The sequence below is a fragment of the Triturus cristatus genome, chromosome 7, assembly GCF_964204655.1.
Source record: "Triturus cristatus chromosome 7, aTriCri1.1, whole genome shotgun sequence".
NCBI lineage: Eukaryota > Metazoa > Chordata > Amphibia > Caudata > Salamandridae > Triturus > Triturus cristatus.
The window spans coordinates 1,691,351,856-1,691,640,213 of record NC_140590.1 but is presented as its reverse complement, the minus strand read 5'-3'; the positions used below and the strand labels follow the sequence as shown (position 1 = coordinate 1,691,640,213).

Genomic DNA, 288,358 nt, shown 5'->3' with positions numbered 1-288,358 from the left:
GCATGAAAGGGGCGTGCAATGGGTGTTGCTGTGGGTGTTCCACCACAATACCCAGTGCTCTTTGACACTGCCCTAGATTTCAAAGGATCTGTAAATCTGAGGCAGTGCCAAAAACTAACACCATACAAGAACAGGCGTTAGAACGGCGAAACGAGGAGAAATACTTATATTTCTCCTTGTTTTTGCTTTTTCTATGCAGCACACATGGAAAGATTAAAACGCCATGAATGATTGTTTGTGTGCAGGAAGGTGTCCCTTCCTGCACATAAACAATCATTAAATAATTACAATTTGCTACTTCTATGTGTGCTGCACAATGCAACACAGATAGAAGTAACAAATCGGCATTATTGATTGTTTATGTGCATGAAGGGACACCTTCCTGCACACAAACAATCATGCCCTGGAACGCAGTCACCCTTGCACTATGGGGCGAGGGTGTCTGTGTTGGTGTTAGGCAACTATTTTTACCACCAGCGCTAGACAAAACACAGCGGTGCGCTGTACTGTACGAGTCATCCGTGCTTTTTGGAAATGTCGGAGCGGGTCGCTGCTAAATTTGGCACAGCTCAGCGCTCTGACATTTCCTTGTACATATCCCCCAATGTTTCTGCCTGTGAGTGATCTTGTGATGGAAGCTGGAAGCCAGTAGCTTTGAGTGCTCATCTGTGCCCTGCTGTGGTGGAGGTGTGATAACAGCCATTCGATATTTCCCACCTCTTACCAGCATGTCTGGTTGCAGCAAGTCCAGAGACTCGGGGGAAGGTGTTGGGTGATGAGGGATGGGGTGAGGGTGGTTGAGCTGCAAGGAAGATGCAGGCTTCGATAGCTTTCCAATCAAAGAGTGAGGTATATTCTGAATATGGTCAGAAAATAATGGTCCTGCAGCAATGACGTCCTATTCCTTCCTGTTTAGAGAGCCCTCCCGGAAGGATTTTTAATTGAAAATTTTAGAACAAATGATATTTCTTTGTTGCAGTTTTATCAGCGGAGGAGCGTCGCGCCACAGGAAAAATAAAATGATAATAACACCATGTTATTATCATGTTATTTTTCAGAAGGCTCTGAAGGTGCAGGGCAGGGCAGGGCTGCCCAGTGAGCAGGGGGAGGAGTGGTGAGCACTTTCTAAGCCTACATGATGATTTGGCTGGCCGTCTTGGGCTGGCCAAACAGTTATGCGCACTTAGCATGTTCTCCACCGGGCTGTAATGCACAGCCTGGGTGGAGAACATGACCAGGCTTCCACTGCCTGTCTGAGCTCCAAACCATGGCGCTCAGACGAATCACGATGCTGGTGTCAGCAGTGTTGTGATTGGCTAGGGGAGTCTTCTTCCGGCATCGACAGAAGAGGACAGAGGAGAAGCGGCGCTGGGCAGGTAAGTGAATTTTTCTTTTTACTTAATCCCCCTTGCCTCCCCTTCCCCCACCCAACCACACAGCAGCCACTACTGAGTTTTGTATAACGCAAACTTGACCCGAAGGTATTGGAGCACTTTAGATGAGCACCAGTTATATTGCACGAGGACACATTCATTTTTTGTAGGCACGGGGAGATTACGTGATTTGCCCAGAATCACAGGATGTTGAGCTGAAGTAGCGACTAGAACCCGATTTCCTAGTTCCAAAGTTGGCAGCTCTGGTTCTTACTATATCCTCTTTGATTTTTTTTGCGGGATGATGGATGAGTCAGGGACGATGTCTGTAAAAGTAGTCAGCATTTATCTCATCTGAGGTGAGATGCAGTGCCCTCCCATTGATGGAAGAGGAATGATGGATAACGGATGAGACATAATGGATGCTGGATGGGGATAAGAGATGACAGATGAAGGATGATGAATGAAAGCTAAGGGATGATGGGTGAGGAATGGTGGATGTGTCATAATGCAGATGGATGTCCCAAAATGGGTGGAAGTCCTTGTTTGACTTTTACCAAAGATGTAAGAGGAATGTTGGATGGTGAATGAGGGATGAGGATGACAGAGGATGAATGAAAGTTAAGAGAGGATAGAGGAGTGATGAGGAATAATAGATGATGGATGTCGTTTAAGAGATGATGGATCATCAATGCTGAATGAGGAATGATGAGTAAAGGCTGAGTGATGATGTTGGAAGGATGTTGGATTTGGGATAATGGATCATAAATGATGGATGATGAATGGTGGAGGAAGGCTGAAGTATGATGGATGATGGGTGAAAGAGGATAGATGACTGATGAGGGATTATGAATGATGAATGATGTAAGAGGAAAGGTGGATGAATGCTGAGGGATTAAGGATGAGGAAAGATGGATGACAGACAAGTGAAGATGGTTCAAAAACGATGGATGAAGACTGAGGAATGATGCATGAGAAATAGTTGAAGTTAGATGAGGAAGGATGGATGACGAATGGTGGAAGAAGGAAACTGGATGAAGAGAAAGTAATGAATGATGACGAATGACGGATACTTGAGGAAAGGGTAGGGGAAGAAGGAGCACGAATGAGGGATCCTACATGAGGACTGATCGATGAGGGGTGAGGATGTCCTAAAAGGGGGAGTATCTTTGTCGCATTTCGAGAACGATACAATGCCCTCTGACATACTACCTTCACATAAATTCTGGGCAGCGGATTAACAAGGAAAATGGGCCCCTTAGTTCCAGTTTGATAGCAAAATACAGCTTTAATTGAGATTCAGTAGACCCTCACAGCCCTGTGCCCCGGTGCTACTGTACCTATTCCCCAGATTACGGAGTGTGACAGATGGGAACAGACTGTGTAGTCTTGGTGGTAAATCATTGTTGAAGCGGTTGTAGAAGGTGACTAGTAATCAATCAGGACCCAGAGTCTTTCCCCGTTCTCTGCCATAGATGGCTTCACACACTTTCTGCTGTATGGTAGACCCCTAATGCTTTGCCGTACTCATCTCTGTACCATTTATGTCCTCAAGAAACACCTGTATTCTAAGATGTTACCTCAGAATCTCTGCCGGCGACAGTGGAGTGTCCAGGAGGCAGAGGTGATATTGTTCACCATGTTGGAACCCTGAGACCTTCACCTCGGTCTTGGCTCTCCGTGAGCGGGTGCACCTCCTGGGCATTGTGGGGCTACAAGGAGAGTGTTAGCCAGCAGGGGAAATGCCCCTATTTACCTAAGGTTGCTCATGCGATGAAGTGCAAATTAATTTGGAACACTCAACCCTTTAAACTAATAAGTACATTGATGCTGTGCTTTTCATTGCATTGCATTGCGCAATCCTTTCTAAGTGAAATCCCCATGACAAAGTGGCTGCTCCTGGTGGTGTTTTGTCCTTGTAACAACTTAATAAAAGAACTTAACTAATCTACGCTAGAAGTTCAGACAATCTTTTGATTACAACATTTGGCGATGACCCTCCTGGTGGGGTTTTCCTCGTTTCTCCTTGTAATAACTTAATAAAAGAACTTAACTAATCTACGCTAGAAGTTCGGACAATTTTTTGATTACAACAGAAGTCTCCCCATTTTGAATATTGAGACGTTGACCCCCTGTTCAACCAATCTGCACCTTAGCTGGCCCAGAAGATAGAGGCAATGCCCTCCTACTGCTCCACTATCTTTCACAGCTGTTATAAATAATAATAATCTTATTACAGTTTTTAGGTCCTTGCCTGAGACTGCACATGCTCTGTTGCTGGAGACATCTGTTATTACCTTAACAAAAACTTAAAAGGGCTGAGAGCCTGCCCATTACCTGCCGTTGGTTAGTTTTAGCATCACTCTCATTTCCTTACTTCTCATTGGTCAGCACCTCCCAGTTTTTACTTTTTCGATATGTTTTGTGCCTTCAGTGGAGCATACACCAAGTACTGATTTCTGTCAACCAGTGTCCTTTTACTGGTCACGTGCGTATGGAAGTACTTTACTTATAGTCCAGTTGTAGCATTCCATAAAAGTGTATGTGTGTGCAGTCTGTCTCTCCTGCTCCTCATCCTTGCCTGCCCATCACCCTCCCACCCACCTCCTGCTGTCCATGGTCTTGCTTGCTCTCTCCTGCCCTCCTACCCCCACGCATCAGTTCTTTGCCGGTCACGTTTCCACCCTCCTCTACTGTCCATGGTATTGCCTGCTCCCTCCTTTCCTACTCCCACTGTCCGTGTTGTTACTTGCTTCCTCCATACCTCTTCCCATCATCCATGGTCTTCCTTGACCCCCTACCCCATCCCTCGTGTTGCTTGCCCTTCCTGCCCACCTCCTGCTGTCCATGATTTTAATTCTGCGGTCTTATTTGACCCCCAACCCGTCACTTGTGCTGTTTGCCCACCCTGTCCCTCCCACCGTTAGTGTTCTTGCTTGCTTCCTCACTACTTCCTCCTGCCATCTATGGTCTTGTTTGCCCCTCATGTTGCTTGCCCATCCTGCCCTCCTTCTGCTGTCCGTGGTATTGCTTGACCCCCACCCTGTCCCCCATGTTGCATGCCCATCCCACACTCCTCCCGCTGTTTGTGGTCTTGCTTGCTCCCTTCCTCCCCTCGCCGAATGTAGTCTAGCTTCATCCCCCTACCCTGCCACTGCTGTTGTTTGCCCATCACCCTCTCCTCCCAGTGGCTGTCATTTTGCAGCCTCACCCAGCCCCGTTCCGCATTGCCTACCCCTCCCGTCCAGCCAGGTCACAAAGAAAACAAGCATTGACAAAGCCAATAGGTCTTGCCTATACGAGATCTGTTGGCTTTGCCAATGCTTGTTTACCATATAATTACAATTACAGTTCCGTCTCTTTTTTCTTTATGGCTGTTGCATTTCTTTCAGTCACTTTGCTGCCAAAAAGACACAAAAGCTCCAGAAATGTAGATCTCGGTCACAGTCAATAGTCGCAATACGCAGATGGTATGCATGCATAAAAAAATTATAATGGTCTTTTGCGTAGCACTGGTCTTATGCACAGCAGGGAGTCCCATGGGCATGCATGGGTGCCAAGGGGACCATTTTGAGACTCACACAAAATCCAAATGTATGTTTTGGTAGCTGAATATTCTGTGGCCCGGCAGAGTCAGGAGCTGGTGAGTTGCGGACAGTATACACAAACTGGACCACAGCCACATTTATTAAAACATTTTTTAGTGACGGGTGCCTCAAGTACCGATTGGAGTGAGTGAGTGAATAAGATCTTTATTGCTTGATTAACAAAAATCATTGCAATCAAAACAACTTAGTAATGGGACAATATATAAAAACATTAACACATGTATACAAGCCAATAATAAGACGGTTTGTGAGCATCTTTTTAAAACAGGGACACAAATATTCTGGACAATTTATAAATACATTCATATTTATGCAATAAAACCAATTAACTTTATCAATAATTATCCAAATAAACTATAGAATCTATCAGCCAAGGGCTGGATCATTAAATATAAAAGTGCAAACATGCAGTAGACAGTAGTTCCATTGTGCAAATAGGTTATGAAAATACATCACTAATTTCTAAAACAGGGTAACTTCATTATTTACATTTCTAATTATTACCCTAGCAGCATGGACACTAAATTCTACAAGAGGTCGTACAGTGCAAATAAGCAGAAAAGAATGCATTCAAGATTTCTCTTGAGCCATGGGATTTAATTATGATACATCTTGAACAGTCAATACCAAAAAATTTTCAGCAGCAACAAAAAACGTTATCAATTGGCATAGCAACGGAAGCGGAGCGCCCGATAAACAAAGAAGAAGGGCCTGGCGAGCCGATCGGACTCTAATCTTCAAAAATAGGGGTTATAAAAAGTTACGCCATATTTTAAGCAATTTAGAAAACATGCATACTATATGCAATAAATATTTACGTGGCCATTCACAGAGTCTACAATTAGTATCAAGCCACTGCTGAATCCAAGACAGTGTACCCTCCTTAGTTGGGTTTTTTCCCATTCTTGTTTTTAATTTTTTATTTTTTATTTTTGCTGAGAAATGGGCATTAAGGTATGGCTGGATGCGTAAAGACTGGTGTGAATGAATCACATACCATGCATGATTTTTTGCAGCTAAAACAGTTTTATACTTATTTAGGGATTTGGTTTGATATTTTTTTTAGAATTAATTTATAATTGGGCACTTTCAATTCATGAAGCCTAATTTGCAGGCCAATATCATGTGGGTGAGTTAAAATATGGAATCTGCAGGTAGCAGCATAAGCAGATTTTGTTATTTCTAGCCGGAAGTTGTTCGCATATCCGCGCCTGCGCACCCAGGCAGATGCACCCCAGCCCCTCCCGCCGCCCAGCGGTGCATGCCCACCCCTCACTACCTACTGCTCGCCTTCCACCACCGGCGTGTAGAAAAGAGGGCCCACCACGTGACGTTGCAAGCCACAAGCCCGGGGCCCGGGGACATGGCACCCTTTACAGCATGCAGCCCGCTCCACAGGCCACCAGGTCTCACTTTTGATGCTGGGTCTTGATTTCGCCATGGCAGAGGACATACCAGCGCACAGGGCATCATTGCAGGCTGCACACCCGCTCAGCCCTTGAGGTGCCACTAACTCTGTGACCCGCGAGGCCACCCCACATGGCGGTAGGCCCCCACTGTCCACTGGCTCAGGCCTACACTGCCATCCAGCAGGACATACAAAACCTGAGCTGTCCAGACCGCCGGGACGGGGCATCATCGCAGGCTGCACACCCGCTCAGCACTTATGGTGCCCCTACCTCAGTGCACTGAATGTCACCATCCCGTGGCGGTGTGCCTGTGCCGGCCGCAGTGTATACGGGGCCACCAAGTCTGTTCCCCGCAATTCATGGACCCTCTATGATTGGGTATCGTGGTGCGGACCCCATCATGTCACCTCCAGGCCTGCGGAATGTGATGTCGCAGGCCCCTGGGCCCCCATGCCTACATGCACACCACACGGATACACCCCGAGGGAGGTTGGAAATGGGGTCGAGCACGTGCGCCCGGCCTTTTTTATTGGCAGGGTCACATGTGCTGTGACGCGTGTGCTGGATGGGTGTGGTGTGGGTGTACACCAGCCATGAAGGAGTGGCGTGGCATGCTGACAAATAGACCTGTGAGCAGCAGATCCCTACAGGGAAGACCTGGGACATGTAGCATTGTCGTCCCCCTCTGTAAGCATAAGCGGAGTGGGCTGGCCTGGCGTATGCCGGTCCAGCGTAAGGGTTTGAACAAGGACCCCGGGGTTCTGGGCGTTGTTCCGTATGGGGCTGGACAAGGAAATAACAAATGCGTGTGTCGCTGTTGTTGCTTCGGCGCCACCCTGACAACATTCGGCAATGTGTCACCCTGTGACCCAAGTCCAAAGACATGAGCCACATGGACGTAAGAGGAATTCACTGACCCTACATTTGTCCATACTACCACACTTGAAAGACCATAGACACGACATATCTGTGTGATTCGGAATGTTTAATGCACATTCAGTGGAGTGTTGCATCTGGAGCAGAACAGGGCCATGCAAAGCCCAGTTTACAATGTTGGCCCGTGGAGGGCCAGCCAGAGTCCTTCAGGGAATGACAAGTCCAAAGGAAGAGGAAGAGTTCAGTCTGCAGTCTGTTAGCTGTGTCATTGGCGATCAAACAGAATATGGCAGTCTATTGCGAGGTACAAGGTGAGTGTCACAGAGTGTATTGGGGGACAGTGGAAGGTGATGTTGCAGAGGGCAGAACCAAGCTGAAACTGGCCATATGGCGGAGATGAATGCTGCAGTTTTCTCCGTACCAGTAAGGTGGTTTCATCCGCATCTTCGTCCTCTGCTGTCTCATGTGCCTCACGTGTGGGTGGTGCTGGCCTTTCTCCAGCACTGTGTGGCAGTGACACCTCAGGGTCCGGAGGAGGAATGTCTGCCGCACTGTGTGGCACTGACACTTCAGGGGGCGGAGATGTGGATGTAGTGGTAGCAGCAACATGCATCGGCGCCAGGTCTTGTGGCATCAATGCCATGAGGATTGTTTTGAGGTCATTGTAGAACCCAGCTACCTCTCGCTGGTGTGCAGCAGTGGCAGCCCCTCTTTCCGCATTAGCCCGCTCCATGTTCTCTATGAGCCTCCGCATGAGTCCCAACTCCCGGGTGAACTCGCTGGAGCCACTCTTACTAGACAGTCGTTCTTGTCTCAGAGTCAAGACTCTGGCGATGTCAGCCATGGTTTGTTGGAGAGCATGGAGTGGACTGTGGGTGTCCGTTAGGGACTGTGAGTGGTCCCTGATGGGACTTAGACACCCATGTATGGCATCTAGTTTGTCTGCCATGCGGTCGAAGCCCACCCGCACCTGTTCAGCCAGCTGCTCCTGGCATCCCAACACACGGCATTGGAAGGCCATGTGTTCACGTGGGGGTCCTGGGAGGCAGCCGTGGTGGTGGGTGCTGCCTGCTGTGTGGTCTGTGCATGGGGTAGGGTGTCCCCGTTGCAGCTGGGCTGCCCTGCTCCTGCTGCGGAGACTGTCAATGAACTCTTGGAGGGCGTCGGAGTCGAAGCTGTGGTGGTCCTCTTCATCATCAGAGAAGAGAGGTTCAGGCTGCTCTGCAGGAGGTGTTGATTGTCCCTCTGCAATGTGAAAAGGAGATGCAGTTTGACAATGTGTTCACATTTGTGTTGTCGGATTGTACATGTTCACATACAGACTGTATGACTGTGTACATCGTGGCTGTTTTGGAGGGACTGCCTATTTGCTGCGGGACAGTGGACATTTCGACAACATCACGGATGTGTGTTTGAACTTGTACATTGTCTACTCACATTTCCCTGCAATGCCACTTGTGATTGGCCAGTGTCTACACCCAGTAGGTGCCAGTTGTGTCCTGTGTTCTGTTGTGGGCGTGTTGCGGTTTGTGCCAATTTGTTGTCAGTGTTGATGTGCTCTGCATGTTATGTGTGTGTGCTGCATTGGGGGGGTGCTGCTGCTCTATTTTGCTGCCCCTTATCCCTTTCATGCTGTGTGCCTTTGACTTCTGTGCTTGTACAGTGCTGACATGTAGCATACTTGGGTACATTGTTCTCGTGGTGGGAGTTGGGGTCTGGGGTATGGTTTGTCCGCAGATGTGCTCTGCTCAATTGTGCATGTGTGCCATTGTGCCCATTTCCCCCGTCCCCCCAGTCCCTGGTCGTTACTCATCCTGGTGCTGTTGTGTCCGGTCATGTTGAGCAGTGTCCGGTCCCCTGACTCCAGCCACCGTCTCCCCACTGATGACTGTGGACACCATTTCCTCCATCTCGTCCAGCTCCTCCTGGGGCGCAGGACTACCACCTCCAGTCTGCATTGCTACCTTCCAGTTGTTGGCAAGTTTCAGCTTGGTTTTGCACTTGACGTCATTCCAGCGCCTCTTGACCTCTTCCATTGTCCTCTTCAGCACTCCGACTGCATTCACCTTGTCCACTATGAACTGCCATAGTCCATTTTTTGTTGCCAATGACACAGTGGAGGTGACGAACAGTTGTTGATGGTGTTCGACCACCTCCGTTATCAGGATCCCGTTTTCCTGCGGACTGAAGCGCTTCTTCCTACTCTTCTTCTCCTTTCCCTCTACTGACCCCGAGGTCCCAGGCAGGTCCTCCGGGCGGTTTGTGGGGTTCTGGTTCTCCTCCGTACTTGTTCCGGCAACATCCATTGTGCTTGGTTGTTGTTTGGCATTTGTTTGTCAGGTTTTTTTCTACTTTTATGGTGATTTTTCCCGACTGACGCGTGTAAATTGCAGGCCTGTAGCTGGTTTTCGCAGATTTTTGTATCGCGATTGGCCTCATCGCAGATTTTTTTGCGTTCGCGTTTTGCATTTTTGCGGCGTGGCATAGATTTTAAGGCGGTCAGTTGACGCATTATCTGGGGAATATCGCATGGAGCAGCTGTGTTGAGAATGCTTTGTTAAGACGGCGTCATTTTCTCGCGATAGACTGCGATGTCGGAAGTGTTACTTTTGCGATGGTTATCACACCATCTTGAGAATCTCCCCCTTTGGTTTTTAAAACAGCCTGCTCTGTAAGTAGAGTAAGTGCCAGCAGGTTGGTAGTGGTAGATTGGCCCTTCTGAAAACCAGTTTGATTGAGCAGAATTATATTTTTCCAATTCTCTCAACATATATAAGGCAAAAACTTTAGCGTCAACATCAGTTTGTGAAATTAACTGGTAGTTAGCAGGGTTATCAACCGGACTGCTTTTATAAATAGACTGCAGTATACTGTCTTGCTATGATACAGGCACGGTTTCCAATGTCAATACCTCATTAAACAATTTGGTTAGGATTTCAGCCCACATGCCAATATTGGCACGAAACAAAGCATTAGGCAATCCATTAGGGCCGGGGGCACCAATTGTACAAAGGCCACATAGAAGGATGGCTATTTCATTACAACTTATGCATTCCAGAATAATTCTTGAATCAGAACTGATATCACTAAATTTTACAATATTATTCATGCCCAGGCACATACCACTCTCCAAATCAGTGTTTGGTTTGCTATTTATTCCATACATGAAACACATGATCCACCATGCCATACAGATTAGTAATAAAATGTACCCATTCAGTTTCCGATATGTTTACACAAAATTCCCTGCTGCCTCCTCTTTCAAACTCTTTAATTACTTCCCAAAACCTTTTTGCATTATTTTGTTTGGAGGCATATAGTAATCTGTTCCAAAGCTGTTTGATAGTTAGATTTAGCCTTAAGAACTTCTTGTTTATAAACTTTTCTTAGTGCCGTCATTTTATCCTTATAGACAAAATAGGATTGATGGAATCTATGGGAATAAGCACCCATACATCTCTATTAAGTGATTTCTTTAGCTTGAATAGCTTAGAAGTGAACCACGTTCGGGGATCTTAATGCACTATTTGATTTCGTACGATATTGAACTGAGAATTTTCCCACCAGGGATGATGTTTTATAATTCCATTTTTAATCATGTTGCCAGCCCCACCTCACACTGATCACTATCCTTTATTATTATTTTGGCAACTAGTATTATTTCTTCTTGTTTATCCATATGCCAAACTAACCTCTTCAAGCTGTATGAAGAGTGGGCCATATTAGGGAGCTCATTAAATCTAGGGTTACAGTTCATTGAAGAATTCAAAATAACTATCTGAGGATTGTGATCACTCTCGAGTCGAGGGATTACCGTATATTCAAACAGTTTTGATCTTAATTTTTCAGAAATAAACATATAGTCGAGGATTGATCCATGTTTAGAATATTTAAACGTTGGAATGAGCCTAGATTTTTCTTTTAACAGGGTAAACCCAAACTGGTGCATCATGTCACAACACTCTTTTGCAGTATAGTTAATCTTTCCATTTGCGGGATTTAAAGAAATCAAATGTAGATTAAATTCACCAGAAACTATAAAACCGGCTTCTGAGTGCCGGATTATGAATGTACTTATGATATCCCGCAAGACATACAACTGCGTAGTCTTATTTTTCCTGGCACTTAGATATATATTAAGTATAATTAGAAAAAAATCTTTGTTCTGTAAATCGAGATATTGTAACCAATCCAAATCAAGATCAACCATTTATACTACTAAGTTTAGGTCAGCCGCTAATGGCCCTTCTTGTAACACCACACTAGGTCGTCATGGGGTGCCGGATCAGTTCCTAGCAGTCAATAAGTTATTGTATTCGCCTTAATGGCACCTTAACCCCAGCATTTAACCTGCCACAGGGAACGCGGCAGGGATACCCGCTCTCACCCTTGCTGTTTGTTCTAGTATTGGACACCCTCATGAGACGCCTGCAGGACAGGCATAGCCAGCGGGCCTGCAGTTTAACACTGGGCCACTCCTCATCACTTTGTACGCAGAGGACATCATACTATATGTGCGGCAACCGGCCAATAACCTTGCTCCGCTTCTCAGTGAAATAACCAGATACGGCATATTATCTGGCCTCTGTATCAACTGGGAAAAGTCAGAGGTCTTCCCATTAACTGATGCGCCCTGTGGCGAGGTGGTGGGGTATCCTCTGTTGTGGTGCGAGGACTCCGTTAAATACCTTGGTATACACAGACATAGAGATACGACTTGTATCCTACAACTTAATTACGGCCCAGTGTTGGAGAGGCTGGAACGTAAAATTGAGCGTTGGCTGGCATTGCCCCAGTCTATGGCTGGGAGAATTGCCATTATTATAATGGTGGTCCTTCTGCAATTTCTGTATCTATTCCAAAATATTTCCATCTCGCTGTATAACAGTTTCGTTTCTACGCTTCATACACATTTGCTTAGGCTGGTATGGGAGATAAGCAACCATGGGTTAGTTGGGACACCCTGACATTACCATACGAGAGAGGAGGGTTTGGGATGACGAATTTCTGTCTCTATTACTTGGTTGCCCAGGCAAGCTTCACTCGGCACTGGTACCACGCAGATGCTAGGTCTTCGTATTTCACGCCGGAGGCCAATCTGGCGCTCTCGGCATCCCTTAACACATTATTACCCACTGGGTTTCCTAGGGACCCACAAGACATACAGACGCTCTCTACTACTAGCTGGGCTTGGCATAATTTAATTAAAATAACTGATTCCTGTCTCCTTTACTTGGCCGAGCTGCCACTGGCAGGCAACGACTGGATCCCTATCCTGCAGGAGACGCTGGTGAAAAGGACGCTGGCTAAATTCCATTTGGTGCGAACAAAGCAAACACAAGGAGAAGATGAATGGAGCACTGTGGAAATTTAGTTCGTATCTGAACATTATCTGCGCCATTTTGTCTTTCCCCAGCACCACACGCAAAAACACACGGCAGCCATTTTAGGCACCATGGCCTCTCTCCCTGCTCATTGTCGATCGCCAGCGCGTCCCCCTGGCGCTGCGAACATCCCCCAACGCGCTGACCACCCCCGCTCTCTCATACACGGGCCATAAACCCTCTCCTTCTGCGCGACCCTGCCATGGAACCACATCCCACGCCTGACCGACATCCCATACATGGTCATACATCTCTTTGATAACCCCCTTCCTCTGCGCCCGATTGTCCTGGCCGATCCCAGGCCATCACCTAGCCCTGCGGATGCAGTTTATTGCCCCTACTGTAAGGGAAACACCCCACATCAAAGGGATTACAGTAGATCAAGGCCCCCCACCCCCTGAGACCCGACCAGTCGCACACACCCCCGGGAATTGGCGGAATGTCCAGCTGTGTGATAGCCATCTCCTACTGTGGGTGGGGTGGGGACTTCCACTGTAGATATGTGTGGGAACGAGCTTGAAGTAGGGATTCTGAGGATGTTCTTTCATGTATCAAAGCGATCTCAAGAATGTGCCATGTATGATAAACCGGCAATAAAGTCATAAACCTGTGTATAAGAGGCCAGGCCTCAGAGATGTGGAGAGAGCACCTCGTGACGATACCTCGCTGTCTGATCTGATGTGTTCTCCTCCGGAGAGAATAAAACTTTGTTTCCTGCCTTCCAGTGTCCGGCGCCTGCCTCTTTTGTTGGTTAAATCATCGAATGGTATAAGAGGCGATTACCGCCGGGCAAATCTTGAAAGGTTATCGACTGCAACTGCCGCTACCATTTAACAATTGGCGTCCCAAGCGTGGGGCCCATCAGCGACACGTGGATCCAGTGAGAGAGGTCCCAACGACAGAGTGAACGACTGCAGCGATCGGGAGAGCTCCTGCCTGATAGACCCTCGTCTGGCAGCCGATCATCCGAACTTCACTGGTTCCGAACAGACCTCTCTCGAGTGATCTACGGTCCTGACTGGGAACCGTCAGGAGTGCCGCGGCAAATACGAAGAGTAGAGGACGATCGGGCGCTGGAGGCGGAAGACGAGAAACTGTCCATGCGGTCCGGGTAAGGTCGTGAAACACGACAAATTGCGAAACGATTGATTGATTGATTGAAAATACTAGTATTGCTTATTGATTGTTCTCCTTGAGATATTCGCTGTCTACAAACGGGGAAGAGTAGAAATACTCTCTCTTCCTTTGCAGATAGTGAAGGGTAGGTAACGCAGACTTTTGTCCCCATTGTAACCCGTCGTGCCTATTTTTATCTCCCCATTGATTGATTGTCCGAACATTGATTGTTTTTTGAAGAATAGTACTTCTTGAGATATTCTCTGTTTGCAAACAACGTAGAATAGAAATATTCTGTCTAGTCTTTGCAGAACAGTGAAGGATAAGTAACGCAGACTTTTGTCCCCCATTGTAACCCGTCGTGCTTATCTCTTTCTCACCATTGATTGATTGATTGTCCGAACACTAGTTGTTCGATATTGGTTCTTTGGAGGTATTCTCTGCTTACAAATAACGTGGAATAGAGATATTCTATCTAGTCTTTGCAAGCAGTGAAAAGATAGGTAGTGCTGACTTTTGTCCCCGTTGTAACCCGTCATGCCTATCTTCTCCCCATTGATTGGTAGTTGGTTCTGCCCGGACCGCTTATTAGAGGTGAACCATCCGGCTCCACTGGAGGACACCCCTAATAAGGACACATTTTCTAAATATAGATTAGTCGCCGTAGCTTACAGCAAATTAGGGCATAAAAATCGCTATATAGAAACAAGAATAATCAAGCGAGACCAGTAGACCGATGACGGGATCCTTTTGACCCTGCAAAAATAAGAAACGTTAGGAAATAGCCCTTTTGCGAGGAATATGAAACCAGGGGAAGGAGCAAAGCTCACGGTCGAGGTAGCCACGAGGTAGCTCGGCTCCATCGCTCTCGCTGTCTAAACATGTCTGCCCTACTGCCCACCCCGCCCAGTAAACACGACAAAATCCTGCACAAACGGAAGCCTGCTGATACCCACCATCGACGTCACCGAACTGGGCTAGATCGCGCACAATTGGGCTATGTCATTTTCCAGTTACGCAGTAACATCCTCGTGCTGGTTGCCAGATTGCAAATATGTACAACACTCCAACAAAGTAGTATAATTATAACATTTTAATAACTTATAGGTATAACAACACGCCAACAGGGTAAACACATTAAAACACGTTTTTAAACAACTATTTACATGACGGTCCTCGCCCCTCCTTCTTCGAAATAGCAACATTGGCCTGTTTTGGGCGGTCCTTTTAGTTGGCTTTGGGCTATAAAAGACCTGCAAAATGCATCGGCCTGTGAGGCGGCATCAGTGGCGGACGATTGTGCGAATAGGCCGGAGGCTACACGCAGCGCCGAGGCCCTGGCAGCGCCGAGGTGGAGTCCACCACGTTGTACTGGTCTTCCCATTCTCTGCTTCGATCGACAGCGAAGGGTGCCCTGGCGGGGGGAGGCGACGCGGACGGGCCTCCCCCCGCCTCCCCAGGTGGAGGCTCGCCAGCTGAGAGGGCACCCCTGCTGTTTCACTCACCGGCCAGCTGCAGCAGGACCGCCATTTACGTCTTGCCTGCCGGACAACCACTCAGGCGCGGGTTCACCAAGATTGCCATTAGCGTTTGACGCAAGAAGTGGGCCCCCGCAGCCGAGTGATCAGGGGACCCACCCCGGTGGCTGTAACGAAGAGCTGCTGCTGCTGCTGCCACTGGACTCTCAAAATGGCGGTTGGCTCTTCAGATTCAGGCCTGGCCCACTAAAAAGACGGCTCTGGGCTACTTTGAACCTCGGAAGCTTGCCTGCTCGGGCGTGGCGCGGACTTCCGGTGAGGGCAAACCGCCGCTATTGTTCGATTATTCCACATTAACTTGTCTTTGCCCCGGGCGACAGCCACCTTGCCTCCGCCTGATGCAGTGAAAGAGACTGATTCAAGGCGTCGGCAGCGAGACCCGCCTGCTGTCCCGCCCTGAGGACGGATCACGGCATCGCTGCGTGACCGTGGTGACGTCATGCTGACGCAAGCTCCTGTTTGAATTATCAGAAGACACTGTAGCCTATCCGCTCGCATTGGTTCCGGTGGAACCTCAACATGACCCGGTAGGAACAAAAACTGTGCCCCCCCCCCATCCCCGAATCACGATTTATGCGGTCTGTTCTTTCCCATTGATGCCAACGACAGTTCTCGAACTGCCGAAAGGGATTCTGGTCCGACAGCTAATTCATGGAAAGACTTAGACTGTACACTGGCCCGACCTCGCCCCAAAATGGCGCCGATGTAGGAAGGGCCTACAACTCCTTATGGCATCTCAGTTATTTGACATTTATGTTATAAGGATATCAATGCAATGTTTTCGCACATGACGGGCGGAGGGACGGGGAGGGTACTGATCGGGCATACGAACAACTTTATAGATGCTGGTCTTCCCATTTTCTGATTATTTTCATTTTTCGTGTTAAGGTAGTTTTGCTCATGATACTCGACGCCTCTCACACCGTGGCCGGCCTGAACGGTTGTAGGCCCGTATTTGTATACTGACATTGTTTTCAATAAAGGGGTTTTTGAAGGAATTACGGAATTAGCGTCATAACTGATCATCTAGGTTGGTAAAGGTTTTGAATAAATGATTGTTACTCCCAAGCAATAGAAAGCAGATAATGCAGACCCTTTTTGCCTGAATGTTTTTTTGATTGACGGAATTTGTACCCGTCACGCCTGTCTTTTTCCAAGAGTTGTCAGAAAATGGTCGACTGTAGCTTAAGGTATATGCCGAATGCAAGGTACGGTATCTTGCACCATAATATACGACCGATTGAGAAATAAATGCACGACCAGGGAACCCGAATTTAGGAGATGAATGAAATGGAGCATCTCTGTATAGTCGAAAGGAAGAATAATAGGTCTGTGGTATTACCCACTCCTGCGGCTAGCCTGGTACGTGGTAAGTAGAACTTTTTCGTGTCTACGCGCGCTAATGTACTTTGAATGCTGCGCACCCCCTTCCCCCCCCTTCTTCTCTTCCCTATAGGTCACATCAGAATTCCGACTGGAGAATGGAGTGAACATGGACCGCACCGTGCTCAATGTAGGGAAAAACATAGACAAACGTTGTTGGATGGTGCGTGAAGCACAGACCACCACTGGGAACGTGAAAAACTGTATGGTATGACTGTGCGTATGTGCCCTGATTGTACGGTATGAATGTGTATGCATTACACATGCTTGGGTCGCTGGAAGAGAACGTCATCGTATGACTGAAGTGCTTGTCTATCGATCAAAGGGAGGGGAGTAAAAAGTCCGACACCCCCCCCCCCAAAATGAATTACGGAAAATACTAAAAATACGCAGCATGCATAGGAAAGAGGACAGGAAAGGAGAGGTCCCCTTACTCAACGTAGCCCTGTGTCTCCGTCTTAAGTTTCTGCGCTTGTTGCATGTACTGTTACGCCCTATCCGGTATTTGTGTGTACGTGAACACTGAATTCATGTTTTTCCCCGCTTGTGTTTTCTTATGAAGAACTGACCCATGCTACTCCATGTTGTGTGTACACCAAGTAGCCTATTATCGTACACGTCTCTCTCTCTCGTTTTATGTCGTACGTATACCAAATAGCCTACTTGATGCACTCTCTCTCTCTCTCTCTCTCTCTCTCTCTCTCTCTCTCTCTCTCTCTCTCTCTCTATCTCTCTATCTCTCTCTCTCTCTCTCCCCCCCCTCGCTGAAGGCTCTCTTGCCCTCTTTTTGAATAAATTAACGACCCTATACCTCCTCAGAATGTGTATAATTGGCCTAAAACAGGGCGGTGTTCGAACAAATTGACAGAAACAAAAACGACCGTACTTTACCACGTTACTTCCTCTCCTTTCTGCAAAATGTTGAACTTAATTGGCTGAGAAAGAAAGGACAGGTAAGACGACTGATGTCTCCCAATCTGGCCCTCATCACGGGGACTATATGTCAGTGGTTTTCGTTTTTAGAGCTCTAACGACACCATCTCCACCGCCCAGAATTGCCCCCGCCCAATTGCTCCGAACTAGAATGTCTAAGCACCCCGTCCTCCCAGAATCACCCCAGCTCTGTACTAGCCGTCCCAGAGTATTTCGAACAAAACAGCTGATGACTTTATTTTCTAAAGGTACATCGCCTAAGCTGATGAGGGTTACCTATTGTCTCCAGCAAGAAAAATGTTTAGCTTGTGTCCCTCCCCGAAATAGATATCTGTGAATCCATGACAGTAGCACCTCGCACTTTTTCATAAACTTAGCAGTCCTCGGAGGAAAATGTGTATTAACAGAACTTGTGTTAAGAAGAACGAGTCTCTGCCGGAGAAGCCGGTTCGAATTTTGATAGACTAGAAAGTTGACAGATGTCAGGCTTCCTGCCACGATTATAGGGTACAGGAATCGACACCTAGCAGGCCATACGATGGAAATTTACAGGAACACCCACAGAGACCTGCACCACAGCAATGATTAATAAATTAGTAACACACACCGACATAAGAGTTAACAGACATCAATCATACAGCGACCGATAAAAGCATTTCCCCGACTACTCGGTGGTTGGGAGAGAGAACGAAGTGTGTAAATGTCTTCCCTACCAACTCTCTAAGATTTTGTTTTTCTTGTGCTCATTTAAAGATAACATGCGGTCATCGGAAGAGAGGGGTCGGACGTGACGCACAGCCTGGCTGCGGACCATGGAACATCTATGGCATCGACCAAGGGGGAGCCACGAAGCAAAAGGATGCGGGACGAGGCACCATTCTCAGCATAGAAAGCAATAGAACGAAGGGCTATCCCGAAGCCCCCTGCTCGCTGATCAGCTCGTGCCTGAAGTCCCAACCCGCCGGGCCCAATTGGTGGGCCCAGTGCTGAAAGATTCTGCTCTCCTTGGTCCACTTTTGATCCGATCCCACTCCACCCCCTCTTCCCTCGGCCTCCCAAAACACCCCTATTTTTGACATTGACTTTACAAAAGAAAAATGAGAAGCGGGTACCCCGTCTCAAGGTACCTATGACAAGACCAGTCAAGGGACAGGACAGAACTGGACTGTGATCCAAGAGCAAAGGATGATCACACCCTGCAACGCGAAAAATCTGGATTTGAGCTGGACCTTAGCTCCACCGCCGGTGCTCAACAGTGCCAACGAAAGAAGAAGAGAGAGCTTACCAGTGATGGCTCACTGCAATAAGACACTGGAAAGAAGAACCCCCCCCCCCATGAGTGTAACTCATGTTGAGTTGTATTCGTCTCGCAACAACTTTTTGATTTGACTATCTCCCAATTAAGCTTCCAAGATCTTTTATCGGTCGCTTCCAACTGCACACTAAATAAATGAGGAAACATTAGCTTATTATAAATGACAATTGTATAGCATCAACCGTACACATGACTATGCTGTTTAGCTTGATCCACGCGAAGTCTAGGCCTTAAGTAATGAGCGTAATTATCCCTTGTTTTACCGAACCTTTTTCGAGTATCAAGTTTGTGTTCAAGCAAGTTTCCCTCCACCTATCTCCGTGTCTGATATATGACACAGCTGATGTAATTCTGTATACGCTACCTCCTCGACTGTCACGTCAACCACATGTAACTATGTACAATTGTGTCAGATTGCTCCCGCCCGTCCTAAGACTCTGTACTTTTAAAACAGGAACGCATGAAAACATTTACGATATTATGGCTAAAAGGTTAAACGAAGGTGAATGTCGGCCAGACAAGCTGGCTAGATATGTTAAAAGGGAGGACTGTGGAAATTTAGTTCGTATCTGAACATTATCTGCGCCATCTTGTCTTTCCCCAGCACCACACGCAAAAACACACGGCAGCCATTTTAGGCACCATGGCCTCTCTCCCTGCTCATTGTCGATCGCCAGCGCGTCCCCCTGGCGCTGCGAACATCCCCCAACGCGCTGACCACCCCCGCTCTCTCATACACGGGCCATAAACCCTCTCCTTCTGCGCGACCCTGCCATGGAACCACATCCCACGCCTGACCGACATCCCATACATGGTCATACATCTCTTTGATAACCCCCTTCCTCTGCGCCCGATTGTCCGGGCCGATCCCAGGCCATCACCTAGCCCTGCGGATGCAGTTTATTGCCCCTACTGTAAGGGAAACACCCCACATCAAAGGGATTACAGTAGATCAAGGCCCCCCACCCCCTGAGACCCGACCAGTCGCACACACCCCCGGGAATTGGCGGAATGTCCAGCTGTGTGATAGCCATCTCCTACTGTGGGTGGGGTGGGGACTTCCACTGTAGATATGTGTGGGAACAAGCTTGAAGTAGGGATTCTGAGGATGTTCTTTCATGTATCAAAGCGATCTCAAGAATGTGCCATGTATGATAAACCGGCAATAAAGTCATAAACCTGTGTATAAGAGGCCAGGCCTCAGAGATGTGGAGAGAGCACCTCGTGACGATACCTCGCTGTCTGATCTGATGTGTTCTCCTCCGGAGAGAATAAAACTTTGTTTCCTGCCTTCCAGTCTCCGGCGCCTGCCTCTTTTGTTGGTTAAATCATCGAATGGTATAAGAGGCGATTACCGCCCGGGCAAATCTTGAAAGGTTATCGACTGCAACTGCCGCTACCATTTAACAGCACCATTTTGTAACATTTGGATATCTATTCCCTAGTGGACATTTTTTTTCACGTACAGATGATCCTCGGTTCCGCGAGGCCACAGTTATGGATAATTTTATGCTGTACAGGGTAAAAAGGGCTCTGAGGGCCAACTTTTTTAGCTACCCGATTGAACCACCCGATTTCCCATTACTAACCTGCATTATTAAAGATACAAGCGGGATACATCTTATGTCCAGATTATATAGGGCTGCAGTGTCGATGCTACCATGCAGGGATGCTGGGGTGCGGGCAGCATGGGAACGTGACCTGGGCCATCCTATCACTGACTCACAGTGGAGTCGCTGTTGCAGTCAGATCAGGCGTGTTTCCCCCAACCACCGGCACAAGCTGCTGCATTTTAAATTCCTCTGGAGGGCATATATGTCGCCAAATAAAATACATCGCATTGATCCAACCCGCTCACACCACTGTCCTAGACGTAGATCACCAGAAGCAGACTTTGCGCACATCACATGGACATGTGACAAAATAGCAGGATATTTGAGGGTAGTTTTTGGAGAAATTTCTCATATGAAAGAGAAGGAGATTGAACTCACACCAATGCTTGCGCTCATGGGGTATGTGCATGACCTCCCCAAATCTAGGAGGAGATTCGTAGCCACGCTCCTTATAACGTGAAGTCGCCCTTAACTGGGGCAGCAAACGAGTGCCAACGTTGAGACATGGCTACGCAGCATGGCCTACTGCAACACGAACAGCGACACTTATGCATCACTACAGCCGGCGGCTGCTAGGCCCCGGGATATATGGCAGCCATTCCATGCTTACTTACTATCCACGCAGAGCGCCGGTGATGCTCCATTATCACAGCCTCCTATCGCTATGGGTACAGGGACAAACAGGGGAACACACGGGCTGTAAGGGCAGATGTCGACATCATAGGGCTGTTCACTTATGATTACCATTATGTTGGTAATTGGAACTGTTGGAATATCTGATGGCTATGTAGGCCTCTGCCAGTTAATTTCGCTGACCTATATGTACTATTACATCATGCTTACCTGTAATTGCACTGTGTTGTTGCTGTAATTATCATTGTGAAAATCAATAAAGAAAAGTTCCACAAAAAAAGTTTAGGTCAGCCGCAATGTAGCAAGAGAGCCCGCACTTTGAACGACCTGATTTATTAGTGCATGCTGCCGGGAGATTATACTCATTAAACCCAAGCAAGGGTGTTGCTTGACCACTCCATGTTTCTTGGAATAGTAAAACTGTGAAAGAATTTTAAAAAAAATTGTATCTGGGTCTGACAGTAAATGGGTCAGCCCATGCACATTTCATGAACATAGTCTCAACTGCACATCCTCGTTTGAAGCTAATAACATTCAATTCTCTTCTACTCGATGCACATTTGCAAGGGTAGCTGGAAGCCAATACCAATCCTCCACTCACATATTATTTTTAGATAACCATTTGCAGGTACGCCCTCCTGTTTGAGTATTAGTAATCAACAGGCCTGTGCAAGATGATTTATCTGTTGGACCTGTTGCACCTCTAAGTACTGGATTTAACTTATTACTTTCTACCTTTATTCTTTCTTTTTCCACCTAAGGGGCCAATACCTCTAAGATCGGGGGTATTTTAAAGAAACCCAATTCTCAACCTTAATACCACAGTCCATAAAATACTCACTTGAGTCTAAGATTTTAGTCACAATTTCATTAGTGTTTTACCAACTGTAGGTTGCACCACCGAATTACAATGTCCAAACAAAATGATGTTACGAATGTCCATCCAGTATTGAAAGTACTCAAAATTCTTTATTCTTCTTCAAATTTGAAAAATGTACATCAAGCAGCCAACGCGTTTCGTTCTTTTAGAAGAACTTCGTCAGGGCAAATACGAACTTTGCTTCGAAACAATCAGCTGGAAATTGAAAGGGGGTCGTCCGGTTCATTCCGCTAACTACTCCCAATAGATTGTCTCAGATGTGATATCAGTAGGCAATGACAAAATATGTCTCATATGCCTATTAAGCTGCATAGTCGGGCTATAATCCTACTCCGACGAAAAAACAATGTAATGGCTGATGTGCCAGAATGCCGCGGTCTTAGGCTACGTAGCGTCTAACTTTTGCCGGTGCTCCAGCAACTCCCATTAATGGCTATCCAGGTTATGTCCATACGCTGCCCTTGACTACACCAGAATTCTTTCTTCAGCTGTTTTGATCCATAGCCCCTCCACCAACACCCACACACTGATCAATGATCTTTTCAAAGTTATTGTCCCATACCTTTTGAATATTATATGATCGACATTTCCTGTGCCATCCTGCATTTTTTTAATTTCTGATCTTCTCTACCTTTTTATTCATGTCCAAAACCATCAATCCAGAATTATTAAGAACCTAGTTCAAACCGTGGTCATATCGAGAATAAAATATAGAACTGCTTCCTATGCCCCTCCTTTCACCATTAAAAGCAGTTCCCCACTCTACTGCCATTGTCATATCCAGACAATGAAATTCGACCGGATCACTCTAGCCGTACAAAGGTGCCATGGGTCACCATTACCAGTTAACTTGATTGTTTTCTCACTATGTGATCACTTGGCAGATTTGAGCACCTGACTCACCTTTGTTTTTAGGTATTGCGTAGCACAGTGGTTCCCAAACTTTTGACTCCTGAGGACCCCCATTGAGTCACCACTGGAAGCCGGGGACCCCCAAGCAATTTGTAGGATTTAAATTTCAAACATTAAAACAGTAATTCGAAAAACATTCATTAACACAAGTGTGCACACAAAACAAATACTCCAATTACTAATGATTTTAGGTGCATATTTACAAGCTCCTATCACCATGGGAACATCACTTTTTGAGACGTCCCCGTGGCGATATTGGCTTTGCCTTATTTACAAGGCAGCATTAAGCCACTTAACGTGGCCTAACGCTGCCTTGTAAATAAGACCCCCTTTCACCCAATGTTTAGCGTGAAAGGGGTGGGCAGTGGGTGTTGCGGTGGGCATTTCCCCTGCAACACCCATTGATTTTGACGCGGCCCCCTATTTACAAGGGCAGCGTAAATGGGAGGCAGCGCCAAAATTAAGACCAGGGAAAACCTGGTCTTAACTTGGCGAAACAAGGAGAAATGCTTCATTTCTCCTCGTTTTTGCAAAACGCCTTGATTATTTATGTTCAGCCCTGCATTTCCCCTGCGCTGGCGCTACACTTAACAGGGGAAGATTGTTTATGTACAGGAAGGTCCCCCTTCCTGCACATCAACAATCTTTAAAAAAAGAAAAAAATTACATGTTGTAACTTCCACATGTGCTGCATTAAGCAGCACACATAGAAGTAACAAAATGAAATTTCAAGATTTTTTATGTGCAGAAAGGGGGACCTTCCGGTACATAAACAAATCTTCCCCTGTTAAGTGTAGCGCCAGCGCAGGGGAAACGCAGGGCTGCACCATATTCTTGTAAATATGGTGCAGCCCTGCGTTTCTGAAGTGGCGGAGTGTGTTGTTAATCCAAGGAGACTAACGACGCTCTCCGCCACTTCTGTTGTATTTTATATTGAAAGCATTTGCAAGAAAACGAAAAACGTTAATGGAAAGGTTGGTGCTGCATCTCCGTGACTAACTTTTCAATGGTTGGTTTTATTTCGCAGTACGAGGCTCCTGCCAGGGCCAGACTGGAAATCCAAAGCAGCCCTGACAAATGATTTCAGACCAGTCCCCATACGGTGCACACCAAGTGCAGTGAGTGAACCTGACCACTACAAAGGGGGCTTTGGGAGGCTCTACCCCCAAAACATTTAGGAAACAATGGTGCAGTCTACAACACATTTATCATTATATATTGAATTGTATTAGCTTTTAAAGAATAGTAAATGAAGACCTGACCATGCACCAGAATACGACAATCTTTCTGGGAAGTCTTCAATGATTCCCCCACTATCACCCTCCAACAGTGCTTCTCATCTCCCCATAGTCCCTCTGTCACCTGTATTTCATTTTATATAGCATCTCTCACACCATTGTAGGATTTCTGAGCACTTTACATCACACACATATAGAGACAGTGAATCATACGTGTAAATCAGTGTATAGAAATTGTTACATAAGGCAAGGGGGACTACAAGGTGATGAATTCACATGTCATTCATACTGGTAGGCATTTTTAAAGAGTGCTTGGTCCGGTGAAGCACAAACGCAGGATTCAGAACATAACACAGTGGTTGGCATTGACTTTAACAATAAAAATGTATTTCCACCCAAATAAACCTTTTTAGCAGCATCAGGATAATGAAAGACTGGGAAAAAACATAAGTCACAGCAGCTGTTTGATGACAGTTTATAGGTCACTGTGCTAGATTACGATTGTCACTTATGAACTGCACAGTAACAAAAGAATCTCTCTGACAAAAGCAGTAACCCACTGACCTATGCATATAAAATACTGTTTTTTAAAATGCATGGTACACATTCTTTGCAGTAGGCATTTTAAGTCAAAGCTGCCACTGGACAAAACTCTCATCTCTCTCTTGCAGGGACATTAATCACTGGTGTTATCTTGACACTTTTATTGTTCTTTGAAAACTGCTAATTAAACAAGATACTTTGCAGTGCTTTCAAAACTGCTGCCTGCGGACCCCCTAGGAATGTGTCAGGGACCCCTGGGGGTCCGCGGACCACAGTTTGGGAAACACTGGCGTAGCAGACCGAGTAAACTGTCTGGATGCAGAAGAACTATTGTAGGTTTACCAAGAACTTGCAGTGGACCTACAAACTGCCCACTGCTTACCATCAGTTAACTTCATTGCCACTCTCATTTACGTGCTTCGTATTCGATGTCTTACCTTCCTCTTTTTGTATTTGTCCCTCCCATGGGGCATAACTCGTTTACTGTCCTTATGATTGGCTGATATCCTTCCACTGCTTACTTTTAGGGAACCACTTTTTTCTTTTGATTAAGCATTTCATGAAAGTGCATGTGTTTTCCAGATCTCTCCTTTGTGTACTTTTCCCAGTTAAATACCTGCCCTCAAGCTCCACGTTGCTCTCTCCCTCTTCTGCTTCTCTCTTCTGTGCTTCTCCCGCTACAAAATATCTCCGCACTCCATGTTGTTTTCTTCTTCATGTGCACCCTAAGTTGTTCTCTGCCTTGTGTGCCGCTTTCCCCCTTCTACCAAACTTAGCATTATTATTAGTTTATTTCCCCTGATCACTACCTATTACTCAGCCATCTGCTCCTCCTTGTCCACCTCTCTCCCTTTTTTTTATTACATTTTTTTCGGAAAGAGAGGCAGCAAATTTCTGCCAGCCCCTACCCTTAAACGAGCATTGGCATAGCCAATAGGTCTCGCCTTTGGGACCTTATAAGTGTTTAGCCATGCAACACTTGATATTGTTGCACCAAGGATATTGTGCTGGATAACTAAACACTTATAAGGACCCAAAGGGGAGACCCATTGGCTATGCCAATGCTTCTTTACAAACTAAGCACTGCATTGAACCCTTCCACTCCATTGCCTGGGGCCGCTGGACATGGCTCATCTACTGCGTAACACGCTTGCAGCTAGCGCCTCGGCTGTCATTCGCGTAGTCTTGAAAACAGGAGCTGCCCCCCCCCCTCTTTATGACGGGTGGAAAAAGATTGGTTTGGTTTATGCGTACCAGAAACTGAAAGTGCTGATGCAGGGTTATCTGAACCGAGTTTGCTCGTTTGCTGAAACGGATGTTCTATTTGACGGATACATGTTATCATGAAATAATAGTTCTATATTTCAGGGAATTTGGCGGGAAATGCGTTCATTTCAGGGAAACTGGGGTTGCACGTTTGTGTTGCAAGAAAGGGTGAGCACCTTCTGCTGTGCTGGGCCGGGATGCTTCAGAACCATCTGGAACCATCTGGCGCCAGAGACACGTGACGCCATCGCGCATGAACTGCGCAGCACCACATGTCAGTGAAAGAGATCTAAAGTGTTGTGGCATCAAACTCGCAGCCGCTAATTAATCCTCAGTGATGGGAGAAGGAAAAGCAAACCGAGCGGAGCCGATAATGAGCCCTTTTGGATTCCTGAAATGAAAGTCACTCTTGTGAAAGATCACGCGCACGCTGCTGGCACTGGGTGTCAACGTCAGTGGGCGTTAGCCAATCGGATTGCTCTTTCTGCCACATCCTGGTGGGCTGCATGGTGGGGTGGCCTTTGCATTGACGGGCTCCTGGGATACAGCCAAAGATATATCTTAGGCATTTGTGGGGCCTATGTTAAAAATATTTGATAGGGCCCCACAACCATTTTGTGCAGCACATTGGGCATGTTTTTTTAATTGATGAAACATTTTTTTGTCCTTCAGCATCTTCTTTCCTCGACCATACTACTGCGGCACCCCTGTTTCCCAATGCCATTTTTACCTACCCAGTCATCTGTACCCTCCCTGGCACTCTCGTCTCTTTCCTGCACATCTTACATCGAGCACTTTAATTCTCCATTCCAGGCTGCATCGTAAGCTCAAGTGCAAGGCTTTTCAGAACAGAAACCAAAATTAGGTTTCGCCTTTTGGGATCTCCCTTTCCCCTGGCACGCCATTTAGTCCACTATACACTGAAATGTGTGGTGACACCATATGGAAGCTGCTTACAATGGCCTTAGTGCAGTATTAGCACTGGTCTACTTTGCCCCAGCGACACATAACTGAAGAGTGGACCCAAAAAGTCACTGCACCATGTCACCTCAGTTTGGACACAGCCATGTGTCAGTGCTTGAAATGGAAAAATAGAAGTGCAGGTACTCTATACCAGAGTACCTGCTTGTTTCTGAGGAGTGCCGGTACTCTCCAATTAAATGTATTATGTTACGCTTGAGAAGTGCCGGTACTCTCCCTCTCAAAATAAACAAGCATTGGCATTGCCAATAGGTCTCGCCTTTGGGACCTTATGAGTGTTAGCTATTTACAGTATGTTGTTTTTTTGTAATTTTGCATGTCACATGTTACTGGCTGTACTAGGCCCCCCAAGTCCCGCCCCCACCCCAGGCTTGCCTCTGTTTCCTATCTTGCTGTTACGGTCCGTGCAGAGTTCTTGCAAAGATAAGGCGAGGAGTCGGCAGCCTAGATAACTACAAAATAACTGTTCCCCAGAGACCAAGAAAACAACTCTAGAGCTCTTAAATCTCATTTAGCACTGAGCGATGTCGTTGGACAAGACATGCTTTCAAGTCAGGTTAAGCCTTTTGCAGCTCGTGGCTGGCCGGAAAATGTCACGCAGAGAATTACATTAAACCTGAATAAAGAACAAACGTGGTTATTGTTTGCTGTTTGCGTTGCAACAGGTGTTCAACCCGCTGAACTAGCTTATTAGCTGATGTAAGGGAGGGCGGTAAATGGCTGGCAGCTCCTAAATACATGCCCCGCTCAGACAGAGGCACGGTTGTATATTTCTGCAAGTGTGGCTGTTTTCTTACACTTCCGCATCACGTCACGCTTAATTGCGTCTAAAAGTTTATCAGAACATCAGCACTAGCGCCCGTCTGAACCTCACGTACTACTAAACCAACGACTTCCACACAGGCAACTATAAGCGCCTACTCTAACAGCCAAGCACTACAAATACGCACCCTCTATCGCCACCTGAAAAGCGCTCAGGACCTCAGCATGTGTATGAAGTGCTACAGAAATTATATACCCCTTAAGCACAATGTGCACTAAATCAATCACCTCTAGGCGCTCCAGTGAATATGAGGCGCACTTGTGAATAGTGCTTGATGGAAACCACTAGTGGGTGAAACCTGCCAGCCAGAGGGCATTACTACTCGCACTGTAGTGAAAGTGGACTTGCAAATCAGTGTCCACACAATCTGTGAACTCATTCGAAAGGTCTCCATTAAGTGATATAGACTGTCTTTTAATTTACATTCTGGTTTTAATAGAAACACATACAAAATAAGTAAAGAGTAGAAAAAATAAAATCAAGCAGTGCATTAGGGAAAGGCGGAAAACACATCGTGAAACTTGGAGCCCTGGCCCCTGACATTTGGGTATACAGGTTTACAGGTGACAATTTCCCGTTCACAGAATACAGCATTTCCACAGATGGCAAAATACCGCATTTCAACTACAAACTGTTGGGCCTTAATATGAGGAAGAAGAAGAAAAAGAATAATTTAAGAACTAAAAACAAAATGCACTGTCCAGATCAAAATGTATCGCAAAGTGGGTGGCACTTTGTCTTGTTAATCTCACAGATGCACACTGGCCGGGGTGCCGACAAAAGCATGAAAGACAGCAGTAGGTGGTGTAGGGACGGCGAGTGAGCTGAAAGAAAATAACTAGAAACAAGATGCTGGAGCTGCTGGTCTGCGCGCACGGTTGTGAGCAGCAACATATGTTTCCAATTATTGCGCCCGCGTCTGGGCACGATAATTGGAAACATATTCTGCTGCTACGCGTAACGGCAAGCATTAGGCCGTGGGCGTGAACATGGGTGGGACAAAAAGAGCCTTTGGCCAATTGCGTGCTGTCTTTGTTAAAAAGACGCACGCAAAGGCCAATAGCCTGGGACAAAACCAAAAGCACACACACGAGCGTGTGCAAGCGTGTGGTGAGCTTTCTGAAAGCCCTTACATAAAGTCGAGCAGAGCAGCGCATGCGCGCGGTGCTAGGCTCGACCTAATAAGTGCCGGTACTCTGTACTGGACAGTACCGCCCATTTAAAGCACTGCCATATGCAAATCAATTCCAACCTTTCTCTAATTAGAACAGTCTTTTCTGAAACGGAACACAAGCATCCCAAGACTGGTTTCACCCTTATTGGGGCTCTTCAGTCGAGTGCAGCTTGGGTCCAGTGGCACAGTGAGCACGAGACCCACGTTTGGGCGTATCCTTGGTCAAATTAGGGTTTCACTTCAAACACTCAAAAGGTCATGGGAGAAATTCTTGCAATTATAGCTTGTGTCATTCCTGGCCATTTTCCTTCTGTACTTTCAATAGACAATGCAGCAATTCCTGAACTGGTGAATCTAGCTATTTTACTACTTGGACCTACACATAATCAGTACTCGCCAATCCTGAGTTCCAGCATCTCTTACTATTCAGTAGTAAAACCTACACACTCCTCTGCCAGTGTACCTAGGTCCAGCGCTGGAAAGTAGGGGGAATCCCACTAGATCCTGGTTCAGGCAGCTTTTTCTGGGCCCAAAGAAATATGCTGAGCTTGTCCTGGTGTCATTTTTCCACACTGGGTCATAATTAAGCAGCGCCAGCATGTTCTCTGCACTCCGTGCAGAGCAGCAACCTTTCCAGCTGTTCCCAAAACATAGGCCTGAATTAAAGGTCATCAATCCTTTTTTGTTCGAGTATCACCGTGCAGGGAACCATCTGAAGCCGAACACCTAGAGGCCAATGAAGTAGAGGGAAACAAAGACACGCAGATTATCACTTCATAAGTACTTTAGAAAAAGTATGACTTGAAAGCAGGTTTTTGACTTTGTTGAACACCCCATGTAAGAAATGTGCGTGAACACTAAGAATGCACAATTTCTCTGTAAGTGACTAATTACACAAATAATAATTTAAAAGCAACCTTCTCATTTATTTTTATTTATTCCTTTTATAGCACTACTCGTCCCAGTGTACAGTGTCAGAGTGATTTACATCACGAATAGGTACACAATAAATTATATGTGTGAACATAAATGTACAGAAAATGCTATGTAAAACAATGAGGATTATAAGGTGTAGGAGTCCCATATTATTCACACTTGTAGACGTTACAAGCCCCTCAAAAAATTGCTGAGAACATAAAGATCTCAGCAGCAAGTGTCTTAACTCTGTCAGATACTTTTAAAATGCAGCCTCTATGTGACCAGGTAAGTAAACTAGAACAGATTTACTGTCACATTTGTCCTTGTTACCAACTATTTGGAGCAGAATGATTTTTAAAAAAATGTATAAGTTAAGGTAAGTACGATAGTATACTCTGTAACACTGCACTCTCTGCCACTCTACTTTATGTCACTCTACGCCACTGAAATCTGCGTCACTCCACTCTACACCACTGCACTCTACGCCAATTCCACTCTCAGACACTCTAATATACTCTGCACCACTGCACTCTACTCAATATCATTGCATTCTATACCACTTCACTCTATCGTGAAACAGTCTACTCTATGCACCTGCAGTTCACGCCACTCTATTCCACTCTACGCCACTCTACTCTACCCAACTCCACACCACTACACACTGTGCCACTGCACTCTACACCACTATACTCAAAACAACACACTCTACGTCACTGCACTTAATGCCAATATACTTTGTACAACTGTATTGCATGCAACTATACTCTACTCTATGCCACTGCACTCTACACAACTCTATTCTACACCATTGCATTCTACTTTACTTTAATCTTCACCACTGTACGCCATGGCACTCTACACCAATGCACTCTACACCACTCTTCTCTACACCACTGCTTTCTCTGCCATTAAACTCTATACCACTCTACTCTTTGCCACTCTACTTTGCATGGCTCTACTCTATACCACTGAGCTCTACTATGCACCACTCTATGCCACACTAATGCATTCTACGCCAATGCACTCTATGGCACTCTAATATTCTGTGCACCACTTCACTCTGACACTGCACTCTATGCCACTTCACTCTACGCCTCTCCACTGTACTCTGCACCACTCTACTCTATACCAGTGCACTTTACTTCAGTCTACTATGTACCACTGCACTCTTCGCCACTGCACTCTACACCACTCCACTCCACTCTGTACCACTCCACTCTATGCCATTTCACTCTACTCTAAAACAATCTACTATATGCCACTGCACTCTATGCCACTACACACTAGCCTGCACCACTCCACTCCACTGTATTCTTCTCTGAAACAATCTACTCTATGCCACTGCACTCTGCGCCACTCTACTCCACTCTGTGCCACCCCACTCTACGCCACTTCATTTTACCCTGTGCCAATCTATGCCACTGCACTCTATGCTATGGCACTCCACTCTAAACCACTGCACTCTATGACAATTTACTCTACACCACTTTACTCAAAATCAATACACCCTACGCCGGTGTACCTACGCCAGCTGCTTTGCACCACTGCACTTTGCACCACTTTACTCTACAACATTCTACTCTATGCCACTGCAAGCTACATCACTCTTCACAATGGCACTCTACGTCATTGCACTTTATGCCACTCTGTCCTACTCTGCACCACTGTACTCTAAGTCACTGCTCTCTGCACCACTCTACACTGTGGCACGCTACTCCACTCCTCTCTATGCTTCTTCACTCTACGACACTGCAGTCTATGGCACTGCACTTTGACACTCTATTCTGCATGACAGCACTCTGCGCCACTGCAGTCTACTCCACTGCACTCTACTCCACGACACTCTACTGCACTCCATGCCACTGCACTCTATACCACTCTATACCACTCTTCTGCACTCTATGCCATTGCACTCTATACCACTGCACCCCACACCACTTCACCACTCTACTCTATGCTACTGCACTCTATGCCACTCTACTCTGCATCACTCCACTCTATGCCACTGCTCTACACCCTGCACCACTCTTCTCTATGCCACTTCACTCTTGTGGCTTGACACCGCTTTGTAAATATGGTACCCTTTCACGCAGGTATCTACGTGAAATGGGCGTGCAATGGGTGTTACTGTTGGTGTTCTACCACAACACCCATTGCTTTTTTGACACTGCCCCAGACTTACAAGGATCTGTAAATCTGAGGCAGCGCCAAAAACTAACCCCATGCAAAAGCAGGCGTTAGAATGGTGATACGAGGAGAAATACTTTTATACTTTTATTTCTCCTTGTTTTTGCTTTTTGTAGGTGTGCGGCATTCTGTAGCACACATAGAAAGAGCAAAACGCCATGAATGATTGTTTATGTGCAGGAAGGTGTCCTGCACATTGTTTATGTGCAGAATTAGCTGCCTAGCGCCAACATAGGCACCCTTGTACCATAGTGCAAGGTTGTCTGCATTGCAGGGAATGATTGTTTTTGTGCAGGAAAGTGTCCCTTCCTGTATATAACCAATCATTTAATAATGAAAAATGTGCTACTTCTATGTGTGCTGCATTCTGCAGCGCACATAGAAGTAACAAATAACCATTATTGATTGTTTATGTGCAGTAATAAACACCTTCCTGCACAAAAACAATAAGTCCCTGCAACGCAGACAACCTTGCACTATGGTACAAGTGTGCCTACGTTGGCTCTAGGCAGCTAATTTTAGCACCAGCGCTAGGGAAAACACAGGGGCACACCGTATTGTTGTAAATACGGAGCATCCCTGCATTTTGGAAATGTCAGAGCGCGTCACTGCCAAATTTGGCGCCGCTCCGCTCTCTGACATTTACTTGTACATATGCCCCTCAGTCCTTCTACTCTGCAACACTGCTCTTTCTGTCCCTGAAGTCTACACCACTCTACTCTGCATCGCTCCACTCTGCGCCACTGTACTCAACATCAGTCCACTCTAGGCCACTCTAATCTACTCTGCACCACTGCACTCTATGACAATACCCTATACTGCTGCACTCTACTTCACCTCTATCCACTCTAGAGCCATCTACTCTATGCCACTGCAGTCTACGCCACTCTATTCCACTCTGCGCCACTCCACTCTATGCCACTCCACACTACACCACGCTATTCTACAGCACTGCACTCTATGACACTACTCTATACCGCTGCACTCTACTTCACTTCTATCCACTCTAGAGCAATCTACTCTATGCCACTGCAGTCTACGCCACTCTATTCCACTCTGCGCCACTCCACACTACACCACGCTATTCTACACCACTGCACTCTATGCCACTGCACTCTACACCAGTGCTCTCTACACCACATTCACCAGTCAACTCCAGCAGCAGCAGGACGTCTCCGGCTGCTCGGCTTCAGGCACCCATTCAATGCCCTGTCGCCTCCTCTAAGAAATTGTAACTGCCCAGGCGGATCTAAGCACTGCCCAGCTGCCCAGCCAAACATTTGATTGCTTCACAAGTAATTCATTTGGCTTTTAATTAATATTGCCTACGTAAAGCCCCTGACTCCGATCTTGGAGCAGTGTTGCTCGGAACTACCCAATCAATATCGGGTTATTTATTAGAAACACAAATTACTTATAATCAATATTTCCCTCACTTATTTCTGACTCACCGCCAACGCAATTCAACTAGCTCACCATTGTCCTGAAGATGAACCCCAATAATTGGGTTTGAAACGCTGTTGACCACCCCACAACATGAACTCCTCATAATATGTATAAATCATCTATGGAGTTCTATTGTATTGTTGTTAATGCGATGTCTTTTTAAAGATCCTCTATCACTATTGCACACCACGCTTTCTTTTACTTATTATGTGAGCACCCTAAAAATTGTTTTTCTCAAATAAAACTCTGTCATCTCTTGACCTACATGACCCGTGACAGACTCTGTTTCTTGCTCCCTTTTGAATTAATTTCATTTATAAAAAAACAGTGCCCCACTTTACTCTACTCTGCGCCACTGAACTTTCTGCCACTCTACACCATTGCACTCTGTCACTTTAGTCTGCACCACTCTACCCCACTGCACTCTAAACCAATGCACTCTATGCCACTGTACTCTACACCACTGCACTCTACGAAACTCTATTGTGCAGCACTGCACTCTCTGCCACTGAACTCTATGTCACTCTACTCTGCCTCACTGTACTCTATGCCACTGCACTCTACCCTGCACCACTCTACTGAACTCTATGCCTATGCACTCTACGCCACTCTAGTCTACTGAGCGCCACTGCACTCTATTACACTGCACTCTACACCTCTCTACTCTGCACCACTCTACTCTATACCATTGTACTCTGCCCATTCTACTATGCACCACTGCACTCTACACTACACCACTCCCGGCTAGGCCAGTCCACTCTGCACCACTCCACTCCATGCCACTCCACTCTGCAACACTGCACCCTAAGCCAATGCACTCTACTCCACTAATCTATACCACTCCACTTTACCCTGCACCACTCTACTCTACACCACTTTACTCTACTCTGAAAAAATCAACTCTATGCCACTGCACTCTATGCCACTCTACTCCACTCTGCGCCACGCCACTCTCTGCCACTGAAATCAATGCTGTGCCACTCTACTTACACCACTCTACTCTGTCACTGCGCTCTACCCTGCACCACTATACTCTACTCTGCACCACTCCATTCTATCATGATACATTCTACTCTATGCCACTGCACTCTACACCTCTCTATTCTAATCTACGAAATGGCACTCTACGCTGTGCCACTCTATGCCTCTGCAGTATGAGATATGCCACTGTATTCTAAACCACAGCACTCTACACCACTTCACTCAAATCCCATGCACACTACGAAACTGCACCAATGCCACCTACTTTGAGCCACTGCACTTTGAGCCACTATACTCTAGAACATTCTACTTTATGTCACTGCACTCTACGCCACTGCACGCTATATCACTCTGTACCATTGCACTCTACATCACTGCACTTTTCACCACTCTATTCTACTCTGCACCACTGTACTCTATGCCACTATTTTTTGCACCACTCTACTGTGCACCACTCTGTGTCCCTGCACTCTACGACCCTGCACTCTGACACTCTAATCTGCATGACTACACTCATTGCCACTGCCCTCTACTCTGCACCACTCAACTCTACACCACTCTACTGCAATGCACACCACTACACTCTATGCCACGGCACCCTACGTCACTGCACTCTACACCACTGCACTCAATGCCACTGCACTATACCCTGCACTACTCCGCTCTACCCTGCACCACTCTACTCTGCACCATTCTACTCTACTTTGCACCACTTCACTGTACACCATTGAAGTCTATGCCACTGCACTCTATGCTACACTACAACAGTGCACTCTATGCCAATGCACTCTACACCACTTTACTCAAAACCAATGCACTCTATGCCACTGCACTCTACAACCCTGTACTCTGAAACTCTACTCTACATGATTGCACTCTATGCCACTGCACTCTACTCTGCACCACTCAACTCTACACCGTTCTACTGCACTGCACACCACTACACTCTATGCCACAGCACCCTATGCCACTGCACTCTACTCCGCTCTACCCTGCACCACTCTACTTTGTGCCGTTCTACTCTACTTTGCGCCAATCCACTTTACGCCATTGCACTTTATGCCACTGCACTCAATGCTACACTACGTCACTGCACTCTATGCCAATGCACTCTACACCACTTTACTCAAAACCAATGCACTCTACGCCACTGCACTCTTTGCCAATCTACTCTGCACCACTGTACTTTACGCCACTTTGCTCTAGACCACTCTACTCCACTCTACTACACTACACTCTACGACACTCCACTCCACAGTCCTCCACTCCACGATGCTCTGTCCATTAAACTCTGCTCCTCTGACACTCTACTCCACTCTAAGCCACTCCATACCACTTATTCTAGTCTATGGCACACTACTATACTCTACTCCACTCAACACCCTCTACGCCACTCCACTCTGCTCTACATCACTCCATAACTCTATGCCACTCCACTCTACGACACCCTACTGAACTTTGACACTGTACTCCGTTCTACACCACTCAACTCTATGCCCTTCCACCCTACGACACTCTACGCCCTCCACTACACTCCACAACATTGTATGCTACTCCATGACACTCCACTTCACTCCTCTCCCCGCCACTCAACTCTATTGTGCGCCACTCTACGCCAGTCCATAACACTCCACTCTACTCCACGACTCTCCACTCCACATCACTCTCCTTTACCCCACTAACTTTTAGCCACTCTGAACAGCAGCCACTCTGGTGTACAACATTGCTAAAACATATTGGAAAAGCCAATAGCTCTTGCATAGGCGAGACCTATTGGCTTTGCCAATGCTTGATTCCCCTGCCTTCATGGTAGATGCTGCTTCAAAGGAACAAATAAATGATGGCTGGTCCACTCTGGTGGCATGGAGGACCAGTGCCACATTTTGTATTCCCTTAAGACAGATCATGAAAGTGATTAAATGCAACTTTTACACAAAGTATCATCTCATAAATTCTACTGACTAATTCTGCTCTGAAGCACATAATGGCATACACTGATCTGTGTTCCCTGGACCCTCACTGAAAACCAGACATGTGCTGCATGTGGCCGGACATGTGCTACATGTGACCGGACATGTGCTACATGTGACCGGACATGTGCTGAAATTTGGCTTTCACTGAGTGGGGCTGCTATGGTGTGCATTGCAGATGAGAACAAGAACAAAAGTTGATGGGCTTGGTGTCAGGACGCCAGACTAAAAGCAGAGGAGCGAAAAGAATTGTTGGAGTGGGGCTCTGCCATGAATGCTAAATCACTGGATTCATAGAGACTGTCAAAAATGGTGCATTTTAGTGCACACGGTCACAAATATTTAACTTAAGAATGGACTGGTAGCACTCCATTGGTAGCCACTGCCAGTAACAAACAGCAACATGTTCACTGAATTTGCTACAAAATTCTCAGACATGCAGTTTTACTGATAAAACTGGATTGCTCTCACACGATAATGTGTGGAAATCCGTTCCAGCAAATAGTGTCACCTGCACATCAGCAAGTAAAGTGCCTTGATTTGATCCAATTAAAAGATTTGCTTTCATCTCACTTCAGAAGTACAAAAGATGCGCTTCCTTGGTGCTTTCCTAACTGCTGATGTGTATTGAAATATTTATACAGCTCATGCACAGGTATTTAAATATTGTATGTTAGAAAAAAACTGTCATCCTGCAGCCTTCCCTTTCAATCTGCATGTACCCCAGCAAGATTGTCAGCTAGTTCACTTTACAAAACCCTCTACCTTTGATGTAAGAGAAAGAAGAGTAGAGAGCAGTCTACAGGGTAAAAGACTTAGCAGCAATTTGTCAGAAAACATCACCCGGCATTTGACCTCTGTCTTTAAACACATAGCACGTGCCAAAGTAAAAACAGAATTTAAAGGCATCTTTATTGCTCATTCACCTTCTGAACTCAAGCATGTTTTTTTGTGGATGTTGCATCACCCACCCCCCCCCCCCCCCAAGCACCCTGCGTTCAGTGTCTGTGCCTAAAATGGCTCTCCTCCCAACATCATGTTCACTGGCTGTGCTCTCAACCAAAGGTTTCTCCAGGTGACCCCACCAGCACCAGCCCCGCTGTCAGGGAAAAACGCCTAACCTATGAACAGTGGCAACACAGAATGATGAGCCTACCTGCAGAATGATGGGAGGGCCCCTGAGAATCCCATAATTCACAGAGATTCATAGTCGTAAAGCCCAACAGAGCCCCCTGAAGGGTGGGGGGCCCAATGCACCGCGGGGCTGCAGGGGCCTGTGCTACACCCCTGCCAATATATACGGCAGGTGCTAACAATTAAGAAATTCACCTAAAGCCAGAATTTTGAATCTTATCACTATTTGCTTTTATACAATAATTTTAACAAGAAAACACTTTAAAACGTATTCTAGAGCCGCCTTACTGTTGCCTGGTGATAATTAGAGTAAACAAAGACAGAAAAGCCATGTTAAAAATGATTTCCAATGATTTTAGATATATTCCATATTTGCAGAATTTTTAAACGTGAACAAATGACCTGTCTTTTTCTCCAAGAAAGATGGCAACCCCACCTATAAGTGAGGCAGGGATGGAAGACAATATTTTGGGCAGTTGTCCCATGCATTGCCAGCCATCTCTAAACGGAGCCCATGGTAAGCCTCAAATGACTCGGTGCCTCTACTCACAGGTGACCGCCAGACGTGGTAACAGACCGACAGCGCACCGCGCTGCTGTTTCAGCAGCATTTATTTAATGGTCTGTGTGAGCGTGCCCCGGTGCCTGAGGCCCCGCCATATGCCTGGCGTCTCTCCCGCTGAGCGTCCTCGCCACCTGCCCCCAAGAAGAAGACGCCAGGCCGCCAGATGCTAACCTGGAGTGACGGCCGCACACGCTAGGCCTCGCACGAGGGGCATCCTGGGTAATGGAAAGTGAAAGCAAACCTGCCTTCGCGCATGGAGAGTTATGTCATGCGGCTGGAACTGCGCTGCAGGAGTTAAGACTGAACAATATGTAGGGCCTTGAACGTTTGCCTTGGAAAATCTACTGTGTTTGAAAACCAGCTGTTGAATGTCAGACAACTTCTTGTGACCAACTCATCATTCTTGTAACATGCCTTGTGGACAAGCCTATACGCAACACAGCAGGGCTGAGCTGATTGTACTGACAAACCCATGATCAGGGCTAGAGATCTGATCTGTTTATTATTAAAAGTTGGCAAAAGCAGTAGGCCTGACATCTTTATTGTGAAAAGCATATGTTAAAGCCAAAAGCACTGAAGGACGAAGTGTTTTTACATTGTGATAAAACCTGCAGGTAGGAATTTTTTAATGGAACCTCACAAATGACTCTGGTATTCTAGGGCTGTGGTGTTGGTTAGCCCCTCTGATAAAACCTGGACCAAAAATATTTTTTCCTGTGATAATCTGTGCTAACCCCATTTAGGGAGAACTGAATTCCATTTTTCTAACTGTCATTTTTAACATATTTGTAATCTCATGAATGTGTTTCTGCTGGGTGCCTTATGTGTAAGCTTATGCACAATGCGGTAGGTCTGAGGTGATTTTGGCGAGAAGCCGATGGTTAACGTCAAAGGCCTGATTGATTTATTAGGAGAATGTAGGTCTAATGCCATCGGTCTAATCTGTTTATTATAAACATTTACAACACAGACTGAAGGCCTAGCTTATTTACTGTGAAAAACATATGGTTAAGTCAATATGCCATTAAGAGTGGATTGGTATTACACTGTGTTAAAGCCTGTAGGCTTGCATTCCGTTGCATGAAATCTCACGGTTCCCTTATGGAACAAGAGTTTTGGTGTTGGTTAGCACCTCTGATAACAACTAAAAATAGAAGATTGTCACTGGGATAATCCTCGTAAAAGAGGTTGTATTGGTTAAGACTGTAGCTCTGATGCTTTATAGGAAGACGTACACTCAGTGTAGTAGGCCTGAGTTAGTTGTGGCGAGAAGCCAATGGCAATGGCTAGAGGGATATTTTGGGATATAATTGGGATATATTATGTCAGGGTCCTCGATCTGTTCTGTTTATTATGAAAAAATTACAACAAAGGCCAGATGGATTAATCATGAAAAACATATGGTAAAACCGAGAGTCTTTAAGGGTGGTTTGTTATTATCTCGTAGCCTGCAGACACATATTTTGTTATATGGAACCTCACTGTTTGCCTTAGTAATCAAGAATGTTGGTGGTGGTTACACCGCCCCACCGACAAACCATTGTGGGTGGATATTTGCACAGCGGAGAGCTTGACAGGTTTACCTGTCTGCAGTGGTTGATTTGTATAAAAATAAATGCTGGGGCTCTCTTCAGGAGGCCACTTGCACCAGCCCATTTCTCCTGTTAGCACGACCTAAAATGAAACCAACTACTAACCGTGAAAGTGGGGAGAGGATGTGATGCAACGGCCAGAGGTGCCGAATGTGGAGCTAGGGAACCAGGTTAGAGTCTCGGCGTTGGCTCAACATCCTGTGATTCTGGGCAAATCACTTAATCTCCTTGTGCACGAATGTGTCCTTAACTGGTGCTCTTGAAAAGTGCTGGTGTTGATGATTAAGTACTGGTGCTGAGCACCAGAAACCACTGGCTCAAATTAAGCACTACTTGTCTGCCTATACATACTTATGGACCCTTTGGGCCAGCCCATTTCTGTATTAGTCTGAGTGTCGTTCACTTTTACCTTCTGTCCAGAAAGCATAGAGCAATGGGTCGGCCCATTTCAGCCATTGACTCTTGTGCCTTTTTAGTAAAGGCATTTTGCCTGAACACATGTGCATATCTGCCTGAAAGGAGTGTTCTTCAGTGCCGGGGATGAAGGGCCAGTCTTTTAGTTTGCAGCAAAAGACGTGGTGTCCAGAGTGACTCCGACACACTTCTATACCATGTTCCAACAGTTATCACAAAAGTATCTGGGTCCATAAGCTGGTGCTCTGCAGAGGCCACTCCAATACTCCCAAATAGGGTTCAAAGTGTCCTGTAACTTGCAACACAAGATGCAAGCTCTCCAGCACAGTCAGACAGAGCCCTTATGGATGCAGTCAAATGGGATCTTCTTTGCTGCTACAGGTGCAAGATCGTCAATAAGGTTCTAACCAACACGTGTTTTGTCACATGGATACACCCAATAACTTAATCAGGGTAAAAGTCAAATGGAAATGGCCGTCCTTCAGTGTAACTCCTGTAGTAGTGAGAGGGGGTGGAAAATAACAAGCTCAATACAGTGTCCAAGGAAACGTGATAAGTCATGTGGTAGGCAAAGGGTGTGAGTTTGGGCGTCATGTGGTGATTACAGCTTTATAATCCTATATGATGAGTGCGAGTATTCATGTATCTTATGTGAACTCCTCCCCCAGTCTTGCCCGCGCTTCCATGTAGCAGTAAAATGGTGAGTAGTACCAGAGCTGTCTGTGCCTCCGTGTAACAGAAAGAGGACTCGTAGATCGAGGAGGCGGAGCGAAGTCTGGCAAGGGCCATAGGGCAAGAGCAGGTTGTGGTAAGGAGGAAGGCTGGGAGGTGATGCTAGACAGACTGGTAAATTATATATAGAGTGAGAGATGGTGAGCACCAGGGGATATACATTGTAAGGAGGGGCTGAGGCTGGAATAGGATTTTGGGCATAGATCAGGCTGGGGTTAGAGTACTTTTATAAGGACCTGTCACATTAAAGCTGTTAACTTCAATGCACCTATCTTTCATCGTTCCACCATCCCTGTATTGCATCAAGCCACATAGGGGCTGATGGTTAGTGGGGGTGCTCTCACAAGCACATTTTAAAATAATTTGTTATTATTCTTTTGCAACAGCAAAGCCGCTGTTAGAGTTGGCATCTTTTGGCGTGTTTCCCCTGTCTTTTTGCTTTCTAACCTCCCGGTTTTTACTCTGTTTTTGCCGGTTTAGTGTCTCTGCGCACTTTCTCACTGCTGTTCAGTGTTAAAGTGCAAGTGCTCCTGTTGTAAATTGTTATTATGGATTGGTGATTCCACGATTGATTATTTGATTTACTAGTCACTCCCTAGTACAGTGCACTGTGTGTGCCCATTGCCTGTAAATCAAAATGCTGCTAGTGGGCTTGCAGCACTGGTTGTGCCACACACACAAGCAGCCCTTCAAAGGTAACTCTGACCTGCCACTGCAGTGTCTGTGTGCAGTCTGGTACTGCCACGTCGTCTTGGCAAGTGCACCAACTTGCCAGGCCATCACCTTTTCTTACATGTGAGTCACCCCTAATGTAGGCCCAAGGTATTCCTGTGGGCAGGGTGCAGTGTATGTGAAAGGTACGACATGCCCTGATGTATGTGGCATGTCCTGATAGTGAAATATTGCCAATTTCGTTTTTCACTATTAAAGACTATCTGACCCATAGGAAAGCATGGGAGTTAATTTATAATATCTTATAAATATAACATCCCATAGGGACCAGATCAGAAAATAAAGTTTAGTATGCCTGAACTCAGAATCTAAAGATGCATCTTTTAGTAAAGGTGATTTTTGCATTCTTTGTTTTAAAAAGTAGGTATTTTCTTGCTTAGCCGTCCTGTGTGCCTCGGCTAGGATGTGGATTGACTGTCTGGCTTTGGAGTGACAGGGGCTGGGAATGTGCAGTGGCTCCAGAGAGTCTGATGTGTCAGGGCTGGGATGAACAGACCTGGGCTCGATTTAGAGTAGTGGGAGGAGATTTCCTTGCACCTGAATGGGCCTGGTCTGCCTCTGACAATGCTGTTTCTGCCCCCTGCCAGGAAGCTGGACCAGAGTGGACAGAACTGGTTTCGACTAAGCACATACACTCTCTGCCTGAGAGGACAAAGGGATTTGGGGTATAAATATTGGGGCCCAGATCACAGAACTTTAGAACTCTTATGGAACCAAGAAGACTGCCTAGAAGAAGAGCTGGGGAAGCTGTTAGGAGGGACTACCCCTTTGCTGTGTTGGCCTGCAGTGGCTGCTTCTGTCTTTGGCAGTGAAAGTACTGTACTGAACTTTCTCCAATTTCTTTTTGTGAGTTTCTTCAAGGGCTTGAGGTAGAGTTTGCCCCCTGTTCTAGATTTTCAGGTACAGCAAAGACTTCAAGTTCTTCTGCCATCAGCACTGAGGACTGTGGTTTTTTGCTGCAACAGAAGAGAAAGCAACCCGACGCCGTGTATGACGCCGTTGCCGACTCCGTGTCCTGAATGCACTGCAGAGGGCGCCACCACACGCTGCACCACAACCCCTGGTCTCACTGACAACCCCACCTGATGCTGCCACCGAACCGCTGCTTGCACCGCGACCTGTGAGCACCGCACTCTGCAACACCTCGCTTCACGTCGTCGCCTTGGTATCCCCAACGACGACGTTCCATGCCAACATCATCGCCGCTGCTTGCACCGTGGTTCAAGGGCACCACTCATAAGTTACACGACGCACCGTCCTCATATCGCACGGCAGTCTTGGCCTACCGACGCCAGCGCCATCGACTCCAGTTTGTCAGCCGACGACAGTGCTTTACCAACGACTGCTTGCACCGTGATCTGCCAGCACCGCGACGAGCACCGCATCACTTCACACCACAGCCCTGGTCTCACTGACGCCGCTGGACGACCGTCACTGAGCCGCTGCCTGCAGCACGACCTGAGGACACCACACACCACACTGCTGCACTTTGCACCGCAGCCCCGACGCCAGCGCTCGCAACTTCAACAGTGAGGACTTCAATCTGCAACGTGTGTGACTCCAAGGGCCCGACGACTCCAGCACCGACCTCCGGAACCAACGCCTGTGGACGCCGGCCCTTCGGGGCTCACCAAGAGGTCGCTGACCCCCTGCATTTCTAAAGGTACTGTTTTGCGGGTCTTCCCGACACCGTAGCTGACCCGCGACGCCGCAGTCAGCTGGAACTGTTTGGATTTGTTGTTCACGGTGCCGTGATAGCCACAGGCGGCGCTATCAACTTCAAGGAACTGTATTTCATGATTATTAGATTATTGAAGATTTCTGAGAACTGTGTGGTGGATTTTTATCGTTTTTTGGTCTTGTTTTGGATATATAAAAATATTGGATATTTTTCTAAACTGGTGTGGTGTCCTTTTGTAGCGTCTTCACTGTATTACTGTTGGTTATGTGCAAATGCTTTAAACACTGCATCTAAGATAAGCCTGACTGCTCGTGCCAAGCTACCAAGGGGGTGAGCAGGGGTTATTTTAGGAGTGTAACTCCCCTATCCTGACTAGAAGGAAGGGTCCTGTGAGCAACCCGAGGCGTTCACGGGGAGCTGTCCCGATAATTTCAACATGCTGGCCCCCCTGCCCTGGCCCGGAAGTGAGGGTAGCGCTCCAGCACTCCCAGCAGAGCCCAGAAGACTCTTTCTGGCAACACGGAATTGGGAGGGCGGAGCCGGGTCTAACAATAAGACGCCACCAACAGAGAGAGGAAAAGGAGAAAAGACAATGGATGAAAAGAAGGAGATGCAGGAGCTCGACAGAGAACGAGAGACAGGCCCGCAACAGCAGGAACTAGACGCACCAGAGGATTTTGGAGCCATTCCCAGTGAGGAGGAAGAGTATGCTACAGGATACTCCTCAAGGAGCACTGTGTGCGAGTCCAAAACTCCTAGGAGGGAAACGGAGGCTGCGACTCCCCTACCCACGGCCCTGGAGGGTTGTGGGCTCTGGCAAGTGCCTAGCACACCTTTATTTCTTTAAAGGGCTGGTGGGTGGGTTTATGGGTCGCACCGTCCTAACGTCATGGATTACTCCTCCACCTAGACACAAGACAGGGCACTGGTAAAGGGTGCACCACCCCCTCCCTCTTTTAGTGCTTTTGGACACTGAGTGCCATTACACGGTAGTCAGTAAGGAACTCACACCAGACACCCTACTCTTAGGGGGGAGTATATAGAGGTCACCTGTGTCCACGGGGAGAACAAAATGTATCCCCTCGCTGAGGTTTTGCTTGACATCGATGGGGAACCACAGTTATAGAAGATCAGAGTAGTACCCTCTCTCCCTGAAGCCATCCTAATAGGCACGGACTTCCCTAGAGTCCATGAATATCTCATCACTTGCCCCCCTCCCCTATGGTGTGTTGGTTGGAAAACGCCCCGTTTGCCAGTGAGGAAATAGATAAGTCATCCCCCAAAATCCCAGAGAGAGAATAGAAAAGAGCGTGCTTTGTATTGTGAGACCTATCGTACCCTGCCTACTCATGTCCTTGTTTCCCCAGATGTACCTCGAACACCAAGCCGAAGTTTCCGAACAGCCCAGAGGGAGGATGGTACATTGCAGCATGCTTGGGACCAGAGACAAGAGTACCACCCAGAGAAGGTAGGCCCCTTCTTTTGTGAAAAAAAGGCCTGTTGTATAGGATAACCTGTGAGAATAATAATACTAAGGAACAGTTGTTGGTCCCGAAAGCCTTTCGTGAACATGTGTTAGACCTAGCCCGTAGCCAAACAGCGGGGTGGTGATTATGGTAAGGAGCACACCCTGAAGTACTTGTTAGAAAGGTTCTACAGGCCGGGGTTGTATCAGGAAGTAGCTAGGTTCTGTGCCAACTGTGTTCGATGTCAATTAGTCAACACACCTTCTCTTTCCCGTGCTCCTTTACAACTGCTCTCCATAATAGACGTCTCATTCAATAGGGTAGGAGTGGACCTCGTAGGCCCTTTGTTCTCCTCTGGCCATGGACACCAGTACATACTGGTGCTGGTGGACTATGCTACTCTGTAGCCGAGGCAATACCCTTAGCTAGTACAACTACCTCTGCGGTAGCTCAAGCCATGCTTTTTTTTCTTTTTCCCGTGTAGGCTTCTCCCAGGAACTACTGATTGACCAGGGTACTCCATTAGTGTCCCGAGTGATGAAACAAATATGTGATCTCCTGGGGATAAAACAGATACACACAGCAGTGTATCATCCCCAGACTGACGGCCTAGTTGAGAGGTAACATAAGACTATCAAGATGATGCTCAAAAAGACAATAGATAAGGCAGGAAGGGACTGGGACTGCCAACTGCCTCTGGTATTGTTTGCCATTCACACACACGAACAGAAATCCACTGGGTTCTTCACCTATGAACTACTGTTCGGGAGGAAACCCCTCACACTCCTCGACATGGCGGCCGAACACTGGGTCGAGGAGGAAGATGAAAGTAAACCCCTCTTACAATACAGCACGACCATAAAGGATACCCTAGCCACACTCTGGGGGGAGGTCCACTCTAATTTAGAAAAGGCCCAAGCCCAACAAAAGCGATTATACAACCACAAAACCAAACTGCTGGAGTTTAAGATGGGAGACCACGTATTGATTCTTCTACCCAGCACAGAAAAGAAACTTCTAGCCACATGGCAAGGGCCCTCCGGGTACTAGACTGGATCACTCCTGTCACTTACCGCATATCCGTCCCCCCAAAAACAGGCCAAGCCAATCATGTTAATCTTCTGAAAGCCTGGGAAGGCCCTCTACCGGTGTCTCTGTGTAGGGACGCACGTATACACCAGGTATCTCTCGAAAACCCCCTGGAAATCTCCCTAGCCCCGGAATACCCCACATAGAGTGAGTCTGTTCACTTTGGCAGTCCGTAGACCAAGAAATAAAATCTATGCTGGAAGCAGGCATCATAGAGCCCTCCCACAGTGCCTGGTCTTCCCCAGTCGTCCTTGTCCCCAAACCTGACAGAAGCATAAGATTCTGCATTGACTTCCGTCAACTGAACGCCATTTCAAAGTTTGATGCATACCCCATGTCCAGGGTCGATGAACTTATAGAAAGATTGGGAGACACCAGGGTGATGTCCGCAATCGACTTAACCAAGGGGTATTGGCAAATTCCCCTCTCACCTGAGGCCAAAGAAAAGACAGACTTTTCCACCCCTTCTGGCCTATACTAATTCAAAGTTCTTCCCTTTGGCCTTCACGGTGCCCCAGCCACATTTAAAATATTAATGGATGTTCTCTTGCGTTCCCAACAGACATGTGCCGTCGCTTATCTAGACAACATAGTCGTGTATGGCCCAGACTGGGGGACGCATCTCCTTCACCTAGAAGAAATCCTATGCACACTTCAACAAGCAGGTCTCACTATCAATCCAAAAAAAACCACTTTCGGTACAGACCACATTGAGTATCTAGGGTATGATATACAGGGAGGAAACATCAGACCCCAAGTAAACAGACTAGAGGCCATCACTAAAATCCCTCATCCCACTACTAGAAAATACGTTTGTTCTGTTTTAGGGCTTGTGGGTTATTACCGGAGAGTCATCTCTCATTTTCCAGACATAGCTAGCGCCCTCACAGACCTCTTGAACAAATCCATGTCAGGAAAACACTTCCATTGGTCCGTTACACAGGAACACAGCTTCTGTCAACTGAAAGAATCCTTATGTAGTGCGCCCATCCTCACATGCCCTGACTACCAGAAAACCATTATTCTCCAGACCGATGCCTCTGACCGGGGCCTCGGTGCTGTCCTATCCCAACCTGACTATAAAGGGGATCTACATCCTGTCTTTTTCCTTAGTAGGAAGCTGTTCCCTAGAGAGACCCGGTATGCCACAATAGAGAAGAAATGCCTGGCCATTAAATGGGCCATGGAAGCCCTTCAGTATTATCTCTTGGGTCGTCCCTTCATTTTGCTTCCAGATCATGCCCCTTTGACCTGGCTTCCCTACATAAGGACACCAATCCTAAAGTGCTTTGCCTTACAACCGTTCACTTTTTGGACCTTGCATGTTCTGGGTAAACTACAGGTAAACGTGGACTTTCTGTCTCGATACCCTGTCTCTGAATGGCCCTCGCGTCCATTCCTAAAGGGAAGGCAGTGTGAGCAACCCGAGGCAGTCACTAGGAGCTGTCCCAATAATTCCAACATGGCGGCCCCCCTGCCCTAGCCCGGAAGTGAAGGTAGCGCTCTAGCATTCCCAGTAGAGCCTGGAAGACTCTTTCCGGCAACACGGAATCGAGAGGGCCCCTCTGCCCTCTGGTGGGGACTGCCAGTCGGGCTATCCTCAATCCAATCCCTCCCTACTTTGACAGGGACTCTGTGCCACACTGCCCTCCTCCCTAGCCCTCCCTCCTGGGGTGAGGGTTTTGAGCCCTGCCACTCTACCCCTAGATTCTCCCTCCTGGGATCATGGCTTCAAGCTTACCTCCATCCTCTTTGTCCCTCCCTCCTGGGATGAGAGCTCTGAGCCCCATGCTACCCTCCCCCCACATTCTACTTCCTGGAATGAGGGCTCTGAGCCCCATGCTACCCTCCCCCCAGATTCTACTTCCTGGGGGTGAAGGCTCTGAGCCCCATGCTACTCTCCCCCAGATTCTCCCTCCTGAGCTGAGGGCTCTGAGCCCCATGCTACCCTCCCCAAGATTCTACTTCCTGGGAAGAGGGCTCTGAGCCCCATGCTACCCTCTCCCAAGATTCTACTTCCTAGGATGAGGGCTCTGAGCCCCATGCTACCCTCCCCCGATTCTACTCCCTGGGATGAGGGCTCTGAGCCCCATGCTACCCTCTCCCTAGATTCTACTTCCTGGGATGAGAGCTGTGAGCCGCATGCCCCCTCTCCCAAGATTTTACTTCCTAGGATGAGAGCTCTGAGCCCCATGCTACCCTCCCCGAGATTCCATTTCCTGGGATGAGGGCTCTGAGCCCCATGCTACCCTCCCTCCAGATTCTGCCTCCTTGGGTGAGGGATCTGAGCCCCATGCTAAACATGTTCTGGGATGAGGGCTCTGAGCCCCATGCTAGCCTCCCCCAAGATTCTCCTTCCTAAGATGAGGGCTCTGATCCCCATGCTACCATCCCCCAAGATTCTACCTCCTGGGATGAGGGCTCTGAGCCCCATGCTAACCTCCCTCCACATTCTGCCTCCTGGGGTGAGGGCTCTGAGCCCCATGCCAGGATCCCCCAGTTTCTACCCCCTGGGATGAGGGCTCTGTGCTCCATGCTACCCTCGCCCGAGATTCTACTTCCAGGGATGAGGGCTCTGAGCCCCAAGCTAGCCTCCCCCAGGTTCTACTTCCTGGGATGAAAGCTCTGAGCCCCAAGCTAGCCTCCCCCAGATTCTGCCTCCTTGGGTGAGGGTTCTAAGCCCCATGCTACCCTCCCCCAAGATTCTACTTCCTGGGGTGAGGGCTCTGAGGCCCATGCTAGTCTCCCCCAGATTCTCCCCTCTGGGATGAGGGCTTTGAGCCCCAGGCTACCCTCCTCCCAGATTCTACTTCCGGGGATGAGGGCTCTGAGCCCCATGCTACCCTCCGCCAAGATTCTACTTCCTGGGATGAGGGCTCTGAGTCCCATGCTTGTCTCCCCCAGATTCTCCCCCCGGGATGAGGGCTCTAAGCCCCATGCTACCCTCCCCCCAGATTCTACTTCCGGGGATGAGGGCTCTGAGCCCCATGCTAGCCTCCCCCAGATTCTGCCCTCTGGGATGGGGGCTCTTAGCCCCATGCTACTCTCCCTCCAGATTCTACTTCCTGTGATGAGGGCTCTGAGCCCCATGCTACCCTCCCCCTAAATTCTACTTCCTGAGATGAGAGCTCTGAGCCCCATGCTACCATCCCCCCAGATTCCCCCCCCCCCGGGATGAGAGCTCTAAGCCCCATGCTACCCTCCCCCCAGATTCTACTTCCTGTGATGAGGGCTCTGTGCCCCATGCTACCATCCCCCCAGTTTCTCCTCCCCTGGGATTAGGGCTCTGAGCCCCATGCTACCCTCTCCCTAGATTCTACTTCCTGGGATGAGAGCTCTAAGCCCCATGCTACCCTCCCCCCAGATTCTACTCCCTGGGGTGAGAAATCTAAGCCCCATGCTACTCTCCCCCAGATTCTCCCTCCTGAGATGAGGGCTCTGAGCCCAATGCTACCCTCCCCCAAGATTCTACTTCCTGGGAAGAGGGCTCTGAGCCCCATGCTACCATCCCCCCAGTTTCTCCCCCCCTGGGATTAGGGCTCTGAGCCCCATGCTACCCTCCCCCCAGATTCTACTTCCTGGGATGAGAGCTCTAAGCCCCATGCTACCCTCCCCTCAGATTTTACTCCCTGGGATGAGAGCTCTAAGCCCCATGCTACTCTCCCCCCAGATTCCACTTCCTGGGATGAGAGCTCTAAGCCCTATGCTACCCTCCCCCCAGATTCTACTTCCTGGGATGAGAGCTCTAAGCCCCATGCTACTCTCCCCCCAGATTCTACTTCCTGTGATGAGGGCTCTGAGTCCCATGCTAGACTCCCCCAGATACTCCCCCTGGGATGAGGGATCTGAGCCCCATGCTACCATCCCCCAAGATTCTACTTCCTGTGATGAGGGCTCTGAGCCCCATACTACCCTCCCCCCAGATTCTACTTCCTGTGATGAGGGCTCTCAGCCCCATGCTACCCTCCCCAGATTCTACTCCCTGGGATGAGGGCTCTGAGCCCCATGCTACCCTCCCCCGAGATTTTACTTCCTGGGATGAGAGCTGTGAGCCCCATGCAATCCTCTCCCAAGATTCTACTTCCTAGGATGAGAGCTCTGATCCCCATGCTACCCTCCCCGAGATTCAACTTCCTGGGATGAGGGCTCTGAGCCCCTTGCTACCCTCCCTCCAGATTCTGCCTCCTTGGGTGAGGGATCTGAGCCCCATGCTAAACATGTTCTGGGATGAGGGCTCTGAGCCCCATGCTAGCCTCCCCAAGATTCTCCTTCCTGAGATGAGGGCTCTGAGCCCCATGCTACCCTCCCCCAAGATTCTACCTCCTGGGATGAGGGCTCTGAGCCCCATGCTACCCTCCCCCAAGATTCTCCTTCCTGAGATGAGGGCTCTGATCCCCATGCTACCCTCCCTCCAGATTCTACCTCCTTGGGTGAGGACTCTGAGCCCCAGGCTAGGCTCCCCGAGATTCTGCCCCCTGGGATGAGGGTTCTGTGCTCCATGCTGCCCTCGCCTGAGATTCTACTTCCAGGGATGAGGGCTCTGAGCCCCAAGCTAGCCTCCCCCAGATTCTCCCCCACTGGGATGACGGCTCTGAGTCCCATGCTACCATCCACCCAGGGACTACTTCCTGGGATGAGAGCTCTGAGCCCCATGCTAGCCTCCCCCAGATTCTGCCTCCTTTGTTGAGGGTTCTGAGCCCCATGCTACCCTCCCCCAAGATTCTGCTTCCTGGGATGAGGGCTCTGACCCCATGCTAGTCTCCCCCAGATTCTCCCCCCTGGAATGAGGGCTCTGAGCCCCATGCTACCCTCCCCCAGATTCTACTTCCGGGGTTGAGGGCTCTGAGCCCCATGCTACCCTCCCCCAAGATCCTACTTCCTGGGATGAGGGCTCTGAGCCCCATGCTAGTCTCCCCCAGATTCTCCCCCCTGGGATGAGGGCTCTGAGCCCCATGCTACCCTCCCCCGAGATTCTACTTCCGGGGATGAGGGATCTGAGCCCCATGCTAGTCTCCCCCAGATTCTCACCCCTGGAATGAGGGCTCTGAGCCCCATGCTACCCTCCCCCAGATTCTACTTCCGGGGTTGAGGGCTCTGAGCCCCATGCTACCCTCCCCCAAGAGTCTACTTCCTGGGATGAGGGCTCTGAGCCCCATGCTAGTCTCCCCCAGATTCTCCCCCCTGGTATGAGGACTCTGAGCCCCATGCTACCCTCCCCGAGATTCTACTTCCGGGGATGAGGGCCTCCCCCAGATTCTGCCCTCTGGGATGAGGTCTCTGAGCCCCATGCTACTCTCCCTCCATATTCTACTTCCTGTGATGAGGGCTCTGAGCCCCATGCTACCCTCCCCCTAAATTCAAATTCCTGGGATGAGAGCTCTGAGCCCCATGCTACCATCCCCCCAGATTCAACTTCCTGGGATGAGGGCTCTGAGCCCCATGCTACCCTCCCTCCAGATTCTGCCTCCTTGGGTGAGGGATCTGAGCCACATGCTAAACATGTTCTGGGATGAGGGCTCTGAGCCCCATGCTAGCCTCCCCCAAGATTCTCCTTCCTGAGATGAGGGCTCTGATCCCCATGCTACCCTCCCCCAAGATTCTACCTCCTGGGATGAGGGCTCTGAGCCCCATGCTAGCCTCTCTCCAGATTCTACCTCCTTGGGTGAGGACTCTGAGCCCCATGCTAGGCTCCCCCAGATTCTGCCCCCTGGGATGAGGGTTCTGTGCTCCATGCTGCCCTCGCCCGAGATTCTACTTCCAGGGATGAGGACTCTGAGCCCCAAGCTAGCCTCCCCCAGATTCTCCCCCACTGGGATGACGGCTCTGAGTCCCATGCTACCATCCACCCAGTTTCTACTTCCTGGGATGAGAGCTCTGAGCCCCATGCTAGCCTCCCCCAGATTCTGCCTCCTTTGTTGAGGGTTCTGAGCCCCATGCTACCCTCCCCCAAGATTCTACTTCCTGGGGTGAGGGCTCTGACCCCATGCTAGTCTCCCCCTTGATTCTCCCCCCTGGAATGAGGGCTCTGAGCCCCATGCTACCCTCCCCCAGATTCTACTTCCGGGGTTGAGGGCTCTGAGCCCCATGCTACCCTCCCCCAAGATTCTACTACCTGGGATGAGGGCTCTGAGCCCCATGCTAGTCTCCCCCAGATTCTCCCCCCTGGGATGAGGGCTCTGAGCCCCATGCTACCCTCCCCCGAGATTCTACTTCCGGGGATGAGGGCTCTGAGCCCCATGCTAGTCTCCCCCAGATTCTGCACTCTGGGATGAGGGCTCTGAGCCCCATGCTACTCTCCCTCCAGATTCTACTTCCTGCGATGAGGGCTCTGAGCCCCATGCTACCCTCCCCCTGGATTCTCCACCCCCCGATGAGAGCTCTAAGCCCCATGCTACTGTCCCCCCAGATACTACTTCCTGTGATGAGGGCTCTGTGTCCCATGCTACCATCCCCCCAGATTCTCCCCCCCCCCTGGGATGAGGGCGCTGAGCCCCATGCTACCCTCCCCCCAGATTCTACTACCTGGGATGAGAGCTCTAAGACCCATGCTACCCTCCACCCAGATTCTACTTCCTGGGATGAGAGCTCTAAGCCCCATGCTACCCTCCCCCCAGATTCTACTTCCTGGAATGAGAGCTCTAAGCCCCATGCTACTCTCCCCCCAGATTCTACTTCCTGTGATGAGGGCTCTGAGCCCCATGCTACCCTCCCCCCCAGATTCTACTTCCTGTGATGAGGGCTCTGAGCCCCATGCTACCCTCCCCCACCCCCAGATTCTACTTCCTGGGATGAGAGCTCTAAGCCCCATGCTACCCTCCCCCCAGATTCTACTTCCTGGAATGAGAGCTCTAAGCCCCATGCTACTCTCCCCCCAGATTCTACTTCCTGTGATGAGGGCTCTGAGCCCCATGCTACCCTCCCCCCCAGATTCTACTTCCTGTGATGAGGGCTCTGAGCCCCATGCTACCCTCCCCCACCCCCAGATTCTACTTCCTGTGATGAGGGCTCTGAGCCCCATGCTACCCTCCCCCAAGACTCTGGCTCGAGGAGGGAGGGCTTTGAGCCATGCTGCTCTCCTCCCTGGCCTTCCTTCCTGGGGTGAGGGCTTTGAGCCATGCTACTCTCCTCCCTGGCCCTTCTTCCTGGGCTGAGGGCTCCGAGCCTTGCTACTCACCTCTCTGGCCCTCTATCCTGAGGTGGAGACTGCCCCATGGTAACTGTAGCGGTCTAGTGTTTGGCTATGCCGGGAAGGCTACCGGAATAAACCCCCGCAATGTATCACTCTCTGGCCAGGCGTGGCCAGAGAGTTTAAATAAAGGAGCGGAGGTCGCACAGGACTTCCGGCTCGTACTAGGTAACGCTGTGTCTGGTGCCAGTTATTTATTGCTGTCGAGCCCATGTGCATGTGTGCAAGCGCGGTATGCATAAGCGTTTTCGTCATGCTACACCGATGGATTCACTGTGTATTTGACGATCTAGTCTGCACCCTTGGGTTCCATTTTGTGCATAACCGCCATTTTGTGGTTGCCCTCACATAGGCTAATGACTACAGGATGACTGTGGCCAAGCGAGCCTCCAGGGACGCATACACCTTAGCTTGAGTTCGTGTTGACTCCTGTTTGACCTGAGTCAACTGACCCTGTTGCCCGAGGCTAAACTTGTTGAGCCAGTACCTTGTTAAGCAGCTGGTCAGATAGAGATCAAAGAGCAGGACGTTATTGATTCTATGGCACACGCACACACCCCTCTATCTTGCTTCTCATCTGTTTCTGCTCCTTCCTTTTATGGCTTTATGGCCTAATTATTGATCTGGGTTGAGGTCTTTTATGATGGGCCCGTCCGGCCTGTTCGAGCAGGAATGCTGGATTTATGCCTTGTCATTGGCGATGGGTTGGATAACTGAAAGTGGGTTTGTCGTTATGTGATGCCTCTGTAAACATCATCCTCTGATTGGTCAAATGTGTGCGTAATTGATGCTAGCCAGGAACTTGGTTTTTGGCATAAAAGACGATGCTCCGCTCTATTAGGTTGAGCAGTCTCCTGAGAACATACACCGTGTTGTACTTCTAGGATCTCTGTTACTGGCTGCAGCTAATAAATCGATCTTTGATATCAACAGAAGAATCCTGTGTCTCTGTACTCTAAGACAGGTGAACCCGAAGACTTCGGGCGTATCCTCTGCGCCGCTGGGTTTAAATCCCGGTTCTTCAGTTGGCGCCCAACTCTGGGGCGACTTCAGCGGTATCGGTCCAAGCCTGAAGATCGTGAGGAGCTTCGTGTGAAAATTCTGGAGGGACGCCTACCACTTCATCGACCCCTCTATGTCGTTGTGGTCCGAAAGTCTTTACTGCGAAGTTCCCCGCATTCCGACGGCTACGAAGGACTGCTGCCCTGACTGTCGCCCTGTCTTGGAGCCCTTTGATGATTTGTAAAGCGAGACGATAGACGGGTCTAATGGCGACGTCATCGATATTTCAGTTAAGTATGAGTGGAGCGTCTCCCAGTCCTTAGTTTGTTTTGGTATCCTTCGGGATCGCTTTGATTTGGTACCTGCAGGCCCCAAAGCCGAGGGACTCGTGTATTCACGAGGCTATCGTTTTTGATATTCCCTTGAAGTTTGAAGCTAGACTAGTGAGCGAAGATGCCTGGTCTTAGCAGACTTGGAAAGATATTTTGTTATGATTGTAAAAGGGATTCCCGATTGGAGGACTCGTGTCCGGTGCCTCCGATTGGAACTCCAACCTATGAGCTCTATTTAAAACACGGCGTGGGCCCCATCACGTATAATGATGTATGGATTAGGTATACTAGGAAGGATGGTGTCCTAAAGTGGCCCCAATATGGTAGTTACGACACGGAAATTTTAGATAATTTAGAAGTCAGACTCTTCAAAAAGAAAGCCCGGCCGGCAATGTTTGACTCCTTCCGCCTTTTGCGAAAAGAAGCCAAACAAAAGGAAATTAAGTTAGCGAAACGAAATAAGCGTGCACAAGGTATGTCGATGGTGCAGGCTGCTATACAGTTTAGTGATAATGAGGAAGAGCAAGAAAGCGAACAGATGTTTAGGCAACGTCAATTAGCGGTAGACAAATGTTATCCAGCTTTGCCGCCTCAACAGCAAGAAGACAAGAAAGATCTTGCGAAAGATCCTTTAATGTCGCATCTATTAAGTTCACCACCCCCTTATGCTCAGAGTGCTACCGCACCTCCGCCACTTGTAGTTGCGCAACCCCCGGTTGTTTTACCTCCAGTGGTTCCTCAACAGCCAGCTCTCCCTCTACTGGCTACTACTGCTTCGGCGCAGCCTTCTCAAGGGCCGCCGTCTTTGCTACCTCCTCCGTCTGCTACTCCTATACCTGTGTTGTCTGTTCCTTCTGTTACTGTTCCGACTTCGGTTCCTTCTCATTCTGCTTGGTCCCCTGTTCTTTTGTCACCTTCTCCTTCTGCTCGACGGAGAATGACTGATGCGGTTGCTAGTCTTTTTTCTCCTCTAATGGGTTCGTTGGGTATGTCTCCTGTTGTAGAGCGTAAGCAATTGCGTAGTCAATTGCCTGGTCCTGATGAACGGACAGTGTTGGATCACTTGGCGCCTAAATGGGTTACTCTTCCTTCGCACTATTATCTTAAGGGTGTTATGGATGTTTTCCATCAATGGGAAGCACCAAAACAGAGATACGTATTTGATATGATATGTTCTTTCCTTCGTGAACAGTGGGAAGATAGTGAGGTAGGGCAGACTCCGCCTGAGTTGTTCCGTGTGCGGTCCGAGTTTGCAAAAGGAACTATAGTGGGTCTTGATGTTGAAAGAGCAGTCGCGACATTGCTGTCGTTTAGGAGTGAGTTTCCTTCTACGTCATTATTTGAGCCTGATTCTTCAGTTAGGAGAAAGGCACGTCAATACCCGATGCGTGAGGTTCCTCCCGTTTGGAGACCTGGTGATGCGAATGCTAATCCACCTGTTCTGGCACATTTCCAGCGCGTTTGTGTACATGTTCCATGGAAGCGTGCCGAAGTCCTAGCTCTAAAGCAGACTCTGCCTGATCCACGTAAAAATCCTGCGGGGTTTTATAAGGAGCTATCTCAAACTGCGGGTTCATGTATTATGAATTTGGCTGATATAGATATGTTATTTGGGAATGTTGTTCCACAGCCTATATGGAGTAAGATTCGTCATACGGATCATGCGCAGGAATTAGGTGATACATGGAATAACCTTAGAATTGCAGATGAAAGACAAATAGGTGGTGCTAAACCCGAGAATGTGATTGCTGATCTCCCTGGTAGAATTATTGATTATATGAAGACTTTGATGCCTGCTATGCGTGTCAATTGGGACAAGTTGTCTGCATGCAAGCAGAAGAAAGACAAAACTGTGTCCGACTTTTTCACTTGATTTGAAGAGACATTTGTAGACCACAGTGGTCAAGACATGAGTACAGAAGGTGGTCAAAGGTTGTTCGTTGACAAGTTTGTGCATAATTTGCTTCCCGAGTTGTGCAATAGGTTGAAGGATTCTGAAAGTGCCTGGGCTGTTTCTTCGTAAGCACAGATCTTGGCTACTGCCCAGTACTATGAGAATAGAAATAAGGATGAGATAGAGAAAGCGGATAAAAAGACTAAAGAATTGAAGACTAAGGTTCTTTTGCAGCAAGCATACCCGCCTCGCAATACCCAGCGTGATTATCAGCAACCCCAACAATATCAGAGAAACTTGCAAAGGTTCGAGTCTTCTCAACAACGTTTTCCTGTAGGCCCTAATCAGTGTGCGTATTGCAAAGAAGAGGGTCACTTCAAAAATAGTTGCCCGATTTTATTACAGCGCACGAATGGTGTTTCTGGTGTGAGAGGTCGAGGTGTTCAACAAGCTCCGCGAGGTCGAGGACGTGGTATGTCTCAGATTGCGCGTTCCTTGCCTCCGCAGAATTCGATGAATTGTTTCGATCAACAGAATGGTGCGCCTGGTAGGACGGCTCAGTACTATACGGATGATTATTACGTTGAAGGTGAGAATATGGAAGGTAATGATTGTTAGGACAGCCACAGACAAAGAGAGGGAGTCGTTTCAGTTCCAGTAGATCAGAGTGGACCTTATGTTGAAGTGATTGCATCAGGGGTGTCTGAGCCTTTTCTGTTGGATACTGGTGCTGCGAAGAGTTCTATCACGCACTCTAAACTCCCTGGCGCACCTTTGTCTGGCTCAACGAATGTTTCAGTAGGTTTTTCTGGCGCCCCGGTTAGAAATCCGATTTCTAGTCCTTTGTCTCTTTCTGTTGGACCGTGTGACTTCGAAGCACCCCTCATTCTGACGACAGGTTGTGGTGAGAACTTGTTGGGCTTGGACTTGTTGAAGAGATTGCATACGACACTTTATTGTTATCCTTCAGGAGTGCAGCTTACATTGGGAAAGAGAGTGATCTCTCCGATGTATTTGTCTAAAGACCAACTTCCAGCTGAATTGTCTTCTCTTCCTGATTCTCTTTGGGCTACTGGTCCTAATGATGTGGGTCTTTTGGAGATTCCGCCATATGTTGTGACATTGAAGGCAAATGCTAGATTGCCACGCATTCCACAGTATCGTATCTCAAGTGAGGGTGAAAGAGCACTTTTGGCGATCATCTCTGATCTAATTGAGAAAGGTGTGATTGAGGAAACGAGAGGTAATGTGTGCAATAGTCCGGTTTTGCTTGTTCTGAAAAGAACCGATTGTTCACAACCTCCTGTATATAGGTTTGTGATCGATCTTCGCGAGGTGAATAAGATCTTTGTTCCACAATTCCCTGTTGTGCCTGATATCCCCGCTTTACTGACTTTGATTCCGGCTACAGCCACGTGGTTTTCGGTGATTGATTTGAAGAATGCTTTCTTCAGCATCCCGATCGCCACGGAGAGTAGAGATATTTTTGGCTTCTCTTTAGGAGGCCGAAGTTTCCGGTTTAAACGCGCTCCTCAAGGCTATTGTGAGAGTCCATCGATCTATAGTCAAGCTTTGAAGACGCAACTTGATTTGTTGGTTTTACCTGATGGTGCCGCCCTTATTCAGTATGTTGACGATCTATTAGTCACTGCTGACAATGAAGAGACTTGTAGAGAGGCTACTCTGTCGTTGTTACGTCACTTGTCTGATTTCCATCATAAGGTTTCTCTTTCGAAGTTGCAGTATTGCCGACAAGAAGTTACCTACTTAGGTCACCTCTTATCGAAGGAGGGAAGAAGATTGACCCCAGAAAGAATTCAAGCGATTGCGAAAATGAGTGTGCCTACGACACAGAGAGAAGTGCGTGTATTTCTAGGTATTACATCGTACTGTAGACAGTGGATTGCTAATTTTTCGTTGCTGGCAAAACCTTTGATAGCTCTTACTGTTAAGGATACTCCGAATCCTATTCCTTGGACTGACGAATGTCAGAACAGTTTTTCAGAATTGTGTGATGCCCTGTGTTCGGCTCCTGTGTTGGGTACCCCCGATTACAGTAAACCTTTCACATTATATGTCCACGAGAGAGAGGGATGTGCATTGTCAGTTTTGACCCATCAGTTTGGCGATAAGCAACGTCCATGTGCTTATTTTTCGTCGACTTTGGATCCGGTAGCTAGAGCGTTGCCGAGTTGCTTGAGAGCTACAGCGGCAGCGGCTGTTTCAATCCGAAAGTCTGCTGGTTTGGTGATGGACAGTACACTGATTGTGATGGTTCCACATGCAGTGGATACCTTGTTGAACCGTACCAAGACACAGCACTTAACTAGTGCTCGGTTGTCAGGTTACGAATTGACCTTGTTAGCAAGTCATGTACATATAAAAAGATGCAACACGTTGAATCCAGCCACGTTGTTGCCGATCTCAACTGAGACAGATGATACCGAACAGCATGAGTGTTTTCTTAGGTCTGAAGAAGAAACGAAAGGGAGGATAGACCTTAGGGACACTCCTCTTGCAGAATGTGATGGTACTTTATGGGTTGATGGTTCGTGCTTCAAGCTTCCGAATGGTGATACGACTGCGGCACATGCGGTTACGACTTTGCATACGATTGTTGAAGCTGCTCGTATCCCACATAATTCAGCACAAGCGGCAGAGTTGATTGCATTGACAAGAGCGTGTGTGTTGTTGAAAGCGAAAAGAGTGACTGTGTACACTGACAGCCAGTATGCGTTCAGTGTTGCTTTTAGCTTTGGACGATTGTGGAGAGAACGTGGGTTTCTGACTTCGCATGGGACAAAGATCCAACATGGTCAATTGGTGAATGAACTTCTTGAATCTCTTACCCTGCCGTTGCAAGTTGCGATCGTGAAATGCAGTGCGCATAAGAAAGTCACGGGTGATGTTGGTCGTGGTAATGCGTTTGCAGATGAAGTCGCGAAAGAGACTGCGAGAGATATGGTGAGTCGAATGTATGTTGCGGGTTCGGCGAGATGGATTCCAGATAGAAGTATGTGTGAAGATACGATTGAGAGTGTGAAATCCATCCAAGCTGAAGCTACAGAGAAAGAGTTGAATGAATGGAGAGAAAGCAAGGCTAAATTGGACTCGAATGGTTGTTGGGTTGAGTTGTCAGAGCATCAGCGATGGTTGTTGCCTGATGCGTATGTACTTCCAGTGGTTACGATGGCACATGGAATGGCCCATATCAGTGTGAAAGGGATTTGTAAGTTGTTGGCCCCAGTATGGCAAAATGCTGGAATTCCTAAGTGTGCAGAAAATTTGGTCAAGAACTGTATGGTTTGTTTGATGTACAATCCTGGGAAGGGAACTCCAACTCCAGCTGGTCATTTTGCTCCTCCCACGTATCCGTTTGAGGCTTTGCAGCTAGATTTCATCCACATGGAGAGGTGCAACAACCTGAAGTATGTCTTAGTGGTTGTTTGCTCTTTTTCTAGATGGGTGGAAGCCTACCCTTTGAAGAACAATACTGCCTTGTCCACAGCTAAAGCCCTTATTAAGGAATTTTTCCCTAGGTATGGGTTGCCGAGAATGGTCTGGAGTGACAATGGGAGTGAATTTGTGGGTCAAGTGATGAAGAGGGTGTGTGATGGGTTAGCAATCCGGCAGAAGTTCCACGCTGCCAATCAGCCCCAGTCAGCTGGTCTAGTTGAGTGCTACAATGGCACGTTAAAATTGAAATTGGCCAACATTCAAGCGAGCTCTGGTCTACAATGGCCTGATGCTTTGCCGTTAGCCCTTCTGTCCACAAGAATGACTGTGCATTCGCGAATGGGTCTGAGTCCTTATGAGGTTGTGTTTGGTTGCCCGGCAAATATTTGGGGAGTGCCGCGGCCGACAAAATTTAGTGAGATAGAACACCCTGTATTGCTTGACTACCTGTACGAATTGACGGCTAAATTGCGTGTTCTGCATCAACAGGTTCATGATACTTTGCCACAGGTTTCTGAAGATCCAGGGCACACCATTGAACCTGGCGCGTGGATGCTCGTGAAAAATTTTCAGCGAACCAAGAACGAGCAGCCCCGCTGCACAGGACCTTACCTGGTGTTGTTATCTACCCGTTCTGCGGTACGAGTGCACGGTAAAAAGAACTGGATTCACGGCGTACATTGTAAGAGGGTCCCTCTGCCTCTGCCGTACGACCGGTGGGTCCAAAAAGGACTTCCTGATTCTGAGACTGAGACCGTGCCTCGTTTTCTGCCTTTCAGCGATGCCCGTTTGATTGGAACAAACACTGAGCCAGAATGCGATAATCTTCTTCAAGAAGCTGTGCCTCCATCGAACCGTTTGAACACTGTTAAACCTGAGTTACTTTTCCGAGAACAGACATTGCCTGGCAAAGAGCGTTATAATTTGCGACCAAGAGTCGCGGGACGAATAACAAATTAAGCTCCTTCTTTGCTATTTTTTTTTTAGGTTAGCTCCCCTCCGAGAAACTATTTTGATTTTTGTTTTTCGAACCACCATCCGGGTTCAGCTGTAGGGTGGCGGTGCCAAGTCCTTGGAGTGCAAGCCGAAGACGTTAGGTCGACTGTTCTGGTTGGTCTAAGGGCGTTCCCTGGACCGACAGGCGCATTCCTTAGCACAGAACACCCATCCGCCGCGAGCAGCACGATTAGAGGATGGACTTTTTCGGGATGGAGAGACCTACTAAAAGATTGAGCTTCAAGAGCGAAATGTGTATAATAATGAGTAGAAAACGTTTTTTAACCCCTTCAGCGCGGCGGGAATTCCCCCGCGGTGCTGAAGGGTTCGAGCGCGGGCGGGGCCATGACGGAACGGTTCCGTCATGAGCACAGCACAACCGATGCTCATGACGGAACCGTTCCGTCATGGGCATGGAAGGGGTTAATATTATGTCTGTTTATACTGTTTAGTTTAATGATGTTTTTAATTGGATATGTGACATTCTCTATTCAAGTAACGTTCATGCCCACTGCACAACCCATGCCTCCTCCTACTGTTTCTTCGCATTCTTTTCACCCTCTGCCCGAACATGAGTCCATTAGGAGAATGGAATTCGCTAATAATTCCTTCGTTCAGCTTCTGCACCAACACCAGCTAGTAGTGAACACAACTAATTGTTGGGTGTGCGGCCTTATGCCCCATACTACCGATAAAGGTATTTCTGACCTGGTCCTGCCATTTAGCTACAATGGTTCTGTGTGGGCATACAGAACAATGTTCATTTATGCCCGTGAAGTTAACCCCCTACGTTCTGTGAAGGATAATCCGAAGAATAGCGCTCTGGTCAAGGAAATAGTCGACATGATTAGAGGAATAGGTTCTTATGAGACTATCCCGAGAGATGAGACGCTAGCGTATATTGGATGGAACGTTACTGGATATGGAGCTAGTCTGAGTGGGAACCAGCGAGCGAAGAGATCCTCTCCGATTTGGATAGTACCCCATCAGGGACATTACTGTCTGCAAGGTAATGGCAAGAATCCTAGAGCTCAGCTAGGGAAGAGTGTTTGCATTGAGACATATGTTTTTGCATCCCAGACTTCCCCATCGTTTCTAGCAGATAAGGGTACCTACTTCATTTGCCATGACAGAGCGTATACATGGTTGCCCCCTGATTTCTCTGGCACATGTTTTGTCTCGTTCTTGTTACCTCCTACATCTACAGCTGCGGCAGACTACCACAAGATGAGAGTCGTTAGAGGTGTCTTCAGAAAGGAAGATACCGCAGGACAAGAATTGGGAGATTCCTTGAAGGGTTTTCTGCCGTTTTGGGGACCTATGGTTAACAGCAGGAACATACGGCAATTGGCGAGAGTAGTGGAGTCCACCGTAGTCGAGACTGCCGGCGCCCTTAGTAACTTGACTGCTGAGCTCCAGTCGGATCGCCTTATGACTCTTCAGAACAGAGTTGCGTTAGATGTCATACTTGCAGATAGAGGAGGGGTCTGTAAATTGATCCAATCGAGCTGTTGTGTTTTCATTCCAGACAACGCTCCGACAGTTTTCCAAGCCATCTCCAAGCTACATAAGCTCTCCGAGTCCGTACATGTGGACGAAGGAGATTGGTCGTTAATGGGATGGTTCTGGGGATTGTTATCCACCTGGGGATGGAAGATTCTGATGGTCATTGGGATGGTATTAGCTATCCTTTTCCTGTTCTGTCTTTGTATACAGTGTGCTCCTGCTATCTGTGGCCTTTTTGTTACCTCGTGTTCGAGGAGACCTGTCCAGAGAGAGTTACTAAGTACCAGGATGATGCTACAGCAACATCTCAATGATCTGATGAATATAGACCTGGATTCAGATTGACGTGAGTTTAGGTTATTGCCTATGTAAGGGCAAAAGGAGGGTCTGTGGTTCCGTGAATTCTGAACCCATTCAATGAAGGTTGTCGTATCGTGATGGTTTTGGTATCAGCGAACCGCGACTGACAAGCGCGGTATGCGTAAGCGTTTTCGTCATGCTACTCCGATGGATTCACTGTGTATTTGACGATCTAGTCTGCAGCCTTGGGTTCCATTTTGTGCATAACCGCCATTTTGTGGTTGCCCTCACATAGGCTAATGACTACAGGATGACTGTGGCCAAGCGAGCCTCCAGGGACGCATACACCTTAGCTTGAGTTCGTGTTGACTCCTGTTTGACCTGAGTCAACTGACCCTGTTGCCCAAGGCTAAACTTGTTGAGCCAGTACCTTGTTAAGCAGCTGGTCAGATAGAGATCAAAGAGCAGGACGTTATTGATTCTATGGCACACGCACACACCCCTCTATCTTGCTTCTCATCTGTTTCTGCTCCTTCCTTTTATGGCTTTATGGCCTAATTATTGATCTGGGTTGAGGTCTTTTATGATGGGCCCGTCCGGCCTGTTCGAGCAGGAATGCTGGATTTATGCCTTGTCATTGGCGATAGGTTGGATAACTGAAAGTGGGTTTGTCGTTATGTGATGCCTCTGTAAACATCATCCTCTGATTGGTCAAATTTGTGAGTAATTGATGCTAGCCAGGAACTTGGTTTTTGGCATAAAAGACGATGCTCCGCTCTATTGGGTTGAGCAGTCTCCTGAGAACATACACCGTGTTGTACTTCTAGGATCTCTGTTACTGGCTGCAGCTAATAAATCGATCTTTGATATCAACAGAAGAATCCCGTGTCTCTGTACTCTAAGACAGGTGAACCCGAAGACTTCGGGCGTGTCCCCTGCGCCGCTGGGTTTAAATCCCGGTTCTTCACATGTTGGGCCTATACCCTAGAACATAACACTGGCGACGAGAGGGGATTGTCACCACGTGACCCACCTGCATCGCCCAGCGGATTTCCACGCTCCCGGCCCTGCTGCTGCCCGCATCAAAAAGGAAAAAGGGAGTGAAAAGGGGAAAGGCCGTCGCTGCCAGCGAGAGCGCCGTATCGAGCGCACGCATCGAGCACTGTGTCGAGCGCGAACATCGCGCTGACTGAGAGGTGAGGCGCTGAGTGGCAGCTGGTGCACGAGCGTAGCGCGAGCGCATGGGCCCGCTTCCACTCTAGGCCCTCTCCGGTCGAGCACGCAGGAGGAGAAGACACGGGCGCGAAGCCCCGCCCCGTTGCACTACGATCCGGCGCGAAGGCCAGAATCCAGCACTCACGCAGGAAATTAAAGAAGGGGAAAGCACAAGAGAATAAGGGCATATCAGTACACCTGTCTGCCAGTTTGCCCTGCAGTGGACTCCAGTAGCTGCCCTCCACGGTCACCAGGTGGCCCACAGTCTGCCCTGCACCACCACAGGGCCCACAAAACACAGCCTGCTACACACAAAAATAAAGCATAGAGTGTTATCAAAAGAAAGATAACAAGCCAAGTATCACCAAGGCAAAAGTACTGCACCCTGCCAGGAACATGTCCAACCCACCAGCGTCGGCGTCGCAACCAGCAGCTCCACAAGCAGTAGTCCCAGCAGCGCAGCCAACTCCTCACCACTCCCAGATAAGCGCACTGCCTCCGTTCAGTGAGCTGATTGACCCGGCCACTGCGTCTCCCATGACCCGGCCACTGCATCTCCCAGATGGACCGTCTGGATTAGCCGGTTGAATAACTACTTTATCGCCACCAGAGAGACGGATGGAGCTGTTAAACGCTCCCTGCTACTTCACTTTGCAGGGGATGAGATATACAAACTCTTTGCACATCTCCCTAACACAGGCCTTCCGACGGACTACGATGCAGCGGTGAGGGCCCTGAATGCCCATTTCGACCCCCAGCTAAACCCCGATTACGAACGTTTTAAACTCCGCCAGGCACGCCAAAGAGAAGGGGAATCAATGGACGCGTTCCACGCACGACTAAGGGAACTAGCCAGTACGTGCACCGAAGATGACCAGATCAAGGAGGTACGGTCACAAGTGATCCAGGGGTGCCGCAACAAAACCCTACGGACCCTCATACTCCAGCAGCCCCAAATTTCGCTGGAAAACATCCTGGTGCTAGCGCGGTCCCATGAGTTATCAGAAGTCAGAGCGACAGCCATGGACGCCGCCCTAATCCAACCAGGAGAGCCGACGGTAACAGTAAAGACTGAGAAGGTAGACGCCATACGCACGCAGCAGAAAGGAGCCCGAGGCAGGTGGCAGCCCAGAAGTGCGCGAAAACCACAATGTGGATATTGCGGAAGAGAAGAACACCCGCCGGAAGAATGCCCAGCACGAGGCAAAGTATGCTCGAAGTGCAACATCCCCAACCACTTTGCAAGTGTGTGTCGGGGAGGCATGAGGAACAGAGGAACCGCCAGCCGCAGGCCGCCTTCCAGAGCAGTCAGGCACCTGACGTTAGACGAACCAGAAGTTGCGCAGGGAGGTAGGCCAGCAGTGCAACGCCGACAGTACCTCGAGGACTCGTCGACAGATGAAGAAGGAGAGTGCCACATGATCTCATTTGCAAACGATCTCAAGCGGAGACGACGACCGCAGCCAACTTGCGCCATTGACATCACAGGGTCCACCGTGATGGCGCTCATCGACACAGGGGCGTCAGTAAACGTCATGGGATGCCAACAATACAAGCAGTTAAACCCAAGGCCAGCCCTACTACCGTCACAAGTGAAGATCTTCACATATGGCAGCAAGACGCCACTACCCCTGAAAGGCAAGATGACAGTCCAAGTGAAAGCCTATGGTCATGAAGTGATCACAACGTTCCATGTGGTCGACCGAGAGGCGGACATATTAGTAGGGAGCCACACCGCAGAAGATTTAGGCCTTGTAACATTCGCCAACGCAGTAAGGACACTACAAACAGAAAAGGTCCTGGAGATGTTCCAACAGCTGTTCAAAGGTCTAGGGAGCATAAGAAGACCGCCTGTGAAGCTCCACATTGATAGGGCAGTGGCGCCCGTAGCACTGCGACACAGACGGATACCATTCCACCTCCGGCCGCTTGTCGAACAAGAATTAGAAGAGCTGGAGGGACAAGGTGTCATAGAAAAAGTAACAGGACCCACCCCGTGGGTGTCACCGATGGTGATAGCGGAAAAACCAAAGCAGCCAGGGAAGATCCGGCTTTGTATTGATATGCCTATGCCCAACCAAGCCATCAAGAGGGAGAGGCACATCACACCCACCGTAGATGACATCCTGGCGGATCTAAATGGCTCCCGGTGGTTCTCCAAGTTGGACCTTAACGCTGGCTATCACCAACTGAGGTTAGCCAAAGAAAGTCGGTACATTACCACCTTTTCGACCCACCTGGGCCTCCGACGATACAAACGATTACATTTCGACATTTCTTCGGCTGCAGAAATCTTCCAAAACACAGTAAGAGAAATATTATCGGGACTTCAAGGAGTTCTAAATGTCAGTGATGACATTCTGATCCACTCGGCAACCAGTGAAGAGCACCACCGACACCTGAGAGCAACCCTCCAGCGCCTGGTTGAATATAGGGTGACCCTCCACAGAGACAAGTGTCAGTTCTTCAAGAAATTCATCGATTTCTTCGGCTATGTATTTAGCCAGGATGGGGTGAAGGTAGACCCCCAGAAATCTCAGGCAATCCAACATGCTCCGGCCCCGCAGACAACGTCGGACGTAAGGAGTTTCCTTGGAATGGCAACATACTGCGAGCGTTTCATTCCCAACCTAGCTACGATATCCGAGCCCCTGCGGGCACTGATGAAGAAAGACGCAGTATGGGTGTGGGGTCAGAAAGAAGAAGAAGCTTTTCACAACGTAAAAGCAGCACTGCAAGAAAAGAAAACTATGGCGTACTTTGACACCGCCAAAGCAACTGAACTGATAGTCGATGCCAGCCCCGTCGTCCTAGGTGCGCTGTTGACCCAAGAAGTAGAGCCCGGGAAGTGGGTCCCCTTAGCATTTGCGAGTAAAGCGCTTACGGCCACCGAAACCAGATACTCACAAATCGAACGTGAAGCACTCGCCATCAAATGGGGGTGTAATCATTTTCATCAATACCTCAGCGGGCATCCCTTCCGGGTCGTGACAGACCACCAACCGCTACTGTCGGTGTTCAAAGGCACCTCGCTGCATCCACCGCCAAGGATTGAACGCTGGGCCATACAACTGCAGCACTACCAATTAGATTTGGTATACAGATCAGGGGCCAAAAACCCGGCCGATTTCCTTTCGAGGCACCCGTCAAACCCGGCTGACGGCCACTCCCACCAGGAGCAGCAAATAGAAGATTACATAAACATGATCTTCCAGTGGGCCTGTCCCAAAGCCCTCACAATTGAAGAAATCAAAAGGCACACGGAGAACGACGCAGTCCTCCAGTGAGTGGTCACTGCCCTCAAGACCGGGTCGTGGGAACACTTCCTACACAATGTCAGCGTATGGACTGAGGCCGGCCGAAGTCGGTTGGGGAAGCTATGGAAGATCCGGGACGAGCTAAGCAGGGCGAACAACGGCGTAATACTGAGGGGCTTCAAGATTGTAGTACCAGCAGACCTTCAAGATCAAACCACCTTACTGGCGCACGAAGGCAATCAAGGGATTAACAGGATGACATCCAAGATGAGGGAGAAGATGTGGTTCCCCGGGCTAGATGAAGCAGTCGAGAAGGTCGTCAGGAACTGCCGAGCATGTCAGCTCACCAGCAGTCAGGAGTCTCCTGCACCCATTATAACGGAAGAGCCAGCCCCGTCCCCATGGTCCTGGGTGAGCCTAGACTTTGGAAGCTTCCCAGACGGGAGAATAACAGCTGTCATCGTCGACAATTACACCAAATACCCCATCGTGGAAATACTCCCATCTACAGCGTTCCACCACTTGAGGCCAGTGTTGGATAAAGCATTCGCACTATTCGGACTACCACAAGTTGTTAAAACGGACAATGGACCCCCATTCCAAGGGGGAGAATTCCAGGAATTTCTGGCGCAGCTCGGGATCAAGCACCGCCACATAACCCCACAATGGCCTCAAGCGAACGGGGAAGTAGAACGCTTCATGCGAACAATAAACAAAGTATTCCGCATCGCCCTGGCCGATCAAACAGATCCCGAGGCAGCCCTCCAGACATTCCTGCGGGAATACGGAAGCACCCCGCATTGCACCACTCAGAGAGCACCATGGTCACTGATGCTGGCCGGACCTCGGAGAGACATTCTACTCATGTCGGACAACTGGGCACCACAACCATACGACCCAGAACGCACGCAAGATCACAGGTTGGCAACCAATGAGAAGGCCAGCAAAAAGAGGAGAGCCCGTTCTAGAGTCATCATGCAAGGTCACACAGTGCTGGTAAGGAATCGTTGGGGCGGAGGCAAGTTCCGCACCCTCTACGAGCCGGGTCTATGGATGGTGGTAAAGGTCAAGGGAACCGCGGTCACGGCGGAGAAAGACAGAGAGACCATCACTCGTAATGTGTCGTGGTTCAAAAGAGTCCAAGCCCCGGAAGTGGATGGGCCGGCTGGCCGCCAACGACTAAGGGATGACGTGTACCACGACAAATTCCACTCCCACCAGGCGGAAGGAGCAGGGAGAGACGCAGCGCCAGAGTGTCGGGAGCCTGAAGACGAACCAACACCCAGCTCGGGATGTCCCAAAATAAATAGCCCGACCGCCAGCCAGCGCATACGATCACAGAGGTACGAGCTCCAGCCTAATCCCAAGCCGAGCCAGAGACTTGCAGATTTCGTATGTTGAACTATGAGAGAGTCTTGTGACAATCTAATTTGGGAAGGGATGTAGCGGTCTAGTGTTTGGCTATGCCGGGAAGGCCACCGGAATAAACCCCACACAATGTATCACTCTCTGGCCAGGCGTGGCCAGAGAGCTTAAATAAAGGAGCGGAGGTCGCACGGGACTTCCGGCTCGTACTAGGTAACGCTGTGTCTGGTGCCAGTTATTTATTGCTGTCGAGCCCATGTGCATGTTGGGCCTATACCCTAGAACATAAGTTTAACCTCTTCCCTGGCCCTCCCTCCTGGTGTGAGGGCTCAGAGGCACGCCTCCCTCCTTTTGCCCCTCCCTCCTGGGGTGAGAACTGTAAGCCATGCTACCGTTCACCCTCAACGTCACTCCATCACTCCTGTGACGGGGACACTGAGCCCCATGCCGCCCTCCCGCTGTGGAGGGGGGCTCAGAGGAGGATGGCCAATCGTTGTGTATGTTTGTCCCGCAGTTTGGGCTGCTGGCCCGCTGCCCGCACAGAGACACTGCTGGACACCCATTTCCCCGCATGTTGGTGGCCCGTCACTTTTAACCCTCTCAAAGGCAAGCAACTCTCGCTCTTTCCGCCCTTTATGAGCTGTGAAAGAAGTGCCCAATGGTGGCTGAGCGGCAGGAGCCGCCCACGGAGGTGTCCTGCACAGTCCAGTCTCAGGAGCATGTTCAGCTATTCAGATCCAAATGTGTCACCTGCCTGGAAATGCCCCGAATGTGTTAATGAATACCATGGTGGGGACCAGTCCTGGAAGTATGCCATCCATACTTATGTCTTCCATTAAGTCTGTTTCAAAGTGCTGACGTACTGTCAGCTTAGTTGGCAGAGGTACACGCGGAGTACGATGTGCCCAGGATCAAACAGTTAGTTAAGTTGTAGATGTAAGAATGCAGCACACTGCTACTTGCGGCAGAGGGTATACATTCACCAGCACACTGCATTTTGGTGAACATATCATGAAACTATGCACTTCCCAGGTAATATCCACTCCATTTTCAATCCCACTAGTAACGTTTACAGTGATTTTAAATGCTCCCCATCTTCAACAAGCATTTGCAATGCAACAGGTCTCGCAGTGACACGAGTTTAAACTATTGGCATTGTAAATGACAATGCCTTTTATTTATGTTTTTAAAAAGAAAACAAAAATAAAAGGCATTGTTATTTGCAATACCAATAGCTCAAACTCGTGTCAATGCGAGACCTGTTGCATTGCAAATGCTTGTTATGGACGTGTTTGTAGGGTGCATGGGGTAGTGTGTCATCTGTTTGCCATCGGGGAGTTATAACATTTTAGGTATTTTGGTGACTGCAAGCTCTAAAGTTGGTTTCAGGAGTTCAGCTGCTTGATTTCCTTCACATCTCTTGTGTTAGAAATATGTGGCGTTGCTCTGATTGCACATAAAGTGATCCTTAACACAGCCCGCCGGCCCTTTGTTTTCCTCTTTAGGCGCCTGATGCTTTGTCTAGCAGGAGATAACATGAGAGCCGAAGCCGCCAGACATGTTCTTTCTGGAGTGGGCTGATGTCATTGCATTGCTGGACTGCTGAGAACTGCTATGCTTTTACACGTTACACAGTTTATGATTGTGGGAGGGACCCACTTGTCGACAACCAGTGTGCATGGTACGTATTTTGTGTTTTTAGGGCTGTCTGAAGAGAGCTGTCGCTTATCACTGCAGAAATGGGCTAGATTGCTAATGTTTACGTACTCAAAATGATGTATCGAATACCATCAATTAACGTAGTGATGTAAGACCACGCATGGGTTCTGATTGGGGGCCAGCTGCAGTACAGTCCTCTACAGACTGTCCACTCAGTGACCCTCCAATGCTCTGCGCAGGGAGGGTGGGGGGTCCATTCGCTGCTTCCACCTGTACAGCAGTTCTAACCTAAGGCTGCTGCACCCTGTCTGCTCGCTCTACACTTACAGAGACCAGAGGGACGATGATGGATTTAGAGGAAGAGGAGGGGGGAAATGTGAAAGGGAGCGGCAAGGGGATCGGATAATAATATGGAAACTGGGAGACATAAGTGACGCAAAGGTAAAGGGGAATGGAAAGCAGAAGGATCATTGAGAGAAAAGAGGCACAGAAAGAGGCAAGGCACAAATAGAGGCAGGAGGGGGCACCAAAAGACAAAACACAGAGAAACTGAAGGGCGTACACAGAGACAGGAGAGGTACAGTGAGACAGGAAAGGACACACAGAGATGCAAGAGGTTCAGAGAAACACATGTCCAAAGTGAGAAAGAAGAAAGGGATGTAAATGTAAATCTAGTATTTGTAAAGCGCACAGCTACCCGTAGGGATCCCAGCGCTGTCGGCCGACGGGAAGATTAAGTGAGCTATTGCCCAGAGTCATATGGTGCTGGGCTGACCTGCTGCCAGTGCCGGGGATTGAACCATGATCCCCAGCGTCCGGCGTCAGTTGCCCTGGCCGCTGCGCCACACCTCTTCCCTAAGCAGAGGCAAAAGTCAGAAAGAGACAAGGGGAAAGAGAGAGACAAAGAGGAGTTCAAAGAGACAACAGGGGAACAGACAGACGGGGTACAGAAAGAGAAAAAAGAATCAGAAAAGATAACACTCAAAACAGAAAATAATCATAGAGACTAGGAAGGGGAACATAGGCGTTGAAAACCGCACATCGGGACAGAAAGGTCCCAACAAAAGGGAGCGGCCATGAAAATGAATTAAAGACACAAGGAAGCAGGCAGAACACAGAAACGGAAGGGACAAGGAGAAGCAACGGGCACCTAAAGACAGAATGAGTATAAATAAATAGCAGGAGCAGAGATAGACAGAAGGACCTCACCACAAAGGGACATAACAGAAGTGGAAAAGAGGGCCAGCAAAGCCTTGGAGAACTGTGAAGTCCACAGGGAGAGATTTAACAAACAAAGATATAGTGCTCCAGCAGACCGAAGGTGCAGAGACAACAATGAGCACAGGAACACACAATGCACTGAGAGAAAAGATGCACACACACCGCAGGAGTACAAAGACACAAAAGAGCACCAATCAAACCGAGGACCACGGAGGCAGAGGCTCAGAAAGAAACGGAATAAGTACAGACAGACAGAAGGCGGGCAGACAGAACCATGAAGAGCAGCAGGAGCATGCCACAATAGATGTACAGAGAAGCAGGGTGGGCACAGAGGGGCTGAAAGAGCACAGCGTGACAGGAGGAGCATGGAGACAGGACCAGAAGTTACAGCAGAAGCACCGAGAGGCAGAAAACAATAGGGGCAGAGAGAAAGAGAAGCAGCAAAGAGGGGGGACATAGAAACTCGAGGGAAAGGAAGGATGGAGGGCAGGGATTCTGTGGCGCAGGTATTTCTGATGGATAGGGATTGAACGAAAAGTCTACCGAAGAGCACTTGAAGGTCTTTAAAGAATGTACAAGTCTCAACACTTAACTGCACTGTACGTTTGACGAAAACCTTCATTAAGTACTATTTACCTGCTGCTTCTGGTAAAAAAGCAGAAAAAGCACTTCACAGAGCAAAGGTCACTTGCCAAACCTTTTAAAAACAAGCATTGAAAATCACCAGAAAGGCTCTTTGCTCAGCGGTGCGAGTATCACCAAAATAAAACACAGCTATGCGACGTCAGCCTGATCAGATGCTGTTGCTGTGAAGGGCGCCTCATATACAGGTTGTAAAGGTGGGGCAGCGAGGCCCAGTCGGAGAGGTGGGCACAGTGCTGGGAACCTTCAAGCTTTTCTAAACGAGCCAGCAACAAAAGTGAAAGCAACCGCGAGCAGGCAAACAGCGTGCATGCAGCGTGCACGAAGACAGGGAGGGAGAGAGGGAGCAAGCGGCGGAGCCGTACGAGCGTGCACATCTCCTGTCCTTGTGCTAACGCTGCCAGCCATGCGCGTGCCATGTCCTGTCTCACTTCGTACACCAAATTGACAATAGGTCTCGCCAAGGCGACAACGCATGCGCTGCGTCGCTAGGCGAGACCTAACGAGCAGCACATGCACTGCGTCGTTAGGCGAGACCTAAAAAGGGAGCAGAGGATTAAGTTGAAAATCAAATTGTCCAAGATCACACATTTTGGCCAAATGGGAGACTACAATTAAAATTCTTGTCTCCTGTTCTACGTTTCCAACTAATCCAATAGACCACTACTGGTGGGCAGTGATTCTGATGGCAAAGGCAAGGGGCTGCCGTACTCAGGCAAATGTCCCTTTGTTCCAGGCCCTACTGTGCTTTAGAATACAGTGTTTACTTCTAGCATTTTTAGGTGAAGGGGTTAAACTGAGGACATATGTCGAGTATACTAGTTGTATGATTAACAAGCATTTGCAATGCAATAGGTCTCGCAATTATGCAAGTTTGAGCTATTGGCATTGTAAATGACAATGCCTTTAATGTATGTTTTGTGTTTTTAAACCTATATAAAATGCATTGTTATTTATAACCAATTGGTCAAACTCTTGCAAATGTGAGACATATTGCCTTGCAATAGAGGGCCTTCTCATCCAGTTTGAGAGCTTGTTGATGCAATTCAGTACAGGATCTGCGCTCTACAAAAACCTACATTAGGTATGGTAAATATGAAATAATATTGTTTCACATTTGATGACCGTATAGGCTATCTAACTAGAAAACATGATTAACGGACACATTTTGGGCACATCGTGACACGGGAGCATTTGTGAATGTTGCAATAAAAAAAAACATATTACTTTCAGTAGATGAAACTCAATTTAATGGTATACTTGTATGTACTTAATTGAGACTGAAAAATGTTGAAGACACTTTTTTAGCATTTTAATGTCTTTATCATAATTTTTCATGACATTTTGGACTGATTTACACCTTTTGATGGCTCTTCTTGAGCTTTGGCTCTTGGAGCCAAATCAAAGGCCTGGCTCAGCTCTCCCCAAGGCGGCGTGTGTCTCCCTCAGAAATACAGTGTCTACTTAGCACGTGTGCAGCCCTGTCATAAGCTGCCCTTCATAATGAATCTGCAGCGTCAATCATAACACAGCCCCTCCCCGTACACGCATCATAATCTGTACAGCACGCAGATCTCTGCAGCATGCTTGTTATTTATTTACTTTTGAAGCAATCGCGGCACACCCTGCTGTACCTTGAACCATCTTAAGCTAAAACGCGGGGTGCTGCGATTGCTTCAGAAGTACATAAATAGAACAAACAAAGCAGGCAGAAGCCACATTTTCCCCCCATTACCAATGTATGAAACAGCGCGTTAGCTTTAATGCAGTGCCATCCCTGCAACAAAAATAAAGCACCACCACTACCGGGTATAGAAGAAACAGGCCTAAGGCGGGTCGGGGTAAGACACCTCTGCTACTAAATTTAGTTTAGGAACGTTCCACGAAACCCACACTGTGCCTGTTTATGCTTCCCCGTAATAATACCGGGCGACAGGGGTTGGATGACCCTCCCACTCATCCCCTGTCTCCGATTCGCACGTGCTACCCCCTCCTCCTATCGTCTAACGAAGACTCACCAGTTCCACGGCCACCATCGTACATCGATTTGCTCGCTCACACTATGGACCGGTACACCATAGCATTCAAACCCGGTTGGTTAGAAGCAACCCACTTGACATACAAGGCCGTTGCAGCCGTGGCCGGGGAGCGTGCGCGACGTGCAGACTACTTGGTATTGTAGTGCCCAGCGCTTTCTACTTCGCCTCCTGTTGCGTTCCACTTCCGCGCGCTTCTCAGAGAAGGGTGACCTGGCGTGCGATCCAGGCGTCATAACATTAAAGCGCGAGTGGTGGAGACGTCAGGGAGGCTGGTGTGGATAATTAATTAAAGAGGCGACAATGTTTTTTGCCAAGAGTGAACGTGAGATGGTTTATCAGGAGAGATATAACGTGGTTGAGGTTCCGAACCTGAAGTGATCCGGAACAAAGTTAAGCACGCCATTAAAATAATATAAAACCCGGCCCATAGCAATTCGTACCAGGCTCGGCGAAAACCAATACCAGACAAAATCTGAAATAGCCATAGGTCTGACACATATTATACCATATGCTAAAAAACACTAAGGAGCGGGCTGGTTACTAATTAGAAGGTGTACTGGGGCAATCTTGGTTGGGAGTACTGTTTTAAGATGGCCACTGCGCAGACGGGTCTTGAATTCGGAGTAAGAGCGGGCCATCGTTTGTTTTTAATGTAATCGTCTGTGACTGTGAGGTTTTGTTTGCCTTTTTGTGCCGTCCCACTTGGACAGCCTCGCCTGCCAAAAGGTTTATTGTCTTTATGGGGCCATGTGTTTGGCCCCGTAAAGATAAGAAACCTTTTGCGACGAACGTAATTTAGGCGAGCCCGTCCAAGTGGGACGGCTCAAAAAGTCAAGCAAATACGTCATGCACAGCTCTGTTCCAATGGCTGGCCACCGTTTACCATAAACGGTGACGCCAGCCAATGGAACAGAGGGGCGGGGCTTAAAGCCCCTTACAGAAAATACCCGTTAACACTAAATCTCGCCAGCGAGACTGCGCATGCGCGCAGCCTGCGCCAGGCGAGACCTAAAGAGTACGCGCTGGATCAGGTCCTGTGGCAGTAGATGGTTACTGTGAAAAATATATAAAATATTTTCACTCTGACGCATACTTTTACCCTAAATCACATTCACCAACCTTCAGCTCAACTCAAATACATCCCCACATATAGTGCCACTACGCAGTTAACTGTATCCAGATTATTTTATCATACATATATTAAAAATAGATCAGAGTACCACTACCATGGTACAATAATTTGTAAGAATCTAAAAATACAAGTCCTAGATATATTTCAAAACCTTATACAGTGAGGAAATGACTCAACCCTAGGGAAGACTGGATGAAACTCACCTCATGATAGGGACCACTCCATAAACCTGGGTATTGTTAACAAGGCAATTGATTACAGTTAAAAACCATTGTACCCAGTCAGCCCCAGCACAGCACCCACAGAGCGGCTGAGTAAACACTGCAACCAATGTGGGGGCAAGATGACCCGAACAGACAATTTCATTCATCAGCATGAGATCGAGGGGATATAAACAGTAATGTAGTTTTAGTTTACACATCGCCTGTAAACATCGAATATAAATTGTACCATGGCAGTGTTACCATCATCTATTTTTTCTATATTTATACTAAAATAATTTGGATGCAGTTAACGGCGTAGTGGCACTATATGTATATGTGGGGATGTATTTGAGTAGAGCTGACGGTTGGTGAATGTGATTTATGGTAAAAGTATGTGCCGGAGGAAAGATAGGTTACATTTTTTTTCAGTTCCATGCGGAGCCCCATCGCTTTGGCTAAAAGGGCTCCTCTCGCATCCTTTCTCCGCAGATGGTTACCGGGCAGCTTGTGTGGTGGACGCTACCATTTGCCATTGCTGACCCACGTCATTAGACTATGCCGTCGCATCTGGATGCCAGAGTTGTTCATTTTCTAAATATGTGTCTCAAAAGTTGCAATGGGGAGCAGTCAGTGGTTACCCCCGGAGGGGGTGAAGGGATGTGAACTCTATTGAAGTATGTATAGGTCTCACAATCAATAAACTCTATCTCTGGATAAGGTATATCTTTTAAAATGGTCTGAGTTGGAGGAGGAGGATTTAGGTGACACCCCGAAAATGCGTGACTCATATACCCAGCCGCCAACAAGGTTCTTCTGTTGTCTCCGCGCGCTCAATGTGTCTCCGCGCGCTCAATGAGTCTCCGCGCGCGCAGTGGGTCTCCGCGCGCGCAATGGGTCTCCACGCATACGAAGCATCCTGCGAAGTAAAAATAGAAAGTTGAGGACCCTAGCTCTGAGCACCATGCTGTCCTCCTATCTGGGATGTGGACTCCGAGGCATGCTACCCTCATTGCTAGCCCCCCCTGATGTGGGCTCTGAGCCCCATGCTACCCTTATTGCTACCCTCCCAGATGTGAACTCTGAGCCCCATGCTACCCTCATTGCTACCCCCCCCCCCCTCCTGAGATGTGGACTCTGAGCCCCATTCTTCCCTCGTTGCTAGCCCCCCTCCATGGATGTGGACTCCGAGCCCCATGCTTCCCTCATTACTAGCCCCGCCCCCCGCCCCTCCACTGTATGGATGTGGACTCTGACCCCATGTCCCTCCTCCCTCTGGCCCTGACCCCGAGGAAGGGCTCCGCTGCCACCTCCCTTTGCCCCCTCCCTTTCCTGGAGTGGGGTCTCTGGTCCTGGGTGGGACGCGGAGGGCGCTAAGTGGACAGATGGCGGGTGTAGGACAGGCGGCTCGGAGTGGGGATTAGAGCTGTGAGGATTGCATTGATGACAGGGGGATAACAGCTTCCGAGGGATTAGAGCCGAGAACCTGGGGTCAGCTGCGCGGCTCACACCACCTCTCCCTCCACGACCCCACGCCCCCTTCTGTGCGGCTCACACTAACTCTACCTCCTTCCCCCGCCCCCCTCCTTCCATTTATAACCTGCAAAGAGCGCCCACTCAGAGGCCTGCAACTCGAAGGATGGAATTGTATTTGTATTTGACTTCGCCATATAGCGCTGCTCTTCCTTGCATGGGTGTCAGTGTGCTTTGCAACATAACCACAGAGAACCCGTTTTCGGTTTAGAGTAATGGTAGGGCCTGCTCAGCCAGTTCTACTTCCAAGCTCATGAAATGAGGAACATTGTTTTGAATAATTGTAACACGTGTTGTTATAGCGCCAAGAAGTCAGTTTGCGTTTTGTGGTATGAAAACAGTCATCGTTGGTACCCTTATGCTTCGGCGGCCCCCTGGTGAGTCCGTCGCCCTTTCCGAGTTTCACTCCTTCATAGTCAATGATGGCAAAGAGCCCGGCCAGGAGTGAGGCTGCGCTTCAAGGCGCTTGAGTCTATCCAGATCTATCAAACCATCAAGACTAAGCAGGAGGGAGCCTTCGCGTGGGAGTGAGACTCCATTCAAGACAAGGTTGCGCCCTCGCCTCATCAGGAGTGCGATGCCTTTCCAAGGTGTGAGATTCCTGGCCTGCTCTAAATCGTGAGACTCCATTGAAGTCTCTAAAGAAGATGAGCTCAGATCGGAGCGAGAGTGTGTCCAAGGTGTGAGACTCCATTGAAGTCTATGAAGAAGCTGAGCTCAGACCAGAGTGAGAGTGTGTTCCCAGGTGTGAGACTCCATTGAAGTCTACGCAGAAGCTGAGCTCAGACCGGAGCGAGAGTGTGTTCCAAGGTGTGAGACTCCATTGAAGTCTATGAAGAAGCTGAGCTCATACCAGAGCGTTTCCCAGGTGTGAGACTCCATTGAAGTCTATGAAGAAGCTGAGCTCAGGCCAGAGCTAGAGTGTGTTCCCAGGTGTGAGACTCCATTGAAGTCTATGAAGAAGCTGAGTTCAGACCGGAGAGAAAGTGGATCCCAAGGTGTGAGACACCATTGAAGTCTACGCAGAAGCTGAGCTCAGACCGGAACGAGAGTGTGTTCCAAGGTGTGAGACTCCATTGAAGTCTACGAAGAAGCTGAGTTCAGACCGGAGCGAGAGTGTGTTCCAAGGTGTGAGACTCCATTGAAGTCTATAAAGAAGCGGAGCTCAGACCGGAGCAAGAGTGTGTTCCCAGGTGTGAGACTCCATTGAATTCTATGAAGAAGCGGAGCTCATACCGGGGCGAGAGCGTTTCCCAGGTGTGAGACTCCATTGAAGTCTATAAAGAAGCTGAGCTCAGACCGGAGCAAGAGTGTGTTCTAAGGTGTGAGACTCCATTGAAGTCTATGAAGAAGCGGAGCTCAGACCTGAGCGAGAGAATGTTCCAAAGTGTGAGACTCCATTGAAGTCTATGAAGAAGCGGAGCTCAGACCGGAGCAAGTGTGTTCCCAGGTGTGAGACTCCATTGAAGTCTATGAAGAAGCTGAGCTGAGACCAGAGCGAGAATGTGTTCCCTGGTGTGAGACTCCATTGAAGTCTATGAAGAAGCTGAGCTCATACCAGAGCGAGAGCGTTTCCCAGGTGTGAGACTCCATTGAAGTCTATAAAGAAGCTGAGCTCAGACCAGAGCAAGAGTGTGTCCAAGGTGTGAGACTCCATTGAAGTGTATGAAGAAGCTGAGCTCAGACTGGAGCGAGAGTGTGTTAAAAGTGTGAGACTCCATTGAAGTCTATGAAGAAGCTGAGCTCATACCGGAGCGAAAGCGTTTCCCAGGTGTGAGACTCTATTGAAGTCTATAAAGAAGCTGAGCTCAGACCGGAGCAAGAGTGTATTCCAAGGTGTGAGACTCCATTGAAGTCTATGAAGAAGCTGAGCTCAGACCGGAACGAGAGTGTGTTCCCAGGTGTGAGACTCTCTGGAAGTCTATGAAGAAGCTGAGCTCAGACCGGAGCGAGAGTGTGTTCCAAGGTGTGAGACTCCATGGAAGTCTATGAAGAAGCTGAGCTCAGACCGGAGCGAGAGTGTGTTCCCAGGTGTGAGACTCCATTGAAGTCTACGCAGAAGCTGAGCTCAGACCGGAGCGAGAGTGTGTTCCCAGGTGTGAGACTCCATTGAAGTCTACGCAGAAGCTGAGCTCAGACCGGAGCGAGAGTGTGTTCCAAGGTATGAGACTCCATTGAAGTCTATGAAGAAGCTGAGCTCAGACCGGAGCAAGGGAGTGTTCCGATGTGTGAGACTCCATTGAAGTCTATGCAAAAGCGGAACTCAGACCTGAGCAAGAGTGTGTTCCCAGGTGTGAGACTCCATTGAAGTCTATGAAGAAGCTGAGCTCATACCGGAGCGAGAGCGTTTCCCAGGTGTGAGACTCCATTAAAGTCTATGAAGAAGCTGAGCTCATACCGGAGCGAGAGCGTTTCCCAGGTGTGCGACTCCATTGAAGTCTACGCAGAAGCTGAGCTCATACCGGAGCAAGAGAGTGTTCCGATGTGTGAGACTCCTTTGAATTTTATGAAGAAGCTGAGCTCAGACCGGAGCGAGAGTGTGTTCCCAGGTGCGAGACTCCATGGAAGTCTATGCAGAAGCGGAGCTCAGACCGGAGCGAGAGTGTGTTCCAAGGTGTGAGACTCCATTGAAGTCTATGAAGAAGCTGAGCTCAGACCGGAGCGAGAGTGTGTTCCCAGGTGTGAGACTCCATGGAAGTCTATGCAGAAGCGGAGCTCAGACCGGAGCGAGGGAGTGTGTCCAAGGTGTGAGACTCCATTGAAGTGTATGAAGAAGCTGAGCTCAGACTGGAGCGAGAGTGTGTTAAAAGTGTGAGACTCCATTGAAGTCTATAAAGAAGCTGAGCTCAGACTGGAGCGAGAGTGTGTTCCAAGGTGTGAGACTCCATTGAAGTCTATGAAGAAGCTGAGCTCATACCGGAGCGAAAGCGTTTCCCAGGTGTGAGACTCTATTGAAGTCTATAAAGAAGCTGAGCTCAGACCGGAGCGAGAGTGTATTCCAAGGTGTGAGACTCCATTGAAGTCTATAAAGAAGCTGAGCTCAGACCGGAACGAGAGTGTGTTCCAGGTGTGAGACTCTATGGAAGTCTACGCAGAAGCTGAGCTCAGACCAGAGCGAGAGTGTGTTCCGATGTGTGAGACTCCTTTGAATTTTATGAAGAAGCTGAGCTCAGACTGGAGCGAGAGTGTGTTAAAAGTGTGAGACTCCATTGAAGTCTATAAAGAAGCTGAGCTCAGACTGGAGCGAGAGTGTGTTCCAAGGTGTGAGACTCCATTGAAGTCTATGAAGAAGCTGAGCTCATACCGGAGCGAAAGCGTTTCCCAGGTGTGAGACTCTATTGAAGTCTATAAAGAAGCTGAGCTCAGACCGGAGCGAGAGTGTATTCCAAGGTGTGAGACTCCATTGAAGTCTATGAAGAAGCTGAGCTCAGACCGGAACGAGAGTGTGTTCCCAGGTGTGAGACTCTATGGAAGTCTATGAAGAAGCTGAGCTCAGACCAGAGCGAGAGTGTGTTCCCAGGTGTGAGACTCCATTGAAGTCTATGAAGAAGCTCAGCTCAGACCGGAGCGAGAGTGTGTTCCAAGGTGTGAGACTCCATGGAAGTCTATGAAGAAGCTGAGCTCAGACCGGAGCGAGAGTGTGTTCCCAGGTGTGAGACTCCATTGAAGTCTACGCAGAAGCTGAGCTCATACCAGAGCAAGGGAGTGTTCCGATGTGTGAGACTCCTTTGAATTTTATGAAGAAGCTGAGCTCACACCGGAGCAAGGGAGTGTTCCGATGTGTGAGACTCCATTGAAGTCTATGCAAAAGCGGAACACAGACCTGAGCAAGAGTGTGTTCCCAGGTGTGAGACTCCATTGAAGTCTATGAAGAAGCTGAGCTCATACCGGAGCGAGAGCGTTTCCCAGGTGTGAGACTCCATTGAAGTCTATAAAGAAGCTGAGCTCAGACCGGAGCGAGAGTGTGTTCCCAGGTGTGAGACTGCTTTGAAGTCTACGCAGAAGCTGAGCTCAGACCGGAGCGAGAGTGTGTCCCCAGGTGTGAGACTCCATTGAAGTCTACAAAGAAGCTGAGCTCATACTGGAGCAAGAGAGTGTTCCGATGTGTGAGACTCCTTTTAATTTTATGAAGAAGCTGAGCTCAGACCGGAGCGAGAGTGTGTTCCCAGGTGTGAGACTCCATGGAAGTCTATGAAGAAGCTGAGCTCAGACCGGAGCGAGAGTGTGTTCCAAGGTGTGAGACTCCATTGAAGTCTATGAAGAAGCTGAGCTCAGACCGGAGCGAGAGTGTGTTCCAAGGTGTGAGACTCCATGGAAGTCTATGAAGAAGCGGAGCTCAGACCGGAGCAAGAGCGTTTCCCAGGTGTGAGACTCCATTGAAGTCTATAAAGAAGCTGAGCTCAGACCGGAGCGAGAGTGTGTTCCCAGGTGTGAGACTTCTTTGAAGTCTACACAGAAGCTGAGCTCAGACCGGAGCGAGAGTGTGTCCCCAGGTGTGAGACTCCATTAAAGTCTACGAAGAAGCTGAGCTCAGACCGGAGCGAGAGTGTGTTCCCAAGTGTGAGACTCCATTGAAGTCTACGCAGAAGCTGAGCTCATACCGGAGCAAGAGAGTGTTCCGATGTGTGAGACTCCTTTGAATTTTATGAAGAAGCTGAGCTCAGACCGGAGCAAGAGTGTGTTCCCAGGTGTGAGACTCCATGGAAGTCTATGAAGAAGCTGAGCTCAGACCGGAGCGAGAGTGTGTTCCCAGGTGTGAGACTCCATGGAAGTCTATGCAGAAGCGGAGCTCAGACCGGAGCGAGGGAGTGTTCCGATGTGTGAGACTCCTTTGAATTTTATGAAGAAGCTGAGGTCAGACCGGAGAAAGAGCGTGTTCCCAGGTGTGCGACTCCATTAACATCACTGTGGTAAAGTCTAGGCGGATATGCAGGCTTTGCTTAAGGCACGCTGTCCATGAGATTCTATTAAATTCCTCTTGCCTAATGAAAGAGGTGTGGAGTGAGTATGCTCCCAGGTGTAAGACTGAACAAGCATTTGCAATGCAGTAGGTCTCGCATTACTGAAAGTTAGACCTATTGGCGCTGTAAATAATAATGCAACGCCAATAGCGTACACTTTCTGTAATGCGAGACCTATTGCATTGCAAATGCTTGTTTATAAAAATATAGTAAACCAATCCTGCTGGTTCACTCAACAATTAATGGGACAAAAATGATATTGAATGTGTTCAGTGTGAAAAAGTAAACACACAGTACTGGTGAATAAAATAACAGTCTGAATATGAGATCAACATAAAACGGTGACAAACTATATTCTGACTAGTACCTCCAGCATCCCATGACGTTCTTCAACAGCAGGCCAGTGGCCTGTAGAAAAGGGCCTAAATGTTCCCCCTCCAGATAACGAAATGGATGGACGCTACACTTGTGCACGGAGGGTGGGGGGACATCTTACAAAGTCAAGAGATGGCCAGAGCTGGCCAACAAAAGAATCAATTGGTGATGTCAGTTGGGAGAGAACAAAGCACCGAAAAGCAGGACAGGTGCACAATATTAACCAACCAGAGAAAAAGAATTTTAAAAAGCAGGCCAACTAACCAACCAAAAAGGTGGGCGTGTCCAAAGTCCCCCATAGCCCATATACCGAATACAGCATGCCCCGCAGAGCAGCGCTTGCACTGCTCAGGTTTGACCTAAAAAGATCTATAGGGCACCATTTTCAAGACCTTCATGCATTGTATTAGCCATAAAGATAGCTTAGTGAGAAAAAGATTTGCTGTGATCTACAGGTGAGGTGTACAAATCCGGCAGACAATTGAGGCTTTAATCCTTCTGTGTTTGGGATAATTGCGGACCATTATGCGGGTGATAGGATAGATAAACTAGGTAATAGTAACATCTATCGCTGACAGCATTTATGGATGGTAAAACTGTTATGAAGCGTTATGTAAAGCAAAGCATTTTTCATAGAGACTTTTGGGTACTTTGCTTGACCTTCAAAGATCAAAGGTTAGGGAGAAAAGTTACAGGCATGCTGAAAATGGAGGCTGCATCCAGAATGTTCCAGCGGCCTCAGGAGGCATCAGCAGGAGACAGAGGAAGTGCGACCCCTGGCGTTGGAAGAGGGTTCTGCCTCTGGAATGGTCAGACACCTGAAGCACCAGTGTACTATCCACGCCTCTAAGCTGCAAGTCAGCCTGCCTGACCACTCCAGCCTTCTTCTTGGGTCTCATAATTTGCTAAACCTGCTTTGTTGTGTGTTGGTCTGTTCCTTCACCGTGTAGTGGTGGACGTGCCCTGCTATGCAACACCTGTTGGGTTCAAACGCTGCCACCAGTGGCTCTTTTTCTTCTCCAATATCTTGGGTCTTATTTGTGCATTTTACTATAGCACGTACTTGGTTGGCCCAGGGAGCAGTTATACAAGAGATCCAGACACTTTAGGGCTTATTTACAAGCCCCTTGTGCCGCTGGTACGTCACATTTTCCCATATTAAAACTGACGCACCTGCGGCGCAAGGGGCTTCAAGGGGCTTATAAATAAGCCCCTTTGTGTTTTTTATTACATGAGAGCCAGATATTACAGGGGCATATTTACAGAGAAATGGTGCACGATCCAAGCAATTCAGCAGCGCCATGCAGTGTCATTTAAAAAACGCAGGGATGCGTAGTACTCACAAGAATACGGCGCACCCCTGTGTTTGCCTTTGTGCCGGTGCTAAAGAAAAGCTGCCCAGCGCCGACACAGACACCCTTGCGCCGTGGTGCAAGGGTGCCTGCATTGCAGGGATGATTGTTTACGTGCTGGAAGAGACACCTTCCTGCTCATAAACAATCATTAAAGGCGATTTGCTCCTTCTCTGTGTGCTGCAGAATGCCGCGCACAGAGCAAAAATGAGGAGAAATAAAAGTATTTCTCCTCGTTGCACCACTCTAACCCCCGCTTTTCATTGGTGTTAGTTTTTGGCGCATCCTCAGATTTTCAGATCCTTGTAAATTTGGGGATGTGTCAAAAAACAATGGGTGTTGTGGTTGAACGCTCACAGCAACACCAATTGCACGCCCCTTTAACGCAGATACCTACGTGAAAGGGTTCGATATTTACAAAGCGGCGTTAAGCCACACAAACTGGCTTAACGCCGCTTTCTAAATATGGAGCAGGGCACTGCCCCACCAGAGAACCAGAGAAATTGACGCTTTGGTGGCGCAATCCTCTTGTAAATATGCCCCACAGTCTTTTTATTTCAGGCCCGGGGATGTAAAGTGATTTGCGCAGAAGAGAAGCATACTGAGCTGAGGCTGGGATTTAAACTTGATTCTCCAGTTCCAAAGTCGGTAAATCTGGTCACTAGGCCACATCTTGCCGACGCTGCCTCGTAGAACTGCACATAGCTTCCAGTAAGGCAGCAAAGCACTACATCGTCTGATATGAGGACCTAGAGTAGTGACACAGTTTGAAATTCATGTACACATTATAAATTCATAGTCTGATGTCTGGTTCCTTGACTGATGTCACAAGATGAGGCTGGGTTCCTAAACTGATTGAGGTCATTTCCTGGAGTGATGTTGCAGTCTATTTTCAGATGTTTGTATGATGACACCGCTCGTTTAGAGTCCCATCCCTTCCTAGATGTCACTGTCTGGCATCGGGTTATGAGTCTGAAATCACAGAATGATATCAGATTTCTGCCTGATGATATAGTTTGATGTCTAGTTCAAGGAATGACGTCACGGTCGATTGGGTCCTGATGTGATGTTGCAATGTTGTAATTAGTTCGTGGAGTGATATTACTTTGTTAGCTAACCAATGAGATGATTATATAGCCTGTCTAAGAGAAAAGGCTGTTTTTAATGTAACAATAATTCTCAAAGGGTAAGGACTATCCTAAGAAAGTGTTTTTATTGGTATCTGCTTTTAAGACATGTATCTGGTGTGTGGAAGTTTTATAAATTTGCTGTAGAATATTTTAACCTGTCACTATTTTCTCTGTTTTTCTGTAGAATATTTTAAATCAGTAATTATTCCTTTGCACCTGTTTAAAGATTATGATCTAAATAAACATATTTTTTGACGTGACTTGACTTGAGGGAGGTGCAACTGTTGTAGGTCACTAACACCAACGGCACACTGGACCCTACAAAGGCATTGACTAGCCTGTTGTAGCAGTCACCTTAATTGATATATTATGCCGCACACTCACCCAGTGCTTAATTTGAGCCAGTAGTTTCCGGTGCTCAGCACCGGCACTTAATCATCAACACCGTCACTTTTCATGAGCACCAGTTAAGGACACATTAATTTACGGGGAGATTAAGTGATTTGTCCAGAATCAAAGGATGTTGATCCGTCGCCGAGACTCGAACCTGGTACCCCTGCAGCTATGGCCTTTACGCCACATCCTCTCCCGACTTTCATGGTTAGCAGTTGGTTTTGTTTTAGGGGGCATTAACAGGAGAAATGGACTGGTGCAAGCTGCCTCCTGACGAGAGCCCCGGCACGTATTTTATCACAAATTAACCACTGCACTCACCAACGCTGCTCCTCATGTCACTATTGAATCTATTACTGCCTGTCGCTTCACGGATTATTCCAGCGTTATTCATACTTACACTGGGACTCATCACTTCAGTAAATAACTCCCCTCAGCTTGCATTGTGTCCATGCCAGATCTTGTCCACCCTTCTCCCTGGGCCCCTCCTGCCAGCAGCCTAAATTTGGCTAGAGGGTAGGAGACCCTCAGCTAGTCCTCAATGATAAGAGGGGCATCTTCCACCTCACAACAGGCCTTCTCCCCTACCAGAAATGCCTCCAGCTTCCACCAGAGCCTTGATGCATTTTGAGGCGGGTTTTTAACAACTTGTCGCCTAAGTGTTGGAGTTAGAGGACGGGGTCTTCATACAAGAATCTGGAGCCACTAAGGTAGGAGGTAAGATCTTAATTATTTATTACATGTTAAACCCTTATTCACAGCAATAGCAGGTAGGGCCTGCCAGACCTTCATCCTCCCTCCAACATTCTCCCACACACCAGCTGATACCCAAACCGTGGGTTTACTGAAGTCCTGCCACCCCGGTTTCGCTCTCTCTTCCATTTGACAGCGATAAAGTGCTTCACTTTGCTCCCTGTCCCCTTATTTAGTCCGCAGTTCACAGTGAGGTTGGTTCCTAGTCACCAGAACAAACTCCTCAAAGCGCTGCCCAACAACTTATGACCTGGTGGTGCCCGAAAATGCTTGCTTCCGGTCCAGGGAGGACCTGGCCTGGCAGTTCGGGCTGGACGGTTCCCATGGGGAGCAGGGTCGAGACTGACTTGCATATGGCTGGGTCCAAACTGGAATGGCATGGTGAGCAAAAAAATGATGGATTAGGCCCAGATCCCTGTACTGGGGGGAATGTTTGACATTGTTGAGCACTCTGCCCATCAATTCTTCTTTTTGGATTCGCAGAAGGTCGGCCTCTGTCTGTAGTTGTAAAGTGGTCAAAATACCCATGGACTGGGCAGAGGCAGTGACTAATTAATTACCTGTGACAGTGTTTAATTGAAGCATTATTTACACCCAGCACTTCTTCTCTTCCTGGTCCTTTGACTGACGTCACAGTCTGAGGCCAGGCTGATGGACTGATTTCATATTTGAAGACAGTCCTTAAAAGTCAGTTCTTTTTCTCACTCCCTTTCTCTCCCCCAAACTTTTCCATTTTCCCACCCACCTTCTTTTCTTCTCCGTCCAGGCACACCGCCCTTCCCCTTTATATCCTAGCTGATACACCCACTCTTTCCTCTCTCCACTTCTCCCGTCTCTCATACTCTCCCTCACCATGCCAAGTTTCCGTCTTTTCTTCTCCTTCACTCTCTCCAACTCCCTACATCTCTTTACCTTCATAGTCCTCTCTCTCCTTCTCACTCGCATCTTTCTTTTCAGTTACCCTGTCGCCCTCCTTTCATTCTCTCTGCTCTGATTATTTTTTAGTCTCCCGAATATCCGCCCCTTGTCTCGCCCGCTCTCTTTCCTAGTGCCATGTGTTTTCCTCTGCCCACTAGGTCACTCCCCCGTTTTCCCTTCTCTTCCTGGCGCTCGCTCTCTCTCCCGTGATATCTGTTTTTTCTTTCGTTTGACTCTTTTCATTCGCCCCTGCTCTTTTTTTCCTACTCTCACACTCTACAACCAAGAGACAAGAGTTCTAATCCTGGCTTCACCGCTAGACCGCACCGTGTGTCCTTAACCAAAGCACATTATCTCACGGTGCCGGGGCCTATAACATGGGATTTCTTTTTAGAGCAGCCTAAGCCACACCGTGTATAAATAAATGGACATTGATTGGTTTTCTCACCACATCTCCTCCTCGCTCGCCCCATCGCCCGCTAGCCCCCTCCTCTGCTCCTACCTCCTGCAGTAGCTGTTGAAAGAGCCCTACCATTGGCTGGAGCAGCTGCCCGTCCTTGGCCGGTGACGTCATGCTGCGGTGCATGGGATGGGCATTTTCCATATATTTTTTTTTAATTCTGGGCAGCATCCTAAGCGGGGACCGAAGACCAGCAAACAACATCCCCCTCCTCTTCCTCCTCCCCGGACCCCAAACCCAGCACCCCTCCCATCACCCCGAGACTGTTACCAAGGAGACGGCCATCCGAGAACAGGACCCAGAGAGACCGAGGGACCATCAGGCATAGGGTACCCGGGAGAGACAGACTGACATCCCACACACGCCCTGAACACAGACAGACATCCAAAATACGCTCCGGGAGGCTGACATCCAGAGAACGGCAAGCAGGAGACAGGCGAGCATCTCGGAGACAGTACCACGGGAGACAGACAGACATCACGGATACGGTAACCAGGGAGACAGACATCCAGGGTACGGTAACCAGGAGGCAGGCAGACACCCCCGATACGGTATCCAAGGAGACAGTCAGTCAGTCTAAGAGACAGACTAGGGAGAGGCCGCCAGGTGCTCGGGGACTGGCCCGGTGACAGACGACAGACGCGGCCCTCCCTCACTGCTGCACTGAGCGCCCACCAAGCCAGAAGCGGCCATGGGGACCCCCGAGTCCTGCACCCCCTGCACTGCACCCCTCCTCGTGCTCCTCCTCTTCGCCCTGCTTCACGGGGGGCTCTGCAACAAAGGTGGGTCCCGGGAGTGTGCGGTGCGTGCTCCTCGACGTGGGTGTGTCTGTGTGTGCAGCTATGTATAACATATGCCATATGAGCGCTCAGTATATGATCCGTGCACGCTCGCGCATGTCCTATTATTTCTAATGCACGTGTGTATTTAGATGCAGGCTTTATCCCGGAAAAGCAACGTGACGTCCCTCTCACTACAAGAGAGTTATTTGCTGCTCGCGAGTTTTGGAAAATGAGAAATGCGGCCACAAATTGGTTTAAAGGGGGCAGAGTTATAGGCCTCCCAAAATGGCCTCGGAGCACGGGGCTGTCACGTGACCTTTAGCATGGAGTCGCTGTCGCTGACTCGCGTGTGCATGCATCTATCGACACTTGAAAACAAGAGCTAATCATTACCTAACCTCAGGTACTGATACATATATCTATAAACACACACATCAATTACATTATATATATATATAATATATATATACACACACACACACACACGTATATATATATATATATTTATATATTTATCTACATATGTGTGTGGGTCTGTGTGCGTGTGTTTGTATAGTGCAGCGCAGAGGATTCTGTGCTGTGTGCGTATTGTGTAGGAAATCGAATCATTTTCAAGGAAATATTTGGTGCAATTAGCTATATACACGTGAATGATTACGTACGTGTATATTTTTTTACACCAATATTCGTTGTCGTTTATCACCAAGCGCCCACATACATCGAGAAAAGGAGGCGCTTTAGTAGGGCAGTCAGGGCGAGAAGAAGAGGGTCTGAGGGCCCTGCAAATGCCTACATGGTTGTGGGGGAGGGAGGGGGTGGAAGGTGAGGTGGGTGTGTGCGTGCGCGCGCGCATATGTGCGTGTTTGAGCTAGTGTTTGTTTTGTTGGCATGCGCAGGTGTGTTTGTGTGTGAACGCGAGTGTGGATTTTTGTGTTATCATACCCATGCATCACATGTCTGTATGCACATTTATACTCATGTTTTAGAAGACATACTTTGAAAGCCATTAGAGTGTTTGGCATGTGTGAGTGTTTGTGTGCATGTGTACATACACATTTATAGGAATCTATGTCATTGTTCGTCCTCCTGGGTGACATTATAATCACATTGGCGTAATTCGCATCATTTTTGGAATTTCAAGTTACACTTTTTACACGAAATTCCCAGAATTATGCCAGTTGTGCAATCACCCCCCTACGCAGTAAAAATAAAATAAAAGAGTAGGCGCAACCAGAAAACCAGCGGTTGTTGTTTCAAGCAATTGTGCGTTTTGTGCTCTTTTGTAGTGCAAAATGCACCCCACGTCAAAAATGAATGCAAGGGAGCCTTTTGTGCTAAAAAGCATGGCACTAGAAGACAGACTTGCATTTTGTATAATTATGCGTAATTTCATAAAATTTTCCTGAACTTTTCAGAGAAATATGCAAAAGCAAATTACGCAAATTTGGCACAACCCAATTGTAGCAATATGAGCGTGCACATCTGTAATCTATAAAGACATTATTGCATGTGTATTTAAACCACAGCTCCGTGCCAGGCGTTCTCCGCTCGGTTGTATGTAAATGTAAATTAAATGTAAATTTGATACTTGTATAGCGCACTACTCACCCACAAGGGTCTCAAGGCGCTTGTACGAATACCGCTGTGGAACCCATCCTGGCTTTCCCTGTGAGGCGTCCACTCCTGGGCACCCCCAAGGTGGAGGCCAGGCATCCTTAGCATTGTGAGGGCCATTGTGGAGATTAAGCAAGCTATTGCCCAGAGATGCAGAGTGGGACTCCATGATTGGAATGGCACCGAGGCGAGAATTATCAGGTCCGTGGAATTTTTGAGCCCAAGACCCGCCGAGGCAGGGAATTGAACCCTGGTCCCGGGCTAGACTTCTGCCTCAGGGTCTGCCGCTCTAATCATTGAGCCACACTTCTCCACAATATCAGAATATCGTTAGCAAAAATATTGTCTGATGGAAAGCTCATGACTCAAATATTGCTCTCAAAACATCCACCTATTTGGCATAGAGTTTCTATTATTAACGTCATATGTTTGTAAACGATATGTACGACACATTGATGGTTTGGCCACAAGATTCTGTTGCCAAAGACCCCCGCTCGCTCCATGGCATGGTGACGTGGTCAATTGAAGGATTCCACTTGAGTTTCGCAACCGTAGAATTGTTAAATGTTGGATTAAACATACAATCATGAACACCCATGTCCAGAACACATCTGTGTTTGTTACATGGACAGGGCGCCTTCGACAAATGTAGGCCATATTCATAAAGTCTCAAGTTGAAAGGCTCATGGGTGGTTAACTCTTGTGTTTTGAGTCATTTTCTGACCATGAATGACCAGCATTGGTCGGTTTGGCTCCTTAAGACATGCAGCACCTGTAGATTTCTAGAACTCCTGCTGGGCAAGATGTACACACATGGGACTGCCACCAAGAGGAACATGTTTGGCTCCTTAAAACATGCAGCACCTGTAGATTTCTAGAACTCCTGCTGGGCAAGATGTACACACATGGAACTGCCACCAAGAGGAACATTCATTGCTAGAGAATGATGCTGCAAATCTACTTCTTTTCCACAAAAATATTTTTTTCCCTGTGGGGAAATCTCGTCTCATTCACCCCCATTAAATATTTGAAATATGTTTCTTTCTGTGAAAATGCACCAATCACTGCCTGTAGGAAGCTGGCTCTGTATATAATACATCAAAGTAAGGTATAGTGTGCAGAGTCCAGTGGATCCCCAAAGGCTTTACAGAGGCTAAAGTAGATCATAGTAATCCTCTTTTTTGTGGTAGCGTGGGCGAGCAGTCAGGCTTATCAGAGGGCAGTGCTAAGCATGTGTTGTACACACACAGGCAAGAAATGATTACTCACACTCAATGACTGAATCTGAGACCAATGGTTTGTAAAAATAATGCTTTAGTATATTTATTTTATAGGACCAAATATCCTTTGTTGCAAGTGAATACGTTTTGCAATATCAATGCTATTCTATGTAAAAAGTGGACACTGCGTTTTCCAATCAGTACAATGTTATCCTGTGGGAGGAAACACAATCAGAAATATGCAGGGAAGTAAATGATTTACGATATTGAGTTCTGGATAAGGAATCAGTACCAGGTAAGGTGCAGGAAAGTGACAAAACTACACCACCAGCGGCACTGACTCGGTCGGTTAGGTGCAGAGGTCAAGCTCGGTATCTGGTGCCAATGTTATCCATTGGAGAAAGGGGGCCTTCAAAGTGTTACTACTTACAGGTAAGTAGCATGGTTTTGTAAGCCAGTCTCTGGGGGTTAAGGTAAGTACGGGGGGCATAAGCAGCACCAAACCTACACCTCCAGTGGCACAGGGGCGGCCGGGTGCAGAGTTTCAACACAGCATCAGGCACCCAAGGCAAACCAATAGGGAATCTCGAAGTCGGAAAAAGGCTGGGAGGCCTATAGCTACACAGGTAAGATGGGATGTGCTGGAGCGTCAGGACACCATCGGTTGATCTCCCCAAGGCCAAGGGGCTCTGGGTGCAGAGGTGTCCTATGGCGTTGGGAAACAACTTACTGGTGCAGGTCGCGATTGGGGGGGGGGGGGTCATCGTACAGAGGCTACAGGCATTAATGTGGAGTCCGGCAGGGGTGGGCTGTTGCTCAGAAACACTGGGGAACCTTTGCTGGACTAGTGGGCTACTAGAAATCAGCTTTGGGCATTGGGTAAAGATGTAGTGCTTTTTTGGTCTTTAAAGTTGTTTTTATTTTGGACAGGTCCGCTATCTATGGGAGATCAGGAGTTTCTATGGAATGCAGGCAGTCCTCCCAAGGTTTTGGAGGTCTCTGGTCTGCGGGACGAGTCATTGGAGCTGCAAAGTTCAAAGGTCACAGACAGGCTGGCAGGGCTGGGACCAAGTCAGTGGCTGGACCTTCTTGTTGTGCAGGGATCGTCTCTTCTTTGTCCTCTTCTTCGTAGGTCATTGGTAATCTGACGATTAAGATTTAGGGGTGTCCCTAAATAGTAACTTTAGGGGCATTACAGGGGTTAGAAGGTATTAGCAAATGGACAAATTACCTCCAGGGTGCCTACACCCTTTGTATGTCCACTCCCTCTGAGTAGGGGACATATCCCTAACCCTACTGACTAGAGTCCTCCAAAAAAATACGGAGGATTCTGAAAGGAGGGGGTCACTTCAGCTCAGAGCTCCTTAGGGGTGGCCCTGGCTAAGAGGGGACATACCTCTCTAGCTTACTAATTTTCCCGCCGAACTTGCAGCAAAAAATGGGGCTTGGTCGGGGTGGGGGGCGGACATCTGCACCAGCTTGAGAGGCCCTGGCCAGCATAACAAAGGACGGGATGCCTTTGAGGCTCACCACCGTTCTCTTCTGCTCCTGCTTGGGGGTAGGTGTGAAGCACCCCCACCCAGAGCAGGCTTTGTTTCTGACCCACAAAAGTAAAAGGCTCCCACCTCAGGTGGTCGGACCATGTATAGAGGTAGCCAGCTAGTGGAGGCCAGTCAGGCACCCACTGGCTAGTTGGTAGGATTTCAGGGGACACCTGTGAGGTGCCCTCAGGGTGCATTTCTTAATAAATCCGACACTGGCATCAGGGTCAGTTTATTAAGCTGAGATGTTTGGTACCAAACATCTTGGAATTCAGTGAAGCCATCGTGAGCTGTGGAACTCGTAGTGACAAGGTCCCAGCCAATGCACTCAGTATGGCTTTACTGTGCACTAATAATGTCTAAGAATGGACTTAAACACTACAGGGGCATATCTGCTTATGCAGTTATGCCCACACATGAGGTATGGTGCACCCTGCCTTAGGGCTGTAAGGCCTGCTGTAGAGGTGACTTACCTATGCCCTTTGAAGTGCTGGTAGGCCTGGCACACAGGGATGTATGCCAGGTCGACTCGTCACTTTTATGTGCACCCAAACACACAGGCTGCAGTGGCATTATGCCTGTGTTTGGTAAGCGGTCTCTTAGGGTGGCACAATACACGCTGCAGCCCTTTGAAACCCTCTCTGGTCACAAGGCCCTGGGTACCACTGGTACCTATTACAAGGGACTTATATGTGATCCAGGGGTGTGCCAATTGTACAAACAATGGTACAAGTTTGGGAACGAATACAGGCACTAGGAACCTGGTTAGGGAGAGGTGTGGCACAGCGGCCAGGGCGTCTGACTCCGGAGCACGGGGCTGACAGTACGAGCCCCAGCGTCAGCTCAGCCCAGCACCATGTGACTCTGGGCAATAGTTCACTTAATCTTCCCGATGGCCCCCAGCGCCTTGAGACCCTTAGGGGTGATTAGTTTATGCTTTACAAATACCAGGTTATTTATTTATAGGAAGGAACCCAGTGCACACTCAGTCAAAGATGCACCAGAATCAGGCAAACGTATGGGGGGGTACGGCAACAGAAACCCACTTTCATACTCTGCCTTTGACAGGAGTGAACTTCTGCACATGTGCAACTTGGTAATGTACTATTGATATTGAATGCTCACAAAGCTAGGTTTTTGGTTCCTGACTTTAATTGTAAGTGCCACCACAAAACACTCAGCCTAAAATACCCCCACTATCACCTCTAAACCTAATTTTGTCAGGATTATTTACTGCGTTCCAAAAAAACTAGGTACAAACATAAAATTCCATCAACCCTGATTCTGTGGATTTTATATTGGAACTTTTTTATTTTAAGGGTCTATGGGTGTGAAAAGACTTTGTAATGTGGGCCTTGTGTTATCAGTGGGATACAGTAAAGGTATACGTTTGTGGAAATGAAGGGATGCAGTAAGATGGACACTACAAGTTTTTATTGATTTATTTTGTTTTTTTGTGGTTTATAGATAATTGTGATTAATGCATACCTACAGAGGAAATTGTAGATGCACAGTTAAAATTACCAGTACGAATATGATGAGCAGAAGTGGGGAGTTATCCACTTGAGAGGAAGGGACAGGGGCAGTTATTTAAGAGAGCTTAAAGCTAATTACATCTGGGACGACAAAGTACATTAAACAGAAAAACAGGAGTCAGAAACCAATGGAGGAGGGAAGGAGGGGAAAGAGACAAATATATCCAAATAGCAGTGATCATGAAACAGAAAGACCAGCCTAGGCTAATGTAGTAAAGGTATGGAAAAGTAGATACGACGGACGTAAGACCAAATTAACAAGGCTGTTGTAGAGACGAAAAGTTAGTTACTTGGGAAGAGAAATACAAGATGAAGACAGAGGTCAGATGAAGAGATGGGGAAAGTGATGCCCAAACTTAGGCTTGAACCACTGTGAGCTGCGTTTTCTTATCCAGAATGTTCCAATAGAATATATTCAGTGCTGCAAGCACACCATTGGCCTCTGGGTATTTCATCTTATTGATCTGGCAGGGAGGGTTCCCTGTGGGCAGGGCTTTGTGAGTGGCCATCTTGTACAGTGTCCATACCTCCATATCTGTGAAGCCGTTGGAGAGTTTGTAAGACTCCTGTGGTCAGATTTTGTGCTTCCGATAACAAAGTGACCCACTCCAAGTACAACTGTCCTGAGGTGAGCTAGGTGCCTTTCGTATGTTGGTGAAAGGCTGGCTCTACTGCTTGTCTCTCCCTTTGACCATGAGGGTCTGGTAGTAGGCATTATTGAACCCTCTCAGCCTCTTTGCTCATGTAGATGGAGGCTACTTGGTGCACATGTCACCGACTGTCATAAGGTGAAAACCTGGTCCTCATACCCTCTACCTGGCGGTAGGACAGTCAGGCCATCAGCTTGAGGTTAATCCCGCACATTCACGCCTCGACTATTGTAGGTACGCCTGAACCTGACAATCCAGGGAGTGAAGATAAGAGCACCATGAACATGGCAAGTGCAGTGCGTAGGCCTTGTTGTCGTCTTTACTCCCTGCAACCAGTAGCAGCACAGAAACAAATGATAAGTACGTACATAATGAGCTGAAAGTATCTTATTCCAGTGTAAAGGGGTAGGGCATGTTCAATGAGGATGGAGCCACAGGCTTCGTGGGACATCAAGCGAAACATTGAGAAAGACGAGAGGTTATTAGGGATGAGACTCCTACCAACTTCTACCACTTAAATAGAAAACACAATGCACCGCTAACCCTGGCTATCGCCAAGACTCCTCTGGTTCCTTGGTGGGTTGCATGCCTCGATAATTCATGTGTTTTACTCCTGAGACATTAGTCTTCAGCTGCAAGAGCTTCCAGTTGAATAAGAAACCTTTATATTGGTCTTGGTTGGATATTTCTTCCATTTCCAAATTGCAGGAACTGAGCATTTCTTACTGTTTCTTTCTCGTGTTCTACTGTAGGATATTCCTGCCAGCCATCTGAAGATCTTTGCACTCTACCTGCTTCCAAGCACAGAGCAAGAGTACCCCCTAGGGACCATTGTTTGATGTGTGTGTTTGACTCACTGGACTAGTCTTGACAAGAGATGTAGCCCAGGGGTCCAGCCCAAACCTTTGACCAGGGAGACCCAACCAGGAGCTTCATAATGAATTGTTTCACCACCCGGGATTCCAGCTGAATCCTAGGCACATTACTGACCTCCATGATTGTGTTAATGGTCTTTCCTTCTAGACTTTAAGCACTTAGACGCTTCTTGCAGTAGTGCACTATATTAATGTCAACATTTTTCATTCGTTCATGAAACACACTTTTCAGATCGCCTGTTGCTGGAAGATCACCGGCCTATCCATCTTAGGATGGAATCTCTCTCTCTCTTTCTCTCTCTCTCTCTCTCTCTCTCTCTCTCTCTCTCTCTCTCTCTCTCTCTCTCATTCCCTCTCTCCCTCATTATTACTCTCTCTCTCAGATGTTTCTGAAAATGTGCCCTTGTCTAAGGACTTAGAGCTTAGTACTCATCTGCATTCTCCCCCATGTAGGATCAAATTGCTAAATTGTAGACTTAGCTACTGTTAAATGCACACATCACTTTGCGGTGGGAATGCAGGCACAGGAGGGCCTACAGGAATGTTCTGTCAGTCTATCACAAGACTTGGGCAATGCGTTAAGTACAAGACCTTAAGGCAGAAAAGTAATGTGGAAGATGATCAGTGTTTCAGGAAGGCCGACAAGTTAGGATGGATTCCATCCGCACGTTGACTTGCACTTCATGTGAACAAGTTCAACCCGAGTTGGATTCGTTTACTGTTCTTGCACCAGTTGGTTGAGTCTGTCAAGCCGCTCCTCCAGCATGTGCTGAGTCCACCTATTTAATTTGGTCCAGCATACAGCCCTAGTTCTCTATATTTGTCTGACAGTAGTGTCAAGACTGAGTGGACTTATACTTCTTCATGTGGAACATCTCTACAGCAATGTATATGGTAACAAGGCCACCAGTCCCTTAGGGAAGCGAGAGAAACGGACTAATGTTTAGAACGGTTGGTTCTAACTCCAAGGTGCTGTTCGGGACCAGGACCACGTTGGCTTCTTCAATCAGAGGCTCCAGGTCTTGGGGAAACCTGCCACCTCCTTGTAAGGAACAGATCAGGAGAAAAGCTTGAAGACCAGGGGATCCATACAGAACCCTTCTCTGCAGGTTCAATTCTGGGGCCCTCTTGCATTGTTTGAGTGATGACCACACCTGGAAGGTCCTTTTTCAGCTCATGGACAGTGAAGCTAAATGTGTGCTGTTGATGGAGTTTCTGTGTGGCCTGCAGGAACAAGCATGGTGGCTTTATCCAAACAGCGGAGTGTATCTAAGAATATTGAGCCTGACGAGGGCTTGGTTTGCAGAGGTGGTTGGAATCGACCCATCTTCTAGGTGTAGGAAGCCTCGAATCTTTGATGTTAGTAGGCCTTCACTACTAGCAAAGACTTTACCAACATCTGTAGGCAGTTGTGTGCATTGATATCGAATTGGAGGACTTTGCAGTGCTAGCGTTGGTCACCCATTACTTATTTAAGGAACTTCGAGTGTCTACTTGAGAAAGCTATGTGGAAGAACACATCTAGATGGTTCAATAACTGGGAAGAGACCCCGGGATCCAGTTTCAAAATCTGGTCCACTTTTTGATTGTTTTAGGCCAGGTCCAGAATATGGTTCAAATGTCTGTCTTTTATTTCTATGGTGAAGTGAAATGAAGGAAACCAGACATCCAAGGGCTGAACTGGTAGTGAATCAATGGTTTGGAATTCATGGAAATTTACATCACAAATCTCTTGACCATATGCATCTGCTGTTATTACCCTAGGAACAGAAGTCAACATTTATAGGAATTCTTGGTATTACGGTCCATGCAAAATGAAGTTTCAGAGTCTGGCTCCTGCTGAAGAAGGTTAGTCTATCATCACTGGAGCGGGATGTGCCTTTGAACCGGGTGAGACATGCAGCTGGCTTCTTGAACATCAGTGTAGATGTAGCAGACGGTCTGCAAACATAGCTGAAGAACTTCTCTGTCCAGCCATAAAGTCCTTTTAGCTGGCTTTCTATGCTAGATCTGTTGATTATCTATTACCTGTATGTAATCCGTGTTAGGCAATCCTTGGTACTTGTGGCTGGCCGATACATTGCAGTAGCAGCCTGTCTTGCACTTGTTCAAAGATCACACTTGCAATATAGTGCAAGTGGTTATTACCATGGAGGGATGAGCCAATTTACTTGCCCCAGACATCCTCTTTCAATAGCAGTGACTAGCCAAGCAGACCTTCTCCTGGCAATGGAAGCGTCCCTGCCTTTAATGGTAGGATACCCACATCACGGGACACAAAGTTGTGCTACGCTGATCTGTCTTCGTTTTGTATATGGAAGACCGAGTGAATGGTAAGGAGGTAGCAAGGCAGGGATTGAGGGTGAGGGGGAAACAGAGAGAGGAGAACATAGAGTGAGTGAAGAGCTTTTGGCTCTTTAGTAGGGCTCTGAAGAAGGGCTAGATTAATTCGGCACGGTGGGGAATGGGGTGGCTGTCCAGGCTCTGGGAAGGCTGTCCTGAGTCGAGATAGGGGTGCTTTACCGTCTTCTCATCAAGCACCAGGAGAAAGCCTAAAAGCAGAACCTGCGGGCGCCCACTGCTCAGTAGTAGTGCATTTAGGTCTGGTGTTTCCAGATATAGAATCACTAGGTCCAGTATTTGAGAACCAGGTAACTGTGAGCCCAGAGGAACCGGCACCCCAGAATGGTCTGGAGCGGTATATCCCCCTGAGATACTGCTCCAAGCTTTCGAAAAGAGGGCCATAGGCATACCGCAGAGGTGCAATGTCTACATGCACAAGAGGCTGCCCTGAATTGTGAATGCTCACCTTGGTCCCTGCCCTGTAGACTCGCTACTCTGGCTCAGTGTCCTATCACTGTTTCACACAGATTCAGAAAATGACATAGATCACACAAGCATGCAGAGGGTGAAACGTGACTCTGGGCCTGACTTCAGCAGCTCTGACTCTGATGCTTGGTGCTTTGGTGGGATTTCCTCTTCCATACTTTCCATGTGGTGGAGGTAATTCCACCAGTAAATTCTCCACAGGATGTAGCAATTGCTGCAGAATTTGTGGGATTGTCTACTGTCGCCATCTCAAAATCAGACCCACCTACATCACCACTGACATTGCAGACATTTAACCCTACGCAAACATGTGGCTTCGGAATCTCCGCATCCCCCACCCGCCCTCCTCATGTACAAGAAGTTTCAGGGTCCACTCAAAGAGAGGCAGATCATCTTGTTTCACAGGTCACCCTGGACATGTCACTCATATTCTGGCTTTGGGACCTGGGACAATGCACCATCTTCACAGTGTAGCTCCGCCGTGTACCTACAGCCTTCTTGCCCAATGCAATATGCTTCATCTTCCTCCATATGGTGCCTTCATGCTGTAGATCTCTGGTTGAAGCTTCTGTATGTCCATACCTAACCTAAGCACTAACATTCAGCAATCAAGTAAAGCTCAGTGGTATACTGTGGTGTTCTTGCCATCCATGTTCCAAAGGCTTAGCACAGCACCCATCCCTTCATTAGCAGCATTGGACATAGACATGGCCAGATTAAGGCAGTGTCAGCAAAACCACAGATCCACTCCTGCATGTTGGTGGATGCTTCGCAGTCGTGGCAGACGCGCTGCTGTGGTGCTGAAGCCCTAGACAAAGATTCTGCGTTCCCCGACAGACGAAAAAGCCTTCTCTAGCCTCTGGGTCTGAGGGTTTTCCTATGAATTCCATCTCTTTTCTTGCTCGCAGACGCTTCAATCCTTTCAGCCCTGAACATACGTCGTGTGGTCCCCCTCCGAGACCTAAGTGACATCACTCATCTATGACAGCAAAACAGGCAAAAGTGATGCTTTGGGACACTTCAGCCAAATGTTCTGAATCTGAGAACCAACAGGGCAAAGTTATAAATAGTATCCAGTGCAGGGCACCTCAAGCACTACAGTTTGGAAGAGGCATTGCCGGAAGGGGTATCTTTGACTTTTCCTGGGTCCTAACAATGGATGCAAATTGCAAGCACCAGCAGGTATGGTCCCAGGCTTGTAATGTAGCTTTAAAGTAGATTTTTCATGAGATTAAAGACATTTTTAGTGACAGGCTCTTGACGGGCTGGTGTTGCCTTCCACACAGTTGAAATCACGCAATGTGTGCAGCAATTTGTGTTGTCTAACTCAGGCAATCTGAATCTGTCAGTTCACGCTGACACTGAGAGACAGACGTCCTGACACTTCTTCTGTGTTCTGTCATGGGTACCGCAGTCTTATGCACCCTAAGATTGCACCTCAGTCCCCTATGTTTACGTTACTCAGTTTCAGAACCCAAGAGGTACCCACTGGCCCCTCAGATGATCTTCTAACGGGTACCCATTTGTTTCTCAGATGGTCTTCCAAGGGCTACCCACAGCTCCCTCGGATGGTCTTCCAAGGGGTATCCACCGATCCCTCAGATGGTCTTCCAAGGGATACCCACAGGTTCCTCAGACGGCCTTCCAAGAGGTACCCACAGGTCCGTCAGACGGCCTTCCAAGGGGTACCCACAGGTCCCTCAGACGGCATTCCAAGGGGTACCCACAGGTCCCTCATACGGTATTCCAAGAGGCACCCACAGGTCCGTCAGACGGTCTTCCAAGGGGTACCCACAGGTCCCTCAGACGGCCTTCCAAGAGGTACCCACTGGTCCCTCAGACGGTCTTCCAAGGGGTACCCACTGGTCGCTCAGACGGTCTTCCAAGGGGTACCCAATGGTCCCTCAGAGGGTCTTCCAAGGGGTACCCACTGGTCCCTCAGATGGTCTTCTAAAGGGTACCCAATGGTCCCTCAGAGGGTCTTCCAAGGGGTACCCACTGGTCCCTCAGACGGCCTTCCAAGAGGTACCTACAGGTCCGTCAGACGGTCTTCCAAGGGGTACCCATTTGTCCCTCAGACAGTCTTCCAAGGGGCACCCACTGGTCCTTCAGAAAGTCTTCTAAGGGGTACCCACTGGTCCCTCAGTCTTTCAAGGGGTACCCAGTGGTCCCTCAGATGGCCTTCAAAGGGTTACCCACTGGTCCCTCAGACAGTCTTCCAAGGTACCCAACTGGCCCCTCAGATGGTCTTCCAAGGGGTACCCACTGGTCCCTCAGACAGTCTTCCAAGGTACACACTGGCCCCTCAGATGGTCTTCCAAGGGGTACCCACAGGTCCCACAGACGGCCTTCCAAGGGGTACCCACAGGTCCGTCACACTGTCTTCCAAGGGGTACCCAATGGTTCCTCAGAGGGTCTTCCAAAGGGGACCTACTGGTCCCTCAGACAGTCTTCCAAGGTACCCACTGGCCCCTCATATGTTCTTCCAAGGGGTACCCACTGGTCCCTCAGACAGTCTTCGAAGGAGTACTCACTGGTTCTTCAGGTGGTCTTCCGAGAAACCAAGGGTAGTGTGATATGCCCTGCGATACATCTCAGAAATGGAGAACCGATGTAATGTTGAGCATCTCACTGTAAGCAAGATGATAATGTAGAACACAAACGTTATCACTGCCTACTTTCAAGTGGGATAGAGGCCATCTCGTTCAAAGTCATGTTGAAATGTCCTGTGAATCCATTGACCTGTAGATGACAGGAAGAGGAGTGGGAGTAGGGCAATGCATGCGTTTGAGAAATGTTCATAGGGCAATCACAATTTCCTTAGGAAACAATTACTGATTTCCTTCTTCAGTGTGGTCCCCAAGTAGTGGGCTTACACCGAGAATACATTGATTGTACCAAATGAAATTGATTTGATTGCAGCCATTATTAGCTCCTTGTTTGTTCTGCTTCTGACACTACATGTGCTGGGAACCACACTTGTGAAACATTAGATAATAGTGCCATGTCATGGCAGAGCAGAACACCTAAGTAATTACTGCTGACTAACAAGTGTGTGGTTAACTGCTAATAGGAAACTAGGGCACTAGTCTGGTGCACCCATTAAGCCCAAGAACATCAAATCCCACCTTGTAAAAAGGTGTTACAAAATCTGAGGTTGGGCATCAAGGGTCCCTTCATTGAGCTGCTAGACTTTCCAGTGAGCTGGCTCTCTCATGGCCCCCTGCAGAAGTCCCTCTTGTCAGTCGTCCATTTGTGTTCAGAAGAAATGTTGGCGGATTCTCTCCTTCATGTCGGTGATTCACATGCACTCTCCTGATGCCACTTGCTGGAGTTCTTGTCTGGATGTTTCGGGAGTGTGAATATTTCACCTGCATGCCCTTCTTGAGAATAAAGCAACCTTTTATTCCATACCACCCCAATTCTGTCCACACCTACCAGACAAGAGGACTTCTCCTAAGAGATCACACTGTTACATATCTTCAAACTAATTTCTAGAAGCTTGGTCAGGGTATTCTGGGTCCAGGACTTGAAACCCTTTCCTTCTTCAGTGTACTTTGAATCCAGTCCATCTTTGTTTGGTGTGGGAAAGGAGATCACACTTTAGTCACATGGAATACATATGCATCTTGTGTCACTTACACCAGGATCCCTGTCCCAGACTTCAGCTGAGATAGGGGAGGATGCTTTACACCTCTTGTGGCTCCCTATCTGACCCAGATCTGGGGTTCGGTTGACCGTGTGCATGTCCATATCTAGGTAATCAGTCCTCATGACAGTGAGAGACACAAGGTGACCCATTGGGGGTATACTTGGGCAGGGTAACACACCTCCGTACCTCTCTGCCTTGGTCGCAGCTACCGATTGTCCCTTAAATTGGATCCACACACTTGAGACATGTCAGCTCGTGGAATAGTTCCTGCCATGCCTGCAGGCTTTGCCACCTACATAGACTGTTGTCGTGTGTATAACGCAAGCTCCGCTAACCTGTGCTGGAGCACTCTCTGGCGGCTGGTTCCTCCTCTTCCATCACATTTTGCACACGCCCCATGATGCACCCAGGCAATGTATTCTTTACGCTCCAATCTCATTTGACGGAAATCATGTGCCAAGCGGGAAAGGGCTGGCATGATAAGCAAGGGGACCAGGGTACCAAGAGCCTGCTCTTTCCTCATTACCGATAAATGCACATTCCTGGTTCAGGAGCGTGTCTCCCTTCTTGCACTCACAATTGGAAATCAATCCTTAGGCTTAAATAAGTAGGTAAACCGTAGCGTTGTTCCAAAATTGCTTCAATTTATTAAACGTTCAAAAGGTTCTCAAATCATCTGTTTAACTTTTGTAAATTCACAGTTCCGGATACACCACGAACGCTTCGAACGCAGCGCACATCGATAAGAGAACTTCATAACCTTTCACCCCTGATGAAGGGCTCTGACAGCCCGAAATGCATTGGACAACCAGGCAATCCTGGACAACATGTGTAATTTCAAGCTGATATGTGGAATTTACAAAAGTTAAACAGATGATTTGAGAACCTTTTGAACGTTTAATAAATTGAAGCAATTTTGGAACAACGCTACGGTTTACCTACTTATTTAAGCCAAAGGATTGATTTCCAATTGTGAGTGCAAGAAGGGAGACGCGCTCCTGAACCAGGAACGTGTATTCATCTATATTCATAACCCCACTCAGGGGGATCAACCCAATTGCACCTATGACCTGCTTAACCTCAACAACTAAAATTGATTAAGCACGAGTGCGCTTACCCTGTTCTTTCTTGTCTTTCCTCATTACCCTCATTGGGTGCTGCATCGATAAGGAAGGGAGCCAGTGGGTATCCCTGTGCCTTGGTGGGAAGTGGGAAAGCATGGATCCATTAGAGACTAGGTGGGATCAGCATGGATCCTTTTGAGGCTAGGTGGGATCAGCATGGATCCCTTTGAGGGTAGGTGGGATCAGGATGGATCATTTTGAGGCTAGGTGGGATCAGCACGGATCCCTTTGAGGCTAGGTGAGACCAGCATGGGTCTCTTTGAGGCTAGGTGGGATCAGCATGGATCATTTTGAGGCTAGGTGGGATCAGCATGGATCCCTTTGAGGCTAGGTGGGATCAGCATGGATCTCTTTAAGGCTAGGTGGGATCAGCATGGATCATTTTGAGGCTAAGTGGGATCAGCATGGATCCCTTTAAGGTTAGGTGGGATCAGCATGGATCGCTTTAAGGCTAAGTGGGATCAGCATAGATCCCTTTGAGGCTAGGTAGGATCAGCAAGGAGCACTTTGAGGCTAGGTGGGATCAGCATGGATCCCTTTGAGGCTAGGTGGGATCAGCATGGATCCCTTTGAGGCTAGGTGGGATCAGCATGGATCGCTTTAAGGCTAGGTGGGATCAGCATGGATCATTTTGAGGCTAGGTGGGATCAGCATGGATCCCTTTGAGGCTAGGTGGGATTAGCATGGATCTCTTTAAGGCTAGGTGGGATCAGCATGGATCATTTTGAGGCTAAGTGGGATCAGCATGGATCCCTTTAAGGCTAGGTGGGATCAGCATGGATCGCTTTAAGGCTAAGTGGGATCAGCATGGATCCCTTTGAGGCTAGGTAGGATCAGCATGGAGCACTTTGAGGCTAGGTGGGATCAGCATGGAGCCCTTTGAGGCTAGGTGGGATCAGCATGGATCCCTTTGAGGCTAGGTGGGATCAGCATGGATCCCTTTGAGGCTAGGTGGGATCAGCATGGATCGCTTTAAGGCTAGGTGGGATCAGCATGGATCATTTTGAGGCAAGGTGGGATCAGCATGGATCATTTTGAGGCTAGGTGGGATCAGCATGGATCCCTTTGAGGCTAGGTGGGATCAGCATGGATCCCTTTGAGGCTAGGTGGGATCAGCATGGATCGCTTTAAGGCTAGGTGGGATCAGCATGGATCATTTTGAGGCAAGGTGGGATCAGCATGGAGCACTTTGAGGCTAGGTAGGATCAGCATCGAGCACTTTGAGGCTAGGTGGGATCAGCATGGATCCCTTTGAGGCTAGGTGGAATCAGCATGGATCGCTTTAAGGCTAGGTGGGATCAGCATGGATCATTTTGAGGCAAGGTGGGATCAGCATGGAGCACTTTGAGGCTAGGTGGGATCAGCATGGATCATTTTGAGGCTAGGTAGGATCAGCATCAAGCACTTTGAGGCTAGGTGGGATCAGCGAGGTCGGTTTGCACTATTTCCTTGCCAGGATCCTGCACCATCGACTCGCACACTGTGTATCTCGCCAGCCTGTCTCAGCAGCAGCTGCTTCTCCCCGCTCCTTACTTGCATCTTTTATTTGAATGCCCACACAAAATGTTCCAAAGACAGCAGTGCACCAAGCCTTTAAAGTCTCCGCTCCCGCCTACCCAGGTAGTCAAGGATGCAGCCTACACACATCTGCCAATGCGCCTCCTCCAGCCTTTCTGACTCTTCCATCTTCAAGCGATCGGTCTCACGGGTGCACCCATGTCCAAGGAGATGGGCACCCTGGAAGCCGGGTTTGGTTTTGGTGGGACGAGGTCAGAGCCGAAGGACAAGTTGAGATCTCAGTGGTGCGCAGGAGAAGGAAGCACGGTGAACAACATGCAGGATAAAACCTAAATCAAAAACCATGGTGGTCGTGTTCTAAACAGAAGCAAGAGTACGGTCTTTCCAAAGTCTCTGGGGCCCTTGCGAGCTGGTATGGATGTGAACCCTCTGGCTGATGTCGCAGCCCTCTCCGCGTCCGGTATCTTTTCCAGAGGTTTTGTCCTCCCAAATTCTTTCTGTGGACACCCTTTGCACATCTTACCAAGGGACTCCTTCATGGGGGCGTAATGCGTCTGTGCTGCTGGCACCCTCTGGCCTCCCTTGCTCCTAGTTTAGCCTCAATGGCTGCCCTCTGCTGTGGTGCTGGGTCTCACTTTCTGGACAGATCCTTGGGCAAGGGACTCCTTTGGCACCAAACGCCTGGACTGTGCTTCCCTGTAGACTGCCCCTATCTCTCTAGGGGCTCCTTGAATCCCTAGAGTCTCTTTTCCAGTGTCAAGAGGGCCCCCCTAGCCACATTTGCAGACTTACGTGAACAAACTACCACAGTAGTAACTTAGAACACAATCCTTCCTCAAGGCAGTTGCAGGTCAAATCAGGGTATGCCACCTCATGTGCAGCCCTTGATGTGGCATTTTCTGATTGGATCCGTAACTGCATTGAGGGATGTAGTCTAATTTAAAATGTTCAATGCAATCTATGGCTTCTGATGAAAGGGAGTCAGACGTCCAATCGTCTTTACCCATTCGTCTGATCCTTCAGGTGTCAGCTACATGTGTTAGAAATTGAACCATCCCCCGTCCTGCTGCTGAAGGTCATTGGTTCTCGTCCTGGAAAGTATCTCCAGCACACCTGCACACCTGTGCGCCTGCGAACATGCACACCTGCACGCCCGCGCGCCTGCGCACCTGCACGCCTGCGCACCTGCACAATGCATTACTGGCCCACGCAGCACCAGAGACGCTTAAAACCACCTGCCCCGTCACTGTTCCAAAACAAATGTAAAAGAGCACTGCAAACCCTGCCAGTCTGCACCGAAGGGACTCACGTTAGTGTCTGTCTGCGGTGACATTTGATAGAGACATGGGGTTGAAGATCTCCCCTCCCAAGATGACCCTGTCCCTTCCCATCATGCAGTGCGGGCCACTCAGTACTTTGGTTGTACTTTGTTTAGACCATCAAGGGCAAGACTCATGGACACCAGTTCACCAAAATGTCAGAGGATAGCGGAAGTGATATCACATACCATTGACCTCCAGTGACGTCAAAAGGATGACTTCTCATTCCAATCTCAACTCCTTAACAGTCTCTTGTTTGCTTCTGAGGAACTAAGGGAGAGAAGTGGAAGTTACAGGAAGTACAGATGACTCATGACCCCCCTCCCCCACCCTCTATGACCAGGGGTAGCAAGGGCAGTGCCCGGGGTATCAAGGGTGAGGCCAGGGGTAGGAACATTCAATCGAGCCATTCTGAGGAAATGAGCAGTCCAGTCGGTTCTCTCTGGACAGACACCCAGCTGCCTTGTGTCCGCGAGAAATTTTCGCAGTTCCAGAGACAGGGTCGCCAAATGTCAGCATTGTGAGAATATCCTAAGAGTCATTAACAGGCCGGAGAATGGGTGCCACAGGCTCCCATAATTTCGACTGGAACATCTCCTTGGAAGGGGCTCAGCCGCTCTTCCAGAACAAGGCCATTGATCACGGCCTCCCTCCAGAATCTTTCCCCTCATACTTTCAACGTGGAAATTGCCACTATTCGGGCAATTGGAAGACGTTTGATCTCAGGGATTTAGGTATCTTTTTCTTGATAATACCAGTAATAATATAGGAGTCGAGGAATGCATTTTTTAATCAAAGATAACTTTTAAATGTCATACCACTTGGTTGATAAATATAGGTGATTCATACAGCAACACACTTTGCACCAGCGTAAACCAGAAACAGCTCAAGAAACTACAGAACGTCCAAAATGCCACAGCCAGACTGGCCCTCAGCATCCCCTGCTGCAGCCTCATCATGTAACACCTCTGACAACTTCACTGGCTCCCAGTCAACAAGAGAATCACCTTCAAACTCCTCACTCACGTCTACAAAGCTCTCCACCACGAAGGACTAGCATACCTGAACCCCCGCCTCACATTCCACGTACCTACCAAACAAGTTCGATCCTCCCAACTTGCTTTTGCCTCCATCCCCAGGATCCACAAGACCAGAATCGGAGGAAGATTGTTCTCCTAATTCGTCGCCAAGACCTGGGACACCTTGCCCCTCCACCTCAGGCAATCCACTTCGCCAGTGCTTAATTTGTAAAATATTAAGTGCCAGAGCTCTGACCAGGAGGCCACTGCAGCTTGCACCCCCATTCGCCCTTGTCATCGCTGCCAAAACATCTACTAACCTTCTCTCTCGCATGTAAATGCGACAGTGCAGATTATTCCAGGTCCCCAAACCTAAAGGAATGGCTGGGGGGACAGGTATGAGCAATTTTAATGTATATTGTATTCCTAAACTACGGTTGTTCTGCTCATCTCTAAATTAGATGAGCAGCGCCACCATGTGGTGGACTGTACTAAGTATGGTGTTGACAATTAGGTGCCGGTGCCGAGCACCGGAAACGAATTGGAAAGCTCCAGCTCAAATTCAGGAGGGACCTCAAAACCTGGCTCTTCGAATGATCCTCAACCCAGTCCGACCAGCAGCCCCCAGCGCCTTGAGACCCTCACTCGGGAGTAGTCGTGTTTTACAAGACCCTGAATGATTGATATAAATGCACCTAGAGTGGCATGCCATAGGGTCTACCCTTTCATATTTTATTTATCAAATGGAATATCAGGCGTAAATTGAGTAAACTTCACCCATTGCAGCATTGTTTGGAATCAGCGGAGACGCGTTGAGTCAAAGGTAAAGAAATTATGCAGCGCCGCGTGTTTTTATGAGCTGCATGCTGATGATGTAACTGGCCTAGCTTGTGTGAAAAAGACATTGTAAGGCGACAGGAAACAATGTTTACGGTGCAAAGGTGACCTGACGCTGCCTGGCGTGAGCTATATACTTGAAAGACACCCGTCAGTACAAATGTCCGATGGTGAGCCACATAAAATTGTAATTTTGCTGTAATTGCACGTCTTACGCGTAGGAATATCACATAATATTCTGCTTGCCCCTCGTATGTGCCTGGTTTCATTTGGAATAAGGATTTCACATAAAGTCCATTAATTCCATATTACTAGACCTGGCTTCGTCAGAAAACTTAGAAGTGTTTGCACTTTTTCCTCCTGTTACACCCACATTTGCACAGATAACCGGGGGCGGGTTTTACACTCTGTAAGTCAAGGCCATATTGCGCTCCATTCGTGTCACCCTTTCAACATAATATTTATTTTGCGCTGGAAAGTTGCTTGGTACTGTTGTTTGCGCCACTTTACATCTCAAGAGCATCTGCCCAAATATTTTTATTTTTATCATAGTAGATCCTGGTTTTAGAAGCTGTGCTTCTACACTCACATAATTCTGAGGGCCCTGAAAGAAAGGCCCTTTTAGAGAGCACAGTATATCATTCCATTGCTTTAGAGCACATCACAGTGACCGTACACCTCCGTGTGCATATCCGCTGCAGTAGATCTGCAAAGCAGCCATCCAGGCTTACACACGCACACGCACACACACACCTACACTCACACACTCACACACACTCTCACACACACCCACACACTCTATCACTCTCACACACACTCCAGTGCTTAATTTGTAAAATATTAACTGCCAGGGCTCTGACCAGGAGGCCACTGCAGCTTGCACCACCCAACGCCCTTGTCATCGCTGCCAAAACTACTAACCTTCTTTCTCGCAAGTAAATGCGACAGTGCAGATTATTCCAGGTCCCCAAAGGTAAAGGATTGGCTGGGGAGGCAGGTATTAGCAATTTTAATGGATATTGTTTTCCTAAACCAACCGTTGTTCTGCTCATCTCTAAAGTAGATGAGCAGCGCCACCATGTGCTGGACTGTTCTAAGTATGGTGTTGACAATTAGGTGCCGGTGCCGAGCACCGGAAACCAATTAAGTGCCGATGCTGAGCACCGGAAACCAATTAAGTGCCGGTGCTTAGCACCGGGAAGCACCGGCTCAAATTAAGCACTGTCACACTCTCACACACACTCACACACTCTCTCACACACACTCACACACACTCTCACAGACACTCACACATACACAAACACATACACACACTCACTCACTCACTCACTCACACACACTCACAATCTCTCACACACTCACACTCTCTCACACACACACACACACACTCTCACAGACACTCACACATACACACTTACACACTCTTTCTCACCCACTCACTCACTCACTCTCACACACACTCTCACAATCTCTCTCACACACACACACACACTGCAGATCCCTAGGATTCACAATAATACTGTAGAGCTCTTCGGTTTGTTTACTCCCTGCGTCCGGATTTGATTTCTACATCAGTCGGGATACTGGCATTCCAGTTCGCTTTCCCTGACGTTAATCTAATATTATGAGAGGAAATGCAATCTCTCCTTATTGTCAGGCCTCTCTGTTTTGTCACAGATGTTTAGAAGCTCCTCGCCTGCTTACTCGCCCATGGCAGATTCTGCGTCTGGATTGGAAAGAATAGAGCCAGAGCAGCAATACATTATGGGAGGCCCTTGAAGGCAAACCTGCTAAGTAAAATCTCTTTCATGCACCGTTCTGACAGTGTACCCTACCTCTGCATGCCTCACATCAGGAGATCTGCAGGGCAGCTACAAGGGCTTCGCCACACATTTTCAGACACCACAGTATGTTTAATGATGCTCCATAGCTATTCCTTTCATGACCTCATGAACTGAAGAGATGGCTTGGAGTCAGTCCCTGTGCCCTTTCCCTTACATTTACTTTTGCAGTTTTATGTAGTGCGAACTGGACCCGAAGTTATTGGAGCGCTTTACATGAGCACCAGTGACACAAGGACATTCATTTTGTTGGGCACAGGGAGATTAAGTGATTTGCCCCGAATCACAGGATGTTGAGCTGACACCGAGACTCGAAACTAGTTCCCCCATGCCAAAGTGGTAGCTCTGGCCCTTACGCCACACCCTACGTCTACAGGTCGCCTCCACCCTCGCCATGGCCATGTCCTAGCTGGTTTAAGAATGGATTCAGCTGTCCTCTGGCTAAGTCAAGGTTACTTTTCAAAACTCCCTTTCTGCTGACATGAGATTAGTGGTGCCTTCTGGCCTGGGACCAGTGAACTGGATTGGAACCATTTCCAGACTGGTGTGGTGTGTATCTATAAGTGTGGTGTGTCTGCGTTGCAAGGGTTTGCAGTGTGTGGGTGTGTCATACATCGGCTACGTGCTTGTCGTACATCAGCCCTGAGAACAGGGCACCGGTGACGTAGAAACACAGGATGCACTGCATTCTCAGGAACCGGGTCACAAAGAATTATATTTTGCATGTAAAATGCATCAGAAGCAAAATTTGCCTGAAGCTGGTCGGAAAATGTATCTGTAAAGGTGTCTCACAAGCATTGTGCATGCAAATGTGCATGTTTATTGCACCACCGATTGCGTGAGCGGGTGCCCACTAACATGTCGCATTCCGCGGCCCTTCTAGTTATGGGTGCTCGTAATCTCAGCTGCATGTAATTACTCTGGGTTGCATTATGGCATATTTGTTTTGCCCACTGTGCCACTTCAGACAGGAACCACCCTCAAGCCAGCCAGGGTTGACCCCACAGGAACAGTCCAGCCTAAGCTGCCAGGCAGGGTCCCATCCGAATGAGAAACAAGCATCCCCAGAATGGTTTTTTCTTATAAACATGGGGGGATATTTACATTGAAATGGTGCAGCGGGTGCTGCAAGCGATTTAGCTGTGACGAGCTGCGTTATTTTAAAAACGCAGGGATCAGCCGTATTAACAAGAATATGGTGCACCCCTGTGTTCTCCCCTGCACTGGCACTAAAAAAAGCTACCTAGCGCCAGCCAGGCACCCGTGGACCATGCCTGCGTTGCAGTGATGATTGTGTTAGTGCAGCAAGGGACACCTTCCTGAACAAAAACAATCATTAATGGTGTTTTACTCCCTCTATGTGTGCTGTAGAATGCAGCACACATAACAAGAGCAAAAAACGAGGAGAAATAAAAGTAATTCACTTCGCTGCACCACATTAATGCCTCCTATTGAAAGGCGTTGCTTTTTGGCCTGCCTCAGATTTATAGATCCTTGTAAATCTGGGGCAGTTTCAAAAAGCCATGGATGTTACGTGGGAATGCCCACAGCAACACCCATTGTACGCCCCTTTACCACAGAAAACTGCGTAGAGGGCCATATTTACAAGGCTGCGTCAAACCACGCAAAGTGGCTTAGCAATGCCTTGTAAATATGGAGCAGGGCACAACGCCACCAGAATATCGGAAAAAGTGACACTCAGGTGGCACTATGCCCATCTAAATATGCCCCATGGTGTGTGCAAAAGCCCATCTCGTGGTTGGCGCCCATAAACCTAACCATAGACATGTTCTCCTTGCTCAATCCATTCGTTGCCTATAAAAAACAGGCCTTTATTTAAAATTGTCTTCTACACGCACAGAACCTTCTTTTGAAGGTGACACAACAAAGTACATTTTTAGGGTTCTACGTCATAAAATCGAATACAACAATAGCAAGGCATAAAATATTGTGTCCTAATTATCAAGAACAAAACTATTGCGACGGTAAGCAAAGACTTACTATTCTTAATTCCACATCCATGTACTTTGAAGATATATATCAGCAAGGTGTCCATATGTAGAGTGTAAGGATATAGTAAGCCTACACATACTAATACTTACTTTCATGATATTTTCAAACTCAATATTTTGGTCACAACTTTTTGTCTCGCAAAATTCTGGTAGAATTCCAATTTCTGTAGGTGTGAGGAATGCCACGAGTACAACATTTATTAAGAAAAATACATTATATCTGTCATCCACAGAAGGCACAACTTACTTCTAGATCTCTTCTGGAGTAATAACCATTCCTGACCACTTCTTTTTCAGAGGGAAAATGCCTTTTTTTATTTATTGCAGCTAGTGTTGTAGTTAAACATTTTAAGATATATGATATTTCCTGTGATAATGATTAATGTAAGCATATTATGTTTTATTAATTGGTTTGTGCTTGTGTATGTAATGCTTCAATGCAGTGCTAAGTTACTTCTAAGGTAGTTCAGCCTTTATAAAAGCAAAGAAAAGGTGGATCACAAAAACATGCATTTTTAGGTCTGGTCTAGAGACACCTTTGCTATTTGACCAACCTCATGTATTCACAAAATTCACAAATAAGTAATATATACGTACATACATGCATTGAGAGGCGTTATATGATCCCTCTTTATCATTTAGACTTTCAAACTGTTTTTCTAACTTTACTTCCGCTCTTCATGACAGTGAGCATGGGGCAGTAGGGCAGCCAACTTCAGCCACTGTTTTTTTTACTCTGTGAGTGACAGCATTTTTCCTGATCACATGCACATCCACCTAAAACAATGCACACTTTCGAGCCAGGGCATTTGGGCCAATTCTGTACTCTGCTTATGCTCTTTTCATTCCATTCTTTATTCTTTTTTTGTGTTTTTAGACATCCTTCAGTGTTTAAACTCCATGTTCAGGTTAGAGTAATTTAATACAGTCTTTTCACCAATAAGAATCATATTTTCCTGTGATGTGCAGACCCACTGAAAATCTTCTTTACCGGTTATAAGTACCAGTTGCGGCTGCTGCCAATATGCAGTGGGGGGTGGGGGGGCGGCAGGCCAGCGGCGAGGGGGACACGGGGGTTGAATGTCCTTGGGACAGACTCCCCAATCAATCCAGACGCTGCTCCCATACTATGAGAGCAGCGCCGAGATTGACCTGAGGCAGAGGGAGTATGTGCTGTTTCTCCAGCCAGCTAAGACGGCCGTCCAAACAGCCATGCGCACTTCGAAGTGTACCAACCACTCCTCCCTGTGACCCATACCCCGCCCTACACATGCTGAATTAGCCAGCAGCTTTAAAATAAAATGATAATGAAATATTGTTTTATTTTTTCAGCTGCTGGCTCTAATCCAGTGGGGCGACGCTCCTCCGCCATTGCAGAGGAGCCACCACTGATGAGTACACTTGCCTGCTAGGAAGCACCCATACTGTTGTATTAAGTTATATGCAATTGTTTGTTTTTTGTACATTTAAAATTTTTATTGCGTAGGTATGGCAGCCTACATTTGAGTGTCAACCTGATTTTTTTTCATGATTTTTTTTTTGTGGCATATGGTTGCAACAAAAAATAAACATTGCACCAGTTTGGCAAGGCTAGATCTGTTTGCTTTGCCAATGCTTCTTACACAAAAGGATGGTCTGGTCGCAAGTTCCGAGGAGGGAACTTGCTTATTGCCAAGTGCCATGTGAAAAAGTTACACTTATCCGAAATAGGTTCAACTTTTTTAAGGGATGTTTGAGTGTGGCTTGGTGAAAGGGTGTTTGACTGGGAGGTGGGATTGGCGTGGTAGATGGTTGAAGGGCGGTCTGGAGCGTGTAACCATGATCAGTACTTATTTTGATTTAAAGATGACTTTCCATGGGGGCCAAGCATCTTCCTCCAGAAAGATAGTGGTAAATTGTGTCTTTCAAAACACATTGGGTCCAACGCTTTAGAATACAACGTGTTACAGTCAATGGTTGGAAACATCCTTGTTTGTTTTCCAAAATGCTCCTGATTCAATTTTAGTTTTTTTAAATCTAGAAAGTGTGATGTGACAGATAGAAAGAACAGTAATGTTAAAAAGAAACTTCTTGGATACAGTTGTGAAAAGTAGTGATTGAGTAGGATAAATGTACAGGAATGTCATTACATCATATTTAGCTGTTCACAAGTTTCCAACGCATTTTAACACACTTTTAGGTTTTGCCTACAAACATCATCAGCTGTGTCCGTGACCTCATATTACAAATACACTACTACATACATGCAACAAACACATAAAATACAGAGAGAGTGGACTTTAGGTCAACATTCTTCAGCCATTGGCTGTTAGAAGTTTTCAAAAGTTGCCATTGGTTCGGTGGGCCGTCCTTAAAGTCGTGGCATTTCATGTAAGGGAACATGGCTTTGCTGTTTTGTTTTATACTGGCTTTTGTGATAGGGCACGGCTTGTGGTAACCTCTGTCCTGTGTCCCTTGCCTCTCTTGCTGTCTCTGTGCCCCCTCAAGTGGGTTGTGGCCCTGCCAGTGTCTGCTGCCATCCAGTGGCGACTCCTCTGCTAAGGCAGAGGAGTGTGCCCCTGCCCCTCCCCCTCCCGTCAGCTTAAAAAAAACAAGCATTAAAAATGCAATAGGTCTCGCCTTTATTAAGTTAAAGCCATTTGCTTTGCTATACAATACCATTAGCAAAGCAAATGGCTTTAACTTAATTAAAGGCGAGACCTATTGCATTGTCAATGCTTGTTCTTTGTGTTTAAGAACTAACTCTACCAGTGTGTGTGGTTTTCTTTTCTTTTCCAAACTGGCTCCTCGTGTTCTTCCGACCTACTGACCTTCCCTTGTTCCCGATGCTTGCTCACACCTGCTCGCGCATGATGCCCCCTTCCGCCCTCTGAGATATTTGCACCCACGCACCCTTTCTCCTGCTGTTTTCTGTGATTCTTGCGCCTGTGCTGTGCCCCCACCCACCCTCCTTGTGGTGTTCTCGATGGCCTCTCGCACCTTCCGTTGTTTGTGGTGCCCCCACACACCAACCTGTCCTTCTTTCTGTGTCCCTGATGCCCCCAAAGCCCCCATGCCGCCCTCCTCCCATTGTGCAAAATGCCCCCTCACCTGCCTTCATTCCATTGTCTGTTATTCCCTCACAACAACAAAAAAGTGCTATGACCTGGACATCGCTGGCCGCGAAATCTCCATTGTCCACCCAACCCCGCAAAGAAACGTAAGTGGTCCGACTTGCCCAGCGCTGGCAGTTTTTTTGTCCAGCCCACACTGCTGTTGTCCATTGCCCCCTCACACACAGTGGTGTGGCAATAGCCCCCGCGGTTCTGGGGGCCCCGAGCTCCAGGCCCCTTCCCCTGGCACTGTGCACAGGCGGTGGCTGGGAGCTCCCGACTGGACCCGGAGGCGGAGCGTATGGGTGGGCACTATGTACGTTGAAGGGGGTGGGGTGGGGGCTCAAGTTTCCTTATACCACTGCTCACACTCCCTCCCTCTGTTACCTCTCGCCGTCCCACCCATCACCAGTCATTACAAGCATTTGCAATGCAATAGGTCTCGAAGTCACACGAGTTTAAGCTATTGGCATTGTAAATAACAATGCCTTTTATTTATATTTTAAAAATAAAAGGCATTGTTATTTGCAATGTCAATAGCTCAAACTCGCGTCAATGCGAGACCTATTGCATTGCAAATGCTTGTCATCTGATACAGTGAAAGAGGATGTCAATCGCTTCCCATTTGAATAATACACTACATGTTTGCATCTCAAAATATTGCAAATGTCGATGCCAGGCGAGCCCCATTGTAACAGCGTCCTGCGTCGAGTGATCAGACTGGCCTGCCCTGGACATCAGCAGCTCAAACCACTGACGTAAATTCAAGATTCTAAAGTCAGAAGTATGATGGCTTCACCTGTTCAAGCCATGTGCCGGGTAATTTTGTGGTAGTTCCAAACAAATATGATTGACTGAAACTAAATCAGTCATGTCGGAACACACTACTGTGGCATGTCTAGTTGATTGTGATGTCCATTACACGACACACACTTAAAATGTTGTTTATTAATTAATAAAAACCATAAACGCACACCATACAATCAATCACAATATCATGTCCATATAAAGGTAATAACAGACACAAACTTTAACACACATAAAATCAAGTTCACGTGACCTGTTTGGGGAGCCTAGAACAGCACCATACTGAAATCGTTCTATAAAGCGCCTAATGCAAGGAGCCACACAGGATGATAGACGCATGGATGTAAGCAAATATAAAATCAATATAGCCATAGCATCAAAAGAGCAGCACATTTTTAAAACGTCACATAATGACTCCAAACGAATACTTTACAATCTCCTAAAGGTTTTATCCTTCACAGTAGCAACGAGTTTTAAAATCTAGAAGATAACCAAAAATATATCATACTGTAAAGTGCGAAGAGCCACAAAACTTGATATAGGGACCGACATCAGCATATATATATCCATGTGACAATAACAACCTGTGGAAAGCGCAGCGCACTGGGCTCACCAGATTCGAGAGATTCTATAATGGCATAGATACTGCACGTAAGATTGAACAAATCTCATGCGGATGCCTCCCCCAGAATACAACAAGTTGTAATGTGAAATACAGCCACATCGACTCCTAGTGAATAGCAAAGTGTGAAGTGCAACCATGTATCCGCCTGACACTGATCTACTTGTGTCAGATGAAATAGTGCTCTGTCTGGGTCAATACTCATTTACATAACACTGCCATTACGATCTGATACGTGAAGGATACGTGAGATGGCAGTTTGCAGAGGCATATACGTGAATTAATATTGTTAGGGCGCAATGAACTAGTCATGAAAGTGGTTAATGCGTGAGCGAGCATTAAGACCATAGGGACATCCCTAACCCCTCCTCCTCCCGTTGTAACATGGCCGCTCGGTAACTAACCTATAAAGTGTTGAGTGAGCGATTGTATAACGAAATCAGGATTCCTAAGGACACCACAGACGGGACCGGAGGCAGTATTCCACACAGCCGTACCTACCAAAAAGCCACTCGAGAAATAGAAATAAAAAAAACAAGCATCGATCTCTTCGCTTTATGGAGCCATGTGTTTCTAATTAGAAACACATAGCCCCATAAAGATAAGAAAGTGCTTAGCGACAGCAGCAAAGCAGGTGACCCAGTCCGGATCGCAGGCGAAAGGGCAGCAACCAAAAACCCTCATTTCCAATGGCAGGCCACCGTTTAGCATAAACGGTGATGCCAGCCAATGGAAATGAGGGGCGGGGCTTCAAGTCCCCTTCTGAAATCCCTCTCTCACAAAATCCCGAGGCGTGGCGAGCAGCGCTTTGCGCTGCAACGCCAGGTGAGACCTAATGAAAAAGAAAACGATATTAAACCCATTTTTTTATCGTTTTAAGTTTGCTTCCTGGCTGAGTCTTTGGGGGCGGGGCCAGGTGGGATGACAGGCATATAGGGGAGTGGTTGCACACACTGCGTTCAGTGCGCATGTGGGTTTCGGCTGGCTGTCTCAGGACGGCCCAACCGACATGTGCACTAAAGCTGTCTCCAAACCGAACGTCATTGCTCGGTTTGAGACAGCAGGCACAGGCTCCCAGTCTCACTGTGAGTGCAAATTGAGGGCGCAGGGAAGTCTGGGAGCCTCTGCCATCAGTGGACTGGAGCCAGAGCGGAGCAGAAGACCGGCGATGCGGCAGGTACACTTTTCTTTGTTTTGTTTGTCTGTCGTCCCCCTCCTCCCTCCGCTCCATCACTTTGCTCGGACACCAGCCACTACTGCTGCCATCTGCTGCTGCCCTTTGCTCTGCTTTGGGTTTGCCACAGCTCCTTGTTACACCTGACATACATTGGCAAAGCAAGTTACATTATCCGGCCATCTAGATTGAAAAAAATAATATAATACTAAATGGCCACTGAGCATGTGCTTGTATGCATGGAAGCCATCTTGTAATGTTTTTTTTTTATGAAGCATAGCAAAATTATTGCAGATCAGTCGCAAAGCATGCATGTGCAGGCTCGGGCCCATAAGAGAGGAATACAAATTATTAGCAAAGTCAGCATCCCGCATTAAAGGCGAGAACTATTGGGTTTGCCAATGCTTGTTTATTTTTTAAACAGGTATGAAATATGCATAAACTAAATCTCACCATCATAGTGGTAAGCCCAGTATCACACAGCTACTGGGTCTCAAAAGGTGCTGTCTGACAGGGTACAGTGCAGGTGAGCATGAAACACTGGTGCCCAGGATCACACAATGCTGCCCAGCGTGGCACAGAGCTAACCACTAAGACACAGTAGCCTGCCCGGCATCTCACGCCTAATGTACTGCGCTGTCCAGGTCGAACCATCCCTTGTCTGAACAACAAGGCATGCTATGGGCAGTGTGTGATATACTGTCCCTCCTGCCTGTATGTGTGTGATTGTGCGTTCTCAGATTGTGTGTGCTTGGTGTTTGTGTGTGTGTGTGTAACAGAGGGAGAGTATCCATTATTTTGGATATGTATGTGTGTATGTATGTGCATATGTATGTGTGTATGTTTTGTTGTATAGCACAAAACTAGTTGGGGCAACTTGCCACTGAACGTTATGGGGGCATTGGGCTATGTGGTTCAATGTTCACTCAGGATGTGTGTGTGTGTGTGTGTGTGTGTGTGTGACTGTACTGTACCTGTGTTTTGCATCTGTTCATGATGGTTGTGGTGGCGGTGCCTTAGGTTTAAATATCACATGGTGCAGGGCCGACCTTTAGCATGGGCGAGCTGTGCCCCCGCCCGTGGCGCTGACCTTCAGAGGGGCGCAGGAGTGTGGTAAACACTGCTCTGAAGTCTGCTTTTCTCCATTCTCTCGCCCCTCACCTCTCCACTGCCCCTCCCATTCCCCCCAAAACACTGATAAAGATGACTAGTGGGAGGGGGGGCTCGCTCAGCCCTATCCAACCAAGGCTAGCTCTGATAGGCTACAAAGACGACCTGAAGGCTCTACGTCACGAGGGACTCAACGCTCTAGTCCCGCCCTTTTCTTTTGCTATCTATCTGTCATTCTGTCGTACCCTGGCAACCAAATAAAACCCGCGCCAGAAGGTGTGAGTGAGCAGCGTGTTGAATACAATGCCTGTTGGCGCTTTGAGCTCACAGCGGCCTCCGAGTCACAGGGAACACCTACAACCCGACCTGGCCTTAAAGCAACATGGCCTGCCAGCTGGGGCTTGTTGGTACAGATGTGTAATGGAAGAGGCGATGCTACGACAATCAGTTTACATAATGTTATTCTATAAAAAGCACATGTATTATGATAAAGGTGCGCCTAAGGGCTGGGGTCTGTGGGCAACCTGTACTTCATCTCACTGGCCACCGAGGCTCGGAAGTGGCATTCACAGGTCAGGAACGCGCCTATGAAGGGCTGTAGGCAAGGGTAGGTCTGTCACGTGTGTCTCCATAAGAACAGTAGGGCTGTAGAAGGGTCAGCACGTGTCACGCTTGTGCATTTTGGCACAGTCGTGTGCCTTTGGGGAAGACAGTTCTTAAGACTCACGTGTCAGGCATGTGGAAAGGTAGCTGCCCATGTGACGTCTGGTTGGTTTAACACTCTCAGCCTGTGTGAGCTCACTAGTTGAGGTGGAGAGAGAGAGAGAATGAGAGAGACATACTGCGAATGTGAAATGTTGTATGTGAGTGCATGTACCTAAATGTGTTACACTGTGCTTGTATGAGACTCTATGTTTATTTTATTTTATTTATTTAATGCATTTTTTATAAAGCGCGGACTTTACCCGAAGGTGTCAGTGCGCTGTACAATAGAACCAGTTACCTTACATGAGAGAAATGTTACAAAATAGAACGTTACAAAAATAGCAGGACACAGAATCAAACATAGCAGGTAAGAGGAGGTAGGGAAAAACATAGAAGGCAAGAACACAATATCAAACACAGCAAGCAAGGAATGTACCAAAAAAAAAAACGTGCGTGAACGAGACAGTTTGCCTGCAGAGACACACCATTTGAAAGACTTTATTTCGATTGACGTGCGTCTGTGAGTGAAAATCACAGCATGAGTGTCACTTTCTGTGTGTGGTCGCATGAGCGAGTCCAGGGAAAATATGTATAACCAGTGCCACTGGAATTATGTGGCAAGGGAGCGCCTTATTATGCGGCTGTGCTAACTAATTTATACCGCAAGAAAAGCTAAATTATGCGGCATGATGTGGAACATTTTTTGATAGTATTACTTCATTATTTTGTCATTTTTACACATGGTATTACTGCCTGGGCAAAGATTTCACCTCATTAGTACCACTTTAACAATCAAATTCATAAATAAGCAACTGAAATATAAGCAGTGAACCTTTGCAGTGGGTCTTCCAACGTGTGGAAATTCATATCACCACATTTTAGCAACTTCTGTTTGAGCTAGAAACAATTTTTTGGTTGAAATCTGCAGATTCTGCAGCTGATGATTGATTATGTGGCAAATGCGGCAAATCACTAATCATGTGAATAAAGCCGTAGAACCATCATATAATTCCAGTGACCCTGTATATAACTGACTATGTGACTGTCTACATCTGTGTGTGTGTTCTCTGTGCTTTTGTGTGAGTCTCACCAACTCGAAACTCTGCCACTGTGAGTCCCTGTGTGAAACCAAGCCTCTGTCAGACTGCCTGTTTTCAATTTTCATGCATGTATGATGAATTCACTAGTGCATGCTACTGTCTGTATGACAAATGTGAATTTCGGCATGTATGGCACAGCGTTTGTGCGTGCACATTTCTGAAGGGGACTTGCTTGAATGTAATACTGCATGGCTCTGAGTGTGTGAGCTACTTTTTCAGAGTGAGATGTTGGATCGTGGCAACTTTCTGAGTGTGTTATGTCATGCTATGCAATGCTATGCTGTGTTATGTTATGTTATGGTATGCTATGTTAGGTCATTGATACTCAAGGTAATGCCCGGGGGCCGCAGGCGGCCCTCCTGGCCTTTACATGTGACCCCCTAGTCAACAGCAGCACTGGGCTGGCTGCTGTTTACTAGACTCAGCGCTAACAATAAAAAAAATGTTAAATAAGCAGGCAAGCATATATTTAAAAGTTATTTGGTGTTAAAGAAAGGAAGTAACTAGGGTGTCCTGCACTGCTTAACTTTAGGAACACCTATCTTGATCTCCCGGCGGAAGCGATGTATTTCACTATCTATGTAGCTAATATGTACAAATTTCAAGGAATCCTAGTCTATCGTCCGCCAGGCCCCAAATCCCCTTTCCCTATAATGCTTATGCATTTTTTAGAATCCCGGATAGATCACCATCCTTTTATGATCCTTGGTGATTTTAATTATCATCTAGAATGCATGGAGCAGTCAGAGGTGGCGGTGTTAACTGCCAACCTAGCCGCACTCGATTTTAACCAAGTAGTCTCAAGTCCCACTCATAGTTTGGGACATACTCTAGATGGCATTTTTATCAATAACATGGACCTGAAGGTGACCAATATTATGCCAGTTCCCTGGTCTGATCATAAGGCAGTGAATTTTACTATTAGGACCGGAATATCGGTTTCTCACTCAGGCCACAGGGCAAAGAAACACATGATCAGACCATGGTCTCAGGTGACCGTTGATAAACTGCTCCCTATTCTGGGTGGCTCGCGACCCTCCTACACTAATGATATCTCGGAGGCGGCGATAGCCTTTAAGGACTGGCTGGCGGCCGCGATGGAGAGAGTAGCTCCTCTGAAGCCACTGGGATCCAGTAGAACTAAACTATCTGCGCCTTGGTACAACAACAAACTTAAGATACTGAAGAGTACATGCAGAAGGGCTGAGCGGTTGTGGAGAAAGGATTATAGCGTTGAGGGCAAAACACACTATAATTGCACTCTTGCAGCCTATAGGCAAGCAATAGTGGCAGCCAAAAGTGCTCATTTTGAATTTAAAATTAGCAAGGCTGGTAACTCAGCTAAGGAGCTTTTCAAGACCATAACAGCTCTTGCTAAACCTCCGCAGGACAACTCCTACCGACCTGACCTAGAAACTTGCCAAAAGCTGGCGGCATATTTCCAGGAGAAGGTTCAGACCATCTATAATGAATTTAGTAGCATGTCTCCCAGCGCGCCTAGCTCAGAGCGGAGCGATCAGGGGCAGGATTTCAGCCCTAGGGGTAATACGGTACTCAGTGAGTTTGCCCCCATTACGGTGGAGGAAACACGTAGGTTGATCACTTCCATCAACTCAGGATCTCCTTTGGATCCGTGCCCACCATCAGTCTTCCACCTTGCTGATGAGGTGATTGCGGAGGAGCTATCCCAGCTAATGAATATAGCAATGCAATCTGGCTGCTACCCCTTGAGCTGGAAGAAAGCTATAATCAAGCCTCTGCTCAAAAAACCTACACTAGACCCTCAAGTCTTAAAAAACTATCGTCCAATTGCCGCACTGCCCATGGCGGCCAAGATTCTGGAGAGGGAGCTTAATCGCTCCCTTACGGCATACCTGGTGGCCCACAATCTGCTTGACTCTTCTCAGCACGGTTTCCGCGCCCAGCACTCTACAGAGTCAGCACTTCTGATGGCAGCAGAAAATGTGCGTACTATAGTCGACGGGGGAGGTCGGGCAGTTCTGGTGATGTTGGATCTCTCAGCTGCCTTCGACACCGTAAATCATACGGTGCTGATTCGGAGGCTGCAGGAGTTTGGTGTCCAGGGTACTGCATTGGCCCTATTAGCCTCTTTTTTGGAGGATAGGGAGCAGAGCTTGTCGTGGGATGGTCTGCAGTCCGACCCTTTTCACTTACCGTGCGGAGTGCCACAGGGCTCTGCCTTATCTCCCACGCTCTTTAACATCTATGTTGCCCCATTGGCCAAGCTCATTAGGGCGCATGGCTTCACGATCATCTCCTATGCTGATGATTCTCAGATTATTGTGTCCGCTGGGAATCAAGCCAATGATACGGCCACTAAGTTTCACAGCTGTATGGCAGAAATTATGAGCTGGATGCGAGAGAATTTTCTCAAAATCAACACGGAGAAAACGGAGATAATTGAGTTCGGCCAGGGAAAACCAGTGTGGAGTGGTTTCTGGTGGCCAGCGGAGGCTGGTGAATGTCCTTGTCCCGTGCCTAAGGTCAGAAACCTGGGAGTGGTGTTTGATAATCAGCTTAATTTTTCTGCGCATGTTAGTAATCTGGCCTCTTCCTGCTCCTATCTAATAAGGACACTGCGGAAGATTTTCCCTTTTATTAAATTGGATCTTCGTAGGAATGTGGTGGTAGCTTTAGTGCTGTCCAGAATGGACTACTGTAATGCATTGCTATTAGGAATCAACAAGACCTTGTTGAGGAGACTGCAGGTCTTGCAGAATGCGGCAGCTAGACTTTTGCTGGATGTTCCCAGAGCCCATTCTATCGCTGAGGGAATCAAGGCACTTCATTGGCTCCCAGTCCAGCAACGCATAGATTTTAAGGCTCTGTGCTTAGTACATAAGGCTGTGTTTGGGGGGGGAGCAAAGGAGGTTCGGAATCTTCTTGTTCCCTACTCTCCAGGTCGGACACTTAGGTCCTCCTCTCAATCCCTCCTTAGACTAAATCGTGTCAGGAAAGCCAGATGGGGCGGCAGAGCCTTCTCCTTTCATGCCGCCAGTCTCTGGAACAAACTTCCTGCCTCTCTGAAACTAACAGATAGTCATCAAGTTTTCAGAAAACTGTTAAAAACACGGCTTTTCGATGTGTCCCAGTGTTAATCATGGAGGTGTCCTCTCTCTACCCACCAGCGCCAAGACGCTTCGGCATTCGTTCGCGCTTTACAAGTGGCTATCCTATCCTATCCTTCATTTATGAAGACATCTTGCAGCAAAAGAATAAACATATGGCAGTCTTTTCAAACGTAAAAAATGTACTTAATTAACATGCAGACCACTTTCACCTTAGTACATCAGATTATGTCAATGTATTGAGAAGTATTCATTTAAAAGTGATAATTTTCAAACATGAATTTAGAAACATTAATTCTTCCCCCTCCTTGACAACAGTGCCAATGTGTTTTGTTGTGTTGTGCTGTTCTATGCTATGTTATTTTATGTTATGTTATGCTGTTATGTTATGTCATTCTATGTTATGTTATGCTATGATATTCTGTGTTATGCTATATTATGTTATACTATTATATTCCATATTATGTTATGTTATGCTCTGTTATGTTATGCTATACTATTCTATGTTATGCTATTGATGTAGTGTTATACTAGGCTGTGCTATGTTATGTTATGCTATGCTATGTTATGTTCTATTATGTTATGTTATATGTTATGATATGTTATTTATGTTCTGCTATGCTATTCAGTTCAGAGTTCAGAGTTCAGAGTATGCTTTATTCGAATTTCATTCATAAAAGCAAAACCAAAATACAATAAAACAAATATAAATACATACATTTTAAAACAAGATTAAACTTCAATCATTGGCATCAATTGCAAAGCACACTTCAAGAAGAAGAGAATTTTTAACTAAGATTATTAATCCTATATGCGTGTACTGTTCAACTTGTATTAATAAGAAAAAGATGATTAAAAAGCATGAGTTAAAATAGTTATAAAATGGCAGATAAAAACACGAAGATAAAACATAACAGAGAATAGTCAAATACCTAGCAGTCTCTGCAATAATTAGGAGAGTAGTTAAGTACCTAGCAATCTCCTTCTAATTGACCACGCCCAACCTAAGTACTTTGCGGTGGCTACTGAGACCCATGTCAAAGTGCTAGTGCATATAATACGCAGGGCCACAGTACTGCTATCTGTCCCAAGATTTTTGCACATTGGGGACAACCAAATGCGCCTTGGTACCGCATAGGGTTTACAAGAGAATAAAAAATGGCCGATCGTTTCTTTGGTAATACCACAAACAGGGCAGGTGTCACAGGATCCACCATTCCACTTAGCTGTCAGAAATTTAAGGGGGAGTGCACCTGCTCGAAGTTGGAAGAGGAGCTTCCTATCTCCAGGCCTGGTAATAGTGTCCCAGTACGATTCTAAGCAGGGATACATTTTTGCCTCCAAAAATTCACCAGACATTGAACCAGCACTAGAGATTCTCCGATGTCGGGAGGCAACCATCTCCCAGTAAGCACTCTTTAAAATACTTTTGGAAGGGAAGATTGCTCTCGTAGGGTCTTCCCAAAGTGGGGACATACCAAGCTCGATAAGGGATGTCTTTAATGATTTCAGCCATCCAATTTTGTGGTATACATCAGAACTCATAATGTCTAAAAAACCCTCGGCATAATGTTTAAGTGCAGCAGTGGTCCACAACCTATGCCAATAAATAATCGGACGTAACTTAACTAAATCTGTGACTGCTCTTCTACCCAAATCATATTTTAGGGGCAATAGTGGGGTGCTTTTAGGAACACCGGTTATAGCCCTGAGAAATTTATTCTCCAAGGTTTGAAGTGCTGCCACCTTTTCAAAACCCCAAAGCTCGGCGCCGTATAGCGCAGAGCCTATAGCCTTTGCTTCATAAATCTGCAGGGCAGGTTTAACAGGTTTAGTTAAGGATTTTCTGTGCTCTGCGCAGATAGCACCAGACAATTGCCTATGCCTAAGTGTTGCAAGATCAATAGGGTGCCGCCAGGTCTTCTCTTTAGATATATGTATACCTAGGTATGTAAAGGTTTTCACTACCTCTAGCGGACGGTTGCTCAAAGTAATTTTAGATTTAAAACTTCGATGGGGGTTAAAAATCATAAGCTTAGTTTTGGCAGTGTTAACCTCTAAGCCATACTCCCCGCAGAATTGATCAAAAATAGACAAGGCATGCTGTAGACCACTAGGAGTTTTCGATAAGATGAGCGTGTCATCTGCAAACATTAAAATAGGGATTTTAGTCCCTGCTAAAAAAGGGGCATCCACTTGGGCTGAGAGCATGCGGCCCACAACGTCATTGATATATAATGTAAAAAGCACAGGAGCCATCGAACAACCCTGACGAACTCCCCTTTCAACTGGAAAGTCCGCAGTTACCGAACCCATCCCCCCCCATTGGATTCTAGCATAATTGGATTCGTGAAGTCTCATTATGAGGGATAATAAATCATTTGGGAGTCCCTGTTTCTTAAGTACCGACCATAACGTAGAACGAGGGACAAGGTCGAAAGCGGCCCTTAGATCAACAAAAGCCGCATACAGACTTCCCTCGCCCAACAATACGGTTTGTTATGTTATGTTATGGTATGCTATGTTAGGTCATTGATACTCAAAGTAATGCCCGGGGGCCGCAGGCGGCCCTCCTGGCCTTTACATGTGACCCCCTAGTCAACAGCAGCACTGGGCTGGCTGCTGTTTACTAGACTCAGCGCTAACAATAAAAAAAATTTTAAATAAGCAGGCAAGCATATATTTAAAAGTTATTTGGTGTTAAAGAAAGGAAGTAACTAGGGTGTCCTGCACTGCTTAACTTTAGGAACACCTTCATTTTTAAAGACATCTTGCAGCAAAAGAATAAACATATGGCAGTCTTTTCAAACGTAAAAAATGTACTTAATTAACATGCAGACCACTTTCACCTTAGTACATCAGATTATGTCAATGTATTGAGAAGTATTCATTTAAAAGTGATAATTTTCAAACATGAATTTAGAAACAATAATTCTTCCCCCTCCTTGACAACAGTGCCAATGTGTTTTGTTGTGTTGTGCTGTTCTATGCTATGTTATTTTATGTTATGTTATGCTGTTATGTTATGTCATTCTATGTTATGTTATGCTATGATATTCTGTGTTATGCTATATTATAAGGAAAACCACCCACCATGCCATCATCATATAGGCCAATCACGCTCATGAATACTGACGCAAAAATTTTCTCTAAAATATTAGCTACAAGGTTTGCACAAATAATTGATTCGCTTGTGAGCACTAATCAACATGGATTTATCCCAGGGAGGGGTACGACTCACCACACTCGTAAGGTTATTACACTTTTTGATGCCACGGAGGTTTCAGGAGACCCGATGGCCGTAATGTTATTAGATGCAGAAAAAGCATTTGATCGGGTCTCCTGGAATTATTTGTGGTATACCTTGAGAAGAGTAGGGCTCAAAGATGGTTATATTAAGGCAATTCAAGTGCTATATAGAGACCCAAGTGCTGTGATCCGGATTAATTCGGGTTTAACTAAGTCTTTTCAAATTAAGAGAGGTACCAGGCAGGGCTGCCCTTGCTCTCCGCTTTTATTTGCGATGTATATTGACCCCCTGGTCCGAAGACTTGAGAGCTGTGATATGATTCGCCCAGTATGCACGCCCATGGGATATAGTAAGGTCCTTGCATATGCGGATGACGTGGCAGTGATCACATCTAATCCCATAGAAGCTATAGCGCAGGTTGAAACTGAGGCCACCAGATTTGGACAAATATCGGGTTACAAAATGAATGTCAATAAGACTCAGATAATTAAGAACAAGTATGTAGACTGCCCTGATCATCGGGTGGTGCAGGATGCGGTGTATTTGGGGGTAACTATTTCTTCTGATTTAGATACATTGGTAGAGAAAAATACAACTCCAGTTTTTCTCAAGGCAAAAAGGGATCTAGATAGGTTTGAGAATCTTCATCTTTCCCTTGTGGGGCGCACTAATATTATAAAGATGTTGATTTTACCGAAGTTTTTATATCTTTTTAGGGCAATACCATTATTATTCGAAACAAAATGGTTTAAGGAATGTGAACATATGATCAATAGATTTATCTGGGCAAAGGGAAAAACAAGGAGAGCACTTAGATTTATGGCACTGCCTCGTGATAGGGGAGGTTGGTCTCTTCCGGATTTAAAACTATATTATTGGGCAGCGGCCCTACAAAACATGCTGGGTCTGATAGGAGGGGCAGAGGTCGAAGGACAAGATAAGGCGGGTACATTGGCAATTTATGGCTTATGTTTGGGGGTTGAAGCTGAGAATATATTTTTAAAGCAAACCGATTTTTGTTACTTTAAAAGGACACGATTTAAGACGATTCTAGCAGCTTATAATATTTGGAAAGCATTTTCAAAAAGTGTTGGCTTAGGCAAATATAATGCATACACTAGAATGAGTATGAACCCCACTTTCCCAGTAGATATTTTTTCAGGTTGGGTTTTTGGAGAATGGGGAAGAAAGGGGATAAGGATGCTGGGAGACATCAGGACTGCACAAGGGGTCCTCCAATTTTCGGAGATACAGTCAAATATGGAATTGAGACGAGACATTTTTTTAAGTTCCTGCAAATAAGAAGCTATGTTGAAACAAAGCGGGGAGGCCCAGCTGGGTTTTCTAGGATTCCAATTATGGATTTAGCACAAGCAGGGTCAGACTGCACGATTCGGAGGTTTTACTCAGAATTGATAAAGGCCAAACAAGACGATAAAGATAGAATGGCGCAGAAATGGGGGAGGAAGCTGGATATAATAGAAGAGTGTTTTCATGTGTCTCTAGAGTTGGGTCAGAATATTTTATGTTCGGCACCCCTACAGGCGCAACATTATAAAACTATTTATCATCTTTATCACACTCCAGCGAGAATTGCTCAGTGGGGAGGAATCTCGGGAATTAGATGCCCGAGATGTGGAAGCTTAGAGGCTGATTTGACTCACATGCTTGCAACATGTACCCATCTGCAGTCCATCCAAAAGAATATCGAGGAATTTCTATTTAGAGTATTAGCTGTAGAAATAACTTTATCTCCGTCGATAATTCTCCTTGGGGTTAATCATAATGATATACACATGAAGGGGGGATACTTCTTATTTGTTGCAATGGCAGTATTAAGACTATGCATAACTTCAGCCTGGCTAGATCCTATATCCCCATCGTATCATCAATGGTTTTCTCGATTATTGGCAACATATAATCTAGAGAATGCTATATATGCTAGAAAAGGGAAAAGAGGGAGAATATTAGGAAGAAAAATCTGGGACCCATTAAAGAAATGGAAAGAGGATCCTACCTGACTCCCTACTGAAGTTTTCAAGTAGTGAGGGTATTTTATAAAGACATTGTGTATTGCAATAATATTCTTTTCCTGTGTATTGTTTTGTATGTTATTTTATTTCAAATCTGTTGTGCCCTGTGTATAACTTCATAAACTTATAAATAAAATTAAAAAAAAAAAAAAAAAAAAAAACTTCGATGGGGGTTAAAAATCATAAGCTTAGTTTTGGCAGTGTTAACCTCTAAGCCATACTCCCCGCAGAATTGATCAAAAATAGACAAGGCATGCTGTAGACCACTAGGAGTTTTCGATAAGATGAGCGTGTCATCTGCAAACATTAAAATAGGGATTTTAGTCCCTGCTAAAAAAGGGGCATCCACTTGGGCTGAGAGCATGCGGCCCACAACGTCATTGATATATAATGTAAAAAGCACAGGAGCCATCGAACAACCCTGACGAACTCCCCTTTCAACTGGAAAGTCCGCAGTTACCGAACCCATCCCCCCCCATTGGATTCTAGCATAATTGGATTCGTGAAGTCTCATTATGAGGGATAATAAATCATTTGGGAGTCCCTGTTTCTTAAGTACCGACCATAACGTAGAACGAGGGACAAGGTCGAAAGCGGCCCTTAGATCAACAAAAGCCGCATACAGACTTCCCTCGCCCAACAATACGGTTTGTTATGTTATGTTATGGTATGCTATGTTAGGTCATTGATACTCAAAGTAATGCCCGGGGGCCGCAGGCGGCCCTCCTGGCCTTTACATGTGACCCCCTAGTCAACAGCAGCACTGGGCTGGCTGCTGTTTACTAGACTCAGCGCTAACAATAAAAAAAATTTTAAATAAGCAGGCAAGCATATATTTAAAAGTTATTTGGTGTTAAAGAAAGGAAGTAACTAGGGTGTCCTGCACTGCTTAACTTTAGGAACACCTTCATTTTTAAAGACATCTTGCAGCAAAAGAATAAACATATGGCAGTCTTTTCAAACGTAAAAAATGTACTTAATTAACATGCAGACCACTTTCACCTTAGTACATCAGATTATGTCAATGTATTGAGAAGTATTCATTTAAAAGTGATAATTTTCAAACATGAATTTAGAAACAATAATTCTTCCCCCTCCTTGACAACAGTGCCAATGTGTTTTGTTGTGTTGTGCTGTTCTATGCTATGTTATTTTATGTTATGTTATGCTGTTATGTTATGTCATTCTATGTTATGTTATGCTATGATATTCTGTGTTATGCTATATTATAAGGAAAACCACCCACCATGCCATCATCATATAGGCCAATCACGCTCATGAATACTGACGCAAAAATTTTCTCTAAAATATTAGCTACAAGGTTTGCACAAATAATTGATTCGCTTGTGAGCACTAATCAACATGGATTTATCCCAGGGAGGGGTACGACTCACCACACTCGTAAGGTTATTACACTTTTTGATGCCACGGAGGTTTCAGGAGACCCGATGGCCGTAATGTTATTAGATGCAGAAAAAGCATTTGATCGGGTCTCCTGGAATTATTTGTGGTATACCTTGAGAAGAGTAGGGCTCAAAGATGGTTATATTAAGGCAATTCAAGTGCTATATAGAGACCCAAGTGCTGTGATCCGGATTAATTCGGGTTTAACTAAGTCTTTTCAAATTAAGAGAGGTACCAGGCAGGGCTGCCCTTGCTCTCCGCTTTTATTTGCGATGTATATTGACCCCCTGGTCCGAAGACTTGAGAGCTGTGATATGATTCGCCCAGTATGCACGCCCATGGGATATAGTAAGGTCCTTGCATATGCGGATGACGTGGCAGTGATCACATCTAATCCCATAGAAGCTATAGCGCAGGTTGAAACTGAGGCCACCAGATTTGGACAAATATCGGGTTACAAAATGAATGTCAATAAGACTCAGATAATTAAGAACAAGTATGTAGACTGCCCTGATCATCGGGTGGTGCAGGATGCGGTGTATTTGGGGGTAACTATTTCTTCTGATTTAGATACATTGGTAGAGAAAAATACAACTCCAGTTTTTCTCAAGGCAAAAAGGGATCTAGATAGGTTTGAGAATCTTCATCTTTCCCTTGTGGGGCGCACTAATATTATAAAGATGTTGATTTTACCGAAGTTTTTATATCTTTTTAGGGCAATACCATTATTATTCGAAACAAAATGGTTTAAGGAATGTGAACATATGATCAATAGATTTATCTGGGCAAAGGGAAAAACAAGGAGAGCACTTAGATTTATGGCACTGCCTCGTGATAGGGGAGGTTGGTCTCTTCCGGATTTAAAACTATATTATTGGGCAGCGGCCCTACAAAACATGCTGGGTCTGATAGGAGGGGCAGAGGTCGAAGGACAAGATAAGGCGGGTACATTGGCAATTTATGGCTTATGTTTGGGGGTTGAAGCTGAGAATATATTTTTAAAGCAAACCGATTTTTGTTACTTTAAAAGGACACGATTTAAGACGATTCTAGCAGCTTATAATATTTGGAAAGCATTTTCAAAAAGTGTTGGCTTAGGCAAATATAATGCATACACTAGAATGAGTATGAACCCCACTTTCCCAGTAGATATTTTTTCAGGTTGGGTTTTTGGAGAATGGGGAAGAAAGGGGATAAGGATGCTGGGAGACATCAGGACTGCACAAGGGGTCCTCCAATTTTCGGAGATACAGTCAAATATGGAATTGAGACGAGACATTTTTTTAAGTTCCTGCAAATAAGAAGCTATGTTGAAACAAAGCGGGGAGGCCCAGCTGGGTTTTCTAGGATTCCAATTATGGATTTAGCACAAGCAGGGTCAGACTGCACGATTCGGAGGTTTTACTCAGAATTGATAAAGGCCAAACAAGACGATAAAGATAGAATGGCGCAGAAATGGGGGAGGAAGCTGGATATAATAGAAGAGTGTTTTCATGTGTCTCTAGAGTTGGGTCAGAATATTTTATGTTCGGCACCCCTACAGGCGCAACATTATAAAACTATTTATCATCTTTATCACACTCCAGCGAGAATTGCTCAGTGGGGAGGAATCTCGGGAATTAGATGCCCGAGATGTGGAAGCTTAGAGGCTGATTTGACTCACATGCTTGCAACATGTACCCATCTGCAGTCCATCCAAAAGAATATCGAGGAATTTCTATTTAGAGTATTAGCTGTAGAAATAACTTTATCTCCGTCGATAATTCTCCTTGGGGTTAATCATAATGATATACACATGAAGGGGGGATACTTCTTATTTGTTGCAATGGCAGTATTAAGACTATGCATAACTTCAGCCTGGCTAGATCCTATATCCCCATCGTATCATCAATGGTTTTCTCGATTATTGGCAACATATAATCTAGAGAATGCTATATATGCTAGAAAAGGGAAAAGAGGGAGAATATTAGGAAGAAAAATCTGGGACCCATTAAAGAAATGGAAAGAGGATCCTACCTGACTCCCTACTGAAGTTTTCAAGTAGTGAGGGTATTTTATAAAGACATTGTGTATTGCAATAATATTCTTTTCCTGTGTATTGTTTTGTATGTTATTTTATTTCAAATCTGTTGTGCCCTGTGTATAACTTCATAAACTTATAAATAAAATTAAAAAAAAAAAAAAAAAAAAAAAACTTCGATGGGGGTTAAAAATCATAAGCTTAGTTTTGGCAGTGTTAACCTCTAAGCCATACTCCCCGCAGAATTGATCAAAAATAGACAAGGCATGCTGTAGACCACTAGGAGTTTTCGATAAGATGAGCGTGTCATCTGCAAACATTAAAATAGGGATTTTAGTCCCTGCTAAAAAAGGGGCATCCACTTGGGCTGAGAGCATGCGGCCCACAACGTCATTGATATATAATGTAAAAAGCACAGGAGCCATCGAACAACCCTGACGAACTCCCCTTTCAACTGGAAAGTCCGCAGTTACCGAACCCATCCCCCCCCATTGGATTCTAGCATAATTGGATTCGTGAAGTCTCATTATGAGGGATAATAAATCATTTGGGAGTCCCTGTTTCTTAAGTACCGACCATAACGTAGAACGAGGGACAAGGTCGAAAGCGGCCCTTAGATCAACAAAAGCCGCATACAGACTTCCCTCGCCCAACAATACGGTTTGTTATGTTATGTTATGGTATGCTATGTTAGGTCATTGATACTCAAAGTAATGCCCGGGGGCCGCAGGCGGCCCTCCTGGCCTTTACATGTGACCCCCTAGTCAACAGCAGCACTGGGCTGGCTGCTGTTTACTAGACTCAGCGCTAACAATAAAAAAAATGTTAAATAAGCAGGCAAGCATATATTTAAAAGTTATTTGGTGTTAAAGAAAGGAAGTAACTAGGGTGTCCTGCACTGCTTAACTTTAGGAACACCTTCATTTTTAAAGACATCTTGCAGCAAAAGAATAAACATATGGCAGTCTTTTCAAACGTAAAAAATGTACTTAATTAACATGCAGACCACTTTCACCTTAGTACATCAGATTATGTCAATGTATTGAGAAGTATTCATTTAAAAGTGATAATTTTCAAACATGAATTTAGAAACAATAATTCTTCCCCCTCCTTGACAACAGTGCCAATGTGTTTTGTTGTGTTGTGCTGTTCTATGCTATGTTATTTTATGTTATGTTATGCTGTTATGTTATGTCATTCTATGTTATGTTATGCTATGATATTCTGTGTTATGCTATATTATGTTATACTATTATATTCCATATTATGTTATGTTATGCTCTGTTATGTTATGCTATACTATTCTATGTTATGCTATTGATGTAGTGTTATACTAGGCTGTGCTATGTTATGTTATGCTATGCTATGTTATGTTCTATTATGTTATGTTATATGTTATGATATGTTATTTATGTTCTGCTATGCTATTCTATATTATGTTCTTTTATGCTATTGATGTTCTGTTATGCTATGCTAGTCTATGGTATGCTCCTGATGGTATGTTATGTTATGTTATACTAGGCAGTGCTATGTTATGTTATGCTATGTTATGTTATTTATGTTATGCTATGCTATTCTATATTATGTTCTGTTATGTTATGCTATTGATGTTATGTTATGCTATGCTAGTCTATGGTATGCTATTGATGTTATGTTATACTAGGCAGTGCTATGTTATGTTATGCTATGTTATGTTATTTATGTTATGCTATGCTTTTCTATATTATCTTCTGGTATGTTATGGTATTGATGTTATGTTATGTTATGCTGTGCTATGTTATGTTAGGCTAAATTATGTTATGCTATGCTATGTTATGTTATGCTGTGCTATGCCATTCTGTTCTATGCTTTGTTATGAGGCCCTGTAGTGCGTGCTACTACACTGGAGGGTATCCTGGCGCTGGGCAGGTGTTGTGTGTAATCCTGTGTAAGGCTGTGTGTGTGTGTGAGCTTAGTGTCCCACCGCTGGAGTGGAACATTCCATTGGTGTGAAAGTGTTTGTTGTGAGGAGGCCCTCTACTTGGCAAGATTCTGACTATTTAACACTATGAGCTCAATTCACAGAAACAGCTCACAATAATTCCTGTAGGTTTCCACTTAAACTAGAATAAATGTTCAACTTTTTTGTGGGTTGACTTTTTTACCCCGTGATTCTCTTACAATTAACCGCCTCAGTCTGCCCTCTCCCCCCTCTTCCCACCCGCCGTTTCTCTGACGTTCTGTGTCCACCCGTAACTCCTCCCCCTGACCACCCTGCTCCCGCCTCCCAGCTACTCGTCCCTCCCCATTCCCCTACATAATGGCGGCCGCTGCGCGGTCGCGCAACAGACGCTCCGCGCCAAAGGTGCGCCTCAGCCAAGCCTGTCTGCGCCCGTCCGCGACCCTACCGTGGCCAGCGCCAGGACCCCTGGTTTGCAGAGGTCTCACCGCTGCGTCCCTACCACCCTCCACGCACTCAACCCCGGAAGACACGCCAACTGCGCGACAGCTTCACCTATCAACACACAGGGGCAGTTCTCGTGCAGACCTTGCCGCAAATCCTTCGCCATCGACAGAGCCCCCGCAACCGCCGTAGAAACGCCCGTCGCACACATTACCAAAACCCTGACCTGCATCCTGCTCAATGTACGCTCCATGCACCGACATGCCATTGAGATCTGGGAACTACTTAACACCCTGTCGCCTGACATCGCCTTCTTTATGGAAACCTGGACCAACGACTCCTCCGGTCCCGACCTCGCCACTGCCATGCCGGAAGGCTACAAGATCCAGAGAAAGGACCGCCCACACAGCCCAGGAGGAGGACTCGCCATCGCACACAAGACCCCCCTCCACCTCTTCACATCCAGCACGAGTGACCCTCACTCCAACACTGAAAACCTCCACTTCCAGATCCAGACGAGCCCCAGGACCACGCTACACGGCACCCTCATCTACAGACCACCAGGTTCTCGCACCCACCACGCGAGTACCATCGCTGAGCTCACCGCACCCCATGCCATCACCAACAGGGACTACATCCTACTTGGTAACCTAAACTTCCACGTAGACAACGGCAACATCCCCGACTCCACTGCTCTCCTCGACAACCTTGACAACCTCGGATTGAAGCAGCTCGTCAACACACCCACCCACAGAGCGGGCCACACCCTCGACCCCATCTTCATGGGAGGAACCAACATCCGCTTCCGCCACACCATCCAGCCCCCCTGGACCGACCACCACTGCATCCACTGCACCTTCAACACCTCCACCGCACCCAAGCCTGCCCTACACCCACCACAAAGGAACTGGAGTAGAGTCACAGAGGAACTTCTAAACACCGCCCTCCTTCAGGACCCCCCCAGCGCCACAACCGACACCAACTCCGGAGCCAAGGAACTCCACCACTGGATCACCTGCTGCACCGACAAGCTCGCACCCCTCCGCCACCCTGCCAAACAACACCCGTCAAAAGCTGCCTGGTTTACTACAGAACTTCAAGAAGCCAGGCGTTCCTGCAGACGACTAGAGAAAACCTGGCGAAACCTTAAAACCACGGAAGCACGGGATGACCACAAGAGCGCCCTGAAGGAATACCACCAGTGCATAAGAGACACCAAACGGACCTTCATAAGAGACAAAGTCCAGGCCAATGCAACCAACACCAAAGAATTGTTCAGCGTCATCCAGCAGCTCGCAAAACCCACCTGCGAAGCCACGGACGTCACACCTTCCCAGGAACTCTGTGACAAGCTCAGCATCTACTTCCACCTGAAGATAAAAGCCCTCTACGACAACTTTAACGAACCAACGACGAACACCACCCCCCTTCCGACCACCGCCGATAAGCCGACCATCATGTCCTGGGAACCTGCGACCGTCGAATGCATCACAGCTACCATGAAGAGAACCCACTCCGAAGCCCCTACGGACCCCTGCGCACCACACATCTTCCACAGGGCCGCCATCGCACCCAAACTGGGACACATCATCAACGCCTCCCTCAGATCCGACATCTGCCCAGGCAACTGGAAACGAGCGGAAGTAAAACCCCTCCTCAAGAAACCATCAACCGACCCTACGGACCTGAAAAACTACCGGCCCATCTCTCTCCTCCCCTTTGCGGCCAAAGTCACTGAGAGACTTGTAAACACCCAGCTGATCGCCTTGAAAGAAGAGAACTCCATCCTGGATGCCTCCCAGTCAGGATTCCGCAGCAACCACAGCACCGAGACCGCTCTCATCACCGCCACTGACGACATCCGCATGCTACTCGACCAGGGGCACACAGCAGTCCTCATCCTTCTAGACCTCTCCGAAGCCTTCGACACCGTTTCACATCACACTCTAGCATCCAGACTACACAACGCAGGAATTCAAGGAGCGCACTTGGCTGGATCCAATCCTTCCTCTTCGGCAGAACCCAGAGAATCTGACTCCCCTCCTTCCTCTCCGAACCAACGGAAATCAACTGAGGAGTACCCCAGGGATCTTGACTCAGCCCCATGCTCTTCAACATTTGCATGGTCCCCCTCGCCGCCATCGTCAGACAGCATGGGCTCAGCATCGTATCCTACGCCGACGACACCCAGCTCATCCTCTAACTCATGAAGAATCCCGAAGACACCAGTCGCTGTTTCCAGGAAGGCATGAAGAACGTGGCAGCCTGGATGAAGGACAGCTGCCTGAAGCTAAACTCAGAGAAGACCAAGGTCCTCATCTTCAGTCCCTGCACTTCCGCCTGGGACAACACCTGGTGGCCCTCTGCCCTCGGGAGCCCACCCATGCCTTCAGACCACGCTCGGAACCTCAGCATCATCCTCAACTCCTCCCTCTCCATGAACCACCAGATCAATGCCGTCGCCTCCACCAGCTTCAACTGCCTTTGCATCCTGCATAAGACTTTCAAGTGAATCCCCCCCGACTGCAGAAGGACCGTCACCCACGCACTCATCACCAGCAGACTAGACTACGGCAATGCCCGCTACGCCGGAATCACAAAACCCTCCTGCGTAGACTCCAGACCATCCAGAACGCCGCAGCCAGACTCGCGCCATTAGCACATGACCCAACACCTATGAGGCCTCCACTGGCTCCCCGTCGAGAAGAGGGTCACCTTCAAACTCCTCACCCACGCCTACAAATCCCTACACAACATTGGACCCAAATACCTCATTGAGAGACTATCCTTCCACGTACCCAAGAGGAACCTCCGCTCCGCCGACATCGCCATGGCAGATATCCCACGCATCCACAAACTCAGAACCGGCTGGAGAGCTTTCTCCTACATCACAGCCAAGACGTGGAACGAGCTCCCTGTGAACATCAGACGCTCCCTGACCCTGCACACATTCAGGAAAGACCTCAAGACCTGGCTCTTCAACTGATTCTGGAGCCGCCGCACCCCCCCCCCCCAGTGCCTTGAGACCCTCACGGGTTAGTAGCACGCTATACAAGCCCCCTGATTGATTGATTGATTGTTGACGCTGGTCAGCATGGTGCTCCTGGGAAGCTGCGACTGTTGCAGTTTCCTCAGCCGTACTTCAAGAATTCTTTTGGTGAATCGTTTGGATGAGCAAATATATGTAAATGTGTGTACATCTGTTGCCAACTTTGTTCCCTTTATTCTCTACGAGGAACACATTTCTTATTGGGGAGAAATCTGCTGCCCTTCGCCACCACCAGAATTGGGGTCCGGTAAACAGATTTGCCCCTGCCCTTGACAAGAGTACAGATCTTAAAATAATGATCTCTGGCAGTGGCACGTTTCAGTGGGATTGAATCCCCCTGGATCCAATTAGCATCTTTAATTATCTTGGAATTCCCTTGAATAGCTCACTGACTGGGAAAAGATATGATTAAGCACTACGAAGAACGTGGAACCTTTGATGTCAAATCCCTGCCCTTGTTTTAATTTTTTTTAAATGTGGAGGATGCAGGTAACAGCCATTGAGTGATGCTCACCATACTAAAATGAATTAAACCTTGACATCTGGTGCACCCATCTTATTCCCGTCCTTGAATTCACCAATTGATAAACTTGAAGGACTTATCTGGAGGAAGTTATTAGGCTTAGGAAAGAATAGCAGAAATAATGAGATTAGAAAGAGAGCTCAAATCCAGCTGGGATATTAACAAACCGCCTCTTAAAAATGCTGTTCACATGCCCGAAATAAATGTTTACGTAAAAAAAGTAATTAACCATTGCATTTAATTTAACGGACCAGTAAGTGTTTCCTATCAGGCAAGTGTACTTACAGCGCTATAAAAACCTTTTCAACGTGACTGGAAAGTATGATTGTAATTTGTAAAAAGAGAAGTTACAACTGGTTTTGAATTACTGTCACCTGAAAACAAAGTTTAGGCACACTAGAATGACTTAAAAATCAAAATGGACAAAAAGGCTTTGGCAAAGTAAAGTTTCGTCCCGCCAGCCCTGCGCCTCTCTTTCGGTGGTAGTCCACATGTGAACAGGTAAAATGGTGTCAATCAGTGCAGGAGAGGCAGTGGCTGGTGTGGGCGGACACATTGCTCCAGACTGTGGTGGGCGGAGCAAAATGTGAATGATTGTTGAACAGACCAGATGAGGACCAAAAAGACCCTGAGGGTATCTCTTAAGCACCTAAAACCTCATCATTGTCATCTGGTCTGAAAAGATAGTCATATAGTGGTATTATACAGAATTTAGCTACTATATTGAACCCCATAGACATATCTTTATTGGCTTGTCCCATCAAATATAAAGAATGATTTATTAAAGAATTGAACTGCTATGATGTATGAATGTTTATATGTTTTCTTTATAGCCAAATAAATATATTTAAAAATACATCTTCAAGCGGTTCAAGAGTGCGATGAGCACAAACTCACATGATGGTGGGTGTGCACAAACTTTCACATCCTTGGTACGCCCACTCTCTGTCCATGGTAACAGGTGAACTGTCATGTAACCTTACACCACAGTGGTGTTAAGTTACAAGTGGCTACGTTTACAAGTAAACATTCAGGTTCTGTGAATACAGAATGTTAATTTCCGCTCATAAAACAAGCCATTTGCCGTGGAAGTTGAACGTTCCAATGTGCCAATGGCTTTCTGAGCCAGGCCCTGACTATCTGCATGTGTGAGCCTGTGTGTGTGAGACCTTTAAGTTCAGTAAGGTAGCAAATGTACCGTGGTCGCCAAAGCAAGCATAGATAATGGACCCAATACCATCTTATAGTGGTAAATGACAGCCATATCTGTCTTCATAGGGCCACTAGCATCCCCTGGGCTCTGGTGCACCAAACACAGCCACTTTTAGTCTCCTTGTATGTGTGCCTCAGTGCTTAATTTGTGCCCGTGGTTTCCAGTGCTCAGCACCAGCACTTAATGCCAAACACCGGCACTTATGACTGTCTGCCACATGGTGGCTCCGCTTGCCCGCTTCAGAGATGAGCACAACAACTGTTGTTTACTAATTACACATCCTTGTGTGAACCATGTCCCTTGTAGCTTTGGGGCATGGAAGAGTCTGAATTGTCACACTTGTAGGAGTGTGATGGTTAGAACTTGTGTTGGTACTGTCCTTGGCAGTGACAGCAGTGTGGGCAGGGGCAATGGGTGGTGCGAGCTGCAGTAGCCTCCTGAAGAGGGCCCTGGCACTTATTGCTTTACAAATTCAGCACTGGACTGTGCGGAATTAGTGTGTGTTGATCTTCATGTGTGGCACTTTTCACGTGTTTACCAATTTGAGACTTGTTGCTTCTCTGCGACCCCCTCTCCAAGCAAGGTGCTGCCAGTGTGAGTCTAGCCTCGTGCAGCTATGAAAGTAAAGACCTGGGTGTGGTGTGTCAACGCTTCTGCCTGTGTGAGAGGCTGGCCTCGTGCAGTAGCGGGCGCGGTGTGATATGTAATCGCGAGAGGCTGGCCATGTGGCACGTGCAGCAGCGGGGCGGGGTGTCATATGCAATCGCGAGAGGCTGGCCATGGCCACGTAGCACGTAGCACGTGCAGCAGTGGCGCGCGGTTTGATATGCCAGCGCTCTGCCTGTATGAGGCTCCAGACACGTGCAGCAACGGAAGTGAAGCTTTGGGTGTGGCGTGATATCCTAAATCTGGTCTAGTTAATCTCGTATGTCATTCGCAAGTTTTCCCCGCCTTCCCGCGTGCGCGCTCTGTTTAATTTAGGCTTGCATGCTGACGTCTTCCTCTGATGAGAGTGAGGGGACCCCTGGAGCTTGTCCCCCCCCCCTCCCCCCCCCCCCGCTCCGCGGGGCCCTGTGTTACGCCCCTGTTCCCAACCACAATTCAACAACATTACACACCACGGCCTTATGTAAACTAAAGTCCCTTTTCTATATAGTCATAAAAAAAGTTCTCTTTATAGTGAAAAGATGCTGGCCAGACCTAAAAACAACGTATCCGATTAAAAAACCTTCTTATGGCCAGAACGTGTTACACGTGTATCTAAATAGGAGGTGTAAAACGTGCGATCTCTGCCTGGAGATCTCAGATCCTAGGTTGTGTAATTCTAAATGCTTTAGTGATGGATTGATGGATATTTAAGTGACCTTTGACTCCCGCTTGAGGCCACTGAGGCCAAAAGACCTGTTTGTGGGCAGTGCACATTCTACTAGTGTGAAAGGGCAGCCAATCAGGTGAATGCACGTAGGACTGCGGAAATTCCTCAAGATGCGCGGATTTCTCTGCAGTCAGAGAGCGAATCAAGGGGTTGGCTAATGGGGTTTCCTGTGGGTGAGCAATAGCAGGCGGAACAAGTCTGAGTCACAACTTTTTGCAACTACATTTACATGCTTACTGCACTTCTAAGCACACACCTACATAAAGTAGATGTTAGTCCGGTAGTAATTGTAGGGAAGTGCCCCTGAATCCCTTATTTCAAGTGGGCATGGAGGAAGGGATTTTGTACGCTGACCAATCAATCAATCAGCATTTGTAGAGCGTCGCCCTGTCACCCCCCTGGGGGTATCTGGGCACTGAGGTGCGAGGTCTTCGTTGAAAAGCCAGGACTTGAAGAAACGGCTAGAAGAGGGAAGAAATTGGCAGAAAAAGGCAAAACAGAGGGCAGAAAAACAAGCATAGGAGGCACAAACCCAGTGCTCAATTTGAGCCGGTGGTTCCCGGTGCTTAGCACCGGCACTTAATTGTCAGCACCAGGACTTGTACCAGTCTGCCATATGGTTGAGTTGCTAAAAAGAACCATTGACTGCCGCGCAAGCCATTCTTATTGCGTTGGGGGCCTAGAGTAGGCAAAATTGTCACACTTGTAAGAGTGTGATGATTAGTAATTGTGTTGTTACTGCCACTGGCAGCGGTGCCAGGGGCAATGTGTTGTGCAAGCCACAGTGGCCTCCTGACGAGGGCCCTGACACATTTTGTTTACAAATTAAGCACTGCACAAACCGAGGGCAGTAGGTATACAGGCAGCAGAGGGTAGCAGAGTGCGGGCAGGCTGGACAGGAGACCTGTCACGGGGGAACTGGTATGAGGACCTGCTCAAAGGGGAGCCTCCGTCAAGCAGGTCCTGGGGGGAGGAGGGAAGAAATGAGCAGAAAAGGCAAAACAGAGGCCAGAAAAATGAGCAGGAAAGGCAAAACTGAGCAGAAGAGGGCAAACAGAGGGTAGAAAAATGAGCAAAAAAAGCCCAAACAGAGGGTAGAAAAACAAACAGAGAAAGGCAAAACAGAGGGCATATGAACGAGCAGAAAAGGCAAAACAGAGGGCAGAAAAACAAGCAGAAAGGCAATACACAGCCGAAGAGCACAAAACAGAGGGCAGAAAAACAAGCAGAAAGGCAATACACAGCCGAAGAGCACAAAACAGAGGGCAGAAAAACAAGCAGAAAGGCAATACACAGCCGAAGAGCACAAAACAGAGGGCAGAAAAACAAGCAGAAGGGCAATACACAGCCGAAGAGCACAAAACAAAGGGCAGAAAAACAAGCAGAAGGGCAATACACAGCCGAAGAGCACAAAACAGAGGGCAGAAAAATTAGCAGAAAAGGAAATACAGGGCAGAAAAACGATCAGGAAAGGCCTAACAGAGCATGAAACGAGCAGAGGAGGCCCAAGCAGAGGGTCTAAGGTAGACAGGTAGTAGAGGATAGCAGACTCCAGGCAAGCTGGACAGGAGAACTGTTTGCAGGGGAGCTGGCACGAGGTCCTGCTCAATGGGGTCACACTGCGGCCTCAATTAAGTAGGTCCTGGGGGAGGGTGGAGCGCTGGGTGGCAGAAGGAGGGTAACGGAAAGACGAGGGAAGAAACCAGCAGAAAAAGGCAAAACTGAGGGCAGAAAAACAAGGAGAAAAGGCAAAACAGAGCAAAATAGGTCAAAACATAAGGCAGAAAAACGAGCAGAAAGGCAAAATGATGGACAGAAAAAAACGAGCGTGAAAGGTAAAACAGAGGACAGAAAAAACACGAGCATGAAAGGTAAAACAGAGGGTAGAAAAGGCAAAATAGAGCAAGAAACTAGCAGACGAGGCACAAACAGAGGGCAGCAGGTAGACAGGCAGCAGCGGGTAGTGGACTGCAGGCAAGCTGGACAGGGGAACTCTCACAGGGGGAGCGGGCACCAGGATCTGCTCAATGGGGTCGCAATGCATCCTTTATTAAGTAGGTCCTGTGGGGAGGGCACAGTGCAGGGTGGCGGGAGGAGGCAAACGGCGGTAGGAGGGAACCACCAGGAAGAGGGAAGAAACAAGCAGAAAAAGGCAAAACAGAGAGCAGAAAAGGCAAAGCAAAGCAGGAGAAGGCAAAACAGAAGGCAGAAAAGGCAAAACAGAGCAGGAGAGGGCAAAACAGAGGGCAGAAAAAGGAGCAGAAAAGGTAAAACCGAGCAGGAGAAGGCAAACAAAAGGGCAGAAAAAAGAGCAGAAAAGGCAAAACAGAGGGCAGAAAAACAAGCAGACAAGGCAAAACAGAGCACAAGAGAGCAAAACAAAGGGCAGAAAAACAAGCAGGAAAGGCAAAAAAGACAAAAAAAAAGCTGAGGAGGCACAAACAGAGAGCAGCAGGTATAACATCAGCAAAGGGTAGTGGACTGCGGGCAAACTGGATAGGAGAACAGGCGCAGGGGGAGCTGGCACGAAGGGGGAGCTGGCACAAAGACCTACCAATACGAATACATTGCTTGTAACGAAAAGGGGAAATTACAAAATTGTGCAAACAGATGTTTTACCTAACTCTCCCCTGTGGGCTATCCACGTGAACAATGGTCAGGAGTAAGACTTGGGGACAGAGTTAGTGTATATTTCCTTTACGCATATATGACAGTTTTAGGAATAAGAAAAAAGTCCAAAATGCTTACAATAAATAGGTGAGAGTTTATGTAAAGGTTGTTTCTTCTCATTTATTAGAAGTTAGACACCCAGGGGAATGGTACTGCAAGAATAGACATGCACAAAGAGCCAGGCTACACAGGAGGACATGGCAGCAACAAGTAACCTAGACAGGAAAACAGGACTTCAGGAGTTACATACACAGGGAGATTGGAAGTAAACACCCAGACATATATATAGGGAGACAAGACCATAGAAACCGATAGGAAGCAACATGTACAGTGAGACAGGCTACACAGGGAGACAAGACTGCGAGAAGTAACCTAGACCTGAAGATACAACTGAAGAAGTTCCATGCACTCGGAGAAAGGGATGCAGGGATACACACATTGGTAGAAAATATCAGACTGGAGTGAAACACTGACACATAGGCTAGGCAAGACTACAAGCAATCATGTACATAGTGCAATGGTACTGCAGGTAGTGACATGCACAAAGAGAAAGGTCATACAGGGAGACATGGCACCAACAAGTAACCTGGACAGGAAATGGAGGAACGAGGAAGTTACATACACAGGTAAAGAAGACTGCAGCATGTTCAGTACATGCACAGGGAAGCAGAACTGCTGGAAACTATTAACAGAGGTATGACAAGAGTGCAGTTGTTACATACCGGAGGGGGCGGGATGCTCGCAGTTGCAAGCATGGAGGAGACTAGATTTTAAAGAGTGAAATACAAAGGAGAGCTAATAAGTAGAGCCCGTGAAAGAAAAAAACAAATAAAGTGAAGAATTGCTACCACCAATTAAATAAATATAATTGCTATTCTTCCACATGAATATTTTTAACAGATTCGCATACTAATCATCAACACGTTTCAACAGGATTACTACCTTTTACAGTCCTTCATAAGTACCCATTGAAGTATAATTTAAAGGCACCTAGGAGGTCATTAATTTGTAATAATTCATGCAATTTATGCACATGAAAGTTATTTTAAGTCTACATTGTATACCAGATTATTAGACCACCATCGTTATATATTTGTCAAGAATAACAATAACATATATTAGATATGTAATACAAAGAAAAAATGACTAATACTATATTTCTTTAAGAACACTAACAAAAGGTTGGGCATCCTTTTCTCATCAGAAAACTCACACCAAGCCCACATTAGTCTAAATAATGTCTAGCATACAAATATCGCCAAGTGTTCTTTCTAGTCAAGTCATGTTGATGTTTGTAATTCGCTTTAAATCCACAGGTGTCAAGGCACTGGAAGATAAGACTCACACGACCCAGGTCAGCTCACAAACAAACATGGTTTATCCTCTTTTTTTTTTAAACTGGACAAGCTCCAACCCTGCACCTACAGTATGCTGTCTCTCTTCCTCCTTAGCTTCACCCTTGAGAGAGTCAACCCTCTCTTATCCTCTGATCACAACATCCAGCCTACTGGCATCATTCGAACCTCTTCTGAAAATGGTCAAAGCCGTGACCAGAACGGTCTTGTGAGTCGAGGCCAGAGCTCGATACTCCAGTCAATGCGCTTTATGGAGCCATTGACGCCTCTTAAGGGTACGAGTGCCATGGTCCCAATGTTGAACACAAGTCACTGCCCACGCCATGGCGCTCTGTATTCTCTGAAGACATCCCAACACTTTCTGAAAGATGCCCATGGAGACATAATATTAGTAATGAATCCTGTCCCACGCAATGGCATAGATAGGATGGCTTGATTACGTTCATATAAGTTCACAGTTTTACCAGTTGATGAATATAGAAGCGGCACGATCTTGCCTGTGCATTAACATGGTCTTCCAAGGTAAAATACTGATTATGGAAACCTTCCAAGGATTCAGCGTTATGCGTTAAATGGAATTCTGTGTTCCCTAGATCCACATGTTATGAACCCCCCGTTAGCTTGTTCACCATTGACCTAGTCCTACCAAAAGGAGGTCAGTTATGTTGGCATTCAGTGCCAGTCAAGTTAACCTCATCCACCCATAGTGGAGAAGTGTGGCTCAATGGTTAGAGCGGCAGACCCTGATGCAGAGTTCTGGCCCGGGACCAGAGATCAATCCCCTGCCTCGGCGGGTCTTGGATTCAATTTCCTCAGACCTGATAATTCTCGCCTCGGTGCCTATTCTAATCATGGGTCCCACGCTGCAACTCTGGGCAATATCTTGCTTAATCTCCACAACGGCCCCAGCAGCGCTGGGATGCCTGGCTTCACCATGGGGGTGCCCAGGAGTGGACATTTCGCAGGGAAAGGCCAGGAAGGGTTCCACAGCGGTATGAGTAAAAAAGCGCCAGGATACCCCCGTTGGGGGTGGCAGTGCGCTATACAAGTACATACACATTTACATTTACATTAACTTATCAAAAAGATTAGACAGATAACAGGTGCCCTAGGGGAAATCACCACTGAGAGTAATACGCGCGTCACCAGCAGAGAGGTGTAACTCCCCCGCCCCCCCCTCCGTGCCAGCAACAAATCAAGGAGAAGCTTCATACATATGTTGAAAAGTAGGAGGACCAGTGATGACTCCTGCATCCCACCAGAGCATCAGTAGAACAGGAGTCCTTCATTCGAAGCAGCTGTGTTACTAGTCTAGATGTTGAAGGATAATCAGATGCAGATAATCATAGTAAAATGCACATGAATGGAAAAGAAGTTAATGTCTACACCTCCTGGGACTCATTTCAATAATAGTAGTTTTGCTTCCCACTCAGTCTTTTTGACAGATTTACATACCAATTTACAACACATTTCAGCACTTTTGCTGGCATGTCCCAGTACTTGGCACATGTCTTAGATCTAAATATTCCTGAACATTGTGCAAATCAGCCTTCTGCTAGTGAGGGAAAGCTCCATGCACTTGTGGGTTGTGGAGCAAAGGGCTGTGCATTTACTTTAAAGTAATCATAAAGAGTAGTTTACATGCATTGGCTAACTTAATTGGCAAGTGATTCATTTTTTGAGCACTTTGCTATTAACATGTTTGGTGTGTCCTACCTATTAGGAAACACGCTCACGGCATCACTTGGGATTTGGCACCTGGGCTAAACTTTGATCCAACTGCATTTGACAAAGGGATGGTGCACTCAAGGAAAAAGTCTTTTCAAATATCCCAAAGATTGTTTCTTTATTCTTATTCAAAATCCAAGGACAGTCAAGCTCAGCCAACGCGTTTCGTTCTTATAGAACTTCGTCAGGGCATGAAACGGACTTCACGAAACTCAAAGGGATCGACTTCCAATAGATATAAAATTTCATGTAAAAAATAGGAGTATGACCTTTCCAAGTCGCTTCTCCTGGTTCGCCGGTAATCAGGAGAAGCGCGCTCGTTTAAAGAAGTAAACAGCCCACACATTGGGCATAAATATACAACAATGTTGACAGAACAATGCCTTTGACACGTAGTGATTGAATAAGAATCTGACTGTCATTTATATTACCTGGTGACTTACACACGATCGTACCCATACGTATACCTTTCAGCGACTTGGAAAGGTCATACTCCTATTTTTTACATGAAATTTTATATCTATTGGAAGTCGATCCCTTTGAGTTTCGTGAAGTCCGTTTCTTACAGTATCCATGCCCTGACGAAGTTCTATAAGAACGAAACGCGTTGGCTGAGCTTGACTGTCCTTGGATTTTGAATAAGAATAAAGAAACAATCTTTGGGATATTTGAAAAGACTTTTTCCTTGAGTGCACCATCCCTTTGTCAAATATAAGTTTGTATATCTGGTTTTCCAGTAGAGCACAAGTGCGGCCTGCTCTGGATGTGTCTTTGCACCAACTAAAGAAACTGCATTTTGAACTAGGATTTGGTGTGCTGAACATTGGTCAGCCGTACGGGGTTTTTTTGTTCATTTTGATCCAACTGCACCCAACAAGCTTTGATCCAACAACATCCCCCAGAAGAACACATTTTGGTGTCCACTTCAAACGTTAACCCTACCTAACCTCAGCCATGCCCATGCGTCTTCTCTTCTCGTGTGGCCATCGCTACTGATAAAACCTAAAGTTTCCCTAAACGCACATCGCCACTTGTTGGAGGGAAGACCTCCGGGGAGTCGGAAAGACTATTCCGGGGCACCTTCCTACCTCAAAGTTATAGCCGAGCGCCGCTGAGAAGCCCCCTCGGGGAGGTCTTTCTCCTATGATCGTACTAGGCCCAGTAATACCACCACACAGGACTCAATATCAGTTGCTTGACTTGGTTCTTTATCAGCAGTAGTACGTTCAATATTTACAGTGGGATCGAGGGATCCAGTAAGAGTCTCAATGTCTTTTAGAGGGATAGGGTAGCAGGACAGTCTTAGTACCAACCAGGTACGGGAGGGCTCTGCGCCAGACCTTGAGTGCTGGTCTCAGAGCGGCTCGGACGGGGGGAGCCGCGACGGCGTCTGCAGGGCTCGGGTGGTAGTTCCGCTTGGGTCGAGCCGCGACACAGTCAGCAGGGCTCCGGTGGTAGGTCCGCTTCGGTCGAGCCGCGACGAGGTCAGCTGGGCTCTGAGGGTAAGGTTCAACAAGGTTGGGCCGTGACAGCGTCAGCAGGGCCTCAAAGGTTCGTGTAGGTCTTTAAGCACGGTGGAGCCGCGACGTCGTCAGCAGGGCTCAGAGTGTGGGTTCAGGATGAGTCTTCTTCCGTAGGGTCAGCCGCGATCCGATCAGCAGGGCTCTTGACTCCAGGATACAACTGTTGTCCTGTTGTCGGGTCGCCCCAGATATAGGACTGGAGCCCTTTGATGTCCGGACCCTTGCGCCCGGAGGGGGCGGAGAGGCCGGGTAGGGAGCGGCCAGACGCCCAGCAGGAGAGGCGCCAGGCCCCAGAGAGCTGTGGGGCGATCGCACCTAGGTGTGAAAGGACGGTTGGGGGTCCCATCGATACTGCCCTCCGCCGGGAGTGGGAAGGGTTCACGTGGTATCCCCCGGGCCAGGGGTTGGCGCCTCGATGTCGGGCCTCGCTGGGACAGAGGCCGGGTGGAGCGGGGTCACGTAGGTGGTCACGTGGAGTGACGTATAATCCAAAATGGAGGAGCCCCGAGGTGCATGGGACCTCGTGCGGCTTAGCGAGGGGGAACAGGACCACGCCACGAGGCCGGCTCCAACACGCGTCCCCCCCAGCTGAAGGCAGGGAGAGTCACCCATCTCCTTGGGGGTTCTCCTCGCCGAGGCGGAAGAATCTGGACAGGCCATCAGCATTGGCGTGGTCGTTGCCGGCCCGGTGTTCCACGGTGAAGTCCATCCCTTGCAGCGAGATGGACCATCGCAACAACTTGGGGTTCTCGCCCCGCATTTGCATGAGCCACCGCAAGGGCCGGTGGTCAGTTTGGACCCTGAAGTGGGTGCCGAAAAGGTAGGGCCGGAGCTTCTTCAGAGCCCATACCAGGGCGAAGGCCTCCCGCTCGATGGTGCTCCACCTCTGTTCTCGTGGCAGCAGTCGGCGGCTGATGAAGGCCACAGGTCGGTCGAAGCCCTCGGCGTCCACCTGGGAGAGGACCGCCCGACCCCGTACTCCGAGGCATCGGTCTGGACTACAAATTCCTTGCTGTAGTCAGGGGCCTGTAGCACAGGGGCATTGCACATGGCCGCCTTGAGGGCCTCAAAAGCGGTCTGACAGCGGGGCGTCCAGTGCACCGCCTTGGGCTGTTTCTTGGAAGTGAGCTCCGTAAGGGGGCCCACAATGCTGCCATAATCCTTAATGAATCGTCGGTAGTAGCCTGTGAGGCCTAAGAAGGCCCAGACAGCGGTTTGGGTTGCGGGGGGCTCCCACGCCTGGATGGCGTCGACCTTTAACTGGAGGGGCGCCACCTGGCCACTCCCCACCTGGTGGCCCAGATAGGTCACAGATCCTTGACCGATCTGGCATTTGCTGGCCTTAATTGTGAGCCCGGCTCTTTGGAGAGCGGCCAGGACTTCCCCGAGGTGTCCTAGGTGCGCGGCCCAGTGGTCGCTGAAGACTGCAATGTCGTCGAGGTAGGCCGCGCTGAAGGCTTCTAGTCCGGCCAGGACCTTGTTCACTAGCCTCTGAAAGGTCGCTGGGGCGTTCTTCATACCGAAGGGCATTACCCGAAAGTGGTAGTGCCCATCGGGGGTGGAAAAGGCGGATCGTTCCTGGGCGCCGGGAGTGAGCTTGATCTGCCAGTACCCAGCGGTGAGATCAAAGGTGCTTAGGTAGCGGGCGGCCCCTAAGCGATCGATCAGCTCGTCTGCTCGTGGCAAGGGGTGGGCATCGGTCTTGGTGACTGCGTTCAGGCCCCGGTAGTCGACACAAAATCTGAGTTCCGGGGCAGTGCCGGGGGCGGCGGCCTTCGGCACCAAGACTACCGGGCTGGCCCACGGGCTGTCTGATGGCTCGATGACTCCGAGGGCGAGCATCTTGGAGACCTCGGTCTGTATGCAGGCTCGGACTCGGTCAGGTACTCTGTAAGCGCGGTGTCGCACAGGGGGGCTGTCCCCAGTATCCACGTCGTGGACGCACCAGGGGGTCACCCCGGGCGTGAGAGAGAAGAGGGCAGCGAAGGGTTGCAGCAGCTTCTGGCAGTCATGGCGCTGTTCTGGTGTCAGGGTGGCGGAGAGGCGGACGCCCTCCAAGGAGCCGTCTTGGCCCGAGGACCCCAGGAGGTCTGGTAGGGGCTCGGAGTCACTTTCGCCCCCATCGTCGGTAGCCAGCAGCAGGCTTAGTTCAGTTCGGGCAAAGTGGGGCTTGAGCCGGTTGGCGTGCAGGACCCGGAGGGGGTTCCTCGGGGACTCCATGTCGACCAGGTACGTGACGGGGCTCTTCCTCTCAACTACCTTGAAGGGCCCGGTCCACTTGTCCTGCAGGGCGCAGGGGTCCACGGGTGACATGACCCAGACTTGCTGGCCCGGCTCGAACTCGATGGTTGAGGCATTTTCGTCATACCAGCGTTTCATGTCTTCTTGGCTGGCTTCGAGGTTGGCTTCTGCCCGGGCCCGGAACTTCCGAGTCTGGTTCCGCAGGGTCAGGAGGTACCGGTAGACGTCAGGAGGGGCATCTTGGACTTGCGCCTCCCAGCCCTCCTTGACCAGGCTGAGGGGCCCTCGGACGGGGTGCCCATACAATAGTTCGAAGGGGCTGAAGCCCAGGGATTTCTGTGGTACCTCCCGATAGGCGAACAGGAGGCAGGGCAGCAGGACATCCCACCTCCTCCTCAGGGGCTCTTCCAGGCCCTTGATCATCCCCTTCAGGGTTCGGTTGAACCGCTCGACCAGTCCGTTCCCCTGGAGGTGGTAAGGGGTGGTGAACTTATAGGTGACCCCACATTGTTGCCAGAGGGATCTCATGTACTTTGAAATGAAGTTCGTACCCCTGTCGCTCACCACTTCTCGGAGGAACCCCACCCTGGAGAAGATGCCCATCAGGGCCCGGCCCACCACTGGAGCTGTCACGGTGCGGAGTGGGATGGCCTCGGGGTATCGGGTGGCGTGGTCGACCAGTACCAGGATGAAGCGGTGTCCCAGGGCGGTTCGGGGGTCGAGGGGCCCCACGATGTCGATCCCCACTCGTTCGAACGGGGTGTGGACGGCTGGAAATGGTTGTAGGGGGGCTTTCACTCGACCCCAAGTCTTCTCGCTAGCCTGGCAGGTCGGGCAGGACCGGCAGTGATGGTCCACGTCTCTTCTCATTCGGGGCCAATAAAAATGGGTCACTAAGCGGCTGTAAGTTTTGTCCCGCCCGAGGTGTCCGGCGAGGGGCACGTCATGCGCCAGGTTCAGGAGGAACTCTCGAAATCGGAGGGGGACCACCAACACCCGGCCGGCCCCTAGTTCGGCGACTTTCTGCTCGCTATACAATAAGTCATTGTCCCAATAGACCCAGTGGGTTCCCGTGGGGTCCCCCGCGGCCTGTGCGGCCGCTTGCTGTCGGGCCCCCTCGAGGGACGGGCAGGCCTTCTGCTCTTGCTGGAATTGTTTGCGGGTGGGGCCCCCGTCGTGGCGCCACTGGGCCAGCTCGGGGATCTCGCTGAGGGAGGCGGCCTCGTCGGGAGAAAGTTCGGATGGCCCGGCCTCCTCGTCAGGTTCCTCCGTGCCGGAGGAGGGTGGTAGTTCGGGGCCCGTCGGCTTGTCGGGGGCCGTGGCAGCGGCTGGTTGGGCGGTCATGGACCGGGTGGTGGCGCAGGCCCACTCGGGCAGTCCTAGCATCCCCAGATGCTCTCGGCGTTCCACCTGGGCCCAGGGGGAGCTCTCTAGGTCATTCCCCAGGAGGCAGTCCACTGGGGCATCGTCGCGGACAGTTACTTTTAGGGTGCCGGACACTCCTCCCCACTCGAAGGGGATCCTGGCCATCCGGCACATGCTCTCGGTGTTGTCCGCGGTCCGGACAGGGCATAGGACATGTGGCAGGATTTGTTCGGGGGTCACCAGGTGGCAGCAGACAGCGGTCACACTGGCCCCAGTGTCCCGGAGGGCTTTGGCCCGTCGTCCATTGATGGTGACCCACTGCTGGTACTTCTGGGTGTTGCTTGGGATGGCAGCTCGGGGCACCATTTCTCGGGAGCCCAGGCATACAAGCGACATGGCAGCTGGTTCCCACTCGGGGGACCCGCCGTCGTGGTTTTCCTCCTCGTCTTCTCCCTCCCCCAGGGCTGCGGTGGCTATTTGCCGGGGAGGGGGCCCAGCGGTCCCGTTCCGTCGGTTCACGGGGCAGGCCGGGTCGCTCGCATAGTGGCCGGTCTGCTGGCAGCCGAAGCAGGTCACTGTCGGTCGTGGTCCAGGCCGTGCGATAGGGGTCCCCCTTCGGCCCAGGGTCGGGGACGTGTGGTTGGTGGCTTGGCCTCGTGGCGGGCTTCTGGGCGGCCCGGCCGGGAATTCTCGACTGCGGTGGGACCCCCCTCCTCCGCCTCGCTGGCGGGGAGGTCCCGTGGTACTCCGTTGGTAGTCCCCCACGGGGTTCCGGGGGACCCGGGTGTTGACCCATCGGTCTGCTTCGGCGCCGAGCTTCCGGGGCTCGGTCAGTTTACTGTCCAGGAGGTGTTGCCTTAGTTCAACAAAGCAGTTGTTGGCGAGGTGCTCCCAGACAATGAGGTCGAACAGTTCATTGTATGAGGTGACCTTGCTCCCTTTTATCCATCCTTCAAAGGCTCGGCTGAAGAAGTCCACGTATTCGACCCACGTGGTACCGGGGAGCTTCTTGCAGTCCCGGAAGCGCTGCCGGTACATCTCGGCTGATAGTCCGTAGCGTGTGAGTAGGGCTTCTTTCATGTGGTCGTATGATGTCATCACCGCGTCGGGGAGTTGCAGCAGGGTATCCCGGCCCTCGCTGAGGAACCTCCCCCATAGGCCGGCACCCCAATCCTTCCGGGGTACCCGATGGGAGGTCATGGCTACTTCGTATGCTCGGAACCATTGCTGGATGTCGTCATTTTTATAGTACTCCTTGACGACATCCTTGGGGATATGAACCTTTGGCTCGGTCAGTGGCAGAGCGTCCCGGGCTCCGGGGGTGCTGGTCTCCCCCGTTTTAGATTTTAGTTCAAGTTCCTTGAGGCTCCTCTCATGCTCGAGGGTTAGCCGTCTCTCCTCTAGTTCCCGATGCCGTTTCTTTTCCTCGATTTCCTCTTGCAGCCGTAGTTGCTCCAAGGCTATTTTCTTCTCCGCCAGTAGGAGCTCACCGTCCAGCCGGAGTCGGGCGAGGTCCATTTCGTGTGTCCGGACCCTCTCCCGTTCTCGCATTTCTTCGTGGGAAAGGCTGGTTTCTGGGACGTTTCGCCCCCCATCTGTCGGGGTTGGGGTCGGCAGGTTTCCGTCCCGGGCCGAGGTCCCTTCGGCTCGGGGTGGAGTGGTCTCGGGTTCTGCCCAGGCTTTCAGGGCTTTCTGCATTTCTTCCTTGGTGCCCAATCCTGTGGTTGGGATCCCTTTGTCCTTGCAGAATTGTTTCAGTTCTTTGTGGGTGTATTCTTCCAACCTTTCCGGCTGGAAGGCTGCGGCCACGGTTGCCTCTTGGCCGTCCATGGTTCCCTTTTCTTTCCGTCTAGTTAGGTAGTGGGTGCGTTACTTGCCTGTACGATTGCATCTGGCTCGGATCCCGTCGCTGGCCACCAAATGTTGGAGGGAGGACCACCGGGGAGTCGGGGAGACTATTCCGGGGCACCTTCCTACCGCAAAGTTATAGCCGAGCGCCGCTGAGAAGCCCCCTCGGGGAGGTCTTTCTCCTATGATCGTACTAGGCCCAGTAATACCACCACACAGGACTCAATATCAGTTGCTTGACTTGGTTCTTTATCAGCAGTAGTACGTTCAATATTTACAGTGGGATCGAGGGATCCAGTAAGAGTCTCAATGTCTTTTAGAGGGATAGGGTAGCAGGACAGTCTTAGTACCAACCAGGTACGGGAGGGCTCTGCGCCAGACCTTGAGTGCTGGTCTCAGAGCGGCTCGGACGGGGGGAGCCGCGACGGCGTCTGCAGGGCTCGGGTGGTAGTTCCGCTTGGGTCGAGCCGCGACACAGTCAGCAGGGCTCCGGTGGTAGGTCCGCTTCGGTCGAGCCGCAACGAGGTCAGCTGGGCTCTGAGGGTAAGGTTCAACAAGGTCGGGCCGTGACAGCGTCAGCAGGGCCCCAAAGGTTCGTGTAGGTCTTTAAGCACGGTGGAGCCGCGACGTCGTCAGCAGGGCTCAGAGTGTGGGTTCAGGATGAGTCTTCTTCCGTAGGGTCAGCCGCGATCCGATCAGCAGGGCTCTTGACTCCAGGATACAACTGTTGTCCTGTTGTCGGGTCGCCCCAGATATAGGACTGGAGCCCTTTGATGTCCGGACCCTTGCGCCCGGAGGGGGCGGAGAGGCCGGGTAGGGAGCGGCCAGACGCCCAGCAGGAGAGGCGCCAGGCCCCAGAGAGCTGTGGGGCGATCGCACCTAGGTGTGGAAGGACGGTTGGGGGTCCCATCGATACTGCCCTCCGCCGGGAGTGGGAAGGGTTCACGTGGTATCCCCCGGGCCAGGGGTTTGCGCCTCGATGTCGGGCCTCGCTGGGACAGAGGCCGGGTGGAGCGGGGTCACGTAGGTGGTCACGTGGAGTGACGTATAATCCAAAATGGAGGAGCCCCGAGGTGCATGGGACCTCGTGCGGCTTAGCGAGGGGGAACAGGACCACGCCACGAGGCCGGCTCCAACACCACTCAAGATTCAGCTGATGGTTATTGTGAGCTGCACAGTCACTCAAGTTTAGCTCTGGTCAGACATTATTTCCTATCTCTAAAAAATGCAATGGCTTGGTTTGAAACCAATGCATGTGTTAAATGCTTTGGATAGGCAGGACCATCTCTTAATGGCATTATCAGCAGGGTTATTAAATAGGCAGAAACCTTGTTGTTCAAACCAGATTTGTTACAACTGTAAAACAAGTATTAAGAGTACAGTAACACTGGCCAGTACTTTAAGCCTTACTACATATGGAGGCAGCTATTAATACCTAAAGGCCAGGCTATTGCATGATGTAAGTGGCATCACACCAAATGCTGTCTTGCTTGCCATTCACCTAAGATGTGTTCACATATTCTTTAAATCTTGCCAGTCAAGCATCTTATCAGGCCTACTACTCCATAATTGTCACAAGTTACAAAGGTTTTCATATTATTTCCCTGCCTCAGTAGGGCATTGCATCACTGATCCAATGAATATCCGCTGTGATATGAACACGCCAGGTTTGGATCTGCAGCTCTTTCTAATAGTTAATACTGAGATGAAATGTTTTGTACACCAGCTTTAGTAGAAATGCTCCAAAGGTTGCATGTTCTAATGTACACTTTGTGTGCATATGTCGTATACCTGGGGTCATTTGTCAAAATATTCCAGTGTTTTTTATTGAGCCAATTCATTTGATTGTGCTGTGGTACACACAGCATGATCAATCTAATTCAGTTTCTATAGTTGTTTATACATCTGTGTTTCTACTCATCATATTGCTCTGGATTGCTTCAAAGCTTGTGTTATAATGTTTTATTGGTATCTATGATTAATACATGTTGCATGAATTTCCATCTCTCTGTTTTCAAATGGCTTCTTTAAGTACAACACATTTTAACCTTAAGATTTGGCTTTTGAGATAAAGGTTTTGGATGATAGCTGTCAGATCTTAGAATACTGTTTTCATTGGTGGATTTCACATACAGATCTGTCATCCATGACATAAATTAGTGTGTCTTAGAAATTAACTTTACTATCTAGTTTGTTTAATGGTACTTTTATCCAATTTTGTTGTGGATGAATATTCAGCAAATTGATCTAATTCTTTTCTAGTTTGTCTCAAGTATGTCATCTATTTATCTCCACCAGTTGCTACTCTTATGTCTCTAAACATGTTGTAGAACATGTTCCTGGACCAGTGCATGTATGTTTTCACATACCCGGATGCCGTGTTGGTTTCCATAGCTGTACCTTATGTTTGTAGATAGGGCATATGATTAAAGTTGAAATAGTAGTTATATAACGTCAAATGGCCCATCTTCAATAATATCATTTTTAGGGCCTCTTTTTCCAAATACCTGTGCATTATAACTTCTACTGCCCACAATAGTTCCTTAAGGATCAGAGAACCATAAGGACCACAAACAGTGCTATGTCCTGAAGCAAAGTCGATGCAATATGAAGGTATTGTTGTAAAAAAATAAAAATCCATCTACTTAGATATTGGATTTCATTCTTGACGTCAAAGGAGGGTCATTGGTGTGTTTATGAAAGTTAGGGACGCCATAGTGCACTGGGGTTCTTGGATGTGGATGTGTTTAGTGAGGACACTGATGCATGGAGTTGCCTTCTGCCACAGTGCCCATTGGGTTCAAAGGCCATGCCAGTTGCCCAATTCTACCACCGCGAGTGTTCTCCAGACACAGATCTTTCCCTGTGTCCTGCCAGCATTCACTAGCCTCATTACACATGGCCCTAAGGCATATTCTGTGGCTACTGGAGGCAGTGCATGGTCTTTCACTGGCCACTGGTCATGCCTCGGAACAATGTCGAGTGGGTACAGGGCTCGGTGTAAACTAGACTTGACTGACGCTGTGCCAGCCAGCTGCTGAGCACATGGTGTGACGATCATCAATGCCCTGTTCCTAAAACATGTCTTTTTAAATACTCTAGATAGTGTGTGGTCATGTCAATGAAGCACTGGACATACAGTTGGCCATGTACTGTGGTCAGTACCCGTGTGTTAGCACGGTCTGCTTATGGTCCTCGTACAGCCCTTTTTCATTCTTGTATTCAATGTAAAGTAGAAATTTGCGGACCTACCTATAAATTCTTGTCCCTTTGACTAATCCTCATGTAACTGTCCAAAATAACAATCAAGTGGGCATATCATATTTTTTTATAATTTCTAGCAGATTTGTCTTGTACAATTTCAAGCTATACCACTATTTACAAGTAACAACAGGTATCGGGGAAATAACGTGGCTCGTTGTACAGTACGTCCTGGTACAACTGGCAAGTTTATATTGTTGGTAAGTTCAGAGTTAATGTTGGACAGAGCTAGACTAATGTCATCTTACTCAAGGTCTGCTTTGAAAGAAACAATTTCAGGGGCGGCTCCCCCACTAGGTCGGAGGAGCGTCGCCCCACTGCTTTCTTGCAGTCCGAGAAGCAGAAATATAAAATGGTAATAACTACCATTTTATGTTTCTACTTCTAACAATGCGAGAAAGCAGAAGGGTTTGGTTGGGTGTGGGCAGGTCTGAACTGGTGTGCCCACTGCTGAGGGCGGTGACTGTTTGGTCAGCCCTCTGGGGCCGTCCAAACCAGTCATGCGTACTCTATAGTTCACCATGCAGGCTGCAATGCAGCCTACATGGAGAACATGGCCTCCCCCTAAGCCCCTTCCTGGGCGGTGTCCGGACCAATCACAACACTCCACTAGAGCGTTGTGATTGGCTTAGGGGAGGGGAGGGAGGCTGCCTGCTTCCTGAAGACGCGGGACCCGGCCAGCGAAAAGGTAGGTTTAAATGTTTTTTTAATATTTATTTAAATGAAAAACCCTTGTCCCTGGAGCAACTCGCCCGCGACACTCCCCCTCCCCGCGTGACTCCCCTCTCCCATGCGACCCCCCCAATCCCTCCCACCCATGAGACATGCCAGCCATGACTGAACAATTTACATATTTGCAGTGTTCTATTTGCGATTCTGAGGCTGAAAATAAAAAAAAGTTCTGGAAGCAACAGATATTTTTCACTTCTTTGAGAATTAACCCAGCCCTTCCTGGAGCTACCGTCTCCACAGTGACTCCAGGGAGACATCAGGCAACATGTCTACCACTCTAAAGAACTCATATTTCCTTATACTAATTCACCACTAATCCTTTTGGGTTCAGGAGTAGCGTGCTGCTCGCCGAAAAGCGCTTTGACACCTCGTCAGAGGTAGTAAGCGCTATATAAATACACAATATAGTACATTATGCGATATCACAACATGGTAGAGGGAGGAAATGATAAGCTTTGAACAGTGAATGAGATTCCACACTCTTTCCTAAAAGTGTAGACTGTGCAGACCAGCAGCAGCCCGCTCAGCCTGTGAAGTAGTGGGGCGGATGGAGGGGGGAACACAAAAAAAGACATTTAAAAAATAAAGAAAATTACACTTACCTTGTTCTGACGGCCGCTACCTTGCTCCCGATCATCACGTCCCGTAGGAACTGCTGCACACTGCACGAGCTCCCAACTCCAGGGCTGCTCACATGCTGTGAATTCTATGCCCAGGTTGTGAGCAGTGCTGGGATTGGTCTGAGCGCCTCGGTTTGGCGCTCAGGCATAGACTGGGAGCCTGTATTGGGTTCTCCACCAAGCTGTACAACACGGCTAGGTGGAGAAAGGTTAAGTGTGCCTGATGGTTTGGCCTGCTCCTTTGGGGCATTTAACAGTGCCCACCACTCCCCACTCCTCCCTGGTGCAGCAGCTCCAGCGCCACGGTGGCTGTCCCCACCCCTCCCTCGGCTCGGCTGGCAGGCAGCCTGCAGGAGGTAAAATAAAATGATTAAAAAAATGTTTTATTATAAAATAATGATGTCCTTAGCTCGGCTGGCTTTAAGCAGGGGGCGACGCCCCTCCGCCATAGCGAAGGAGCCGGCACTGGTGTAGACCTATGTATAGCCAAGGTGCCTTCCTGCCTTGAAATACATGCATTTTCCAGAACTACATTAAATCTGAGGCATCATACAGATTCACATGCCAAATTTGGTGCAAGTCCATCCAGATGTTTTTTCTGTCACTCATCGCAATATTATTAGATGGCAGTGGACAGTCGGGGAAAGTGATGTCTGCGTGCCCCCCTTGACTTTGTCCCTTATTGACTAATCTGTACAGAATATTCAACTATCGAAATAAAGGGTTTAACATTTTTGTGAAGTTTTGTGCAAATCTGGAAATCAGCACCATAGGTATAACAACAGCTAAATGTGTGTTTTCTATTGACTAACCAAGGTAAGCAAAATATTGGCACATAAAGTAGAATGTCACACTGTGTTATGAGTTGAAAATGAGCTGGGTGATAAATTTTAAAAGAATTTGCATCAGACTCAAATATTTTTGCATCCTCGTAGTAGCGGAAAAGCCGGAATATAGTTTGGCCATGGGACCTCAACTCCCCTTCGTCCTCCTGAGCAGGTCTGGGGCACAATGGTAGAAATTACCTTCTCCAGTCTGGAGAGTTGCTATACCCGTGACCATTACTTTTGAGTGGCTGCTGTATTAGGAATGGGACAGAACCATTGGTTCCTTAAATGTAACAGTACCAGCACTTCTTAGCCCAGCTGGCACACATCGAGTAGAATAGAATCACAGCACTTTCCAGCAGGTCTGATGATTTTTAATTGGAGTACTATAGGCACTTCTTACTTCTTGGAAGGAATTGCATGTGTTTAATGGGACAGTGCATGCACTTCAAAGCAGGTCTGCCGTACCTTTGAAGGGGGTCAGCGGCGCCATCCCTCCCCCATTAGGGCAGAGGAATACCGCCCAGTAAAAAATGAATTACCTTTTTATTTTTCACAGCTCCCAGCCTGAGCAGTGTTCAGGGGCGGGGTATTGCTGCTGACTGGCAGCAGGGGAGTGGTGTTTACACCACCTGTTGACACTGCGCTTGTCTCTTTGGCCGGCTATCTTGCGACGGCCAGCCTGACTTGTGCAGTGTAAACCTCTCCACCTAGCTGTCTCAGACAGCTGGGTGGAGAGAAGGCTCAGGCCCCCTGCGCTTGCTGGAGTGTCGAGGCAGCCCGATCCAGCCAGTCCTAGTACTGCTCTCATGCTGCTCAGCTGCAGCATGAGAGCAGCATCGGGATTTGCAGAAGGGGGTTGCCTGAGGTGCCGTCACGCTGACGGCAGCCAAGAAGAAAGAAGAAAACACAGAGTAGAGCGAAACACAGGTAAATACATTTTTTATTATTTTTTAATCTTTTTGGCCCCCACTACGGGGGATTTTTCCATCTCTTTAATGGGGCAGTACTCACATTTGAAGCAAGACAGATATGCTCCTAGTGGGCATTTTCAAAACCCAGCCAGACTCAAAGTAGTTGATTTCATTTGAATGGATCAGTACAAAAACACCCTCAATACATGAAGCACAAAAAACTCTGCTTGCAGTTGTCAAGAGGCATGAAATGGTCGGAAGGGAATGATCGGCTTCGTATATGTCTAAAATAGTTTTAGTTGATGTTTCGATCCTGCGATGTACTGTAGACCCGGGACTCAGGACAAGGTAGTCAGGCGACACATACTATAGCACCTAACAACGCCAGGTCATTACGGAATTGACCAGACCAGGAATGCACCCTTGTTGCAGAAAACAAATTCGCACTGCCTGTGGAATACCAGGCAAATGTTCAAAGCATATTAGGAAATACATAAATAATTACGTGGCTCTAGAGGCAAAGTTTGAAATATGAAGACAGCAAAATAACAACGGACCGTCATCTCTGTTTTCAAGAATTGTCTGGTGCACATTTAAGAGACATATTTCTATTGTGCCTCATACATTTGCCTGATACAAATACCATGCACCCATCACCTTATATTCATCATCAACCACACATTGACTAAACCAAAGGCAGTAATTTACCCAGTGGCTTCCGATGCCAGGTAATCTCCCTAACCCTACCCCAAAGTAAGGCTTGTAGGAGTCATTTTTGACTGAACACGTACCTACTCCTTAAGATGCTTCTCAAATTCACGTCAATATTGTGCTTTCATCACAAAGTGGACCTTGTTCTCTCACTAGTATTGTGACGCCCCAGTTATGGTAACACAATGAACAGAGGTCTTCAGTTCCACCAGGTACCAACACAAACAGCAAGGCTGGCCCTAGGTGTGACATAGAAGAGTATATCACTTGTGCCTTCAAGCCTTAAATTGACTGTGTCTACCACAGACGTTAATTAGGCCTGGGCATGAAATTCTGCTCCACTCGCAGAGTTTGCAGAGTTTTTCCTACTCCACGGTCCGCCTAGCACTCGGAGTTCTTAAAAACTCCGCTCCGCAAAGCGGAGCAGAGTTTTTCCCTCACGTGCGCTTGCCAACATTAAGTTGGTGAGCACCTGCAAGGAAAATATTACTCCCAACCACCTCCCAGCGATTTTCTCAATGCAGGCGATCGCGGACGGCCTTTACCGCTCGCGCTGAGAAACCTTCTGTTCGCCTTGAGAAAGCTGTCGCTCGAGTAGAATATTTACTCAAGTGACAGAAAGGAGCAGTACCCTCTTGCGCTGGTCATGGCTCTATTCACACTGTTTTTCCAGCTCAGGACAGACACCCGGTGCTAAAAATCAGTGGTAATGGCGTGACCTAACACACTACCCAGGCTTGCGAAACTCCGTGTAGCGCGTGGAGTTTGTTTTGTCACTTCGTGGAGTTCCACCCAGGCCAAACGTTAATCTTCAAGGTGGTTTGCATTACCCACAGTGCAACGTCGTCTGGGGGACTGAGATACCTTTCCCAATTTTTCCACAACTGCAAGCCTTCCTGCAAGATGAGCTCAGCATCTGATAATACCTGGATCACGCCTGCTTCTTTCAGCTAAAAGGCTGAAGGTGGGAAAACCCTGGGATCGCGTGGTCTGAAAGCCTGGAAGAGCCTGACGCTGACCCTTAGGAAAGAACAGAGGCATCTCAAGTTCAGAAGTGGACTGAAGATGTTCCTGATCTTTGGAGCCTTCCCTGAGCTTTCTCACTGATTGGCCACTAAGTAATTTTTACTGGGAATTGATCTTGTGGTGATCAATCACAATTAAATCATTTGGAGCCTTCCCTCCTATTCAGGAGCTCTTTCATGTTTATCTGAGCCAACATCACAGACTATTGTGGTCTAGACAACCTCGGGCTCGCCCATCCATCCTCCTGGCCAATTTCACACCCCTGTGTAGCCTATCAAGCAACACTACTGTTATGATCCCGCCCACCACCCCGGGTCCTGCGTAGCACGCTACCAAAACATGGCATCTGGAGCATGCACATTGATCTCTTAAACTTCTCTAGTGACATCCATTCCTGTGATACTCACTGGGTATAGATGGTCTCCTGCTGCTGGGGAGGACCTTTAAGAAATGCGCTGTGCAGCGATACGCAGCAACGCTGTTGTGTTGATGCCTGCTCATTCACCATCATGTATGGATCCAGGAATTTTACACATCCCCTGGCCCAAATCCTGAGGGAAGGGCTACAAGAAGGGCCGAAGGTCTCTTTACGCCTCCAAGGGAACCTATCTAATCCACTGTGCTTAGTGGAGGTTTTCATTATTGTACATAGTGGTTCCGACCCTGAATGTACTCCTAATCTCTTATAAAGAAGTGCATTCTATCCTCCCCTCTGTGTCTAGTGGTATCCCTGGCATTTACAGGGAATGGACATTGCTTTATTTGCAAAAGAATAAATGCTGGTGCTGTGCGCAGAAGCGCACTGCCGGCGCTATTAAAAGATAGCGCGCTGAAGACCATGGTTGCATAGTTGCAAACCACCTCATGCTTCTTTAATCCACCACCAGACACTCCCTGAGTTTTTATCTCACTCCTGCAGGTTTCTGCCTACTCCCTTTGTAGCGGTTTCTCTGTCTTTCTCTTCCTCCTTTCTATGTTTATCTCTCTTTTTTTCTCTCGAAAAATGTAAAATCAGGAAAAATAAGTGCCTGTCCCCAAAAATGAGTGCTGACGGGCCCCACTGGCAACCCCTCCCTCAAAGTAAGAACTGAGAATGGACAAGGCACTTAGAAGCATATTTAAGTGACAGAGTGTGGCATTACCATTCCTGGCTTAACAACGCACTCCACCACTTCAGAAAGGCAGGGCTGCACCATATTACCAAACAATATGGTGCAGCCCTGCATTTTCCCCTGCGCTGGCACTAAACTTAGCAGGCTATTGGCAACGCAGGCACCCTTACACCATAGTGCAAGGGAGTCTGCTTTGAGGGGAAGATTGTTTATGTGCAGGAAGGTCTCCTTTCGAAGGTCTCCCTTCCAGCACAATCGTTAAATGACGTTTTGTAACTTTTATGTGTGCTGTTTAATGCAGCACACATAGAAGTTGCAAAACGTCTTTTTTGTGATTGTTGTGCAGTAAATGACCCTGCACATAAATAATCAAAGGCAATTTGCTGTTTCTATATGTGCTGCACAATGCAGCACACATGGAAACAGCAAAAACGAGGAGAAATAAAACATTTCTAATGGTTTCACCTGTTTAAGACCACGTTTTCCCTGGTCTTAATTTTGACGCTGCCTCCTATTTACGCCTATCTTGTATATAGGGGGCAGCGTCAAAATCAATGGGTGTTGCAGTGGAACACCCCCACAACTCCTATTGCCCCCCCTTTGACGCTAAGTACAGCGTGAAAGGGTGCCTTATTTACAAGGCAGCGTTAAGCCACGTTAAGTGGCTTAACGCTGCCTTGCAAATAAGGCAAAGCCCCTATCGTCACCACAACGTCATTGAAAGTGACATTGTGGTGGCGATGGGGGCTTGTAAATATGCCCCTTGGAGGCTATGGGATATGCACTTTCATTTCTCTTGTCCTCAGAGGCCGGCTGTTCTCCTGTAAATCTTTCCTGCTAGAGTTTCCTTGGATGCTGCTGCTGTGAATGGACCCCCTCCCCTGCTTGATTCCTCTTGTGAGGTCTCAGTGCACCACTAAATAAAACAGTATATGAGCTCTGGAGAGTCCGCAGCCAGCAGGGGAGGGTTTTTAATTAAGAGAGATGTTCATTCCTGGGGTGGGGGGGGGAGGAGTGTAGTTTAATTAATTTAATCTACAATATGTTGACCCACATGGGACATCTCATCCCTTTTAAAAGCTCGCCAGCCCCCTCCACTCTTTGTGTGGTGGTTTACATGTGCTTATTACATCTCTCTTGAGATGGCTGCTGCTATCAGCCTTTATTAATATTTTACTTTATTGATGTGTGGGTCTGTGCTTTTGTGCATGCGTCTGCCTAGGGTGGAGGTTGGGTGTTCCTGTCTAGAACCCTTCAGAACTTTGCTCCCCAGCTTTGAAACTGGTCTGCCTAGGGTGTAAAAACGAGAATATTTATGCAGTCTCTCAAAACCTTGGGCTGTATCTCGAAAGAAATGTATCCGATACAAGCATATCTAAAAACATAACTAAACCATGTTTGATGAGGTACATATTAAGTCTTGCCATGACTTGCAATACATTGTAGCCTAATTGTATCTATTTGGACCTATTGGTATTAGATGTGTGTCTGTTTTTCTAGCCTGTGCTTTGTAATGTTTTGGGTTAGTGTCTCCCTACCAGGTGTTTGTTTGCTTCGAGCACTCAGGAAGAGGTCAAACTAAGAAAGACAAGGGGACGTCATTCAAGAAGATTTTCTTTCATTGTCTCTCTCTGTTCCTTTTCATCTCTGCCCGAGCATCTCCACTAGAGTGAATTCATTTAGATAGTTTGGGTTGGAGCAACCACTTTAGTTGGTTTCCTGAGCATTTGCACTATTGCCTTCATCTTTTTCCCTCATGGCAAATTATTCCTACTTTTGTGGTATCCGGGCATAATAAATTCTTGTTACACTTTAAATTACTCACCTGCCCTTGCATTATTGTGTCCCTTTGCTATTATCCTTGCTTAGCCTGTTGTGATTTTTTTGCTACTTTTAAAGTGAAACCCTGTGTTCAGACATATACTGAAGTGTAGGGCCTCTGTGATATAAACAGCTGTTATGTTGTGTTTCAAAAGTCTACATTGTTGCTGGGGGTTTGAGGGAGTTAAGGTCCAGGAGTTGTCTATGAGTGAACGCTAAATAAACACAAATCAGTCTTAGGGTACCTTTTACTAAAGGTTCCACAGACTTGTTGATTACAGGCACTAAATTAATGCCTGTAGTCCTTTGGTAAACGAATATGGTACAGCGACCACGCCTTTGCCTGTGAGGGTCATTGGGTCAGTCGAGGAGTGCCCTGGGTAGAAGGGGCAATGGCTGTTGCTGTAGCAGGATTTTGTCCACTGTGAGAGGTGCATTTTGTGGAGAAGGCATCTTCTGGACACCGACCAGCCAAGTCTTTCTTCCATTTCTATTGTGCAGCTAACAAACACAAGCCATGGATCGAGGCGGAGTACCAGGGCATCATCATGGAAAACGACAACACCGTGCTGCTGAACCCGCCGCTCTTTGCGCTCGACAAGGACGCGCCTGTGCACTATGCAGGTACTGTGCAGGCAAGGGGACAGTAGAGTGGGGAAAGGGAGGCAGGGTGGCCTACTTAGGGCCTGACCTCCGGTCTCAGGATTCTAACCTGCATGTCAAGGGCTGGAGGGAGCTCTTGGGGTCTGCCCTCTGGAGTCACTGTGTTATCTACCCCTCTGTATGTCAGGATAAGCTGTTTAATGTGCAATGTGTGTACAAACCCTATTTTGCAAGTCAGTAACCTATTATCAATTCGAAAAAAAGGGTTTGTGAGTCGCAAATTGCGAGTTGCTAAAATCACAATTTGTGAGTCTCAAACCCTGACGGTCGTACATGCAGCCCAATGTTACTGAGAATGTGGACAATACAACAAGAGGAAAGATAGTCAGGCAGGGAACGAAGACAGTCACAAGCAAATAAGGGCACCGCGACAAAGAAACAGGACAGGGGGATAAGGAAAATCAGACACTGGAACAGGCAAATGCTGCAACAGAGAAACATTGGCAGCAGAAGAGAGTGATAAACCCACAGGATGGTCAATGACTGGAACAGGGAACCTAGGATAGAACTGGAAGTACAGAGAGAAGATACCAGATGTAGAGACCCTGGGAAAGAGAGGCACTGGGGCAGAGACATGTTGGGCAGGTACTGAGGGACTGGGACTGGCTGAATCTGGGATGGGGAGATATGGTCCCAGGTTGATTACTTCAACACACTACTGACAGAAACTACCAAGATGAATGTTAATAAGCTGCAGGTGCTTCAGAGAAGGGCACTATACTTCTCAAGCGCAAAGGGAGTTGCATTTGTTGCCTCTCACAGCTCGTATATGGTTTAAGGTGCTCTCTCTCACACGTAAAGCGCTTTATGGCAATGCCACAGAATATCTGAACATGTTTGGTTCGGCTCTGCTCTGCTCCTCGTCAGTGAGACTATAGAACATTTGACTGCTGCTGCCTTTTAAGAAGAATGCAAAAACAACAATTGATGGACAGAATGCAGAACAATGTCATACATTCACCCCAGTACAGAGATCTGGGCCTAAATCCATCGTTTTTTTGCTCACCATGCCATTCCAGTTTGAACCCAGCCATATGCAAATCAGTCTTGACCCTGTGCCTCATGGGAACAGTCCAGCCCGAACTGCCAAGCCAGGTCCTCCCTGGACTGGAAACAAGCATCCTAGGACCAGTTTTGGGGTTTCACCCCTCTTCAGCCAGGATAGCTTGATTCCAGTGGCATGGAGAGCACGGGACTCACATCTGAGCATACCCGTCCCACTCGGGGTGACAAATGCAAAAACAACAATTGATGGACAGAATGCAGAACAATGTCATACATTCACCCCAGTACAGAGATCTGGGCCTAAATCCATCGCTTTTTTGCTCACCATGCCATTCCAGTTTGAACCCAGCCATATGCAAATCAGTCTTGACCCTGTGCCTCATGGGAACAGTCCGGCCCGAACTGCCAAGCCAGGTCCTCCCTGGACTGGAAGCAAACATCCTAGGACCATCACCACCCCCTTTTGTACCGTTTTAAGAAGAGGCCAGAGAAGGCTACTATTGGAATGAACATGCTCTTCCACCGCTTAGTCTCCTGTTGGGTTTATTGCTCGTGGACAGAAAGCACAGATATGGTGACGAGGAGACAGATATGGTGACAAGGAGACACAGATATGGTGACGAGGAGACAGGTATAGTGACGAGGAGACGCAGATATGGTGATGAGGAGACAGGTATGGTGAGGAGGAGACAGGCATGGTGACGAGGAGACAGGCATGGTGACGAGGAGACACAGTTATGGTGACAAGTAGTTGCAGATATGGTGAAGAGGAGACACAGATATGGTGACGAGGAGACAGGTATGGTGACAAGGAGACACAGATATGGTGACAAGTAGTTGCAGATATGGTGACAAGGAGACACAGATATGGTGACGAGGAGACAGGTAAGGTGACGAGGAGACACAGATATGATGACAAGTAGTTGCAGATATGGTGATGAGGAGACACAGATATGGTGACGAGGAGACACAGATATGGTGACAAGTAGTTGCAGATATGGTGACAAGGAGACACAGATATGGTGACGAGGAGACAGATATGGTGCAGAGGAGACACAGATATGGTGACAAGTAGTTGCAGATATGGTGACGAGGAGACACAGATATGGTGACAAGGTAGTTGCAGATGTGGTGATAAGGAGAAACAGATATGGTGACGAGGAGACAGGGATGGTGACGAGGAGACACAGATATGGTGACGAGGAGACAGGTATGGTGACGAGGAGACACAGATATGGTCACAAGTATTTACAGATATGGTGATGAGGAGACACAGATATGGTGACAAGTATTTACAGATATGGTGATGAGGAGACACAGAAAAGGTGACAAAGAGATACAGATATGGTGACAAGGAGACAGAGATGGTTACAAGGATACACAGATATGTGACGAGAAGACCGATATGGTGGCGAGGAGACACATATATGATGACAAGTAGTTACAGATATGGTGATGAGAAGTTGCATATATTGTGACGAGGAGACACAGATATTGTGACGAGGAGGCAGATATGGTGATGAGGAGACACAGAGATTGTGACGAGGAGACACAGATATGGTGACAAGTAGTTACAGACATGCTGATGAGGTTGCAAAGATATGGTGGCGAGGAGACACAGATATGGTGACGATGAAAAACAGATATGGTGAAGAGGAGACACAGATATAGTGAAGAGACTGCACAAATATGGTGAACAGGAGTCACAGATATGGTGAAGAGGAGACACAGATATGGTGACAAGTAGACACTGATATGGTGACGAGGAGACACAGATATGGTGATCTCCATTACGATGATAGATTGACTCATCTGTAGTTTAGGCAGACACACACACAGTGACATGGTTATTTGGAGGCACAGACAGAGGGATAGGGAGAGACGCAAGTAGAGTGCAACACAGATACAACCATTGAGAGGCAATGTGACCAGGTAGACAGTGGAAACTGAAGGGCACTCGTATAGCAACATACAGAAATTGATAGACTCTGGGATAGAGAAACAGACCACCACGATAGATAGACATGGTACCTTTAGAAATTGAAACTTGGAGGTCCCTGAAACTCTGGAACTTGGAGACAACAAGAGAGGGATGTAGCAGGATTTGGACACGCTGGTACCAGTAGATACCAGGTAATGGAGACACCTGAAGAGAGATCTAGAGACACATGGAGGAAGAGACAGGTATTGAGAGCACAGCAGAGAAACATAACAATCGAAAAAAGACACCAACAGAGACACTGGGAATGAAAGACTCAAACACAATCAAGGGATGAGACAACAGAACCTAAACACAGACAATGTGAAGGGAAGACACAGACACAGAGATGGCAAAACATTAACACAGAGACTGGGAAAGTAAGACACAGAGAGACATAGAGATGACAAAACATTGAAACAGACCCTGGGAATGTAAGACAAACACACGACACCAGAAACAACAGATACAAATAGAAGTGCAACAGTCACAAACACATACAAAAGGGATGACATACTTAAAAAGAGACAATAAATGGCAGACATAAAAACACATGGAATAACTGACACAGAGAAAGGAGATGGCACCTCACTGATCACAATGCGGTCTGTAGGATACCCTCGACTCATGTGCAAACACCAACTGTGTTACCAGTCCAAACCAATGGCAGAATGTACCCTATACACAAATGTCAAGTACCACAACACAAGATAACATGAAATAGAGCTGTTGAGAATATGTCTATTTGCTTTAAAGAAATCTGCAAACCAGGAGTTTAGGACACCCTCTGCCCTGTGCCATCTCTAGTGTCTCCCCAAGACATTATTGTTGACATGCCATGCTTACTGATTTCAGGGCCTGCTTTCATGTTCAAAATGGCATCTCAAATCATTCACAGTGCAGTAGGTTTTTCAAAATGGAGTCAGACAGGGATCCTTCCTGTTTCAGGGAACCACCAAGGTAAAAGAGTTGACCACTTTTTATATCTTTTACCCCTCTTCCACACTAGGAGAGATCTGCGGGTTCAGGGTGCACGGACAGGGGGTGCCCTTTGAGGCGGTGATCCTGGATAAGTCAACGGGTGAGGGCCTTATTCGTGCCAAGGAACCAGTGGACTGCGAAGTACAGAAGGAGCACACCTTCACCATTCAGGCCTACGACTGCGGCGAGAGCCCCGACGGAGCCAATTCCAAGAAATCCCACAAGTAAGGAGAAACTGAGAAAAGAACAAAATGTCTTGCACGTCCACGCAAGTCACATATGTCTGCCAAGCAGCCAGGCAGAAAAACCTGGTCTCTGCACCCTTCTTGGCTCTAAATGACATTCAGAACCCAATCATAGAAATCCCAGAGTTTAATCAAAAGTGCTCTTAATACATAATCCATCTACAAAGTACACTGCAATGGGTTTAATTAGCAGGAAAAGCTGGAATTCATAAGCCTAATGAAACACAATCTAGATAATTGTTCAAAAGGTGCTTTTTCAGAATTAATTTGTGAAGCTAGACAGTCACACAAAAATTGACATTGGACGCAAAATCTACATCGCAATATAGGTGTGGAGGAGCGGGTCACTACTTTACTTATAGGGTGCACATGTGTGTGTTGGGAATAGCCACTAAGCTTGCTTGGGGCACTCAGGCAGATAAAATCCCATTCCTTGCATAGCTGTGGACAGAATCAACCAAACCGAGGGTGCAGGGCAGCACCATGCATTTGGGGATCTGGGGTGGGGCAGAGTTGTCTGTCTGTCCACCTGGATGGGCTCTTCCTCTCTGAGGGGCCGGGCACACTCTGTGTATTAGAACTGCCCCCCTGGAGTCTACTCACTTCTCAGGAGGCTGGACAATTCCCACCCAATTTGGAGGTTAAAGGCTGCCTGGGCAGTGCTCTCTTCCACAACTGAGGTATAGCCAACATCTTGGATGTTAAATTACTCCAAGGGAAGGGCTGCTCATGTGGTACAAACAGAGCAGCACCATGAGCCTCCATCTTGGCTCTCTGCTCTCAGCCTAAGAGAAGGTCCCACTGACGTAGCGCAGCCACCATGCCTTCAAGGGGGAGGGTACAGACACAGCCCCTTGTGTACATTATCCTTTATAAAAGCACTAAACAGATGCATCCAGAACCGAAGGATAGTGGGGCATGGGCATACATATCCTACCAGGCAGAAGTTTAAGAGATACCCCCTACTGCAGAATATTTTAACTAGTAGCATTGCTCACGTGTTACTAGGTTTGTCATTTCACTAGCTCCCAACAACGCGCTTCAGTTGTATGTTTAAACTACATTCATACTTGCAGCCCAAGGCTTTGGAAATCCTCATGCGCTAATCCTTGTTGACGGCACTAGGTGCAGACACACCACTCCATGGCATACACACCAAGATGTGCCAACACACCATGGCTCCACCATTGAGATTCCGTCCAGTATCTCAACTCCCAATTACAAACTATTTCAAGTTACCGGGCACAAAATGGAAAATGATATGCTGGATCGGGATTTACCGGGTGCATTTGTACATGTTGTCCTAATTCTGGGCTTGTATCCTCACACATTTTAGTTAGAAAGAAATGTGCTTACCAAGAAGGTACTAGCTTTACCTAGTTCGCTCCTGGAGCTGGTAAACTTGGAAAAGGGTGGGGTGGTGTCCCCTCCCTTCTGGGCTTAGAATGGGGCCTACCCCAGATAACCAAATAGGCAAAGTGGGCATCGGCCTATCGGCCTCACTCCTTTTAGGGGCCCCTCGACAACGGATCAAAATAATATTGATTTGATCTTGAAAGAAAAAACAATCAAGCTTTCTAAATATTGTTTCCCAAAAGATAGAAAAAAATTAATCAACTCAAAGAAATGAAAACTTTACATTAAAGACTCTATAGAGAAAATACTGTATTAATGTAATGTACCCATTAACAACTTAAAGTACATAAACCAGAGACATCAGATTCACATCACAGTTTGTCTCTTTTACAAACGGCAGCTGGCAGTTTGTAAAATTAATCTGGTGCATTGGATGTTAGGAGATAATTTGCGAGGGGGGCCCTGACATTTCGACTGCTTAGGGGCCTCCACAGGGTTTCATCCAGCACTGAATGACTGAATGGGGCGCGCCAATCATAGCTCCATCACGCCTCATGTTTTGGCCGTAGATGACTCCATTCCTCTTCTAACACCTCAGTTTAGCTCTGATTCTGCCACTGATTCTCTGTTTGTTCACAGCTGTTCCTCTCAATGTTGTTGAGCCCCATTGTAATCATGAATCTACCACCTACGGGTCATGTAACCTTTGCCTTTGCTGTCTTGTGCCTCGCCTGGCCTCTATCCAATCACGGATGTCCTTGCACATTTGTGAGTACCTACCCTTACATGATACTCTTTTCCTACTACAGAGCCACAGTCCACGTACGAGTGAACGATGTAAATGAATTTGCGCCAGTGTTTGTGGAGAAGTCCTACCACGTGGCGGTGACAGAGGGGAAACTGTACGGGCGGGTCCTGAAGGTGAAAGCCATCGACGGAGACTGCTCACCTCAGTACAGCCAGATCTGCTACTATGAAATCCTGACACCCAATGTGCCCTTCGACATTGACAATGACGGTAAGTCCTTCTCCAGCATCCTTCTGCTGTGGACCCACCTGGAAAACAACACACCGAGCCCGGTGTCCTCCTTCTCTATAGGGCAACTGCACTACTGAATATTAATCCCCAGAATATCATGGTACACGAATATTGAGGACAGAATATCGAACGGTAAATGCATATAGGGAAGTATAGATTTACTATTCTTAACTCCACGTCTAGGTATTTTGAAGATATATGTGCCACGTGGGTACATATACGTGGAGTTAGCTATGGAAAATTTTGACTTACTTACCAGTCAATATTTTTTTTCCAATATATTCTCCTCAATATTGTGTTACATTGATATTCTGGGATTGATAATCAGGGTTCACCCCCTATAAAACACCATGTGAGAATTTGGCCTGATATGTAGTGCTCACTATTCTAGTGATCACTGTGTATCATTCCAAACGACCCTTATTGATGATTGGTTGTAAGTCAACCTTGTAGACCAGCTATCCTAGTAGCGTGGACAAGAGCAGTCATCAGGCTAAACTCTAGAGGGCGTGTTAAGCCAGCTGTTTACCATCACATATACCCCTTGAACACCAAGTGAAAGGACACCACACAAGTTGTTATGAAAATAAAGGATGTTTATTTATAACAAGACTACCCTGGCTCTTTATGAGTCAGGGAGCTAAGCACAATACAAAACTCTTGAGAAAATACTTCTAGTTGCACAATTTACACAAATGCCCGAAGGGCTCGAAACCATTTACACTGCAAGTGGAATGAGAGATGTTAGAGAGTCTAAAGTTACTGATTCCGGAGGAATCCGATCAGTTGGACTAAACGGAAAAGGAGCTGGACACTTGTAGAGTGAACCTACGATGGAGCACCGAAATGCTCAAGTTACCTAGCCCAGAGGCTGCGGCTGCGTGGGGTTCAGCAAGATGTTGGGAGTCTTCGTTGTAGTCTCGGGAGCCTCTAAGAAGAAGTTGCTGGCAGGCGACCAGTGTCGATGTTCAGAGAGATCCAAGCCTGGATCGGTGATGAAGGAAACCTGAAAGCAGAGGGGACTCAGTTCTCAACCGCTAGCCAGTGATTGTGTGGGCACCAGGATGGTACCGGATGAAGTCACCTCGACCAGGTGAGTGGGTGACGTCGGACTCGGCTGTTCCTCGGACCAGGAGGCGCGGCGGCGACCAGGATGGAGGGCGAGCTGTCCCACGAAGGTGTCTGCTGTCGATGATGCTGGGCCCAGGAGTGGGGCAGCAGGTCTTGGCAGAGGCAAGCCCACGCGGTGGAGTCAAGATGGCGTCTGGAGTTGACCAGGAGGGTCCGGGGTACTCCTCTGTTGAAGGGGAGCAAGGGCCAGTCTGGAGCAACCAATGTACATGTGTGTTAATCTCGAGAGAGAACAGCTAGGCTGTGGGTCTGATTGGCAGGCCCACAGCCAGGGAAAGTCGTAAACCAATAAAGCAAAAGCAAAAAATCTGGGTGATCATAGGATTGCAGACCCTACTCTCCTACACACCATACCTATCTCTATCGACACCCATAGAATAAGGCAAAGTTCCCTTGTGAACACTCTATCAACACCACCCATCCGACTGGGCCTGCCACATATATACTGTGTGGCAAAACCTGTGCCCGACACATAGACACCACGCAACCTGTGCGATCTTATACTAAACAGCACAAGGTCCTCTAACAGTCCCCCTACAAATGAATGCCACACATGTGTTGCAAACATCCCTCTGTCTCAATATATGGTATGCTACATGCCTCCTAGTATCACCAACACAGGCCTCTCTTTGATTACACTGTAATGTGTTGTAGAACTTCTATGGTGCTTTCCTACCCATTGACAAGGCCAGAGAGCTCTTTCTGGTTGGACCATGGTCAGAGTGGGTGTCGGTAGAGGTGCCAAAAAAGTATGACATGTAGCCTTAAAGTCAGTTTAGTTTGGTTTAGTTAGTTTATTAGAATTCATTATAGTAGTTGATGATTCTTATTCTCTTTGAGAGCATACTCCAGCAAGGAGGAGGAGCCCCTAATAATAAAGGAATTGTGGTGGGGGTCTATTCAGGAGAGAAAAGCCCAACCACTGGAGATGTCCCACACCAAGCCACCGGTATGTGTATTCCACCCAGGGAGTCACAGAACTCTAGCCCTGTAAGACATCTGTAGCACTATCAGGAGTCCATCCAAGTAGTGAAAAAAATACAAACCTCTGGAGACATTACTAAGCCACCAGTCCAATTTTTAAGATGCAAACCACATCAGAGGTTCCTCCTTGTAGGGTCAGCTATGGAACTCAGTGTAAATAGAAATAGGCATCTATGGAATTCATAAAGTGATAGCAAGCTACCTCTGTGGTCAGATTACAGACACCTGCAGGAGGAAAGTGTTCGGTTAAGAAAAAGGGAGGCTGAGATAAAGAGCGCAAGTGAAATTTCTCAGGGCAGAAGGCAAAAAGGGCAAGGGATCTAGCAGTAGACTCTGCCAGGCTCTGGCAGGGACAAACAGGGAAGACACCACAGAAGCATAGCCCTCTTAGACGCCCAAGCTGGATGCCAATCCCGATGAGATTTAAGAAGGAGACCTAATGGAAGGAATCAGGGTCTCAAGGCACTGCAGCATGCTTCATTTCTTTCTTTCTTGTTTATTTTGTCTTCTCGGTCCTATCTTTCTTTTGTTCTGTATTTATTCTTTCTTGAATGTGTTTCGTTTTATCTCCTATTTGTATCCTAATTTTACTGAATCAATTGTTTTCCCCTTTCTTTTTATATCATATCATGCTAAATGTTTGAGAAATGTGAGCATTTCTCAGAAGATTGTCTATCTAATTTATGATACTCTTTCTCTCTTGCTCGTTCTTCCTTCCATGTATATTTTTCTAAATTCTAACATTCAAACCACCCCCCTATTATCTGTGCTCTCCTTGTCACCTTTCACTATCTCCAGGGAACATTAAGAATACACAGAAGCTGGATTACAGAGGTGAGGCCCTGTACAAGTTCACCGTGACGGCCTACGACTGTGGCAAAAAACGTGCCTCGGATGATGCAGAAGTGGAGGTACAGGTGAAACCAACCTGCAAACCCTCTTGGCAAGGTAAGGGAATAGATCTATTCTTCTTAAAAGTTTATTGACTTTCAAGTTATTGGGAATCTGTTGTTTTATGGTTCAGATTCAGAAATAATTGACCTTTCTTTGTTTGAGCAATGAGAGGTAGAACCTGTATCCATCACTGTAGGTTGAATTCTCATTCCTTAATTAAACCTAATGGTGGTGTTTTGTCTACCTTCCTTATCCACCTGGCTAGGCTGGAATAAGCGTATTGAGTATGCCCCTGGTTCAGGAAGCATGCCTCTGTTTCCGGGCATACGCCTCGAGACCTGCGAAGAGCCACTCTGGAACATTCAGGCCACTGTGGAGCTGCAGACCAATCACGTGGCCAAGGGCTGCGACCGAGACAACTACTCTGAGAGATCCCTCCGCAAGCTATGTGGTAGGTGGAATGCGTTAAGGTTAGGTGGGGCTTTTATTACAGCGCATCCCATGTTTGCATGAGAGAACTTTGTTCTCAGTCTAGCAAATCTTTTTCATAGGATCTACATCAATAATGGCAACATGCCCCCATTGGGTGCTCCCTCTTATGATAGCCTGCTATAAAACTCACTTTGTAGTAATTACCCCATATAGTAATTAATATTGAGTGTCCTATTTAATATTCGTTGGAGTACTTTCTTTAACCCATAAGTATTGCAGAAACAAAATCACACAGCCTTCAACATGATGAAAGTACACCAAGTGGAAAAAACCTACTAGTATTGAACTACGAAGAGCTTCAACATCTCACATAGATTGTACTACTGAATATCGACCCAAACAATATTATGATACACTAATATCGAGGACAAAATATCGTGGAACGAAATGTCGAAAGGTAAGTGCATACAGGGAAGTATAGATTGATTATTCCTAACTCCACATCTTCATGCCTTGAACATAGATGTGAGGCATGGATGCATATACGTGGAGTTGGGTATAGAAAATGTAGACTTACTTAACTCTCATTTTTTGTTGTTGATATTCTGTCCTTGATATTGTGGTTTCGATATTCAGGGTGCACTCCCTCGCATATGAGATTATAAGGCAGGCATAGAAATTACACATAGAATTCTAGCCTCTGCAGTTGTCATGTCTACTGGCTCCTCAAAGAAACTCCTGCCACTAGGTAGTGCACAATGTGTGGACTTTGCGATCTCTGTTGACCTCTGATGATGTTACTGCTCGAATAAGAGTTCATGTTAAAGGTGCATCGGTCTAATACGACCGATGGCCAGTTAGGGTGCGTTAAAGGGCCTGCTCCTTGGTAGTGAAGGAAAGTCCTCCTACACTAGCTACAAGTCCTTCTTTCCCAACCTGGTGAGCCTTGAAGCTGTATTTTGAATGAGTTGATTAATATATTGTTTTATTTGATGTGAGATGGAATTTTGCAGGCTTCTATCGTACTCCTGAAACTTATTTTCCATTAGTTAGCATTGGAAGCGGAGCATGCCGAACATTTTCTCAGCCTTCCTAACCAACCTAGTGTCACTTCTGTCAAGTTGTGTGCAGTGCTTAATTTGTAAAAAAAAAATAATAAGTGCTAGGGCTCTCATCAGGAGGCCACAGCAACTTCCACCACACATTGCCCCCGTCAACGCTGCCAATAATAATAACAACACATCTACTAACATCACACTCCTACAGGTGTAACAATTCAGACTATTTCAGGCCCCCAAAGCTATAGAATGGCTTGGGCACCAGGTAATAGTCATTTTTAATGAATATAGCATTAATAATTAGCTGTTGTTGTGATCATCTCTAAATTAGCTAGACAGTGCCACCCTGTGGCAGACTGTCCCATCGCCGGTGCTGACAATTAAGTGCCCCTGCCAAGTACCGGAAACCACCGGCTCAAATTAAGCACTTGTTCTGCGGGACAGGAGTTTGTTCAAGCCTTGGTGGAGCAACCTTACAATACTACTCTATTGGTTTTATTATTGAATTTCATTTGTTTCTGCGCCTCCTTATGTTTTCCTAACTTTAACTTTAATGCATTAGACAGTGCCCTTTAAGGACGTCGTATGGTATCACCTCTTGTGCAATGTAAATTGTTTAAAGAACTTACTGGTATATTTCCTTCATTACCAGAGTTATCACCATTACTAGTGTGCATTTCTCCTCAGTCAGAAGCTCCTCTAGCTCTGCTATGTTAAACGTAGACTAGATGACATTTTACTGCACCTTATAAGGCTGTAGCCAAGAAAAATCCAGTCCAAGAAGGATGGTGTAAATAAAGACCAGGGCTTGTTTTTAAAAATTAATTTACTAGCACTGATGCTGAAACTTGTGACTTTAATTAATATGATTCAAAATGTGTGTCCTACTGAGCTACCTTTTGGAAATATTTCAAAAGGATTTAAAACATTGTATGAACCATGTGTATAAGTAAGACCTTATGCTCACATCTCAAATATCTATTAAAAGTGTCAGTAATTGGATCTAAAGTTAGGAATGGAAGATAGACAAAGTTGTTTACTCTTGTGATTTACACATAAAACCCTCCAGAGTAATGCAAGCACCATTACCTGGGGATACTCATGATGACCCTAAATATCCTTCAAAGCAAAGAATTCATCAGCTGATTTATTTTTTGGCGGACGGAATATTTATTTTGGCCATAGTGTAGTACTTTACTTCCACCATTGAGCAGGTACTTCACCCGCCATATTTAGAAATATCCGCTGTTCGTGCGGACATCTCTAGCATTTCTAGGAACCACAGTCACATGCCCTATGAGGTGGAATATGAAGTCCAGAATATGGTGGGACAGTAATATGGTGGAAAGATATCAAGGGAAAAAATATCAAAAGCTAAGTATATGTAGATTCTCTCTACCTAGCTTCACAACTACGTTCTTCGACGACACATATATCTTCAAGGTACATAGATGTGGAGTTAGGAACAGTAGATGTACACTTCTCTCTGTGAACTTACCTGTTGATATTTTCTCCCTCAATATCGTGTCCATGATATTAGTGCGCCAGGAAATCCTTGTCCTCGATAATCAAGAGTACAACCATCCTATCAGTTATTCTGATATAAAACTTTCTGTACACATTTGTCCTCCAGCTATAGTAATGTATATGTACTGAAGGGCCTTCTGCAATAGTAATATTTGTCTTGTGAGGTCCCCCACTTTAAAAGTTTTTGTCCCATATCCCATAGATTGTTGCGTTATCTCATGTTATAGAAATTTCTCTAAGGGTATTTTATAACATAGGAACATATTCCTGATAAAAACGGTCATTTAGGGCCCTCCATTGAAAGCATTTCTAAGAATATGGCCATCTCTCACTTTCTGTTTTTAGTATTACACTTTTGGAAACTTCCCACAGCATTTACATTTATTTGACCTGAAGTTGTTCTTGTTGTTCTTAAGACTTTATTTAGCTGCACCAGACCTCCATCCTCTTGAATACTGACATAAATCAATGCAAGGTTGAGTGTATGCAGTGTTTTTAAAATGAGAGTTTGATGTTCCTTTAATTCTGTCTTTTCCTAAGTAATTATTCTTCCCACTCATTGCAAGGGCTCTTAGCACACCTCCTCTCTCTCTCTCTTATTCTCTGTGTTTGTTTGTATTCCCTCTCCTCTATACCTCTATGCACTGATGCCTGCCTATTCTTTCCCATCCTCCTACTGTACCCTCACTGGCTCCTCTTCATCATGTCATCCTTTATTCTCCCTAGGGGCTTCCAATGGAGAAGTTGACCTCCTCCCCACCATAGGTCCACACTACAACTGGACGTCTGGGCTGTCGGTCCACTACAGCCAGGACAGCAGCGTGATCTACTGGTTCAACGGGACCCAGTCCACGCTTGTACCCCCGGGGATGGTGCAGGAGGGCCTCAGCGACCACTTCACACTCTCCCTGTGGATGAAGCATGCTGTCAGCCCCATCAAGCCGAAGAAGGAAGAGGAGACCATCATCTGCAACACCATTAAAAACGGTGAGTCAGGTTGGATGCTTCTCACTGTGGAATGCATTGTGTCCCAGGGATATAGCTGCTTGAGTAAGCTATATACTTGTTTGGTTTTACCTATATATTTTGATGTTGATGCTCAGATGTACATGTTTGGATCTATGATGCATCCATATGGATGTGTTGTATATTCTCTTCCTAAAAATCATGGAACCAATCATCAAAGTCTGATCACCTAATAACCCCAGTACACACCCAACCTTACTCTGTCATTGCCTTTTGTAAATAATGTGATCAAGATGTTGGGTGGGGGAGCAAAGACTGTGTGCTCTGGGGTTTTGCAGTGTGGGTGTCACAGATATTGATCGCGGGGAAGAGACTGAGCTAGGGAGGGAAGAAGCATATGAAGGAGTTTTTCTCAGAATCAGAAAACAGTAAACATGGGAAGTAGTGTGATTATTCCTTTGCCTCATTGTTATGAGAAATGAAACGTGGGGCCTATGGTATTTCAGTTCAGGAATTTGGCACAATGAAGAAATACCAATGGCTGCACATTTTTTGCTTCTTTGAGTAAGAGCAGCGTGGTATCTGCATTTGCAAATACCGTGATTTGATAAGCGGTTCTGATTGGAATTTAGTGTAGGTTTTGGAGCATACTGATTACAAGGTTGATTTTATTGGAGCCCTTTACATTTTTGTGGTTATTTAAGAGCTTCTTTAACAGGATTGGTTTGATTTTAAGGGTTTAGATGAGCAGGAAAACACCTTGATGCCATGGGAGAATTTGATAGGCTTTTTGTATAAAATTGTCCTCTCTTCGGCTATAATTATGTCAAAGTTTTGACATTTTTGTGTGTGATTTCTCTAGCTTACAGAGAGTAGTTGTTGTAGAAGTTTGATTGTGACCTCAAACAAAATACATTCAATTGGGGTGTGACTCATCAGCTGGTACCCAAACTTCCCAAATAGTCCACAAATTCTAGGCAGTCAATTTGATAAGATCATGAAAAAGGTGCTCCGACAAATTTATTTATAAGCGCTGTTCAACAATTAGGAAAATGGCTTTGATGTTCCACGTTTTCCAGGTTGACACATGATGTTGCATAAGAAGAGGTGATTGGGATTTGGTGAACTGAGTTGTGTGGTCATTGCAGCTGTTGTTGTTGTAGGGCAACCTTTGCGGTGAGACATCCAGCCTGCATTATTGAACTGTGGCTGCCTATTGGCACATAATTGGAAGGTTAAGTATGGTGGATGCTTAGAGGGAGATAATTCCAGGAATTAAGCATTTTAGTGTTCAAGGGTTTGTGATATACTTGTTCAGGTGTGTGTGTGTGTGTGTGTACTATTTATTTGAAGGAGTGATACATTCGCTCAGTTGTGTGACCTACTTCTTGTATAATATCTGAAGTCCACCAGGGCTATCAATGACAGTATTCTTGGGTGGTCCGTGTCTCTGAGATCTTAACATCTCTCTGATTGCTCTCAATGTGCAAGGTACTCATGTGTTGTTCATAACATGCCTGAATTTGTTATCTCCTGCCAGAGGACAGCTACTCACACTACTCCCTGGCTGTCCACGGATGCCGCATCTCCTTCCTGTACTGGTCACTGGTGGACAGCGCTCGTCCGGTCAAGTTCCTCTGGAAGCTGGAGCAGGTATTATACTTGGCCTGTATATACCTGGCTTCATTCTCTAATCTCCTTGACTACTAGGGTTTCATTTCTCTAGACCTTTCTCATATACAAATGTACCTTCCCTCTACTACCCCACCTCTACCATGGATTTATCCTTCTGTCCTCTTCCTTATGGCATTTTCTTCTCTTTCCTCTCCTTATTAAGCTTGGCACTCTATCTCTCTCCTTATCCACCACATTTTCTTATGTCCTCCTTTTTTACTAAATACCTTTTCTTTACTTTCTAGTGATACACCAAGTGGCATTCCCTCTTCTCCTCCATCTTATCTACTAAAGGTCTTCTTTAGAGCAAGGTGGTTTTGGGACAGCTACCATAAATTCTTCTTGGTTCACCCACTCATTTAAAGGTGTAGGAAACATAGTCTTTCATTTTGGGGCTGCTGCTGATATGGACATAGAAAAAGGCCTCCACTCCTTCCATCCACCAGTGAGATGGCACGAAGAGGCATCCTCTCTAACATCATTTCCATTTGCTTTTTCTAATGCAGTGGACTAGAAACTCGCATAAAATGATCAAATATTGGAACAAATTCTCACAGCATTGGGGCGATTGCTTTTTTGTTTCCAAAAAACAAAACAAATAGCTGACCGCTCAACCATGCCAACTTAGCATGGCAGGCTAGCCTTCAATCGTTTCAGTATGAAAAGTGCTCCCGTCATGTTGGCAAAAGCAACTTCAGCAAAAATTACCCCAAAACAAGCAGCAAACCCCAGATTGAGCAGACTAGATGCGGTGTTGTTGCATGTCTGCCAGTGGAGTAACAAAACATGAGGGGGCTCCCCTGCAAGATATGCTGGGGGACCCTCTCACTTGCATCAGTAGGGGCTGAGGGAGCCCCCTCCAGTATGGGTAAACCTGCCCCCCCGCACTGCCGGCGTTGCGGGGGTCTTTAGTATGCCCCTGAGCTCTGCGCAACAGCAAATCATACCATAAAATTCCTCCTCTTCACTGTCATCTTGTCTAAAAAGATCTGTTATTGTTACCTATAAATGTTTCTTGGCTCTTTCTCTCCTCTCTGTCCTGTATACCAAGCTTAATTATTTCCTTCCATTCCTTTCTTTATTTATGTATCAAGAGTCCCTTTTTCCCTCTTATGTGTCAAGGTTTCCTGTGTCATCCTTATCTGCCAATGTTCTTTTTCCTTTCATCTGACAATTATCCTATTTTACCCCGTTCTCCTCCCTTATCTATCAATGCCCTTTCTCTCTCTTCTCCTGCTCCTTTGTACCTACCAATGGTCAAAGTCTCTCCCCCTTATCTACCAAATTCCACCTGTTTATCTTTCAAGGTTCCCTATCCTCTCTCCTTCCTATCCACCAAGGCTACTTCTCTTTTCATATCTTTCGCCATAGCTACCAATAGTCCTTGTCTCCTCATCTACCATGATTTCATCTCGTTATCTTACCATGGTTCCTTCTCGCACTCTCCCTTTTTTATCCTTACTTACCACTGACCTTCTGTTCTGTTAGCCGCACTACTGGTCTTGCTTCTTCTTCTCACCTACTAGTGTCAATTATCTACCTTTCCTGTTACCAGCCATGGTTTCTTCTTTCTCATTCTCCTCTTTTTCTGTCCTTGTGAGTTTTCAACCTCAATCAATCAGTCAATCAATCAACCAAGGTTTGTAGAGCGCACTACTCACCCGTTAGGGTCTCAAGGCGCTGAGGGAAGGGGTGTGAGCAGCTCCATTGGGGTCATTCAAAGAGCCAGGTCTTGAGGTCCTTTCTGAACTGGTGCAGTGTTGGGGTTCGTCGGATGTGAAGGGGGAGTTCGTTCCAGGTCTGGGCTGCGAGGTAGGAGAAGGATCTACCACCTGCTCTGACCCTGTAGAAACCTCAATCTCGCTGTGTCTGCTCTCTCTCAATTTAGTCAATGTATTGTTCTTCTCAACCCATATTCTTTCATCTTGCCACCTTTCCTACTTCCTTTCTTCTTTACTCTGTATTTGCTTCTCATCATTCATCTTTTCATTCTCTCCCATCCTTCATTTCTTTTTTCTTGCTTCCTTCTTTTCTTCAGCCTTACTATTTAAGGCATGTAAGCTCTGTTCCCCTACACCTTCCTTTTTCACTACCAATCCTTCCCTTCCTCTTTTATACCCTTATCAGTGCCCCTTCCTTGATTTTCCTTTTTTCATTGCATATTTCTTTGTTTATCAACTTCCTTTTTTCCCTTCTCTCCTTCTCAGTCACATGCTTCAAATGCTTTCCATGTCTGCCTATGCCTTGTTCTTTCATACCCTGTCTTCTTCTGCCACTTACTTTCTGCATCTGTTTCTTAAACTTTCACCATCTTAACTCAATAGCTTTATGTCAGATACCCTTCAAGCTACACTTATTTCTAGTATATATCTCTATTTGTATACTTGTCTCCCTCTCTTACATCGTTTCATCAGGGTGCACCTAAGCACCTTAATCATAGACTCAATAAGAAAATGGGCAGATAGCATCATTGTTAAAAATTGAAGCTATAACTAACTGCGACAAGGTATAATATTCCTGCTCACAGCATTTAGCAAATGTAGAACAACAGGGGCCGTAAGTCTGTGTCATATTTAATATGATCTGTAGGGATGCCTTCAGGGCCAAGTGCCTTCCACAAAGGGCTGTTTCTCAATGTATCCACTTATAATGAAAAACACATTTTTCTCCAAGGTGCACTCTAATACCCTCAACTCAATCTTCCTTAGCTTTATAATTACCAGAGAAGCTCTTTACCCAGCAAGTTAGCTGCAGCACCTGTCACAATGTTAAAAATGCACCTTTAACATTTTCCTGCACTATGTGGCAGGCACCGCGTTCAGGGAAATGTAGGGCGGCACCATAGGTGTCCCCCAAGTGGAACTTCAAAGTGCCCGGCGGCAAGAGGGGCCCGCAACTAGCCCCTAAAGTCCATCCAGTTGAACCGCCATGGAAAGGCTGGTGGGGCTCCTGCATCCTAAACAGGCGGGCGGTGCCTGCTAGGCACCACCACCATTCTGGGGATGCTGGGCGGTCCGACAGGCAATCGGAACGATTGCTACAGTTGGACTCATGGCGTTTGGGCTTTCCGCCTGCCAGCACACCGCCCGCCATCACAATCTAGTAGTTGGGAAATGGCCAAACGTTGACGGTGAACCCGCCACCCACAGCCTTTCGGTGGCGGGTTCACCGCCATCGTATACAGGCCCTAAGTGTCTTTAATATCAGTTAGTTGTCTCATCCTTTAAATAGACATAAAGAGAAGACATAGAAGGTACCAAAGCCCCACAGTATTAGGGTTGTCATCTAGGAGCACTGCATTGCCTACTTTTTGGGAACATTTTGAGAATTAGTCCTCGCTGGCCTCCTAATATTGTTTGCATCTGATGCCATGCCATTTATTGTCGCTATAGATTGCTCTTCAAGGTTTTTACATTTGCTCCTGAATGTCTCTAAAAATAGTCTTCAAAATATAATGAGCCTATTTCCAGTTTCTCCTCCTTTTCCCCTACATATTTTCCTCCATCTCAGTCCATGCCTCTTCCACTCTCTCGTTGAATGTTTATCTTTCCTTCCATATGTCCTGCATTCTAGGTTTGCGACGATGAATGGCACCACTACGCCTTGAACCTGGAATTCCCCACAGTGACTCTGTTTGTGGATGGCGTGTCTTACGACCCAGCACTCATTCATGACAACGGCATGCTTCGTCCTCCCAGGCACGAGACCCGGTTGATGATTGGAGCCTGCTGGACAGGTGACTATCTTGAGCAATAACTTCATAGGGCACCACTTGCTGTGCTTAATTTGTAAAAATAAAAGTGCCAGGGGTCTCGTCAGAAGGCCACTGCAGCTTGCACCACACATTGCCCTTGCCATGCTGCCAAGGATGGTAACAACACTACTACTAACCATTACACTCCTACAAATTTGACAATTCGGACTATTTCAGGCCCCCAAAGCTATAAGAATGGCTTGGGCATTAGGTAATAGTTAATTATAATGTATACTAAATTAATAATAAACTGTTGTTGTGGTAGCCAGACAGCGCCACCTTGTGGCAGACTGTCACAAGCGCTGGCGTTGACAATAAAGTGCCGGTGCCTAGCACCAGAAACCACCGGCTCAAATTAAGCACTGACCACCTGCCATATCAAGGCTTTTGTTGTGTGGTCACAAAGCTTAGGCTGGCTAAGCTGTTACAAAACCAAAGAAATGTATGCATGGTAAGGCGAATGGCTCCACAGTGATAAATGCCAATATCTGCGGGAAACAGGCCATGTCAAGTGAGCAGGTCCCTTACATGAACATCAGCAGGTCGTTTTCAGTGAGTTTGCCACTTCCCTGAATGTTAGATGGTTACTTCCTGTGACCTGGCCACTTCCTTGAATATTTACCCATCTCTTCCTTTGAGCAGGTCACTCACATGGGTGCCAGAGGGTCCCTTCCTGTAAGCAGTCTACTCCTCTGAATGTGAGTGGTTAACTTCTTATCAGACACTCTACTTCACGTCAGCATGTCACTCTCTGTGAGCAGGCCACGCCCATTAATCTAAGTCATGGTTGTCATTTAGGGTTTGCCAGGGGTCGCAGTTGTCGCTAGTAACCTCTGATTCTTCTTTTGAGATCATTTTCTTCAGATATGGCAAAATCAGTGCCAAGAACACAGGGGCAGCTTGCTCTAATGGTCCTCGAAACTCCGCTCTCCTTGTTTGCTGGTCATTCGTTTATTAAACTAATAGTGAATGATATTCTATTATTCAATGTTAGGTTAATAAAAAATGGAGCACCAGGAGTTAGAACAGGACCTTAAGAGGGAGCTGTGATAAATAAAAAAAATGCTTTCAATGTATGTTGTGTTAAGCTTGCGGGTGAGAGTGTTTTTGTGTGACAGAGTCCATGCATATGAGTGAGCATATGTGTATGAAAGTGAATGAGAGTCAGTGACAGTTAGTGATAATGAGTAAGATTGTGTGTCGATGAATATGAGTGAGCAAGAGTGAATGATAATGAGTGAGTAAAAGTAACACTGACTGCAAGTGAGTGAAAAGTGAATGACTAAGAAGGAGTGTTAGGGAGTTTTAGAGTGTGAATGAACATGAGTGTGAATGAGTGTAATTGTGAGTGGGAATGAGTCAGAGTGAGTAAGAATAACAGAGTAAGAGTGAGTGCAAGGTAATGTGAGTGAGAGTAAGTGAACATGAACGAGTGAGTGTGAATGAATAAGTGAGAGTGAGGGATTCAGAGCCAGTGCGAATAAGGGAAAGTGAGCAAGAATGAGGAAGTGAGAGAAAGAGTGACTGAAAGTGAGCATGAGTTAGTATGAACAAGTCAGAGTAAAAATGAAGGAGAGTGAATATGAATGAGTGAGAATAAATTAGTGAAAGTAAGAGCAGTAGCAGCTCCTCCGCTAAGGCGGAGGAGCGTAGCCCCACTGCAATTTGAGCAGTGGATAATGTCAAAATAAAATGATAACAACACTATGGTATTATCATTTTATTGTTCCGGTTTACGGGGCAGGGCAGGGCTTCGCTGTTTCACAGTCAGCAAGGGGAGGAGTGGTGGGCACTTAAGTGGGCATGACTTGGCCTGGCCAAACAGTCATGTACACTTTGCATGTTCCCCACCAGGCTGTAATACATAGCCTGGTGAGGAAAAGGCACAAGCTCCCACTGCCTGTTTGAACGCCAAACCACAGTGCTCAGACCAATAACAATGCTGCATTGCACATTGTGATTGGCTATGGGAGCCTGTTTGTGCTTCCTGCTTCAAGCAGGAAGAGAAGAGGATGATGCGAGGCGAGGCGGCGGTCCAGCAGCAAGGTAAGTATTTTTTGTTATGTATTTTTTCTATTCTCCCCACTCATGCTACTCAGTTGCAGTTGCCAGTAAGTAAGAGTGAGTGCAAGAGAATGAGAGAGAATGAATGAGTGCAAGAGAATGTGAATAAGTAAGTGAGAGTGAAAATATGTGTGTGAGAGTGACTGTAAGTGAGCGTGAATATGCATGTGGTGTTTCGTTTGTGAGTCTGCGTTTGGCCTCAGCATACTGAGAGCAATCCTTGGTTTATAGAGGTACGAATGGTAAAATATTGGCACTGGCATACTGAAGGCATTTCTTAGCATGGCAGACACCTTTGAGAAAACACAGACAATGGAATACTAGAGGTAATTTTGGGCATAATGGATACCTGGGTAAATCACTGCTACTAGTGCACAATAGGTAGTTCTTGGCGTATGGGGACCTCTGGAAAGATGCTGATGTTGACATACTTGAGGAAATTCTTGGCATAGGACGCATCAGCAGTATAATGTTGGTAGCATATGGGTGGTATTTCTTATCATAAGCGAAAGAAATGTGGAATTTTAGAGTGCGACGACCATGTTGAAATGCTGGCCTCTACATAATAAAGATCATTTTTGACATACGTGTCACTCATGGTATATAGATGGCATTAATAGCAAAATCCTGGTACTGGCATATTGTATGTACTTTTTGCCTGAGGGGCAGGCATGGCATAATAGGGACACCAATGATGGAACTGTCACAATGGAGGTCATTTTTGACATATGAGGGCACCCATGGCACATTTAGAATACAATGGGGTCACCCGTGGATACCGTCAGGTTTAATTGGCTTGATACACCATGAAAGGACTTGGGACCATATGTACTATTTACTGGTCACAAAATATTGGTCGCAATTTGAGATCAGTATTTTTGTGACTTTTAAGGATTTTTATGAACTGAACTCTGTACTGATAGGTTTCTTCTTAAAAATCTGAATCATAATAGGTCTGAATCCGATCTGCATTATTAATGAGGTAGGTTGCAAATTGTGACCCTCTACGATTCGTTGTCCTCACAGGAATGGTGGACTGTTGAGGTCAGGAGACCACCAGATCTGTGATTGATTTTAAATAAAGCAAACCTTATTTTGTCTATGTATCTCTTTTTCCTTAAGGAAAAAACAAGCCCTTTTACTAAATCACTAAATAAGTTTTGTACATTAGAAAAACACATTTACTGGCCGCAAACCCGGTGATTTACTAAATTTCATGATTTGTGACCATAAATGCATTCGTACATCTTCCCCTTGAATACCGATTCAGTGCCATTTCAGAGCCTATGGTTATTTATATAATTTAGAAGAGGCCTGGTTCACTCGTGTTGCTCGTACACTGGATCTCAGGACAAGTATTACCAGTGTTGGCCGTCAGGGATCGGGGGCGGGAGGAGAGTAAGGGGGTTTAAAAAAGAATAAAAAACACTTACCTGATGCCGCGTCTCTTCTCCGTGTCTCCGTCTCCGTATGTCCCCTGGTGTCGGAACAGAAAGCACCCAGTTGCCCCTGAGCCTATCACAACGCTGCAATGCAGCGTTGTGCTTGGTCTGAGCGCCGTGGTTGGCGCTCAGCCAGGGAATAGGAGCCTGGGCTTGTTCTCCATGCAGGCTGTAATGCACACTTGGAGTGGGCAAACCACTCATACCCTCAAATTATTATCATTTTATGTTTCCTTCTTTCACTGCTTCAAAGCAGTGGGGCGATACTCCTCTGCCTTAGCAGAGGAGACGCCGATGATTATCACAGCCCATTACTTTAAAAGAAGATGTCAGCACCTTCATATAGGTGGTGTCTAAAATAGACTTTTCTATATGTTTTGTTGTTATATTAATCATGCTATTATGGAACTTCCACAACGTCAATTACTGTGATGCCATCAGGATTAAGGTTATGTGATATCACTTCCTGGGTCATAGACCATATGATGTCACTTCCTGTGATGTTATTAAGGTCAAAGTGTGTGTGATATCACTTCCTCTATCTCTGCCATCTTGGTGAATCGTCATCCATGTTTTCAGGTGCCTATTTCCTATTATAACGCTATGGCTCTAAATTTTGAGCAGCCAATGTTCTTGAATATTATCAACACAATGCATTGTGTTGCCCTCTCCTATGATTGTTTGTGAATTGCTTTTTTGAACAGGCCTTTGCCAGAATGCCAAAGGTTCGATTACCTTAAAAAAGTCTGCTCTCCTTAATCTCAAATCAGGCCTTTATCCCTGAATGTCAGCAGATGACTTCTTGTGAGCAGGTTGCTGCCTTCAAGGCACACATGTATGTTCCAGTGGACATGCCATGTCTTTGATTTGGGTCCGTCCTCTGAACACTCCATTCTTCTTATAGTCACATGGCCAGTACTTGGGAGCCATCCGCCTCCTGTAATGTCAATATATAACTTCCTCTGAGTGGCCATTCCCCAAAATGTTAAAGGGTCAGTTACTTAGCAGGGGCCCGTGCAGGTAAGAGCGTTGGGGCGGTGGGGCCGGTTTGGGGGGATTCGACAGATGACCACGAGGGATAATTAAATAAATAATGAATCTTCCCTCTTCACCCCCATCTGGCCCACCGCTCTTACCTGCACGGGCCGCCGCTGCAGTTACTGGGAGCAGGCCTCTTCACTGATTATCAGTATATTTCTTCCTGTGATCAGGCGACCTTCCTGAATGTCAAGATGTATTTGCTGTGAGCAAACTACTTTTGTAAATGTCCTTAAATAACCTTTTGTTATTTAGCAACTTTCACTGTGTTGGAGGATCCTTTCCTGGGAGTGGGCAATTTCGTGAGATGAGAGCAAATAATAATTATCCATATTTGTAAAGCGCAAACATATCACCTCTTAAGGTTTCAAGGCACTAAGGGGCGTCGGGGAAATTAAGTGAGCTGTTGCCCAGAGTCACATGATGGTGAGCTGAGCTGCCACCGGCGCTGGGGATCAAACTGTGAGCCCCACCTCCGGAGGCAGCTGCTCTTGCCGCTGCACCACAGCTCTCACTTCCTACTTCCCTGAATGTCATACTTTAGTTTTCTGTGAGCTGGCAATTTCCAAGAATGCTAGTGGCCACCTGATCTGAGCACACCACCCTCACGTTCTGTAGGTCACATCCTGTGAATATCAGCAGTCCACTTCCTGTGCGCGGATACTCCCCTGGATAGCGACTTGTAACTTAATTTGAGCTCATAATTTACTAGAAGGTCAGTCACTCATCCCTTCTGTTTTAAACTGTGTTTGCTATTTTACTTATAGGAAAGACTTGTTAGTTAAAACAATTTACCCGTGTGTTGTTTGCACAATACTTCTGTCTTGTTTTCCCAGACTCATACGTCTGGAGAAATCCTGATTTATTTTTGCGCCATGTCATCACAATGTGCATCACTTATGGCCGCTAGACCTCATAAGGCACCTTATAACCCTAGCTCCAACCACTCCACCTCGTCGCTTCCCTCGTTTGCCCACCGCAGAGGCAGGAAAAACCAAGGGTGGAATTCTGTGCAGTGGTAATTTACAACTTTACAAATAAGGGTATGGTCTTTCCTTCAATCCTTTAAAAAATATCAAAACCATATTTTCTTGCAGATGAGAAGAAGAAAGACAAAGTCGACGAGAATTCCACTGAGGTGTTGCCAGGTGCGTAGAAGGCTGAAAAACTGGGGCCTTATCCGGCTACCTCCCTGTTCTGATCCTATGATTCCCTGCACACTGTCTAATTATCTCCCACCAGTGTTCTGCTGTCTCTTTCTCTAGCAGTCCTTTCCTTGCCCCCCGTATCTTTTTCTTCTGATCCTTTTCTTTCTCTCTCAACAACTAAATATCTTCTTGTAACTTCTACTTTACTCTTTTCTGCCTCAGTTCCTGACCACTCACACACCCCTATTTCCACACTCAGTTCCTCTGCTTGGTTCCTGACTACTCACACGCCCCTATTTTCCCCCTCGGTTCCTCTGCTTGGTTCCAGACCACTCACACGCCCCTATTTTCCTCCTCGGTTTCTCTGCTTGGATCCTGACCACTCACACACCCCTATTTCCCGACTCAGTCCCTCTGCCTAGTTTCTTACTACTCACACACCCCTATTTTTCCACTCAGTTCCTCTACTTGGTTCCTGACCACTCACAAACCCCTATTTCCCCCCTCAGTTCCTCTGCATGGTCCATGACTACTCACACGCCCCTATTTTCCACCTCAGTTCCTAAGCTTGGTTCCTGACCACTCACACGCCCCTATTTTCCCACTCAGTTCCTCTACTTCTCCCAACATTCCTTTGCTGAACCTTCTCATGCTGTTCTTAGGTGACACACGGCAGATTCAGAGGTACTTCCACGGCTACTTGTCCGGCTTTACCGTTCGTCCTGGGAAACTGGAAAGTCGAGAAGTGATAGAGTGCTTGTACGCTTGTCGAGAAGGGCTGGACTACAGTGATTTTGACAGCCTAGGGAAAGGAATGAAGGTAAGGTTCCTGTGACTATCATCAAAAGCATGGAAACTTTCAATTTCCTACATGAGCTGATGTTTTTTGTGTGATATGCTCTTTGCTTACTTTGGGGTCGATTTAGGGTTTGGTGTACAGGGTACTCCACCACGTGTGCTGAAGTGCCTTGTCTATCAAGTTTTGGTTGTCCGCTCTATTATGAGTCTAGCATCCCATGATCTTTCTGACGGTGCTGCCATACTTTCTTCACAGGACGAACCTTACTCCAATGGGCCAAAGGAGTAGGGCCATCAAAGTAAGGGCATCAGACCGCTTGCCCTATTTAGAGTAGACAGTACAATGTATTTTGTTCTGTCATCACTGCGAGGAAAAACCTGGTGGTACAGAATAGAAACAAAATTAACTGATTCACCCTGGGAGTAAACTCACAGGGTGTGGGGGAAGGGGTCGATAGTTTTTAGGTCTCGCCTGAGCCAGCGCATGTGCTGCTCTGCGAGACATTTAGTAGGTGGGTTTTTAAAGTACCGCCACAGGCTTTTGGTGGCCTAAAGCTTGCGTGCACATGAACGTGCACGCACGCAGCCGCCATCTGTCTTTCCTCCGTTGATCGCGATCACTTTCACTTTCGCAGGCCGTGTGGCCGTGTCACTTTCATGGCCGCGCGGTGTTTTTTTTCCCTATCCATACAACGCCAGATGTACAATTCCGTCGTAATTTTGTTTTCTCAAAGAAGGGCGATTCTGCAACTTATGGAAACAGTTCAGGATATTCAGGGGCGTTTGCTTCCGGGGGAATAGGGCGGTGCGTTTCAATAATATTTCGCGCCACCATTTCCGGGGTGTAGCCCTTTCTTTCAGTAACCAATTGTAGGCTTTATGCTGAGAATGAGCTACGGCTGGCTGCTCCTTTCGGTTGCCGCCATGCACTCCGGCTCATACAAAGTTTCCGATTGGCTTTCAATGTTTTCAGTTCTAGAAGTGAAGTAGAGTTGCTAGCAAAATCTGAGTGACAGGATTTTTAAGATCCTCTGTCTGGAGCTAAGTTCTTGAGGTGGCTGAGTCAAGCACATTTATTATGTGGCACGCTGCGCTAATTTGTTAGTTAACATGCTATAATGGGGTAAGATTGGTGTATTGTGGGAGTGTATTGGATTGAGAGAAGGCTGTAGGAGCGCTGTATTGTGGGAGTGCATTGGATTGAGAGAAGGCTGTAGGAGCGCTAAAGGAAATATAACCAACGCCAATCGTTGTATTTTTTGTATAGTAAAACATGTGACATTTCTATGGTTTCTATCTGTTTAGAGTGCCTTTCTACTGTCAAGTGTATCCCACTTTCTCGCATATAAATCTAAGCACTGATCGGTATCTGGATGCCTCTCTGTGAAGTTTCTGTTACTAGATCTGTGGAAAGGATAGTGACCTTTGTAGTGTCTAAGTCACTCCTGTTTGCCACTTCCCACCACTTCAGTTTCTCGCTGTTAGCCACTTGCACCATTTTCTTTAAAAATCTTCCCAAATCCTCCCATTGTCTTTTCATTCTTTTTGCATATACTTTTATCATCCCTTCACCATGCTTGCTCTCTCACACATCCACTTTCCTCCCCTGCAAATGCAGAATTTTATTTTCTTTAATTTGGTGCTGTCAGTATTTCGACAGTTGTGTACGTCCTTCACATTCTTTCACCTAAAATGGTCTTGGCAATTAGGCTTTGGCATAAGTGTCACACTTGCTGTGTGCTCTGCAATGAGGCTACGGATTGGATGGCGCCCTCTTATGGTGTGCTTCATATCTACTTTCCGCGTCTGAAGGACCCCCCTGCAGCCCTCCTCTGCCATGAGGCATACTCATTCGTAGTTCGCCTTGCGTTACCACAAAGTAATTTAATTGATGTGTTGCAATAGACAGGCAGTGTCAAAGTAGACGAGTATATCATGCCAACATCCGATTCAGGTTGTAGACGCCCATATTTTAAAGCCCGTATTTTAAAGTCCTTGGATAAGACTGGCAAATATAGTTGGTCACAAATTCAAACCCTAATAAGTGAAAATGAACTTTTGTGATTCTCTGAACATGCACAGAAAGGTTCCTGAAGATAGAGCTTAACTTTTTTACATTAACCCCTGCACACATTATCAAAAGTAACTGCGCGCAAAAAAATTAATCAATACCTTGTTTTAAACATAATAATGTATTGAAGCACTACTTTTTAAATTAATATTAGTAATTTCTACAGCTTCACAACTTTTCTGTTGTGTAACGTTTTTCTATGAGCCACAAAATGCACATTCAAACATGGTCGCCTCCTTCACACATACTGGAGTCCTCTTCGCACGCCAGTGCTGCCATCTATGTCTACGCGGAAGTCTATACCATCAACACAGTAACAACAAACACAGAGATGGATAAGATGGCTGCTGTATGTGTTCCTCTAGCACTTTTCCAATTTTTAGGCTGTTGTTCGATGATTAGGGCAACTCACCCTCTTCCTCAGATGACTTCAACTCCGTGTTGGGTGACTCTTTCCCCTGCCACGGTATCTGCCAGCTGACCTACCCACTACACACTTCTCCACAGGTGAGCTGTAAACTCTACCCCTAAGGTGCGTCATGATGACCCCCAAATCCCCCCCCTTCACTAGATGTGTCGTCCTCACTACCACAACCCCCGCCCCCTCCCTGGGCGAGAGACTAGGGTACCGCCCAACCCAATTTAAGGCAGCCTGCAAACATTGTGCAGACCAAACAGCTGGTGCAAATATAATTTTTTTGGGCTTGTAGCATCAGTGTGCTCCATCATTCAGGAGAGCGCAACAGAATGCGGTTTCCTAGTCACTCACTTGCAAACATTTAACTGTGTTCATGTTAGAGCTTTAGGTGTATCTTGCGCTCATCCAGAGAGTGACTGTTACCCTCCTTGGAATCACTTTACCCTCCCTGGAATCGCTTTACCCTCCCAAAGTGCCAAACGCTTTCCCCAGACTGGAGTGGGTGACATCCGCGTTCCAAATCTTCTGCACCTTCCAAAAAGCGGTTGATCTACGTTAAATGTAATCGGATTGTCTGCCGCAAATGCTTGAGGTCACCTTCTTTGAGTGTTGTGGGCTTAGGTTGATCACTGTACTGCAGGTTATTACGGACACCGTATCTAGTCCTTACATTTCCAGTCACAAATCATTGATTTTAGATGTGTTAGCAGTCTAATTCGTTCAGTTGAAGTATAACAAGACTTAAGCATCCAGAACCATAAACTGTGGCCTTAATAATCTGGAGGGAAGTGGTCATCCTAGTTGCACTGCCTAGTGGGGCTGGTAATTGCCAGGACTTCCATTACAAATGTAAGGATTATCGGTGTTTCTCAGTGTGACTGCCAGTGTACCTGTCTTAATAGGGCGATTAACCACGGGGCAAAAGGGATACCTGTGCTTGAAGTGTACCTATTTTATTTTTTAAGTTTTAAATCGTGGAAACCACATCACTTTCAACAACAGAAAGCTTAAACAAGCATTGGCATAGCCAATAGGTCTTGCTTTTGGGACCTTATAAGTATATAGATATGCAGCACAATATCCTTGGTGCAACAACATCAACTTTTGCATGGCTAAACACTTATAAGGTCCCAAAAGCGAGACCTATTGGCTATGCCAATGCTTGATTGTTTTTCAATAACAAACTCCCACTGACCAAAGTGCAGTGCCTTCAAAGTAACAGCCACAGCGACAGCTCCTCTAAAGGCACAGAGATCCCTACTGGGCTGGCCGGGAGCTCTAAATATGGAGAGCATTATTCTGCCAGGGTGACTGGGGTAATGACTTCAACCATCCGAGCAAACGAGCAGGCCTCCTGCCAAAATTTAAATCGGTAGATTTGTAACCTCTATACCTGCGTTCTTCTCTTTCTTTCTCACGTCCAAATATAATTTTTACCTTGTGTATGCATAACATTCACTTTGCTTCTTCTTCCTTTCTGTTTAATTTTCAATTTTTTGTAGTGGTTTCTTATTGCTTGTACTCAAACCCTTGTTTCCTCTCCCTTTTTGATGTTCATGTTTCCCTCTCTCTTGCTCGCCTTGCTATCTTTTCATCTTTTTTCTTCTCATGCCTCCTGTCTTTACCTTTGTTCATATCCCATTCCCTCACTTTTCCCTTTTATCCCTTTTTTTACTCTTTTATGTCATTTTCCCTTTGCCATTCCCACCTTCTCGCCTCTCTCTAAGTTTCTACCTACCTTATCTTTGGCCTTTCTTCACCCACACTTCTTTTGATTCCCTTTTCTCTCCTCAACCTTGGTACCCCCTGCAGGTGCACGTGAACCCCTCCCAGTCCTTGCTGACCCTAGAGGGGGACGATGTGGAAACCTTCAACCGAGCGATTCAGCATGTGGCTTACATGAATTCCCTTCGCTTCGCCACGCCTGGGGTGCGACCTCTGAAGCTCGCCACCACAGTCAAGTAAGTACAGTGGAATACTCACCAATCCCTGAGACCCAAACACCTGTAACGCGATCAGGGAACGGTGGAAAGTGAGAACAGGGACAGCAAATCCTGTTATTGGATACAATCCATGGGATAAACCTGAGAACATAATGTCTTCCTAGACATGGCACTGAATCAAAGAAATGTGAGCCCAATGTTTATAAAGAATGTCAAGGGAGTGAAATAAGGTCAGCTGAGTGAGGGAAGCAGCCAGGGAACCGGTAAAAGAACAAGGTAAAGAAGCAAGAAAGAGAGGAGAGCCAACAGAGAAGAAGCGGAATCATAAATAAGTGACGCAGTGAGAAATAGAGCTGCAAATTAGAGAGATGAACCAGGGATGAGAACAATGAAGGTTAGAGAGCCAGGTAGGGAAGGAAGTATCAGGAAATAAGGAGGTAGTAGCAGGGTCAGGCGAACATGAAGGAGAACAGAATAAGAGAGGAAAAAAAGTGGGGAGAGAAGGTGGCAACACATTCGAAAATAATGAAGAGCATGGGAGGAAAGACTACAGCCAGGTAATATAAAGCAGAACAAAGAAAGTGCATCAGAAGAAGAAATAGGGCAGAAAGAAACAAAAAGAAGGACGAGGATGCAAAAGAAGGGGAGAGAAAAGGAAATAGTAACAAGAATGGGGATTATAGCTAAAAGAGGGAGGGACAGAGCTTGAAACAGAAACAGTCACGAGGATAAGAACAATACAGGAAACGACAGAGCCTGAAACATGAGGATCGCCATGGTAAGAGAAACAGGGAGGGCTAGAGCAGAGACAGGAAGAAGTTTGGGGATAGGACTGAGTAACATAGAGCTAGAGACCAGAGGAGCCTGAATGAGACCAACAGTGGAAGGGGTAAATTCATGATACATCTTAGAAACAAAAGAAGAAGTAAAATTAACTAAGTTATAGATACAGGAAACTGTCAGGAAAACAAGTGGTGCAAAATAAAGAGAGATGTATAGATCCAGGGAACAGGAAAAGAGGAAAAGCAAGAGAGGTGGATTAGAGCGAGGTCGCAGGATGTAGAACCAGGAATAAGTGCAACAGATGGACATATAAAGGCAGGAACAGGCATAGTAGAGATCAACATGTGTAACGGAAGAGACAAAAAGACCAGGGAACACGACTGAGAACCATAAACAGAAGAAGCAAGAAAAGGAGCAGCAGCATGTGGAACTTAGACAAACAGCAAGGGAACCAGAAAAAGGGTAACAAAGTTAGAAATAGAGTGAGGAAATAGTCCAGCGATTCACCAGTGAGGAGGTGAGAAAAAGGAATAGAAATAAGGAACAGAAGAACAGACATGAGTGGGGGGACAATACCAGGATAGGAGCCTCATGTCCTTCAGCTTTGTTTCCACCCAGTCATCCTCTGGTCTTGGTCTCCATAAACATCTCTTTCTCTCATTCTTCTCTTCACCATTTTCCCTGACAGGTGTTTCAGTGAAGAGTCCTGTGTTTCCATCCCACCAGTGGAGGGGTACGTGGTTGTACTGCAGCCAGATACCCCACAAATCACGTTGAGCGGGAACAACCACTTTGCCCGATCCGCTTCTGAGTTTGAGGCCCAGGATGGTGTGGCATTGTTTCCGGAGCTGCGTATAACTTGCTCTATCTCACACCAGGTGGAGCCCAAGAAGGACGACAGCTGGTCTGGTACAGGTAATTTGGAGTCATATCGTGAAGCATGAAGTCACACCACAGTCTGGGAAGTCACACATCCAAACATTATTTCAAATCGACTGCCCGGGAATAACACTCTCAAGGGGTGTTGTGTTTAGTTCTCAGTCTTCCTTGTACCTTCTTCTCTACTACTCATTGCTGATCCAGCACATACTGCTCTCTTTTCCAGTCTTCCATTGCCTTTTTCCCTCTATTTTAGGCCTTGGTGTTCAACCAGGTGCTTAGCACTTAGCCCTGCAGGAATCTGACACAAACCCTAATTGCAGGCACTCCTACTTGAACAGTAAATGTATCCCCTTACTTGATAAGTTGTTATATATTGATTGGCTCGGCTTAGCATTATGTTCTAACAAGCTAAACATAAATTTCCCTTTTCAAAATAATATCAGATTTATTTTAGTCTTCCAGCTCTAGCTTCAAAGACACACCAGCTATTTCAACATTCCCCACCACGTGCTGTAGATGTAGTTTCTCAGTTTGTCTGGGGAGACCGATATTCCACTTCTTTGATACCACGTTTGCTCTCGGCATGGCCGATGATTTGGGGTAATGTACTCATTAATAAGCATTCCTCTATGACTGGCTCACTAGAACTCCCAGTCTTGCTATGAGCATTTCAGTTTCCATAGACAAGACGCCCATCTTCTAAACCTATAAAAGTTGTTGGATTGCTTTGCCCAACAACCCACTTGATGGTATACTTAGCTTAGGCACAGCTCCCATCCTGATATGATTTTTCATAATCATTATTTTATCACTGGCCAGATCATTCATTGCACCAAGATTGTTTTTTTAGTAATGAACCACAATGACCTTTATAGAGGCATGGACATCCCTGAGTAATTCATATTTTCAAATAGATATCAATACCATCAGGTGTCCTTCCTTTTTCTACCCATGGTGACACATTATTTACAGGAACATGATCTGTGCTTTTGTAGAATGTGTTTCTAATCCCAAAATTGCCCTTTTTTATGCATCTCTGCAACATCAATTGTTCTGGATATATACTGGAAGGACAGTTCACTGTTTTCACACACAGCCCAGAGGATAATCAGATCTCATGTCTTCATTTGTGACATATTTAGTCTGAGGGATTTTAAATATCCTCCCTTCTGTATTCTCGGGTCTTGGGGAGGTGTGTACAACTTGAAAACCATTTACAGGCATGTGGGAGTATCCAAAAACAGATTTGATTCCTAAAACAAATCTATTCCCTGAACCAGAAGCCAAGGAAAGCTTTTGCTGACCTGTCTCACATGTAGTTATCATACTTCTTCAGGCCAGAGCTACTTTGATTGACACATTCTTTGTCCTGTGAACTTCTACTGAACCGTACAAAGCATTACAGCCATCAAGGCAGGAGGTGACCCTGGCCCCTTCTGAGAAGTGCGGTAAATCATTCAGAGTGAAGGAACAAAATACTGCGCTTTATATATAGTTGTTATTTATAAATGTAACATTCTGTTGATCAATAATTTTAACCACAGAGGATCAGATTCTGCTGACATGTACCATAGCTAATCCCATGTCAGGGACCTGAAGGCTAGACCCTTAGCAAAAACCAAAGGAAATGATGGACGGAGTGTTGAACATTGCAAGCACTCACCCCCAGTCAACTGATCTGGGTTTAATCCATCACCGTTCTTTAGCCCACTCTGCCACCCCAGTTCAGACACGGCCATATGCAAATCAGTCTGACCCTGTGCCTCATGGGAACAGTCCAGCCCGAACTGCCAAGCCATGTCTTCCCTGGACCGGAAACAAGCTTCCTAGGACCGGTTTCTGGCATTTCAGCCGTCTTCAGCCAGGCTTGCTTGAATCCAGTGGCAAAGTGAGCAAGGGACTCACGTCTGAGCATACCCTGCCAACTTATGGCGAACAAAGCAAAAACCAAAGGTGATGGATTAAACCCAGATCAGTTGACTGGGGGTGAGTGCTTGCAATGTTCAACACTCCGTCCATCATTTCCTTTGGTTTTGGCTAGAGCCTTAACCACAACTTTGAAGCTGCTACAAAGCAGTATGAGGGATCTCTACAAATCCCCAATGAGCTAAAGCAAATACCAGCATTACTAAGAGCAGCCTTTCCATGCTTCACTAGACAAGGTTTGCATTTAAGATTAAAAAAAAGACAAACATTGTGAGATGTTTTAATGAGTACTAATAACATTTTGAATTTTTGTGGAATCAGATGTCTTATTAATCCACACATATCATTTTATTGACTAGAATTCTTAATGTTTTTGGGCAATACGACCTGGAGGCTGGTGGGTATCTGCTGTATTTGTGTACTTACATTATCTCAAATGAGAACATAGTCAGTGGAGTTTGTTTAATTGTCTTTATTCAGGTTAATCATCTAACAAGATTAGAGCAATGTATTTACTAAGCCACTGGTCAAATTTAACTTAGAATGTTTGATAGATTCCACCCATGAGTATCTGTGCAAATGGTTCTCAAATTTATGAGTCAATTTATTTATTGTGAAATGTGCTACATCCATACTACACCCTTGTCCCAAATCATTCTTATTACTAAGGTCCACTTTTGTACAATGACTTCATAACTGTCCACAAAAGAATTCCTTATGTTCATTGTATCGAACACTATCGGGGCTCCCATCTACCTTACAGCACTTATCATCTCATCACCACATTATATTTATAAATCCCATCAAGGTTTCATCTGCACCGGAAATATTCCCTGAACTTGAAGGTTAAGTGGTACCGACTTGGACTTCAAGAGTATTTGTAATGGATATAATTTCACAATAGGTCATGAAAACAATTGTAAGATCAACACCATATCTCTATAATCGTTACATTGGTGGGTAAAGTGGGATTAAGTCCCCTTTTAGTAGTCTTGGTTGTGTCGGTGCATTCCCTGTGAGATGGTACAGTGGGATAAGTGACCAGAGTTTGTCAATTTTATTTTTGTTTCCTCTGCAGTAACGGACACTCGGATGTCAGATGAAATTGTCCACAACTTGGACAGCTGCGAAGTCTCACTAGTTGGAGATGACTTGGACCCTGAGAAAGAAAAACTGCTGTTGCCGGATGTGGCCAGCTTGCAGCAAAGGGGACTTGAACTGATCAACACATCCGCCTATGTCTCCGTTTCAGGTTAGCTCCACCGAACTTCTTTGATACATCTGTTACCAGCACACTGGTGGAATTTATACTAAGCTGTACGGTGAAGGACAGGGGAACAACACCTTACTTAAACATTATGGGCCTGATACATGAAGGTATACTCACACTTTTGAGTACATTTACTACTTTTCTGTATTCACAAACTATGTGCGGAGTTTTACAATTCCACTCTCCCTATAGTTATGTGTGCGGAGTTCTTTGCACCCCAAGACTGTGCAATCGGGGCTTAGAACTTTGTACACATAAGTATAGGCAGTGCAGAGTCATAAAACTCTGCACATAGTTTGTGAATACTGAAAAGCAGTAAATGTACACAAAAGTGTAAGTCTACCTTTGTGAATTAGGCCAATATTATCCGTTCTGCAGCCAGTTATGGTCTTCAATTCTTATAACCTGCTGCCTCTTTCAGGAGTGATTGCATTGTGCCGCATAGGACCAGCCACCCGACCTGTTCCTCCCTATATTCATACCCTTCATGGTGAGGAGAGGCTGCACACTCTAGCCCTTCATGGTATATTTACAAGCAGCCACCAATTCCAAAGTGGAGAGGATGTAGCCTCATGGATAGGGCGGTCGATCGCTAATCTGGGGAACCGGCTTCGAGTGTCGGCAATGACAATCAACATTCTGTATCAATAAAATCAGGAGGCACTGTTCCATCAGAGGGGTGCGAGTAGTCACCCACTCATCAACATTCTGTGCCTACAAAAAATGTATGTGCCCTTGTGTAACGCAACTAGTGCTCATGTAAAGCGATCTGATACTTTCACGTCAAGTTTGCGCTATATAAAACTATGAGGAAAAAAAGTCAGTGCCATGGCTCTAAACGATGTCTCCCATGTGGTCAGTAAAGGGTGAAACTGTAGCATACACTTCCTAGGGTAGGTTAACTTGTAGTTAGCCAAGCAGAGAAGTTATGCTATACTTTTCAGGTGGAACTCACAACTTGTAAGCAAAAGGCTGGAGTTATTTTATATTTCTTGGAAAGAAGGGTCTCAACGACAGATAGGCAAAGGTCCAGTAAGTCACAAACATGGATGTCTGTTTGGCGTAGCAGCTCTTATCCATGGCTCCCCCTTGGTATCTCTGGTACTGCCTTTGCTGCCGCTGGCCTGAGGCCATGAAGATAGCAGCAGAACAGAAAGTAAATAAGGTTCAAAGAGCTGTGTGTTGTTTCTACTCCTTATCCTGCCTTTAGCCACTCAGCAGCACATGAGAGGTTGTAGAGAGGTGAAGGTTACACAAGGGTTCAACCCTTTGATCTTTTTGGAAGGTAAAGGGCATGTGATCTCATTTCCACTGCTTGTGCCATTTTGGTGAATGAACATCCTTGGCACAGTTACCTTACAAAAGCCCCAAACCACTCTCAGTATATAGACAAAGAAGCCTGGATTGTCTTCTAGGACAAGGCTGCACATAAAGTAACACCAGGGAAGATGTATGGAAACAATACACAGAGGTGAAATGAGAAGAACACTTGCACTAAAAACCTACTTTCTCTTTGCTGATCTTGTAGCAGGCGTCCGTCAGATTATATGCCACTTAATTTGATGTACATACTGGTCAGGGACGGACTGGCTGTAGCGGGCACTGGGCATTTCCCAGGAGGGCCGGAAGGGTGGGGGCCGGTTTTGGACCGGTGGGGGCTGGATTTGTTACTGGGGACGGTTTTGCAGCAGTGCTGCAAAATCGGCCCTATGTAACAAAAGTGCAGCAGCAGTGTTCCCGTCAATGTGATAGAATCTCTAGCTGCACTCACTGGTAGTACCTGATAGAATCTCAGTGCATTCACTCAGGGGCAGAGTCCGTGCTATAGTATCTGATAGGATTTCCAGCTGCATTCACTCAATAGCTCAGGCCATGCTAACGCACCTGATAAAATTTGCAGCTGCACTCAGTCAGGGACAGAGTATATGCTATAGCGCATGTTAGAATCTCCGGTTGTGCTCTCATGGTAACAAGGTCAAACCTAGAGTACCTTATAGAATCTCTGGCTGCACACACTCAGAGGCTGAATTCAGACCATAGTACCTTGTGTAGTCTCCAGCTCTGTTCACTCAGGGACATGGGCAAGCCTATACCAGATAACATTTCTGCCTGCACTCACTCAGAAGCAAAGTCCATGCTATAGCACCTGATGGAATCTGCAGCTGTACTCACTCTGAGGCAGGGTATATAGACCATGGTGCATGTTAGAATCTCCACCCATGGTGTTGTATCTGACAGAATTTTCAGTAGCACTCACTCAGGGGAAGAGTCCATGTTGTAGTGTGTGATAGAATCTCCAGCTACACTTACTCTAGGGCAGGGTCCTTACAAGAGTACCTGTAAAATCTCCATCTGCTCCCGCTCAGGAGCAGGCCTGTGCTAAAGTATCTGATGGAATCTCCAGGTGTGCTGACTCAGGGACAGAGTCCATGCTACTTTCTGTGATAGCATTTTCAGCTGCACTCACTCAGGGCAGTGTCCATGCTTTAGTACCTGTTAGACTCTCCAGTTGCACTCACTCAGGGATAGAATCCAAGCTACAGTATATAATAAAATCTCCAGATGCACTCACTCAGAGGTAGAAGCCAAGCTTCAGTATGTGATAGAATTTCCAGATGCACTCACTCAGGGGTCCATGCTAGAGTGTGATAGTATTTCCAGCTGTAGTCACTCAGTGGTCCATGCTAGAGTGTGTGATAGAATCTCCAGCTGCAGTCACTCAGGGGTCTATGTTAGAGTATGTGATAGTGTCTCTAGCTGCACTCACTCAGGGGTCTATGTTAGAGTATGTGATAGTGTCTCTAGCTGCACTCACTCAGGCTTAGGATTAATGCTAGAGTGTGTGAGGATAGAATCTCCAGCTGCACTGACCAAGGGGCATGGTCTATGCTATAGGACCTGTTAGACTCGAGCTGCGCTGACTCAGGGCTAGGGTCCATGCTAAAGTGTGTTGTAGTATATCCAGCTGCCCTCACTCAGGGGTGTATGCTAGAGTATGTGAGAGCATCTCCAGCTGCAGTCACTCAGGGGTCTATGCTAGAGTATGTGATAGTATCTCTAGCTTCACTCACTCAGGCTTAGGATCCATGCTAGAGTGTGTGATAGAATCTCCAGCTGAACTGACCGAGAGGCATGGTCTATGCTATAGCACCTGTTAGATTTGAGCTGCACTGACTCAGGAATAGGATCCATGCTAAAGTGTGTGATAGTATCTCCAGCTGCACTCACTCAGAGGTCTATGCTAGAGTATGTGATAGTATCTCCAGCAGCACTCACTCAGGCTTAGGATCCATGCTAGAGTGTGTGATAGATAGTGTCTCCAGCTGCACTCACTCAGGGGTGTATGCTAGAGTATGTGATAGAATCTTCAGCTGCACTCCCTCGGGGCAGGGTCTATACTATAGCATCTGTTAGACTCTCGAGCTGCCCTCACTCAGGGGTAGGATCCATGCAAGAGTATGTGATAGTATCTCCAGCTGCACATACTCAGGGGTCCATGCTAGAGTATGTGATAGAATCTCCAGCTGCACTCACTCAGGGCAGGGTCTATACTATAGCATCTGTTAGACTCTCGAGCTGCCCTCACTCAGGGGTAGGATCCATGCAAGAGCATGTGATAGAATCTCCAGCTGCACTCACTCGGAGCAGGGTCTATACTATAGAATCTGTTAGACTCTCGAGCTGCACTCACTCAGGGGTAGGATCCATGCAAGAGTATGTAATAGAATCTCCAGCTGCACATACTCAGGGGTCCATGCTAGAGTATGTGATAGAATCTCCAGCTGCACTCACTCGGGACAGGGTCTATACTATAGCATCTGTTAGACTCTCGATCTGCACTCACTCGGGTAGGATCCATGCAAGAGTATGTGATAGTAACTCCAGCTGCACTCCCTCAGGGGTCCAAGCTAGAGTATGTGATAGTAACTCCAGCTGCACTCACTCAGGGGTCCAAGCTAGAGTATGTGATAGTATCTCCAGCTGCAGTCACTCAGGGTGAGGGTCTGTGCTATAACACAGGTTGAAATTTCCAGCTGTGCTCACTCAGGGACCATGTTATGGCTATAGTACATGATAGAATCTCCAGCACCACTCACATAAGGACATGGTTCGTCATTCTTCAAGACGTGTCAGTCATAATTTTCTCTCATCAAGAAGATTCTCCAGCTATCAATGAAGGAGTCAATGTCACCTGTTTCTTATACAGACTCTGCCTTTCTTTTCCTATTTCCAGGTGTGGAGACTATAGCGGTCTATGAGGAGATTTTGAGGCAGGTGCGCTACCATATCAGCCACGGGGTGGCGCTGTACGAGAGGAAGTTCCACCTATCCTGCACCGAGATGAACGGTCGCTACTCCAGCAACGAGTTTACAGTTGAGGTACTTTCCAAATATCTGTGATACTAATAATGATGAGGAAGTGGCAAAGAGGTGGGAACAAGCTTTATCAGAAGAGCATTTGGTGTGAGAGGTCAGAAAGCCAGTGATGAATGTGCATGTAGACTGAGCACCCTTCTGGACGCAGGGGAGGGAAATTCCTCCAGGACGGTGTCCCATTGGATGAGTGATTTAAGCATAATTGTTCTAAAGTTGTTTCTCCAGCTGGGGCATCTGAGATCAAGGCGATATCTTGCTGCATTCACTTAATAGTCCGTCCATAAAATTCAAGATGGTGGTTTAGGTTTGCCTGATGGCCATTTTGTTGGTGCAGCCATAAGGTCAGTAAGGTAGATATTTCAGTTAGTTCAGCCAGGCAGGTCCAGGTTAAAGCCAGTGCATATGGTTCAGTTTGCAGCTCAGGATGATGGATAGTGGAGATGGGTGAGATATACATGTTAACACGGTAGACCACGTTAGGGTGCCAGCCATGTAGGTCCAAATAAGGGCCATCCCTGTATTTCAGCCAGACATGTCTGGATGACCCATCTCCCTTGGTTCAAGAATGCAAGTCAATAGGGTAGACCTCTCTGTTGATTCTGCCATGAGAATGAGGATGAAGGCCAGTGCAGATTTCTTAAAGATAAAGGCCACTCCGTCCCGGGGGGCTCAGTAATGGAGGTGAGGTTTGTGGACCTTGTGCAGGCAGCAGCCATCCAGGTCAGCTTGCGATACATCTTGGATAGTTTAGCATTAACCTCTGAGCCAACCACCAAGGTTTAAGTGCATAGATAGCTCTTGCCTTCAAACCTCACCAGCTATTCATGGTTTCCCAGAGGAAGGCTGGCATGCACATCTTGAGATTTCCCTACTGCCTTTTACGGTCCTCAAGGACTTGATCGTGGTCAGCCCTATATACCAAATGTCTCTATAGGGCTCTCGAATTGTGCAAGAAAGCAGCCAGGGAGTGTGGCCAGCAAAATTCACAAGTAATGGTAGGTGCTGCTGCTGATAGCCCTGCTTGATGGCAGGCTTGTGGATTAATACAATCCTTACAGGTTTAAATCCTGCCAGGTTGACGCACCATGTCATTCTCCAGAGGACCATACAATGTATACTACTGATTCTGGTAACAATAATAAACTGTTACATAGAGCCAAGCACTGCCTTGGGATGAACGTGTGCTCTCCAATGACATTTCACATTATGTTTAGTAATGTCAGTGAAATGGGAGGGAACTGAAACTCAACAAACTTGAAAAACAAATTCTGTTACGTAAACCCCTCTGTTCCCCCATCCTCTCTCTTCTTCCATTACCTCATTGCTTTCACCCGTCTCTCTTTCGCCTCTGCAGGTGAACGTTCTTCATAGTATGAACCGAATCGCCCACCCAAACCACATGATGTCTGCCCAGCAATTCGTGCATGGTGGTCACCAACTGCCCCCTGAGCTCTCTGGACACAATCTGGCAAGCACTCACCGCAACTCCAGTACGTGATCTGGGCACGAGAACTGAAGGGTGCAGGGATGGGAGTAGAGGTACCACGTACTGGACTGCAAGTGAGGATGGAATCCTCCTACAGATGTGGGTTGGATTAGTTGGCGTCTAAGGGGCATGTGGTATCCCAAGGGAGGTATGTAGATTTTGTCTCATTTGTATGAAACGGAGTCCTCAGTGAGGTTTGGAGTCGAGACCTCCTGGTGACGTGCTGCCCTAGGGGAGAGTTGGTGTAGGTGTCTCCTCTTTGTGATGTGGTGTCCTCCATGGAACAGGCTATTCTAGGGGAGGGTTGTATTAGGTGTCTCTTCCAGGTGACATTTGGTCCTAGGGGAGGTTTGAAACAGGTTTCTCCTCTGGGTTATGTGTCCAAGAGGAGGTTTGAAGCATGTGTCCCTTCTGTGTGCCATGGTGAAGTAGGAGAGGTTTGGAGTATGTGTTTCCTCTAGGTGATGTTTAGTCCTGGATAAAGTTTCAGAAGACTTCTCCACTAGATGATGTTGTGCCACAAGGGTGGGTTTCAATAGGGGTCTCCTTTAGGTGAGATGGTGTCATCGGGTCCTAAGGGAGGGCTAGTGAATGTGAAATGGTGTCTTAGGAGAGGTTTGGAATCTTGATCTCTTACTGGGTCCTATGGGTGGTTGGGAGAAGGGGTATCTTCTAGGCGATGTAGGGGAGCATGTTTCCTTCAGGTGAAGTGCTTTCCAAATTGAGGTTATCAGTAGTTGTCTCCTCTAGGTGATGTTGTGTCCTAGGGAAAGCTTAAAGCAGATGTTTCTTTCATACGACAAAGCATTGTACAGGAGGCTAGAAGCATGTGACTGCTCCAGGTGACATGGAGCACTGGCGTAGGTTTGGTGTAGGTGTAGGTGTTCCTCTAGGGGATGTTGTAGCCTGGGGAGTGTTTGAGTGGGTGTTCCTTGGAGAATTATGGCCTGTGGTGTCCTAATGAAAGTTTCACATAGACATCTCCTTTAGCTGCATTTTGTCTTCGTCTAGGCGCTAAGACAAACAGGATAGTAGTAGAAAGCTGTTAAACTGAAGAAGGAAGAAACCATGTTTTAAGTCCTTCTGGAAGAAAATGATGATACGAAAGACAGAGAGGAGAGGGAAGTTGGCTCCTGTATTTGGGAGCCAGACGTGAACAAGCACTGACAAAGTCAATGGATCTGGTTTGCTTTTTCAGTTTTCAGACCGACCTATTGGCAGTCATTTTTAATTTTAAACCAGATCTGTTGGTTTTGTACAGCTGCCAGAACACTGGCTTTGCATTTCAGCAGCAACATGGCAGTGGTAGCAGAGGTCTGCCAGACATGCTGAATCTTATCATCGGCCCTGCGGCTAAACAGGGTTAATATGGGCTCCATATGGTATCACAAGCAATCATTTTTTTATGGAAAGTGAGCAAATAAGTCGTGCACTAAAAAATAGCAAAAATATGTGTATTACAATACATATTTAAGAAAAATAATTGAATGTGACAAAGAGTTTGAGGATTGAGTGTACTTTTCTGACGCAAAATAGTCCCTAATGCATTCCAATGGAACCCCTTACTGGGAGATGGACAGATACATGAAACAGCCAATAGCATGAAGTCAGAATGTATGCTCATCAAGGGTGTTCCAAGATGTGATTGATGTTGGTATCAAAACAAAGGGGAGTGATCGAAACAATTCGGTGGTTGTAGGGGCTGACCCAAAGGTCCCTCCATGTATCTTGTAAACAATAGGTGTTGCAGAGAGATGTGCTGTGAAGCCGGTGCTAAAAAGCATTCCCACCACCATGAGTTTACCAAAACTTAAGGTCACAAAAAGTTGGCAGGTGCCAATTTCACTGAGCAAAAAGAGTTCTGAAAATAAATACGGTCCTTTCTGAAAACTCCTCAATGGCAAATGCGGAGAGCTTTCAATATCAAGTGCTTTGTTATTGGAATAAAGGACCTGATTTAGAGGCTGGCAGGCAGTGTACCCTGCCACAAATGCAATGGAGTACCCTGTCCACCAAACTCCTGGTCTACCTGCCTCATTTGGAGACTAGCAGACAATAAGCTTTCTGTTGACTGGGCCCCCGTTGCATCCATTGACTGAAAGCTTCAGAGCCTGATGAAGTTGGGGGAAGGCTATAAACCGTTCCCCCTATTTAGGGTGGTTGGTGTAGTTTCCTTTTTTCTGTCTGTCACCCTTAGGTAAAACCAGGCAGTGAGGGACAGAAAAATCACACAATAACCCCTTACTCTGAGAGAAATAAACCTGCTTTGTGAGTTTGTTTCTGAAAAACAAAAAAAATACTAAAAGTTTGTTGAACAGCTGTCAAAACTGACGGCAGCTGTCCACAGAACGTTTTGTACCTTGAAGAGAACCACCTTGATGGCAGTCCTATCTAGGTACAGTGATGACTGGGCTGAGGGTCATCTCTAACTTTGGCACACAGCAGTCCATCAGGATGGAGGAGATAAGGTCCTCCACCACTCTGACGAACGGAGTACCATCCACCAAAACCTTAATCAGGCCTTCAGATTCTTCCACATTTTGTTGTGTCCTAGTGGTTGTTCTTCACACATGTTGGTAACCTAACAGTTTTCATGGCTTCAGTGCCCCCTTTTAGAAGACATATCAGACCTGAAGTTGGCAGCTGCTGCCATTAATAGCAGACCGAAGGTTGGCATTTGTTGATGTTGGCACGTCTAGGAAACCCCATTTTAGCAGCCATTGGCATGAACTGTGCAAACTGTATCATAAACCAAGAGCAGACATAGCATACCCTTTGTTAGCAGGTTGAGTACACCCTTTGTTGTTGGCCTTGCAGCAGTAAAAAAAATCTGGGTTGGCAGTGGTTTGGTGGGTAGAGCACATCTAGTATTGACAGGCATAGCATATCTTTTGTTGGTAGTTGGTAGTGAGCATGCATAGTAAATCTTATGTTGTCAGCCTTTGGGAGGAAAAGCAAAACCTGTGTTGACAACACATCATGTCAGTGGTGGAAAGCATTGGCTGGCATAGCAGACATGTGTTGGTAGATCCCTATACCATGGGGCTAATGACAATATATTGTAAAGTTCTGGGTTTCTCACCTTTGCTTGGCTACTAGTAAGAGCTAGCCCTTTTTGGTTGTAGGATTGAGTGTTTATATTTCTTCCTAATATTATCTCTATCTCTTTCTTTCTATCTCGCTCCTCGCCATTTTCAGTGGTCCCCAGTGCAGCCACCATCATCATTGTTGTGTGTGCGGGATTCTTGGCATTGATGGTGATACTGGGTATTGTCCGTATTCATTCTATCCACCGGCGCGTGGGCCTGGCCGGAGGCAAAGAAAGTGAGATGTTCTGGGACGACTCAGCCCTGACAATCACCGTGAACCCTATGGAGGTAAGGGGAGCATGCACAAATTAGGAAACATCAGAGATTCACACGAATACGCATGTACTGAGAAGAAAATTTATGGCAATGCTCACATATGCACACACAAAGAAGATAACAGGGACACAGCGATAAACAAGTCCTAAGGTCCCAATTGCTACCAGGAAAAAACCCTGTTTTGGGTTTACACTGAAGTTTGTTCTCGAAACGAGATTATGAACTGTGCTGAAACGTTGAAACTTTGAAATCGCAGGGCTGTCAGTGTAAATTGTAATATAGAATAACATGCACTATTTGCACTATATAGTTGGGTGCAAATTGGACACTCACTAATTCATTGGGAGATGATTTCATTGAAGTTTACAAATATCAAAACTATGGGAGGGGCTTCATAGAATCATACAAATATACAGGCTGTAGTGATGATTTCATAGAAGCGTACAAATATACAAATTCTAGTGGGGATTTCATAGAAGAATAGACATATACTGACTCTAGTGGGGATTTAACAGAAGCATACAAATATACGACTCTAGTGGGGATTTCATAGAAATGCACAAATATACGACTCTAGTGGGGATTTCATAGAAGTGTACAAATATACAGATTCTAGTGGGGATTTCATAGAAGCATACATATATACAGACTCTAGTGGGGATTTCATAGAAGCATATAAGTATACAGATTCCAGTGGGGAGTTCATAGAAGGGTATATATTTACAGATTCTAGTGGGGATTTCATAGAAGCGTACAAATATACAGACTCTAGTGGGGATTTCATAGAAGCGTATAAATATACAGATTCTAGTGGGGATTTCATAGAATCATACAAATATAAGACTGTAGGGGGATTTCATAGAAGCGTACAAATATACAGATTCTAGTGGGGATTTCATAGAAACATACAAATATACAGATTCTAGTGGGGATTTCATAGAACGATGCAAATATAAGACTCTAGGGGGATTTCATAGAAGCGTACAAATTTAAGACTAGAGGGATTTCATAGAAGCATACAAATGTAAGACTCTAGGGGGATTTCATAGAAGCGTACAAATATACAGATTCTAGGGGGGGATTTCATAGAAGCATACACATATACAGACTCAAGTAGGGATTTCATAGAAGCTTGCAAATATACAGATTCAAGTAGGGATTTCATAGAAGCGTGCAAATATAAGACTCTAGAGGGATTTCATAGAAGCATACAAATATAAGACTCCAAGGGGATTTCATCAAAGCGTACAAATATACAGATTCTAGTGGCGATTTCACAGAAGCATACACATATACAGACTCAAGTGGGGATTTTTAAAGAAGCGTCTAAAGATAAGACTCTAGAGGGATTTCATAGAAGCGTACAAATATAGAGATTCTACTGGGGATTTCATAGAAGCATAGACATATACAGACTCAAGTGGGGACTTCATAGAAGCGTGCAAATATAAGACTCTAAGGGGATTTCATAGAAGCGAACAAATATAGAGATTCTACTGGGGATTTCATAGAAGCATACACATATACAGACTCAAGTGGGGATTTCATAGAAGCGTGCAAATATAAGACTCTAGTGGGATTTCATAGAAGCGTACAAATATAAGACTCTAAGGGGATTTCATCGAAGCGCACAAATATACAGATTCGAGTGAGGATTTCATAGAAACATACAAATATACAGTCACTAGTAGGGATTTCATAGACACGTACAAATATAAGACTCTAGGGGGATTCCATAGAAGCGTACAAATATACAGATTCTAGTGGGGATTTCATAGAAACATACAAATATACAGACTCTAGTAGGGATTTCATAGACACGTACAAATATAAGACTCTAGGGGGATTTTATAGAAGCGTAAAAATATAAGACTCTAGGGGGATTTCATAGAAGCGTACAAATATAAGACTCTAGGGGGATTTCATAGAAGCGGACACATATAAGACTCTAGGGGGATTTCATAGAAGCGTACAAATATAAGACTCTAGGGGGATTCTATTGGGGATATACTGATCCAGAGATTACCACTGGGCTGATGATGATCTCTAAATCTGCCAGGCGGTTTTCTATCAGTGTGTCGGGTGTAATGTCTTCAACTATCATGACAGTGTATTAAAGGCACCTGAACCTTCTGATAGCAATATAGTACAATATTACACATGTTACATATTATGTATTTTTTATATAACATGATGTAGTCATAGATATTAGTGCTCTTTAGAAAGATTTAGAGCATTTGAGCGCCATCGTGAGTTTAATTTTCATTATTCGTTCAATACAAATTTTCACTAATGTAATGAATATATATATATATATATAAATAACTCTCCTTTATTTCCCTACATATTAAGCATTTATTTAGCACATATCCCGAACTGAATCATCGTTAATTTTGAAATAATAGGTAGTCATCATATGTTTTCTTCTCCTCATTTTCGAAACCCTCAACAGTCGTACGAGAGCCGCCATGAAATTGAAGGTGTTGGGACAGACAGGGACGAAGCCAGTGACTGTGAGGGCGACCATGTTGATGACGACAGCCAGCAGATTGTGGGAGGAACCAATGGTGGAAGTCACATCCGGCGCCACTACTAGAAAATTATTCAAAAAAGGAATGCTGCACTCGCCAGCAGAGAGGACCGCCCCACCACAGCTGCGTCTCGTCACCGTGAATGATATTTATTTATTTTCAGTTTCTATAGATTTTTAAATTTATTTATTTATTTATCTATTTATTTGGGGATTTTTGAGCTGAAGCAAATTTAAATGGGGTCCACCCCAATGAAACCCTCTTGTAAATACCTAAGGGAGAGGGGTAAAATGTCTCCTCCTGCCAAACTTTTCGACCTGCCTGGTAAGAATGTTAGCAGCTTATGTCTGTCATGAAACCCTGAACAAGCTGTTGGGGCAACATTAACAATAATGGAAGTGTTATTGAGGTAAAGGATCCCTCCCTGTAGCATGCTCCCTTTCTTGTCCAGATCCTGCCCCTTCTAAATGGGGGCTTTGACATTGGTGAAGCGAGGCCTTTCTCCCTTTAGCCCACCACCTACATAACATTCAGGTATCCACCCTGCTGTGAATGCGGGGTCTCCCTAACCGCGACAGAGAGGGCAGTGATCGCTCTTTCCTTCCATCACTATTGGCATTTTGTGTTAAATGTTAGCATATGTGAGTCTTCTTCCATCTCACGGTTCTTCAGTACATGTCCTCATGAGGTGCTTCAGTGATTACGTTTCCTTCTCCATCAGTGTTTTATGCCTTCTGTCCACAAGGCGTTCTTCATCAGTCACTGAATTTTTTTCCCGTCTCACAGTGGTTGACCTTTTCAGTGTTAACTTTTCCAGGAAAGTCATTCAACATGGATCTGGGTGGTCGTCTCTCTCAAACATGCTGGGCTTCAAAATTATTATTTTATCTGAATAGCCCTTCGCCGTGGATTGCATCATATTCATTCTCATGGTCGTTGGCTTATCCTACATCAGCTATTCCAGGAGTTCTTAACCCTTAATTACACCCTCTTCTTTGCCAAGCCTGGTCTTGTTTTCCATGTGAACGCTTTGAGAGGTATCCTTCATCACTGATTAGGACAACTTCTCATGTCTACTAGCTTGTTATTTTTTTACTACTGTTCCAAAAGGTCCTTTTTGTCACTGATTGTCTTTCCAAATATTGTAGTGATTAACCTTTCTAATGTTAACTGTTACAAAGAGGTGACTCAGCACCTGCATATACCTCGTTACTTCAAATTTATCATCACTTCTAAGATGTAACACCATCATTCTTTTACATCTCAATTTTCTCTTCTTTTTGTCTTTACAACTTCATTTTTCCATACATTTCGCCCTTTTTATTTATGTTATTTCTCCTCTGTTTTATCTTTAGAGGGTAACCCCCTTTTTCCTCTCCATTTCCCCCTCTTTTCTGTTTTTTTTCACCATGCTCCCCATCTACTAAAGCCTTTTTTGCTCTTTTTGTCTATTCTTTTTTAATTTTTTACAGCTTTGTTCCTACAGTGGTGCCCTCATTCCTCCCTACTCTTTACATTGTTCTTTAATGTTTCTGTATTTCCAGGCTCTATACCTCCATATTTGTGATGCTGTTTTTTGATTCTTTTCTGGGAGTATCACTTTAGAAGCACTGAGTTTGATAGTGTTTACTTCTCTGGGCTGCGGAAATACTCTATATAACACTTGGCGTGTGATGCATAAACAATCCGCAGCAGGCCCTTCGCCAATGCTAATGTATCTTTCTCTCATCATCATGGTTTTTCGTCTGCAGAGTTAACAATTCCCCGCAAGGCCCTTTGCCATTAAAAATGTAAATAATCCCATAGACACCATAACTGGAAACGTCTTATCCCTCCTCGTGGTTGTCGGCCTTTTTGGTATTAATGATGTCTAGGAGGACATTCTCCACTGATAAAGAGTCCATCTCTCTCATGGCTGTTGGCCTTTTATAAACCTTCTACCTGGATCCTGAGAACCCGTTTCCCCATTCAAGATGTTCCTAATGTATTTGCAAGGCTGGTGTAATGATAAGGAAATTCAGTAGAAAGCCACATAGGGCATCAACAGCTGGAACATACCCTTTTACTGTTAAAAGCGTTAAAAAGTCACCACATTGCTAAGGGAACAGGTGAATAATAGGTATTTGTCACTTTCTAACCTGTTAAGGTTCTAAAAGTTTTAACGAAATACTAAACACTCATCCGACACGCCGGCCTTGTTGTATCAGTCGCACCTGAATGCTATAGGCACCCAGGAAACCCCTATTGTCTCTCACTCCCTACAATAGAGGGAAATCTCACAGATGCAACCCTCCACTTTGACCACCATCGATAATGAAGATAGAGTTGACTGAACATCCTTCCACTTCTGTCTCTTGGTTTTCAGTGGCTGTTCCTAACCTTTGGTCCTCCAGTGGCCAATTTGTCCCTTTCCCTTTGAGCCCCATAAGATAGCTGCCCTTTCTCTGTTATGTTCTTCTTATGCCTCAGAACAAGGTAACCCTGTATGCAATGCCTTGGGTTTCAAGGCATGGTTTAAAGGCTTTTGGGAGGAAGGCCTTAGTATGGGAAAGACCGTGGTGGGAGGGAGCAATAAGAGTGAACCAAAAATGAATTCCTTTCAGTTAGATACCTGTTATGATATATATAAATATATATAATTCTCTATTTTTTCAACGTCTTGTCGTAATAATTGTAGCCTGTCTCGTCGCCGTGCGCCATTTTGTTGTGCAAGACTTCACCAGTGTCTCTGTAAAGCTGTCAATAATAAACAAAATGGTCAGAAAAACAGGATTTTAAGAAAAAGAGAACAATGAGCATATTTGTGTCTCATTTGTGAGTGACAATGTTTGTATGTTAAGTGTGTGAATCTGTAGGTTGTGTCTGTTGTTGTATGTTTATGAGTGCATGCCTGTTGTTTTGGAGGCAAAGAAATATACTATAGTTCCCAAGTTGTCAATTGTGGTACCAGTAGTTTCCGTACCTAAACACATTTTAATGATTCTGCAATATCACATTATCCCCTCTGTCTGCTATTTCTCTTGTTTTCCAATGAAGGAAAGAGAGAGAGGGAGAGAAGGAGAGAGAGAGAGAGAGAGAGGGAGAAAGAGAGCGAGAGAGAGAGAGAGAGAGAGAGAGAGAGAGAGAGGGAGAGAGGGAGGGAGAGAGAGGGAGAGAGAGAGAAAGAGAGAAAGAGAGAAAGAGAGGGAGGGAGAGAGAGAGAGAGAGAGAGGGAGAGAGAGAGAGACAGAGAGAGAGAGAGAAAGAAAGAGAGGGAGGGAGGGAGAGAGAGAGAGAGAGAGAGAGAGAGAGAGAGAGAGAGGGAGAGAGAGAGAGAGAGAGAGAATTCTAATTTGCACTTGTGGTCTACCTCTTTGAAATGCATGGAATGTGTCTCTCTGTATTTGTATGGTGTGCATGTGTATTTCGTTTATCTGTACATGTCTGACTGAAAGAGATCCAGGTGAACATCTTTGAGACAAGCGTGATTTCTTAGCATATATTAGCAAGAACAATGGTTCCTTTGTAAAAAATGATTGTAAGAATTCTTTGTGATGTAGAAGGCTTAGAAAGTCCACTCCTGTGAACATCTCGTACGTCTATTGCCTTTACTTAGAAATTAATAATATGATCAAGGCTACAACTTCCATCTTTGTTTCAAACAAGACCAGAGTCAAATTGTCAATCAACATCTCTTTTTTATTTTTATATCTTTTTTGGCTACAGTAATCCAGAGAACAACTTTTGCAAAGAGGTGCTCCAAGTGAGAAATGGTGTAGTGCAAGTGATTAGTGAATATGATAAGGCATTGCACAGCACATGATTTGTATATAACAAGAAATGGCAAAAAATAGAGACCAGTCTCATATATTTATGAAAATGTCTGATTTGTTCTTCCTGAATATTTGTTAATGGCTACTATTAAAGTCAACGGGGTGACCCTGTGTCCCTTGGAACCTGGGTATTGACGTTATAATCTAGACAACAGATCCGTAGGGGAGCAAATAATTCCTTTAGGGTAATAGAAATGTACAAATAGGAAATTGTTCTTTATCTAAAGCACATACAAAAGCTTATTAGGTATGAGTATATATTTTCCTTTCAAATATCTCTTTTAGTAATTCAACAGACTGTCATACAACAAGTATAAACAATGCGAACAAATAATTAGTGAGTGATGTGACATGTGGTGAACAAGGTGAGGAAAGTGTCTGCCAAAACATAAACACATAAATGACACAACATGATAAAAAAAAATGTGCATATGCTGGCTTTAGTTGTGCTGTTTCTGTTAGAACAATAAATATATATATATTTTTTAAATGATAAAAAATATACATATATCTCTGTCCAGATGTTTAGTTCAGACAGTAACCCGAAATATCAACTTTTTTATGGTTACAATGACTATGGACATGAGTCAGTGGTACGTTGACGTTTCGACCCAAGTGTCTGTACTATAGGGTCATCACGTAGGGTCTTCGCCAGGACAAAAACAGTGTGACAGCCGGGTAGAAGTTAAATGCACTCTTCCCATCCTGGAAGGAGTGAAGTAAGGATCTTGTCAAGGCATCATGAAACATTTGACTTTGTTAGAAAGTCGTCTTCAACATGGGCAAGAACTGGGCACCGATAGGCTCCCAGTGAATAATCAAAGGTCAGTGCTGACATGGCCCCAAAGATTAAGCAGAAGTTGATTAAATGGTTGGGTAAACCCTCCAGAGGGGACAAAGATCATCTGATTCACGGATCACAAAAGAAAGGAAATACGGAACAATCATTCCCGGTATGTCATGCACGGATTGCAGAGTCGCACTTGATGCAAACAGGAACCGTCAGCTACTCAGTACTTAGTAGCTGAGGGTTCCTGTTTGCATCAAGTGCAACTCCGCAATCCATACAAGACATCCCGGAAACGATTGTTCCGTATCCTTGACAGCGCCGACCTTGGATTATTCACTGGGAGCCTATCGCCTTTGTGTCGACCACCCAAATTGCCTTGTTAGCAACGTCTGGAATGCATTTGAAGTGGTGTGGACTATGGCATAAACACAATCTGGAAGAGATGTGGTCTATTACTAGAGGTTTTGAGGTAGAAGTGGTGTGATAAGGGCAAAACGGATTTATGTCAGCAGGCAATGTTTTAAATATAAAGGGTTAAGTCGCCTATCGATCAAAAACGTGATGACGGGGAAAAGAGGCGAGGAAGGGGTCAGGGAGGTGGTGGAATGGAGGACAACAGAGACAAATGGAAAAAAAATCAAAAATAATTTACCTGCTGCCCTCCAGCATTGCATCGCACTCTTCTGCTCCTCTCCTCTCCGCAGCAGGCAGGCACCGGCTCCCAGAATGCCCTGTGGCGAATCCTGAAGATGCTCTCAGGGATGACAGCAGCTTCAGGATTGGATTTAGGGCTGATAATTTGCGCTCCAGGACAGACTGGCAGCCTGTGCATGCTCTCTCCAACCCCAGCAATGCACGTAGAGTTGGAGAGAGCTTCACTGCTCACTAGGGTTTGGCCGGCCTCAAACGCCACTGCACTCTTAGGGATTCTCTTGAAGTTCGGCATGGACAATATAATCAAATAAAATTGTAGATTCCCAGGGCTGTTTTCTCTTCCTATCCACCTTGCTACATTTTCTCTTCCTTATCTTGGCTCAGATTATTCACTGGGATTATCAGGGGACGCAAGGTGCCATTGTTTATGAGTTTCTGTCTGGTCAAAACCCAAAAACAAAATTTTAAATCACTTAGGTCATAATTAAAATTAGAGCTGTTTTTTTTTAAAAGATTGGATTTTAATTTTAGTTTTCAATTACTGAAATGCATATTTAATGGACAACAAACAGTTTGGAAAATCTAGGAAGCATCACAAGCAGGACCAGTGAAGGAAATTTGCATCACCTAAACTTACAATACTATACGTACTTCAAGGCAGGTTCACCACAGCTTCCCAAGACCTGTCACTAGTAACATCCGGCATCTGTCTTTGACCTGAGGGGACTGCCGGTGGAACCTTAGATGGTCTCATCCTGTACTCACTGACCCTAAGCAGGTACCAGAAACCTTCTGGACAGTGCTACTGATCAGTGCCAGGATCTTTGAATGGGAGGGCAGACGCCAAGATACAGACAGTCGGATCAAATAAGGTTGGGGGGGAACACTAGGTCTTAGCAGATCTGTGTAGACAGGCGGACGCTATGGACCAGCAGCATCATTCATCATTCAATCATTGCACGTGGTACTGATGGCTTTGCCGGTACTGGGATGGAATCAATATTTGGCCCCTATCACTTTGGTCTCCCTCATCTCTTCTCGTTTAGTGATACCTCTCTCATTTGATGACTCCTCCCTCTTTGATTTCATCGCATCCACCTCTCTCATTCTCACATAGATTTTCCAGCTTCTGACCTTACAATATTTGCACATTTTCCTCTTACTGGTCTAACTCCCAACTTTCCTTTCATCTCACTCAACGTTCATGTCACTGTGTTTTCCCTTTCTTTCTGCCTTCTCCACATCTTGCATTTCGTGTTGTCTCTTCTTTCTTTTGCTCTTGCTATCCTCAGTCCTTGTGGTTTTCTTCTCCTTATTCTGTCCCTCTTACTTTCTCTTTTATCTCTTATATTTCCACCCATTTTCTTTTCCACTCATCATTTCCACTCCCTTTATGTTTACGTTTATTTCGGGCTCCCTTTGCTTCCATCTCACAGCTTATATTCTATGTTTCTTTGCCTTTCCCCATCACCATCAGCCCCATCCGTGCGAGGGGGGGCAAGCTCCAGGGGTCCCCCTCAGCACAGTACCCTGGCCTGAGAGCTCCTGATTGAGTCCAGAGGGGGCCCCTCCAAGCACCTTGCGGGGGCTCAAGTTTTCTTATGCCACTTATCACGTTGATGCCGGTGCTGCACTGAACTTTGAAAGAAATTTTAACAAATGAACCGATTAAATCAAATCCATTTTATCCATTTTTTTGGTTGATTTTAATCAAAGGTATTTTTATGCAATTTTTCTTATTATTTTGCACGGTTATATTTAGAATGATTCAACCATATCTACAAAAATATTCATAATCAAAAAAGGACAAACACTAAGATGCATTTCAAATATTTACATAACATTACATAAACACATACGAATAACCACACAGCTAGCGTACCTCAGACATTCAGACAATAGACAACAATCAATTAACAATTTACACTTATATGTACAAAGAACAGACCATAAGTGAATAACACTTGCACTATTTAAAAAACGTCTATTTTTTAGATTTGTTTGGCAGTTATTTGGCTGAAGGCGAAGACAGGTCAAGGTAGGTCAACGCGTTTCGAATCCCTTCACCGGGGATTCTCATCAGGACCAAAACTATCTAGAATTTGAAGTAACGCAATCAAAGCTCTAATTGGATGGTAGGAGAACGTCCAATAAAAGGATTGGCAGGTGTATGTGGTGTCTTATTTAAACGTCTGTGGCCCCTTATTTATCCTGGGCGGTGTCGGAAAGCTCTAGTCAGGAGTAGCGAGTCAAAATAATTCACCAGCCGAAATCTGATCAATCTCGTAAAGCAAGCGCCCTTGGAGCCGACGTGAACCGTGCACAATGACCTGCCAATCCTACCTTGACCTGTCTTCGCCTTCAGCCAAATAACTGCCAAACAAATCTAAAAAATAGACGTTTTTTAAATAGTGCAAGTGTTATTCACTTATGGTCTGTTCTTTGTACATATAAGTGTAAATTGTTAATTGATTGTTGTCTATTGTCTGAATGTCTGAGGTACGCTAGCTGTGTGGTTATTCGTATGTGTTTATGTAATGTTATGTAAATATTTGAAATGCATCTTAGTGTTTGTCCTTTTTTGATTATGAATATTTTTGTAGATATGGTTGAATCATTCTAAATATAACCGTGCAAAATAATAAGAAAAATTGCATAAAAATACCTTTGATTAAAATCAACCAAAAAAAATGGATAAAATGGATTTGATTTAATCGGTTCATTTGTTAAAATTTCTTTCAAAGTTCAGTGCAGCACCGGCATCCTCTTTTGTTCTATTTGATTATTTTGACTTGGCCCTGCTGCCTATGAGTCAAAATCCAAGCTTGTCTTGCTACTTATCACGTTGAGTCATTTCTTCTCCAAGACCCCCTGCCCCTCTGTCCTGCTGTCTCTTCCCCAGGTCACTTGTGCGTTTTAGTGCTGGGATTGAGGAGACGAGAACATCACACAAACCACCAGTGCTGCCTACATAAGTAGTAGCATTACAAGATTCACTCAGAAGAGGTGCTGCATAAGTGGGGGGGGGGGTGGCTTGGCGCCGATGGAGTGAGCAGCAAGCTCACAATCTCCAGTCGGTCGTCCGCCATCCGAGGTCATCCTGACACCCTGAGCGAATCCAGGGCCCCCACAGTGCACCCCCACAGCACATAGGGAGTGCTGTACCACATAGACGAAGAAATCCCGGATGACAGGCTGAAATTGGCGAAGTTCTGGGAGCCGATCGCGGCCGCGAGGCGAGCCAAGATGGAGGCGCCCAGCAAAGAGTAGCGGAGCTGGGAGGACAGCCCGGACGGAGCAGAGACAGAACATATCGGTGGGTGTCCCCCCAGAAGTCACACCGGAGGGGCAGAGCGGGAGCTGATGCAGGCTTGACAGTGACCCCGCGTGGCAAGCCCGAGTGCGGAGCCGGGCAGTGGCCGGGGAAATAGTGAGAAGAGGAGACGAGGGCCTCTTAAAGGATGATGACCGCCACGCCGATCTCATGAGGTGAGAGGGTGGCGACAGCGTCAGGTGGAGAGACACAGGAGCAGTGCCTCCCTCCCCTTGAGGCTGATGGACACTGTAGGATGGGGGCGCTAGCGAGGAGCAAGCGGTGCCCCTGTGACACTTGTGGCCTGCTAGACTCCTGGTGGCCGTGTCGTGTAGGGCCCCAACGAGAGACCTAGACGGGCGGCTAGAGACCCCTGGGGAGACTCTCCCACCATACAGTAGGGCACACGGCGGGTAGCGGTTGGAACACTGAGGGACAGAAGTATGTGAAGCGGGCTGGTAGGCCGGAGAACTAGGCCTGCACTGGGCGAGAGGGCCTTGCTATACCTGAACACGTGGGGATTTGATAAAGGGGTGGACAGAGTCCCAGTGTTGGGTGAGAGGAGACAGTGCGACTGAACGCCCCCCCCCCAAATGGGGAGAGGGCTGCATGCCCTGAATGAACAGTATATGGCTGAGGAGCAGACCTAGCACTACTGTTACAAAGTGGTCCTGAATGCTTGAGACCCTACCCGCAGAGCCAGTGTTTGTGAAGGCCCAGCTGGGAGAAGGCGGAGCGGCGCTTCTGGAGGAGGAGGCAGTGAGAGGACTGGGTCACTGACGGGCCCGTGTGCCAAACAGGCTGGAAGGAGCATGCGCTCTAGGGCAGAGGCGCTTGGGGGCTTCCAGGGGCTCTTGTCCAGGCCCTGTGGACAGTGAAGACTGCGGCACGGGTTGGAGCCTGTTTGTAGCAGCGGTCAACGGTGGCAGCGACCGGCGGGGGCAGGAACTGATGCCTTGTGCCTGGGTCTGAAGACCTGGATGCGTGCCGACAGCGGGTCCCACCGGTGCGGGGCTGCAGAGTGAGTGACTGGGGCGGTGAAGAAACAGCCTACACATACCCTACGTGCTGGTGGGGCCTGGGCACCCCCCAAGAGAACGCAACGCTCTGAGGGATGGAACCTGTGGTGGACTAGATGGCTGGCGAGACACCGGGGCCTACCGAAGGGCGCCTGCCGGAACAGATGGGCACACGACCAGCGGGGGTGGCCTGCAGCACCTCATGAGTACGCGCAGCACAGGGCGGGAGGACGCCATGGGGAAGCCCCTCAAAAAGAAGGCCAGGGAAGAACCCACAACGGGTAGGCATTCAGACAAGAATGAGAGGGCCTCAACGCAGAAGGAACACCCTGTAGACCCCATGCTGCAGGATATATTGCAGGCTATTATCACATCCAGTGAACGCCTGGAAGGAAAAATTGACTCTTTGAGCCTAGACATGGGATTGCTCTGAAAAGACCACAAAAAGCTGGCGGACCGGGTCAAGGCAAATGAAGGGGAACTAGCTGAAGCAATGCCGGCGCTCACAGACATGAAGCAACAAATGTCTATGCTGGAAACTAAAGTGCGGGCGCTGGAGGGCAGGGCTGAAGACGCTGAAAACCGGTCACGCAGAAGCAACCTGAGAATCATGGGCCTGCCAGAGAAAATTGAAGGCCGCAGCATGACTGACCACCTTGAAAAGTGGCTCAGAGAAGAAGTGGCACCGAACGGCTTATCGAATTTCTTCGCCCTGGAAAGGGCGCACCGTGTCCCCGCAAAGCCGCCCCTGCAGGAGAACCACCTCGGGTGGTGATAGCGAAACTCCTTCACTACAAGGACAGAGATCACATCCTAGCCCAGGCGCCTTAGAGGAGACATGTAAGTGCACAATTCCACGGTGCGTATTTTCCCGGACTTTTCACGAGAAGTGCAGCGGCGGAGGGGGTCCTGCCGGGATGTGAAACAGAGGCTGCGACAACTGAACTACAAATACGGGATGCAGTACCCGGCCACGCTGCGAGTTACCACGGACGGGGGCACGGAGTTCTTCACAACCCCTCAGGAGGCGTCCGACTGGTTGGACCGACATAGAGGGGCAGAACAGCCACGAGACCCGCCAAAGGGAAGGCGACGAGGAACCCGCTCCAGGAACAGGAGGACCGGGACAGAGACTCTGGCACCTTCGCAGGAGGAGGTGCAGCTTGAACAGCAGAGCGCGATGCAAGTGGTGGCCCTGATCAGCGGAGGGGCGAGGAGCCAGGACCCTCCTGAGGGCAGTGAGGCTGCAGTGGACACCAACTCCGAGATTGGGTCCAGCGACTCTGAAGCGCAGAGTGTGACACTTCGGAATGTCAACCCGCAAACGGCGGATGACATCATGTAGTGGAGCGGAGCAGTGGACTGAGATGCGCATAACTGGACTTCTGTGGGGCGCTCCTGCCTCTACATTAAGGTACAGGGGGAAATGAGGGGAGAATGCTGTGGGGAGGACCTCTGAGGTTACGGAGGGGGATGGCAGCCGCAGAGACTGGGAGAGCATCGATGAGTGGCCACCCCCTGGGACTGATTGATTGAACTGCAAGCAGTCACTTGTAGACATTTTAAACTAGTTTGGATGTTTTTTTTCCTGCTTATCCTAGGGAGTGGGAATTGGGGAACATGTTAACTGTTGAATTGGGGGGGAAACCTTGAGTTGCAGTGTGCAAGGCACCACACAGGTTCGAGTGGGGGAGGCGCGCAGGGGGCGCCACCCAGCCAGGAAGGCGATCAGGCCACAATAACACCTGATCATGGGGACAAACAGCACTACAAATGTATTACCAGGAATATTTGGGGCATGCATACCATGTCAAAAGGCCACAAGGTCCTCTCATACATTAGCAGCCGGGGAGCCCAGATAGCCCTCCAGCAGGAAACACACCTAACACAGAAGGAAGGGCAGGCATTACACAGCCGGTGGAGAGGGCAGCTCTTTTACACCAGTTATTCGGCCTATGCGCGAGGGGCATTAATATGGGTTCAAGTGGGAGTCTCGTTCCAACTGCTAAGCTCAGTGATAGACCCGGAGGGTCACTATGTGGCCATAAAGGAGCGACTAGAGGGTTGAGAGATTAACATGATTAGTGTCTAAGCCCTCAACGTAGAACAACCTGCCTTCTTTGCGACGCTGAGCCACAGACTAGCACAATACTTTGCGGGTACTGTTATAGTGAGGGGCGATTTTAATAGCGTAGATGACATACTTTTGGACAGGTCCCACCCCCCATCGCAAAACTCCCAAGCGGCGCGCGCCTCTCATGCGTTCAATACATGGCGGCAGAGCTGGGTCTGATCGATGCATGGCAAACCCTAAACCCACAGGGAAGGGACTACTCCTACTTCTCAGCGGTCCATGAGGTGCACGCACGCCTAGATGCTTTCCTATGCTCAGTAGATTTTCAACGTCATGTCACTGCTGCGGAATACCTTGCAAGCACCATCTCGGACCATAATCCGCTGGTCTTGTCCCTGAAATGGGCGCACCCGCCAACAGCGATTCCTACGTGGCGACTTCGCCCGGACACTCTGGAAGACTAGGTCTTTAGAGAGGATGTTAGAGGCGAAATAACGCACTATTTCCAAACTAATACGGGAACGACTGCATCGCTGAACAAAGAGTGGGATGCTTTCAAGGTGATTTTGAGGGGTCAATGTACTACACGTGCCACAGGCGTCAGGCGCGTCATCGTGCGAGAAGTAGAGGGGGCAGAGTCAGCTCTCAGAGAGGTGGAACGCGGAAGGCCAGGGCACCCGGAGCTTCAACAGGCACTCTTAGATGCCAAGGAGGAAGTGGCGAAGCAAACGGAGAGGCTTAGGAGCTTCGTTTATAAGAAATACTTAGAGCGTACGCATGCCGAGAAGCACAAGTCAGGATCACTATTGGCATGGCTGACGAACCCGGTGAGTAAGGGTTCTCCCCTAGTGGAGTTAGAAGATGAGTGGGGGGTCAGACATTTCACACAAGAAAAGATCAATGAGGTCATTGCGCGCTTCTATGCCAAACTTTATAAGAGGACGTGCACAAGCGAACCTGCAGATGTAAGGGACTATCTGGCTGACCTACCACTGACAAGCTTGAGCCCGGAAGTGGCAGGACTACTGGGGGCTGATATCAAGCAGCGGGAGATACGGGTTGTCATCAAGGGCATGGCGCGAAACAAGACCCTGGGTACAGATGGCCTACCGGCCGAATTTTGCGCAACATATATGGACGAGCTGACCCCCCGCCTGGTCACAATGTACCAAGGGGCCCGAGAGCTTGGAGACCTACCTGTAAGTGCCAGAGAGGCCCTTATTGTCCCCATACCCAAGCCAGGGAAGGAACCCCATGACTATACGGCCTGCAAGCCACTGTCCATGCTGAACATGGACTATAAAATCCTGAGTAAAATCCTTGCATCACGCTTACTACCACACATGCTCCTCCTGGTTCACGCGGATCAGGCGGGGTTTATCCCGGGGCGGAATACGGCCATAAATATTAGACGACTCCTGGCAGTGAAGGGTACGACAAGCGAGACGCGGCAGTGTTCGCAGTGGATATAGAGAATGCATTTGACAGCCTGGAGTGGCAGTATTTATATGAAGTCCTGGCCAAAATGGGTCTGGGGGAGGGATTCCTGACATGGGTGCAGCTTCTATACACATTCCCGACAGCCCGCGTGCGCACTGGGAGGATCATCTCACCTAGACAGAGGGTGGAGAGAGGCACGAGGCAGGGATGTCCCCTCTCCCCGCTCCTGTTCGCCCTGGCTATGGAACCGCTGGCGTGCAGGGCCAGGAGCGGCCAGGACTACAGGGGCCTGGAGACGGTAACGGGGCAGCATTTTATAGCATTGTATGTGGATGACCTCTTGATATTTTTACGTAATACAGCAGGCGAATTGCATGGAGCGCGCAAACATGCTGGCCCGCTTTGGCACTGTGTCTGGCCTTCAGGTCAATTGGCAAAAATCCAGCTTATATCCACTGGCGCCCGATACCCCCCAACACTTATTCTGAAACACTTAAGTTGGGAACCTAACTGCCTGCAGTACCTTAGAGTTAAAATATATCACAGAGCGATGGACTTATTGGAAGGCAATGTGGGTAAGGCGGTGAGGTCAGCGAAAGCAGCAATGGACTTCTGGGGAACGCTCCCGCTGTCCGTGGCTGGGAGGGTAGCAGTCCTGAAAATGGTAACATTACCACGCCTACTATACTATTTCGGGACTCTACCGGTGTGGATCCCACGAGGGATGTTCAAAGAGCTTGACTCAATGATCACATCATTCATTTGGGGTACAGGCAGAAGGAGAGTGTCATTGGCGTCGCTGCGGTGCCCCACAGCGGAGGGTGGGCTCGCAGTGCCTGACCTCGAGAGTTACTATTTAGCTGCACAACTATACTGGCTGATCCAATGGTTGGCAGTGGATCGTAACCCAGACAGGGAACAATTCCCAACTGCACCAGATACTGCGACTCTGGCGAAAATCCTTCTGCGAGTGCGTCGAACTACGTCCGAGGACACAACTGCAACTAGGGTGGTGGTGCGCAGCTGGACCAGATACTTGAAGAAGGTGGGCGCTGCGACTCCCTATTCCCCTGACATACCAATCACGATGCTGCGCTATCTTCCACAGGGGAAACACTGGGCAGGGCTGGAGGATTGGGTTGAGGCAGGACTAAGAGAGATGGGAGACCTATACCGAGACTCCACGCTACTTCCCTTTGAAGACCTGCAAACTGTGTGTGACTTACCTGGGGGTCACTTCCTGAAGCACAGGGCCCTAACACGCAGGATTAGGACACATTGGAGGGGTGGGGGTGCGGAGCCGCGAGCGCTGGTGGGATGCCGGTGTGTCGCGCTGTCAGCAGGAAGAATTAAGATGGTGTCCTGCCTCTATAAGGCAATACAGAGGGATATGCAAAAGCCATTAGAGCGCTTGCGATTACAGTGGGAGGAAGACCTAGGTAAACAGATACCAGAGAGAGAGTGGGATAAAATCCTAGAACGTACCCCAAAAGCATCTAGGAATGCGCGATTTAAATTAATTAACTACTATGTGCTGCATAGAGCATATCTAACGCCGGCCCGCATTAGGAAGCATTTTGTTGCGGAATCTGCGGCTTGCCCGAGATGCGGGGAAAGGGAGGCGCACATACTCCATATGTTCTGGGACTGCCCACTATTGCAAATCTTTTCGGGGGAAATACGGCAGGTAATAGGCGATCTGGTTGATAAAGAGCTTCCACAGACCCCAGAGCACTTCCTCCTGGGGTGGTTTCCTCATACAGCCAAAAATAAGGTGACGGGAAAGTATCAGGACCTTGCCTATGTCTTTGCCAAGAGGGAGATTGCCAGGAACGGGAAAGCGCCAGGAGGGCCGCGGATCACCACTTGGAAAAAAAGAGCTCGAGAAGTGGGCGGGAGCGGAAGGTAGATTGCTACTCCGAGAGGCCAGCCGGGGAATAGGCAAGATGGAGAGGACCAGAGCCTGGGAAAGCCTAGTATGTGAACTCGTGGCGACTGAGCAGGATGATATTAGTGGGGCGGGCACTCCAAGGGTGGCAGAACCGGACCCAGACGATGGACAAGAGGGACAACCAGCCTAAAGCATTCAGGAGGTATAGCATTCTAATACATGGCCTTTGGGGGACTCGCGCCCGAGAACCCAGTAGTATGTAGACACCACAGCCTGTCTTTCAGAATGCATCTCAAGGGGGGAGGGGGGATAGTTTTGTTTCTGCGGGACTGTTGATGAACAGATACCAGAGACTGTCAATGATGCGTTATGCACAGTTGATATTAGATCCGAATGTCCGAAATGCATATTTGTGTTGACACTGTTTAAATGCCAATAAAATATGGTTAAAAAAAGAGGTGCTGCATAAGTACTAGCATTACAAGCTTGACTCACAACAGATGCTGCATAAGTACTAGCATTACAAGCTTGACTCACAACAGGTGCTGCATAAGTACTAGCATTACAAGCTTCACTCACAACAGGTGCTGCCTAAGTACTAGCATTACAAGCTTCACTCACACCAGGCACTGCATAAGCACTAGAATTACAAGCTTCACTCACAACAGGTGCTGCCTAAGTACTAGCATTACAAGCTTCACTCACACCAGGCACTGCATAAGTACTAGCATTACAAGCTTCACTCGCAACAGGTGGTGTATAAGTGCTAGATTTACAACCATCACACAGAAGAGGTGCTTCATAAGTACTAGAAGTTCGAGCACTACTCACAACAGGTGCTGCATAAGTACGACCATTACAAGCTTCACTCATAAGCAGTAGCATCACAAGCTTCAACCACAACAGGTGATGCATAAATGCTACCTTTACAAGCTTCAGACAAAACAAGTGCTGCATACATACTCGCATTACAACCTTACACCCCAGGTGCAGGATGTGCATGAGTGCAAGGTTCCCTCACACAAAGAGTAATTACAGTACAGGCAGCAGCAATGCAGGCATTCCTCAAGCAGTACAGGGTCAGCACAAGCAGTGCATGCTTTCTTCATGCAGAGCAGCACATAGAGTAGCCCTCCAAGCTTCCATGTCATAAAACAGGGACAGCGTGGGCAGCAACTGTGACAGCTTCTTCCACAAACAGAACAGGCACACCACAGATACCAGCAGCGTAAGCTTCCCTCACACAGAAAAGAACACCGCATGGACGGCAGCTGTAACAATCACTCCTGCACAGCACATGTGCAGAATTCAGAGCAGCTGTGCAGACCTCCTTTACACACAATAGACTCAGCAGTGGAAGGCTCCCAAAACCACAGGTACCGTATGGACAGGAACAGTGCAAGCCTCCCACGCAATAGCAGCAGCTGTGGAAGCCTCTAAAGGTAGCCACATGGCTGGTGTTTCACAGGCATGACCAGCATTGTAATGTTGCGGCCAGTACAAAGATGAGAAAAGCAACTCATAGCTGGTATTTGTTTTCCCCCTTATTAGTATATGTTTTAAAGAGTAAATATAAGAAAAAAGTCATCAGAAAGAGATGCCATGTTACAAATGAATACAGACATCTGTAAAGTTCCAATTATATAAGAGCCTTTCCAGAATCTTAAAACATGAACAAATAGCTGGTATTTTTCTATGGGAAATGTGGCTAGCCATCTCCCTCACCAAAGAGGTACAGCACAGAAACCAAGACTTCGCCCACAAAAAACCTTAAACAGCAGCACAGGCAGTCTTAGGTTCATCAGATGCTGTCTGACTCCAAGATGATGTTATGTTATGTTATGTTAGGTCAATTTATAACGCGCACAGATACTCAACAGAGTGTCCCGGCGCGAACTAAGAAAAGGGACCATAGGCTAAGACTTTATCCAAAAAGATGAGTTTTTAATTTCTTTTTAAAGATCACAGGATCATGAGTGCAACGAAGCGCCAAGGGAAGAGCATTCCAGGCCAGTGCGCACAAAGGAGCTCCCACCCAGCCTCTGACGTGAAAATCTAGGTGTCGACATCAAAAATTGGGAGGAGGACCGCAGCGGTCTCAAGGGGACATAGAAAACAAACCTCTTCTGAAGATATAAAGGGCCTAGGCCATGCAGGGCCCTATGGGCAATGGCCAGAGTTTTGAATCTTATACGTGCCTCCACTGGGAGACAATGTAAAGAGCGCAGTTGAGCCCGAACGCTGCACCTGCAGGATATACCCAGCAAGAGTCTGACGGCCGAATTTTGAATGACCTGTAATTTATTCAAGAGGTAGACCGGAATGCCCACATAAAGATCATTAGCATAGTCTAGTCGAGACAAGATCAGGGCACGAACCACCGTTTCTTTGGACGAACTTGGAAGGAAAGGTAAAAATTTCCTCGGAGCTTTCAAAATACCAAAGCAAGATCCGACTAGCTTTTTAACCTGAGTAGAGAAAGACAGATTCTCATTAAACCAAACCCCGAGGTTTTTTACAGCAGTGTCCTTTGCTTTGGGCAAAGGAAAGCCAGGGGGCCAAAGACTCTCTCGAAAGTTGTCAGGAAAGGCACCATACAAGAGGACCTCCGATTTCTCTTCATTACATTTGAGCTGTGCCCGAGCCAGCCAGCTGAAGACTGAGGACAGAGAGTGTTGAGCCATCGAGACTGAGTCATTATCCTTACCCCAAGAAAACAGGAGCTGGGTGTCGTCCGCGTAGGCCATCACCTTAGCCCCGAGTGACTCCGCTAAATAAATCAGCGGAGTGACATAGATGTTAAAAAGAAGGGGACTAAGGGCTGACCCCTGCGGGACGCCTGTAGCTACACGCTGCAAAGCCGTGACACAAGGGGGGAGCCAGATCTGCTGAGAGCGTTTTTCCAAGAAAGATTTAATCCATCGCCAAACTGTGCCAGAGATCCCAATCTCAGAGAGGCGATCCAAAAGCAGAGAGTGTGGCACCGTGTCAAACGCCGCCAAGAGGTCCAGTATAACTAATGCTGCTCTCCCACCGGCATCCAAACACTCACGGATTGCCTCCGTCACCTCAAGCAGGGTACTAAACAAGGCACGGAACCCTGATTGGGCCGGGTGCAGCAGACCCGATGACTCAACAAAGTTGGTCAGTTGCTTGGTGCCAGTCTTCTCACAGACCTTGGACAGGCTAGGCAGCAGTGAAATAGGGCGATAATTTCCCGGTGTCAATGGATCAAGGGATGGTTTCTTGAGAAGAGGAAGAATCTGAGCCCGTTTCCACGTGGCTGGCACGAAACCTTCCTGCAACGACATATTGTCAATTTTATTGGCTTCCGGATTAATCATATCCGCGATGGAAGCCAAAAGTCTAGCAGCACAGGGGTCAGATGGAGATCCTGACTTCAAGGCCTTGAGGATTTTGAGAGAACAGTCCAGCTCAATAGGCTCAAAGGATGACATACCATTAAGAGGTGCAGCAGGCAGAAAGCCAGCTAGAGCGGTCTTACATGCCATACTAGACGAGGAGAAGCTAGCTTGTATAGTGCAAATCTTGTCCAAAAAGAACTTAGCCAAAATATTGCACCAAGTCTCGGAAGCTGGTGCAGATCGAGCCAAGGCACTGGGAAACATAAAACTTTGCACAATGGAGAATATTTCTTTGGAGTTATTACTCGCTTGGTCAATGCATAGAGAATAGTAGCAGCCTTTTGCGGCAGCTATGGCAGTGTAGTAACTTTATTTTTTAATTCTCAATTTGTGTTTGGCTAGAGGGCAGTAGCCACTCAAGCGCCAGGCCCTTTCCAGTATTTTACAGTCGTGTTTTAAAACTTTAAGCTTAGAAGAGAACCAAGGTTTGGAAGGAGACTCTCTTGCAAACTTAAACCGGCGAGGTGTTGAAAGCGCAGACACTGAGGTGCCGATTACGATCCTGTAAAAAAATTCCCCGTACGACTCGTATCCGGTCTTTTTACCGTACGAATCGTACAAGTGCCGTACAAACTGCCAAGTACGATTCGCATGGGAAAAAGTCCATACGAATCGCATTGGGAATAATTCCCCACACGTCCTCGGGTCGGAAAATGTGGCCGACAAGTCCCTGGACGATTTACCGTACAAACGTGAAAATTGAAGTCCGACCGCGCAAGTACGATCCATCCCGTGCGTCCGATGTCACAACCGTATGGAAAAAACACCGTCCGCACCGAACTCCCATTGCAACCATGGAGACATGTGCCCACATACGCGCCGAACCCCCCCAGCCCCCGTGAGTACGTGTCGAACCCCCCCGTGTATGTCCACCCGTGCACGTGTCGAACCCCCGTGTATGTACACCCGTGTACGTTCGAGTCGTACCCCCACCCGTGTATGTACACCCGTGTACGTGTCGAACCCCCCGTGTATGTACACCCGTGTACGTGTCGAACCCCCCGCGTACCCCCGCGCACCGTACATACACGGGTGGGGGTACGACTCAAACATACACGGGTGTACATACACGGGGGGGTTCGAAACGTACACGGGTGTACATACACGGGGGGTTCGACACGTACACGGGTGTACATACACGGGGGGTTCGACACGTACACGGGTGTACATACACGGGGGGTTCGACACGTACACGGGTGTACATACAGGGGGGGTACGACTCGAACGTACACGGGTGTAGATACACGGGGGGTTCGACACGTACACGGGTATACATACACGGGGGTTCGACACGTACACGGGTGTACATACACGGGGGGTACGACTCGAACGTAGACGGGTGTACACACACGGGGGGTTCGACACGTACATGGGTGGACAAACACGGGGGGGTTTCGGCGCGTACACGGGTGTACATACACGGGGGTTCGACACATACACGGGTGTACATACACGGGGGGTTCGACACGTACACGGGTGTACATACACGGGGGGTACGACTCGAACGTACATGGGTGTACATACACGGGGGGTTCGACACGTACACGGGTGCACATACACAGGGGGTTCGACACATGCACGGGTGTACATACACGGGGGTACGACTCGAACGTACATGGGTGTACATACACGGGGGGTTCGACATGTACACGGGTGGACATACACGGGGGGTTCGGCGCGTACTCACGGGGGCTGGGGGGGGTACGGCGCGTACCGGGCCCCCTATTCTGGTCGTTTCACGGCATACTTCGCTTTTCCGGCACTTTTTGGGTGCCGTGAAAATATTGCCGTCCGGACTGCTGTCGGTTCGAATCGTACTTCCTGGGTCGTGAAACGCTGCCTGACAGCGTCCCGACGTCACTTCGGAGCATTCCCGGATCACATTCGTATGTATATTTTCGTCAGACGGTGTTTTTTATGATTCATACGGAAATGGGGTTTCCGTGCGAATCGTACTTCCATGTTTGTACAGTTTTACAACCGGGTACAAGTCGGCCGGAGAAAACGCTCCGACCGACGGTTCGTACCCGGTTTTTCCAGGATCGTAATCGGCACCTGAGTCAGAAATCCAATCAGTGAACCTAGACAGGTTTCCCTTAAGATCTGCCTGAAGAGAGGGCCGAGATTCAGCCAAAACGCTAGCAAACTGAGTAGGATCTATCTTACTGAAAGTTGATGGACAGAAGTCCACTGCCTTCTTGACAGGCTGAGTAATTTCCCAAGAAAAGCAAATAAGGAAATGGTCTGACCAGGAGACGGGAGAGGGCTTTTCCACCTGGATCGAGAAGTTTGCGCACAAGGGATCCAAAATATGGCCCGCCTGATGAGTAGGGTGGAAAACCCATTGAGAAAGATGTGCCAGCTCCAGGGAGCTAAGGAACTCGACTGTGTTTCCTGCGTCAGATTGATCGAGATGCAGATTGACTTCTCCCAAAACCAAATAATGGGAGAACCGCAAAGCACGTTCGGCCATGGCATCCCCTCATGATTTAAGAAAGGCCGCTGACGAACCTGAAGGGCGGTAGATAAGGGAACCACCTAGAGTGAAATGAGGTTAGAACTGTATACTAAAGTCCAGAGCCTCACAATCACTCCATACAACTGAGGCCTCGCCATGCACCACCCAGCGCTCCCTATAAAAAATAGCCAGGCCACCTCCTCTGCCAGCAGCACGGTCAACCCGATGCAGCTTGTACCCAGAAGGTGTTACCAATGCCACAATAGGATTAGAAGAGGAGTCCAGCCAAGTCTCCGTAACGAACAGCAGATCCAAGGATTTTTCAATTATCATATCAAACACAAACAAAAGAATGGGTGTCAAGGGAAAGAACGCGCAACCTGCAAAATTTCACACCAATAATAATTTTGATCCACAATTATCCTAGTGCGGTGCTTTCAACTTGAGGATAGGCACCCTAATCCTCAAAACAACAATCAAAGATTGATTCACGTATTTTCTCGTGTCGAAGCACTCGCAAATTAACCAACAACGTTTCCTGTTACTGTCACAAAACTAAATACACATTGATGTGGGCTTCTCTTCTTCTTTTATTTTCATTTGAATCTCCAAACTTCTTTTATTCATAACATTCTTCCACTCCCAACGCGTTTCGTCGATAGGGATTAACCCATGCGACTTCCTCAGGGCTGGAAGCAATAAATAATATACATTGGAGTATAGAAACTCACTTGTTTCATGTCCAATAGCCCACATTATTTCCATGTGCAAAAGAAAAAACATGCTGTGTGACTTCACACTATTATTATAATCACATATTTGCATATAATTAATATATTAAAAACTTAGACCCATCGATTGAATATCCACTCCAGAAAAACATCCACCATTGTAACAGTGAACACTAAGCACTTTCGTGATGGCACCATTCTCCCAACAGTGAACCACACCAAATATTCATGCCTCTAAATAAAACCAACTGGTACCTTAATCTTTTGTAACTGTCTCCTAAGTTCCAAAAGTACAAAAAACACCTAGTCAAACACACTGCGGAACACAAGAGGCAAGGCTGGCGAGGATAAACACAAAATATTCTTAATAATATAACATACCTTAATGCACTTTGATAGCAATATTGTCCTTAATTCCTTCCTAATGGTCTTTTTCTGTTATCCACAATTACCTAAAATGCAAATTATGCTCTAAATGACACTGCACTACAAGATATTATGTCAGTCAGGCCACATGTCTCAAAACGACTGAAATATAGTCTCACCTGCTTTCATTGAACACTGTTCGTGACCATTAGCGCAATTGTTTTTGCAGTATTCGTCAAATTTGTACATCCAAGTCTCTGAAGTACGGAGACCTATGAATAATGATAATCACCAGATTCTTAGTTAGAATCCTAACAATACTAAACGGCACCCCCCAATGGTCTTTTATAAAACTCTACTCTTACTTACTATTTGCACTGACAACGTCCCGGATAAGGAACACTCTTCGCGTCTACTCGCGTCGCGTTTCCTACCCCTGTTTATCCACACCAGCAACATAAACGAGGTGACTCCTCCGTAGTTTAAAGAGCGCCATTTTGGATAGGTTTCAATGGTATCGAGTGAAACCAAACACGCATTTTTCGGGCGCCATTTAGGATAGGTTTCAATCATAAATGAAACCAAAGAGCTACTAACTCTGTCAAATCAGGCCTATCATTTAAATCGAATATATACAGTGATCCACGTAAATATTCGTGGCCATTACTATTTTTAGTTTAACCCCGCCATACCCACAATTTAAGTACCTAAATTCACCATAATCGTATACCATGCTACGGTCTAAACAGTAATGCCTGTCTTATCAAGGCAACTTTAATACATTTCCGGAGTAAATCGTTTTTGTTGTTGTAGCAACAAGTAAATTAAATGTGGTGTTTCTAAACACCAAGTGAAACGACCCAAATTACTCCTGACTATCACATGTTAAGTGACAACTTCCCATTCTTCACTAGTTAAATAAAGCTTATACATCTTTCTTCTTTAATTCCGTTTTACTAGTCACTAATACAGTATAACATGGACATATGTACCCATGCAGAATAACTAGGAACTGCATGATACATGCAGCTAGAAAATAACTACCAACTCGAGGAAACATCGCAACTCCAACAAACCAACACTAAATCTGCTTATCATTTTTTCTTTTTCACATACTGACCCCTCCATTAATCTCTCATTCGCCTAGGAAATACTGTAACTCACGGTCATAATTAAGACCATCCTCCACGGCCCTCAAGCGCATGATCCATCTTGCCTCATGCCTCCGCAGTGCGAGTTCTCTATTCCCTCCACGCGCTTCCCTCTTAACATGCTCAATACCACAAAATTGAAATGATTTATGTAAACCTTGCGAAGTACAGTTTTGTATATGTTCAGCAATTGGATATCTTTGATCATTGTTCTTTACAGCTCTCCAATGTTCAGCAATCCTGTCTTTAAGAGCCCTTATTGTGCTTCCCACATATATTTGCTTACACGTACAATTAATTACATATACAACAAATTTAGTACTGCAATTAATATTAGTCACAATATCATATACTTGTTTACCATTATACTGAAATTGTTTAGTTTTATCTTTCGCATGTTTACACATCCCACAGTGGCCACATTTAAAAAAAACCTTACTCATTTGGGTAAGCCATTGTTCCTTCTCAGCCTCTCTCGGGTAGCTTGGACTCAAAATTGTACCCAACGTTCTCCCTCTTCTGTATGTGATTTGTGGTTTGTCTGACAGAAATTCCCGTAGGGTCCTATCCGCCTTCAGGATATGCCAGTGCTTGTGCATACTCCTATAGCGAATTGAATTTATAGGATTAAAATCCGTTATCATCCTAATCAAATTAGACTTGTCTTTAGTTTTTTTGGGGTTTAAGGTGGATGCGCGTTTTATCTTGAGAGCCCTCTGTGTAGCCACCTCTAGATCTCTTTTATCATAGCCCCTTTGGGTGAACCTCCTTTCCATATCCTTTATACATTCCCTAAATTGGTTGTCCTCACTACAATTACGCCGCGCCCGTAACATTTCTCCATAGGGAATTGCCCTAATCTGATGTTTGGGATGCGCACTGCCCGCATGTAAAATAGCGTTGCAGGACGTAGGCTTACGATACATCCTACTACAGATTTTATCATTGTCTATAAACAGTTCCACATCTAAAAATACCAAATTAGTCGAACTAACACAAGAAGTAAATTTGATATTCATAGTATTGCTATTCAGGTAGTCAATAAATCCTCTTAGTTCTTTTTGTACTTTTGGAGCTTAGGAGACAGTTACAAAAGATTAAGGTACCAGTTGGTTTTATTTAGAGGCATGAATATTTGGTGTGGTTCACTGTTGGGAGAATGGTGCCATCACGAAAGTGCTTAGTGTTCACTGTTACAATGGTGGATGTTTTTCTGGAGTGGATATTCAATCGATGGGTCTAAGTTTTTAATATATTAATTATATGCAAATATGTGATTATAATAATAGTGTGAAGTCACACAGCATGTTTTTTCTTTTGCACATGGAAATAATGTGGGCTATTGGACATGAAACAAGTGAGTTTCTATACTCCAATGTATATTATTTATTGCTTCCAGCCCTGAGGAAGTCACATGGGTTAATCCCTATCGATGAAACGCGTTGGGAGTGGAAGAATGTTATGAATAAAAGAAGTTTGGAGATTCAAATGAAAATAAAAGAAGAAGAGAAGCCCACATCAATGTGTATCATATCAAACACATCCAAATGGTGCCTCTTTAGAGATCTGGCATTAATCAGAGCGGCGCTGATACGCACAGACTTTTTATTTCCATGAGACAGATGCGCAGGGAAAGGAGCGGGCATCAGTGTATACCCGCACTCTGGGCAACCGCAGGCCGACAGAAAGGGCATAGGGCCACCTCTGTGCGAAAGACGGTAACTAGACATAGGTGCCTATTACGATCCGGTAAAAAAAATTCCTGTACGACTCGTATCCGGTCTTTTTACCGTACGAATCGTACAAGTGCCGTACAAACTGGCAATCACGATTCGCATGGTAAAAAGTCCATACGAACCGCCTTGGGAATTATTCGGGTCGGAAAATGTGTCCGACACGTCCTCGGACGATTTACCGTACAAACGTGAAAAGCGAAGTCCGACCGGGGAATCACGATCCGTCCCGGGCGTCCGAATGTACAACCGTATGGTTAAAAGACCGTCCGCACCGAACTCCAATAGCAACCATGGAGACGTCCAAACAGGTGCCCGGTACGCGCCGTACCCCTCCCAGCCCCCGCATGTACGCGCCGTACCCCCCCCAGCCCCCGCATGTACGCGCCGTACCCCCTGCCAGCCCCCGCATGTACGCGCCGTACCCCCCCCAGCCCCCGCATGTACGCGCCGTACCCCCCGTGTATGTACACCCGAGTACGTGTCGAACTGTACGTGTCAAACCCCCCGTGTATGTACACCCGAGTACGTGTCGAACTGTACGTGTCGAACCCCCCCGTGTATGTACACCCGAGTACGTGTCGAACTGTACGTGTCGAACCCCCCGTGTATGTACACCCGAGTACGTGTCGAACCCCCCTGTGTATGTACACCCGTGTACGTTCGAGTCGTACCCCCACCCGTGTATGTACGGTGCGTACCCCCAGCACGTAGACAGAGGGTATCTGACCAACACAGTTCAGAGAGCAATGAAACACGCTAGGAACAACCCCAGAGAGGTACTTCTAGAGACCAGGACTAGGGAACAAACTGATATCCTGACCTGTGTTACCTCGTTTACTCCAGCATCCAATGAAATGAAAAAAGTGATCAAAAAACACTGGGGTATCTTGTCTTCTGGGGAACTATCCTTACCCCAACCCAGATTTGCATTTAAGAGGACCCAGAATCTCAAAGACATTTTGATCCATACAAGGCCTGCCAGAAAAGAAACACAGAACCCCCAGGGCACACTATGGGGGCTTCCACCAGTTGTTGGACATTTCCCTTGCGGCAATTGTACGTCCTACAAACAGACAATTGCCACTAAGGAGGTTACCTTGTCTGATACTTTCACTTGGACACTTACACGCCACACGAATTGCAACTCGACTAACTGCATTTACCTATTGAAATGTCCCTGTGCACTGATCTACATAGGGATGACAACACGAGCTATTAAGACACGCATCACCGAGCATAAGAGCAATATAAGATGCATGAAGGAGACCACAAAACTGTACACCCACTTTAAGAATTTACACCACACACCAGACTCGCTTAGATGGGTTGTTTTGGAGTCACACCCAAGAATCACATCACAGGCACTGTTCAAACTTGAACAAAGATGGGTACATCAACTCACAGCTGATAAGAGAGGATTGAATGACGATATACCATGGGGTGCACTGATGCACTGATAAGTCTACACTGCATCCACAGTAGTATAACTGAGCCTACATTTCTTGGGTCTCTACGCATGTGTAATGATGTGGTCCAGTTATGTATTGATAGCTATCTCCGAATATTAATAACTGGACTTCCCTGGTGCGTGAATATTGTGCCAGTGATTCCAGAGATACGCTGTTTCCAGCTCTCACGTCGCATTCCTTTATGCGATGCGTACAACCGATATTGCTCGCTCTGTTGTATTTACCTACACACTAGGAACTAACTAACACAGGGCCTTACACATGCTCATGATAATGACTAGACTCCAACTGGGTAGTTCTGAACACTAAAAGTTACCGTTACTACCTTTACTCCACCTGATGCTGATTCAGTACCCCGTTACAAGATGGCGCCTATAGTCACATAGAACAGGTTGTGTTAACCCACACACTAGGAACCAACCAATACAGGGTTGTACACATTCTCCTTTGCAAAAGAGTGACTAGACTCCAACTGGGTCTCTTTAATTACTTATAAGATACCGATACTATCTTTACTCCAACTGGTACGGATTCAGTACCCCGTTCTAAGATGGCGCCCATAGCCACATAGAACTTGGGCGTTCCTGCACACACGAACCACATGACACTGAACGCCCAATCAATTAACACGCCCTCACCTGTCTCAACCGGTTCATAAATAGAGCGCTGGATAGTGAACATCATTTTCCGGTTTCGGCGGAGCGGGGTAGGTTCTACGACCACCTTGGGCATCAAAAACGAGGCTACCACGCCATCCCAAGAGGCTCGCCACGCACCGACTGGAGCGGTACTAGTTTAATTTTTAGGTGAGCGCATTGACATCATCACTGCTATTCAGGTTCCCCTGAATTAAGTTCTTTCACAAAGGTTCTTTTAAGACTACCTTGACACGGTGTCATACACTGCATCCACCAATGCATGATCACTATATTCGAGCGTATCTGCTTCCTGTTTAGTGCATGCACACGAGGAGTTTTCAGCTCCATGTTATCATGTACATAGATGATAAAGTGATTTTAATGTTTTGTGTTGGCCTTTTATGCTTGTTTTTCCCTCTCTTTTAGGCCACTCCTTTGCGAAAGTGTTAGATTCTTCCACACTTTCATAGGGCAGATTTGACTAGGTACATACACATAAATGTGAGACCCTGTCATACACCCTCACAATTGTAGATAGTTTGCACCACACTGGTCCTGATGAATTGCCGCTGGATCCTCCTGACCATTAGGCGAGAAACATGTTGACCATCTGAGTTGAGCGATGTGAGTCCTTGACCCAATGTGTCCAGACAACCGCCACTCACACTGTTTTTAAATAGGGTGGTTTACTGACCTAATAAACTCGTTTTTCAGACTAATCAACCCTTTTTATATACACTCACCAACATCTACACCTACCTGGCCCTCACTTGCACTCATCTTTCGGCAAGGAACAAAAGATCTCCGACAAAGAGCCCCTTCTAAGGGTGCCCGTTGGGGATTGCAGCGCCGACCCGACGAGGAGCAAAACCCAGAAGATGAAGCATGACACCTAGCTTGCTGGGTGTGAGAGGGTTTTAGTTCCACCCTTGTGGTTTTTTCCCCTTACCACATGTACTTCTCATGCTTTGTTAGATTTCACTTTATCTCCTTCCAGGGGTAGAGTGTGTACCTCACAGAATCACCCCTGACCAGGAGGAACAGCATACTCTGTCTTTTTTAAGTCATTTCAGGGCTTGTATGCTGGACCTCGTTAAATATAGCCCACCCCTTCCTTTCTTTGTTTAAATAGTAATTTTTACCCATACGCTATCCAACGCTTTCCCTATTGTTGCACTCACTGGAGTGGGAATAGTACATTTTACCCTCCCGCTATCCAACGCTTTCCCTACTGTTGCACTCTTTGGTGTGGGAATAGTAATTTTTACCCGTACGCTATCCAACGTTTTCCCTATTGTTGCACTCACTGGAGTGGGAATAGTAAATCTTACCCTCCTGCTATCCAACGCTTTCCTTACTGTTGCACTCTTTGGAGTGGTAATAGTAAATTTTACTCTCCCGCTATCCAACGCTTTCCCTAATTTTGCACTCTTTGGAGTGGGAATAGTAATTTTTACCCATACGCTATCCAACGCTTTCCCTATTGTTGCACTCATTGGAGTGGAAATAGTAAATTTTACCCTCCCGCTATCCAATGTTTTCCCTGCTGTTGCACTCTTTGGAGTGGGAATAATAAATTTTACCCCTACACTATCCAACGTTTTCCCTACTGTTGCACTCTTTGGAGTGGGTATAGTAATTTTTACCCCTACGCTATCTGACGCTTTCCCTATTGTTGCACTCACTGGAGTGGGAATAGTAAATTTTGCCCTCCCGCTATCCAACGCTTTCCCTACTGTTGCACTCTTTGGTGTGGGAATAGTAATTTTTACCCGTACGCTATCCAACGTTTTCCCTATTGTTGCACTCACTGGAGTGGGAATAGTAAATCTTACCCTCCTGCTATCCAACGCTTTCCTTACTGTTGCACTCTTTGGAGTGGTAATAGTAAATTTTACTCTCCCGCTATCCAACGCTTTCCCTAATTTTGCACTCTTTGGAGTGGGAATAGTAATTTTTACCCATACGCTATCCAACGCTTTCCCTATTGTTGCACTCATTGGAGTGGAAATAGTAAATTTTACCCTCCCGCTATCCAATGTTTTCCCTGCTGTTGCACTCTTTGGAGTGGGAATAATAAATTTTACCCCTACGCTATCCAACGTTTTCCCTACTGTTGCACTCTTTGGAGTGGGTATAGTAATTTTTACCCCTACGCTATCTGACGCTTTCCCTATTGTTGCACTCACTGGAGTGGGAATAGTAAATTTTGCCCTCCCGCTATCCAACGCTTTCCCTACTGTTGCACTCTTTGGAATGGGAATATTAGTTTTTACCCATACGCTATCCAACGCTTTCCCTATTGTTGCACTCACTGGAGTGGGAATAGTAAATTTTACCCTCCCGCTATCCAACGCTTTCCCTACTATTGCACTCTTTGGAGTGGGAATAGTAATTTTTACCCATACGCTATCCAACGCTTTCCCTACTGTTGCACTCTTTGGAGTGGGAATAGTAATTTTTACCCCTACGCTATCCAACGTTTTCCCTACTGTTGCACTCTTTGGAGTGGGTATAGTAACTTTTTACCCCTACGCTATCTGACGCTTTCCCTATTGTTGCACTCACTGGAGTGGGAATAGTAAATTTTACCCTCCCGCTATCCAACGCTTTCCCTACTATTGCACTCTTTGGAGTGGGAATAGTAATTTTTACCCATACGCTATCCAACGCTTTCCCTATTGTTGCACTCAGTCGAGTGGGAATAGTAAATTTTACCCTCCCGCTATCCAACGCTTTTCCTACTGTTGCACTCTTTGGAGTGGGAATAGTTATTTTTACCTCTACGCTATCTGACGCTTTCCCTACTGTTGCACTCACTGGAGTGGTAATGGTACATTTTACCCAGCCGCTATCCTACGGTAAAAATATTAATTATTTTGTATTAATATTACGTTTATATATATCTATTAAAAAATAAAAATAAAAGTTAATTTTTTTGAAGTTACATTAATTATTTATTATTTTTAAGGTTAATTAAGTATTTTTAAATATGTTTTAGTTAATTATATGTATTATTTTATTAATTTTACATTACTTTTAATAAATGTAAAAAAAAGTCGATATTATGTCAGTGATCCGCGAAAGACAGGGGGGAGGCCGGAGCGTTTTCAAAAACTCACAATCTCCAGTCGGTCGGCCACCATCCGAGGTCCTCCTGACACCCTGAGCGAGTCCAGGGCCCCCACAGTGCACCCCCACAGCACATAGGGAGTGCTGTACCACACAGACGAAGAAATCCCGGATGACAGGCTGAAATTGGCGAAGTTCTGGGAACCGATCGCGGCCGCGAGGCGAGCCAAGATGGCGGCGCCCAGCCAGGAGTAATGGAGCTGGGAGGACAGCCCGGACGGAGCCGAGACAGAACATATCGGTGGGTGTCCCCCTTTCTTTGCCTCACCGCAAGCCCTGAAATAAGCCCAGAGATCCCCAAAGAAGTCACACCGGAGGGGAGAGCGGGAGCTGATGCAGGCTTGACAGTGACCCTGCGTGGCAAGCCCAAGTGCGGAGCCGGGCAGTGGCCTGAGAAATAGTGAGAAGAGGAGACGAGGGCCTCTTAACGGATGATGACCGCCACGCCGACCTCATGAGGTGAGAGGGTGGCGACAGCGTCAGGTGGAGAGACACAGGAGCAGTGCCTCCCTCCCCTTGAGGCTGACGGACACTGGAGGACGGGGGCGCTAGCGAGGAGCAAGCGGTGCCCCTGTGACACTTGTGGCCTGCTTGACTCCTGGTGGCCGTGTAGTGTAGGGCCCCAACGAGAGACCTTGACGGGTGGCTAGAGACCCCTGGGGAGACTCTCCCACCGTACAGGAGGGCACACGGCGGGGAGCGGTTGGAACACTGAGGGACAGAAGTACATGAAGCGGGCTAGTAGGCCGGAGAAATAGGCCTGCACTGGGCGAGAGGGCCTTGCTATACCTGAACACGTGGGGATTTGATAAAGGAGTGGACAGAGTCCCAGTGTTGGGTGAGAGGAGACAGTGCGACTGAACCCCCCCCCCCCCCAAATGGGGAGAGGGCTGCCTGCCCTGAATGAACAGTATATGGCTGAGGAGCAGACCTAGCACTACTGTCACAAAGTGGTCCTGAATGCTTGAGACCCTACCCGCAGAGCCAGTGTTTGTGAAGGCCCAGCTGGGAGAAGGCGGAGCGGCGCTTCTGGAGGAGGAGGAGGCAGTGAGAGGACTGGGTCACTGACGGGCCCGTGTGCCAAACAGGCTGGAAGGAGCATGCGCTCTAGGGCTGAGGCGCTTGGGGGCTTCCAGGGGCTCTTGTCCAGGCCCCTGTGGACAGTGAAGACTGCGGCACGGGTTGGAGCCTGTTTGTAGCAGCGGTCAACGGTGGCAGCGACCGGCGGGGGCAGGAACTGATGCCTTGTGCCTGGGTCTGAAGATCTGGATGCGTGCCGACAGCGGGTCTGCAGAGTGAGTGACTGGGGCGGTGAAGAAACAGCCTACACATACCCTACATGCTGGTGGGGCCTGGGCACCCCCCAAGAGAACGCAACACTCTGAGGGATGGAACCTGTGGCGGACTAGACGGCTGGGGAGACACCGGGGCCTACCGAAGGGTGCCTGCCGGAACAGATGGGCACACGACCAGCGGGGGTGGCCTGCAGCGCCTCATGAGTACGCGCAGCACAAGAAGCATCACATGGCGGGAGGACGCCACGGGGAAGCCCCTCAAAAAGAAGGACAGGGAAGAACCCACAACGGGTAGGCATTCAGACAAGAATGAGAGGGCCTCAACGCAGAAGGAACACCCTGTAGACCCCACGCTGCAGGATATATTGCAGGCTATTATCACATCCAGTGAACGCCTGGAAGGAAAAATTGACTCTTTGAGCCTAGACATGGGATTGCTCTGAAAAGACCACAAAAAGCTGGCGGACCGGGTCAAGGCAAATGAAGGGAAACTAGCTGAAGCAATGCCGGCGCTCACAGACATGAAGCAACAAATGACTATGCTGGAAACTAAAGTGCGGGCGCTGGAGGGCAGGGCTGAAGACGCTGAAAACCGGTCACGCAGAAGCAATCTGAGAATCGTGGGCCTGCCAGAGAAAATTGAAGGCCGCAGCATGACTGACCACCTTGAAAAGTGGTTTAGAGAAGGAGTGGCACCGAACGGCTTATCGAATTTCTTCGCCCTGGAAAGGGCGCACCGCGTCCCCGCAAAGCCGCCCCTGCGGGAGAACCACCTCGGGAGGTGATTGCGAAACTCCTTCACTACAAGGACAGAGATCACATCCTAGCCCAGGCGCCTTAGAGGAGACAATCAAGTGCACAATTCCACCGTGCGCATTTTCCCGGACTTTTCATGAGAAGTGCAGCGGCAGAGGGGGTCCTGCCGTGATGTGAAACAGAGGCTGCGACAACTGAACTACAAATACGGGATGCAGTACCCGGCCACGCTGCGAGTTACCACGAACGGGGGCACGGAGTTCTTCACAACCCCTCAGGAGGCGTCCGACTGGTTGGACCGACATAGAGGGGCAGAACAGCCACGAGACCCGCCAAAGGGAAGGCGACGAGGAACCCGCTCCAGGAACAGGAGGACCGGGACAGAGACTCTGGCACCTTCGCAGGAGGAGGCTCAGCTTGAACAGCAGGGCGCGATGCAAGTGGTGGCCCTGATCAGCGGCGGGGCGAGGAGCCAGGACCCTCCTGAGGGCAGTGAGGCTGCGGTGGACACCAACTCCGAGATTGGGTCCAGCGACTCTGAAGCGCAGAGTGTGACACTTCCGAACGTCAACCCGCAAACGGCGGATGACATCATCTAGTGGAGCGGAGCAGTGGACTGAGATGCGCATAACTGGACTGCTGTGGGGCGCTCCTGCCTCTACATTAAGGTACAGGGGGAAATGAGGGGAGAATGCTGTGGGGAGGACCTCTGAGGTTACGGAGGGGGATGGCAGCCGCAGAGACTGGGAGAGCATCGACGAGTGGCCACCCCCTGGGACTGATTGATTGAACTGCAAGCAGTCACTTGGAGAGATTTTAAACTAGTTTGGATGTTTTTTTCCTGCTTATCCTGGGGAGTGGGAGTTGGGGAACATGTTAACTGTTGAATTGGAGGGGAAACCTTGAGTTGCAGTGTGCAAGGCACCACACAGGTTCGAGTGGGGGAGACGTGCAGGGGGCGCCACCCAGCCAGGAAGGCGATCAGGCCACAATAACACCTGATCATGGCTGACAAACAGCACTACAAATGTATTACCTGGAACATTTGGGGCATGCATACCATGTCAAAAGGCCACAAGGTCCTCTCATACATTAGGAGCCGGGGAGCCCAGATAGCCCTCCAGCAGGAAACACACCTAACACAGAAGGAAGGGCAGGCATTACACAGCCGGTGGAGAGGGCAGCTCTTTTACACCAGTTATTCGGCCTATGCGCGAGGGGCATTAATATAGGTTCAAGTGGGAGTCTCATTCCAACTGCTAAGCTCAGTGATAGACCCGGAGGGTCACTATGTGGCCATAAAGGAGCGACTAGAGGGTTGAGAGATTAACATGATTAGTGTCTAAGCCCTCAATGTAGAACAACCTGCCTTCTTTGCGACGCTGAGCCACAGACTAGCACAATACTTTGCGGGTACTGTTATAGTGAGGGGCGATTTTAATAGCGTAGATGACATACTTTTGGACAGGTCCCACCCCCCATCGCAAAACTCCCAGGCGGCGCGCGCCTCTCATGCGTTCAATACATGGCGGCAGAGCTGGGTCTGATCGATGCATGGCAAACCCTAAACCCACAGGGAAGGGACTACTCCTACTTCTCAGCGGTCCATGAGGTGCACGCACGCCTAGATGCTTTCCTATGCTCAGTAGATTTTCAGCGTCATGTCACTGCTGCGGAATACCTTGCAAGCACCATCTCGGACCATAATCCGCTGGTCTTGTCCCTGAAATGGGCGCACCCGCCAACAGCGATTCCTACGTGGCGACTTCGCCCGGACACTCTGGAAGACCAGGTCTTTAGAGAGGAGGTTAGAGGCGAAATAACGCACTATTTCCAAACTAATACGGGAACGACTGCATCGCTGAACAAAGAGTGGGATGCTTTCAAGGTGATTTTGAGGGGTCAATGTACTACACGTGCCACAGGCGTCAGGCGCGTCATCGTGCGAGAAGTAGAGGGGGCAGAGTCAGCTCTCAGAGAGGTGGAACGCGGAAGGCCAGGGCACCCGGAGCTTCAACAGGCACTCTTAGATGCCAAGGAGGAAGTGGCGAAGCAAACGGAGAGGCTTAGGAGCTTCGTTTATAAGAAATACTTAGAGCGTACGCATGCCGAGAAGCACAAGTCAGGATCGCTCCTGGCATGGCTGACAAACCCGGTGAGTAGGGGTTCTCCCCTAGTGGAGTTAGAAGATGAGTGGGGGGTCAGACATTTCACACAAGAAAAGATCAATGAGGTCATTGCGCGCTTCTATGCCAAACTTTATAAGAGGACGTGCACAAGCGAACCTGCAGATGTAAGGGACTATCTGGCTGACCTACCACTGACAAGCTTGAGCCCGGAAGTGGCAGGACTACTGGGGGCTGATATCACGCAGCGGGAGATACGGGTTGTCATCAAGGGCATGGCGCGAAACAAGACCCTGGGTACAGATGGCCTACCGGCCGAATTTTGCGCAACATATATGGACGAGCTGACCCCCCGCCTGGTCACAATGTACCAAGGGGCCCGAGAGCTTGGAGACCTTCCTGTAAGTGCCAGAGAGGCCCTTATTGTCCCCATACCCAAGCCAGGGAAGGAACCCCATGACTATACGGCCTGCAAGCCACTGTCCATGCTGAACATGGACTATAAAATCCTGAGTAAAATCCTTGCATCACGCTTACTACCACACATGCTCCTCCTGGTTCACGCGGATCAGGCGGGGTTTATCCCGGGGCGGAATACGGCCATAAATATTAGACGACTCCTGGCAGTGATGGACTCTGAAGGGTACGACAAGCGAGACGCGGCAGTGTTCGCAGTGGATATAGAGAATGCATTTGACAGCCTGGAGTGGCAGTATTTATATGAAGTCCTGGCCAAAATGGGTCTGGGGGAGGGATTCCTGACATGGGTGCAGCTTCTATACACATTCCCGACAGCCCGCGTGCGCACTGGGAGGATCATCTCGCCTAGACAGAGGGTGGAGAGAGGCACGAGGCAGGGATGTCCCCTCTCCCCGCTCCTGTTCGCCCTGGCTATGGAACCGCTGGCGTGCAGGGCCAGGAGCGGCCAGGACTACAGGGGCCTGGAGACGGTAACGGGGCAGCATTTTATAGCATTGTATGTGGATGACCTCTTGATATTTTTACGTAATACAGCAGGCGAATTGCATGGAGCGCGCAAATATGCTGGCCCGCTTTGGCACTGTGTCTGGCCTTCAGGTCAATTGGCAAAAATCCAGCTTATATCCACTGGCGCCCGATACCCCCCAAATCTTATTCTGAAACACTTAAGTTGGGAACCTAACTGCCTACAGTACCTTAGAGTTAAAATATATCACAGAGCGATGGACTTATTGGAAGGCAATGTGGGTAAGGCGGTGAGGTCAGCGATAGCAGCAATGGACTTCTGGGGAACGCTCCCGCTGTCCGTGGCTGGGAGGGTAGCAGTCCTGAAAATGGTAACATTACCACGCCTACTATACTATTTCGGGACTCTACCGGTGTGGATCCCAAGAGGGATGTTCAAAGAGCTTGACTCAATGATCACATCATTCATTTGGGGTACAGGCAGAAGGAGAGTGTCATTGGCGTCGCTGCGGTGCCCCACAGCGGAGGGTGGGCTCGCAGTGCCTGACCTCGAGAGTTACTATTTAGCTGCACAACTATACTGGCTGATCCAATGGTTGGCAGTGGATCGTAACCCAGACAGGGAACAATTCCCAACTGCACCAGATACTGCGACTCTGGCGAAAATCCTTCTGCGAGTGCGTTGAACTACATCCGAGGACACAACTGCAACTAGGGTGGTGGTGCGCAGCTGGACCAGATACTTGAAGAAGGTGGGCGCTGCGACTCCCTATTCCCCTGACATACCAATCACGATGCTGCGCTATCTTCCACAGGGGAAACACTGGGCAGGGCTGGAGGATTGGGTTGAGGCAGGACTAAGAGAGATGGGAGACCTATACCGAGACTCCACGCTACTTCCCTTTGAAGACCTGCAAACTGTGTGTGACTTACCTGGGGGTCACTTCCTGAAGCACAGGGCCCTAACACGCAGGATTAGGACACATTGGAGGGGTGGGGGTGCAGAGCCGCGAGCGCTGGTGGGATGCCGGTATGTCGCGCTGTCAGCAGGAAGAATTAAGATGGTGTCCTGCCTCTATAAGGCAATACAGAGGGATATGCAAAAGCCATTAGAGCGCTTGCGATTACAGTGGGAGGAAGACCTAGGTAAACAGATACCAGAGAGAGAGTGGGATAAAATCCTAGAACGTACCCCAAAAGCATCTAGGAATGCGCAATTTAAATTAATTAACTACTATGTGCTGCATAGAGCATATCTAACGCCGGCCCGCATTAGGAAGCATTTTGTTGCGGAATCTGCGGCTTGCCCGAGATGCGGGGAAAGGGAGGCGCACATACTCCATATGTTCTGGGACTGCCCACTATTGCAAATCTTTTCGGGGGAAATACGGCAGGTAATAGGCGATCTGGTTGATAAAGAGCTTCCACAGACCCCAGAGCACTTCCTCCTGGGGTGGTTTCCTCATACAGCCAAAAATAAGGTGACGGGAAAGTATCAGGACCTTGCCTATGTCTTTGCCAAGAGGGAGATTGCCAGGAATGGGAAAGCGCCAGGAGGGCCGCGGATAACCACTTGGAAAAAGAGAGCTCGAGAGGTGGGCGGGAGCGGAAGGTAGATTGCTACTCCGAGAGGCCAGCCGGGGAATAGGCAAGATGGAGAGGGCCAGAGCCTGGGAAAGCCTAGTATGTGAACTCGTGCCGACTGAGCAGGATGATATTAGTGGGGCGGGCACTCCAAGGGTGGCAGAACCGGACCCAGACGATGGACAAGAGGGACAACCAGCCTAAAGCATTCAGGAGGTATAGCATTCTAATACATGGCCTTTGGGGGACACGTGCACGAGAACCCAGTAGTATGTAGACACCACAGCCTGTCTATCAGAATGCATTTCAAGGGGGGAGGGGGGATAGTTTTGTTTCTGCGGGACTGTTGATGAACAGATACCAGAGACTGTCAATGATGCGTTACGCACACTTGATATTAGGGTGCCGATTATGATCCGGTAAAAACCGGGTACGAACCGTCGGTCGGAGAGTTTTCTCCGTCCGACTCGTACCCGGTCGGAAAACTTTACAAACATGGAATTACGATTTGCACAGAAACACCATTTCCGTACGAATCGTAAAAAACACCGACCGTCGAAAATATACGTACGAATGTGATCCGGGAATGCTGCGACATGACGTCGGGACGCTTTCAGGCAGCGTTTCACGACCCAGGAAGTACGATTCGAACCGACAGCAGTCCGGACGGCGATATTTTCACGCCACCCAAAAAGTGCCGGAAAAGCGAAGTACGGCATGAAACGACCAGAGTAGGTGGCCCGGTACGCGCCGTACCCCCCCCCAGCCCCCGTATGTACGCGCCGACCCCCCCCAGCCCCCGTATGTACGCGCCGACCCCCCCAGCCCCCGTAAGTACGCGCCGACCCCCCCCAGCCCCCGTACGTACACACCGACCCCCCCCAGCCCCCGTATGTACGCCCCAACCCCCCCAGCCCCCGTACGTACGCACCGACCCCCCCGTGTATGTATACACCCGTGTACGTGTCGTACCCCCCTGTGTATGTACACCCGTGTACGTGTCGTACCCCCGTGTATGTACACCCGTGTACGTGTCGTACCCCCGTGTATGTACACCCGTGTACGTGTCGTACCCCCCGTGTATGTACACCTGTGTACGTGTCGTACCCCCCGTGTATGTACACCCGTGTACGTGTCGTACCCCCGTGTATGTACACCCGTGTACGTGTCGTACCCCCCGTGTATGTACACCCGTGTACGTTCGAGTCGTACCCCCACCCGTGTATGTACGGTGCGTACCCCCAGCGTAGTGTACATACACGGGGGGTACGACACGTACACGGGTGTACATACACGGGGGTACGACACATACTCGGGTGTACATACACGGGGGGTACGACACGTACACTGGTGTACATACACGGGGGGTACGACACGTACACGGGTGTACATACACGGGGGTACGACACGTACACGGGTGTATACATACACGGGGGGTCGGCGCGTACGTACGGGGGCTGGGGGGGTCGGCGCGTATGTGGGCACATGTCTCCATGGTTGCTATGGGAGTTCGGTGCGGACGGTGTTTTTACCATACGGTTGTAACATCGGACGCACGGGATGGATCGTAATTCCGCGGTCGGACTTCACTTTTCACATTTGTACGGTAAATCGTCCGAGGACGTGTCGGACATATTTTCCGACCCGAGGACGTGTGGGTAATAATTCCCAATGCGATTCGTATGGACTTTTTCCCATGCGAATCGTAGTTGGCAGTTTGTACGGCACTTGTACGATTCGTGCGGTAAAAAGACCGGATACGAGTCGTACGGGGAATTTTTTTACCGGATCGTAATCGGCACCTAGATCCGAACGTCCGAAATGCATATTTGTGTTGACACTGTTTAAATGCCAATAAAATATGGTTAAAAAAAAGAGGTGCTGCATAAGTACTAGCATTACAAGCTTGACTCACAACAGATGCTGCATAAGTACTAGCATTACAAGCTTGACTCACAACAGGTGCTGCATAAGTACTAGCATTACAAGCTTCACTCACAACAGGTGCTGCCTAAGTACTAGCATTACAAGCTTCACTCACACCAGGCACTGCATAAGCACTAGAATTACAAGCTTCACTCACAACAGGTGCTGCCTAAGTACTAGCATTACAAGCTTCACTCACACCAGGCACTGCATAAGTACTAGCATTACAAGCTTCACTCGCAACAGGTGGTGTATAAGTGCTAGATTTACAACCATCACACAGAAGAGGTGCTTCATAAGTACTAGAAGTTCGAGCACTACTCACAACAGGTGCTGCATAAGTACGACCATTACAAGCTTCACTCATAAGCAGTAGCATCACAAGCTTCAATCACAACAGGTGATGCATAAATGCTACCTTTACAAGCTTCAGACAAAACAAGTGCTGCATACGTACTCGCATTACAACCTTACACCCCAGGTGCAGGATGTGCATGAGTGCAAGGTTCCCTCACACAAAGAGTAATTACAGTACAGGCAGCAGCAATGCAGGCATTCCTCAAGCAGTACAGGGTCAGCACAAGCAGTGCATGCTTTCTTCATGCAGAGCAGCACATAGAGTAGCCCTCCAAGCTTCCATGTCATAAAACAGGGACAGCGTGGGCAGCAACTGTGACAGCTTCTTCCACAAACAGAACAGGCACACCACAGATACCAGCAGCGTAAGCTTCCCTCACACAGAAAAGAACACCGCATGGACGGCAGCTGTAACAATCACTCCTGCACAGCACATGTGCAGCATTCAGAGCAGCTGTGCAGACCTCCTTTACACACAATAGATTCAGCAGTGGAAGGCTCCCAAAAACACAGGTACCGTACGGACAGGAACAGTGCAAGCCTCCCGCACAATAGCAGCAGCTGTGGAAGCCTCTAAAGGTAGCCACATGGCTGGTGTTTCACAGGCATGACCAGCATTGTAATGTTGCGGCCAGTACAAAGATGAGAAAAGCAACTCATAGCTGGTATTTGTTTTCCCCCTTATTAGTATATGTTTTAAAGAGTAAATATAAGAAAAAAGTCATCAGAAAGAGATGCCATGTTACAAATGAATACAGACATCTGTAAAGTTCCAATTATATAAGAGCCTTTCCAGAATCTTAAAACATGAACAAATAGCTGGTATTTTTCTATGGGAAATGTGGCAAGCCATCTCCCTCACCAAAGAGGTACAGCACAGAAACCAAGACTTCGCCCACAAAAAACCTTAAACAGCAGCACAGGCAGTCTTAGGTTCATCAGATGCTGTCTGACTCCAAGATGATGTTATATTATGTTATGTTAGGTCAATTTATAACGCACACAGATACTCAACAGAGTGTCCCGGCGCGAACTAAGAAAAGGGACCATAGGCTAAGACTTTATCCAAAAAGATGAGTTTTTAATTTCTTTTTAAAGATCACAGGATCATGAGTGCAACGAAGCGCCAAGGGAAGAGCATTCCAGGCCAGAGCGGCCTTGCGCACAAAGGAGCTCCCACCCAGCCTCTGACGTGAAAATCTAGGTGTCGACATCAAAAATTGGGAGGAAGACCGCAGCGGTCTCAAGGGGACATAGAAAACAAACCTCTTCTGAAGATATAAAGGGCCTAGGCCATGCAGGGCCCTATGGGCAATGGCCAGAGTTTTGAATCTTATACGTGCCTCCACTGGGAGACAATGTAAAGAGCGCAGTTGAGCCCGAACGCTGCACCTGCAGGATATACCCAGCAAGAGTCTGACGGCCGAATTTTGAATGACCTGTAATTCATTCAAGAGGTAGACCGGAATGCCCACGTAAAGAGCATTAGCATAGTCTAGTCGAGACAAGATCAGGGCACGAACCACCGTTTCTTTGGACGAACTTGGAAGGAAAGGTAAAAATTTCCTCGGAGCTTTCAAAATACCAAAGCAAGATCCGACTAGCTTTTTAACCTGAGTAGAGAAAGACAGATTCTCATTAAACCAAACCCCGAGGTTTTTTACAGCAGTGTCCTTTGCTTTGGGCAAAGGAAAGCCAGGGGGCCAAAGACTCTCTCGAAAGTTGTCAGGAAAGGCACCATACAAGAGGACCTCCGATTTCTCTTCATTACATTTGAGCTGTGCCCGAGCCAGCCAGCTGAAGACTGAGGACAGAGAGTGTTGAGCCATCGAGACTGAGTCATTATCCTTACCCCAAGAAAACAGGAGCTGGGTGTCGTCCGCGTAGGCCATCACCTTAGCCCCGAGTGACTCCGCTAAAAAAATCAGCGGAGTGACATAGATGTTAAAAAGAAGGGGACTAAGGGCTGACCCCTGCGGGACGCCTGTAGCTACACGCTGCAAAGCCGTGACACAAGGGGGGAGCCAGATCTGCTGAGAGCGTTTTTCCAAGAAAGATTTAATCCATCGCCAAACTGTGCCAGAGATCCCAATCTCAGAGAGGCGATCCAAAAGCAGAGAGTGTGGCACCGTGTCAAACGCCGCCAAGAGATCCAGTATAACTAATGCTGCTCTCCCACCGGCATCCAAACACTCACGGATTGCCTCCGTCACCTCAAGCAGGGCCGATTCCGTACTAAACAAGGCACGGAACCCTGATTGGGCCGGGTGCAGCAGACCCGATGATTCAACAAAGTTGGTCAGTTGCTTGGTGCCAGTCTTCTCACAGACCTTGGACAGGCTAGGCAGCAGTGAAATAGGGCGATAATTTCCCGGTGTCAATGGATCAAGGGATGGTTTCTTGAGAAGAGGAAGAATCTGAGCCCGTTTCCACGTGGCTGGCACGAAACCTTCCTGCAACGACATATTGTCAATTTTATTGGTTCCGGATTAATCATATCCGCGACGGAAGCCAAAAGTCTAGCAGCACAGGGGTCAGATGGAGATCCTGACTTCAAGGCCTTGAGGATTTTGAGAGAACAGTCCAGCTCAATAGGCTCAAAGGATGGCATACCATTAAGAGGTGCAGCAGGCAGAAAGCCAGCTAGAGCGGTCTTACATGCCATACTAGACGAGGAGAAGCTAGCTTGTATAGTGCAAATCTTGTCCAAAAAGAACTTAGCCAAAATATTGCACCAAGTCTCGGAAGCTGGTGCAGATCGAGCCAAGGCACTGGGAAACATAAAACTTTGCACAATGGAGAATATTTCTTTGGAGTTATTACTCGCTTGGTCAATGCATAGAGAATAGTAGCAGCCTTTTGCGGCAGCTATGGCAGTGTAGTAACTTTTTTTTTAATTCTCAATTTGTGTTTGGCTAGAGGGCAGTAGCCACTCAAGCGCCAGGCCCTTTCCAGTATTTTACAGTCGTGTTTTAAAACTTTAAGCTTAGAAGAGAACCAAGGTTTGGAAGGAGACTCTCTTGCAAACTTAAACCGGCGAGGTGTTGAAAGCGCAGACACTGAGGTGCCGATTACGATCCTGTAAAAAAATTCCCCGTACGACTCGTATCCGGTCTTTTTACCGTACGAATCGTACAAGTGCCGTACAAACTGCCAAATACGATTCGCATGGGAAAAAGTCCATACGAATCGCATTGGGAATAATTCCCCACACGTCCTCGGGTCGGAAAATGTGGCCGACAAGTCCCTGGACGATTTACCGTACAAACGTGAAAATTGAAGTCCGACCGCGCAAGTACGATCCATCCCGTGCGTCCGATGTCACAACCGCATGGAAAAAACACCGTCCGCACCGAACTCCCATTGCAACCATGGAGACATGTGCCCACATACGCGCCGAACCCCCCCCAGCCCCCGTGAGTACGTGTCGAACCCCCCGTGTATGTCCACCCGTGCACGTGTCGAACCCCCGTGTATGTACACCCGTGTACGTTCGAGTCGTACCCCCACCCGTGTATGTACACCTGTGTACGTGTCGAACCCCCCGTGTATGTACACCCGTGTACGTGTCGAACCCCCCGTGTATGTACACCTGTGTACGTGTCGAACCCCCCCGTGTATGTACACCCGTGTACGTGTCGAACCCCCCGCGCACCGTACATACACGGGTGGGGGTACGACTCAAACATACACGGGTGTACATACACGGGGGGTTCGACACGTACACGGGTGTACATACACGGGGGTTCGACACGTACACGGGTGTACATACAGGGGGGGGTATGACTCGAACGTACACGGGTGTACATACACGGGGGGTTCGACACGTACACGGGTGTACATACACGGGGGTTCGACACGTACACGGGTGTACATACACGGGGGTTCGACACGTACATGGGTGTACATACACGGGGGTACGACTCGAACGTACACGGGTGTACATACACGGGGGGTTCGACACGTACATGGTTGGACAAACACGGGGGGGTTCGGCGCGTACACGGGTGTACATACACGGGGGTTCGACACATACACGGATGTACATACACGGGGGGGTTCGACACGTACACGGGTGTACATACACGGGGGGTACGACTCGAACGTACATGGGTGTACATACACGGGGGGTTCGACACGTACACGGGTGCACATACACAGGGGGTTCGACACGTACACGGGTGTACATACACGGGGGTACGACTCGAACGTACATGGGTGTACATACACGGGGGGTTCGACACGTACACGGGTGGACATACACGGGGGTTCGGCGCGTACTCACGGGGGCTGGGGGGGGTACGGCGCGTACCGGGCCCCCTATTCTGGTCGTTTCACGGCATACTTCGCTTTTCCGGCACTTTTTGGGTGCCGTGAAAATATTGCCGTCCGGACTGCTGTCGGTTCGAATCGTACTTCCTGGGTCGTGAAACGCTGCCTGACAGCGTCCCGACGTCACGTCGGAGCATTCCCGGATCACATTCGTATGTATATTTTCGTCGGACGGTGTTTTTTACGATTCATACGGAAATGGTGTTTCCGTGCGAATCGTACTTCCATGTTTGTACAGTTTTACAACCGGGTACAAGTCGGCCGGAGAAAACGCTCCGACCGACGGTTCGTACCCGGTTTTTCCAGGATCGTAATCGGCACCTGAGTCAGAAATCCAATCAGTGAACCTAGACAGGTTTCCCTTAAGATCTGCCTGAAGAGAGGGCCGAGATTCAGCCAAAACGCTAGCAAACTGAGTAGGATCTATCTTACTGAAAGTTGATGGACAGAAGTCCACTGCCTTCTTGACAGGCTGAGTAATTTCCCAAGAAAAGCAAATAAGGAAATGGTCTGACCAGGAGACGGGAGAGGGCTTTTCCACCTGGATCGAGAAGTTTGCGCACAAGGGATCCAAAATATGGCCCGCCTGATGAGTAGGGTGGAAAACCCATTGAGAAAGATGTGCCAGCTCCAGGGAGCTAAGGAACTCGACTGTGTTTCCTGCGTCAGATTGATCGAGATGCAGATTGACTTCTCCCAAAACCAAATAATGGGAGAACCGCAAAGCACGTTCGGCCATGGCATCCCCACATGATTTAAGAAAGGCCGCTGACGAACCTGGAGGGCGGTAGATAAGGGAACCACCTAGAGTGAAATGAGGTGAGAACTGTATACTAAAGTCCAGAACCTCACAATCACTCCATACAACTGAGGCCTCGCCATGCACCACCCAGCGCTCCCTATAAAAAATAGCCAGGCCACCTCCTCTGCCAGCAGCACGGTCAACCCGATGCAGCTTGTACCCAGAAGGTGTTACCAATGCCACAATAGGATTAGAAGAGGAGTCCAGCCAAGTCTCCGTAACGAACAGCAGATCCAAGGATTTTTCAATTATCATATCAAACACATCCAAATGGTGCCTCTTTAGAGATCTGGCATTAATCAGAGCGGCGCTGATACGCACAGACTTTTTATTTCCATGAGACAGATGCGCAGGGAAAGGAGCGGGCATCAGTGTATACCCGCACTCTGGGCAACCGCAGGCCGACAGAAAGGGCATGGGGCCACCTCTGTGCGAAAGACGGTAACTAGACATAGGTGCCTATTACGATCCGGTAAAAAAAATTCCTGTACGACTCGTATCCGGTCTTTTTACCGTACGAATCGTACAAGTGCCGTACAAACTGGCAATCACGATTCGCATGGTAAAAAGTCCATACGAACCGCCTTGGGAATTATTCCCCACACGTCCTCGGGTCGGAAAATGTGTCCGACACGTCCTCGGACGATTTACCGTACAAACGTGAAAAGCGTAGTCCGACCGGGGAATCACGATCCGTCCCGGGCGTCCGAATGTACAACCGCATGGTTAAAAGACCGTCCGCACCGAACTCCAATAGCAACCATGGAGACGTCCAAACAGGCGCCCGGTACGCGCCGTACCCCCCCCAGCCCCCGCATGTACGCGCCGTACCCCCCCCAGCCCCCGCATGTACGCGCCGTACCCCCCGCCAGCCCCCGCATGTACGCGCCGTACCCCCCCCAGCCCCCGCATGTACGCGCCGTACCCCCCGTGTATGTACACCCGAGTACGTGTCGAACTGTACGTGTCGAACCCCCCGTGTATGTACACCCGAGTACGTGTCGAACCCCCCCGTGTATGTACACCCGAGTACGTGTCGAACTGTACGTGTCGAACCCCCCGTGTATGTACACCCGAGTACGTGTCGAACCCCCCCGTGTATGTACACCCGAGTACGTGTCGAACCCCCCTGTGTATGTACACCCGTGTACGTTCGAGTCGTACCCACACCCGTGTATGTACGGTGCGTACCCCCAGCGCGTAGACAGAGGGTATCTGACCAACACAGTTCAGAGAGCAATGAAACGCGCTAGGAACAACCCCAGAGAGGTACTTCTAGAGACCAGGACTAGGGAACAAACTGATATCCTGACCTGTGTTACCTCGTTTACTCCAGCATCCAATGAAATGAAAAAAGTGATCAAAAAACACTGGGGTATCTTGTCTTCTGGGGAACTATCCTTACCCCAACCCAGATTTGCATTTAAGAGGACCCAGAATCTCAAAGACATTTTGATCCATACAAGGCCTGCCAGAAAAGAAACACAGAACCCCCAGGGCACACTATGGGGGCTTCCACCAGTTGTTGGACATTTCCCTTGCGGTAATTGTACGTCCTGCAAACAGACAATTGCCACTAAGGAGGTTACCATGTCTGATACTTTCACTTGGACACTTACACGCCACACGAATTGCAACTCGACTAACTGAATTTACCTATTGAAATGTCCCTGTGCACTGATCTACATAGGGATGACAACACGAGCTATTAAGACACGCATCACCGAGCATAAGAGCAATATAAGATGCATGAAGGAGACCACAAAACTGTACACCCACTTTAAGAATTTACACCACACACCAGACTCGCTTAGATGGGTTGTTTTGGAGTCACACCCAAGAACCACATCACAGGCACTGTTCAAACTTGAACAAAGATGGGTACATCGACTCACAGCTGATAAGAGAGGATTGAATGACGATATACCATGGGGTGCACTGATGCACTGATAAGTCTACACTGCATCCACAGTAGTATAACTGAGCCTACATTTCTTGGGTCTCTACGCATGTGTAATGATGTGGTCCAGTTATGTATTGATAGCTATCTCCGAATATTAATAACTGGACTTCCCTGGTGCGTGAATATTGTGCCAGTGATTCCAGAGATACGCTGTTTCCAGCTCTCACGTCGCATTCCTTTATGCGATGCGTACAACCGATATTGCTCGCTCTGTTGTATTTACCTACACACTAGGAACTAACTAACACAGGGCCTTACACATGCTCATGATAATGACTAGACTCCAACTGGGTAGTTCTGAACACTAAAAGTTACCGTTACTACCTTTACCCCACCTGATGCTGATTCAGTACCCCGTTACAAGATGGCGCCTATAGTCACATAGAACAGGTTGTGTTAACCCACACACTAGGAACCAACCAATACAGGGTTGTACACATTCTCCTTTTCAAAAGAGTGACTAGACTCCAACTGGGTCTCTTTAATTACTTATAAGATACCGATACTATCTTTACTCCAACTGGTACGGATTCAGTACCCCGTTCTAAGATGCGCCCATAGCCACATAGAACTTGGGCGTTCCTGCACACACGAACCACATGACACTGAACGCCCAATCAATTAACACGCCCTCACCTGTCTCAACCGGTTCATAAATAGAGCGCTGGATAGTGAACATCATTTTCCGGTTTCGGCGGAGCGGGGTAGGTTCTACGACCACCTTGGGCATCAAAAACGAGGCTACCACGCCATCCCAAGAGGCTCGCCACGCATCGACTGGAGCGGTACTAGTTTAATTTTTAGGTGAGCGCATTGACATCATCACTGCTATTCAGGTTCCCCTGAATTAAGTTCTTTCACAAAGGTTCTTTTAAGACTACCTTGACACGGTGTCATACACTGCATCCACCAATGCATGATCACTATATTCGAGCGTATCTGCTTCCTGTTTAGTGCATGCACACGAGGAGTTTTCAGCTCCATGTTATCATGTACATAGATGATAAAGTGATTTTAATGTTTTGTGTTGGCCTTTTATGCTTGTTTTTCCCTCTCTTTTAGGCCACTCCTTTGCGAAAGTGTTAGATTCTTCCACACTTTCATAGGGCAGATTTGACTAGGTACATACACATAAATGTGAGACCCTGTCATACACCCTCACAATTGTAGATAGTTTGCACCACACTGGTCCTGATGAATTGCCGCTGGATCCTCCTGACCATTAGGCGAGAAACATGTTGACCATCTGAGTTGAGCGATGTGAGTCCTTGACCCAATGTGTCCAGACAACCGCCACTCACACTGTTTTTAAATAGGGTGGTTTACTGACCTAATAAACTCGTTTTTCGGACTAATCAACCCTTTTTATATACACTCACCAACATCTACACCTACCTGGCCCTCACTTGCACTCATCTTTCGGCAAGGAACAAAAGATCTCCGACAAAGAGCCCCTTCTAAGGGTGCCCGTTGGGGATTGCAGCGCCGACCCGACGAGGAGCAAAACCCAGATGATGAAGCATGACACCTAGCTTGCTGGGTGTGTGAGGGTTTTAGTTCCACCCTTGTGGTTTTTTCCCCTTACCACATGTACTTCTCATGCTTTGTTAGATTTCACTTTATCTCCTTCCAGGGGTAGAGTGTGTACCTCACAGAATCACCCCTGACCAGGAGGAACAGCATACTCTGTCTTTTTTAAGTCATTTCAGGGCTTGTATGCTGGACCTCGTTAAATATAGCCCACCCCTTCCTTTCTTTGTTTAAATAGTAATTTTTACCCATACGCTATCCAACGCTTTCCCTATTGTTGCACTCACTGGAGTGGGAATAGTACATTTTACCCTCCCGCTATCCAACGCTTTCCCTACTGTTGCACTCTTTGGTGTGGGAATAGTAATTTTTACCCGTACGCTATCCAACGTTTTCCCTATTGTTGCACTCACTGGAGTGAGAATAGTAAATCTTACCCTCCTGCTATCCAACGCTTTCCTTACTGTTGCACTCTTTGGAGTGGTAATAGTAAATTTTACTCTCCCGCTATCCAACGCTTTCCCTAATTTTGCACTCTTTGGAGTGGGAATAGTAATTTTTACCCATACGCTATCCAACGCTTTCCCTATTGTTGCACTCATTGGAGTGGAAATAGTAAATTTTACCCTCCCGCTATCCAATGTTTTCCCTGCTGTTGCACTCTTTGGAGTGGGAATAATAAATTTTACCCATACGCTATCCAACGTTTTCCCTACTGTTGCACTCTTTGGAGTGGGTATAGTAATTTTTACCCCTACGCTATCTGACGCTTTCCCTATTGTTGCACTCACTGGAGTGGGAATAGTAAATTTTGCCCTCCCGCTATCCAACGCTTTCCCTACTGTTGCACTCTTTGGAATGGGAATATTAGTTTTTACCCATACGCTATCCAACGCTTTCCCTATTGTTGCACTCACTGGAGTGGGAATAGTAAATTTTACCCTCCCGCTATCCAACGCTTTCCCTACTATTGCACTCTTTGGAGTGGGAATAGTAATTTTTACCCATACGCTATCCAACGCTTTCCCTATTGTTGCACTCAGTCGAGTGGGAATAGTATATTTTACCCTCCCGCTATCCAACGCTTTCCCTACTGTTGCACTCTTTGGAGTGGGAATAGAAATTTTTACCCCTACGCTATCCAACGTTTTCCCTACTGTTGCACTCTTTGGAGTGGGTATAGTAACTTTTTACCCCTACGCTATCTGACGCTTTCCCTATTGTTGCACTCACTGGAGTGGGAATAGTAAATTTTACCCTCCCGCTATCCAACGCTTTCCCGACTGTTGCACTCTTTGGAATGGGAATAGTAATTTTTACCCATACCCTATCCAACGTTTTCCTTATTGTTGCACTCACTGGAGTGGGAATAGTAAATTTTACCCTCCCGCTATCCAACGCTTTCCCTACTGTTGCACTCTTTGGAGTGGGAATAGTTATTTTTACCTCTACGCTATCTGACGCTTTCCCTACTGTTGCACTCACTGGAGTGGTAATGGTACATTTTACCCAGCCGCTATCCTACGGTAAAAATATTAATTATTTTGTATTAATATTACGTTTATATATATCTATTAAAAAATAAAAATAAAAGTTAATTTTTTTGAAGTTACATTAATTATTTATTATTTTTAAGGTTAATTAAGTATTTTTAAATATGTTTTAGTTAATTATATGTATTATTTTATTATTTTTACATTACTTTTAATAAATGTAAAAAAAATCGATATTTTGACTGACTATGTTTTTTACAACGATATTTTAGACTCGATATTTTTGTACTTAGCTGTTTGTAGATAGGAATTCGATTTTTTTGCATTCGATATTTTGGCATCGATATTTTTGTAGGTCTATATTTTGGTAGTCGATATTATGTCAGTGATCCGCGAAAGACAGGGGGGAGGCCGGAGCGTTTTCAAAAACTCACAATCTCCAGTCGGTCGGCCACCATCCGAGGTCATCCTGACACCCTGAACGAGTCCAGGGCCCCCACAGTCCACCCCCACAGCACATAGGGAGTGCTGTACCACACAGACGAAGAAATCCCAGATGACAGGCTGAAATTGGCGAAGTTCTGGGAGCCGATCGCGGCCGCGAGGCGAGCCAAGATGGCGGCGCCCAGCCAGGAGTAATGGAGCTGGGAGGACAGCCCGGACGGAGCCGAGACAGAACATATCGGTGGGTGTCCCCCTTTCTTTCCCTCACCGCAAGCCCTGAAATAAGCCCAGAGATCCCCAAAGAAGTCACACCGGAGGGGAGAGCGGGAGCTGATGCAGGCTTGACAGTGACCCTGCGTGGCAAGCCCGAGTGCGGAGCCGGGCAGTGGCCTGGGAAATAGTGAGAAGAGGAGACGAGGGCCTCTTAAAGGATGATGACCGCCACGCCGACCTCATGAGGTGAGAATGTGGCGACAGCGTCAGGTGGAGAGACACAGGAGCAGTGCCTCCCTCCCCTTGAGGCTGACGGACACTGGAGGACGGGGGCGCTAGCGAGGAGCAAGCGGTGCCCCTGTGACACTTGTGGCCTGCTAGACTCCTGGTGGCCGTGTAGTGTAGGGCCCCAACGAGAGACCTTGACGGGTGGCTAGAGACCCCTGGAGAGACTCTCCCACCATACAGGAGGGCACACGGCGGGGAGCGGTTGGAACACTGAGGGACAGAAGTACATGAAGCGGGCTAGTAGGCCTGCACTGGGCGAGAGGGCCTTGCTATACCTGAACACGTGGGGATTTGATAAAGGAGTGGACAGAGTCCCAGTGTTGGGTGAGAGGAGACAGTGCGACTGAACCCCACCCCCCCCCAAATGGGGAGAGGGCTGCCTGCCCTGAATGAACAGTATATGGCTGAGGAGCAGACCTAGCACTACTGTCACAAAGTGGTCCTGAATGCTTGAGACCCTACCCGCAGAGCCAGTGTTTGTGAAGGCCCAGCTGGGAGAAGGCGGAGCGGCGCTTCTGGAGGAGGAGGAGGCAGTGAGAGGACTGGGTCACTGATGGGCCCGTGTGCCAAACAGGCTGGAAGGAGCATGCGCTCTAGGGCTGAGGCGCTTGGGGGCTTCCAGGGGCTCTTGTCCAGGCCCCTGTGGACAGTGAAGACTGCGGCACGGGTTGGAGCCTGTTTGTAGCAGCGGTCAACGGTGGCAGTGACCGGCGGGGGCAGGAACTGATGCCTTGTGCCTGGGTCTGAAGATCTGGATGCGTGCCGACAGCGGGTCTGCAGAGTGAGTGACTGGGGCGGTGAAGAAACAGCCTACACATACCCTACATGCTGGTGGGGCCTGGGCACCCCCCAAGAGAACGCAACACTCTGAGGGATGGAACCTGTGGCGGACTAGACGGCTGGCGAGACACCGGGGCCTACCGAAGGGTGCCTGCCGGAACAGATGGGCACACGACCAGCGGGGGTGGCCTGCAGCGCCTCATGAGTACGCGCAGCACAAGAAGCATCACATGGCGGGAGGACGCCACGGGGAAGCCCCTCAAAAAGAAGGACAGGGAAGAACCCACAACGGGTAGGCATTCAGACAAGAATGAGAGGGCCTCAACGCAGAAGGAACACCCTGTAGACCCCACGCTGCAGGATATATTGCAGGCTATTATCACATCCAGTGAACGCCTGGAAGGAAAAATTGACTCTTTGAGCCTAGACATGGGATTGCTCTGAAAAGACCACAAAAAGCTGGCGGACCGGGTCAAGGCAAATGAAGGGGAACTAGCTCAAGCAATGCCGGCGCTCACAGACATGAAGCAACAAATGACTATGCTGGAAACTAAAGTGCGGGCGCTGGAGGGCAGGGCTGAAGACGCTGAAAACCGGTCACGCAGAAGCAACCTGAGAATCGTGGGCCTGCCAGAGAAAATTGAAGGCCGCAGCATGACTGACCACCTTGAAAAGTGGTTTAGAGAAGGAGTGGCACCGAACGGCTTATCGAATTTCTTCGCCCTGGAAAGGGCGCACCGCGTCCCCGCAAAGCCGCCCCTGCGGGAGAACCACCTCGGGAGGTGATTGCGAAACTCCTTCACTACAAGGACAGAGATCACATCCTAGCCCAGGCGCCTTAGAGGAGACAATCAAGTGCACAATTCCACCGTGCGCATTTTCCCGGACTTTTCACGAGAAGTGCAGCGGCAGAGGGGGTCCTGCCGTGATGTGAAACAGAGGCTGCGACAACTGAACTACAAATACGGGATGCAGTACCCGGCCACGCTGCGAGTTACCACGAACGGGGGCACGGAGTTCTTCACAACCCCTCAGGAGGCGTCCGACTGGTTGGACCGACATAGAGGGGCAGAACAGCCACGAGACCCGCCAAAGGGAAGGCGACGAGGAACCCGCTCCAGGAACAGGAGGACCGGGACAGAGACTCTGGCACCTTCGCAGGAGGAGGCTCAGCTTGAACAGCAGAGCGCGATGCAAGTGGTGGCCCTGATCAGCGGCGGGGCGAGGAGCCAGGACCCTCCTGAGGGCAGTGAGGCTGCGGTGGACACCAACTCCAAGATTGGGTCCAGCGACTCTGAAGCGCAGAGTGTGACACTTCCGAACGTCAACCCGCAAACAGCGGATGACATCATCTAGTGGAACGGAGCAGTGGACTGAGATGCGCATAACTGGACTGCTGTGGGGCGCTCCTGCCTCTACATTAAGGTACAGGGGGAAATGAGGGGAGAATGCTGTGGGGAGGACCTCTGAGGTTACGGAGGGGGATGGCAGCCGCAGAGACTGGGAGAGCATCGACGAGTGGCCACCCCCTGGGACTGATTGATTGAACTGCAAGCAGTCACTTGGAGAGATTTTAAACTAGTTTGGATGTTTTTTTCCTGCTTATCCTGGGGAGTGGGAGTTGGGGAACATGTTAACTGTTGAATTGGAGGGGAAACCTTGAGTTGCAGTGTGCAAGGCACCACACAGGTTCGAGTGGGGGAGACGTGCAGGGGGCGCCACCCAGCCAGGAAGGCGATCAGGCCACAATAACACCTGATCATGGCTGACAAACAGCACTACAAATGTATTACCTGGAACATTTGGGGCATGCATACCATGTCAAAAGGCCACAACGTCCTCTCATACATTAGGAACCGGGGAGCCCAGATAGCCCTCCACCAGGAAACACACCTAACACAGAAGGAAGGGCAGGCATTACACAGCCGGTGGAGAGGGCAGCTCTTTTACACCAGTTATTCGGCCTATGCGCGAGGGGCATTAATATAGGTTCAAGTGGGAGTCTCATTCCAACTGCTAAGCTCAGTGATAGACCCGGAGGGTCACTATCTGGCCATAAAGGAGCGACTAGAGGGTTGAGAGATTAACATGATTAGTGTCTAAGCCCTCAACGTAGAACAACCTGCCTTCTTTGCGACGCTGAGCCACAGACTAGCACAATACTTTGCGGGTACTGTTATAGTGAGGGGCGATTTTAATAGCGTAGATGACATACTTTTGGACAGGTCCCACCCCCCATCGCAAAACTCACAGGCGGCGCGCGCCTCTCATGCGTTCAATACATGGCGGCAGAGCTGGGTCTGATCGATGCGTGGCAAACCCTAAACCCACAGGGAAGGGACTACTCCTACTTCTCAGCGGTCCATGAGGTGCACGCACGCCTAGATGCTTTCCTATGCTCAGTAGATTTTCAGCGTCATGTCACTGCTGCGGAATACCTTGCAAGCACCATCTCGGACCATAATCCGCTGGTCTTGTCCCTGAAATGGGCTCACCCGCCAACAGCGATTCCTACGTGGCGACTTCGCCCGGACACTCTGGAAGACCAGGTCTTTAGAGAGGAGGTTAGAGGCGAAATAACGCACTATTTCCAAACTAATACGGGAACGACTGCATCGCTGAACAAAGAGTGGGATGCTTTCAATGTGATTTTGAGGGGTCAATGTACTACACGTGCCACAGGCGTCAGGCGCGTCATCGTGCGAGAAGTAGAGGGGGCAGAGTCAGCTCTCAGAGAGGTGGAACGCGGAAGGCCAGGGCACCTGGAGCTTCAACAGGCACTCTTAGATGCCAAGGAGGAAGTGGCGAAGCAAACGGAGAGGCTTAGGAGCTTCGTTTATAAGAAATACTTAGAGCGTACGCATGCCAAGAAGCACAAGTCAGGATCGCTCCTGGCATGGCTGACGAACCCGGTGAGTAGGGGTTCTCCCCTAGTGGAGTTAGAAGATGAGTGGGGGGTCAGACATTTCACACAAGAAAAGATCAATGAGGTCATTGCGCGCTTCTATGCCAAACTTTATAAGAGGACGTGCACAAGCGAACCTGCAGATGTAAGGGACTATCTGGCTGACCTACCACTGACAAGCTTGAGCCCGGAAGTGGCAGGACTACTGGGGGCTGATATCACGCAGCGGGAGATACGGGTTGTCATCAAGGGCATGGCGCGAAACAAGACCCTGGGTACAGATGGCCTACCGGCCGAATTTTGCGCAACATATATGGACGAGCTGACCCCCCGCCTGGTCACAATGTACCAAGGGGCCCGAGAGCTTGGAGACCTACCTGTAAGTGCCAGAGAGGCCCTTATTGTCCCCATACCCAAGCCAGGGAAGGAACCCCATGACTATACGGCCTGCAAGCCACTGTCCATGCTGAACATGGACTATAAAATCCTGAGTAAAATCCTTGCATCACGCTTACTACCACACATGCTCCTCCTGGTTCACGCGGCTCAGGCGGGGTTTATCCCGGGGCGGAAAACCAACATAAATATTAGACGACTCCTGGCAGTGATGGACTCTGAAGGGTACGACAAGCGAGATGCGGCAGTGTTCGCAGTGGATATAGAGAATGCATTTGACAGCCTGGAGTGGCAGTATTTATATGAAGTCCTGGCCAAAATGGGTCTGGGGGAGGGATTCCTGACATGGGTGCAGCTTCTATACACATTCCCGACAAACCGCGTGCGCACTGGGAGGATCATCTCGCCTAGACAGAGGGTGGAGAGAGGCACGAGGCAGGGATGTCCCCTCTCCCCGCTCCTGTTCGCCCTGGCTATGGAACCGCTGGCGTGCAGGGCCAGGAGCGGCCAGGACTACAGGGGCCTGGAGACGGTAACGGGGCAGCATTTTATAGCATTGTATGTGGATGACCTCTTGATATTTTTACGTAATACAGCAGGCGAATTGCATGGAGCGCGCAAATATGCTGGCCCGCTTTGGCACTGTGTCTGGCCTTCAGGTCAATTGGCAAAAATCCAGCTTATATCCACTGGCGCCCGATACCCCCCAACACTTATTCTGAAACACTTAAGTTGGGAACCTAACTGCCTACAGTACCTTAGAGTTAAAATATATCACAGAGCGATGGACTTATTGGAAGGCAATGTGGGTAAGGCGGTGAGGTCAGCGAAAGCAGCAATGGACTTCTGGGGAACGCTCCCGCTGTCCGTGGCTGGGAGGGTAGCAGTCCTGAAAATGGTAACATTACCACGCCTACTATACTATTTCGGGACTCTACCGGTGTGGATCCCACGAGGGATGTTCAAAGAGCTTGACTCAATGATCACATCATTCATTTGGGGTACAGGCAGAAGGAGAGTGTCATTGGCGTCGCTGCGGTGCCCCACAGTGGAGGGTGGGCTCGCAGTGCCTGACCTCGAGAGTTACTATTTAGCTGCACAACTATACTGGCTGATCCAATGGTTGGCAGTGGATCGTAACCCAGACAGGGAACAATTCCCAACTGCACCAGATACTGCGACTCTGGCGAAAATCCTTCTGCGAGTGCGTTGAACTACGTCCGAGGACACAACTGCAACTAGGGTGGTGGTGCGCAGCTGGACCAGATACTTGAAGAAGGTGGGCGCTGCGACTCCCTATTCCCCTGACATACCAATCACGATGCTGCGCTATCTTCCACAGGGGAAACACTGGGCAGGGCTGGAGGAGTGGGTTGAGGCAGGACTAAGAGAGATGGGAGACCTATACCGAGACTCCACGCTACTTCCCTTTGAAGACCTGCAAACTGTGTGTGACTTACCTGGGGGTCACTTCCTGAAGCACAGGGCCCTAACACGCAGGATTAGGACACATTGGAGGGGTGGGGGTGCGGAGCCGCGAGCGCTGGTGGGATGCCGGTATGTCGCGCTGTCAGCAGGAAGAATTAAGATGGTGTCCTGCCTCTATAAGGCAATACAGAGGGATATGCAAAAGCCATTAGAGCGCTTGCGATTACAGTGGGAGGAAGACCTAGGTAAACAGATACCAGAGAGAGAGTGGGATAAAATCCTAGAACGTACCCCAAAAGCATCTAGGAATGCACGATTTAAATTAATTAACTACTATGTGCTGCATAGAGCATATCTAACGCCGGCCCGCATTAGGAAGCATTTTGTTGCGGAATCTGCGGCTTGCCCGAGATGCGGGGAAAGGGAGGCGCACATACTCCATATGTTCTGGGACTGCCCACTATTGCAAATCTTTTCGGGGGAAATACGGCAGGTAATAGGCGATCTGGTTGATAAAGAGCTTCCACAGACCCCAGAGCACTTCCTCCTGGGGTGGTTTCCTCATACAGCCAAAAATAAGGTGACGGGAAAGTTTCAGGACCTTGCCTATGTCTTTGCCAAGAGGGAGATTGCCAGGAATGGGAAAGCGCCAGGAGGGCCGCGGATAACCACTTGGAAAAAGAGAGCTCGAGAGGTGGGCGGGAGCGGAAGGTAGATTGCTACTCCGAGAGGCCAGCCGGGGAATAGGCAAGATGGAGAGGGCCAGAGCCTGGGAAAGCCTAGTATGTGAACTCGTGCCGACTGAGCAGGATGATATTAGTGGGGCGGGCACTCCAAGGGTGGCAGAACCGGACCCAGACGATGGACAAGAGGGACAACCAGCCTAAAGCATTCAGGAGGTATAGCATTCTAATACATGGCCTTTGGGGGACACGTGCACGAGAACCCAGTAGTATGTAGACACCACAGCCTGTCTATCAGAATGCATTTCAAGGGGGGAGGGGGGATAGTTTTGTTTCTGCGGGACTGTTGATGAACAGATACCAGAGACTGTCAATGATGCGTTACGCACACTTGATATTAGGGTGCCGATTATGATCCGGTAAAAACCGGGTACGAACCGTCGGTCGGAGAGTTTTCTCCGTCCGACTCGTACCCGGTCGGAAAACTTTACAAACATGGAATTACGATTCGCACAGAAACACCATTTCCGTACGAATCGTAAAAAACACCGACCGTCGAAAATATACGTACGAATGTGATCCGGGAATGCTGCGACATGACGTCGGGACGCTTTCAGGCAGCGTTTCACGACCCAGGAAGTACGATTCGAACCGACAGCAGTCCGGACGGCGATATTTTCACGCCACCCAAAAAGTGCCGGAAAAGCGAAGTACGGCGCGAAATGACCAGAGTAGGTGGCCCGGTACGCGCCGTACCCCCCCCCAGCCCCCGTATGTACGCGCCGACCCCCCCCAGCCCCCGTATGTACGCGCCGACCCCCCCAGCCCCCGTAAGTACGCGCCGACCCCCCCCAGCCCCCGTACGTACGCACCGACCCCCCCCAGCCCCCGTATGTACGCGCCGACCCCCCCCAGCCCCCGTACGTACGCGCCGACCCCCCCGTGTATGTATACACCCGTGTATGTGTCGTACCCCCCTGTGTATGTACACCCGTGTACGTGTCGTACCCCCGTGTATGTACACCCGTGTACTTGTCGTACCCCCCGTGTATGTACACCCGTGTACGTGTCGTACCCCCCATGTATGTACACCCGTGTACGTGTCGTACCCCCCGTGTATGTACACCCGTGTACGTGTCGTACCCCCGTGTATGTACACCCGTGTACGTGTCGTACCCCCCGTGTATGTACACACCCGTGTACGTGTCGTACCCCCCGTGTATGTACACCCGTGTACGTGTCGTACCCCCGTGTATGTACACCCGTGTACGTGTCGTACCCCCCGTGTATGTACACCCGTGTATGTGTCGTACCCCCCGTGTATGTACACCCGTGTACGTGTCGTACCCCCTGTGTATGTACACCCGTGTACGCGTCGTACCCCCGTGTATGTACACCCGTGTACGTTCGAGTCGTACCCCCACCCGTGTATGTACAGTGCGTACCCCCAGCGTAGTGTACATACACGGGGTGTACGACACGTACACGGGTGTACATACACGGGGGGTACGACACGTACACGGGTGTACATACATGGGGGGTACGACACGTACACGGGTGTACATACACGGGGGTACGACACGTACACGGGTGTACATACACGGGGGTTTGACACGTACACGGGTGTATACATACACGGGGGGTCGGCGGGTACGTACGGGGGCTGGGGGGGTCGGCGCGTATGTGGGCACATGTCTCCATGGTTGCTATGGGAGTTCGGTGCGGACGGTGTTTTTACCATACGGTTGTAACATCGGACGCACGGGATGGATCGTAATTCCGCGGTCGGACTTCACTTTTCACATTTGTACGGTAAATCGTCCGAGGACGTGTCGGACATATTTTCCGACCCGAGGACGTGTGGGGAATAATTCCCAATGCGATTCGTATGGACTTTTTCCCATGCGAATCGTAGTTGGCAGTTTGTACGGCACTTGTACGATTCGTACGGTAAAAAGACCGGATACGAGTCGTACGGGGAATTTTTTTACCGGATCGTAATCGGCACCTAGATCCGAACGTCCGAAATGCATATTTGTGTTGACACTGTTTAAATGCCAATAAAATATGGTTAAAAAAAAGAGGTGCTGCATAAGTACTAGCATTACAAGCTTGACTCACAACAGATGCTGCATAAGTACTAGCATTACAAGCTTGACTCACAACAGGAGCTGCATAAGTACTAGCATTACAAGCTTCACTCACAACAGGTGCTGCCTAAGTACTAGCATTACAAGCTTCACTCACACCAGGCACTGCATAAGCACTAGAATTACAAGCTTCACTCACAACAGGTGCTGCCTAAGTACTAGCATTACAAGCTTCACTCACACCAGGCACTGCATAAGTACTAGCATTACAAGCTTCACTCGCAACAGGTGGTGTATAAGTGCTAGATTTACAACCATCACACAGAAGAGGTGCTTCATAAGTACTAGAAGTCGAGCACTACTCACAACAGGTGCTGCATAAGTACGACCATTACAAGCTTCACTCATAAGCAGTAGCATCACAAGCTTCAATCACAACAGGTGATGCATAAATGCTACCTTTACAAGCTTCAGACAAAACAAGTGCTGCATACGTACTCGCATTACAACCTTACACCCCAGGTGCAGGATGTGCATGAGTGCAAGGTTCCCTCACACAAAGAGTAATTACAGTACAGGCAGCAGCAATGCAGGCATTCCTCAAGCAGTACAGGGTCAGCACAAGCAGTGCATGCTTTCTTCATGCAGAGCAGCACATAGAGTAGCCCTCCAAGCTTCCATGTCATAAAACAGGGACAGCGTGGGCAGCAACTGTGACAGCTTCTTCCACAAACAGAACAGGCACACCACAGATACCAGCAGCGTAAGCTTCCCTCACACAGAAAAGAACACCGCATGGACGGCAGCTGTAACAATCACTCCTGCACAGCACATGTGCAGCATTCAGAGCAGCTGTGCAGACCTCCTTTACACACAATAGATTCAGCAGTGGAAGGCTCCCAAAAACACAGGTACCGTACGGACAGGAACAGTGCAAGCCTCCCGCACAATAGCAGCAGCTGTGGAAGCCTCTAAAGGTAGCCACATGGCTGGTGTTTCACAGGCATGACCAGCATTTTAATGTTGCGGCCAGTACAAAGATGAGAAAAGCAACTCATAGCTGGTATTTGTTTTCCCCCTTATTAGTATATGTTTTAAAGAGTAAATATAAGAAAAAAGTCAACAGAAAGAGATGCCATGTTACAAATGAATACAGACATCTGTAAAGTTCCAATTATATAAGAGCCTTTCCAGAATCTTAAAACATGAACAAATAGCTGGTATTTTTCTATGGGCAATGTGGCAAGCCATCTCCCTCACCAAAGAGGTACAGCACAGAAATCAAGACTTCGCCCACAAAAAACCTTAAACAGCAGCACAGGCAGTCTTAGGTTCATCAGATGCTGTCTGACCCCAAGATGATGTTATGTTATGTTATGTTATGTTAGGTCAATTTATAACGCGCAGAGATACTCAACAGAGTGTCCCAGCGCGAACTAAGAAAAGGGACCATAGGCTAAGACTTTATCCAAAAAGATGAGTTTTTAATTTCTTTTTAAAGATCACAGGATCATGAGTGCAACGAAGCGCCAAGGGAAGAGCATTCCAGGCCAGTGCGCACAAAGGAGCTCCCACCCAGCCTCTGACGTGAAAATCTAGGTGTCGACATCAAAAATTGGGAGGAGGACCGCAGCGGTCTCAAGGGGACATAGAAAACAAACCTCTTCTGAAGATATAAAGGGCCTAGGCCATGCAGGGCCCTATGGGCAATGGCCAGAGTTTTGAATCTTATACGTGCCTCCACTGGGAGACAATGTAAAGAGCGCAGTTGAGCCCGAACGCTGCACCTGCAGGATATACCCAGCAAGAGTCTGACGGCCGAATTTTGGATGACCTGTAATTTATTCAAGAGGTAGACCGGAATGCCCACGTAAAGAGCATTAGCATAGTCTAGTCAAGACAAGATCAGGGCACGAACCACCGTTTCTTTGGACGAACTTGGAAGGAAAGGTAAAAATTTCCTCAGAGCTTTCAAAATACCAAAGCAAGATCCGACTAGCTTTTTAACCTGAGTAGAGAAAGACAGATGCTCATTAAACCAAACCCCGAGGTTTTTTACAGCAGTGTCCTTTGCTTTGGGCAAAGGAAAGCCAGGGGGCCAAAGACTCTCTCGAAAGTTGTCAGGAAAGGCACCATACAAGAGGACCTCCGATTTCTCTTCATTACATTTGAGCTGTGCCCGAGCCAGCCAGCTGAAGACTGAGGAGAGACAGTGTTGAGCCATCGAGACTGAGTCATTATCCTTTCCCCAAGAAAACAGGAGCTGGGTGTCGTCCGCGTAGGCCATCACCTTAGCCCCGAGTGACTCCGCTAAATAAATCAGCGGAGTGACATAGATGTTAAAAAGAAGGGGACTAAGGGATGACCCCTGCAGGACGCCTGTAGCTACACGCTGCAAAGCCGAGACACAAGGGGGGAGCCAGATCTGCTGAGAGCGTTTTTCCAAGAAAGATTTAATCCATCGCCAAACTGTGCCAGAGATCCCAATCTCAGATAGGCGATCCAAAAGCAGAGAGTGTGGCACCGTGTCAAACGCCGCCAAGAGATCCTGCATAACTAATGCTGCTCTCCCACCGGCATCCAAACACTCACGGATTGCCTCCGTCACCTCAAGCAGGGCCGATTCAGTACTAAACAAGGCACGGAACCCTGATTGGGCCGGGTGCAGCAGACCCGATGACTCAACAAAGTTGGTCAGTTGCTTGGTGACAGTCTTCTCACAGACCTTGGACAGGCTAGGCAGCAGTGAAATAGGGCGTTAATTTCCCGGTGTCAGTGGATCAAGGGATGGTTTCTTAAGAAGAGGAAGAATCTGAGCCCGTTTCCACGTGGCTGGCACGAAACCTTCCTGCAATGACATATTGTCGATTTTATTGGCTTCCGGATTAATCATATCCGCGACGGAAGCCAAAAGTCTAGCAGCACAGGGGTCAGATGGAGATCTCGACTTCAAGGCCTTGAGGATTTTGAGAGAACAGTCCAGCTCAATAGGCTCAAAGGATGACAAACCATTAAGAGGTGCAGCAGGCAGAAAGCCAGCTAGAGCGGTCTTACATACCATACTAGACGAGGAGAAGCTAGCTTGTATAGTGCAAATCTTGTCCAAAAAGAACTTAGCCAAAATATTGCACCAATTCTCGGAAGCTGGTGCAGATCGAGCCAAGGCACTGGGAGACATAAAACTTTGCACAATGGAGAATATTTCTTTGGAGTTATTACTCGCTTGGTCAATGCATAGAGAATAGTAGCAGCCTTTTGCGGCAGCTATGGCAGTGTAGTAACTTTTTTGTTTAATTCTCAATTTGTGTTTGGCTAGAGGGAAGTAGCCACTCAAGCGCCAGGCCCTTTCCAGTATTTTACAGTCGTGTTTTAAAACTTTAAGCTTAGAAGAGAACCAAGGTTTGGAAGGAGACTCTCTTGCAAACTTAAACCGGCGAGGTGTTGAAAGCGCAGACACTGAGTCAGAAATCTAATCAGTGAACCTAGACAGGTTTCCCTCAAGATCTGCCTGAAGAGAGGGCCGAGATTCAGCCAAAACGCTAGCAAACTGAGTAGGATCTATCTTACTTAAAGTTGATGGACAGAAGTCCACTGCCTTCTTGACAGGCTGAGTAATTTCCCAAGAAAAGCAAATAAGGAAATGGTCTGACCAGGAGACGGGAGAGGGCTTTTCCACCTGGATCGAGAAGTTTGCGCACAAGGGATCCAAAATATGGCCCGCCTGGTGAGTAGGGTGGAAAACCCATTGAGAAAGATGTGCCAGCTCCAGGGAGCTAAGGAACTCGACCGTGTCTCCTGCGTCAGATTGATCGAGATGCAGATTGACTTCTCCCAAAACCAAATAATGGGAGAACCGCAAAGCACGTTCGGCCATGGCATCCCCACATGATTTAAGAAAGGCCGCTGACGAACCTGGAGGGCGGTAGATAAGGGAACGACCTAGAGTGAAATGAGGTGAGAACTGTATACTAAAGTCCAGAACCTCACAATGACTCCATACAACTGAGGCCTCGCCATGCACCACCCAGCGCTCCCTATAAAAAATAGCCAGGCCACCTCCTCTGCCAGCAGCACGGTCAACCCGATGCAGCTTGTACCCAGAAGGTGTTACCAATGCCACAATAGGATTAGAAGAGGAGTCGAGCCAAGTCTCCGTAAGGAACAGCAGATCCAAGGATTTTTCAAATATCATATCAAACACATCCAAATGGTGCCTCTTTAGAGATCTGGCATTAATCAGAGCGGCGCTGATACGCACAGACTTTTTATTTCCATGAGACAGATGCGCAGGGAAAGGAGCGGGCATCAGTGTATACCCGCACTCTGGGCAACCGCAGGCCGACAGAAAGGGCATGGGGCCACCTCCGTGCGAAAGACAGGGGGGAGGCCGGAGCGTTTTCAAAAACTCACCAGAGTATTGACATGAATTAACAGCATAGCGCCCCCCAACACTTTCCCAATCACAATTTAAAAAATATAAAACATAAAAGAAAAAAACACAGTTTTCATTTCTAATAAAACAGAGCCACAGAAAGAACCTTTTCAAAACGCCGCACGCCCGATCACAGCCCGTTAAATAACGTGAGCTGAGGGCAGCGTGCAGCGTGCAGCAACTATAGCGCTAACCGCAGGAGGCAAGCGGCCCAGTCAAAATGGCGGCTGAGACCGAAAGTGGCCTCAAAAAGAACAGGGATAATGCATGTTTAAGGCCTTGGAAGTGGGGCTCTGGAAGTTTTCACAAATAGATTTCTCTGCAATTTTAATTTCTAACGCCTGCATTAATGTACTATGGGTGTTTGCAAACACATTGTATGGCAAGCTGGAGCTAAGCCGGAGAAAAGTGGTTTTAGGGCCTCTTGCCAACCATGAGGCTTAGCAAAGGAAATAAAACCCACAGTTGCAGAGCCTCTGGTCACAGGCTTAGGAGATCTCCTATCAGTGCAAAGGCACACCCAGAGTGGGAGTTATTCTGCTGGGAAATCTTCAAGCTGAGGGGTATTGTGCATCACCCCCACCTCAGAGCTGCCTCCCAGCTTCCCAGTCTACAGTCAGCTGTGAAGAGCACATACATAGAGCCTTTCCACCTCCTCCAGCAGGATTGGCAATGCAACTCAAGTTCTGGTTCCTTCTATATTATGAAAGATATATATATATATTTTTTTCTTTCAATCTCGGAGCAACCCTCCACTCTACTCTATGCCACTCTGCTCTACGCCACTCTACAGAACTTTACTCCATTCCATGCCACTCTACACCATGTCACTTGCTGCCATTCTACACCACTCTATACCACGCCACTCTACACCACTGTACTCCACGCAACTCTACTCCGCTCTATTCCACACTTCACTATGCCACTCAACTCAACTCTATGCCACTGTAGTCTATGCCACTTTATTCTGCGCCACTCTAATCTACACCTGCACCACTCTACTCCATGCTGCTTTACGCTATGCCACTATACTCCAAACCACTTTACGCCATGCCACTCTATGCCAGTCCACTCCACGCCACTCTACTCTATGCTACTCCACTCTACATCACTCTTCTCCACTCAACACCACTACATGCCACTCCCTACCTCTCTACTCTATGCCACTGTACTCCACTCTACTCCACTGTACGCCACTCAATGCCACTCCGCTCTATACAACTCTACTCTACGCCACTCTACTTTACTCTACTCTACGCCACTCCATTCCACACTACTCTATGCCATTCTGCTCTATGCCACTCCACTCAAAGCCACTCTACTTTACACCACTCCACAGCACTCTATGCCACTCTACTCTATGGCATTCTACTCCACTCAACGTCACTCTACTCTAGGCCACTCTACTCTACACCACTCTACTCTACTCTAAGCTACTTCACTCTACGTCACTCTAGTCTATGCCACTCCACTCTATGCCACTCATGGCACTCTATGCCACTGTACTCTACGTCACGTTACTCTATGCCATCCCTTCTTAAGCTACACCACTCCACTCTACTCTACACCACTCCATGCCACTCAAATCTAAGCTGCTCTATGACACTCTCTTCTACTACACCCTCCTCTAAGCCACGCTACTAACTTTTAGCCATGCTGAACAACAGCCACGCTGCTATAGAACATGGCTAAAAATCATTGGCAATGCCAATACGTCTCGCATACTCGAGCTTTGCCAATGCTCATATATTCTAGTCCATGGTTAGCAACCTTTTCTCTTAATCATGTCAGATAATGTCGCAATTCCTATATCTGTCATAATGACTATTGGCAAGAATGTTCTTGTCCGAAGCATCTGTGGATCCTGAAACTCTTAGACCCCTTAAAGCTAGACGACTACTGCACCACGGTTCGTCGGCACCATGATGCGCTGCAGTCCCCTGGCATTGCAGCAACGGAACCTTGAATGGGCAAGGGATCAGAAGATAGAGACTCTATTGTCTTTCGACCCGTAAGGATGGGGGTGGGAAGCGATGGCTGAGAGATGGCTGGTGGGATAGGGGAAGAGTTGATCTGATCAGGGAGTACCTATTGTCCATCAACAGGCTTGATATGCTCTTTTCTATCTTACTGTGAATAATTGACATTTGTTACATAATGTCAAAACTTAGATACACAGACAACTCTAACATTGTTGCTTTTTATCTCCGACTGCTGAATCCATGCCAATGTCAAGTTCTTAACAAATGTATCAATAAATAAAAGTCATTGCGCGTTTCCAAAGAGGTTTTAAAACAAGCTTTTGCAAAGCAATAGGTCTCGCATTGCGAGATTTTGAGCTATTGGCATTGTAAATGACAATGGGGCCTATGCATCAACAATGCCATTTGCGATTCCTTATTAGCGAAAAATAAGGAATCGCTAATAAGGAATAGCAAAAGGCTATGCATGTAGGAATCGCTATTCAAATAGCGATTCCTTAATATTCCTTATTACCGAATCGGTAATACCGAATCGGTAATAAGGAATACCTACCCATTCATTCCTATGGGCTTGGAGGCCCATAGGAATGAATGTAAAGCCAGTCTGTATTAGCGATTCGGTATTACCGAATCGCTAATAGCGGGAGCACTTTCAAGGGTGCCAGGGTGTCAAAAGGACACCCTGTTGCACCCCTGAAAATGATATGTGCACATATGTTGCACACACACATGCTCTAAGGGCATGTGTGTGCGCAACATGAAACTTTGAAAAATGCACAAAAGTGCATTTTTCAAAGTTTTTGCAAATTACCATGCAGTTCATCTTCATGGTAATTTGCTCCCCCTATTAGCGAAATCGCTAATTTTTTAACTTTGATGCATTGCATTTAAGGAATCTCACTTTGGGATTCCTTAAATGCAATCGCTATTTAAGGAATCGGTATTTAAGGAATCCCTATTTAAAGAATCGCTATTTAAGGATTCCTTAAATAGCGATTTCTGCTTTTGGGTTGATGCATTGGGATTGGGTATGTTTTACTTAATACCGGGAGCTATTACCGAATCGGTATTTTACCGACTGGATTTTGGGTTGATGCATGAGGCTGAATGTCTTTTACCTACCTCCTGTCGTTTTTTTTGCTTTTTTTTGTTGTTTGGAAAAATAGCCAGTATTTGCTTGTACAATGTATACATGAGTAGACGTCGATTTACATATTTATAGATATGCATGCATACATGGGGATACGGCTATGCCTTCAACTCAAAACTGGAGCACTTGTGGCATTCCTTGGCTGTATTATTTTGTGCAGAGTGGGTGATCCGGGTGCCTTTTATGGTATATTACATCAGTAGTGTGCAAAGTTTCAAATGCAGCAACTGAAATAGTGGGTCATTTTGAGCCTTCAAAACAAAAAATAACTCATCAACAAGTAGAGAGTTGATGGTACCAGTGGGAAAGTACTATATGAGGAATGAGCAGTTCCTAGGAATAACTGACTAGGAAGGGGGGAAGAACAGGTCTTTCTTCAAAATGCCCTCACACACCCCAAGGGATGTCATGCTTCATCATTTGGGCATTTGCCCCTCGTCAAGCCGGCGCTGCAATGCCTGACGGGCTCCCGAAACCGGGGCTCTTTATCGGGGATCTTTTGAAGAAGCCGTATGGGTGCGTGTAGGAAAAGTAACATTTGGCCGAATTTACATAACACGAATTTGCAAAATCTGGCCAGCGTGAGCCATTTATTGGGCTTGCTGTATTTTGGCATGTTCTCGTGGAGCCGATTTAGATTCCTTCAGTGTGATAGCTAACAGTCAGACAACAGAGTCATCCATCTTTACATTGAAATATTGTTCATAATAAAACCAGAAGTCTACATTTTTAATGCCTAAATTGGTTATAAGTTAGAAACATGGTTTAATTGCTTTAAAACCGTATATCATAAAATGTTTGTAGATTAGCACAGTTGTTAATCCATCTTTATTTATTTTTATGGAGCTCTACAAACAGTTTGCCTCTGGGCGCCGATGGTAAAAGGAGGAAATATTCTAGGCCATAACCATCACTCCAGCGGGACAGTTCTCATCAGAAGAGCTGTACTTACACCGGGTGCACGTCTCAGAATATACTTTTTATATGCATCACACATTGTATAGGGGATGCAGCGCCCGGTCACAACGACCAGGCTCACCACCTTGCTTGGATTACACTAATTTATCATATGTGGTTTCTCTTTCCCCACTGGGAGACTTTCTGCAAAGGGGTCATTTTGGTGTACAATCCTGTAATGTCCTATTCTCACCATGCTACAGCACGCACTCTCTCAGTGTCTCCATATAAAGTGTTATTGAGGCCATGTTATTTGAAATCATCACAGACCTAAGAAGGCCTTTTAAAGCATTTGTCTAAAACGAATAAAATCAGGAGCCAGTAAATTCGAGTACTAAAGATAAATGTTCTTTAAGAATGAAATTGACCGTGCGTGTGCTTTTTATGAGGCAGCTGCATGAGAAACAAGTGATATTGTGTATTTTTAAAGGTGGGGAGCACAGAAAAACAAATCATTTTTTTAAATGAGAAGTCGCTTCCATACTTTCTCAATGTGCACTCATTGCAAATGTTCAGAGTGACCTGCAGGTGAATGGTTTGTGTTCTTTCAAATGTCTGATCTACAGTAACAGAGAATGTGAGAGCAAACAAGCATGTATTCACAGCATCATTTCCCCATGCTTGTCATTAGCCACCTAGCTGCTTGCCTCAAGCAAACAAGCATGCATTCACAGCATAATTTCCCCATGCTTGTCTGTAGCCGCATAGCTGCTTGCCTCAAGCAAACAAGCATGCCTTCCCAGCATCATTTCCCCATGCTTGTCTGTAGCCGCATAGCTGCTTGCCTCAAGCAAACAAGCATGCATTCACAGCATCATTTCCCCATGCTTGTCTGTAGCCGCTTGCCTCAAGCAAACAAGCATGCATTCACAGCATCATTTCCCCATGCTTGACTGTAGCCGCATAGCTGCTTGCCTCAAGCAAACAAGCATGCATTCACAGCATCATTTCCCCATGCTTGTCTGTAGCCTCCTAGCTGCTTGCCTCAAGCAAACAAGCATGCATTCACAGCATCATTTCCCCATGCTTGTCTGTAGCCGCTTGCCTCAAGCAAACAAGCATGCATTCACAGCATCATTTCCCCATGCTTGACTGTAGCCGCATAGCTGCTTGCCTCAAGCAAACAAGCATGCATTCACAGCATCATTTCCCCATGCTTGTCTGTAGCCTCCTAGCTGCTTGCCTCAAGCAAACAAGCATGCATTCCCAGCATCATTTCCCCATGCTTGTCTGTAGCCGCATAGCTGCTTGCCTCAAGCAAACAAGTATGCATTCACAGCATCATTTCCCCATGCTTGTCTGTAGCCGCTTGCCTCAAGCAAACAAGCATGCATTCACAGCATCATTTCCCCATGCTTGTCTGTAGCCGCCTAGCTGCTTGCTTCAAGTAAACAAGCATGCATTCACAGCATCATTTCCCCATGCTTGTCTGTAGCCGCTTGCCTCAAGCAAACAAGCATGCATTCACAGCATCATTTCCCCATGCTTGACTGTAGCCGCATAGCTGCTTGCCTCAAGCAAACAAGCATGCATTCACAGCAACATTTTCCCATGCTTGTCTGTTGCCGCCTAGCTTCTTGCTTCAAGTAAACAAGCATGCATTCACAGCATCATTTCCCCATGCCTCTCTGTAGCCGCCTAGCTGCTTGCCTCAGAACTCGCTCTCCGGTCCGGTGTTGTGGAATACGGCTGCACATCAGCCCCGCCCACTTCAGGAGAGTTGAACCTTGGCTCAAGCAGACAGAAGCAGCAGCGCATCGAGCAACTACTAGGAATGTGCCCATCGCTCTGGGTACGGGGGAGGGTGACCAGACCTCCCGGATTTCCCGGGATGGTCCCTGTTGTTGGAGAAGTGTCCCGGTGTCCCGACACTTTTCTCCAAATTGTACAAATGTCCTGGGTTTTGAGTAGTGCCTGGGTTATGTCCCGGTTTTTAAGGGAGAGTCGGGTGAACCTGCACGTTAATCACAGTGTTTGCAGGTTCACATTTCGACCGGCTTTCTTAGAAACGGGGAGAGATTTCAATTCTTTAAACTCTCCTGCTGTGCTGCTTCGCCTCATTTAAGCAGCACAGCAGGATTTAATGAGGTGTGAATCGGGGCTGCAGAGTCCATAGGGCAAGGCCAGGCCCACCAGTAGCCGGACCCTGGAGCTCTTCCCTGAATGGGCAGAAAGTAAAGAGGTAAAGTGAAAATATATTTTTTTAAAGAACATATATATATATATATATATATATATATATATATATATATATATATATATATATATATATATATATATATATATATATATATATATATATATATATATATATATATATATATATATTACCTACTGGCAGTCGCCAGTAGGTAGTTATAGTTAGGACCTATTTTCCATAGGAAATCCGCAACATTCTATTTGGAATAACGTTGGCGTCGATTGATGAATCTTCGCGAAATTTTCCAAACTTTTGGCCAGCTCCGGTCCGCTCCTATCCTGAAAATTTCACGGTGATTCGTCAAGCGGGGGCCGAGAAAAAAGGGGGGTCCCAAAACCCATTTTCCCCATGCATTTTCCCATAGGACCTGTTGACGCAGCTACAGCCCGAAGTGGTGAACGAATTGCACCAAATTTGGCAAAGAGGTAGTCCTCAGTTCAGACTCGTGCTTTTTGCTTAAATGGTGTAAATCCGTTCAGTAGTTCCTGAGAAAATCAAAAGTAAAATCACATATATATCTGGGCGGAGCCTAACCACACATCTCATCGTGAGATCTGATTGGCTGTCAGCACTTCATCCAAGAAGTGTTGGCAGCCATCTTGGGACCAATATGCATGATAGCACCTCATTAAAAAGCATTGCAGTTAATAGAAGGTTTTAAGACTTTAGTTACATTATAAATCATTTGTTGATGGTACCATACTCATTTTAGGAATTGTGGTGTGTTCTAAGGTGATTTTACCATGTGAAAAAGCCTTCTGCTGTGATATCATGAATCATGTTTGAGAGAAAACTATTTTCTCATGCTTTTCCCACAGAGGTTTGGAAGGTGATCTATAAGCTAAACTGAGAGCATATTTTCTGTAAATTCACATTATCTTTCTCAGTCATGTGAGAATGAAGTCTGACATTCTTAGTAAAACATGTACATCCAACAAGGGCAGAGACTGTCAGTTGATTCCTTTGTGTTCTACTGCAGCTTCCCAGAGTGTTCTAAAGAACAACTAGAGCGCTAACAGTCCTACTTATGACAAACGTATGGCACACCTGAAGCCATCTTGGTTGGAATAAAGTGGTAACTCTTAAAACATTTAATTTAAAAAGTAACAAAATGAGGGGGTTCATTTTGCCATAGAAAGTATGATTAGTGATGCAGAAAGAAAAATTAGGGCACATTTTGAGTGACTTCTCAAATCCTCTTCTATTTCATTAAAAAATTCTGACATGCAGACTGAAACATGCACTTTCAATACCAGCAGCAGACTTCCCTGGTGAGCAGTAGCTTTACTACAGTGATCTAATAAGCACCTAGAGTGCTAACATTCTGTATTTATGGCAAATGTGTGACACATCTGAATGCCTTCTTGATGGAATCAAAGTAAAAAACTGAAAGTATTTCCTACTGAGGAGACTGTAGTAAATGAGGAAATTAGGAAACATCATAACAAGTAAGTCTCCCAAAATGGCCACCAGAGACAAAAGAGCCCAAATGTAGCCCAAATATCACCCAGATGTAGCCCAAGTATAGCCCAATGACAGAATGTCCCAGAGTGTTCTAACGAACAACTAGAGCGCTAACAGTCTTACTTATGACAAAAGTATGGCACACCTGTAGCCATCTTGATTGGAATAAAGTGGTAACACTTAAAACATTTAATTTACAAAGGAACAAAATGAGGGGGTTCATTTTGCCATAGAAATTATGATTAGTTCTGCAGAAAGAAAAATTAGGGCACATTTTGACTTCTCAAATCCTCTTCTATTTCATAAACAAATTCTGACATGCAGACTGAAACATGCACTTTGAATACCAGCAGCAGACTTCCCTGGTGAGCAGTAGCTTTACTACAGTGATCTAATGAGCAACTAGAGTGCTAACATTCAGAATTTATGGCAAATGTGTGACACATCTGAATGCCTTCTTGATGGAATCAAAGTAAAAAACTGAAAGTATTTCCTACTGAGGAGACTGTAGTAAATGAGGAAATTAGGAAACTTCATAACAAATAAATCTCCCAAGATGGCCACCAGAGACAAAAGAGCCCAAATGTAGCCCAAATATCACCCAGATGTAGCCCAAGTATAGCCCAATGACAGAATGTCTCAGAGTGTTCTAACGAACAACTAGAGCGATAACAGTCTTACTTATGACAAAAGTATGGCACACCTGAAGCCATCTTGATTGGAATAAAGTGGTAACACTTAAAACATTTAATTTAAAAAGGAACACAATGAGGGGGTTCATTTTGCCATAGAAATTATGATTAGTGCTGAAGAAAGAAAAATTAGGGCACATTTTGAGTGACTTCTCAAATCCTCTTCTATTTCATTAAAAAATTCTGATATGCAGACTGAAACATGCACTTTTAATACCAGCAGCATACTTCCGTGGTGAGCAGTAGCTTTACTAAAGTGATCTAATGAGCAACTAGAGTGCTAACATTCAGAATTTATGGCAAATGTGAGACATATCTGAATACCTTCTTTATGGAATCAAAGTAAAAAACTGAAAGCATTTCCTACTGAGGAGACTGCAGTAAATGAGGAAATTGGGAAACGTCATAACAAATAAATCCCCCAAGATGGCCACCAGAGACAAAAGAGCCCAAATGCAGCACAAATATCACCCAGATGTAGCCCACATGTAGCCCAATGACAGAAGTGTGCAAAACACTTATTTTTTGTGTATTTGCAGTTTTATATAGTGCAGACTTGTCAGGTATTGAAGTGCTTTACATGAGCATTGGTTACATCACACAAGATCAAATTCATTTTGGTTGTAGACATGGGGAGATTAAGTGATTTGACCAGAATCACAGAATGTTGAGCTGAAGCAGAAACTCTAACCTGGTTCCGCAGATGCAAAGTCTGCAGCACTGGAAGTAACACCACATCCTCTCCCCTAGGTGCAACATTTAATCAAGTGGTCAACTGGATAAAAAAACATAAAGATTACAAATAATTTAAAAGTTCTTTGTCGCTATTTGAAAACTCAGAAAATATGTCCTCATTTTAGTTTTTTAGAGCACTAACCATAATTTTGATGCAAATAAGACCCTGTCATATATGTAATTTCTAAAGGAAATACTCTAGGTATTACAGTTTTGATTACATCAATATGACGTCAGGCGTTCCACACTTTTGTAATGAATATAGAATGTTAGCAATCTAGTTGTTCATTGGGATACTGTTGAGAGGCAGAGGCCAGGGGCACGGACTCTGAAAATTGAAGGCAGGTAAGAGAGTGCAGATGCAACAATTTGACCATACTAGGCAGGCAGGAAGGGCAGTGGCAGCACAACAGACTATGGAGGGCAGTGGAAAGGGGGGCAGGGGCAACAAACCAACAATGGCAAGAGAGGCTGTGGCAATATAATAGACCATTGTGGGCAGAAGGAAGAGGCAGTGGTAGTACAACCATACATGCCAACAGACCCGTTTCAGCCAGGAAACGTCCAATGTTTTTAACTCAAATGGGCTTTATTTGATCTGTCTCCTATCTACAATCTCCTCTTTTTCAATGTAACTCAAAGGGGAAAATCAATACCCCAGTTTTTTCAAACTCTCCCTCTTACCAAGTTCAAAATGTTCGCAAGTATGGTACATTGGATCATGGTAGGCAGGAGGAATTGGGGTAGAGACATGGACTCGGATAACAGAGGACAGGAGGGACATGGAGAGGTGCACCAAACTGACCCTACAGGGCAGGCATCAGGGTTTGCAGCAGCACAATACACCACACAGCGCATGCGGGACAGAAGTGCAGCACAACAATCCATAGAAAGCAATCGGGAGGGGACAGAACCATTCACATGGACAACAGAGAACAGAGGGGAAAGAGGCAATGGTAGCTAGCTGACCATAATGGACAGACAGGAGAGAAAGCTGCAGCATAACAGACCATAAAGGGCAGGAGGGACGGATCAGGGGCATTACAATGGAACAGACAAGCCAGGAGGGAGGGAATAGGGGTCTGCACATGGAAACAGAAGGCTGGGGGCAAGGGGGCAGGGCAGGAGCAGCAAGATGACCATGGAGGTCAGGCAGGATGGGCACTAGAAACAAGACACACCATGGAGAGCAACAATGAGACTATGATGGCATACACACAGACCATGGAGGGAAGGTGGGAGGGGGTCAGGGGCAGCTAGCTGACCACACAGGGAAGGTGGGAGGGGCCATGGCAGCACAGAAGACCATGCATGGCTAGCGGGAGGGTTAGAGGCAGCACAATGGCTATGATGGGCAAGAAGGAGGGTGCAGGGGCATGCACAAAGGACCATGGAGGATAGAAGGGAGGGTCAGGACCTGGGCACAGACAAGAGAGTTCAGGGGAAGGGGCCTCACAACAGACTGCACGGGGCAGGCAGGAGGAGCAATTGCAGCACAACAGACCAGGGAGGGCAGAAGGGTGTGGCAGTATGATGAAGCATGGAGGACAGGAGGAAGGGGATAGGGGCATGGCATGTGGACAGGCAGGGTGGAGGTGGCAGGGACAGGTTACAGTCATCTGACAATGCTAGGCAGGTGGGAGGGGAGTGGCAGCTCAACAGAACACTCAGAGTAGATAGGAGTGGCAGGTCCATGGAACATGGTGGGCAAAAAGGATGGAGCAGGGGCATGCACAAAGACATCGGAGGGCAGGGGGAAGGGGAATAGGGGCAGCAAGCTAAGCACAGGGGCTAAGCAGGAGGTCAATGATGGGCCATAGAATTGGGCAATGAAGGGCAGGAGGAGTGGACTGGTACATCATGCTAAATGGAGGGCAGTGGCAGCACATCAGACCATGCATGGCAGGAGGGAGGAGGCTAGTCCATGGATTCAGACAACAGAGGATAGGGAGGAGGTGGATGGGGCAGCAAGCTAACTGTTCAGAGAAGGTGGGTATTAGGAACTTTATTGTTTTTAAAATGGGTGTCTGTGCGAACTACTTAAAATATGAACAAGTATGCAGCATAATCTCACTTTTATTCAGGAAGAAGAGGACGTTTGTGACTGTGACTCGGGGCTCACTTGGCAGAAACACCCCCTGACCCTCCACCCCCATCGCAAAATGTAATGCCCGTGAAAAGGGTAGGTGGACGCAGTGTTATATAGAACATAGTCCTGAGAGCACGATTGAAAATGAAAACTAGATATAGTATGTGGTATAAACTATGCACCAAAAAGTGTGATATAAGATGAACCGGGGCGTGAAATATAATATGCAATACATTGTGCGCAATGACAGATTCATTGGAGAGCGCGAGATAGCACAGGCACTGGCACGTGCTATGCGATATGCGTCCTGGAGTGTAATATGCACAGGGCAGTGTTGTGTAACCTAACTAGTCTCTAAAGTTGTAATATAAAATATGTGCTGGGGAGTGTAACGTTGCATATGCACTGTGACAAAGATATGGATCCCAGATTGTAATATGTATGGCATAGCGCTGTGCGTTATAACATAGGCATCGAGGAAGGCACGTTAGATGGGGCAATATAACCCGTGTAAAGGCAAGTGTGGCATGACATATTCACAGGGTGGTGTTACAGTGCACATGGGCTAGAGAGTGTCATAGCATACGCACTAGCTGGTGGAATACAACACAGAGGTGTGAGGCACTCGGCGGGCACTGGTGGGTGTAACACAGCATTGGGCTCAGCCAGGAGCACGCTGTGACTCTCAAGTGAGGCTCTTCTCCTTTCCAGAGAGTAAAATAAAAAGTATTACACATCCGGCGGTGGATGTGTGTTTTATTAACCATGAGGGGGGTTTCTTGCATAGTTTGGTCGAATTTTTGTCGAATCCCCTTTGAATGGCTTGGTGTGCGTGTATATTAAATGTGCCCGTCAATAGCTACCCATGTTTGTATAAATAAACAACAAGGGTGTCTACTTGGAGAGTACCCACCGGCGGGGGCGCCGGGATTAGGCATGGTAGGGCGTCAGACACGTCAGAGCTTCACTAGCGGTGTAAATACATTCCATGTAGATTCATTCTATGCATAGTCGCCTTTTAATGAATATCACGCAAATCGTCATGGTGATAGGTACATACGGTTTGTCCAGCATGTCCTAGGTTTTTCTATAAATATATATTTTTTAAAAATAATAAAAAACAAAGGCCGGCCCCGGGAGATGGGGTCCCTGGGGCCATAAGTGGCCTGAGGAGGGGGGCAACGCAGCCCCCTCCTAAAGAATAAAAAAAAAAAGGCCATGACCCAGGGGTTGGGGTCCCCGGGGCAGATTAAGGCCTTGGGAGGGCCAAATTAATTTTTTTCATCAAAAACAATTAGGGTGCAGGCCCTGGGGGATGGGTCCCCAGGGCCAGTAAATTAGAAAAAGAAGGGGGGCCACACAGCCATCCTTCTTAAAAAAATAAAATAAATAAAAGACCAGCATCGCGCCGGAGGCCACGCCCCCTCCTTGCAGCACTCTGCAAACGCGCCCCTGGCCAGTTGTAAGTTGGGGAATTAATTCCCCTTCAATACTGAGGGTCCATGAGGGCCAACTAGCCCAACAGGTATCTCCAGTATGCGCCAGGAAGCTGCGTTGCAGACAGGTGTTCTGAGGCCACGCCCCTTTTTACACCTCTATGCAACGCAGCTCTGTGGCGCTTACTGGAGGTACCTAGTGGGCTAGTTTGACCCTAGGGACCCTTAGGATTCAAGGGAACTTAATCTCTCAACTTAGAACGGCCACAGGGCGCGTTTACACAGTGGTGAAGGGAGGGGACGGGGCCTGAGGTGACGTGTGCAAACACGCCCTGTGGTGTGTTTTAAGTTGGGGAAATAATTCCCTTTCAATCCTGAGGGACCCTGGGGGTCAACTAGCCCACCAGGTGCTTCCAGTAAGCGCCACTGCTCTGCGTTGCAGAGAGGTGGTGCAGGCCGTGCCCATTTTTACACCTCTCTGCAATGGCGCATACTGGAGGTACCTAGTGGGCTAGTTGGACCCTAGGGACCCTCAGGATTCAAGTGAACTTAATCTCCCAACTAAAAACGGCCACAGGGCGTGTTTACACAGTGGTGAAGGGAGGGGACGGGGCCTGAGTTAACGTGTGCAAACAAGCCCTGTGGCGCGTTTTAAGTTGGGGAAATAATCCCCCTTCAATCCTGAGGGACCCTGGGGGCCAACTAGCCCACCAGGTGCTTCCAGTAAGCGCCACTGTGCTGCGTTGCAGAGAGGTGGTCTAGGCCGTGCCCCTTTTTACATCTCTCTGCAACGCAGCTCTGTGGCGCTTACTGGAGGTACCTAGTGGTCTAGTTGGACCCTGGGGACCCTCAGGATTCAAGGGGACTTAATCTCCCAACTTAAAACGGCCACAGGGCGTGTTTACACAGTGGGGAAGTGAGGGGACGGGGCCTGAGGTGACGTGTGCAAACACGCCCTGTGGCGCGTTTTAAGAGGTAGTTTTAATACCCTGCCCTATTATATACTAGGGGCTTACAGAGGAGGTCATGCTGATCACAGGGGGACCCCAACGCATAGTGTTCCATAGTGTATGTAGGTGTTTTCACTGTATTTTGAGTGTCTTTTAACATAGCACTGGCTCTAGGACTGGTTAGTCAGACTCAGTTACCACCAGTATCCGTCTGAAAAAGTTGAGGGTACAGGATGATTTTGCAACAAGGCTTCTTTCTGATCGTCTGTTTGTTCTTTCTGCACGTTATCCTTCTTCCTGCACTTTTCTTCGTCTTTGAGGACTTCTGTTGCTTCTTTCTGCATTTCTTTTTTTT

The 288,358-nt window shown here is 47.4% G+C and overlaps 1 protein-coding gene across 1 annotated transcript; it reads left to right on the top strand.

The window, feature by feature from the left end:
* The first annotated feature begins 87,330 nt into the window (after positions 1–87,330).
* CLSTN3 (calsyntenin 3) lies at positions 87,331–214,282 on the top strand. Its single transcript, XM_085619878.1, has 18 exons — positions 87,331–87,963; positions 164,754–164,876; positions 168,908–169,103; positions 171,290–171,498; positions 174,433–174,582; positions 174,794–174,979; positions 178,272–178,532; positions 180,052–180,164; positions 183,759–183,921; positions 189,581–189,631; positions 190,294–190,451; positions 194,731–194,879; positions 196,333–196,559; positions 199,531–199,704; positions 203,957–204,102; positions 205,454–205,589; positions 208,784–208,962; positions 211,403–214,282. Exons 1-18 carry the CDS (start codon positions 87,873–87,875, stop codon positions 211,544–211,546), a joined length of 2,856 nt encoding a protein of 951 aa, XP_085476004.1. The 5' UTR covers positions 87,331–87,872; the 3' UTR covers positions 211,547–214,282.
* The last annotated feature ends 74,076 nt before the right edge of the window (positions 214,283–288,358 follow it).

Bases quoted from the DNA above. Each gene is read 5' to 3' on its own strand.
- CLSTN3 (XM_085619878.1), top strand. From the start codon at position 87,873: ATGGGGACCCCCGAGTCCTGCACCCCCTGCACTGCACCCCTCCTCGTG. The intron at 164,877-168,907 runs GTACTGTGCAGG...CTTCCACACTAG, and splicing joins CGCGCCTGTGCACTATGCAG to GAGAGATCTGCGGGTTCAGG. The intron at 204,103-205,453 runs GTACTTTCCAAA...TCGCCTCTGCAG, and splicing joins GCAACGAGTTTACAGTTGAG to GTGAACGTTCTTCATAGTAT.